Here is a 214,290-nt window from a genome sequence, read left to right on the forward strand (position 1 = left end):
TCTGGAACACCTCTGTTTCAGTTCCTGTGTGGCATTTTATTCCCTTGCCCAAAAATTCTGGGTGCAGGGTATCTGAAAGGTGATTCTTTGCCAGCAGGAGGAAGATTTGATTAGTAAATCACAGCTTTTCACTTCCTGGATTACTAGTTGACAACAAACCATGGCGTGAGTGCTGGGTTGGTAAAATAGCATGAATGGATGTGATTGTGTGCATATCAGAGAGAAAAAGCCGATTCCGACTTTTACCGGGCACAGCCTCCTGCCACGTTCTTGTTCAGAGATGTTTAATACTCCTGATACTTGCAAAGCAATCATTCTGGGACATAAAATCCTGTTGAATAACGGTAATAAAGACAAGCCACACAAGAGCTCTTTTTAAAAAAACAGACATCACATCCTGTCAAATCTTTATGCCGTCTTCGGTGATAATAGCAAAAACAACAATCTTACATTAAGATTGCCTGTCAGGGAATGGAGCCAGGGTTTTTCTCTCTCTTTACCTTTCATTTCTACTCACATACCTGTGCTTTACAGGTCTGGGGCAGCAGCTTTCAACACTTTCCATGTTTCCTTAATTGCCAATCAATCAACCAAATTTGTAGACAATCGCTGGGCGAGGATTAAAGAAGCAGAAAGATGACATGAACAACTGAGAAGCGTGTTCCCCCCCGCAACCAGGTGGTAAATGACTTAGAAAAACCTTAATATAAACATCATTTAGTTGGCTGTCTCCATTCTGTTGAGAGAAAAACTGGGATTTTGGAAGACAATCTGAGTTCTAAGCAAATTACAGGTAACGTTGCCAACTGGGCGCCCCCTCCCAAGCTAACCTGCTCAGCTCCTGGGCCTCTGACAGCAACTTGAGCCAAAGAAGTCAGCAATCCAGCCTGTCATAGCAAGAGATCAACAACCCCACCTGCTACTGCTTAGATGCCAAACCTCTAGGGTTGTCAAGCCTGGGTTGGGTAGTTCCTGGAGATTTGGGGACAGAGCTTGAGAAAGAGAGGGAAGGGACATTCTTAGAAAATCCATAGAATCTAAATCCATAGAATCCACCTTCCAGAGGAACTGATCTCTGGAATCTGGAGATCAGTTGCAATTCTAGAAGATCTTTAGGTCCCACTGGCAGTTGCCACACCTACACATTATTATTATGCATAGTTACAAGTGTAGGTTGAAAAGTTGGTATCCTTACAAATGAAGGGTCCAAAAACACCCCCAGTACAACATCAGTTCACTGTTTCCCATTTATTCCTGGTATTGTATTCATCAAAACGACAGGTGCATTTTTAAAAACAGAATATTGTTGTAATAAATAGGAAATAAGCACAAGAGATACAAAGCCTTGTACTAAAAGCCCTGACCACGTATCAGTAAACTACAGAGCCAATGGAGAAGGAATTTTTCTTCTGTTGAGTATTGCATTGTCTGGGTCCATGTAACTTGGCAGAGCTACATTCACAAAATGAGCAGGATATATAGAGGCTGACATTCTAGATGCCAAAAACAGATTTGATTTATTTACATGTATTTATTAATATTACATCTATTTACATGTTAATATTTCCACCTATCCATATTTAAATTATGAGCTGTATGTCCTGGAGGTGTGGGTGAAGGGAGCACTTCTGTCTGTTTTCTTCACTGCCTGGTGGGCCGAAGCATTTTTCTCCCAGCTTGGTTTACTTCTGGCATAGCAGATAAAGAGAAATTTTTTTAAGGAATGGAGCTCTTCTAATTTCTTTGTTCTATTTTCTGTTCAAAAAAATAAACCTGACCTGTCTGTTACACATGCATGTATGGAAATGCAAATAAACACTCATGTATTGCTGATTCTGTTTAGTTTGGTCCTTTAAATGTAGAGGGGGGGGGGGGGAACCAAGGGAGTAAAGACTGGACAAAGGAAAAGGGTGGCTGAGTTGATGTGGCCAAATCCAGTTCTAAGTACCATCCACACATCATTGGCTATTGCATTCCCATAGTGCTATAGCAGTCATTTGTAATTGGATTGGCTTGCTTACACAGGATTATCCAGTTGTGGGTGAGTGCCACAGCCCAATGACAGCATGATGTCTGGTAACGCGTGGAAGCAGATTTTGTTTTGCTTGTGAATAGCCCATGGGGCCCATGGAGCTCATCAACACCTTTCCCGGTGCCCACCAAGTGTTTTTATAAAGTGGCTGGGGCCAGCAAAGCTTCTGATTGGCTACCAGAAATTTGATTGACTGTGTGGATTTTTTAAAAAAAACATTGCTTTGGCAGCCACTGCTATTACAGCTGCGGCAGCCATTTTGTGACTAGCTTCACCTCTTTTGACAGCAATTTTGTAGCAACTATTTTGTGGTTGAGCCCACCATGCCATGCCAGAATTCCAAAAGTGCTGTAAGGAATTCCATAGAAGCAGAAATAAAAGGCTCTTTGGCGAAAAAGACCGTTTATTCAGACATCTTAGAAAGCTCAAGTACACGCAGTGGCAGGAATGACACTTCCCGCCAGAAGCACAGGTTATAACTCTATTCACCCCATCCCCCTTCCTGCTTCCCATGGGAACGGAGTCCTCATCTCCCGCGCAAAGATAAAGTCTCCGCCGTTGAAGCTGGCCCATCGCCCGGGCTGTGGAATGCACTCAAGGTTACTTCACCATCAACACCATTGAATCCTTTACACTCTGCCTCCCTTAAAGAAGACCCCTCCCCCCCAGGTTTATGCGGAAAGGCGCGGTGGAAAGCAGAAATAAGGGTGGGGGCGTCAATATTTTCGGAATAAATCCATTGATTATACCCAGAGGAATATCCCACATCTAAGAGACTAAATACGTGCTGCCATTGCGATTAAAGCGAGAGTCCAGGATAGCTGCCACTCTCAGAAGTGCTTGTGGCCATCAATAATAGTCGGTGGGGGCCTCTCCGGCTGGTCGTGCCAGGCAGCTGAAGCGGGAGCCTCCTTCTGCAAGCTGGAAGGGAAGACAGGATGAATGTTACTCTGAGAGTTAGGCAAATCCAATCGGGCAGTGACACCATTAATCACTTTAGTAATCTCAAAAGGTCCCACCTAATCTTTTGCCCAGTTTGGAAAAAATTTTATGCACGCCTCTGAGATTTTTGGTGGACAACACACCCAAGCTACCACACGCGAGAGGGAACTCCGAAGCGTAAGCTTATCCGCTTGCAGCTTCGGGGAGTCCCAGTCTGTTGTGGGCATGTCTCGACCGATTTCCACCCCCCGGCTAGGGATCTAAATCCATTGTTGAAACTCTGGAGGGTCCAAAGCTGTCGCGGGTAGTTGTGGCAATGGCGGGAAGGAGCCGCACTATCACAATTTCGCTAAAGGGGGTTTTCTTTGTAAATTGCTATGTGGACTCCATTGTTATAGGCGCATTCCGCAAACGGAATAAGCTTTCCGCTAATTCAATTGTCTTGGTGGTAGTTGGTGTAACAACGTAAATACTGCTCTAGGGTTCTGTTCCGTTCGCTCCGTCTCACCGGGCTACTTTGAACGCAGGTAGGGGGCGGCGACTGTCGGGCTGCCCCCCAACAACCCGCAAAAACGCCTTCCAGAACTTTGAAATGAATTGGGGTCATGGGTCGGAGACCACCTTATCAGGGGCGGAAATGTAGATGGTAAACATGTTGAATGAACAGCCGTACCAACTTAGGAGCTGAGGGGATGGAAGCTAATATGGAATAAAATGGGCTTTGTTTAGAAAATAAGTCCACCACCACCCACAAAACCGTGTTGCCATGACTTTCGGGCAAATCTGTAATAAAATCCATGGAGATGACTTCCTGGCATGGAGGCCACCGGGAGAGGTTTCAACAGCCCATGGGGCTTTCCCGGGCTTGTTTTGGCTTCTGCACAAACCGAAAGCAGCCCCATTATATGCCTCAATGTTCCAGAAGATTGCGCACCACCAGAACTGCCGGCGTGGCCACAAAATGCAGAGTTTTCAGAAAGCCAAAATGTCCAGCCGAGCTGGCATCGTGGCAGGCTTCAAGAACCTGTTTATGGAGGGGGGGAGGTATCGCACCAACATTCCCCTCCTCCGCCAAACTCCATTCTCCAAACGCAATTGGGAGTCACTTTCTCTCCGCTGGAGTAAGCTCACAGCAGCCCTGCCTCCTCGAGTTCCCTTCGCGAGGGAAAGGAGAGACGAGACTAGGAATGGGGGGTGGAGGAGGAGTGGACGCTTGAGATCGGGTGACAGCCAGCCCCAACTGGGAGGGGGGGGAGAGAACAGTGCGTGGTCCTTCTGTTGGGCAGCTCCACCCTCCTCCCCGGGTAGGTAGAGCGCGTCAGCCAGTTTATTGGTTTTCCCGGGGAAAAAATGGACTGTGAAAGAGAAACGAGAAAAGAAATCGGCCCAACGCAGAGTTGTTTTATGGACATCTTGAGGGGTAGTAGAAAGAGCTGCCAGGTTTTTGTGATCCCACCAAACTCTGAAAGGGTAGTTTAGCCCCCTCCAGCCAGTGGCGCCAAGTGGGAGAGTGCTACTTTGATACCGCAGTCTCTTTATCTCCCACAGTCCAGTTGAGTTCAGCACCAGAGAATTTCTTAGACAAATAAGCACACGGAACCAGCCTACCATCTTTATTTTTTCAGTAACAGGGCTGGCCCCAAGTGCTTTGTCCGAGGCATCCACGCGGAATCACAAACGGGAGATCTGGGTCAGGGTGCTTTAGGATAGGTTCGGTGGTAAAAGCAGACTTTTAAGAGTTGAAAGGCTGTTTGACACTCTTCAGACCAGGAAAGGGGGGCCCCGGGCTTCATGGACATTGGATCTTTACCCTTTAGTGCGTAAGAGGTCTGTGAGAGGGAGAGTCAGTTCAGCCAATTGGGGTATAAAGTCACCATAGAAATTAGCAAAACCAAGAAAAGATTGGAGTTCTTTATGGTTGGTGGGGGCAGGTAATACTGGAGGACTGGGCGCCAATTTTGTAGTAGAGATCCATTTTCAAGCCCTCGGGCGAGATCCGGTAACCCAAATAGTCAATGGAGTAATTCAGGTGAAAACAGCATTTGGAGAGTTTGGCGTTGTGGGAGTTATCGAGCAAGCCGCTTTCAATACCTCCCGAACCACTGCTTCATGCTCTTCCATGGTTTGTGAGTAAATTAAAAACGCCATCTAAGTATACCCAATAACTCCCCTTGTACAATAAATCATGGAGAACTTCTCGCTGATAAGGGCTGGCAAAGTCTCCGGGGCCCCACTTAACCCGAATGGCATTATCAAGTATTCAAACTGTCCAAACTTTGTGTGTTAAACGCAGTCAAGTGTTCAAAGCCTTCAGCAATTCTGACCCTGTAGTAAGCTTCTCTCAAGTCCACTTTAGTAAAAATGCTCCCTTTGCCGAAAGTGCATCTAAAAGGTCCTTGATCAAAGGCAAAGGATATTTATTGGACAGGGAGACCGTGATTGAGACCTCTGGATAATCTGTGCAAAGCCGGTGAAGACTCCATCTTTTTTTTTTTTACAAACAAAACGGGAGCAGCAAGCCAGTGTTTGGTAGCCCGGCGTATGAACCCGCGAGCTGAGGTTCTTGTCCAAGAAGGCAACGGGTTCCTTCTCCTCATTGGGACTCATGCGGTAGATTCTCCCTTTGGGTAGGTGCGCCCCTGGTTGTACAACCATTTTGCAGTCAGTGTCTCTGTGGGGTGGCAACTGATCGCATCTTTGCTCCTGAAAAACTCTGGCTAGATCAGCGATACGCAGGTGGGATGCCAATAGAATCGGGAGCAATCGCTGAAGAAGCCAGGGAGGGGGGGGTGTCAGGAGAAGTTGGGTTTTCCCCCCAATTCATGTGTTCACCGCATGGAGGGTCAGTGAATTCTAAGATCCGCTTCTTTCCAAAATGAACTTTGGTTCATGTAATAATAACCATGGTACGCCCAAAACTATGGAATGCTTCATTTCACTGGCTAAAATAAACCTACTTTTCTCCCCAATGGTCGGCGCGAACGGAGGAGAACCGGCTGTGTTTTGAACTGGGCCGGTCCTTCGCTCCCCAGGGGGCTGTCATTCATTTGGGTGAATGGTATGGGCTTAGCCAGGGGAATTCGGTCCAGACCTAGCTCCGCTGCCACCTGGGGCCGCATTAAGCAGTGGGGGCAGCCGGAATCCACAAGGGCCGAGGCTATAATGCGAGTGTGTTTAGCGGGGTTGGCCAGAAACGCTTGGACAGTAATGGGAGCGCTGCCTTCACTCACCGCTAAGCCAGGGAGTCGGGCCCATGTCCGCTGGGGCTGAAGAAAGGCAAACAGCTGCTTCCTCCTTCTCTTTAAGTCGCCTTCGATGACCGGGGCTTTAGACGAGTCTGGCCGGAGGCGGCCCTGATCTGGCGCGGGTGGCTTGGCAGATGGAGTGCGCGTAGCTGGAGCGGTGGGTTTTTGCTTCTTGGGACAGTTGGCGGCTAGATGACCTGGCCCTCCGCAGTAAAGACACAATCCCAGTCGGCGACGGCGTTCAGAGGTGGTTTCGGTAGGGGCGGCTGGGCTTGGCTTGGTAATAGTGGTGGGTTTTTGGCGTAAGCGGCCTCCGGCACGAAGTATTCCAAACGAGACGCCACCTGGGGTCCCTAACTGGATCCACCCGGCAATAGTACGTAGGAACCCTCAATTAAAAAAACACCGCTTCACGCAGCTTCGTCAGTCCACAGCATCCGAGAAGTATTCGCATTTCATGCGTTCAGGCCACTCAGGAGGAAGTTCCAGCAGCCGCATCTAAATTCACGGGCAAATTCTGCAAACGGGCGCGCCCCTGCCGATAGTTTCGATGGTGCGGATAGCTTCATTCTCGGCGCCTGGATCTTGGAAGCGCGCACGGCGGCTTTGGAGGAATATGGGCACCGCATGCGCGAGTCTTCATCTTGCAAATCCGCAGTCAATGAATCCAAAGTCGGCTGCTGCCCTCTATCCAGGACTGAGCCGATGTCCCGCGATTTTTTCGCGCTCAGACCGGGTATAAATCATCATAGTCTTCCAAGCGGGCATTGAGGTGCAAAATGAAGTAGGGAAGCTTGTGCCGTCCCATCAAAACGGGCTGGTATCGGGGGCCTATAGCGGCCCCTTTCCACGGCTCTTGGCGCTTCGCTGGGGCGGCGGTTGGGCGGGCTGAGCAGGTTGGGCAGGCAGCTGTTGTAACGGGGGGGGGCCGGAATCGGGGGCGCTACGGTGCCGCTGGCGCCAGGGTGGCAGGACCCAGGTACGCGGCCCCCCCCTGGCGCCGGCATGATCAGTAACAGCATAGACTCCAACTTAGGGCTTCCTGGTCTGTTGCCTCCTTAGCTCCCTCTCCAACGCAGCTGTGCTCCCTCTCCTTATGGGTCAACAATGCAACTTGCGCGCATGCAGAGCAGCTTTTTCTCGCTCCAATTTAGCCAGTTCGTCCCGCTTAAAAGCTTCAGTGAGCTCACTTCGCGGCGCGCAAGAGGGGCCTGAACGCTTTCGCTGCTGCCGCTGTAAATCCAGTCTGGAGTGTTCCAGGACTTTACCAAGGACCGACAGATTCTGGGCATATTGTCGCTGGAGCCGCCATCTTTGGCACGGGTCCAACCTCGCCAGCTGGACTTCTTTGCGTTGCCGCTCCCGGCCCCTCTGCAGGTTTTCGCCATCTTGCTGCAACTGTGCCCGCTCCTCCTCCCCATAGCTGACGCTCACGGGTCCATGCTTCTTGGGCATCTCGCGAAGTCAGCCTACTTCGTCATCCCAGGTTTCCTTCGATGGGAGAGGGAACAGATCCGGCTGGGAGTGCAGGCTTTCCTCGGACTCTTCGCCGCCTGGAAGCTTAGACATCGGAGACACCGTAGTCTCCCCGGTGGCTCTCCGAGGCACCTCCGGTGCGGCCGCTGACCCGGGGTCAGGGGGGGGGTCCGACAGGCAAACAGTACGGACACACCCTCCCAATCCCAGGTTTAGTCCCGGGTGTCCTTTGGACGGGCCCCAGTGCTCTGCCACGGTGGTTCTTTGGGAGTATCACCGGAATAATGAAGTCCAGGAACCGCTCAATGGGATTCCTGCTGTCGCGATGAAAGGTGGTCAGGCCCGTCTCCTCCATGACAGGTTGCATCTGAGGTTTGTAATCCACACGAAAACGGGTAGAGACTGTATCCACAGCCGCTCGATCCATAGACAGCGCTCCAAATCCACTCACAAGTCCCCATGGTCGCCGCCACGCCCCTCGCTCCAACGGAGTAAAGGAAGACTCGTGCTGATTCGAGGGACGGGAAAGAGCTACCAGCTAGGTCTCGCTTCTCCTGCCGGTTCCCTCCAGATCCAGAAGGGAAAGGTCGGATTCCTCTTTGGGGGCTACCGCATCTTCCGCCGCGAAAGTAACATTCAACCTCTCCATGCCTATCAATTGTAGGGTCCACTGCACTAGTAAAGTTTAGATGGATTTCCGCTTCCTGCCACAATGTAAGGAATTCCATAGAAGCAGGAAATAAAAGGCTCTTTGGCGAAAAAAGACCAGTTTATTCCGGTGACATCTTAGAAAGCTCTGGCACACGTGAGTGGCAGGAATGACACTTCCCGCCAGAAGCACAGGTTATAACTCTATTCACCCCATCCCCCTTCCTGCTTCCCATGGGAACGGAGTCCTCATCTCCCGCGCAAAGATAAAGTCTCCGCCGTTGAAGCTGGCCCATCGCCCGGGCTGTGGAATGCACTCAAGGTTACTTCACCATCAACACCATTGAATCCTTTACAAGTGCCCACTTCTATGTCAATAAAGGCTTGCTTACGACTAACTGAACAAAAGTGCCCACAGGCTCAAAAAGGTTGAGGATCTCTTAATAAAATATGAGGGTTTTATGGTGGGATGTGAAGAGCCAGTGTGGTGTAGTGGTTAGAGAACTGGACACAGCCTGGTGAGCTCTAGGTTTAATTCCCTGTTTGCTGTAAACTCACTGAGGCCTCTTCCGCACATGCAGAATAACGCACTTTCAATCCACTTTCACAGTTGTTTGCAAGTGGATTTTTCTAAAATCCAGCTGCAAAGTGCATTGAAAGTGGATTGAAAGTGCATTATTCTGCATGTATTGAAGGGGCCTGAGTGATCTTGGGCTCCTCATTTTCACTTAGCCTAATCTACCTAACAATATTGTTATGAGGATAAAGTGGAAGAAAGGAGAATGAGATATACTATCCAATCCTCCTTGGAGAAAAGGCGGAATTAAAATGCAGTGAATAAAAGTAAACCAGGGACTGTGATTAGGCATCACACAAGAAGAGGAATTCCAGCCATAAAGAGAATCAAAGGAGAATACACACATTTTATAGTGCTTTAAAGCACTCTTCAGGTATCTCCATAATAACATTACTATAACCCTATAGAGCAGAACAGAATCATTACCTACTTCAATAAATTTAATCAGTATTGCCAGAATAAAGATACATTATAACCAAAGCCTAAAAATAATACTTAGATATACAGAAATCTGTTTCTGTCTTTTTCCCAGTTCAGGATATAAATTCCATACTGGTGTACAGGAATAGGTTAATTTTCATTCAAATGACAGGATACAAATGAATTAATTGATTTGCACACAGCAGGGGCGTAACGAGGCAAACTGTAGCCCTGGGCAAAACCTGAGTTGTATGCCCCCCCTTCCCCCCCTCCCCCCGGCAGCCACCCCACCACGACCAAAAAAAAATTTTTTTTTGCACCAGGTCATTTCTAAATCATCACATTATAGAATATGCCCCAACTCACAAATCTGAGTACAGCAATGGGCCATGCCACACAGCAGAAATAAAAAATTTAGACAACATTCTCAAAATGCTTAAAAAAACTTTTTTACTGTGAAAAGTGCTGTAGAAAATAACTTTAGAAAATACAACAATAACTTATTCTTTGGAAATAAGTTCTGTGAGACAGAGGGTGCCAGTCTGAGGTGGTAGAAGATGCTCCCTTAGATGGGGCCCCTTCCTTAGCTGGTGGTCAGATATCCTCTCGCACTGAGGATACCCCTCGGGGAGGTGGGGGGCTCCTCGTAGTGGGTGATCTCGACCATTAGGGGAATATAGAGAGTTGGGTCGGCAGGGAGAGGCGTGATGACTGCATGGTGACTTGCCTGCCCGGTGCTGGCCGTGGGATGTCACGCTTCGCTCCAGATAGGCTGCCAAACAACGCTGGGGTGGAGTCAGCAGTTGCGGGTCCACATTGGCACCAATGACACAAGGAAACGTAGCTCGGAGGTTCTGGAAGCTAAATTTAGGCTGCTAGGAAACAGGTTAAAATCCAGAATCCCCAAGGTGGCATTCCCAGAAATGCTACCCAATCTACCTAGCAAGCTAGGGCAAGCTGGAGATACAGGGTCTCAATGCGTGGATGAGAAGGTGGTGTAAGGCAGAGGGTTTCCCTCTTCAGATTTGTCAGGAACTGGGGAACCCTTTTGGGACAAGGCAGGCCTGTACAAAAGGGATGGGCTTCATCTTAACCAAAGAGGGAACCAGGCTAAGCGCTCAACTTTAAAAAGGTGGCAGAACAGCTTCTAAACTGATCCCTGGGAGAAAGCCGACAGAAGTTGAGGTGATTTCTGGTTCAGAATACAGTATCTGGGGGGATGCAGATACAGAGAGAGGTTTTTCTAAATCAACCACATACAAGCAAGTGAGCATATAATGTGATAAGTGATAGTGTCTACAAAAGGGTATGTCATTACACATAAACTTGTGGCAGGACAGAGACAGAATATACAAGTGTCTCTATGCTAATAGTCGAAGCATTCGACCTAAAATGGGGGAGCTTGAGTACAGAGTTTTGAAGGAGGACATTGATATAGTGGACATCACAGAGACATGGTGGATTGAGGAGAACCAGTGGGATGCTGTTAAGGCCCAGGTTACAGGCTCTACAGGAAGGATAGGACAGGGCTTATTGGGGGTGGGGTGGTCCTCTACATCAAAGGGAGCATAGTGTCACATAAAATAGACAATGTAGGGGGAGCTGATTCTTCTACAGAAGCAATCTCGTGGATAATAATATCAGGGGTGAAGCATAGCTTAACATTAGGAATATATTATCGTCCCCCTGACCAAAGTGCTAAGAGGATTCTGAGATGGAAAAAGAAATTAGAGAGGCCAACAAAAGCAAAAAATGTAGTGGTATTACGCGATTTTAACTATCCCCATATAAACTGGAAAAATGCATGTTCAGGTCACAGGCGAGAGAACATTTTTGGATATGCTAAATGACTGTGACTTAGAGCAGATGGTGGTGGAACCAACCAGGGGAGAGGTGGTGATCCCAGATCTAATTCTATGTGGTACCCAGGACCTGGTGTGAGAAGTCAGGTGCTGCTCAGTCGATAGGGAACAGCTTAACTACACAATGCTGTCAGATTCAGTATCTCTGCATGTGAACAAGTGACAACTACTAATGTAGTTACATTTGCCTTCAGAAAGGGAAATTTCTCAAAGATGAGGGGGATAGTGCGCAGGAAGCTGAAAGGGAAAATCAAAGAGAGTCAAAACTGTCCAAGATGCTTGGAGGTTATTTAAAAACACAGTCTTAAAAGCTCAGCTGGAATGTGTTCCCCAGGTTAGGAAAGGCAGCGCACAGTCTAAAAGAAAGCCACCATGGTTAACAAAGGAGGTTGAGGAAGTTATTAGGAAAAAAAGATGTCTTCTAGAAAATGGAAGTCCAACTTAACTGATGAAGAATACCAGAGAGAACACAAATGGTGGCAAAAGAGAAGCAAGTTAGCTGTAAGGGAGGCAAAAAAGGATTATGAGGAACGCATGGCTGCGAACATCCACACCAGCAACAAACAGTTCTTCAAGTACATCAAAAGCAGGAAGCCAGCTAGGGAAGCAGTAGGCCCATTAGATGACAAAGGAATAAAAGGTGTACTAAAAGATGACAGGGAGATTGCAGAGAAGCTGAACGAATTCTTTGCATCTGTCTTTACCCAAGAGGATAGTGAGGGTACCCTGCACCTGAACCAAGCTTCTTAGGAGGTGAATCCGAGGAACTAGTGAAGATAGTGGTAGATAAGGAAAAAGTTCTGGCAGCCATTGATAAACTAAATGCTACCAAATCCCCTGGCCCAGATTGCATTCATCCAAGAGTTCTTAAAGAGCTCAAGCATGAAATTGCTGATCTTCTCACTTTAATATGCAACTGTCCCCTGAAATCAGTCTTCCATCCCTGAAGACTGGAAGCTACACAATGTCACACCAATCTTTAAGAAAGGGTCTAGGGGGGACCCAGGAAATTACAGGCCAAAGTTAGTTTGACATCCGTCCCTGGTAAATTAGTAGAATCTATCATTACAGAGATAAAATTATAAAACATGTAGAAAAGCAAGACCTGCTGAGAAAGAGTCAGCATGGCTTTTGCAGAGGCAAGGCCTGTATTGCCAAACTTACTCTAGAGTTCTTTTGAGGGTGTAAACAGGCATGTGGGATAAGGGGGAAGTCCGCGTGGACATTGTTCACTTGGATTTCCAAAAGGCTTTTGACAAAGTTCCTCACCAGAGACTGTCGAGAAAACTCAGCAATGAAGGAATAAGAGGGGAAGTCCTCCTATGGATTAAAAACTGGTTGAGGAACAGGAAACAAAGGGTGGGTATAAATGGGAAGTTCTCACAATGGAGAGATGTAGGGAGTGGTGTCCCCCAAGGATCCGCTTTTGGGACCAGTGCTCTTTAACCTATTCATAAAATGACCTGGAAGTAGGGGTGGGTAGCGTGGTGGCCAAGTTTGCAGATGATACCACCATGTAGGGTGGTGAGAACCACAAGCGATTGCGGCGAGCTCCAAGCGGACCTTGATAAATTAGGTGAGTGGGCTAAGAAATGGCAAATTCAGTTCAATGTAGCAAAATGCAAAGTGATGCACATAGGGGCAAAAAATCCAAACTTCACATACACGCTACAAGGGTCAGTGCGCTATCAGTCACAGACCAGGAAAGGGATTACGCCTTAGCTGATAGTTCCATGAGAATGTCAACTCAATGCATGGCAGCTGTGAAAAAGGCAAACTCTATGCTGGGGATAATTAGGGAAGGAGTTGATAATAAAACTGCAAGGATTGTCATGCCCTTATATAAAGCCGTGGTCAGCGTGACTTGCACTTGGAGTACTGTAGTTCAGTTCTGGTAAGCCACATCCTCAAAAAGGATATCGAAGAGATAGAAAGAGATGCAGAGAAGGGACAACCGAGGATGATTGGAAGGATTGGAGCACCTTCTTTATGAGTGAGAGGGCTACAGCGTTTGGGAACTCTTTAGTTTGGAAAGGAGACATCTGAGGGAGGATATGATTGAAGATCACCACAAAGTATTATGCATGGGGTAGAAAATGTTGACAGAGAGAAATTTTTCTCTCTCTCTCACAATACTAGAACCAGGGGCATTCATTTGAAAATGCTGGGGAAGAATTAGGACTAATAAAAGGAAACACCTTCTTCACGCATGATATTGAGTTGGTGTTTGGAATATGCTGCCACAGGAGGTGGTGAAGTTGCCCGCCTCAACCTGGATAGCTTTAAAAAGGGCTTGGACAGATTTATGGAGGAGAAGTCGATCTATGGCTCCCAATCTGGATCCTCCTTGATCTCAGATTGCAAATGCCTTAGCAGACCAGGTGCTCAGAAGCAGCAGCAGCAGAAGGCCATTGCTTTCACATCCTGCATGTGAGATCCCAAAGGCAACGTTCCCTGGTGGGCCATTGCGCAGTAGCAGAGTGCTGGACCAGATGGACTCCTGGTCTGATCCAGCAGGCTAGTTCTTATGTTCTTAAGTAAGGAGAGAAACCAAAGAGCTGTTTACAATTGTTTCCAATAATACCAACAAAACAAATGGTGTGCGCGACGTGAAGAAGGGACAAACAGGAAAACGCGCAATACACACAGGCTCAGGCACAAATACATCAAAGGATATTAATGACAACCGAAGTCCCGTTAGGGTCTCATTCACTATAACAATTTTAGGCTCATTCACTCAGATCTACCAGACCACAGCCACACAGCCCGGAAAAGCCTGCACCACAACCAGTTTTCTCTGTGATACACCTCTGAAGATGCCAGCCACAGATGCAGAGCGTAAACATTAGGAACAAGATCTACCAGACCACACAATGACAGCCCAGAAAACCCACAACAACCAGTTTCTCTGGGATACACCTCTGAAGATGTCAGCCACAGATGCAGGTGAAACGTTAGGAACAAGATCTACCAGACCAAGGCCACACAGTCTGGAAAACCCACCACAACCAGAAATAGGGGGAATGTTTAGGTGAGGCCATCATCTTGTGAATACCCACTGCAAGGACAACAATTAAAAAGTGAATTTTTTTTTAATATTTTTATTGATATTTCGGAATTATTACAGATTTATAATGTGTACTTTATATACATCCTCCATATCTTTTTTTCCCCTTTTCCCCCTCCCCCTCCTTCTTCTTCTCTTCTTTAGATGCGCAGCAGCAGGTCCATTCTTTTCAATCTTCTTGTCCATTTTTCTTCTGTAATTCCAATTTCGTTTAGCCAGTCTTTAAATTCCATCCAAATCTCCTTCATGTCCTTTTTTGTTTTTTTCCTTGCCATATTCTTCTGATTTCTTGACATTGTGTCGAGAAATTTCTAATTGTATTTGCTCCCCATATATTCCAACCATTTCTGCATTGTCCAGATTTTTTGTCCTTCCACCCCAATGCTATTACTGCATGGGCTGGCTCCTGATCATGAATTTGAAAGTTTTTTCTTTTCTTTGTTCTATTGTGTAATATGATCCACCTATACCTATAAAGTAAGTAAAATCTATATTTATCTCTATTTTTACCTTCCTACATATTTTTCTATGTATTTTATCACATTTTCCCACATATTTTTTTTTACTTCTGTACATTTCTAGCCACATATGGATATTATATATTGCATTTTTTTATCTCCACAATGCCAACATTTCCTCGGACTGAGTCCACTTTATCATATATGCGCCAACTGTTTCCTGTGTTCTATACCATTTTAATATTAATTTCTTCTCTAGTTCTGCATATTTATCTATTTTTATTTTATTTATATTTGTCTATAGTCCTTTAATGAAGCTTCCCATGTCTTTCACTCCATCTTGTTGCCATTTTTTCCATTATGATTCTTATCCATGGAAATCCTTGGATCTTCTATCATGTTTTGTATAGAGACACCTAAGATTTGTCGCTTTTCTTTTCCTCATATATTTTTATATCCTGACTTTTCATTATACACTCTTTCCCTCCCTCCTGGAGGCTTTTGTCTTTTCCTAGATTCCTCTTAATAATAACCTTCAGTTTTCTTTTACCCTCCTTTCTCTAAAAAATTTAGGAAACTGTATTAATTCTCCTCTTTCATTGTACAGTTTAATGCTACCTTATATATTCCTTTGTCTATGTAGAGATCCTATTAGCTTGTGCTCCTTCCCTGTCCAACCATGCTCTCCTTGAAGTGGTGTCAAGCATCCAGTAACCCTGGCATCCATTTTCCCTTCCATTTCTCCCAGATTTCCGGTATTGATAATTCCTTCTAGGGCCTTTTTTAATTTTTGTCTTTCTATTCTTGAACAACTTGAATATATTCCAAAGCTACCTCAGAAAGTTCAAATTTATTTCATTTTCGAACTTCTAATCCATCTGTCTTTTTTCTCTCTCTTGAATTCCCATCAAACTTTTTTTATTTGAAATGCTTATAGTGAGTATTCCCTGTAATCTTTGGGAGCCCCCAGCCCATTAGTTTTTAGACATATAAGATCTATTTTATCTCATCACTCTTGGTTTCTTTGATTAAATGCCCATAGTTTAATTTCTTCTTTCTTGTCCCATTCTTTGAAATTGTTTTCTTCTTAATCTCTTGAACGGCAATAAAGTACTTAGAATAGATAGAAGAGTTTTGGCATCTATACACATTTTTAATGCTACTATTCTCTTTGGAAATAGATAGATTCTTCTCTCACATCACTCCTTTAATTCGCTTCAAGATTTATTTTTTTCCATATTGCTTACGTAATTATGATTTAACCATCTGTTCCTCCTTCTTGTTTGTTAATGTTATACCTAAATATTTAATCTTCTTCTTCACCATTTCCTTCCCTAGTAGTTTTTTTCTATATTTATTCCCAGGATTTCAGTTTTCTCCATATTAACCACCAAACCAGAATGCTTTTGAAAGTCTTCTAAGCCATTATTTTTAATTCTTTTTTAAAGTTTCTACCGGATTAGTTGTTATTAATAATAAATCATCTGCAAATAAATTTATTCTTATTTCTTTCTTTTCTATTGATTTTATAATGCCTTTGATCCTGCCGTTATTTCTAATTCTATCCGGCTAAGATATTCCATTGTTACTACTCTGAGATAATGATGGAGAAAAGCGGACATCCCCTTTGTTTCACCGCACCTCTTTCTATCCCTAATTTCTTCCGACCATCCATTGTTTATCATAACAATCTTTTGCTTTATTGTTTTTTGTATAATTCTTTTAATATCAAGTTATTAATTCCCTTTTCCAAATCAAGGTCTGTTCCATTATTTAAATAAAGTATGCATGGCTAACTGTGTCAAATGCTTTATAGACATCTAATTTTATCATGGCATATTATTTTTTTCCTTTCCAAAATGTTCCGAACATCACATTCAATACATTTCTTATGGGATAAAGCTAATATCTCTATCTTTCACGATGATCGGTATTGATCTTGCAGCCAGTGTATTTTTGGAAAGTGGCGTATTGCCTTTATTCTATCTCGGACAATATTTTAGTAAAATATTTTATAATCCCTGGTTTAATAAACTTTATAGGTCTATATGATTCAATACCTGTTCCTGGATTATGATCCTGGTTTTAATATAGTGATTATTTCTGTTTCTCTCCACATGTTTCTGGTATTTTCTGTCCCTTTTAATATCTTATTATATAACCCTTTGTAAGTTCAGGTATTAATATTTCTGCCATTTCTTTAACTAATACTCTGCTATAAATCCATCTAAACCAGGAGACTTGTTTACATTCTTTAGAATTCTTCTTTTTTATTACTAAGCCTATTTCTTCTCTGTGTTATATCTTCCTCCATACCTTTTGTTTCTCCTCCTGTGTTAAGATCTTTTTATGTATTTCTTCTGTCCTTTCTGTATCTATCCTTTTAAATAATTTTGAAATTAGAACTGTGCAAAGCCTTTGTCTGACTTCTTATATTTTCCTGTTATTCTCTTCATTGTTTTCACTTATTATTGATTTAACTCTTTGTTTTTTTCTTTCTTTTTCTTTAAGTAATTGGCTAGTTGTTTCAATTTGACTTTTGTATCATTTGGTTCTTTGAAATTGATTTTTGACCCATATGTCTTTTTCCATAACTCTGACTGGATCCTGAATTCTTCCAGGTTGTTTATTTTAGTAGTTTTAATTCATTATAATCTGTTATATTATTTCCTATTCTGTAGTTTATCCTACTGCAGTTCTTTTGAATTTTTTCCACTAATTGATGTCCTTTCCTCTTATTTAATGCCTTTTTCTTGTCTTCTTTTGTATTTCCTATATACACAATACCCTCTCATTAATAAGCCTTGAGGGCATCCCACAAACTTATCCATGTCTGAGGCTGATTGTTTCTATTTTCTAGGAAATAATTATTTAGTTCCTTCCTGTAAAATCTTCTTATTTCTTTCATTCTTCATTATAATATAATCATTTCTCAATCTATACTGTTTTGTCCTCTCTTTGCCAGTCTGAATGTAGCTACCACGGAGCAATGGTCTGAGAATCCACCTCCTTTATGTGTTTGGATCTCTACACATTGTATAGACTCCATGTTCTTTGTCAGAATGTAGTCTATGTATGTGAATTTTTTATGTCTGTTAGAATAGAAAGTTGGTTTATTTGTGTTTTTTCCCATCTCCCTCATACATAGTAGTTATATCTCCATTGTTTTAAAGCCCTTATAAGTTCTCAAATCCATATTACAGTCTCCCCACTATTAATGTTTCTCCTTTATATGTCCCTTTGTACTCTGTTAAATTGTTTTTTGTAGGAAACTCTTTTGTTTTTTGTTAGGTGCATATAAGTTCATTAGTGTTATTTGCTTATCTCATTAAGGAAACCTTTGTAACAAAATCCATCTCCCATTTTGATCCTTCACATGTTTCCCTAGTATATTTATATTATTTTTCGCTAAAATGGCCACCCCATTCTTCTTTTCCCCTCTGCTCTTGATTCACGCCAAAATAAGGTTTTTCCAGCCCGTAGCTTTATTAAAGGAGCAATATCTCTCTTTTTCTTTGCTATGCGTTTCTTGGATGCAAACCAAATCCCAGTTTTCTTTCTTAACTAGTTTGGCTAGTTTAAATCTTTTGAAGATTGGAATTTAATCCGTTAATATTTACAGATACAAGGTTTTAAATCTCCTGCCATAAGTAATAATTTTTGTCTACTACTATTTTCTGGCCTGCTGCATGTTTCATATTCATTTTTCCCCCACATTTTCCCCCCTTCCCCCCCTTTCCAGATGTTCTGAGGAGCGATTCCTCCCTCCCACATCACTTGGATTTTACAACCCTTCTCTGTGTCTCTCCCTCCTCTCCCCTAGCTATATTCTTAAGACAATTCTCTCTGTTAATGGCAATCAATCAATTTAAAAAATTCTTATAACATTCAAATAAAAGATACTTCTCTTAATACATACATATCCACTCAGATTGCATTTTACAACCTATTTTTTCCATCATCAGAAGAGAGTTTTCTGTCCAAGCAAGTTCCATGCCCATTTTTTGATGTTTACTGAAACAGTAGTTGAAGTTTGCCGTACAATGCTATTCAAAGACAAATTTCTGGGAAATTTTCCCAGATTGTTCAAAATAAACAGAAATGTTAGAACAGATTACTGTTTTAGTATCTTCTAAAAACTACATACAAGAGTTGTTTTAGTTAGTGATTGTTTATTCAGTTAAATTCTATTAGATACTTAGAGTGAGAATGTTATATAGCCATTTAAAAGAATTTTTGAAGAAGTCTTGACTTATGTTATCTTTCTTTGGCGCTTTGAACGTCTGGTATCTTCTGTAAGTTTTACAGCCTGGTCCTGCATGTCTTCTTCTTCTGAATCACTGTCTGTCTGAGGTTCTGCAGCTTCCAAGGAAAGACCCAGTTTATCCAGTAGGAAGTTTTTGTATTGCCTCCCTCGGGGTTCTTGCTATATATTTCTGATTGTTTTCAAAATGCAAAACTCGCCATTGGTAAAATCCATGAGAATTTTTTTGTTTGCCCTTTATATAAGGCATGCTTGCAAAAGGCATTAGTGCTTTCTTGATTTGTGCAGCGTTTCTGGTGAGAGATCTTGTCTCACAAAAAATTTTCTCTTGCTCTTTATACATCAGAGGCTGAGCTTTTCTCTGCTTCTTGTATAGTGTTTCCTTTGAATTCTCTTCTGTAGTGCATTTAAAAATAATGTCTGGGGTCTCCTGTTTCCTGAGAAAAGTCCCTCTGTGGGCTCTATCTATCGATTCCGGTGTCGTTGGAATGTTTATAGAATTGAGCCATTAAAAAGTGAAAGACCCATTACATTAACAGAAACCCAGGTACAAAAGTCCCCCAAATGAACTGTTATTTTCTCTCACCAACAGCACCAGCACTGAAAGGCTAAGTCTCAGGAAGCAGGAGAAATCCTCCATCCTCCAGACTCCAAAAACACCAAAGCCCAGTCGAAAGATGCTTGGACTCCAACCTGCCCAGAACTCACATACCTGGCAGCTCTGCTACCCAATTCCTAAGAGGGGCTGTAAGGCTCTGGAACAAAGCAAAGCTGCCAGCATCCCCACCCACCCCCTCGCAATGGTGGCAAAGGCTCTGGCAGCAAAATCTATGGCTCTCTGGGATACCTGGAGAGAAGGGAAGTCTTACTCAGCACAAGTCCCACCTGCCAATCAGAGGTGTGGTAGGCCTCTCCTTCTGTAATTAGGACCACCAAGTGGAACATGAATAGCAACATAAAGTTTTAGAGTTCTGTCAAGAGCTCTTTATTAATTTTACTTTATTTTATTTTAAATGTTTCTTAACCCTCCTTTCCATTTTGCAGAACTCAAAGGGTCTTACAGTGTAAATAAAATGGATATTTTAAAAAATTTTGTTTTGATTTCACTAAGTAAAGCAATTCTCAATTGATTGATGTTACAGAACTTGAGTATATGATTTCAGTAACGAAATCTACGTGACAGGAATTTTTTTTGTTATACTTTGCTTGCTTTTGATCTGTTTTGCATCAACATAGTTATGTAATATCTTGTTTAATAAATCAAATAAAAGAAATACATTGTTCCCATATTTCAATACACATTTTTCTTTTTCATGTCTAGGTAAAACTTTGCTTTAGCTGGAGAAAGGGGATGAGATTTCCTGGCATCTCCTACTCCCTTGTCCCTTCCTTTCACACTGATCTTAAACAGATTGTTTCAGAAAAGGATAAGAAAATTGTATACACTCCAGCTACATGTACAGGGTTGTAGAGGCCAGGTGGGAATTGAATGGGAACCCAGAATCCCAAGGATGATGGATCACAAAAATCCAGAGGGTTGATGTCTATTAATCCTTTCCGACTCATAAGACAGAGTCTATCCCTGATAAACAAAGCAGGAAGGGGAGGATCTTTTCTAAAAGAAGGGTTAATGCTGCAATTTTCAGGGAAACTGGGAGGAATGCACCTGCCCCTGTGTTTGCCAACCACTGAATTCAGACTGGCTGCTGCTGCTCCTCCTCCTTTTCTTCCCCATAGCATAAGTGCAAAGTAGCCCGTTTTGCAGACAGAAGAGAGTGGAAAGAGAAAAGGGGGGGGGATTTGCCCTTTGCATCCCAGAGGGAGGAAGGAGCATGCACTTTAGCTGAGGAAAGGTCCCCAGCTGCCTCTGACCCACTGAGTCTCTTGAAGCTAGTTACCTTGTCTCCCCTTTTTTTAATCAGCTTCTCTCCAGCACTCCAGACGGAGTCTCTCCCTCTGCTGCGTTCTTTTGCTTCCTTATTTACCCACGTGTTGCATGCAGCTCGCCTTGCCTCCTGGCTCCAGAGAGTCTCTGGGTATGTGAAGGGAGGGGGTGGAGAGAGCTGAGAGTCGACTCACTGAGAGAGTCGAAGCTGCTGGCTGGCCCACCCCTCCTTTTGTTTACCTTCTAAACTTCCCTTCCACAGCCTGAACTCTGGGAAGGTGCTGCTGGCTGCACAGAATCTGTTTGCCCTGGCAGGGCAGTGGATGCCTGGCAGCTTCCTGAGCGGCCAGCCGGTGAGGGGGGAAGGGGGAGGGGCCAGGCTAGCCCTTAGCAACCCCTTCTCGGCACTAAAAAAAAATTAGTAACCACCTCTCGGGAGCCCGCTGCATCCCGCCTCTGCACATGACTACATCCCTCGCATGCCCCCCACGTGACTAAACGGCCTCATGCCCTGGGCAGCCGCCCATCCTGCCCAATGGAGGTTACGCTAGTGGCACACAGCTGATATTAGTACATAAATGCCAACTAATAAATAATGTAGTATGATTGCAGGCAACGGCCAGATCAATGTATTGTCATAAGATCACATTGCATTAGATATCTGATGCTTTTAAAAAATTCAGGACTCTCAATATCCAGTTTAGGCGCACTGATTTTTCTTCTGCAGATCAAATAAAAAGGCTAAGAGTCCTGGCCAGACTTCTGCCCCATGGATTTAGAATTGTATAACTCTGTTTAGAATTTCACCATAAAGAATTAATTCCTAAATGTAACTGCAGCCCAGTCTAAGAGTTTTTATTTGGAAATAAGACATGCAATGGGACCCATTCCCAAGTAGACATGTGTGGAATTGCAGCCTAAGACTCTGCAGTGACGGCTATACCAATCATCATCAGTATACCTAATAGGCAACATGGTCTCCATCTGCAGATATTTAAATCTACAGGTCAGGGTCCAAAACCCCTCAGAAAGCTGCCTTTTGGAAGGCTTCTTAGGCCATTTCCTCACTTAAAAAAAAAAGCAGAGGCAAAACGGTTTTGTAAGCTTCGGGTGTTTTTGAGCGCGCAGTCATGCTCCCCACTGCAGGTAGTCGCGTGGGGTTTCCCAAAAGGCACTGTTCCAAACAGGAACAGAAATTACACGCGCTGAGGGGTCGCAAGGGCAGCAGAATCAGGGCGGCTGCGTTGTCGCCGCTCCAGTAGTGGGGAGTGCTGCTGGAACCCACGTTACTTGGAGCAAGTAGCGCGCAACAAAAGGTGAGTGGGGAAACGGCCTTATTCTCCACCTTGCTGGAGCTTTATGAGCAGCTAGATGATGGGTGGGAGATTCTGCTTCCCCTGACTTTTGAGCTGAAACTGCTGGTAAGTGTCAGCACTGGAGGTAGCTAGGCAAAGAAGAGGGCAAGCTAAATTCCTCCCAGTGGGTGAGGGGTGGGGGGACTGGTAAGCGTCCCAGCAAGTGGTTGGCCCAGCGGCGGGGAGGAAAGGCTGCGATCCCCCATGAGTCTCCTGGGTCCCCCTTGTAATCCTATATTTGTATATAAACTGACCTACTTGCACAAAGTAACAACTGCATTGATTCACAATGCTTGTAGCGCACTCTGGTGTCTATTATTAAACTTGAACTCTCCTGTGCGTCTTAATAAAAGGTATAATTATGTGGACTGTGTTCTGGTTATTTGAATTTTACTTTTGGACTAGGCATCGCTGCCAACAACTTTTGTTATTAAGATTGCCTGTGTTCTGGGTTTATCACAAAATGGTTATAAGAAGAAATTAGGTTTGAAGGCAAGAAAATTAAAGTTTGCATCTACAACAATGATTTTCAGTGTGTGTTCCTGGGATTTCTTGAAAATTTATCAGGCAGGAAAACTTATCAAGCAAAAGATCAGCAATGATGGACTAGCATTAGAGTGTCAAACTAAGATATCAACCTGAGTTTAAATCTTGACTCTGCTGGGTGATCTTGGGTTGGTCACTCTTGCTCAGTCAAATTTACCTCACAGATACAGTTGCCAACTTTGGCTTGGAAATTTGTGAACATTTGGATATGGTGATTGGGAAAATTTGCGAGGAGAAGAACTCAACAGGGAAATAGTACTATAGATTCCACCCTCAGAATCTGCCATTTCCTTCGGGGATCTCAGTAGCCTGAGATCAGCTGTATTTCCAGGAAAAGACAAGGCCCTGCTTTGAGGTTGATAGTTTTGCAAACAGGGTTATGAAAAGAAAATGCAAAAGAAGCACCATATATGGCATTGGGCAGTGCAATCCTGAGGAGTGGGGGATAGTTCCTGCAAGCCAAGCCACAAGCAACACTCTCCTGACCGCTGTGAAGTGCCCAGTGTAGCACAGTGGGCTCTGCCTACCTTTTTGCCTATATAAGTCTGCACTGGCTAATGGGGCCATCCCCAAACCTAAAGACTAAAGCCAGCTTTGCTCCTGGGAACTCCCCATCTAGTGCCGGCTTCGGTGCTGAAGGAGCACTGGTGCTACAGCTGTGTTGGTGTCCAGATGTCAGGTTCCCCCCAAAAGTGTAAGTACCTCTGTGCCAATATAAATCCTCACCCCTCCTTAAAGCATGAAGTGAAATTGATACTGGGAGTGCAGGATTTTTTTTTTTAAGAAATAAATAAATAATGTTTCTTTCCCAGACTTGATAAATGATACTTCAGCCAACCCCCGGACCCTAGTTTTGTGACTTTCAAGATGGGAAAAATCAAAGGCTGACAGCTGATCTTTCATTCAGTATTCTGCTAGCACTGGAAAAAATGGGGAAAAATATGATGATAAAAATGATAGCATAAAAGAACACTCATGTGAGATTTCTATTCCATATAAACATGCCCCCCCCCCTCAACTTCTTTATAGTTGATTACAGATTCAGTTGATAGCAAAAGCATTAAGAGCATTGTGCTTGGAGCAACAGGCAAGGAGATATTGTGAGAGCAACCTTAAGCAGAAATACTCAAAATCCTGTCAAGTCTATCCAGTGAGGCTAAATGCTCTTAAGATTGCACTGTTAAGTTCCCCTCTTTGCACTGGGGTTAATGCAGCATCAAACAAAGCCATCTTCAAGGAAGGACAATGGACTTTACTTTTGAGTATGTAAAGCCCTGTGGCACAGAGCAGTAAGCTGCAGAACTGCAGTCAAAGCTGTGGTCACGACCTGAGTCCGATCCCAACAGATTTCAGGGTAGCTGGCTCAAGGTTGACTCAGCCGTCTATCTTTCTCTGAGGTCGATAAAATGAGCATCCAATTTACTGGGGGTAAAATGTAGATGACTGAGAAAGGCAATGACAAACCACGACGCCAATAGTAGATGTCGTGGTGTGATGTCAGTAGTGACCTAGTCAGAGACTCATCATGGGAAGGATTTGGAGTCCAACAAAACAAATCCCGGGCAGATTTTACTGGGTCTACACAGAGGCGCTCCATGGTGAGGGGAAAGCCCTTATACTGGAGGCCTTCTGAACAGGATTTCACAAGAGGCGGCCACGGAGGGGCTTCGGTTTGCATTTCGTGTCACAGAGAGGAGAGAGAGGCCCGCCGCCATCTGCGCCTCAGCTGAAACGCAACCAGCCCGAGGGAAATTTCCCTCCAACCTCGCTGCGCGTTCACGAGGAGACAAGGGGAAGCTCGGGCGCGGAAACGAGCGCGCCCCCGCTCTCTGACGTCAACGCGTCATGCCGCTCCCCAGCACGGGCTCCTCATACTAGGAAGGACGCCGGCTAAGGCGCATGCGCACACGGTTCCAGCCGTGCTTGTGTAAGTTGCGCGGTGCCGGTGACGTCCGGAAGGGGGTCGCGCGCATTTGTAGGTGGAGCGCGCGCACCGTGGGATGGGGGCGGCGGGGGTCGTCGAAGGTGGGCGTGAGAGGAGATGATACGGAGGGTGGCGGAGCTTGTGCATTTGTTATTGTGTGTGGGTGTGGGTGAGATTTCAAAGGAATAAGGAGACTGAGACGAAGGTGGGCGTCGATTGGCATGTATCCGTTCAGTAGTGACTGGGTTCTGCTACATCTGGATCTTGCCCCCTTAGTCTGTTTTCCCTGAGTGTTTAGGCTGTGCAGGGTCTAATGGACCTAAAGGGAAAAGTCCAGTTTTGCCTTGCCTGGAATGCTGCCACACCTGAGGATGCTGACATGTTCTCAGTGCAGCCTTGAGTTACACCCTTCTAAGCCTATTCACTTCGATGGGTTTCTGAGGGTGTAACTGCTTAGGATCCTTTGTCCATGTGTGCATTCTTTGTGCAATTAGCACTGACCGAGACAGTTGCCACTGGTCTGTTCAGTGTCATAGCAAACATGGACAGAGTTATGCAGATCATAAAATGGGAGCCTTGTAACATCTTAAAGACTGGATAATGTTTTTGTAAATCTCTGAAAGGGTTGTTTATTTCTCCATAAGCTTTTGTAGACTGGAGTCTACGTTGTCAGGTGCATGTATGAAACTAGGTGGGGACACTCTTTCTATCTTTTTTTCCCTTTACATAGTGTATTTTCACACTCCTTTCCCACTCTTTTAAGTTTTTCCGGGTGTTTAACATGTAAAAACATACATAATTGCACTGATGCTTCCTTATACAGAATTGCACCGATGATACAAAATCAATATAGACTAGAGCAACATAAGACTGTTTAAATAACACAGTGGAGTAAACCTCAATAGTGTGTACTCTTCAGTAAACATGAATAGGATTTCACCCAAAAAGCCATAATTGAGGTCACAAAAGAAGAAAAAACTTTTTATGATGGTTCTAATTTTTGTGATAGTAATTTTCTTGGACTTACGGCAGCTATTTTGTTCCAGCCGTTTGGTTGCTGTGCCCACTGGGCCGTGTCAGAATTCCAGATGTGTCTGTAGGCCCAAAAAGGTTAGGCACCCTTGCCACAGGGTTTTCAAGTCAAGAGATGAGCAGAGGTGGTTTGCCATTGCCTGCCTCTGTTGTTCCTATGTTCAGCAGCCATGAACTTCCTTGATGATCTTGCATCCAAGTGATCTTGCTTCCTTGGTGGTCTTGCTTCCTTGGTGGTCTTGCTTCCTTGGCCTTACCTTCTGAGATCACACTGGCCTGAGCCATCCCTGTCAGAGCACTATTGTTCACTTGGCAGGGTGCCAAATGCACACCTGTTACCTTGTGGTTGAAGTGGCCCAGACTTGAAAAATCTTTACTTTAAGCAGCATCCCTGTGCATCCAATGGTGTCCATTCAACCATATGTAAAACGACAAAGCACCATTCATGCACAGGGATAAATTGCACAACTTTTCTTTTAAGATTCCGATTGCCAAGGCAGGCAGGGAACAGGTATATATGAGAGATGGTCACTGTCAGAAGGATGCAGTATTTGGTCAACACTGGCACATCTCTTTCAGTGTTATTCTCAAGACCCATGATGTATTTTGCTCTGTTTAGTTGGGTCCCAATGATAGGCTGTGGCCACTGCAGTCAATGTTAAATGATGGGAGAAAATCTGGACGGGGAACAGCCTGTGCAACATCTCTCAATGGGTAAGGTTGGCAGCATTTCTGATTTCTTCTTTTTATTTTTCTAGATTTCTGGCTCTGAACCTAGTTATGGACGCCCTCACTCCTGAGGGGGATGCCCCCTCACTCTCTGCAGCAATGAAAGCAAAGATTGAACGGAATCGTCAGCGGGCATTGATGCTGCGGCAGGCGCGGCTGGCTACTCGGCCCTATCCAGCCACTGGCGAAGGTTTGCTTTGCAGCCTAGTACATGGGTCAAGGGTCCAGGTCTTTCAGGTGCAGTTTAGCCTATGGCTGGCACGAGAGGGAGACCTGCTGATGGTAGGAAAGAAAAAGAAAAGGAGACGATGTAATAGTCAAAGTGGAGTCTAAAAGGCTGGGATTCTGGTATTTCTAAACTGTAACCCTAGCCTTTAATTTTGAAATCAGCTCCAGTTATTCAATGTGGGGAAAGAAATCCTATATGATCATTCCCATTTCTGGACAAAATCCCAAGAGAGAAAGTGTGGCAGTAGCCATTGTTCTTTGAGGCTGTCTCCATTCTAACTGTTTCAGAATTAAAGCTGAAGGGGAGTTGAAAGAGATAAGCAAAGCTTATAACATATGAACAGGAGATGTTGTCAATCCATTCTAATTATTTTGCTCTCTCAGGCTAGGCAGCTTGCACACTCGGGCAAACATAGAATAATTCTTAGCTTAAAAAGCAATTTTGACAGTGTGGACCCCACCTCAAGGTATGCTAACGCCGATCCTGGGAGTCAACCTGCTGTCTTTTTGTGCAGGTATCCTTATTTTTAAAATTGATGAGTCCTTAGGGGATTCTGGAGTTTGTGCTAGTGTATGGGCAAGGTTAATAATGGAAGTCTCATTAATTTCAAGAATAATGTTGTGTGTGAATAGCAAAGTTTCTTTTAATTTTGTGTGCCGGTGTGACACTTTTTGCCATCCTTTCAGGCAGTTCTAAAGTTAAGGCACTTCCTAAAATAACAGATACAGGGGGAGGATTCTTCCTGGAGGAGGAGGAGGAAGAGGAAGACGCAGCAGAGAAAATTGTTCACCCTCCAGGTAAATGGTGATGAATGTTGAAGCAATAGCTGACACCACTAACTGTTACATTTGCAGAAGATGACACAAAAGGAGAATAGGAATGGGGGAAAATTGACTACTGTTTTCTTGTGGAGATACAAAAGAAATCTGAAATTTTACACAATGTGTAGAAAGAATTATTCACTTTTCAGCAGTTACCCAAACTGGTACTGCACTCAGCTAAGTGCTGCTTTTTATTTTGTGATTGTGTGTCCTAGTTTCCCTGAGCAAGACTGTCAGCAAAACACTGCACGCAAACAGAGGAGGAAGGGGCTTCTTAACCTTTGTTCCTCTGTTGTCTGTTTAAAATGACCATTACTCTCCAGTTGCTTTCCCACTCCCGGGGGGAAAGATGGGTCCTCACATCCTTCACCTACAGGTTGGCAAGAGAGAAGAAGGGATGACTTTGAGCTGAGGTTAAGCCAATTTCTCCCCTGCTCTCAGTTCTGCATTTAAGAACCCAGCTTCTTTTCTCAGGTGAGGGATTCATTGGACTACAAAAAGAAACCTAAGAACTTCTTGTAACACGTAGCTTGGCCTTAGTAGGGCTGAGAAGGTAAAGGGGGTTTGGAAGCTGAATGTGGCCATCCTCACGCCAGAGATCTTCCTGCCACAGTAGCAAAAAGTTGCATGCAGGCCTCTGTATGTGAAGGGTTTCCACAGTCCAATACACCAAACAGTATATTGTAGGCAAGTAAGTATCAAATAAAACAAAGAACACTGTACTGTGGGCTACAATCAAGTATATGCTTCCATAATATATAGGTGATGGGTGCTGAGATTTAATATAAAATGCACAAGTGGAAACACAAAAAGCAGTAAAAGTCAAGCAAGAACAATATCAAATACAAAAATCTACCTAGAGACTTCGCCAGCATAAATGTAGTGGTTAAGAGCAGGTGGATTCTAATCTGGAGAACCGGGTTTGATTCCCCTCTCCTCCACTTGAGTGGCAGCGGCTTATCTGGTGAGCCAAATTTGTTTCCACACTCCTACATTCCTGCTGGGTGACCTAGGGCTAGTCACAGTTCTCTCAGAACACTCTCAGCCCCACCTACCTCACAAGGTGTCTGTTGTGGGGAGAGGAAGGGAAAGGAGCTTATAAGTCACCTTGAGTCTCCTTATAGGAGAGAAAGGTGGGATATGAATCCAAATTCTTCTTCTTCAAACAAATGTATAGATTCCAGTAAAGTCCATATCCAAATTAGAAACAAAGAGACAGGATATCCAGTGATTCTCCCCTGTTTCAAAGGAAGCTCCAACTTCTTCAGTCAGAGATGTAAAGAAACACAGGTGGTTGGCTGTGCTGATTGTCTGAGACCTGGTTCAAACTGGATGTGCTCAGCCAGGGAACCCTGCACCTGCCCAGTTGGGCCCTCAGTTGTTGAGTGTGGACTCTCCAAAGATTGGAAGCCCATTGGTATTGCACCTGCATGCTGATATTTGTGGGCATGGCATGCTTGCAAAAAAAAAACCCTTTAATTGTCAGGTGTGTGCAAAGTCACATTTTGCCTTGTCAGTATCTCATTTAAACCAGGTGCTCAGGAGCAGCAGCAGCAGCAGGCCATTGCTTTCACATCCTGCACATGAGCTCCCAAAGGCACCTGGTGGGCCACTTCGAGTAGCAGAGTGCTGGACTAGATGGACTCTGGTCTGATCCAGCAGGCTAGTTCTTATGTTCTTATAAACACAGGCCTGGGTAGGGGAGGTCTGCATGGAATCAGCCCTCCCACACCCAGACAATAGTTTGGGGATTTTGCCATTGACAGCATTGTCTGCCTGGTCATTGAAGGAAAGCGCTGCTGTTTGAATGCATGCTGCTGACAGGTTATGAGTGAAAAGCACTTTGTGCTCCGTTGTGTAGTTACCAGCCCTTCTTGTCAGCCACAGAAAAAGGTGCTGCCTCAAGGATGACGGATTCAGGCATCTGGAGATGACAGACACAGTAGGGGGAAGCAGAGTCACCTGATAGGAGGTAGGCCATCTGTAGATCAGATTAAATGGAAGAAGTCTTGCTGGTATGTTTTCTTAGGTAACTTGAGTCCTGTCTAAATGGGGGTTCAGATTAGCACCCTTGCCATGCCATCAAGCAGAGTTACACGCTCCTAGCGGAACCAGTGTGATATAGTGGTTAAGAACATTGGACTCTAATCTGGAGAACCGGGTCCAGTTCCCCACTCCTCCACATGAAGCCTGTTGGGTCAGTCGCAGTTCTCTCAGAACTCTCCCAGCCCTCCCAGAGCAGGCAATGGCAAACCACCTTTGATTGTCTTTTGCCTTGAAGACCCTACAGGGTTGTCGTAAATCAGCTGTGACTTGACAGCACACACGTATGCACGCTCTCTTCTAAGTCTGTTGATGTCAGTGTGCTTAAAGGGGTGTAACTGCTTAGGATACTACTGTTGATTGCCTTTGATCTGAAACCACCCTCTCATGTTGTCTCTTTTACAGTTTTTATTTTAAAAATCAAATCCCAGTCTGTCAGTCAATCTACCTTTACTGGTAAAAATCAAATCCAAAGAGTTAAGAGACATAATAATATTACAGATACCTTTATTAGAAATCCTCTGCCATATGGTCTAGATCTTCATGGCTATGAGAAGAAATCTAGCAACTGGTTATATTCAGATTCTGACCAGACCAAACCCCCCCCCCCCCATTTTTCAATAGGGAGATTTCTCAGTTTATGAAGGAAAATATTAATAAAGCAGTCAAAGTTAGCATAGAAAACACAATCAAAGAAAACATGGGAAACAATCAATGGTACTCTCCAGTACTTTAAAAGCAAAGTGAAACAAATGTATTTTTCTATTCTATAAAATACACAACATTAGCATTTGCTAACATTTTTTAAAGACAAAAAATAATTATAAAATTGAAGTTCATAGATTGTAAAACTAAAGAAAAACATGGTTGAACTGTAACTGGCCACCTATCCTACCTCACAGGGATGTTGTGAGGGTAAAGTAACGGAGAGCAGAACAATGTGAGAACTTTTGGGTCCCCAAAGGGGAGAAAAGTGGCACGAAAAGGAAGTAGATAAATTACAATCATTGAGTGGTGGACTGTTCAATCACTCATGGCCTGCGCATGTGCAGTTCCCAAACAGAATTGCACAACTGCTGTGAAGATGAACCACCTTGCCTACTCAGATTTTCATTTCAACTTTGGTATATATTTTTTCTACATTCAAAAGTACTTTCATACGCAATATTTGAATGTTCCTGACAGCATCAATTGTTTGTTTCTAACAGGGCCTGTATTAGAATTCGACTATCTTATCTGTGAAGAATGTGGTAAAGAATTCATGGACTCCTACCTCATGAATCACTTTGATCTAGCAACATGTGATAATTGCAGGTATAAAGAAGATAAACAAGATCCTATTTGGTAAATGCTAATGAACTCCCCAAGACTGTGAAGGAAGGTTGGGTGAGGGGGGGAGTTGGTGTGCTGATTTTTGTGTTCTCAAATGATTCAGTTCCAAGTAGAAAATAAATTATATTTTATAAACATGCACTCAGTGAAGTTTGAAGCAATCAGTGTAATTACATTGAGGATTAGTGGAAATGCATGCCTTGCACAGAATATGGTTTGGTTGAGCAAAACAGCTGCATTAATTTTCATCCTGAACATTAATTTATATCCTGCTACTCCTCCAAGCTAAGTAAACACATTCTTGGACTTCTGTCTCACCAGTCTCAAGAAACTATAAGATTACTACATACGTAAGTGAAAATATTAATTACAAATGTTAAACTATTTCATTTTTTAACAAAATTTAACTGCAGCATACAAGTCCTTATCAGAGAGTATTGAAAGCTCATAAAGAAATACTGCAATAGCATGTTCTAATTTAGAAAGGTGACCAAGGGGGGGTATGTTTCATATTTTTAAAAACATCTATTGGGTGGAAGATGTTAATAGACAAGTTTGTTTTATTTTCCCATCAAAATTGAAATTAGACAGCAGTACATTCCAGGCAGAGAAAAATAGCACTCCTTTGCATTCACTGAAATTGTTTAACATTTGTAATTAATATTTTCACTTACGAATGTAGTAATCTTATATATATATTTCTAGAGGGGACGAAGTAGTTGCTTAATTATGTGGACTATGCATCATAATTAGGGCAGATCAGCCATCTGGAAAGTTTCAAAGCTTGTTAAGCAAAGCACGGCCCCTGAAAATTGTCAGCTGGGCCTTGAAGGATTGGAGCCACAAGAGGGTTTTCTGTATTAGCCAAAACTGTGTAGGTAGGTGAGCAGAATCTAGAACGGGAAGGCCTTCAGGACATAGCACAGTGATGGCGAACCTTTTTGAGACTGAGTGCCCAAATTGCAACCCAAACCCCACTTATGTATCGCAAAGTGCCAACCCAGCAATTTAACCTGAATGCTGAAATTTTGGTTTAGAAAAAACCGGTTGTCTCCCTCTTCCTCCGCCCCACCTGCTTGAGCAGGGGCCAGCCTGCTCTAGCCTTTTTGTGAACTGCTCTGTGCCTCTCTAGCATCTCTGCCTCCTCTGCGCCCTCCCCCCTCAGGCAGCAGCCACCCGGAGCACAGGCACCAGGCCCGCCAGCCGAGTTCTCCCTGCTCACCACAGTGCACGCATGTTGTGCTCAGTAGCCCAGGCCAGCCTAAATGTGTGTGTGTGTGTGGGGGGGTGATTTTCCGCGCCCCACATGACAAACTCTGTGTGCGCGTGCCCACAGAGAGGGCTCCGAGTGCCACCTCTGGCACCCGTGCCATAGGTTCGCCATCACTGACATAGCACAATGGATGGAAACAGGCAGAAGCACTGGCTGGTTTATAGCACAGTTATCCACCAACATTGCCTAATAAAACAATTGACATCTGCTTTGGCATAGCATGTTTGAACACCAAAACATTAAACCATTGGGCTGGACCGTGATCTTCTAGGTACATTTTAACAATTATTTCCATTGCATTTTTTACTATACATTGTGCTTAACTTTGATGGATTCTCATGCATTCTCTGAAAAACAGCAGTGGGGAGTGTTTCCTAACTTAACACTCTGAAGCAGACCCACAAATCCATTGCTGTAGGGTTAAGTTCCTTGAGGGAACATGCATTGCAGGGAAAAAAAGATCAGGGGTTTCTTGTTCTCGTGACTGCACTGAAATTTTGTTTCAGAGATGTGGAAGATAAGCATAAGCTCATAACAAGAACTGAAGCGAAGCAAGAGTACCTTCTAAAAGACTGCGATTTCGACAAGAGAGAACCAGTGCTCAAGTTTATTTTGAAGAAAAACCCTCACAATCCACAGTGGGGTGACATGAAACTATATTTAAAACGGCAGGTATGGAAGCTTGTAAACAGCCCCCCTCCCACACACACACACAATTTGTGTGCCCTCTTTGCAGTCTAAGCACATTAATGCTATAATGTATTAGTTTAACATTTGCACTAATAGAAACCAAACACAAAATGTGACAATATAACATTTGGTGATGTTCACTTATGTAATTTGTAAATTATATATTGGATACAAATAGCTTGTAAAGGCACCTGCTGTTAATAAGCACTAAAAAGGGATAAATATAACCTGCATCTTGATTAAACTGCAGTTAGTTTGTGATGCTTGAACACACTAACTGGGGCTTGTTGCTTCATTCTGGTTCAGTAACAACCTGTAGTGGTTAAAATGTGACGTGACACCCAGTGCTATGGAAGGGGGGCCTGTGTGAAATGAGATCCATTTTGGTGCACGAGCTTCCTTTGTTAAACGGAAATATTGAATCTTCAGTAATGCATTGTGTGTTTGAAGTGCTGTCAAGTTACAGCCAACTTATGGTGACCCCATAGGGTTCTTGAGGCAAGACGACCATTGGGTGATCAGATTGTTCAAGAAGGCAAGCGATTAACAGAATTGGCTTGCCATTGCCTACCTCTGTCTATATAGTGTCCCTGGACTTCCTTGGTGTCTCCCAACCAAGTAATAATCAGGGCCAACCCATCTTAGCCTCCAAGAGCTAATGAAATCAAGCTAGCCTGGGCCGTCCTGCTCAAGATAACACATTGTTACCCCAGTAACAACTGTAAAAGGAAAGCAAAGTATAAAAGCTCTGTGGGAACTGGGTCAAAGTCTTCACTTCCTGTGACATAGCTATAGACTTTTTATGAGGTGGGTTCGGGGGCGTGGCCATGCCGCCACCCACCCCTGGGGTGTGACCACACCTCCCCAAGCTCCGCCCCTGGCTTCAGTGCTTATAAAAGCAGCTCTCCAAGGCTGGGGATGGCAGTCTCTTCTCCCTGGAGAGGAGGGAAGAAGGGACTGCCGGCTGGGAGCTTTGGACATGCAATGGGGGGGTTAAACCCGTGAACCCCCCCTTACTTACATCCTTGCTTCCCTGTTTATTAAAGGAATTTTTCATAGAATTGAAGGAACCAGAATGGTTATCACCCATGCAACCTCATAACGATCACCTCTCTCAAGTCAGACCACGTTACTTCCTACCCACTGTTGTTATTACACTATTAGTCATGAGGTCACAAAAGCCACAGAGAAGTTGCCTGCCTAACTTTAAAAAACCAGTGCATTTCTGTAGCTGAAAATATCTGGAGATGTCATGTTGCAGGTAATAAAGCGCTCTCTTGAAGTTTGGGGTAGTGAAGAGGCGTTAGAAGAAGCCAAGGAAAGTCGCCAAGACAACAGAGAGAAAATGAAGCAGAAAAAGTTTGATAAAAAAGTTAAAGGTAAAAGACTAACATCGGACATCTTTGCCCCCTTCCTATCAGCGAAAGTTAATGCTCACTTCTTGGGCTATGCGTGATTTCCTAGCTCACTGGCCTTCTTTATCAGTGCTTAGTATGAAAGCTATCTGAGGCCTGTTCCACATGGGCCGAAGAAGCGGCTGTACACCGGCATAAATCATGCCTGAGGCGTGCAGGCGGCCCCAAAGCCGCCTGCGGCCCCCTCTTTTTCATCATCTCCCACTTACCTTCTGTCCCTGCGGAGCTCCGCAGGGATGGAGAGGTATGCCTCATTGAGCAAGGCAGGAAAACAGCACTTCCCAGCTGGTTGGGTGGGGGAAAAGCACAGCACCTCCTTGATGCAGACGCGGCAGCGGTGTGAACGGCGCCCCTGGAATGGTGGTTTTACCGTTCCAGGAGCGCTGTTTTGCGACCGTGCAGCACAGGCCTCAAGTTTTACAATGCCTGACACTTCTGACTAGTATTAAAGGCACTTTCTGTCACGTACAAATAAACAGTATCAGTAGAAGGTATCGCCAGCCCTAACACCTTCTGGCATGTACTAAATCTTCAGGTGGTTTTACAAAGCTGGCAAATAAAATGAACTTTTGACATTAGATTTTAGATGAAAGAAAGTGCCAACACATTACCCTTGGGCTGATTTTTCTTGCAAAGCAACTGAGCAGCTTTCTTCCAAGGAAACTTCCAAGGATATTTGTTTTTGCTGATCTTCGGAAATACATTGAAGGGAGTTTCTTCTAGAGGCATGACCCTGAAGAATTACAAGGGGTGGGGAGAGAGTGTGGCAAAAGCCTTTTTAAAAATCTCTCATGATACTGGAAATCCAGGCTGCTTGACGCCTTGCAGGGGAGCTGCTGTCGTTTTCATCCTCTTCAGTGAATGCATGTACTTACTTTAAGCAGAAAGCATGGGTCCTAAGCCCCCTTAAGTCCCCAGGGGTGTATCTGAAACAGCAGGCCACCTCTGGGTGCAGACTGCAGAACTTGGACTTGTTTGCATTTTAGTGAAATCATTCTGTGCTTTCCACTAGAGCTGCGTCGGGCTGTAAGGAGCAGCCTTTGGAAAAAAGACACCAGTGTCCACCAACATGAGTATGGAGCAGAAGAAGTGGTGGAGGACGATTTATACAAGAAGACCTGTACCACCTGTGGTTATGAATTGACATATGAGAAAATGTAAATGGACTTGCTTTTATAGGACACGCACCTTTTGTAATGTTGATTATTTATCCAGTAAAATGCATCACTTAATCTTTGTGCTTTTTTGTTTTTATACAGTTTGCCCCACGCAGCAGTTGAATGTGTGGTTTATTCTCTTGCCTCTATTCAGGGGATTCGCCACCCCCTTGGATTGGGCTGATAATTAAGTTATCAGGTTTCTTTAATTACACTCAACAATAGAACATTGCTTAATATCGACATTTTGTGGAAAAACATCTTAGGCATTTACAGGGCAGATCATTTGTGGCCTTTATGGACTTGAAATCAGCCTTTGACTCTATACATAGAAGTAGACTATGGGTGCCATATTAAATGACAAAAGATTATTTGGGCTTATAAAGGATCTTTATACTGATAACCTGATGAGAGTAAGGTATGTTACCCATGGGCCTCTTTCCAAGGAAATTCCAATGCTCAGAGGTGTGAAGCAAGGCTGTATTTTAGCTCCAACTCTTTTTAATATTTATATAAATGACCTTGAACAATTTTTACAAGTAACAAATGGCCATCTGCCAAAAATTGGCAAAAGAAAATTACCAATTCTTTTATATGCTGATGATACGACATTGGTATCTCGTTCTAGACCAGGGCTGAGGCATCAATTAACGTTACATGCAGATTACTGCCAGATAAATAGCCTTGAAATAAATTATAGGAAATCCAAAATTCTGGTCTTTGAGAAGAAATTCATGTCTAGGAGATGGTCTATTAATGGCCAAATCCTGGAACAGGTCAGAACTAGATGACTGATTCTTCAGACAAACCGAAGTCCTTGCAGTGCTAAGGAAGGAACCGCGGGGCTAAGCTGACCCTATAGGTCAAACTTTTTCATACTTGGGAGTGAACTTTTATCATGCTCTATCTTGGTCTTTTCATAGGAACGCTACAAAGCAAAAAGCAATAATTGGTATCAATGCTATTCTCCATTTTTATCGTACTAAAGGAGGTCATCATTTACCATCCACTGTCAAGGTTTTTAGTGCAAAGATCATGGCTCAAATTGTATATGCCGCACCTATCTGGATTCAGGGGACTAATGCTGAAATTGATAACGAGCGCAAGCAAAATTCTTGAGATCCCTTTTACGGGTTCCCAGTTGTGTTCCAAGTTCTGCTCTTCTTGAAATTGGAGAGCTTCCACCACTCGTACTCAGGATATGGATTGCCACCATAAAATTATGGTTAAAGGTTTTTCTTTTTGCTGAAAGGACAGGTTTGTTAACACACCTAGTCACTGAAGATTATTCTAAACTAGCGGACCTGGCCACGCTTCACTGTGGCTTACTGTGTGGAGTCACACATGGAAGGGAGGAGGAAGGGGAGAGGCGTACCAGCTTATTTCCACGGCGTGGCTTGGAACGCTCCTCCTTCCTGTCCCTGTGTGTTGCAGGCGCTTCCAGCAGCAGGCGGGTTCGCGTGGCATGAGCGCACACGCCGTGGCAATCGTGGGCAAGCCGCGGGTTTGGGGAAATGTGCGTTTTACTGGGCTCCAGTGTGACCTGTGAGCCCGGTGAAGGTCGCAAAACCTGCCCGCAATGGGAAGCCACATCGTGTCAAAATTTGGGAGCAATCGGTCCAGCCGTTTCTGTGTTAGAGCATGAAGAACACACGGTTACATTTTTATATATATAGATGGGCCACGGTTATTGGACACAAAGCAACTTCATGTGGCCTTTCTCCATCTTTTCTTACTTTATTGGGGCCTGATAAGGCTTTGAAAACAGTGATCCAGAGATTGAAGGATGTTACTTTGGCAGAACTTCGAATTCAGTCATTATCTGTCTGCTCTCCTTGTTTTTTTGGGACTGAATTATAATAACCCATTTAGTCCAGGAAATTCAGTCAAATTTATCACATTTTTTGGTACAGAGTAATTTTTGCAAAGGCAGATTTAACGTGCTCCTGAGGTTGTATTTGGTCGTTTTCTGGGTATTTCTTTTTCTAATAGATTTTGCCCATGTAACGATAATTAAGTGGTATCACTGACGCATGTCTTGCTCTTTTGTAAGTTATATCAGAGGATATGTCAAGATGGTTTACTACTGCTGATACCAGGCTGGCAAAACTATTCGCCCATAAAGCTAGTAATGACTCTCCTAGAGGACAAACGTAAAGGGCTTCCACCTTTAACTTGGATTGTATGATTATTTGTTGACTAATATGCTCGATTTTAATCTGTATATTTGCAATCTGTTTCTGTTTTAGAATGTATATTTTGCCTTTTAACTTGCCCGAAAATTTTAAATTCTTTTAACCCGTAACGATGAATCTTTGATCATAAATAAAAATACTACTACTACTAGAGTTTATTTTGTGCCCATCTTCTTTGCAAGAGCCCTGGTTGTTTGTAGTCTAGGCTTAGAACAGGGGTCTGCAACCTGCGGCTCTCCATATGTTCATGAACTACAATTCCCATCAGTCCCTGCCAGGATGGCCAATTGGCCATGCTGGCAGGGGCTGATGGGAATTGTAGTTCATGAACATCTGGAGAGCCGCAGGTTGCAGATCCCTGGCTTAGAAGGATTGTAGGCTAGAACAGTCCACCTGTGCACTTAGGAAAGCTGATTTAGTTCTGCTACCTCCAACGCAGCCTCTTACTGAGATAAGAACATAAGAAAGAGCCTGCTGGAACACACCAGAATCCATCTAGTCCAGCACTCTGCTAATCACAGTGGCCCACCAGGTGCCTTTGGGAGCTCACATGCAGGATGTGAGCTTCATTCCCTCATACAGGAAAGGAGGCTGCTGATTAAAAGCCAACCTCTCTCCCTGCCCCCCTTTTCCAAGGGCAAAAAGTTCAAGAAAATGAATAGTGAGGCTGATGAAGTGGAAAACAGTTTGGATCTATACCCTGTTTTTCTCTCATGTAAAGATTCTCAACATGTGACTAACTCAGGGGTCTGCAACCTGTGGCTCTCCAGATGTTCATGGACTACAATTCCCATCAGCCCCTGCCAGCATGGCCAATTGGTCACACACCAGTTCGTGTGTAGGGGCAGAAAAACAAATCCAGTTATCAGATAAGAGTCTGCTGCTCAGGTGGAGGAGCAGGGAATCAAACCTGGATCTCCAGTCTTACCCAGACCACGTTGGATCTCTCTTTGCATGGTTTCACAAAGACTCCGGGCCTCATTTAAACTGTGCTGTGGCTTATCTAAAGCTGGTACACTCAATAGGTTCCATACAACCACACTTAATCAACTGTTGGGCAAACTAAGCACATTCGGCTGTTTTGCATGGATTGTAACACTTGGGACACACTTGGAAGAAGAAGAGTTTGGATGACTAGCCCAAGGTCACCCAGCAAGCATGTGTTGGAGTGCACAAGCTTTTCAGGTTCACTAGATAAGCCTCCACAGCTCATGGCAGAGAAGGGAATCAAACCCAGTTCCCCAGATTAGAGGGCACCTGCTCTTAGGACAGGCAAAGCTGATCAGTTTGTCTCACCTGCTGAACACTTCCTTCTTGTTGATATGAACAATCCTTCCTGAGGGAGCTTAGAATCTTTGTGTTTTCAGAATGCTTACCTCTTGGTGATGACAGCATCAAGCAGGAAGTAGTTCCCAGAATCCTAATGCCATCTACGAGTCACAAACTCATAGATGGCATAAAGATGCCCCCCCTCCCCTCCATGCATTCAGATGACATATTTCCAACTTTGAAAGGGTGCAAAGTACTGGCCAACTGTTACTATAGTTATCCTTACAGGCTATTGCAGAGGGAATGGGATCGTCCACTTGCATTTTGATCCAAAAGAAACACACTAGACCGTTTTTACAAAACATATTTCAATTGTATTTCAACCATGTTTCCTCCAAATGTGAAAATTAATGTTGATAACATATACTCTAGGCTTGACCTTTTTAGCACTGCTGCAAGTCCTATGCATCTGTTCCGAGGAGTTTAATGTCACCCACTAGAAAAACTGCCCTTCAGCCAGGTACACAAATCTCGAGACTCTCTTCACATTAAATGAAGGAATGGGTTCACAAGAGGGGTCAAGCAAAGATAAATGGGACTCCAATTCTATTTTTCCTATATTTATACAAACCATTGAGTGAACAAAACAAATGCTAGGATGAAGCCAGCATTCAAGCCATTTCAAAATAATTAAAAAAATTCCACACATTATTCCATCCCAATCACCTAGCGGTTGTAACTAGAGTAAGGCCTCTACTGCTAAAAGTTTCCCCCATTAGAGTACTGTATAGCTTTATCCAGGACAGCACAGTAAGCTCCTTTTTCAAATTAAAAGATGCCAAATCTTCCTGTTTTTTGTTCAAAAAGGATGACATCAATAGGTCCTGTACAAAAAAACAGCAGCTACTCAGGCCTGCAGCGCACAGAACTGTTGAAAAACGGCAAGTATGTGATGATCCAACTCTGCCGTGAAAAGAAGGTTCTCCAAAGTCACCATGTACTGCTGGATGGTCTGATGGTGCTGCAAACAGGAAAGAGACATCTCAGTGACTCAGGCCTTTAGTCTCAGTGTGACACGCCCTCCCGAAAGGAGGCCCACATTTAGAACTGTACTGGTGACACCTCCGCATGGCTGAGAGGAACTAATTTAGATATGGACTGTTGCCATGCGTCCACACTTGCACGTGCTACGGCCCTGTGGTTATCCCACCTAAGGTTATAGACCTCCAAAGCGCAACAAACCACAAAGGCCTAGACAGTCTTCTGTACACAGGCTGGTTTAAATGATTACTGTGGTTTTCCACCAGGTGTTCTTTAAGAGACATATAAAACCATGAGGGGGCAAAGTATCTGTAAGTTACAAAATATAATTGTACTGAAATAAACCAGCAACACAGTTTAAAGCTGTATTACTGTAGAGATTAGATGACGAGTCCAAGGAGTTGATACTCATGTTGGCTTTCGGTGTCAATGGGCTTTGGGGGTGACTATTCACAGCCAGAAGTATAAGCTCTGTTTTCAGAGGCAGCTCATCTCTGCTTACCAGATAAGCTGGAGATGACCTCAGTCACTGTTACAAAATGTGAGCTGCAAGGACAGCCACCCACAGCCAACATCCAACATAGAAATCAAGTTCAGTTGTAACAGCTGATGGATTTAACCACTATTCTGAAATAGTCACACGGCAGCAGAAGAATTAACGTGCAACGCAATACAGTTATCCCTTCCATATAGCGACTTTCCCCATCGTGGTTTTGATATATCACAGGTCGATATAAGAAATGAAATGGGAATTGGGGGGGGGAGTTTTGCGGAAGCCGTGGACAACATGCAAAAGCCAGCAGAAGACACAGAAAAGGTTTAGAAACTCAGAAATGCATAAAATATATGTATAGTATTATATGATATCAACATATTTTATATTTTAATACCATAAATATACACAATTTCTTTTTAAAAGTTAACAGAAAATTTCAGACATTCTCTGGTATGAAAGGAGGGCCAAAAATGTTTTACGTGGAGTTCCAAATTGCGGCTTAGGGGGCGCATGTTCCCCAGTGATGTGGAAGAGGTAACTGTATAAAAGAACAGTTAAAATCTAAGCGATACGTTTGGGGCTGGCATGTCAGCCAACTGCATTGTCAAGGGATGGGCACAAAGAGAAATCCAAGTTAAACCACAGCTGTCCTTTAAGTTGTATCCAACACCCACCTGTAAAAAGATCTGCTGCAGCCTCTCTATACAGTTCTTGTACCAAGGTGTGATGGCATCAATTCCACCTGTTTCACACCGCACAAGGTGCTCTGTTAGGATCATAATGAAACGCTAGGAAGGAAAGACAAGGCGAGTGAATTGCCATCTGACTGATGATTTCCAAGTTAATGGTCAAGAGACAAGATGATGCCCGTGCTTCAAACTCTCAAACAGAAAAAGGACGTTTGAGAAAGAGCATCTCTGAATGACGTATGAGACAATACAGTCAGGAAGTTCTGCAATATTGTCTGGAAATCTTGTGCATTTGGGTCTTTGATTAAAAAATACACTTCCTAATCTAGATTCAAGTCCAGGAGCACCTCAGAGACCCACATGACTTTTGAGGTATAAGCTTCCAAGAGTAAAAACTCCCTCCGTCAGAGCTCATACCCCCAAAATCATGTGGCCCTCTAAGGTGCTAATGGACTTGAACCTAGCTGATCTACTGCAAACCAACACAGCTACCCCCTGAAGCTACATTCTATACTAGAATTTTTGCTAAGCTGGGATTCAAATCCTATGATGTTCCCTGCTCACCCTCAAAACTAAAACATCAGCCCTCTGTTGGCCAGTGAACGCTTCATCTTTTACCTGGAATATCACAAGGAAGAGGTTCTTTTGCTCGCTCTGAGCAGACTCAACTTTTTCTTGCAAGCGTTCTATCTGTTCTCCCAGGGGCCCATCTTCCCGGTCGCTGCTATGATGGTCATCGTCATCACTGTCTCGCTGGAGTGAGGATTAAAGAAAAATGAGGTGAGTATAGGCAAGCCAGCAGGGGGCACCACATGTAGCTCATTTTAAAACAGTGGTTCTCAACCTGTGGGTCGCGACCCCTTTGGGGGTCGAACAACCCTTCCACAGGGGTCGCCTAAGACCATTGGTAAACGGTCTTTTTATATTTTATATATACCAATTTTATGGTTGGGGTCACCACAACATGAGGAACTGCATTAAAGGGTCACGGCATTAGGAAGGTTGAGAACCACTGTTTTAAAACAACAAGTTCATGGGCCGAGTTCATGTCTGGCTGCAGCAGTTGTCTTGTAGGATGTGGCAGGACAAGCATTTCCACAGATGACTAACCAGCAGTTGTACAATCTTGCCTGGCCTACCCAAGTTTTTATTTAGAGCTTGAAGGTCTCCAAGAGACAGATCTCAGCGCACTTTTACACCCTCCCCTCCAAGATTTATTAGCATAAAAAGCAGACTGAGCCCTGTTCAACCCAAGTTAGTAGATTCGTGTGTGCCCAACTTCTACTCCATTCAGTTCTGGCCAGGGAGGGCCGAGTATCAAACTGCATAAAATAAATAAAATAAGGAGTCTTGCTCCTCCCACCTTACAAAGCATATGTGAAGATACTATGCACACAATGTGCACAGTTTGTTGAATTCATTACCAGCAGCTCAGATGGTTCCCACTTGTGAACTTTGCCAAGGTACCCAAGTGGCTAGAGTTTGGAAAAGGATGCAAGACCAGACAGGCTTTGGTCTGACCCAGTGACACAATGTAAGAAGAGCCATGTTGGATAAGACCAAAGGCCCATTTAGTCTAGCATTCTGCTAACACAGTGGCCAACCAGCTGCCTCTAAGAAGCCCCCAAACAGGAAGACTGCAACAGCATTATGTCACCTGTGCTCCCCAGCAACTGAGACATACTACCTCTGGTAGTGGATGGAGTAGATCCTGATCATGATTACTAGCCATTAGTAGCCCAGCCCTCCATGAATTCATCCACACCCCTTTAAAAGTCTTCAAAGTTGGCAGCTATGATCACATTCAATGGCAACAAGTTCCACAAATTAACAACATGATGGAAGACTTTAAAAGCAGTGTGGACAAATTTATCCGTCCTGGATCTCCTACCCTTCAGTTTACATGTTACCTACACGTTTGTGATGCTTGGCCAGTCTTGCTTTGGCCTCTTCTAACTCCTTCTGGATCATCACCACATGCTTGTTCATTTTCCGGATTGTGGAGTGCAAGATTTCCCATATATAAAACCTAGCAGAGAAAACAGCAACATACACCCTCTTGTACAAAATAAGTTCGCTTATATCAGCTAAAGGCTGATACATTATTGATATGTTACATTACACACTCTTGCAGAGGAAGTTATAAAAGGCAGGGTACTATAGACTATGACTAATCAGCCACCATCATGATTAGACCTTTCCTATCATTAAGAAGCCACTTCATGCAATGGTTAACTAGAAGCTGTTGAATATGAGAAAAATATAATTTTCTAAGGTTTTCTCAGAGATTGACAGGGAAGATTGTTCACTCATCACGAACGGTTCTTTTGTGAAAGTCAGTATCCTTGCTTCTACACCTCACTCACAACACTCTGAATTATTTCAAATTGCATGCACAATACTTTAATTACAGGGGGAGGGGGTAATAGAGATGAGGCCCTGACCGGGATAGCCCAGGCTCGCCTGATCTTAACAGACCTCAGAAGCTAAGCGGCGTTGGCCCCGGTTAGCACTTGGATGAGAGACCACCAGGGAAGTCCAGGCAGGAAATGGCAACCTGCCTTTGAATGTCTTTTGCCTTGAAACCCCCTTGAAGTGCGGGCTGTAACTTGACGACACTTTACGTATACAGTGCAGAGAAACGAGAAGATAAGTTTAGTTACCGAGTGAAGTCATGAGCCAGTTCTGGAGAGAAAATCCAGTTTGCTACTGCAGCACAATCCACAATCTGTGTGCGAATCATCTTATCCACTAGTACAGCGATCATCTGCATTACGGGAGTGAAAGACCTTGGTTCAGGTTTTCAAAAATAGATTCCTTTTTACAGCCACAGCTAAGTTAGCACCAGGGAATCACTTTTTTTGTCATTTGTTTGCCACCTGGTGACAATTTATGCACCCCGCCCCGCACTACTGCATTCCCAAAATTTCCAACAGTTGTGGTCACAACCCTCCCCCCAACAAAAGCTACACTCCTATGCATACAAAGGTTTTATGGATTCCTTCTCCCTGCCACCCTGTAGTGTCTTAATACCACCGGTTCTGGGAGTCTTCCCTTTCCATTTCTGTGAGTCACTGTCCAACATGTATCCCCTCTGCATTTGTTTGGTGAACTAATTGAGACAATATGTGTGTATTCTTTTCAGTGTTACGAATTAAACTGGGCCTGCCTCCAATTTTAATCTTGACAGAAGAATTGTGCCACTGTTATCATTACTGTAGGGCAGATTATAAAATTGTAGGCAGGATTTGTTCCTAGTTACTGCACCCTACCGGAGGAGCTTTACAATATCATCAACAACTGACATCTGGGAAACATTATGCTATGAGATATAACTTGGCTATTGTTATGTCAGACGTGTCTAAACTCTGGTTCATGGCTTATGTGGCATCAAATCAGAGCCTGAAATCCAGAAGAGGAAGAAGGCCAAGCCAAACTTTAAACTGTCAATAAGAGCAAAGTGACATTCAAGTGTTTGATGAATTCCTCTCACCTGTGGATGGTTCTTCCAAAGTTCGTACATAACTCTAAGGGTGTGAAGTTTCCCTTCATCGCTTTCTGCCAATGTTTTGAAGACTTCGCGAAATCTTTTCAGAATAGGAAAAGGCAGGGAATCAAAGATCACACAGTGAGCAGTTGATAAGTAAAGCACCTTCTCTCTTGGCCAGGAGGGTTGCAGAATACTGAGGGGACTACAACAACGTAAAGTGGTGGTGAGGAACAGAAGGTGGCCAAAGTCTTGCCAGATCCACATGCCCTATTTTCACTCACCAGAGAACACAATGGAATGGGAAGGGCCAATACCATGAGCTACGTCGGCCTGCAGCAAAGAATTTTAACACTTGCTTTCTGTTGGAAAACAGCAAGGAGAAGCACTGAATCCCAGTGCCAGAATCAGGGGAAGTCTTTGGTTTGTATGCCTATTGCTGGCCTTGTTGTGATCCTAGGACTACAGTGTGGCCTATGGGCCTAGAGAGGTCTATATTAAAGTAGCTAGTAGGCCTACACACTCCAGGTACACTCTGGGCCTTGTGATTGGTGGACAAGAGTTTGGAGGGAAAACTAGGACCAAAACTAGGATGGAGGTGGATCAGTGATTAAGGTGATCAGTGAAAGGTTGTTTGCAGGCTTTGCAGTTTGGAAGCCATTGGTACAGCTCTTTTCCCCCCCTCTTCTCTGGTGGTGACTTGAGTCTGTACCTCCACAACTAACAGTGATTGCTGTGATTGTGAAGTTAAGCAGGTTACATTGTATCAGAGGTGGGATCCAGCAGGTTCTCACAGGTTCCCGAGAGTAGGTTACTAATTATTTGTGTGTGCCGAGAGGGGGTTACTAATTGGTGATTTTGCCACATGATTTTTGCCTTAGTTATGCCCCTCCTCTCAGCAGTAGTGCGCAGAACTTGAAGCAGTCTAGCAGGAGGTGCACCGGCGTGCATGGCAGCCTGCACCTGCGTGCATTCGTTTCCTGCCCAAGGACCGGCGCAGTGGCTGCGTCCTTGCCACAGCCCCGCCCAGGAATGCCCCGCCCATCCCCATTGGCGGTATGCCACAGTTTGAATCCCACCACCATGGGAACCTGTTACTAAAATTTTTGGATCCCACCATGCATTGGATGTGTAGACAAACTGATAGTACTCACTTTCCCAGGGCACTAAAGGAGTGACTGAATGATTTGGCAGCCAAATGAAGAAGGGTCTGTACAAATATTTCTATCTTCAGAGGATTGAAGGAGAAGCCTTCATCTGGAGAGAGAGAAAGGTCCATAAGTCAGTATTGCCCCCACAGCTTTGATTCATGATTGATTAATTTATCAGCATTCTGGGGGCCTGTCTTCATTTTTCCCCAGAAAAATGCAAGACTCTCTCACAATAATGGTACGTGGTAACAGTTTAGATGCAACTCTCCTCCAGCACGTCAGGCTGTTTGTTCCAAATTAGCCACAGCGTATTTGCCAAGGGTATGCCTCTGTAGTCCAAGGGATTTTATCTTTTCTTTAAAAAAAAACACCAGGATCAATTCCAACAAAGCTGCACAAGAATTTTTTCAAAGATATGAATGTGCTCATGCTAAGCTATTGTTGACTTACTTTCAAAGTATATTTTAATAAGACCCAGCGTGTATCAGTTAAGAGTGGTGGACTCTGGGTGAACCAGGTTTGTTTTCCCACTCCTCCACATGAAGCCTGCCAGGCAGCCTTGGACCAGTCACAGTTCCCACTGTCTCTTGCCTCGAAAACATTACGGGGTCGCCATAAATTCGCTGTGACCTGACAGCACTTTCTACCATTTTTTTTTTACTAAATAAGACTCCAAATGAACATTAATCATGAGAATTTTCAAGCAGGCCAAACAAAGTCCTATTTTTGCTCAATCTTTCTGCATGCTCAGTTAAATAAGCAATTTAGATCAATCCATGTTGGTGACAGACAATATATGACCAGTGTCCACGGAATCACGAAACTAATCCCAAAAGGAATTTGGACCAGTTTAGGTCAAATTTAATTCTAAAGAATCTCTTTACACCCTGACCCACACAGCCTTAGAATGAGATAACTGTAGTCAGTGACTTACAGTAGTATCCAGGTGGACAAGCAGCTGCAGAAAAAGGTGTTGGCAGCTATGTACCAGCAAGTTTTAAATTCACCCCTTAACCATTCTATTTTATGCATACTCACTACACAGCGCATTGGTCCACTAGTACACATCTTGAAATCTTACTGGATAGTCATCGAACACGAGGCAAAAGGAATCTGGACCAGTTTAGGTCAAATTTAATTCTAAAGAATCTCTTTATACCCTGACCCACACAGCCTTAGAATGAGATAACTGTAGTCAGTGACTTACAGTAGCATCCAGGTGGACCAGCAGCTGCAGAAAAAGGTGTTAGCAGCTATGTACCAGCAAGTTTTAAATTCACCCCTTAACCATTCTATTTTATGCATACTCACTACACAGCATATTGGTCCACTAGTACACATCTTGAAATCTTATTGGATAGTCATCGAACACGCGGCAGTCACGCAGCATGTCGCTGGCATTGCAGTGGTCAGCAAGCTTAATTACAACTATTACACTTACATCTTAGTCTTACCCAAAACTAAAATGGACTATACTCCAATTAGCCACCCACCAACAGAAGAGAACATTCCTCTTTAATTACAATCTTCTCGGTCTCACGTACCGTTTCCTCCCTAACTTGGCATTTTTCCCTGGCAAATCCTTACCATCATCGTCGTCTTGGTTGGGATTGGGCACGTCCTTCAGGATGGTGAGGATTTCACTGTTGCTGGCTTTGTTTTTTATGGCGATGTTTAAACAGAGGGCAACGTTGTACCCAGGAAGATCCTCTAAAAATAAAGACAAAATTGGTCTTGTCGCAAATCTGGCACATTTCTTTGGTAAACGAAAGATTACCACCAACTTCCTGTCCCAGTAAGGGCTGGTGACTTCCAGGACTCATTCAGGTTCACCCTCCCCTCCCTCCCTTGCCAGTCTGGACCTGCATTTTAACCCAAGTATCATGTTAAAACACTAGAATCTTCACTGCGTGACTGCAAACAAACTCTGTGCAGGCAAGAATATTCTTAAACCATATGTTCATTTTAAAAGGTATCCTGTTAAAATAGAACTTCTGCCAGAAATGTTGATAAGTTATGTTGACATTTTATAGTTGGCCCCTCCTCCTCCTGGAGGTGGTGTAGTAATGAAGAGCAGGTGGACTCTAATCTGGAGAATTGGGTTTGATTCCCCACTCCTCCACATGAGCAGCTGACTCTTATCTGGTGACCCAGATTTCTTTTCCCACTCCTACATTCCAGCTGGGTGACCTTGGGCTAGTCACAGTTCTCTCAGAACTCTCTTAGCCTCACCTGCCTCACAAGGTGCTGTTGTGGAGAGAGGAAGGGAAAGGAGTTTGTAAGCCACCTTGAATCTCCTTATAGGAGAGAAAGGTGGAGTATAAACACAAACTCCTCTTTTTCATCTGTGGCAGCCATTATGTAGTTGCATCAACCACTCTGTGACAGAATTCCAAATGTCCCTGTAGGGTCAAAAACGTTGGGGACCCCTGCCCTAAAGTTTCTTTTGAGCTCTTGAGGAGAACAGGCTGCAGTAAAACTGCATATCTTTAACGATTTCTATATCCTTTCTCTTTTTTTATCCTCACAGGACCAGTTGAGGTAAATTAGATGGAGCAAAACAGCAGCTGTATCAAATTCAACTACTGAGTTTTACAGCTCAAGAGGGTTCTAAACTGAGGTCACTCCAAGCCCAAAGTCAGAGACTCTATCTGGTCAGAACCCCTGACCAGATCCCTTACAGCTGCCTGGCAAAATCTATTTCATGGGAGGTTTTTAATGCTGTAGCCACCTAGAGATCCTGTGTATAGGTAGGGCATAAATATAAAAAACAAATTCCCACAGTGTAGTTATAGGGCTGGGGTTATGACAGAATAGCTCATATAAGGCCCGAAGATTTCAGTGGCATTCAACAGCAGTAATCTGCAGAAGACGGCCTCATTAGTCTTTGAGCTGCTGAACCACACAAGGTTTCAGCGAACCAATTCTCCAAATTTCTCCGTCCCAAACTTATTTGTTTCGTCCTGAAGGGCAATGAGGTCGCATCTCAAATCGTAACCGGTCGTTCTCTCAGGAATTATGATTTCGTCTAAAGAAGCCGAACGAACAGCATACGTACTGTTGCTTTCATCTCCGTATTTATAAATACACACTGGATTTGCAGGAGTTAGAACTGAAAAAGAGGCAGGAACAACATCTACTATTTGCTGATGGTAGGACAGCCTGCGGGGGGGAAAGAGAGAAGATTTTACAGGATGTGAACAAGGGACTTTTTCAGATGCCAAGCACAGAATAGACAGATCATGAGTTAGGACAGCACTCCTCTGGTCAATACTGGAAGTTTCCAGGTCATGATGCCGCCTGAAAAAATACACGGTTTTCCTACTTAAAAATCTGTTCACTTCTCGAGCTGGAGTGCAAAATAGCCATGCTTTCAGAACTCTTACTGCAGCCTAGAAACCTTTAAAAAATGAAAACTTGTCATTCCTAAGTGTGAAAAAGCCAGGCAGACGTCATACGTCGCCACTGGTAACAAGCCTCAATGAAGTTCCTTCTTCACATCCGGATTCGAATTCTATTAATCTACAGAATGCAAAAGTATTGGCTTCAGCTGCATAGGGTTATGAAATGTCCTACTACTGAGACAGCACTGAAAGACAGCGTGGCTGTCTCAAGTTCTTGTTTCAGCTGGAATGCCAAACCGCAGTTTGGTGTGGCACAGATGAGCCAGGTTCCTGGACCCTTCCTCCTCCACCTCAATTAGGGACTTCGACTTTTAGTGAAAACCACTGACTGATGTTATACCTGAACTGGCAACCTCTGGTTTGCACTTGGCCCTCCAAACTAAGATTTGAAGCTGGCATGAAAATCACAGTCCAAACTAGGATTTGAAGGTGGCTTGCAAATCACAGTCTGGAGGCCAAGCACAAACCACAGCTTGCTGTGAAGAGGGGATTGTGTACTGCCTCCTGTGAGGACCCACCTATGAGAGACTCTGCCCATTTCTGCCATCTCACTGCTTTATTTCGAGTATCCTAAGCTGGTTTCTCCTTTTGGGGCCTTTCCCAGACTGGCCTAGCGGGGTGTGAGAATGAGCCTGAGGGGGCAGGGCCGGAGTTCTCTTGAAGTTCTGTCTGTGATTTTTGCTTCGTTGGCTACAAGGCAATGGACGACCTAAGCTTTGCAATAAAGATTCCTTTCTTTTATGGAGATTCTAATTGTCTGGACTCAGTTCGTTACACTTGCCTGATCATATGCAACAGCAAGAACTGATTTGCACAAAAGAAGTAGTCACTAACTGAACACATGCAGAGAAGAAAGAGGACGGAGCACATGCTCACAGTGACACACCAGTCTGAGAACTGAGAGAGAGGCTGTTCTATGCATTCCATCACAGCTTTCCAAAGTTAATGCCATCTCAATACAACTCTTATTCTGGCTAACTGTATCCTAAGCACGATCCCCATTTGAAATTCTGAAATTTTACTCACCTCATGCATTTCTCCAACACTTCTCTTACAAATTTAGGTCTGGGCTTGTCTAGTTCGTAAGTAAGACATTCTGCCCTGTTATTGAATGGTAACAAAATTATAGAATTACTATTAATCCATTTACACATTCAGAGTATCTATCTCTCTTGTACATGTTGGTTAGACACTTTTATGCTCCACCGAAGCATCAGTAAGAAAGCAAGTTAACACTGGACTAGAATTTATAATATCACAAACTGCAAAGTTATTCCCGCCTAATTTGCTCAAAAAGGGAAGTGATTTTAAACTAGGGAGATCAGCGAGTTAACTTTCCACAAAAAGTCAGCAGCTGTATCTGAGGCTATCATACTTTGGTTATACCATGAGAAGACAAGAATCAATGGAAAAGACGGGGCTGGGGCCACTAGGAAAAGCTGAGGCTTTTAGTGTTATAGGAATGACCTAATAATATGAGATGGGACCAAACCAAATGAGGGCTAATAAGTTTTGAGTGCGTCATTAGATTTATAGAACATTTTGGAAGACAATCATTCTTAGGGTCGCCATAAGTCAAAAGCGACCTGGCAGTACTTAATATGCACACACACAGCAATTAGCACCATAGAGACAAGTACCTCAGAACGAGCTATGACTTATGCCCGTGGTGGCAAACCTTTGGCACTCCAGATGTTATGGACTACAATTCCCATCAGCCCCAATTGGCCATGCTGGCAGGGGCTGACGGGAATTGTAGTCCATAACATCTGGAGTGCCAAAGGTTCGCCACCACTGATAAGGACATAATAGGAAGCCAAGTCATTTTGAAAGGAAGCTAGAAGCAAAAGCTTAGAACAGGGCATACGGAAACTTACCAGTCCTCCCAGCTCCAACGGAACTGAAAGTTACTCAAATGGTGGGAAAACCAATTGTTGAACCTTAAATTGAAAACAAAAGTCAAGTTCCAGTAATTTTTCACAACTATTCCCAGAGCCATAACTTAAAATCCACTGCACAAAACAAGAGCAGCCCATAAAACAACTTTGGCAAACTATACAGAGAAGGAGCAGTTCAAAATAGACTTTCACCAAGCTCCTCAGAAATCTAGTGCTTTTACTCACCTATCTATGCACACTGTGTTCATAGTATCCAAGCGCATGTACAGCATTTCTGTGGCTTGTGCCAGCTGTGAGTTTCTGGTTAAGGTACCAAATGGGATGAGTCCTTAAAGTGTTCTAACTTTATGGTTTTTGAGCACATGTGCAAAATCCCCAGCATATTCAGATATGAAGAATGATTCAGGTACTTTTGTCTCAACTTCAAAATACAAAAGCAGCAAAGGTGAAATTCTTTTCATTCAACCTGCTTTGCATAATTTAGCATTCCAATTATTTTTCTGGCAAAAAACTAAGAGATCAGAGATTAGCAAGAATGTTTAGCTCCCCTTTCAGAGATGTCACAAAGGAGCAGAATCTACAATCAACGTTTTGTGGTGCTGAGGATGAGCCACATTTCTTCTTGAAAGTTTACATATATTCCACAGAGGCCAACAGAACGGTATCTTCTTAGTGTCTTAGAATCTGTTTAGGTACTGAATCTCAGGAAAAAAATCATAGAATTGGAAGGGGTCATATAGGCCATCTAGCCCAACCCTCTGCTTAATGCAGGATCAACCTAAAGTATCCCTGGCAAATGTTCATCCAGCCACTGCTTGAAGACTGCCAGAGAGGGGGCGCTCACCACCTCCCTAAGTAGCCAACACCACGGTGAACTACTCACTCTGTAAAACATTTTTCCTAATGCCAAGTCAGTACCTCTCCACCCGTAACTTATACTCATTACTGTTAGTCCTATCCTCTGATGCCACCAGGAACAGTTCTCTGCCCTGCTCTAAGGGACAGCATTCAAATGCTTATGGAGAGCAACCATGCCTCCCCCCAGCCTCCTCTTTTCCCAAGCCCCTCAGCCTCTCCTCATAGGGCTGGGTCTCCATGCCCGATTGTCCTTGTTGCCCTCTTGTTCCACTCTATTCATTCTGGGCTACATCCTTTTTTGCGCTGGCCTCCAGAACAGCACACACACAGTGTCTAAGTGTGGCCTGACTCACGTAGTATGCAGTGTGAACGCACACCTTGAAATTTGGATGTTTGCCCCGGTTGATAGACCCCAAGACCGCATTGGTTTTTTTCTGGCACTGCATCACACTGACTGATCATATTCAGCTTACAGTCTTCTTGTATCCCTACATCTTGTTCACATACGCTGCTACCCAGAAGTGTATCCTTCATCCAGTATGTGTGTTTCTACATTTTGTTGCCTGGATGTCAAACTAAGCACTAGCCCTTGTTGAATTGCATCTGGTTCACATCTGCCCACTTTTTTTTTAGTGCATTCAGATCTCACTGAATTCCATCTTTATCTTCTGGGGTATTTGCTACTCCTCCCAATTTTGTGTCATCTGCATTGAATGAGTAGTCCCATCACCTCTCATCTAGATTGTTTATAAAAATATTGAAATGTTGGGAAAAAACCCTCTAAACCTGGTCTTAGGATCTCGTGCACCACTTCCAATCCCACCTTCACCACATAGAAAACAGTATTTGCTTATAACATGTCTCTTTGAATACCTCCCCTCCAAATAATGGGGGGTTCTAATCATATAGCATGGGAAACTTGGTACTAAAATGACTGCAGTCCTATTCACCAACTAAACTTTTTCCCCCCAGTAGAATGGAGAATAACCAGTGGATAACGAAGAAAACAGCACATGTTAATTACCTCAGACTTCAGTCCCATTCTTACTCATAAACGCAGCAAAGTCCTGTTTGGAACAGCAAGATATTCCAAACACGGCTCTAGTACATGCATAGTCATAAGGTGGCCATATTGAAAAACAAAAGGAATATATACAGCGAAAAAACGGCAAAAGACAGGAGTCAACAACAAAAACAACAAATCTGGAATGGGTATTTAACAGTAGTATTCTACCAAATCTCACCCAAAAGACAGCAGGGTCACTTCCTGTTCTCAATAAGAGAACTAAGCAGCTATTGATAAAGCTATCTGCTTCCTACAAAAAGCAAAAAATGGGGATGAAAGGGACTTTCAAAATAAAGGATACAACTTGGGGCAAAGAGCCAGGCTGAAGTTTACAGAGTTCAATGAGAAGCGCTGTGTACATGACCTCTGTGTGTGGCGGAATAGGAAGCTGAAACAGCTCCGAAAAAACAACCTGGGGAAAAAAGATACAATGGAGAGAGTGAAATGCATATGGTTTGCAGGCAACTGATTTCAATACTAACATGTGTTGTTAACCTGTATGTGATCATTCTTGACATACTACGGAGACTTTACCAGCAGCCCCCTTGCTTTGTGAAAGAGCCACTTTTATAAACAATATGCAAAACAATGCATATTTGTGCAAATACTTTACATAAGAGAGCCAGGGGCACTGTAAATACACATATTACAATACTGACCTTTAGAAGAAATTGCAACCAACAAGAGGGGGAAAAAGGAAATCAGTAAATTTCACGACAACAGTAAGCCAAGACAGAAAACCATCTTATTTGTATGTGTCTTACCACTTGGCAAGGACATACAGAAGAATCTCCCATTCAAGCAATTTGGTTATCTGCTTGGACTTCTTTGAATTTTGGTGTACACCATACCAGAAGGTGGCATTTTCTGCCTTGCTTTTTCATAAGATCAAAGAAGATCTCCTGTAAGCAGCTCCGAAGTTAGAATTGCTACTACCATGGCAAGTAGTTTGCCAGATAGATTTGTCTTCCTTTTGTGCACAGCTGGATTTTAGCACGTCATGACTAAAGGGAGAAATCTGGACAGGAAATAACAAGTGCACACACAAATTGCACGTTCATCTCCCCAGGCCTCCACTGAGAATAGAAGGAACTTAACGCCCTGAGTCTTAAAGGCCTGCACAGATGTTTTGGAAGGATTTCAACCATTCTGCCCAACCACTGATCTAAAGCTTCTAATACATATGATACAATTGGAAACTAGCCATTTCTTTAGTTTTCGTTACCACTCTTGTTCCAAGGACTTATTTTTTTAACAGTTTATTTAAGTTTAATTGATACATAGTGTGATAGTATCATAGGATAAGAGATATTTTTAAAACAAAGTAATAAAGATAAAGATATATAAATTGTATCTACTATCAGAAAAGGTAAGAATCCCAACACCCCCCCCCCCCCCCCCCGGGCACCTTAGTTACCTAACAGAGACAAAGATTATAGTATAAAGATTATATAAAAAGAGATAAGAAAAAGAGAAAATCCTTCACCACCTTAACCCATACTGTGTTGACTTCCCCTTGATCTCTTAAAATATTATTACGTTGTCGGGAAAAAACACACAGCAACGTTGAATGAGTAAGCTTATATTATATAGCTTATCCTAAAATAATTTTATGATATTTTAAATTTTGTCAAAAGATATTTGGCTATAAGTAAGAATAGTTAAGATAGAAACACAGCAGGACTTAGGTTGGAAATATATATAGTGAGTAAAATTATATTTAAACATAGAACCTTCACAAATTATATCTTTGGTTGATGTATGATAGCCATAGGTCCCATTTCGACTTGTCTTTCGTAAGTAACTTTGCTTTTTCTGTTGACGAATTAATTTGCTGAAAGATTCTATCATCTTGTTCCAAGGACTTATGACGACATATAATAACAAGAATGCATAGATTTCAGAGGCCTTAGACTGAACAAATTCTGCATGGTTTTGCCCTGTAAGTTTTAGAGCACAGGTGTCCAATTCATTTGTTACAGGTGCCGAATAAGACATAAATGTGACTTGGTCAGGCTGGGCTCTGGGGCAGAGGGTGGATGCCTTGACTGGCCCCAGAATGGCACTGGGATGGTAGTGCCTAGACTGGTAAGCCTGCAGCAGGGTGGGACAGCAGCCTTGAAAGGGCTTACCAAGCCAGCTGAGACAATCTGCCCTCCCATCCTGGCTCCCGATCTGACCCACCTCACAGTAGCAAGGGGGGTGGAGGTTGCCTCAGATGGCTCATAGGCCTGATAAGCATTTTGCCAATCAGGACATCGCTATTACTGCATAGACCAACTGTATTCCCTGAAATTTATTCCATTAGCTGCATTTAGGGTGGCAGTTAAATTTACTGCCTGAGGCAAGTGAAATGTATACCTCAACGATGTGGTAGTTCAGAGGGATCTTGTTATTTCCAGGATAGCTCAGTAACTGGGCAGCACTAGAGGAAGAGACAGACAGATGTGTGACTGAGGATGCAAATATACAAGAGCCCGGCTAGAAAGAAACCCTTTTATTTACATGTTACGTACACAACTGCTTGCTCTGCTCCACAAAACACACACAACCTGAGGATGCAAAACAGTGTTGGGTGAGGGAGGCTCACCTTTCCTCTTCCAGGCTCCTGACACACACTGCACATGTACAGTGGCTCACCTTTCCTCTTCCAGGCTCCTGACACACACTGCACACGTACACACCCCAGAAGGAGTTGTTATTTAGAAATAAAAACGTATTTGACAGATCTATTCACAGATTTCGCCAACTTTGGCTATCCATGGGAAGGTCCCATCCAGATAGCTTTGGGCTGTTAAGGGGGAATGGGAACTGCATCTAATTCTCACTTTGATTTAGACAACATCTGTGGCAGCCAGGAGTTCCTGCTTTAGACGGTTCCTCCCTTTTTCCCACCCAGTTCACTTTAAAAGGTGTATTCTTGGCCGTAAAAGTACCTCCCACCCCAGCAATCAACATAGGACGTTTCACTGTCACTGGGTTTTGGAAAGCCCTCTTGGCTTCCTGTTGTTTGTCCTATATGAAGGTCAAGTCTGCTCACCAAGTGTTTCTCTCTTTCCAGTGTGATTTGATGATGCAGTGGAGATTTTCTTCTATCACAAACCTCTCAGCAGAATGACTGCCAGGCATGACAGGACCCTGTTGAGAAAAAGGCAGTGGAAGTGAAAGGGTACAGCCTCAAAGTCACCTTGAACCGCCAGCAGTGAACGCTAAAGTGATGACGTTGTCGTTAGAGCTATGACAACCATTCTAGCAATGTATTTCATGTGTGAATTTAAACACTTTGCCACGTCTTTTCAACATGCTGAGAAATGCATGCGCCCCAGTGGTCTTTGCAGCCATTTAAGAACAGAATGAGATCAGAACGAGCCCTTTGGGGGGGAGGGCAGTCTAAAAATCTAAAATCTAAAATAAATAAATAATGTCGGTTTTAGTGGCGTTGTGGGAGCCTCTGAGCTGTAAGGAGCCAGAATTCTAGCAGCATTCTCTCCTGACGTTTTGCCTGCATCTGTGGCTGGCATGCCAGCCACAGATGCAGGTGAAACGTCAGGAGAGAATGTTACAGAACGCCATATGTTCTAAGTTCCACGGCACCTGCGACCCGCCGCGGAAAGCCTCTAATTAATAAACCTCCTACTTTTGTGAGCACGAAGGATGTTTCGATCTGTATTTCTCACACAGCAGTTCCCTATGGTAGCAAAGGGCAACTATGCCAAAATAAAAATAAAAATCTCCACCTGACTACTGCAATTCCCTTGCAAGCACAGCAGTTCCTCTCTGGAGCTCAGGCAGTGTTAGACAAACGTGACTCAACAAAATCTCAAGAGCAAAACAAAGTTTGAAATCTTGACTATGGAAGCTTCTAACCCTGTGGTTGTCCTCAGTCACAGTTCACAGATCTATGAAAGCCAGAACCCCCCTCCCCCCGTGGTAAAAATTGGAGGCACATTTCATTCTGGCACTCCAGAAGATCTACTTTGCCCCCTCCCTCAATTCCCGGGGCACTGGGCAAGCAGTTTTCCTGACAACTGCAAGATAACCTAATCAATACTGCTTTCAGAAACTGCATTTCCCCCTTTGCTCAGTCAGGGAGAGTACGGAGCTTTCTGAGTGGTAGAGGTGCTTTCAAAATTCTCTGATGCCTGCAGCAAGGACTCGCATGTGGGCTGCAGGGAAAACTTGCAACCCCACCCCCACCCCCGACAAGCAGGATGTAGCACCTGCATGGAAGGCATCAAGAGGCAGCTGGATTGCAACACTCTGGGCCAAAGACACTGCATCCCCCATCGGTAGCACCCAGGAGCAGTGAGCTGCTGCAGGCCTGGAAGCTGCGGCTCAGCTGCACCAGGGAATTCCACTGGATCCTTACTCTGCTGTGATGCCCCATCCCTATATTGGTGGAGGGGAAAATCAGTGGCCTGCAGGATGCCCTGCTGCAAGACATGGATACATCCCATGTGGCGGCTTTGGTTTTTAAGGCACGCTTCAGCTTCTCCTGGCAGTTCAGGAGTTCTTCAGCTCCTTATTTCTACAGCAGCAAATTAACTAACGCCCGCAAATCCCATCCCTTGCCCACAGCTTACCTCGGGGTCGTCAGTGTAGTCAAACATTCGAAAGATCACCCTTGGCATCGGGTAGACTGAATCTTCTGTATGTGGTGGCGGAGTGAAGGGAGGCAGGTTGTGCTGCAGTGCCTCACACAGCACGTTGTCAAAGGCCAGGTAGGGCCGCAGGATGTGCCGTTCTTGCCAGCGGTCTTTCTTCAGCTTCTGCACCTGAGACCAGAGGCAGTCCAGGTACTTAAATGACAAAAAAAGAAAAGAAAAAGAGATTACCTTTCAGTGACTTGGAAGCTCTTCGTGCAGGAGAGCTCCTCGCAATGGACTGACCCACCCCTTGGTCCATCACTGGCCTAGCAGTCATCTGCTAAGATTCAAAGAACACAGTCCACACAAAACCTTTTCACAGACACCACAGCATGCAAGCTTTAATCAGAACTCTGCAGCTAGCTGGATGATACCCCTGCAAAAAATTTTAAAGGATATTTTTATCATTTCAAAATGCTTTAGGTTAATGTCTAGTTCAATGAAGAGTTCTGGTGAACTCAAAAGCTCTTACACTGTTATGAGTCACATAACTGCTCATTGTAAAAGGTATTATGCATCTGACTATTCATTATGCCGGCCTCCCAAATTCCAACAATTTCCAACATGCACATTTTAAACTATACGCATGCCCCCAGATTTTTTCACACACACCCTCGCCCCCCCGACAATTTGGTAACTAAACTATGTTGGGAAGGGAGAGGATATAATTTAGCAGGCTCGGTGTTTTTGCTTAGTTTAAAAGTTTGACATCTGTGGACTTTTAAGTTTTGTTCTATTTCAGTGCTAAGTTTTATACTGTATTACTAGCATTACCCTGTGTTTTAATCTGTGTGTAAGCTGCTCTGAGACCGACTTCGGTTGGGAAGAGGGGGGTATAAAATAAGATAAATAAATGTGAATTGTCTTCTGGGGTTTTTTTGGATTTTGCTTTGGGATCCACACAGCGGCTATCAAGTTCTTTTTAAGGTTCAGAAAGCCTGTCAGCTAGTCTGACACGTCCAAGAGCAGATGTGGCAAACCGTTCTTCAAACTGAGGAGACTTTCAAAAGCAGACAGTGAATGGCAAGTTGGTCTAGTGTTCAAAGGGATAAAAAGGTCAAAACTCCCATTGGGCATAGCCTGGTCACCAAGCACCATGAAACAGCAAGGGGTGGACTCTAAGGCATCAAAAGCTTGCAAAACACCGTTTGGAAATAATATTACATATACAGATAATGGAGCATTCGTAAACTGTAGGCTGGATCTAGTGGTAGCTTCCTGTTGATAGAAGGCGTTTCCATCAGCAGTAGAGCATTTTCTCTCACCAAGCTCCTGCTATTTCTGCAGGACAGGGGATGCTCAGGAACAGCATAATGGGGGGGGGGGGATCCCCTTCATTCCATCAACAGAACATTACTGCTAAACCCAACCCTGTATTTATTTATTTTATTAGACTTGATATATGCAAACAGCCGGGCTCAGAGCGGCTAACAGAGATTTAAAAAAAACAGAACAGCATCTATAATGATTCAGCTATTAAAATTAGAATAGCAATAAAATATTAAATGATCAGTTCTCAATTGTGTCACTTGTGTCACAACAATTCTTTAAAACAGTTTACCAGCGTGGCAGTAGGGGAAGACTCCATATTTATCTGATTTAACACCCCCTGCCTCAATCTGTTTCAGATATATAACAGAGGGGAGGGGGGAAGGAAAGAAGGAGGGGCAGATTGAGAGGTCAGCAGGTTGGAAACCCCATAGCTGCCTCAACCAAAGGCCCGTTGGTACATCTCCGCTCCACAAGCTTGCTGAATTAAACAGTACACCAGCTGGCTGGAGCAGAGGGATAAGCAAGCATTTTCAAGAAATATTCTTTGGATAATGTAAGAATATTACCGAACTGTTATTTTGACATTCAGAAAAGGAAAGCAAGTGCAAGGACTTTTCACAAGAACAACAGCAACTGAGGCAGGGGAGGCGGACAACAAATTCACCCTCAGAATGTCCAAGAGTAGTGCAATCAAAATTAGGCATCTGAATGAAATGTTCTTTGATGAATGCTTTGGCATGGATTTAAAGAAAACCGGATGTATCTACCTCTTCTTGAGGATGTGGTTTGTCAGCAGACCACACTTGTAACATGGGTACGTGAATTTTCTGACGGCGTCTGAAGCAAGTGAAAAAGAAGAGAAACCCACCACATTAAATTGTACTCCTAGGCAATATTAGTCTTTTACCAGTATTTCAGTTGACCAAATGTGAGGGGCATCTCCTTAGAACAGGCCTGCCCTGCTGCTGGGGGGAAGGTGAGGGCAATCGCCCAAATCTCCAACTCAGCTTTTTGCCACATGAAATTGATTAAACTGCTTCTGCTGTTCACCAAGAAGTTATCTTTCTCTCCCCTACCCCTTTTCTAGCAGAAGCCACTGTAAAAACCTGAGCCACCAAAATACATATAGCTGTAGCAATGATGTACAATGAAGTCTTAGGGGTACAATTGCTGTCCCTGCTTTTTCTACACAGCAGCCATGGAAAATGACAGTACTTTGCAAGATAGATCATCACCAGACATAAGACTTAAGGCTAACTCCTTGCAGCCAGAGTTTGCTAGGCAGAAACAACAGCAGGGGATTGGCCAGGGAATGTACATTTCACCCCTGCTCATTTCCTGCTTGGTCTTAACCAGTTTTTCATTACATGTCTAACAGTATCCAATATAAGCTATTAACCAGGATTTCAGTCTGTGTCTTATGATTAAATCTTGGTTAGCCATTAGTAGCACCAGCACAGGTATTTCATAGAATCATGAATGGAAGCAAACATAGGAATTTGAGATGAAGACCCGGGGGGGGGGGGGGGCTTGTTCCCAAATTGCAAACCACCTTATGCAAGAGGCCTGTCATCCACTTTGCACTCATTGTTCCAAAAAAAGATAGATGTTTCATAGCAACAAGCAGAAATACTAATGCAATTTTTCAGCATTTTATGTGTGCCTAACCATCATGAAGCAATGGCTTCTAGAACTTACAAATAGCTTCTACGGAGTCACTTTTCCTACTATAAAAGCATCTAACAAAGCAAAGCAGATAGTCTCTTGATTCTCTTACTTCAAGTAATTTTCAACGTTGGACAAGATGCGATCCATCTCGGCATCCTTCTTCTCGTACAATTCCTTTCCCACCCAAGGTAAGGATGACAGAAACGCATACACGTACCAGTCACAACGCACCTATGAGACAAAAATTACATGATATTGCATGCCAGTAAGGAGGAAAAAGCATCTGCGATTTGTTATCACAAATCAGGGTAAAAATGAATCAGATGAAAACAGGTTAAACATAGTAAAGATCTACTTAAGATTTTAAGATCCCCAGCAATCCTCTGGAATTGTGCTTGAAGCACGAATCTTTTAAATGCATATAGAACAGATGGGCAAGAACTCGTGTGGTTTAACTTTATGCAAGGGGCTGCTCACATCCGGTTGTCAGGCACAAGCTTATCAGCAACTGTCACTTACTGCATAAAAATTCAATTAGGTGCGTAAAAATTCAACTAGGTGCGTAAAAATTCAACTAGGTTCTACCTTGATCAAATCAGATTTTATTTTTAATACGGGTCCTTTGCCATGATCATTTCAAGTCAGTCTGAAGAATGTACTGGGTTTGAACCCCTGAAGGAAAATCTCAACATTTTGATCTGAAAAATCAGGGCTGACCCCAGGTTTTTGCGGACAGGACACTGCAGTAGCCGTCTTGTTCTTGTCCTGGGCAGGCCACACACAAAGGAAAGGAACAGGCTTTTCTTGGGAAACCTCACATTTCACCATTAACCACTCTTCTTCCTGTTGTTACTGTTGTACGACAGAATCTCTCCCCAGGAAGTTTGTGCAAGAATAAAGCTTTTTAATAGCCCACGTACCAAATGTCCACTCCTACTTAACGCCTGCTTTTGCCCAGGCTTGGACTTCCTCAATAGTTGTTAGAATAAACTTTGTTCCCTGATAACTAATGATATTTCTCAAAAGGTCTGGAACTTGAAATAAGTCATGCACCATTTGTATAAACAACGATAGAGAAGGGTGAGGAATGACTAACAGGATTCTTTAGCCAAGCAGTCAGCAGGTGGTAACCCCAGACCAAACACAATCTTCCACCTTGTCACACTTGGTCTTCTACCTGCTAACTCCAGGAGAGAATGAGCAGCTATTGGTGCAATGGCAGTAGCAAATCACTTGGAGGGCAGGGCAGGGATTCCTGCCTTACTGCCTTCTATTCCATTGTTAACCAGGTCCTCCACCAAAACCAGTTACTGAACAGGAGATGAAATACATCTTTTTAGACAAATATCAATTTGACAATTTGGGAATTAAGTGAATCTGATAGGAACAAACTCCTAACCACCTTCTGCACTTGAAAGACAGAATGTTCAGTTTTAATAGCAAGCCAACAGCCAGAGAAGATGGGCTGGCAAAAATAATTGTGGAAATGTGAACATGAACAAGTTTAATTTCATCAAAATTCACACACGCACACAGACAGCTGAACAGGAATCCCTGTGTGTTCAGCTCTATTGTATGATTTAAGAGGAAGGTTCTTGGGTATTGGGATGCGGTGCTGGTCCATCTCACATTTGAGGGTTTGCCTTATACAAGGCGCTTCAGATTTCCCGCCGCTGATAAGGTTTAAACTGGCTATAAACAAGTTAAAACTGGTTGTGCTGGAATATTCCCTTGGGGTTAGGGATGGTAGCAGTAAGTTGTTCATGCGGTAAAAATATCTTTGCTCACCTGAGGTACATCTTCCTCCTGAGTTACACCAACAAAGTTTTCAAACATGGCTACCATTGACGGTGCAGCTATTACATGGCAATTCACTAGATCAGAGAGAAAACGAATCTAGGGGAAAGAACAGAAAAATTCCAGGCTTTTAAGTGGGAAGAACCACCCCCCTAAAAAAGTTTTTTTTTGGTGATTTAGATTTGAGAGGGCAATTATCAGGAGCCAGACCTGAGCTTCCCTGCCCTATTTCCTTCATGCTGGAGAGACAGCTTGCAATGAGACCCCGTGTTCCAGCTTTAAACAAACATGAGCTTTTTGTTCAGTATCTTATATCAGTGTGCAGGGGCAGGGAAGCATATGAGCCTAATCCCAGTCTCAGAGACCAAATTATAACTGGCCCTTCCACGTTAAAGAACAACACATAAACAGATACAAGACCCAAAAACAGTTCTTGCTTTCCTACTGTAGATCCTTAAAAAGACAGAGGGAATGAAAAATATATCTACTTGCAGGACCACCAGCCTTCACTCGTCATCAAATTAATACTTGTGACATGGTGCTGCTGTAGACCACATCCTAAAATATGACACATTAGTTCTGCAGGGGTGTTGCAAAAAAGCTACCAGAAAGAAAGAGAGACCAGCAAGAGATTTGGTTTTCCACAATACAACCTGCAAGGCTAAACATAGGCCCTTCAGATGCACTGGCAAGCAAAACAAACCACCTAACAACTGAAAGATACACACACAAAAAAGTAACTTACTAAATACACGGCTTCATTATACATGTTGACTTTCAGGCACTCTTTGAGCTGACGAATCATGGCTTCCACAAACTCTCCACCAAAATTGTAGTTCCTGGCATTCAGCAAGCCAACCAGAGTTGTGTAAACAGTCAGCTTTTCTGGCAACAAACGTGCACTGATATATTTTTTTTCCATGAAAAGAAGACAAAGAAAATATGAGAAGTTAATTGAGAGCACAGCCACTGAGCCAACAACCTTCTGCATAGCAAAGCTCAAGCAGTAGATGTATTTTGAATTTGGCATGGCTATCTCTACCACAAAAAAGTAAAGCCAGAATTGGCTCTGGGTTGGATTTCATGGATCCTTTCCATCAGCTGAGGCACTTTCCTCCAATGACAGGCCAAGACTCCCTGTGATGGAGAAAAGCATCTCAATGGCGAACAGGTCCAACTCTCTCTCCCTGACCACAGAGTTTGATATGGCTGCAGTGTATTCTGGACTGGCTCTTTTCTTTGTTCCACTTGTTCAAGCTACACAGTTAGGTAGCTGTGCACATCATCCATCTTCGCAGGCCAGGGCCTTGACTGAAGAGATCAATCAAAAGCCCCACATGGGACCAAGATGAAATAACCTTGCTGAAGAACTGGTGAAAATCCCCCAGCAAAGCAGGATTGTGAGTTCAGACTGTTCTCTGCCACAGTGGAGAGTTAGCTCATGGAATTTGCATGGCACATGGATCAACGACTAGCAATATGTCTATGTAAAGTGCCGTCAAGTCACAGCTGACTTACGGCAACCCAGCAGGGTTTTCAAGGCAAGAGACTAACAGAGGTGGTTTGCCATTGCCTTCCTCTGCATAGCAACCCTGGCATTTCTTGGTGGTTGCCCATCCATATACTAACCAGGGCCATCCCTGCTTAGCTTCTGAGATCTGACAGTATCAGGCTAGCCTGTGCCATCTAGGTCAGGGTATGAACACTGCTTCAGAAAGAACATGAACAAAAGTCAGTTCAGTGATGATAAAGAGAAATATCCATCGCACTGTTGGCCATGAGCCCCCAAACTTCTAATTAAATCTTGGCATTGTTTCTAACCACCACTGTCCAGGATGTTTACTAAAGAAAATACCAACTTATTTTCCAGTACATTTTACTTCATTTGCTCATTACCTGCTGTTTAAGTTTTCTTCCCAATTCCAGTATTCAAAAAAGAGAATAGCTCTTAAACACACACATGAAAAGTTTACGGAGTTTTAAAGTGTTCAATAAAGGTAATACTTTATCACCTGGATCCATAAATCTTTTGTATACATACACTGTACAAAGGAGTCTTAGTATCTTGCTCTTGTAGTTTGGCAGATCTGCCTCCAAGACACCCGCCAGGCCTTCTAAATTACTCTCCAAAGAAGAAGAACTCTGAGATTTTTTTTAAAAAAAGAGAAATTCATAATGTCACTTAGAGATACTACCAAGATGTTTCTCACAGTAACAGGTCCATTCAATCTGAAGCTTCTTAACAGAAGACAAGAAAATCTAACAACAGATACACTCAGTCTGGAATCTGGTATTTAGAACACCATGTTTAAAATTCTCAATTGCAGATAGTAAGCAAGCGAGCAATGAAGTTCAGCAATATCTAGTAGTATGTTTGCATGTTATATTTTAGGTCGAGTGTAAATTCAACAGTGGCCAAGTATTATTTCAATTTATGGTCTGCATTTCTTATTGATATTCAAGGCAAATTACGTTATTCAAAAAACCCCAGTGCAGTGTAAGACTAACATAATATATACAATAAACAATACAAGAAATAAACAAACCAGTTTAAACCTGTAAAGGAGTTTAAATAAAATGGTACAATATACTATAATAAGCTATGCTGTAGATGAGAGAAAGTAAAAAAGGAAGCCTCCTTAAAAACTTCCACAGGCAATAAAAGCTACTTCCCCATTCCCAATAGGGCAGTGCCAACCCTATATTAGAATCAGCAGGACTGAGAGAGCTGACCAGTGAGCAAGCAAGCAACCTATATAAATTAAATTAAGCCACAGCTGTTATTGTCACTAAGGTAAACTGTGATTAGGTTTAAGAGTTTTGATCTTAATTAGGATTTCAAAGCAGCATTTAAAGCACTTTAGCAATTCCTGATGGAAAGGGAGCCCCGGTTAGTGTTATAACCATAATTAACATAATTACTGTTGCAACACTTGATCATGGCTAAAACAAGCAAGGGAAGGCTTGGTTATCAGAGTGGAAGTGCAAGGAAGTGTGGCTTGTTGGAGAGCAGCAACAAAATTCTGCAGCCAACTCCCAGCCTGTTGGTCATTGGTAAACTAACCCAGGACTATTATATCTGTGCTGGCTCCTGCCTGAACTACAGTGTGATCTGATGTAGTTACTCCAGTTTAAGCCCATAAAAATCAGTAGGCTTAGAGTGGTGTAATTCTATGAAGGATTGCGCTTTTAATGGCCAAACATGTTAGCAACAGAAAACAGTCAAAAAAGAAAAACAACAATTTCTGTAATTAAGGGAGTAATGAAACCTCCAATACACCTATAGGAGGTTCCAAAAAGACCAGCAATTGGGGGCAGGGATGCCCTTTGGTCAAATGTGACTTTAATGGTGATTAACCAATCAATCTCGCACAGCTCTAGGCAAATGTCACACTGCTCTTGCTTAGCAGGAAATGCCCATATAGTTAGTTGATAAAAACACATCAGCACTGCAACTTCAAACGCAAGCTTTTAAAGAGGTCTCTGTTCTAACACTAGTACATTCTGCTCTCATTGTTCCTGTTTCACAGAGAAGCATGGATACGGTATGCACATTTCCCCTCTATTTAACAATCAGAAGCTATTTTAATTCAGAGTAACAATGTAAGTTTAAAAGTTCTGGTACAATGATTGAAAAGCTTCTGCAAGAGAGTTTGATGTTGACTTATCTTGATTGTTATGTCTACATGACATTTACCAGAATGGATGGTTGTCTATGAGCTAGGTAAACGTGTTTGGGTTTTCCAATTCAGCAGTAGCGAAACCATATTATGCCAATTGCTGAAGAAGTAATTTTGTAATTTAACAGGAAGAAAAGATACATGTATCCATCTAGTGATAGGCAACCAATGTTCTCACAGCTCCTCAGTTCCAGCCAACTCTAGAGGCTGTTTTGCTCCACTGTCTTTTATTTTTCTTCCCTGTTCCTGCACAACATCCTTCCATCAGCCCGTAAACAGACTTTATGAATAACCCAAACGAGGAGATCCCGTCATTTTGAAACTGTTATTTTCAACAAAGAAGCAGGTGGTATATTTTTCTTACTTGTCAAGATCCCTTCCATGCATGGGAACAACATATCCTACAGCTCAATACTTTTTGTATTCCTGCATCTTGCATGTTACAAAGTAAGTGTTTCATTATGAAGAATATTTCTGGTAAACGATCTCATCAGATCAGTGACGTTGGATCAAAAGTTTTAATCTCTGGGTCTGTTAACACGTCTCAAAGTCATATTCATTTTTGTATGCTACAAAAGCCCATCTTGCTTAAAAACGAGCTCTGATGGAGCTGGTCATTTCTGTTTTTCCATTTGAGGAGATTCTAGAATGAAAGCAGAAAGGTAGTCTAACTCCTGTACCTTCTTCTTATCATTTTCAGTGGATAGTGTGTACTTGTGGCTTACAGTCTAATGTGCAGTCTCTGTACCTTTTTCGGCAGTCAGAAACCAACTAGCTTTGCGATGTGCTGATAAGCCAACTTTCCAGAGCAAGCATTTAAACAACCTGCACACATAACTCAAATGTTTGTCAAGGACCCCCCCAAACCAAATGCTACAAATAAGCGGCTAGCCTTTCCTACCTTTTCTCCTACTCGGCATATCAAGGATTCTAGTCGATCTTCAATTTCAGACGTTCTCCTCTTCTTGTACGGCTGCCTTCCTGTTTCAAAGAGACACAGCAAAAAACAACTCACTGACCATTTTGTTTTTACAGCTCCAAGTCAAAATGTTGGCAACATTTTGATTGAAACAGACCCATTGGTAAGCCAGACCTGGATTTTCTCATTTGTATCCTTGCACAGATTGTCAAAATACCTATCAGTCTAAAGCAGTGATGGTGAACCTATGGCACGGGTGCCAGGGGTGGCACTCAGAGCCCTCTCTGTGGGCACGCACAAACAGAGTTCATCATGTGGGGGGGAAATTGCCCCCCCTTCACACACAACATCTAGGCTGGCCTGGGCCGCTGGGCTTGATTATTAGCATTAAACCTAAAACCTAGTTTTGTGGAAGCAGTGTAGGTAACCCTGTTAAGCGCTGTTAAACCCCACTGATTGTCATGCAAAGAACTAAAGCGCGATCCTTTACCTGGGAGTAAGCTCGGTTGCTGGCAATGGGGCTTGCTTCTGAGTCAACCCTCCTAGGGTCATGATTCACCCGTTGGAAGAGTTGCACGGTTGCTTCAAAGCAAAGCCAACAACTACCACCAAGCTTACTCCCGAGTAACGCACGCCTCCGAGCCAACCATTTTTTCTATACTAAAACCTCCGTATTCAGGTTAAATTGCCATGTTGGCACTTTGCGATAAATAAGTGGGTTTTGGGTTGCAATTTGGGCACTCAGTCTCAAAAAGGTTCGCCAACACTGGTCTAAAGCAATGTTTCACTGATGCTGCACCAAATTTGTGAGCCCTATAACTGGATTTGAAAGACTTGACATTTCTAGTCACATCGTTTTGTTACTGCAGCAATTTTATCAACCTACCTCGTGTCTAGAGATCCCACTGCATGCATACATATTTGAGTAACGTTTCATTTCAAACATCCCACATGACACTACGTTATGCAAGATTTTCATGGTTGACTTACAACCACACTTCCTCAGCTCCTACCCATTTTCATATCTCCTGTTCGATATTTATCAGTGGCACTTTTATCACCTGGCCATATGGGAAGGAAGCTCTTGAAAGACCGCACCAGAACGGTAGCAACTTTCACCTTGCCATCAACCTGAGAGTGGAATAGGATGCCCTTGCCTCAGTACATATCTGCATCCTTTCAGCTATCATGGAGGGCATGCGAAACTAACTTCAATCAAGCACTGTACACCCACATTTGCTCCAGTCTGTGCAACAGGTACTTTCACCTTGAAGGGCTCACAACAGGCATTCTTGGCATTGCCATATGCATCCAAGGTGGAAAGAAACAGACCAACAAAGCCAGAATGAGGCACAGAAATAGCCTATTATAATACAGATCCAAAGGCGACAACCACCATCACCACTAGTAGCCACCTATAGCTCAAACAAGTCCAGTGAATCAGTAGTGACTTGCAGCTCCCACTGGATTATTGCTTTACTCTTTCATAGACCTGGAGTAACAGGCATTTCCTTGCTTATAGACTGCCTCCATCCTTAAGCAACTTGTCATCTAAATCACTCGCCTCACAAAAACACAAGCTGGGTAACTAGACTTAGATACCAAATTTGTCCTAATATATATTCATATGTATTCAAGTAACACAGTCACAGGAACTAATGACAACAGCTATACCATCTTGAGTTCATAGATTTGCTTATCCTCCAATGCAATCCATGTGTGTCCTCATGCATCAATGATGCTCAACATCAGACAAGCATATGAGAAAGGGTGTGCCTCAGCAGCACATGCTAAAGGTCCCAAGTTTATTTATTTCACCTATTCCTATACTAACTTTCCGTAAAGTATCTCATGGCAGCACACAGCTCTGTAAGGTAGGTGAGGCTGAAAGCATGTGTGCGAGGTCCAGAAGCAGTCAGCATGGTAGATCTGAACCCAAGTCTCCCAGATCAGGGGTCTGCAACCTGCGGCTCTCCAGAAGTTCGTGGACTACAAATCCCAGCAGTCCCTGCCAGCATGGCCAATTGACCATGCTGGCAGGGGCTGATGGGATTTGTAGTCCATGAACATCTGGAGAGCCGCAGGTTGCAGACCCCTGCTCCCAGATCCATCTCTCATCACACAGGCTCAACAGTCCCACCAAAGGTCACGGCAGGACATCAGTCTCAAGCCCCGCCATTGTTTGTAGCGGATAAGAAGCTGACGGGCTGAGCGTGGCCCACCTCGCGGGGCTGTTGTTGCGAGAGCAGAGGAACCGAAGGCAGGCGCCCACGCAACGAAGCCGGTTCAGCTCCTGGACATTCAGGCACGCGGGAGGGAGGCAGCCAACCCCCAAGGAGAAGGCAGAGCCCCTTCTCCAGACCCCTCGCTTAAAGGAAAAGGAGCGGCACCCTCCCCCCGCTCTTCTTCCTCACCGTCGTTTTCGTCGCTGTGCCGCCTGCGCGACATGGCTCGGCTCCTTCCTGCCTCTCGGGGCGCAGCCAAAAATAAACGGCGGGGGAAGGACGAGACGAGAAAGGAAAAGAGGCGAATTTAAAGGGGGGAGGTGCGCCCCTTGCGACCCGAGCCTCAGCAACTGACACGCGCGCTCGGCGTTCTCCGAAGCTGCGGCCTCCCCGTTGGGAACCGCCGAGGCAACAGCGCGCGCGCCGCCAATGAGTCCGTCCGTCCTTCCTCCCTTCCTTCCGGTTTGGAAACGGGTGCCGCTCTAACCACCGCTCAGCTCTATGGTCCCCCCTGTTCTGACATTTCCTTTCCTCCCTCCCGGCTGCTCCTTTCCAGTCTTGCGATTGGCAGGATGTGATTGGCTGGGAGGAGAGGGACCGAACGTGCAAAGTCTTCCGGGGAGCGCGACGAGGGTTAGGGAGTATCTGCAAATGGGAAGGTTCCCTGAACGGCGCACGGAGCCTCTTGGCGGTCCGACTCTCGGAAAGTCGCAGGGTCGCCATTCTGTTCCGCATCCCGAGCGGCATGTTGGTTTTATTTCGCGATGACTGCGAAGGGGCAGCCGTGTCGGAGCAAACTAAAGCGAAAGTCTATTGGTGGCACTTTAAGACTGTTTATTTCAAGATGGTGTTTTCCTGAGTCGTCGTTTATTTTTCAATCAAAATAAATAAATATTGCCAGTCGTTCAGGTGGGACTGGTTTTTTTGTCTTGTTTCTTACGTCCATTTTACCCCCTCTTTTCCAACAAAATGTTTAGGGTGGCATAGATGGTTCCCCATTTTCTTCCATTTTATTCTTATAACAACTCTATGAGGCAGGCTAAGTTGAAACAGAGCAACTGGCCCACCAAGGTTGCCCAGTAAATAAGGTAGAGTCGGGATTTCAACCTTGCAGCCACTGCATGGCATATTCCAATCCTTTTCTCCCCCTTTCTAACAGATGATAGAACTATTATTTTTCCATTCTATTTTATTCACTGGGTAACCTTGGCGGGCCAGTTACTCCATCTCAATTTAGCCTGCCTCTTAGAGTTGTTACAAGAATAAAATGGAAGAAAATATTTCAAACCTGGAACAAATCTTTCCAGGGAATCTGTGAAGTATATTGGTGTTATTTGCATGCACACACAAACAAACAAACAACAGCACTTGGGCCTGAAAATGAACAAACCAATCCTGAGTTCATAGTGATTCCTTCCACAGTATTCAGCACCTTGCCCATGGCTTCCTTTTGAGATGATGATGAAAGAATCAGTGTAAGTACTCAAAGCAATATTGTTTGTGTTATTTTATCACTTAAAGGTAAATATTGTAGTCACTGCAATCTATTTGTATTCCATTTTGGAAAACAGAATCAAAAACAGGTTACTTTTTTAAACCTGTTTTTGATTCTGTTTTCCAAAATGGAATACAAATACTAGATTGCTTGTAAACGCTCTGTATAACACTGTTTCAACACATCTGGGTTCAGCCAAACTCAAGCATTTTTAGCCCCATTTCATTGCTTCTGAATGCAGCTATTCTGTACATACCATTTATGTTGAAGACTTGTAGCCCCAGATATTTGGAAATAAGCACTCTTGGATTCATTGAGACTTGCTTCCTAGTAAGTGTGACTATGGTAGTATCTATCAATGAAATCAATGTTATCTAAAGCTGCATTTTGCTACATTATGCCCATGTTTTTTTGGGAGGGGGCGGTTATGTATTCATTTTGTGAGTGTGTTACAGTGTTAAGTGCTGCCAAGTCACTTTTAAGTCATGGTCACCCTATGTCCCCTAAAATGTCCTACCTGTAGCAGTCTGGCTGCGGTCTCACAAGTCTTGCAAACAGACAACTGTGGCTTCCTGTATAGAGTCAATCTATCCTGCCTGGCTGTTCGTGCAGGAGCAGCTGCAACCCAGGATTTTGCAAAAGGATTGGTGGTATAGTGATTTTTGAAAATCCCCGGTTGAGGAAAATAAAATGCCGTCATCCCCACCAAAAGATCTGTAATGCATCCTACCTGCATTATATGCTGTTACTAATTGCTCTTCCAATTGACCTCACCCTGCTTGTAAGTTGTCTCCCTACTGATTTTTTTTTTAACCTAGATTCTAGGTCCTAGAACATGTATGTGCCACCTTTGCAGGGACCTGACTGAGGAAGCTCACAAGATAGAGCAAAACAACAAATGACCAAAAAAACAGCATAAAAATCAATATTAAAAACAGCAGTTAAAAAACAAAAGACCAGAAAAAGATGTTAAAACAACCATAATAGTTGGACATGTGCATTATGTGCCTAGCAGAATAATGCAATGCGTGGCCTTCAGTTGTTATTGAGAAATAATGTGTCCTTTTCTTGAAATAACTAATCAGACCCCTTTTTATGCTGCAATGGACTGTGTTCTAAATTCAGGCTAATGGTACTAAGTGGTACAAAGGACAGGCCACTGGTTTTGCTTTCTGTCGGGCAGTTTTCTTGTGAGCCTACTGCCCTGGCCTTTCCCCTTTCCAATCAGCCTGGACTGACAATACTGAGCTTTATTTTATTTTAACTTTAATTATGGTCATAGACCAACAGTATGAAAGCAATACATAGGAACGATGTAAAACGATCAAACAGCCAATGATAAAAACAAAAGAATTATAAGCACAGGAGCAATAAAACGAAAACTGCAAATTAGCATTACCCCTTTTCAAAGTGAGAAACTTGTACACTTGTTTAACACGAGACTATGTTTTTTACATACAGAATAATAAAATTTTGCCACAGCAAATTTTGCCACATATTAGCTCCTTAAGCAAAATTCTGGACAAAAATTACTCTCTATCAGTTGTAGCAGTGGTTCTCAACCTGTGGGTCGCAACCCCTTTGGGGGTCGAATGACCCTTTCACGGGGGTCACCTAAGACGCTCTGCATCAGTGTTCTCCATCTGTAAAATGGATAAATGTTAGGGTTGGGGGTCACCACAACATGAGGAACTGTATTAAAGGGTCGCGGCATTAGGAAGGTTGAGAACCAAGCAATATAACAGCGGTGTAATTAGTTGGTTCCCATCAATAGTATAAAATCCATAGTGGAGTAATATACATGTAATCGTCTCTGTGTCCTTGGTACTGTATTGCAAAGGCATGACTCCAACAGTATATTTTGAAACCCACCAGATAGTACAGCCAAGAAGAGGGCATCAAAGTGAGCCCTAGAAAAGACCCAATGAAGTTTAGGCTGGGTGATGGAAAATAAATAGGGTGCAGGGTGGGAGGAGTGCAGTCTCAGTCTGCAATTCAATGTCATGGAGGCATTGAAAGACCAGACTCTTACCTTTATGCTGACCCAGCTCCAGTGATTGCATAGGGTTGACCGTCTTAACACAATTAGTCTCAGCTTTTAAGTTACCCTAATACACTATGATGGATAGGGTACGGCTTAAAGATATTGGGATAATAAGCCTAGTCAGGGTTAGGTGGATGTTTAGCCAATAATTAATTGGCTGACAATACTGAGAATTCTGCCTTATTTTTCCATCAGCGGCAACTGGATCATCCCATCACCCTAATGCTGAGAGATGCAAGATTTTCCCATCGCCAAAAGTGGTCTGCTGTGTCTCTGCATGAACTCACAGCTCTCCAGACTCTATTTTACTTGGGCTGACTCCGCATAGGCCAAAAACAGCAGTGTGAAAATGGTGTGAAAGGGTTTTCACACCGTTTTCACACCGCTGTTTTTGGCCCATGCGGAATCAGCCTCAGAATGTATGTCCTGGGCAGAATACCTGCAGAAACATGATCTTCCCAACAGGGCCCTTATTCTCACATGCTCTAGACAGAAGTGGACTGACAATACAATAAGCCTTTTGAGGTGTGAAAACGACAATTTTGCTCTGGAAGGTTGCTGCAGCCGCCAGAAGTTTGGGAAACTGCTGCAAAAGTTTTGTGTCCCCGCGGGGCTTTTCTTGGGACGGTGCGGCCACGTTGCCAAGCGGTGGCAAACTCCCTTTCAGTCTCCATCTTTGAAAACCCGACGAATTGCCAGCAGTCCCTCAAGCGAAGTGTTTCCAGGGAGGAGCCGGGGCGCAGAGTCACACAGAGACATGCTTTCCCTTCGCCGAGCGAGTCAGCACATTCAGCCGCCGGCCGAGGAGCGGGAGGAGTCGGTGCCGAGGACCGCCGGATCGGGGGCCACGCGGGGACAGCGAGCCCCCGGCCAGGTAAAAAGGGACCCAAATTGCAGACTATATAAGCAAAGCACCAAAGCGGGGGGGGGGGGGGGGGAGAGATCCCAACTGCAAGCTTTCACTAACACTATAGGAAAAGCAATTGAAATTCAGCACAGGAGACTGGAGAGATCCTGCCAGCATGAGGGTTGGCGGAAGGGCTAGTTGGGTTGATGAAACTAACTTCTAGCTGTTGTGATGGGTCCATTGCAGACTGCTAGCCAAGGAGGTCCATATGCTGACCTCGCCGCGTCTCCGACAGTCCCAGCCCCCTCTGCAGTGACCAAACAAACACAACAACCCATAATGAGGTTGGGATAGGGTCGCCAACTCTAACTAGGGAATCCCAGGAGCTTTGATCATGGAGTTTGGGGCAAGCAGGTGGACCCGCGGTCCTTATCGAGTTCCTATCATAACCCATCTGTGCAAAATTACAGAATGATCTCCTCCTGGTGGAGTGGCTAAGAGCGGAACACACGGATCTGGAGAACCGGGTTTGATTCCTCACTCCTCCACATAAGCAGCCGACTTTTAACTGGTGAACTGGATTTGTTTCTCCGCTCCTACGCATGAAGCCTTCTGGGTGACCTTGGACCAGTCACAGTCCTCTCAGAACTCTCTCAGCCCCACTTACCTCACAAGGTGTCTGGTGTGGGGAGAGGAAGAGAAAGGAGTTTGTAAGTCCCTTTGAGTCTCCTTACAGGAGAGGAAGGCTGCTGGGTATAAATCCAAACTCTTTTTTACAGTGCAATCTAAAGTCATAAACTCCTAACAAAGACTTAATCAAAAAACAAAAGATTCAGCAGAGCATAAGTATGGGACTAAACTTCAGACAGGGGAGACCAATTTTTTAAGCTGCATTCACAAGTTATGCTGATCACATAGACATGCTGCAAGTACATGCATTCACCTGTCTGGAAAAAGAAAAAGCAGAAGAGTTGGTTTTTATACCCTGCTTTTCTCTACATAAAAGGAGTTTCAAAGCAATCACCTTTCTCTGCCCCATAACAGGCATCTTGCGAGGTAGGTGGGGTGAGAAAGTTTTGAGAGAACTGTGATTGGCCCAAGTTCTGCTAGTAGGCTGCATGTAGAGTAGTGGTGAATCTAATCTGGTTCTCCAGTTTAGAGTCCGCTGTTCATGCAGAAGAGCAGGGAATCCCGCCTGGTTCTTCAGATTATAGAGTCAGTCGCTCTTATCCACTGATATACTCATTCACTTTCCAAATGAAACTGGGGACCAGTAGCTGGGTTTTTAATGTGCAGTTTCAGCCACAAGTTAGCTGTGTATGTATTGAATGTAACATGGGAATTACACTATATACCTAAAGTCAGGTGTACACTGTGCACAAATTTTATGTGAGTTTACTGTAACTTGCAAATAGGGTTATACATAATGGCCTTTCAAAGCAAGGGTTTTTCAGTTCTGTCTTACGGTGAGAGTGAAGTGAAAGAGGTCCAAGAAGACCTTTGCTTGCATCTCCGCTAGACGTGGCTATTCATGCGATTGAGCATCCCCTTTGGTAGGTCTTGGAGCATAACTAGGAACATTTAATGTTTGATATTTTGTTTTGTCATCCTTGAATTGTATTTTGTACAGTTTATTTTTCAACTATGCATGTCAGCCGCTCTGAGCCCAGCCGTCTAGCTGGGAGGACAGGGTAGCAAATTTAATAAAATAAAAAATAAACATTCAGGTGGAACATCCAGTGCTTTAAAGATCAAAACCAGCCTGTTGGGGTATGTGTGTGTGTTCGTTTATAGGAATAGAATAGAATAGAATAGAATCTTTATTGGCCAAGTGTGATTGGACACACAAGGAATTTGTCTCCGGTGCATATGCTCTCAGTGTACATAAAAGAAAATACATTTGTCAAGAATCATAAGGTACAGCACTTAATGATTGTCATATAGGTCTAGTAAGCAATCAGGAAACAATCAATAGTAATGTTTGGATGTTTGGATGGTTGAAGCTGCACAGGTTTATGCAGGAAGAGGAGACTTTTTATCCCAATTACACTTAGCAACAACCCTACTGGGGAGGCCAGGATTATGGTTGGTTTCTCCTGATTCTTCCTTATGGAAGGAAATGGAGCAAGCCATTGAATTCAGAACTGGGCGGAGAGTTGAATTGGCTCACAGCTCATCCTTTCTAGGCGCATCCAGTGTTGGCTGCCGTCTCTTTGGCACAGGGAAAGCGAATCTTTTGAGATTAAAATAGTTGCTGTCGAGAGAGGCAAAAAGGCCACGAAAGGAGATGCAGGTTGCCAGCTTCAAGGAAACCCGAGCTGACATTCCCTGTCTCAAAAGAGACACACTGTTGGAAGAACTGCAGTGGGAAATGGTGCCGCTGTGAGCTGCTGGACTTTGGGCCAGAAACCAGGGTGCAATTCGTGGGCTCAGCAATTTCCATCAAAAGCCTCTCCCCTCGATCTTTCTGTCTAGAGTGTGCAGTTATGAAACTTCACCACTGGTCCAAGTGTGTTTTTAACTTTGACTACAGCTGCATAGGGTTGCAGTTTGGATTGTGGCCCTGCAGAGAAGGGAGGGGGATATTTAACCCTTTCATCCCCACAAAGTTTTGCAAATCAAAGGGCAGGACGGGCTGTGCAGTCATAGCCATTTAAAGGAAATGGACTGGGCTACTGGTTATCCCCCTTTATATAACTAATGATGGGTTGCCAGTGGAAGAGGGGGACGCATTTTGATCAGCGAAATGGTGCAGGGACTGCAGGGTGAAACTTCCTTTCCTCTGCCCACATGGTGCTCTGAACCAAGGGCATGTGTAAGACTGGCAGAAAGCCATGATCTCCAAAATGCCTAGATTGAGTGTAGGAGGCCGCTAGGCTGATTTCTAAGCTTCTGAAATCCATTATGGTGCTTACTCGGCTGTGAAAGCAGAGGATAGTTTGATTTCTCCAGCATCAGGTTTTTCTTCGGGGTTGAGGTAGACAGCTGCAGAGTATCTTGATTGAAGACTATGAAACAATATCCTATTTGTATAATAATGCTTACATCACCTCAGAAGTCCTTATGACAGCCTTGTAGTAGATAAACATTTGGCTGGGAGACAGGGAAAAGGTGTGGTTGCTTGGACCTTTCCCCTCTCAGTAACAATTGCGAGAGTTTGTGTGGAGTGCCTCAGAAGTTCTGCTTAACTTAGATACACAGGTTCCAGTCTTCCTCTTATGCTTGGAGCTAGGGGTGGAATGAATAATTTCCCCCACAGTTGCACTACACTCTGGTAGCACTCCACTTCTAAAGTGCAGTGCAACTTCAGGGACCACCTCCTACTTCTCAGCTGCAAACTTCAGAGTTGAGCTGGGATTCATCTCATACACCAGAGGGGCACTTGCTGTAGCGAGTGCAGAAGTCAGGTTTGTAGCCCTCAAGGAAGCGTTGAACTTTCTGCCTCATCAGAGTGTGCTAGTCATGGAAAATGGCACTCTCCTGGCTCACCTGAATATCAGGTCATTTGCTGCAAACACCTTTGGTTAGCAGCTAGCTAACTGTCTTACAGGCCCTTAAGTCACTGTATGCACTGAAAACCCAACACCCAATGAGCTACTTTTAACCTATTTGAGAAGAGGAAATGGTACTTTCAGAAATACCTACATTTCAAACACAACACTATGGCAACCCAGATGCTTGGAGAATGCCTGGGCAAAAAAGGGGCTCAGCTTTGTTTAAAAAGGTTTAAAAAAACCGTTTGCAGCTGGGAGCCAAAACAGTTGTGTCTGAAATAGCACAAAAAATTCTTTAGCAACCGGCTGCTAAAATGGATTACAAAGGCTGTTCAAAAGGAGTCATAGTCAAAACACATTCTTCAAACGGGTTCAGCCTTCAGTCTTTAATTTATTTATTTCATTTGCATACTGGCCCTTCCTTAGGGGATTCAGGGCGGTTTCCATTAAATAAAATATAATAAATTACAACAATTTAAAAACCATGAAACATTCTCACTCTAAAATAGATGGTGACTAAAGCCTCAATTTATTATGATCTGCTCTCATAATATAACAGTAATATAACAGTGGGAGGTGGGGCAGGGAATAGAGAGAGGGAGGCCATATTGATGGAAATCATAAACTGTTGTTGCCTCAACACTAAGGGCACTTTCGCACATGCAGAATAATGCAATTTCAGTCCACTTTCAATGCACTTTAACAATTGTTTGCAAGTGGATTTTGCTATTCTGCACAGTAAAATCCAACTGCAAAGTGGACTGAAAGTGCATTATTCTGCATGTGTGAAAGTGTTTAAACCTTGCAGAACATTTCTGTCTTGAATTGCATCAAGTCCCACAGGGCCCACAGACATTCTACTAGGCTGGCCCTGGCCCTGGCCCTTGGTTGAGACCAGTTGGCCTTCTTTCAGGCTAGGGATCACCAACAGATTGTTGTTCACTGAATGTATCGCTCTTCAGGGGACGTAATGAGAGTGGTGGTCCCCTAGATACAATGGCCTGTCTCCCAGGCACCAGAATAGTTCCCCTCTGCTTTTTGTAGTTTTTAAAAGCTGTCCTAGACCTTCAGAGCCGTTATAAGAATGTGGCTTCTAGTTTCAAATGCTGTACTGTGTGCAATTTTGCCCAGCAAAACAGCTGGCAGTCAAAATATCATGTACTTTCAAAGTATGATTTCAACAAGTTGGTGAGTTCTGCAGGGCCTGTAAGACAGAGCTTTTCCACCGGGCTTTTGGAGGGGCTGGCCGTGGTTCTACTGCCCCCCACTGAAGCTGCAATGGCAGCTGAGGCTGCCGGTGTCCATCCTTTTCCATCTCAGTTGGGCCTGATTTTCTGATACCACCAAAGGCCCTCCCGCTCCCTCCCTTTCTTTTTGGCCTTCGGATCGGGCGCCGATTTTATGAAACTGCTGCTTAAATTTTAAATGTTAAATTTAAACTCTGAATTATAAACTGGTAATAAGTTAAGGGCTATGTTGTATGATTGCTGTCTGAATAACAGCCATGTTATGAGCCGCCTCGAGCCCTTCGGGGGTGAGGCGGCTTATAAGTCAAATAATAAATAAATAAATAATAAAAACTATATACACAAAGGAATTCTTTCAAAACTGCAAATTTAAGCTGAATATATGGAACTTTTCGGCATGAACCCAACAAGCTGTCTTTTGGGGGTTAATGTAGATGATTTAATCTGAATTAAACTAGATTCAAGCTAGCCAGCTCCTGGGGTTGGTGCCTGACCTTGCTGTGTCTTTGAAGGCTCAAAACACCTGTAGTGCTCATCAAGCCTATAACATTCAAATACTCTCTGCATTCATCTTGAACTGTAATCTCAACCAGAGTCTCCAAATTGTGGTTCATGTTGTTGATGCGTTCATGCTGAAAAATAGTCTGCGTATATATGGATGTGTTTAAAGGATGCTGTAAGAAGAAATTGTTCGTGTGAATGCTTACTTTCATTTAATACTTTTTGTTTAAAAAGTGGAGACTGAGGGAAAAGTCTCATATTTTCAGTTTTGATTTGGAGTTTTGAAAAAACCCCTTTGGGTACATAGTAGTCAACTTGTTGGAATTATACTTTGAAGGTATTCAGTCTTTTGACTGCCAGCCGTTTGCTGTTAAAGATTGCATATAGTACTACAGTGGCACTTCGGTTTTCGTTGGTAATCTGTCCGAAAAGAATAGATGAAAACCGAGGCAAACTTTTCCATAGGAATCAATGTAAATCCAATTAGTCCGTTCTAGGCACTCCAAAAAACATATCAAAAACACATTTTTGGTGAATAAACATAGTGTTTAATGCTGAAAACAGTAACAAACAATAACACGACCAGCTTCAGAGCCAGTGGACCCATGTCATACCAGAAAGCTGTCCCAAGAGGTCTGTTTCTGACGCCTCGTTGAAATTTGTCTGAAATGGGGCAAGACATTGTCATTAAACAAGTTGCAGACACAGCTTGCAACAGCTTTGTCCGGGTGATTTTTCTCCACAAACCCCTGCACCTTACTGCAAATCGATGAAAACCGAGGCAAATCGATGAAAACAAAGACAAATTTTTCACTGAAAAAATCAATGAAAACCGAAGGCAATGAAAACCGAGGTTCCACTGTATATGGATTGATTGCAGAAACCACCCAAGTATAGCAATTATGGAGATGTCGAATGCTGGCAGTGAGGGTGCTTCTAAAGCTAATCCACAGCGCTAAGAACATGACTGTCTGTTTTCACTAATCATTTCATAAAGGTCTTTTCATTCTTATCTTTCTGAGATTTTCCTGTATGACCATAACTCCCTGTTTTGGGACTGTCTTGCCTAGGGCCCAGAGAAAACCATATGCCCAGCTGCAGTGACGTAGCCATGATCTCCTCGCTGGCCTTGCCTGACAGAGACGACGAAAGAGATGTCTGTATTTTGACCTTTGCGGACTTAGAACTGAAAGAACATCTTCAGTTCCCATCCAAAAGCCACCCAAAAGCCGAGTTTGATGCCAGGGCCAGAAAGAAGCATGTGTCTGCAAAGAGGAAGGTATTGCTTTTGTTGCTTTCCTCACAGGAATATTGTGTGTAAAATGGAGGAGGGGAATCATAGGCACTGCCCTGGGATCCTTGGAGGAATGGTGGAATTTAAAAAAAAGCATACCAAAGAAAGAAATACTGTTACAAACTACAAACCTTAAAACTGAAGTGCAAGTCAGAAGGTATTTGCCCACTTGTGGTCTGCCACATAGTGAGCATACATCCCCTCTGGGTTAGATTCTCATTTACCTTTCACCTTGTCTTGCCTTTTGACTGCAGCGACTCAGAAGGAGAGAAACCTACCTCACAGGGTGTTTGTTGTGAGGGGGGAAGGGCAAGGAGATTGTAAGCCCCTTTGAGTCTCCTACAGGAGAGAAAGGGGGATATAAATCCAAACTCTTCTTCTTCTTCTAAAAACATATGACATAATACACAGTGAAAATTTAAGATTTAAATGAAAAACAAAGTAAGAATGACCCATTTTTATAGAAACAAATTTTAAAATACCACATTTTATCTCCCATTCTTAGCGTGATGCAACTTTATGGCTTCTTGCAGAAATTCTCTTTTGCTTAATTCAAGATTGGCATTATTCAAAAGAAATAACAGCTTAACAGAATCGGACTGTCCTGTCCTATGTACTAGAATAGGGCTTATATACTTTGCTCGGATCTCATGATAAAAAGGACAATGCCCAACTTACAGGAGCAATGCCTTTCTGGATATGCTACATTTTGGTATCTTCCAAAAAGATTTGCAGATGGTATAATGCTGAACCTATCCAAAGAGAAGGCTCTATGTTGTCCAGGTAAAGTCATGGAGTGCTTGAGAAATAAGTTCCCAACAGCTGCCAGGTTGCTGTGGAATGTGAGTCAGGTGGGGGAAACCACAACCAGGTGTCACCTATATTGTGTAGTTTGGCCCTTGGATTCTCAGGCCGGCAGGAACAAATCAGATCTGGACTGTGGCATATGAGGAGAGCAAACCGAGAGTAAGCCTCCCCGCCTCCCCTGAACACACATTGTTTTTCTGCCCTGAAATGTCCTTGGGGAGCTGCTATTTGCCTCACTGGAGGAACTTACTGTATTTACCCAAAGGAACATGAGCTTGGAATGTTAGACAACCCCATAAAATGTCACACACAATAAAATTTATATTACTGGATATTAATTAATTAATTAATTAATTAATTAATTACTTAATTAAATTTATAGGCCGCCTCATCCCCGAAGGGCTCGAGGCGGCTCACAATATGACTGTTTTCAGAACAGTAAATCAATATAACATAAAATCTAACATTAAAATTCAGCAGCAATTAAAACAATAAATGCAGATTAAACAACAAGGTTGTGTAAAAACATACTCACAGGCGCCCAGTCTAAAGGCCAAAGGAGAAGGGAGGAGAGGCAGGGCCCAGGATGGAATCAGGGCCCTACCAGGATGGAAAAGGCAGCTTAGTTCCGATTTCAGTGGGGGGCAATAGAAGCGTGGCCAGCCCCTCCAAAAGCCCGGTGGAATAGCTCCATCTTACAGGCCCTGCGGAATTCAGCAAGGTCCTGCAGGGCCCGGACAGCTGGAGGTAGAGCATTCCACCAGGCAGGGGCCAGAGCCGTAAAGGCCCTGGCCCGGGTCGAGGCCAGCCGCATCGTCGCAGGGCCAGGGATCACCAGCAGTTCTGCCGCAGTTGACCGCAGCAGCCTATATGGGACATAAGGGGTGATGCGGTCCCCTAGGTATGAGGGCCCCATGCCGCGTAAGGCCTTAAAGGTCAATACCAACACCTTGAAAACGATCCAGAACTCCACTGGGAGCCAGTGCAGGCGGCATAGCACAGGGGTGATATGATCTAGATAATCACCACCTGTCAACAGCCGGGCCGCTGCATTCTGGACCAGCTTCAGCTTCCGGATCAGTCTCAAGGGAAGGCCTGCGTAGAGCGAGTTACAGTAATCCAACCTTGAGGTGACCATCGCATGGATCACAGTGGCCAGGTCGGACTGGGAGAGATAGGGAGCCAGCCGCCGTGCCTGGCGAAGATGAAAAAATGCAACTCGGGTATCATGGGCCACCTGGGCCTCCATTGATAATGAAGAGTCCAGGCGGACCCCCAGGCTGCAAGCCAGGGACATCGGGGTCAACGCAACCCCCTCAAAAACAGGCGGCTGGAATTCCCTCGGTCTCTCCCCCCGGCCCAGCCAGAGGACTTCCGTCTTTGTTGGATTAAGTTTTAACCTACTCTGCCTCAACCAACCAGCGACCGACTCCAAACAGTGCTGCAGAGCTGCAGGGGCAGAGGCCGCCCCCCTCTCCATCAACAGAATGAGCTGGGTGTCATCTGCATATTGGTGACAAACCAGCCCGAAACTCCGCACCAGCTGAGCAAGGGGTCGCATGTAGATGTTAAATAAGAGCGGGGAGAGCAAGGCCCCCTGAGGGACCCCACAACTAAGTGGGGCCCTATGGGAAGCCTCATCCCCGCACCACACCTGCTGACCCCGACCCTGGAGAAACGAGGCAATCCACTGAAGGACAATGCCCCGTATCCCAGAGGCAGCCAGGCGGTGGATCAAAAGGTCATGATCGACCATATCAAACGCTGCTGTGAGATCAAGCAACACCAGCAGCGCCGATCCGCCTCGGTCTAGCTGCATGCGGAGTGTATCTGTGATGGCAACGAGGGCGGTCTCCGTCCCATGCCCAGCATGGAAGCCGGACTGGAAGGGATCGAGCACCAATGCGTCCTCCAGGAAGCCCTGAAGCTGCTCCAGCACCACTCTTGCAGCTTGTATATGAATGTAAGACAACCCGTCTTTCTTTGGATGGCATACATGAGGGAAAAAAGGCTAGCCTTTTTTTAAAGGGAAATATAATATGCGTAGCCAGTGGTGGGATCCAAAAATTTTAATAACAGGTTCCGATGGTGGTGGAATTCAAACAGTGGCACCGCCGCACACACACACCTCCAGTCCCTATTGGGCAGGGAGGTTGCTTTAGTAACCCCTTCTCGGCACTCAGAAAAAATTAGTAACCACTTCTAGAGAAGTGGTGAGAACTGGTTGGATCCCACCTCTGTGCGTAGCCCATTGGAATGCTTAAATGTCCCCAGTTGACCTGCTGTACCTCAGGAACAGACCAGGAAACACCTGATACATCTTCTTGATAGGACCTGAGGGAGACCCAAAATAGACATGGGAATAGTGTATTGCGAAGTTGTGGGAGGAGAAACACTTCATATAATAGGAGGCAGGTCAGCATTCTGACTGTTAAAGACTTCTGGCGGGGAAGTAGTTATTACATCACTTCCTTCCTACACTGAGAGATTTACTGGTGAGAGAAGGCATGCAACCAGCCTCTTGGCTCCATTAAGGCCAACATTGAAAAGTAAGCGTCATTAGAAAGTGACTAGGATGGACAGCTGCCAGAAGAAGAAAAAAACCCTGTCCCTTTCAGAGAAAGGCACGATGGGACGTTATTTGCCAAATGATGTGTCATCTATCTCCAAGTCATGAAAAGCTGCCTCTGACCATTTCCATTCATTAAATCTTTGTTAAGGGGGCAGAACCCTGAGCTGGATGACCCAGGAGGCCCAGTCTCATTTCATGTTGGAAGATAAGCAGGGTTGACTGTGGTTGGTTCTTGAATGGGAGATCTCCAAGGAAGTCCAGGTTCACTACATAGAAACAGGCAGTGGTAAACAACCTCTTCCCTCCTCTAATGCCATAAGTCAGCTGTGACTTGACAGTACTTTCCCCCACCAAAGGGACAGGATATTTTTCTCCAGGCTTGCTGGCAACTATCAAAGGAATTTATGAATGGGAACTATCAAAGGAAACCAGGTTTGCAATGCGCAAAATATACCCACTGAGGGAGAGCTGTCCTGCTTGCTGAGAAGTGTTCCAAAATGTTTTTTTGGGGGGTGGGTGGGTGGGTGGGATGCGGGTCAAAAGTTAGGTTGGCTGTAACATTTTATGGGTAGCAGAGGTGGTTTGCCAGTGCATTCACTGCCTGTCATGAAACAGATTTTTCTCTCTGGTTTTCAAAGCAATTCAGCTTGAACTGGGAGAAGTTTGTATGCGGAGAGATCCTACCAGCTAGTGTCCATGTCATCACCAACACACTAGTCCCGCAATCAGGGTTTTTTCCCCCCAGTGCAGTTTTGTGTGTGAAAGAAGAGATGAACATGTACACAAACATTTTTTTAAAATAGTAGAAATGCAGAGCCCTGCTGAGGTTTAGTAAGTGGACTGTGTTTGAGAGGCTGATTGACACAGTATTAGAGTACGGAGGCTGAGCCCAGGGCCCCTGCTCAGGGCCCTATACAGCAGTCACATGTGAGTTGTGGGTTCTCCTCAGTTCCCAGGTGTGTGGACTCCGCTGTGAATCATGATTGTAGCACATGCAGAGAAGCAGCTTTGGCCTTCTCCCTTGCAACATTTTTCCTAAGCTGAAACAGTCCTCGGGGGGGGGGTGGGGGGGCGCTATTTTGGGGAAATGCACGTGTTCTCTTTGGAGGCTAATCAGGGCCTGTTTTGGGATGGGAGACCACCAAGCCAGAATTTGCAGAGGAAGTTAGTGGCAAACCACCTCTGTTGCCTTGGAAGCCCCTTTCTGGGAACACGACAATTCTGTTTCAAGTTGATGACCCATATATACCATGAGGTGGCTGGGAAGGATGTTGGTTCCTCCAGCAAACATAATAATGCCCCGTGGTCACTGGATGCACAAGACTTGAGAACTGGCAAACTCACATGTGACCGTGCGATGTCTGGCTGGAACCCCAGCCCCAGTCTGTATCCTCCATAATGAGTAAGATGACTCAGGTCTGAGCTTCTTCAGTGTTGTAGTTGGATCCGTCTACCACGTCAGTTACAAACCCTCCATGGCTAAAGAGCCCGCTGTGGCTTCTCTTAACATGGCACTCCCTCTCTTTACCCAAACTCCTCGTTGCCCAGCTTCCTTTGTCCCCTTGCAGGCCTTCGCTCTCTTTGTCAAAACCAAGGAAGTGGTCGCTGACTCTTGCTGTCCAACATCTGCTAGCCAAGGGCCGGTTCACTGGAGATGCTGCCAACAGACCTTCAAAGACCTGGCGGGCATCCACCGGCATGTGGCTGCCCACCATTTTGCCGATGTGAGGCAACAGACAGCCACCATTTTAAAGCAGATAACTGCCGAAGCAGATGTGATAAGCAGCCGGTTTTCCACAGACAAGCTACCTAAGCCCAAGGGGCCCCTGTATCGACCCCAGGAGACCCTCCCAGACATAAGCCACATCGGGGCGGCCGAATTGATGAGGTTTGTTTTCCTGTGGCAGTCAAATACTGAGAGGGTAGCCCCATACAGGAGAAACTGCTTGGGTTTTGCATAGCTGACTGCTTTTTTTGTGTGTGTTCCCAAGTGAGACAGGACAGGTTCTGCTCTTCTACTGTTACTGTGAGGTGGCTGATCCTGAAGGACTGTGCCTGTGGCAGAAGGCTTTGTGTCAGCACCTGCACCTGAAGGGAAAGGTAAGAGCGGGGAGTCTCCTGCGGCTTCAGAAGGCCAGCAGGATTCTGTTTCAAGCATATCGGCTGGAGCCTTACCGTCTAGAGAACTGTTCCTGGGGAAGAAGAAGAAATATTTACAAATGCTTCTGAGGTAAAAGACAGAGGGACCAATTATTTTCTCTAGCCATCAAAGATGGCAACAGAAAAAGTGTGCTTTTAAGCAGCTGGAAGGAAAGCTTAATATGTTATGAACCATTTAAGCATTCCCAATCTCAAAAGAGTTCAAACAGCTGGCTGTAGTGGGTAGTGCCAGGACCCCTAAAAAGAGCCCATTTGACCTATTCAATGGGTAAGCATTCTGGTCTGCTACTTCACATAGGAGTTTGGGGGTGCTGATTCAGGAACAGAGCTATTACGTGTTCAGATATTGTGAACAGGTAACTGCGTAAAGCACATTGTAAAGCTCCGCTTTATGGAGGAAGTCTTCCTTGCAGTCCATCTCAAGAGGATTGAGCCATGCATTGCATTATCTGTGTCTTCTTTGACTCTATCACATAGCCTTTTGACCAAGCATGCCTTGTGGAATCTGTGCTGGGAGCTTAATTCTCAGGCTTGCTCAGGTTGGAGCTGTGGCATATCAGGAGATGGGGCTTTTAAGCCTGTCTCCTTGTGTCATTTTTCCAGTCTGAAATGTCCAAGGAGCTGCCCTTTTCCTTGTTGGGAGAACCTATGTGTAACCATCAGTGCTTGTCAATTCCCTCCAGTAGGGCATTTCATGTACATTTCCCCTGGAACCGTTTCAATTAGGAAACTGCTTTGGGGACAGGTATAAGCTCTCTCTTTTTGTGAATCATGGTCCCAATCCAAACTGGGTTCTTGCATGCCTGCCAGTTGAGTTCCCTGAATGGAATCTGCAATTGCTGTCTGTTTGAAAGTCCTTATAGTAGACCTTGGAAAGATGTTGACCATCATGAGACATCTATGTAAGATCCTCAGAAACAAAACATGGTTAGGGATTCCACCCTAGGCATGGTGCAGACTTCACTAGTAGTTCCCCAAAAACAACAAAAATGGACCCTCTATTTTATCCTTGGAGAAGAAGCAGAGTTGGGTTCCTAACGAATGACTAGTTAAAATTTCTACTGAATTATTATTTTTTTGTAAATATGGTTTGTATCATATCATATTTATTTTTACAGTTCAAGACCAGAGTATAAGATGGCTTGCTGTCAAGCGCAAATTGTTACAAATGGAGGCTGAACTATTTTTCACCTTTAAAACTCTTTTCCTGCAGGATTAAATCATGTAAAAGTTTTTCAAGCTTTTTATGAATTAACTTTATTAGGTTTAGGTCAATTTAATATTTGGTGACTGTTTCCTTCAATGCATTGCTGATGCGAGTCTTTGCAATACCTGTAAGAGGGCAAAAGATACATGTTAGTTTAAGGTTCCTTCTACGGCTGTTGAGTATTATCACCGTTTTGTCAACTGATTATGATTTTAAGTATATTTATTAGTAGGTGACCATAGCTTAGTATTACAGCAGTCTACTTCATAATTTATGATGCACAGTCCTTACACTGCAGGGAACAAATTTTATGGCTACCTATAAACAAGTGAGTTGGTGTTATTCCTGATCCTTATTTATTATAACCTTTTTATAATTATTAATGGGGTACTATTTGTATTAATGTATTAATGTGAATGTATTTATTAATGTATTTATGGAATATATTTAGTTATATTGATTCTTAGCACTACTTTTATATTAATAGATGCCTACTCTAGGATTCTTAGAATAGGACATGGATCTCTGTATATTTGTGGAGTGAACAAGCATTAGCGAAACGGGCACTTATCTGGAATTCCCATCTTCCCGTAAACTTCATAATATGAGTTTGAAATTCATGATCTGAGTAACACGATACAAGAAGAGTAGAGAGTTAATTTCTTCTCATTCATAAGAGACTTTCTTTTTTAGGATGGGCTAGCTATATTGCATATGCCATTTTTCTGTGTCCTTTCTTGTTAAATGTGTCATTTGCTGTTACTGATATGTTGCCAGCCTGTTTATGTTGACTGTGTTGTGGTTGCTCATGTTTGTTCTGCACTGTGTACTTGATATATTTATTTGCACCCTATTAAATCATATGCACTGTTTATTCTAGATGCCATTTGCCTTGGTGTAGTAGGTCTTGCTTGCTAATTTGTCCTAGCGGTTCTACTACACCTTCTTTTCCTTGTTTTTGCATTGGCTCCAAGGCAGTGGTGGGATTCAAATAATTTAACAACCGGTTGTTTACAAGCACCATTTTAACAACTGGTTCTGCCGAAGTGGTGCAAACCTGCTGAATCCCGCCACTGCTCCAAGGCATTGAGGGCTACCTGAAGTAGTGATGCTCCCCTAAGCATAGCAGGAGGAGGGGGAACAGGACAATATAAAAGGTTGCAGGCTCCCCAAATACAGTCTCCCTGGTTAATTACGCACAAGGCATCTGCTGCACAATTGCAGCAAATATGTGTTGCTGCAAGATTTCTTGTACAGATGTATTTTTCACTTTTTCTGTTCTCCCTGTGGCAAGCAAGCACTAATATAATTTTGCTTCACAGCCAGAGCAGGTGGAGTTGCCAGTGAGCACAGCTTTGCCCTAGACCTCTTTCCTCTGCTCACAGCCAGCTTGTCTAGTCTCACCCCCCTGCCCCGCACGCTTCTCCTCCACCTCTCTAAATGCTAGTATCGACACATCGATAGGAACAACACAAGCAGAGACTCTTTCTGGCTCCACCCCACCTCCCCCGCTTTGCTTCTGCCCTCTCCGATGATTGGGTAGGCATTTTTAAAACTTTCTTTCAGGCAAGCTTCTGTTTCTAAACAAGCCTCTCTCTTAGGTTATTACAAAGGAATGACACAAGCAGGGTCTCTTTTTGTCTCCACCCCACCACCCCTACTCTGCTTCTGCCCTCCCCGAGATCAGGAGGGCTTTTTACAACTATACTTAAAACAAGACTGTATTTGAAAACATTTTTTCTGGCTGCAGTAGCAGCAGAAAGCGAAAGAAAAAAAAGAGAGATAGAGACAGAGAGAGTGGATGGGAAGAGAGGGACATCTAGCACATGGTCCCCTTCTTCAGCAGCATGTGGTCTAGGAAATGGCTTTGCCTCTTTCTTTTGGGGGTTGGTTATGTCGGGAAAGGGGCTATAGTATCGATATACTTGTTATCACTGCTATATTAATATAAATGCAATTTAAACTGCTTTAGAGACCGGCAAGCTAGCTTCGAGGCAGGCAGAAAATGGCTCCTTGCTTGTAAACAGAAAAACGCGAGGAGACCCCTCTGCAAGCCCACTGCACGCTGAAGAGGCCCTTAAGAGCATTCTATGTGTAATGGGCCCCTTTTTAGGCTTTCTGTGTCCACCTTTTTAGGCTTTCTCTGTACACTTGTGTTGGCCAATCAAGCAGAGAAGGTAATTGGAATGTTGTGGGGTTTCCAGGCTGTATGGTCGTGTTCCAGTAGCATTTTCTCCTGATGTTTCACCTGCATCTGATGCCAGCCACAGATGCAGGCAAAATATCAGGAGAAAATGCTACTGGAACACGGCCATACAGCCCGGAAACTCCACAACACTCCAGTGATTCCAGCCATGAAAGCTTTTGACAACACAGAGAAGGTAATTGCTGACAGAGACTGGGTGTATTTTTTTCTGATTGTCCATTTGCTGAGCCAAAACCTCAGCTGCATAAGATCTCTCATGTTCCATTACCCTTCTTTGTTCCTTATTTCTAGCTCTTTGTTGTAAAATGACTACATTATAAGATGATTGCTGAGGCTGCAATCGCTTGCATGCATTTACCTGGGAGTAGGGCTCATTAAAATCACTGGCCTGTATCTTGCCATTCATCTCAGTAACATTGTAAGGTTTTCCTTGGTTGAAGATGCCTTCTTCCAATTTAAGTGGCTCTTCCATTGTTGGCAGAGGAACCACTCAAGTTGGAAGAAAGTTCTTTAGGCTGGAGAAAGGCGTCCATCTTTAGTAAGTGGAGTGGTAAGTTACATGTGCGTAGGGCTCACTGTCAGATAAACACCTATGGAACACTGCTGTCTGTCTTATCTGGAACTTTGTTCTTGGCTTCCAGGTACGAATTGCTTCTGAGGGCATTAACGGAACTGTTGGTGGGAGCACAAGTGCAACCCATCTTTACGTGGACGTGATGCTTTCTCACCCTCTCTTTAAAGGCATTTTGATGAGGGATGATTTCAAGGTGAAATATGCCAATTGCTGTGTTACATACAGACTCCTCATCCCCAGTTTAAGATAGCTTTTAATTCCTCTTGAATAATGAGATTTTGCTTATCACAAAACTACCGTAGGGATGTATTGGATAGCGCCTGGGACATTGTCACTAATGACCATGTTCCTTCCATGCCTGTATAATTTCGGGCCTTAACAAAAGCCCCCAACCTGACATAGCCACAGTGATCCTTGCATTGGTCACTTTCAGATTAGACTACTGCAACTACCCTTGAAGCTGTTTCAGAAACTCCAGCTGGAACAAAATGCAGCTATTTGAGTCCTTATGGCAGGGGTGTCCAACTCTGGCGCTTCAGATGTTCACGGACTTCTCTTTTCAGAAACTGTAAAAATGTTTTAAGTTCTTTTGTTTGTTCTCTGAAGGGATTGTGCTCTCCTCACATAATGCTCTGCCACTTTAAGAGTGGGTTAAACGGGCTATGTGACTTCTGATGTCACATTACGATCCATTTGATATCTTTCTTCCAATTGGAAAAAAAAGCTCAGCTTCAGTTCCCTGAAGGTTTTCTATGGGAGAGATTTGTGTTTGTAGGCCACAGTTCTCTCTCTCTCCCCTTGCCCAGCAGTCTGAAATCCCCCCCACCCCCGGAACCAGGGTTTCAGAGTGTATTCCTGGCTGGTGTGAAGGAGTAGAGGTGAGAAAATTGCAACCCATGATCACAAATCTTTTTACCCACAGAAAACCTTTGGACCTAAGCCAAGATTTCTGCAATGAAGGAGTCTTTGAGAAGCATTGTCATTCTCCCAAAAACATCATTTGTGGCCCCTAAATCAGAATGGGACAACACTACTCACAGCCCTTATTTTGAAGAGAACCAAAAGTGATTTAAGAGAACCACTGTGTTTCTCTGGTTAATATATACTCCCATTTCCCAAGCAGTCCAGCTGGTCAAATAGGTGTTGAAAGAGACAGAATAAAAAGCTACTAATCTGTTTACAGGAAACAGATCTCTCTTTTTATGGTGGCCGTCAACTCTATGAAAAAAGTTATTGTCTGAAGACGGACTAAGGATCGTTTGATAAATGTTCTCTTGTTTGTCAATTCTCCCTGTGTCTCAGACCAGCACAGGTGGGGCTCACTGCTTCCCAGACCTTCGGATTGGCGTTTTTGAAGAAATCGTCCCCCTAGGGATCAACCCAAAGAAAGTCTCCTACAAAGAAACTGGTATGAAGAACACCCCTTGGCAACCTGAGGAGGAATGAGAGGGGGATGCAGAAAACACAGTCAAAGAAAAAGGCTGCCACATGTCCAAGTTACACTAAAGCTGCGGGAAGCCCTCACAATAAATGGGAGCACCCAGATTTCATGGTGCCCAATTTGGGCATGTCACATCTGGTTCCTGGTTTTTCTTCATTTTGACCCAGAGAAAATGAAAACCTCATTTTCTCTAGTAAAAGGAGAAACAGTATGGTGACAGTGGGCTGTCCATGTGGGTGCTCCACCTATAGCCATTGGAGCAGGGAGAGCGGAGCCATTGTATCTCTGCTTTTGTGTGGGTGCTGTGGCTGTAGGGGAGACAAGTGGTGGAGGTGGGGGAGGGGGTGCTACAGCAGTGATTGGGGCAAGGATGGGGAGTGTGGTTGCCCTTTCCACCCATTTCTGCTCGTTTTGCAGCTGCTGCCCTGAACAGCGGTTTTTTTCATGCCCCTGCATAGATGCAGCTTAAAGTGAGAGCCCAACAGACAGTTATGTAAGAGTAATACCTCCTTATGAGGTGAAGAAGAATATTTGGATTTATACCCTGCTTTTCTCTCCTGCAAGGAGTCTCAAAGCGGTTTACAAATACCTTCCCTTCCTCTCCCCACACAGACGCCTTGTGAGGTAAATGGGGCTGAAAGAGAACTGTGACTGGCCCAGAGTCACTTAGCAGGCTTCATGTGTAGGAGCGGATTAAAAATCCAGTTCACCAGATAAGAGTCTTCTGCTCATATGGAAGAGTGAGGAATCAAACCTGGTAGTCCAGATTAGAGTCCACCACTGTTAACCACTACACCATAGAGCAATGCTGAGGTGGTCTGAAGAGGTGCAAGCTGCTGCTCTGTGGGGCTGCTGCACATTTGAGTGTCATAAAGGGAGGCCACCAGAAATAGGCTCCTAAAGGTGGAGGAAATGGCAGACTCGTACTGTGCAGCCGCAAGGAATGTTATCCAGCTTCTGCTTCTATTCCTAAAATCAGGAAAGTGATAACATCAAGCAAGACCAACATGGTTTCTGCAGTAGCCGTGTGGTGCCCGAAACCTGTTTTTCAGGAAGGGGGGAAGTCAAAAGATCCATTGCTTCTGCCTGTGAGTGACCAATAAATCTCTAGGGAGAAGAAGGGGTCCTTGAGACTGGATCTTTAATCAAAAACTGGACGGGAGGCTTCTGGGCCTCAAGTTCCTCTTCTTATTCTGATCTTGGGATACGCTTGATATCACATGGCATTGGCTCTGGCACCTACAAGATCAGCCTGTTTGGGAAGGGGCCGCCAATCCCAGCCCCTCGTTCCGCGAATGCTCATTCGCAAGGAGTGTGCTCATGGCGCACATGCAGATACACTTGAAAATGTAGCATCAGGAGCAGCTTCCCATTTCATGCAGGCTCCTTTAGCTGGCCAGTGAGTAAACCTGCCAATGCGGATTGAGTCAGAACTTGTTGCTTGTCTCTTGTTTGTTCACCTGAAGGGCCATCTCTCCTGGTACAAAGCTGCGTGGCACTTGTTTGCCTCACGTCAGGGTCTCCCTGGAGTCGCTCCGCCCTTGAGGCTATGATCAGTTACAATCCAGGCCTTCCCTGTAGCTGCTTCATGGTTTATTTTATTTATTTATTTTTATTTGTTTGTTTACTGCTGTGGAAGAACCTCCAGGATGGGATATGACAGATGCCTGCCTTTGGGTCTTCAGGCACGGCTGTAACGAAGGCAGAGTTATTTAAAAGAGCTTTGTTGCAGCATATTGAACGGACCCCGGCTTATTTTTGATGTAGCTCTCTGTTTTCATTACTTGTTTAATAGATGCATTCCAGTTTCTTCAATAGATTATTTCTTTTTTGCATTGCATTTAGCAGAATGGCATGAATTTAGTGATATGGTATAATAATGGCTTAGGCTCCTTCCGCACATGCAAAATAATGCACTTTCAATCCACTTTCACAATTGGTTGCAGGTGGATTTTGCTATTCCGCACAGCTGCAAAGTCCACTGAAAGTGGATTGAAAGTGCATTATTCTGTAGCTGCGAAAGGAGCAATTGGTTCTGGGAGACTCAGACCCGCATTCTGCCATTAAAATTCGTTGGGTGACTTTGGGCCTGTAACACACTCTCAGCTTCAGCTACCTCACAGGGTTATTGTTGTGGGGATAAAACTGGAGTGAGTATTGTAAGCTGCTTGAAGTGCCCATTGGGGAGAAAGTGAGGTATAAATATCAAAATAAATGTATTTTTATTATCTGTCTTGGGTCTTGACTGTGTCAGGAGAAGAATATGTGTACATAATTGTTTCAAATAAGGTATTTTTAAAAATTATTTATAGGAATCCATTTGACTCCAAAGGAATTTCACATAGAAGTGGAGAAATATCTTTCTAAGGGTAATAAAGCACAGAAGGACACCATTTTGCTGGACTGCAGGAACTTCTATGAAAGCAAAATAGTAGGTGATATTTTTTCCTTTTGACTTTTTTGCATTTTTTTTCAGGTACAAGTCAAGCAAATTATCTTCTCATGTGGACATATTTGCAGCCAGTTCACATGAGACATCATTTCCTTTGGAGCACATGGAATTGCCACAAGACTCAAGGCTGAACCAGTTGCACACTGACTTCTGGGACTCTGCATATCTTAGAACTATTATTATTTTTAATTGTAGAGAGCTCCAGTCAGGGAACTCCCAGCTTATGTCCCTTTCAGTCCTCAAGGTTGCTTACAAGGGGTTAAGTTTTTGAATTTGCTCTTCAGAGCTGTTTGCAAGGCTTCCTTGTTTCTCCCTTCGAGGCCAGCCATTGATTGCAGAAATTGGAGCAACTGCATTTATAACACTTATGTGGTTCATTGAAAGGGGTGCCTCCCACTTGAGCCTGAACTGACCCCTAGCTTGTTGGCGATCATCCATGCTCTCTTCTGTAAAGAGAATGTGGACATTTTAGGATGCTGTCACCATCCTGAAGGAAGGGAAGCCAAGAGGCAGCTGTGTGTGCCATATTGAAAGGGAGAGGTATTAGATGAGGATGACCGGGGGTGGGGTGGAGGGTGGCAGATGAAATTTGTTACCTCTCTCACATACTCTGAGACTGAATGGGAGTATTCATTCATTCATTCATTCATTCATTCATTCATTCATTCATTCATTCATTCATTCATTCATTCATTCATTCATTACCCTTCCTGATGTACAAGCAAAATTACATTACATAAAAACTATCTCAGCCATAAATACGCATAGTTTAAAAGTCAGAGACAGTACCCAAAATAATTAGATAAAACCAGAAAATCCATAAAATCAACAATCAATAAGCAATAAATCCAATTAATGAGTCCACAAAAACCAAGCGAGAGAAGTAATATCCATCTGTGGGTTAAGATGACGCATAGCCCCAGGGGAGGCTGGTGGTCATAGGACCAGCCTCAATGGAATGCCTGGTGGAACAGCTCTGTTTTGCAGGCCCTGCGGAACTCTATGAAGTCCCGCAGGGCCCTGATCTCCTCTGGGAGGCTGTTACACTAGGAAGGGGCCAAGGCCGATAAGGCCCTGGCCCACGTTGAGGCCAGACAGACTTTCACTGAAGATGCAGGCCCCATCTACAGAGAATATGGGAACTCCTTCATCACAACTTCTGCTGTACTCATTCACCTATGATCTCTATTTGGAATAATTGGGTAGAGGGTGATGTGCATGATGTGCAGAGTCCCCATGAGACTCTGGAGAGTCGCTCTGATGTTCCCAAACCAGTGATTTGATTGCTGTGTTTGTGTGTGTTCCTTCTTTCTTATTTGTGTTTTCAGGGTTTATTTATATAAAATGTGTATTTGCCATCCTTTCTCATGAGCATTTCAGGATCCTGTGAGTAGCTATTTGTAACCTTATCCCAATGAGATTTTGGTAGGTTTTGCACCTCGTTGAAGATTGTGCTGTTGTAATTATTGACCACTGTGGATTTTCCTGTGGAAACTATGTCAACAACTGCAAAATATGTCCTGGAAGGACATATGGATCCAGTGCTCCAAAATATTCCCCCCTCCCTCAAAGCTTGGAAAACAGAGGTAAAGGTGTGTTTTTCCTTCTTTTGGGCTGTAGGGGCATTTCCAAGGCTGTTTGGCTCCAGACATCCGAAAATTCAGCTACTTCCCCATCTACGTAGACAAGAACTTGGAACTTTTCAGAGGGAAACGTGTCCTGATGTACTGCACAGGGGGGATCCGTTGCGAGCGAGGTTCGGCCTACCTCAGATCCAAGGTGAGCAGTCTTGAAGACACAGGGCTTGGTTGAAAGAATCACCAGGCTGTGGAATGCGACTGGAGCAATCGAGCTTTTTGTAATGCCAAATACATGACTCTGCAAGTCAAGTGTTATAAAATATCACTCGATCCATTGAGAAATGTCAAGTCATGACTACCAGTCAAAGTAACTTTTAACATTCCACACCAAGAAAGGTTGTTTTTGTTGTATGCCAGTCAAGACTTCCCAAATGTAGTTAGGGAAGCCTTTTCGTTTAGAGCTCTGGACTCTTTTCAATATTGTGCTTTTTTTTTTGCTGGCTAACTTTTTACTCTCTCTTTATGAAAATATTTATACTCTACCTTTCCCGTGTGTGTTATGAGGGTTACAGTTGCTAAACTGAAACCACAATACAGTAAAACCCCTTTATCCCCCCTCCTCCAAGAAAATGCCTGCAACTCAATCCCTTAGGTGGATTCCGCATGGGCCAAAAACAGCAGTGTGAAAAGGGTGTAAAAGGATTTAAAAGGGTTTACAGCATTTTCACACTGTTTTCACACTGCTGTTTTTGGCCCATGCGGAATCCGCCTTAGAAACAAGGCAGCCCTACAGTCCCTCCTAAGAACCAATAAGGACAGCACCTCCTCACCAAGGTCTTCCTCAGGGAGGACGTTCCACAAAACGAGAACTATTTCCTGAAAGAGCAGGTTTTGATAGATGGCACCTTAAGGGGGGGCAGCCACAAAATGGCGGCTAGAGGACTATAATTGACACAACTGAGGCAACTGAATGTAATTGACACACACTGGATTTCTTCTGCAGTCTGTATTCTTGAGGGATCAATAGCAATTCCTTCCAAGTAAAGGCAAAATGCAAATTCTTGATGTTCCAAGGGCACACTCTCAGGAACTGATTTGGAAATGACTAATGCTGAGACAGAACACAACCAGTGTGCCGGGTTATCCTAAACCTACAGGTTGTTCTGCTGTTTTGATACAGGGCATATGCAAAGGAGTGTACCACCTCAAGGGCGGCATCCACAAGTACTTGGAAGAATTTCCAGATGGATTCTACCGAGGGAAGCTTTTTGTCTTTGATGAACGGTACACCATCTCCTCCAGTGGTGATGTGATTTCAGGTGGGTGATTCTTCCCTTCCAATGTGGTATTGAAAAATTACTTGCTTCCTTATGGCTCACGGTCTTAAAACTGTGGTCTGCAGCATACCATTGCTTCCTGGTGTACTTTGACATGGTCCTAGCAGTGGAAGTTTAATGCTTCTTGCACATAAACCTGAAGTGATTTTCAGGTGCGCCTGTTCAGTGATGCATGCATATGGCTGAGAAGTATCACATGTGAAGCCTTCCAAAAGGTGTTCAGCAAGATGTGAGGGAAGCCTCAGTTTGCCTATAAGGGTATCTTCCAATGGAGGCAGGCTACAAATCCTCGTGTATCCTCATAGCCTTCTTCAAAGGAGGACGTAGAATCCCATTTTGGTGGGTTTGAGAGACTGATTTGTGTGACACTCCCCCAGTGATTCCACAACATGCAAAGGTTGAAAGACCTGTGGATAATCCCTAGTGAAGACTCGAAAGCCAAACAATGGAGTAGGGGAACCAACATTATGTGGAGGTTGCAGAGTCCAGTTTTGTGTGTGCAGAACTTAATTAAGTAGGCCCAGAATCCCAGTTATTTTAAAGCGAAGGATATCTACAGTGCTAATTGCTGCTCATAAGAGGTTCTCCAGATGGGAGGAAGGGCATCTACAACTGTGGCTGTTGTGAAGCCACAGAGTCCACAAATCAGACTGTTACCTGCCCTCCTTTCCCCAGGCTGCAGTCCCTGACTTCTCTGCCCATTGGAGAGAACTCAGGAATGGGAGAAGAGTTTCACTTTCTCCTGAATCATGTTTCCTTCACAAGTTTCTGGCTACATGTAGGGAACTTGTGTACAGTTCTTGGTGCTTCTGAGGATCCCCAAAGCTGGGTTTGTGATTCCCCTTTCTTGAGACTTCTGATCATACTAAAGCAGGATCCCCCAAAGTGGTGCCTATGGGCACTCTCCGGTACTTCCCCTGCTGCCTGCTTTTTCAGAAAACGGTTGGAAACGGGTAGTAAGGTTGGGCTTGCTATTGATGGGCCTCATTCAAATGAAAGGGTTTTCCACAGTTGCAATAATAGCTGCAGTCACTGGAGGACCGGGAGGACTAGTCCATGACCTCTTCAGGACTTCCCCCTTCTCTTTCTCCCTTCCTCCCACCTGTGTTTGCTTTTGTTTCTTTTTATTCTGCCTTCTGTGACTGTTTGCAAAACAGGGCAGAAGGTATTGTGTTTCGCTCTGCCCCGTGGCAGCCGTTTTAGTTTTGGCTTGGCTTTCTGTGGCAGACACCTGGGGTTTGGCTCCGCCTCCTCCATATTTTGGGTTGGGGCTCACGACCCCCTCTGGAAATTCCAAAGGTTCCAACAGCCTCAAATTTTGGCGACTCCTGTACTAGAGGACTTTGGGAAAGCCAAGGGCTATAGTGGATCATTGGCATCCACAAATAATGGCTAACCACCTAGGCTGATCAAAACTTATAAGCCCCTTGCCCACGTAGAATCTTATCATTTCTTCCTCTAGCCTGCCGCTACTGTGGGAATCTCTGGGACCAGTACCGAATTTGCTCCACCCAGCCCTGTCATCAGCTCGTCCTGACGTGCTCGCAGTGCCAGCGGAAAGGGCTGACTGCCTGCTGCCCAGTTTGCCAGAAGAAAGGCCCCTTCATGGCCCCAAACCTTTCTGGACAAGCCTTCAAAGAGCAATGTGAATGTACAGAGATGCGGCAGCAGGTACCTGTAGAACGGGTGTAATGAAGACCTCTGGAGCCAAAACCAACAACAAAAATCTCTCTCCACAAACGTCTGCTTTGGAACCCAATCCCTAGATATACATTAATGGGATTTGGGGAGCAATCAGCTCCATTAGGCAGCTTTGCAGACCTCTGATCTAGGTAGTAGTCAGGGCTTCAATGCAATGCTAGCTTACTCGTAGGAGTAAATTAATAGTGTGCATAAAGCAAAACAAAAAACAAAATACACCCATCCACCCATGGTGCTGCGCAACTATTTCCTCATATAAGATGACCATCCTGTCTTGCAATCTGATAGAGAGTGTTGCCCATGCTTGCTGCAACTCTGCTTAGTAAAGCATGAGTATGGTCATTGGGTAACAGGCTGATTTAAAGAACTTCCAGAAAACAGGATAAATAAACCCTGTGGGTAGGCTCTTGCATGTATGCATGGTTTGAAGCCATGATGGGCCTTGGCTTCCTGGTGAACACACATCATGCCTTCTGTGGCCAGGTACACGCTTGCATACTTGCTACTATCTACCTGTGGATTTCATGCTCTTTCCAAGGTACATTCTATACAGGCAAGAGAACTGCACGGCTCTCTTATCACAGAAAAAAAGCCCTTCTGCTTCGCTAGCAAGAACGGACCACTCTCACAATCCTCAATTTGCCTCTGTTCTCCCCAGCTCTCCTAAGTGCTGGAAAACAGTGCTGAGCCAGTAGGCCTTCCAGAGCATGGTATAGTCTTTCATGTCAGATAAGTATGGGAATTTTCACAAATGCTTTGTAGCTTCTAAGGACCAGCTGCATGGAACAAGTGCACCCAGCACAACCCCTCCCCCCACGAACATGGTGTCAGACATCCTTAGGCTTGTAAATAGCCACTCTGGTGGTTGCCTAGGGCGAGTAAAATCCTTGTCCAGGTGACCAGAGAGGAATTTTGACAAAAGGCATTTTGTTGTTGTGCCTTCTTTCAGGCTATACATTGATAGGTAGGTGAGCTTTAGAAACTGAGTTTGCAAGAGTGGTTGAGGTGGAATAACATTAGCATTGTATTGTATTCAGCTAGTGGTCATCCATCCACTGTGGGGAATGGCATTTATCATTTCCTGCCTCCCCAATTGGACAGTGGGAATCACCCACAGGATGTCCATCTATCGCTCAGAGGAAATGGACCCTTTACGTTTAAGTACCAATGGTCGTTCTTTGATGGCCAGTGATTTAAACCAAGGTGAGGTAGAGTCAGGATACACTTCAGAGAACTGCCCACAAAAACCTCATTTGGGCAAGCGGCCTTTCCAATTGCAGTCTGCATGTCCTTGCAAGTGCAGGTGAACCTTTGGCCTAGTTGGAGAGTTTGAGATGACACTGACAGCTGTCCCATCAGTAAACTAGATTTGGCTAGCAGAAGGGTAGTTAAGGGGTTGACCATAGTCTGTACCATCTAACGAGGGGCTAAATGTACTTCCAGCAAGAAAGCCCAATCCATACTCTTGGCCAATGTACTTAGAAGCAATGCTTTATTAAGGCATAATTTACAAGCAACATAGCATTTTGTTGCAAACCAGCAGGCACTTCCCCATTTGTTTGAGCATAACGCTTGGGGCTCCATAGATCTAGCCCAGCAAAAGTCCTAGGTTGCCTGTTCCCATAGGCTGCAAACCTAAGTCTGATAGCATTCATGTGGAAACCTCAAAATCCTGCCCCATCAATCTTCCTTGTTGCTTTATTGGCACTCTCCCACTGTCCAATTGAGATGGGGGCAGTCAGACTGTAATGAGGGAAGAGCCATCTGTCTGTCGTAAGTATTAATTCCGGGCAGATTTCACTGTGGCCCAGCAATATCTTCAGGTTTGAATCTAGAGATGGCATAAATCTACCCCCCTCTCCCCAAGTTTTACAGCGAATTGCTCAAGCAAAACATCCTGGTGCAACGTGCAGAAGAGTCCTGGAAGGGAAGCACTTTCCTGGGCCCCCTGCTGCAAATTCTGCACCTTGTTGTAGCTACAATGCCGTGTGAACTCCCAAACACTGGTGTTCTTACTCCCGTGGAGTTCCCAGGCACCAGACCCTGCATAACTTTTCACAAAAGAGTATTTTGACCAAAGGGCCTGTGGCCAGCAGCTTGCCCATTCAGATATCCGTGGCAGCAGCGAGGGCTGTCCTCTGAAGGAGAAACCAATGAAGGAAAGAAATAATAAGGCCATCCTCTGGCATCAAAGCGATTCCAAACCATACCATTAGGTGGAAAAGAACGCCGTGTCAAATGGACTATTTTAAGCTCTTGAATTCTTCTGCAAAAGTAATGGCCAACAGCCCAGACGGCACCTGACTTTCTGCTGTGCTTCGGAAAAGAGTGGCCTTATATTATTTCTACAGGGTGGGTGTGTAGATAAACTTTAGAACAAAAGGAGATGCTTTTACAACTGAGTTGAAACTTGGGGCTGGGAGTGCTGCTGAGTGTAGTTCACACACGTGTCAATTGAAGATCTGCTTCGGGAAGATGGAATACTGTCGCGTAGCTCCTTTTTAATTCTTGACTGCGAGTAAAAAAAAATAAAGTATTTTTTAAACTGTTTAGCCATGTTTATGGAGTAGCATCTTTTTTCTGCTTCGTGGTTAACGACTTGTGCACTTCACACCGCAGCAAAAAAATCTGTCCCAAAAGGAGGCTGCAGTCAAATTCCAAACTCCCAAATTCCAGGCATCTTTGTGCTATGATGTACTTTGTCAAATTATCCCGTATGAACAGCCTGAATGTCAGAACTGTGTTTTTCTCTTCAAAAAAGGCATTTCTCATGCGTTGATAATAAAGATTTTCACCTACGATCGCTAATTCATTGAAACCGTTTAGTGCACAAGGAGAGAATATAAACAAACAAAAACCAGGCACCACAAATTCACTGCACAGTTGCTCTGCTGCAGTTCTCCTTGGTGCAGCGCGAGCTTGTCCGTTCCGTCTCTAGCCAAGAGTTACATGCTGGTCCGGCACTTGGGCAGGAAGGGCCCATTCAGATCTGCCAGCCTCCTCTTCCTCACTGGGAAAAAGGGAGAGAAGCAACATTAAGGTAAAGCAGCTCCCAGGCATCTATTTGTTCAGTCGAATTTTGTTTATTAATATTCTCAGTCTTAGTCTGAACTTCATCACACAGAGGAAAAGGTAATTTTGTACATGCGAGATTTGGGAGAAATCAACTGATCTCCTCTGGTTTAAACCTTCCTTATGAGGAGAGGCTGCAGAGTTTTGGGACTCTTTAGTTTGGAGAGGAGACGTCTGAGGGGGGATATGATTGAAGTCTATAAAATTATGCCTGGGGTAGAAAATGTTGACAGAGATAAATTTTTCTCTCTTTCTCACAATACTAGAACCAGTGGGCATACATTGAAAATGCTGGGGGGAAGAATTAGGACTAATAAACAGAAATATTTTTTCACGCAACGCGTGATTAGTGTTTGGAATATGCTGCCACAGGAGGTGGTGATGGCCACTAACCTGGAAAGCTTTAAAATGGGCTTGGACAGATTTATGGAGGAGAAGTTGATCTATGGCTACCAATCTTGATCCTCCTTGATCTGAGGTTGCAAATGCCTTAGCAGATCAGGTGCTCAGGAGCAGCAGCAGCAGAAGGCCATTGCTTTCACATCCTGCATGTGAGCTCCCAAAGGCATCTGGTGGGCCACTGCGAGTAGCAGAATGCTGGACTAGGTGGACTCTGGTCTGATCCAGCAGGCTCTTATGTTCTTAAACAGGGATGTCATTTTAATTAGAGGAAAGGCCTTATGTACCCTAGCCACTTATTTTGGTTTCATACTTCCCTGACTGTCAGTCTCCACAAAAATTGTGGGAATTGGAAGTTTGATGACAAGCTTATAGCAGAGATTCCTGCCGACACTTTCTGTCACACAACGAGCATTTTTAGACAGTGGGTAGGGCTTTTCCTCAGCAAGGCTTCTAATTGGTCATTGGAGATTTGATTGATCAAGCAAGTATTTTGAAATGTTGCTCCTGGAAACAACTTCTATTTTTAAAATGTATTATTAATTAAGCCTTTGATATCCCACCTTTCTTCCCAGTGGAGATCCCAAGTGGCTTTCAACATTCTCCTGCTCTATCCTCACAACAGCCCTGTGAGGTTGAGACCTTGCAACTGACCCAGCATGCTTCCGTGGCAGAAAGAGGTGTTGAACTTGGGTCTTCTAGATCCTAGACTAACTACTATACCACATAGTCTGCCTCTACTTCTAGACATGCCCTTATTTAATTCCAACGATTTCTTATTTATTTTAAACACGCATACATGGGCTTCTCTAATCTCATGAATGAATCCTTCTTAAATTATAACTTCTATAAATGGGCTATGTTTTCTGGATAATCTATACGGTTCATCTCCCTCCACAGTTTCTGTGTTCAGTCATTCAAATATAGCAGACAGGGAGGGAAAAAAAGAAGGAAGAAAAAGACAAGTTAATGGTCATGACATAGATAATAAAAGGTATTTTTCCCCCAATGTTGGAGCTGAAGCTGTTTTTCAAAAAAGAAAGGCATCTGCAGTGAAGCCAAGAACAGAAGCTGGAAGAGAGTAACAAGCTAAGAAGGAAAAGTAGGAAGGCACTGCTAAGTCAGCCCAAGAAAAGACAAGCAATTGCCAAAAAGAGGGGGGAAATCTATACTTAGACATCTTCCAGTTCCAGGACCGACGTGTTATACCAATTGCTGCCACATCGCTGGATACGAGCTGCAAATGAGAACCACATCAGATACCTTCTGTACAGCACTTCCAAGCAGGAAGGCAAAGGTGCTAACAGGTGATACATTAGGGTAGCCCCAGATACTTTGGTCCCTGAGGCATAATATCTGATGGCCCCAGGAAATTCTCTGGAACAAGCCCCACTGAAAGGAATTCTTTAGTGGCTCTGGAAGATTGGATATGACTAATTCTGCTACACAGAAAGCTGCAGGATATCCTATTGCCATCTGCAATGGTGGCGCTGCTGTACATCCCAGCATATTTATAAACTAGCTCTATGGCTGAAGCAGTAAAATGCTTGGGTTCTACTACAGGGGTGTCAGATCACAGGGGGACAAAATGGGGGGAAAGTGGTGGTTACATACCTGCATGTGACATCATAGCAACGTTCTAAATCTTTGTGGTTTTTACCAGAGATTTGGAAAATTCCTAGAGTACCATTGTAACATCACTTATGGTTAGGAAAGCAGAAGTGATATTGATGCAATATCAGCATGTCCTGCCCCCCATCCCAAAAGTTCCTGGAGGTTGTCAGCAGATGGTTGGTCACCTTACTCCACTGACAGAGACCTGAGTTTGACAGCCCCAATGCCTTCCCATTCATTTCAATGAGGGCTGTATGACAAACTTTCCAGTAAAGACCTTTGACTTCCAGTCTGCTGCCAGTAAAGGCATCCAACATTGTGATTAATTTTTTATTCAATGAGAATGACTGTTCTGCCATGAAGGGCTTATCCAGGCCGCTTCCAATTTTTACACTGGAAAGCAAATGTGCCATAAGTTATTCCAATTAAAACCAGCCAATATCAGTGCCAGCATCTAGCACTCATACAATACCCAGTTACTTTTATTCTACAACACCTGGTTCAACAATTCCTAAAATTCCTGAGTAAAACAAAATATTTTTATTAATTTCTCAAGACTTAAGGGAATAATAACCCTGAGGCACTTGCTGAGGATCCATGGAGCTGGAGTTGCCACAAATAATCCTTGCCTGCAATGATCTCCTTTTCTTGCTTTTGCCCCTGGAAAGTGTGTAATGTTTTCCAGTGGCATATCTGCCAGAGGGACATGGGGGGTCAATTGGCCCCGGGCACCACCCCTTGGATAACATGGGGGTGCAAAATCCCCTCCGCCCCGCCCACAGAGAGGTGCCCCTCGGCCCAGCCCCGCCAGGCTGACTGGGACCACCACCACCCTCCTCCACTGGCTGAGGTAAGTGGGGTGCAGGAGGGGGTTTTGCCCCGGGCGTCAGTTTCCCCCAGTATGCCAGTTAGGCCCTCCCTGCCTCCTGAGGATTCTTCCTTGCCTACTTTCCACCCTTTAGCCAGTCCCACACAATTTATATGGAATTTACCTCCAGCCCAACTGACAACTGTCCCTTCTTATCGACAGGAGGCTGCGAACCATCTTCAGCTGATAGCTTTGCTCCCTGTGTTGCTGGAATGTTCTGCACCATCATCCCGGCTCACTTAATTGGTCAGAAGCTTTACTTTGTAAACCCAATGGCATAGGTATTGTAAAAGATATCCTGCCATTTGCAAAGCCGCTCTCCTAAAATGGATCATCTGTAATCGCTGCTAAATTTCTTTACCAGGCATCCCAACGTGCCTGCAACAGAGCTAGAATAGAACTAGACTCAAAATACTACTGCTTTTCCTGAATATTTTTGCCAGTATCAAAAAGCACCTTCTGCCCTCACAAATTTGACAGTTTGTTCATAATAGCTTCAAACATGCTTATCCTCCAACCATCTGACTTGATTTGCTCTCAACAACCAGTATAAATGCAGAAATACAAGCCTCATAAATATAATCAAAGACACTGCCCTCAGTGTGTAGCCAAATTGAACTGGCTCCTTAATGTTGTGACATAACATGTATGATGTGATTCCCAACTGGCTGAGATAACCCCTGTGAGTAATGCAGGAAGGAAAAAGAAGTCCAAACCAGGATGGAGGGAACACTGGAGTAGACGCAGCAATGATGGGAAACGTCACCCGACAGATATTGGAAAAATAGAAAATTCTCAGAACCTTTGTGGGAACAATTTGCATCCATCCCAATAAGTAGGCAGAACAGCTGTGTCCTCTACAGTTATCTCTCATTCTCTTACACTCCCCTTCTGCATCTTACCTATTCACATCTCTCCTTATAACATGCAATCTTTAAAAAACTTAAGAATCTTCCAAACCCTCTCAAATTTTGACCCTTTCCCACCGTATCATACAAGCCAGGAATGATACAGGAAAAATAAAAACCTCTTCTACTTGTTTGACAGCCAGTAAGCGACGCCAGCTTTTGGTTGGGTGGAAGAATTCACATGATGCTTCTGAGAAGGAGCGTCTATTTCCAAACATCCCACAATCTGCTAACTCACCAAGGTCATTGTTATTCATCATAGCATTGGAGGCCCGCAGCCGAGGACCTTGCTGAGTGAAGTGATACCCGAACTTCAGAAGAGATGTGTTTTTTTCTAACATACTTGCAATCTCCATCTCCACCTTATTCCCCAATAGTTGGCTCTTTAAAAAGAAAATGGAAACAAAGAGTCTTTATCAGTTACTGGTACTTTAGTTTTGACTTTTCCATCCCCTTGACCTAGAATTTACGATACTGTTTCACACAGCAGCAAAACAGGATTTATTTGCGTTCCAAAGTATGTTTCCTTCCCATGATACACTTATTTTTAAGAGTTGTGGTCTTCTTTTAAACACATGCTTTTTAAAAAAAACAAAGTACTTTTTTTGTTTTTTCCCCTTCTTGTGCATGCAAGAATGCTGAAATAGATGTCTATGTTACCTGGTTGTCAATTTTGAGCTCAATCAATGTCTTGTTGTTCTGGAGTGCTTCTATGAGGGCCAGGATTCCTGATCCAGAAATGAAATTTGATTCCACGTTCAAGCTCTTCAAGACACTGTTGACTTTTAACATTTCTGCTAGGGCCTTTCATTAGAAGAGGAGAAGAGGAGCATGAAACAAAAAGGAGAGACAGACTACGTATCTTTATTGCTGTTCTAAATGAAATTATTCCACCATATTTGCAAAACGGGAGGGGGGGGGCAGTTGTGCAACCAACATCCAAGTATAGTAAAAATTTGCATAGATATGGCTAGCGGTTAGAATGGACTATATATATTCACAGTTTATTCAAACAGTTGGTTCTGGAGGGTTTTCTGGGCTGTGTGGCCAGGCTGGACTGGGCTGTGAAAGCCTTCGACAATATATTCAAACAGTGTTTACAAAGTATATACACAAAGCTAGCTTACACTTCAGCTAGCTTATACTTCAAGGAGTGACACAGTCTATATCAGACATTTCTCATGCTGTGACATCAGTTTCAAAACAGCTTCTCAAACATGAGATAAGCTAAAATTCTCTAATCTCATACAGAAAACCCACAAGCAGCAAGGATTTGGTAGTAGTAGCTTGTCGCTTCGGAGGCTCATGGTACCTATAATAAAAGTACAACATCAAGTACAACATAATTATAGTCCCTGCTTCCTAACATGCACACATCAACTGGTATGGGTTCCTGTTCTACTCTTTCAATGTTCATCCAATTTGCATGTGGATAACTTTCTCGTAGTTCTGCAAAGATCAAGCATGCATCTATTACCAAAGGTAAATTTCCTCTTTAGATTCCCTGTGGTTGATTGAATATCTTATTTGATGTCTATTAGAACAGTGGGTTTTTTTGTTCAAATGAGGGCATTGATGTATGCTTGTTCTTTGCAGAACTATGAGATAGTTATCCATGTGCAAATTTGATTAACATTAAAAGTCAGTAGAGCTCGTACCAGTTGATGTTTACATGTTAGAAAGCAAAGACTATAATGATTTTGTATTTTTGGTATAGATACCACAAGCCTCTGAAGCTACGTCGAAGCCAGACTACTACAAGATACTGGCTGCTTGTGAGTTTTCTATATGACGTTAGAGACTCTTAGCTTATCTCATATTTGAGGAGCTATTTTGAAATTTATTTTGATGTTACAATATAGACTGTGTCACTCCCTGAAGTTTAAACTAGCTGATGGTTTAAGCTTTGTGTATATAATTTGTAATACTGTTACTTGAGTAAATTGTGAATATATTCAGTCCATTCTGACTGCTAGCCACAAATGTGGAAATTTTTACTTTACTAAATAAAATGATAGCAATAATAACAACACCAATAACCAGAACACTCATTTGTAGGAGTTCTGTAATTTCATTGTTCTGCCTTTGAATCCTGCATTCTTTCTGCAGCAGCAGCCTGCTGACCTCCTGGAAAAGCCTGGCTTGACCCGTGTCATGAGTTGCCTGACTGTTTAATCAAAGTTATATTGCAGGTAAACATTAGTGTTCTATTTAGTTTTCACAGCCAACAACCCTGCATCATGAACCCAAACATAACTTTGGCACAGTGCAACCTAATCTGTGGAGCAAGGCATGACAGATTCTCATACAAAAGATGGTGTCCTATCACAGGCTTAGTAACAACCATCAGACCACCAAAGGAAGCAGCCCAGGGCCTCTATGCAACCAATGCTCCCAATGTCCCAAATTCTTTCACACACATTTAGGAGTGTGTCTCTAATTTTAATTCAGAAAAAAGTCTACCTCCGGTACCACAATAATTGACCTGGATAAACAAGCCCTGGCTAGATATTCAGAGGTGCCAAGCACACTTCCTTTGAAGCACAGTTAGCATCAAACTGCCCTGCTTACCGAGCCCTGGTTAGTACTTGGATAGGAGACCACCTACAAAGTCGAGGGTCATTATGCAGGTGCAGGCAATTGCAAACCACCTCTATTTGCCTCTTGCCTTGAAAACCCTATGCAGTTGCCGTAATCTGGCTGTCATTTGACAGCATATTTCACCACCAGTGTCAAAACAGGCACCCTAAACATGCAAAGCAGAAAACCTGCTTGAGAGCCAGCATGGTGTAGTGATTAAGAGAAGGTGCACTCTAATCTGGAGAACCTGGTTTGATTCCTCGCTCTGCCACTTGAGCTGTAGAAGCTTATCTGGTGAATCAGATTAGCTTGAGCACTCCAGCACATGCCAGCTGGGTAATCTTGGGCTAGTCACAGTTCTTTAGAGCCCTCTAAAACACCCCCTCACAGGGTGTTTGTTGGGGGGGGGGAAGGGAAAAGAGATTGTAAGCCCCTTTGAGTCCCTTTACAGGAGAGAAAGGGGAGATATGAATCCAAACTCTTCTTCTTCAGTCATCCCATGGAATGGCTTTCTATCATCACTTTCTAATTACTCTTTGTCATGTGTGTGGGAGGGTGTCACGTGTCAAACAACCGGCTTCAACTTACATCTGTGCCCACTATGCAAGTTATGAACTGAAAAATGTTTTTTCCTGTTCAGTCACATTAAGCATGGTCAACATGTTTTGAAATGCAAACTAAGCATATGAGGTTGGAACCTGCCTGTTATTTCTGCATGTATCCAGAAGAAGGGGGATAACTTTTTGTTTATTTTCCCTCCTGTGCCAGACGTTGTACTTCTTCCAAAGCTTAGGGGCCCACCTGCTTCAGGAACAATATGTTAAGGACCTTACCAGGGAGAGCAAGCCATGCTTCCGTGGCCAGAAGTCCCTCTGTCCTAGGAAACTGCAGGCAGGATCCAACCCAGGGTATGACCATTCTATGTCTGCTTTACTAGATGCCAACCTCTACATGGATCCAACTCAATATGACAGCTTGGACCTGCAGACACTGCACAGAACCCATGTTCTCAACATGCTAATTCAGCTGTGTAAACTACTGAGAACCATTACACATGTTTGGTCTCCTTTGCATTCAGCATACATTCCCTTCGGGTTGAATTCTCAGTTATGCATGTTTCCCCCTGTTCAGCCAAGCAGTTCCTCCCAATTGGACAAAATAATGAAGGGGGGGGGGGGCAGGTCAAATGGAAGATCAGCTTGGCAGTGGACATTTTGTAGGGGAGAATCCCATTCAAATAAACCAATGACAATGACCAAAGAGGGAAAAATCCACTGCGAAGCATACAGCTGCGCGGTAAGCACTGCATGCATAAATGCCCTGACAAATCTTTCATTCTGAACCAAGTGAATTGTGCCTGCCTGTGCCCTCAGGGAGTGAGGTGTATTAAGTGCATGCTGGGCTCCCTGCTTCTCTAGTCAACCACAACCCTGCCCGAGCTCCAATCAAAGAAATAAACAATCAAATCCCAGATGTGTTTAGTCAGAAAGAAGTTGCCCCAGTAGCTTTGCTTTTAGGAGAATGTGTGCAGGATTTCTGCCTGAATACAATTTTGTTGGGCAAGAGAAGAATGCTTCCAGCAAGAATCACATTTGGACAGTCTCTTCATCCAACGGGTCATCCTTTAAAGTAGCAGATCCATTAAAAGCTGACCTAATAAGATTAGTCTGCATAATCTATCTTACTTACATAAGCAACGGGGTCATTGCTTCTGGTTCCAACTATGCTGAATTTTTTCACATACGTGTTACTCTTCAGCGCTTCAGCGTAGGCTTTCAAAGTTGGAATGGGAATATCCTTTGACGAGAAACACACAAATAAAGCTGGTAGGGTTGGTGCCTCCAGGTTGAGTGACATATGCAAGGAAAATGCAGCATTACCCATCCTGTTTCTTTCCGTATACTATGGGAGGCCCTTGCAGAAGACAGATGGTGGGCAAAAGGGTTTGTTCAGCTGCCACCACTGCTGATTCTCTTGGGAAAAACCATACCTTGGAGTAGCTTTGCAGTATTTGTTCCTCCTAACCTAGTTTATTTCTGGTTTCAGATATCAGGTAAGGGTGAAATATCCAAAAAGGCTTGAGGTGGAGGGTGCACAAGGTTGTGTTTTTTGCAGGGGGAAATCAGCTACAAGAGAGATAAAGCACCCCCTCTTCCCAACAGCTATCCTTTGCAAGTTTCTTCCTAACACCACCCTGCATTCAGGGCTTGAACAGAAAAGATGAAGCCCATACACCTCATCTGCTTATACAATGTAAAGTGCAGGCTGGTGCAGCCTCAATTTGCCTTGGGGTCATGTGGGGAAAGAACAAGAGACATTTCCATGTTTCAAAACCAGACCCCCTACTCTGCTTTTAGCATTTTAAAAACAAAATATGTGTTTTTAAAGGAGGGATATTTTTTCCTTTAAAACACTAATAGTGGAATGGAGAGGGACAAAACTGGGTTTAATTAGTGAAGACAAAGGAATAAACCAGCCATCTCTCCCCATCATGGCTCTAGTACAAATAGAGGCTCCACACACCTGCAATTTGTATTTTAAAGACAGACCAAAACAAACAGCCTTTTTTCATCTGAGTTTCCAGTAGGTTTGGGGACACACGTTTGCTGAGATAAAACTGCAGTTGTCTCATTTTTTTCCTATTCTTTTCAACAGAGATTTTTAATACCAGTTTACTTAGCATATGCTAATCGGGACAATTAAAATCTCTCCTGCCTTAAACTGTGGGGATTCCAACGTGACCTCATGTAGCTCATCGTCATTTCAGTGAGGATTAGGAAGGAGAGTAATCTAATGAACTGTGTCTCAAATTTACTCCCCCTTTGCTATTAGAAAGGCGTGTTTACCTTAATATTGTTGAGATTGACCTCCTCAAGGTCTGGATCATTGTTTTTCACTCTTTCTAAGGTCTCTTCTAGATTGGTTGAATTTGGTTCATCAGGAACTGGTTTATATTGCGTAGGCTTAATTATACCTGAAAGAAAAGAGTTAATGCGATGGGGTAAGGATCTACTCTCCCCCTTTCTCTAATCAATTATCCTTGTGGTATAGGACTGGATCTAGACTAGACTGAAGTTTCCACTAAGAGAGGTGTAATTTCTGTCAGTTTCTCCCTTCCTGCTGCAGATTGCTGACTGGCTCCACAGGTTATTCCTGAAGGTTTTCTGTTCCCTGGGAAAAAACATTGCAAGCAGATCAAGGGGCTGCAATGGGAGAGGGGGAGGAAGGAAAATTCTCTTCATCTGACTAAGTGTCTTCCAGAATGGAAAATTTAGTCTGGATCCAGATTACAGTGAGTAAAGAACTGGTTCCATTTGGACTGCCAGGCCGTCTGGTATGAACTCTGACATTCTTGCTATTTACCAGTTCTAGCAACTTTTGTTTCATTAGGAAAGTCTGACTGTACTGAAATTTGAACTCATGAGTAATCATTCAATAAATGATTAATTAATTGATTTATTCCGCACCTATTCCTGTTCAAAGACAGGTTCAGGGCGGCTTACGATATAAAACTGTCATACAAAAATACATATCTATACAAATAACAATAAAATCTTATCAACTAGGTAATTATTGGTTGGATTTACTCAGGAGGAGGGAGCAAAGTTAAGCTCAAACCCAACCACCCAACTAGATGTCAAAGCAAATATCAAAAATAATAAAGGGTAGGGAGAAGTTGGGAGGTCAGCCATGATGAAACCGTTGCTGCCTCAATGAATAGCAAATACATACAATATTATACACACACACTAAATATAATAACCAATAGATCATAGCTAAATTGCTACAGGTAGGGAAATCCCTGGAGATTGGGGGTAGAGCCTGGTTTGGGATGGAAGGAAACTCACAGAAGGGATCTGATGCCATAGAATCCACCCTCCAATTGAGTCATTTGCTCTGGGAGACCTGATACCTGTAGAATGGCTATCAGCTGTAACTGCCGGAGATCCCCAAGCCCCCACCTGGAGGATGGCAACCCTAATAGAGAGAGACTGTGGTTCAGATCTTGAATAAGAGCAAAGGGCTTTAGACTAACTTCAGGGGTTGAATTAGAGTTCCCAGCTCCAGATTGGGAAATACCTGGATAGGGGGTGGGGGGGTAGAAGGAATTGGGGCTTGGGAGAGGAAGGACTTCAGTGGGGTATACTGCCATACAGTCCACCTTCCAAAAAGGCCCTTTTCTCCAGGGCAACTCTGTTGTCTGGAGATCAGCAGTAATATCAGGAGATCACCAGCCCCCACCTGGAGGTCGGCAACTCTATAGTGCATGCTGCTAAAAAAAGAAAACAAAATGTTGGAGTTCAAATACAAGCAACTGAGGAACACTGATCCTTAGGGCCAGTTTGCCTCAGTTCTGTCTGTTGTGTGTTCCTTTGGACAGGAACTAATTAGAACCAATACTGCTGAAGATGTGCTTTTTAAAATGAAACATTTCGCAGCAAAACTTTATGGAGCTCATGCAAAAAGACAACAGTTGAGACAAATGTAAACTAATGACAGAAAATCAATGAGTGGCTGGGTTGAAAACAAGATGAAGCCTCTTTTAGCTCAGTTATCTTGAATCTGAGAAGGCCTTACTTACTGCCTAGGCCTTCCTTATTGACAATTGTTGTGGTTCCAAGCGCCTCATAGTACTGCTGGTTGCTCATCAGGGTATGCATGCCAAGAATAGCTATAGGAGAAAGGGGAAAAAACAAACACAATCTGAGGAAACTTACTGACATTCCCTTTCTTTGGAAAGAGTAGAATGGGCCAAGGCACACAACAGCACGGAAAAGGCCTGAAACCATAAGACTGGACAATCATTTGCTTTATTTTGTTCACATTTCCAAAATGGAATCGCAAGGTGGGAAGGAGGCCTCGTGAGTTGGATGGGACTCAATACAGGTCACATGACAAGACAAGTCTCCTGTTCTCAAGGAATCCATTGGGGTTTTGACATGGCTGCTTACCAGACAGTGCGTGGGCATCTCTTGGTAGGTTTACTGGCTTATACCCAACCATGCAGTCCTTTGTTTAATGGAATGGCATTTCTGTTTATGGAAGAGGGGCCAGCAATTTCCTCTTCCCTTTCACTCCCTTTGTCTCCTATGAAGTTCTTGTGTGTTTGATGGACCCCCCCCCCCACAACATTTTGGGGGGAGGAAGAGAAGGTTGTAGTAGGAAAGTCCCACTTTGCAAAGTCCATGGATGGTTGGATAAACACCATTACCTATAACATCCTGCGGAAAATTTTTCATTGCATTTGATCAACAAACCCAGGAAACTGAAGGATGGTGGGTGGAACCCACTTCTAGACAGACCTTACTTTCTGGGACCCTCCACTGCAGCACCTCAGACTGCTGGCATTACAGGTCAGGTAGGAAATGGGTAGAGGCCTATTGTCTGCCAAATCAGTGGGAGATGGGAGCAAGCAGAACTACTGGAAATGAATGGGGTTGCAGGGCAAAGGAGGAGAGGGAATGCTTCTCCATGCTCTTTTTGTCTTTTCCTACTGCTGGAAGCAGGGGGCTCTGACTTGGCTTGCCCGATCTTGTCAGATCTCAAAAGCTAAGCAGGGTCAGCCCTGGTCAGTATTTGGATGAGAGACCTTTCAATCTCTCTTGCTTTGAAAATCCTATGTGGTCACCATAAATTGTCTGTGACTTGATGGCAAAAGGGAGCATAGCTCCTTCTCCCCAAGGTCAGGAGTTTGAGACTTATGCTGCACCTGCAAGATATTTATGATCCACTTTGGGGTCACAACCCACCATGTGAGAATCACAGCTATAGGAGGAGTGATGAAATTCCCCTCTCCCCTTGGGATGACAATATAGAAATGGGTTTCCTAGTAGGCTGCACGCACACCCTGGCCAGTTCCACTAGGTAAAGGGGGGATTATAATTATCTTCTGATCACACAGTGTTTGAGATGCAAACTGGGGATTCTTGTGCTAGGGGAATTTTTACTTTTTTAATCAATGGAAACAGGGCGTGCTCTTCAGACCCTGCCGCGGGACACCTTCAGTCAGATCACAGCACATGACAGAACAAGCAGCGAAAAATCTCACAGCCCAAATGCTCAGCCATTAAGGAGCCAACATTCACTTCGTATATCAAGGATTCAACGAGTAGATACAAAAAGCTCACCTTGGAAACAACCTCAAGCAAATCATACTGTATTGTAATTGTAACTGCCAGCATGATGCTGGCAGGGGGTGATGGGAACTGCAGTCGATAACATCTGGAGGGCCGCGAGTTTGACACCTATGCCCGCCTAGACCTTTGGTTTTCAAGCATACTATCCTCAGGAAGTCCTTCCCACATCAATTAATTTTTATTTTATTTATATATTAAAATTTTAAACTGCCCACCCCCGAAGGGCTCTGGACGGTGTACACCAGGCCAAAACAGTATTTCACACAGTGGCCAAAGACTTCCCTCTGGTACCTCAGTACTTTTTGCCGTGCATTACAGAGGACTTCTGAAGAATTTTCTCTCTCAGCCTGTGCGATTCAGGGCATTTAGAAAACGTGTGCTAGGGTGCTTCTTACGCTCTATACATCACAAAGGAGAATGGGGAAGAACGTGGGTGTAGATGGGAGGAATGAATGGCTGTGGTGGATCTTCTCCACTGTTCTGCCAGAAACTCAAACCAAACTTCCAAATTTTCCCAGGCATTTCCTGAACACATGGAACTTCCTCATACTGAATCACACCATGAGTCCCATCATGGCCAGTACTGTCCACTCAGATGGGCAGCCGTTCTTTGGGGTCTCAAGTAGAGGACTTTCCCAACATCTACTAACCGGTCCTTTTAACTGGAGAAACCAGGCTTTGAACCTGGGTTTCTGCATGTCAAGTCGGTGCTCTACCACTGAGGCACAGCCCCTTGTGTTCTAGATGTGTAAAAGGAATGGGATGAAGGAAGCTTAGGAAAATGATGTGATCAGTTCAAGAAAAAGGGAAACTTGTGTGCAAATTTCAGAGTACCAAATCAGCTCTTCCCTCAGCTTGCCTTTCCTGTAACTCCAGGACAACAGTTAGACTATTTCAGAGTAGCCTGTTTACCAGCAAAACGGGGCTTTTGTAATGGGGTATTTAGTGTTTCCCCAACTTCCAGTCATTGAGATCCTTTAGGGCTGGAGGAATATTTCACACAAAAATTACTGTTCTGGGCATATCTCTGAACTGAAGGGAGGCCATCTTGAGCTGGAATTCATGCAGAGACACAATAAGGAATGTCCTGTAAGGATGCACAGTGCTGTTGTCTGTGCATTGTGAATGACTGGATCATTTGACCGTACCTGGTCCAGAGTTGCAGGAGAATTATCCACCTCAAACAAAAGGGGCTGATGGGAAAGAACAAAGGCCAGAGCAGCACATCATGCAGGGAAGCAGCAGGCAACCTCCTTTGTGAGTGCATACTCTCGGCTCCAGACAGCCTTCAATTATTTCATTTATTTATTTTTCATGGTACTCTTCCCTGTCCTGGCACACATTTTAGCATTTGCCAGGCTACTGCAAGCATGCTTTGAAAAGAACCCTTCCCAGCCAAGCCACAGCTGATGAATATATATATATAACCAGATCAGCAAGCAGCATTCAGGCCTGCAAGCCCCCAAACTGGAATTCGGACAACTCTCTTTTTTTAAAAAAATATGCAGAACTCCTGAGGAATAAGACATAGCAAACTGGCAAAACAGGACAGACTAGCAGGCCTGATGCAGCAAGATCCCACCGCTAAAGAGGTCACTAGCACAGGTCTCTTACAGTCCCTCTGTGAGTCCTAAAGAGATGGATGATGTCAGGGGAACATGAGAGGAACACACAGCAGGCTGCAAAAAAAACACACAAGAGTTGACGCAGGAGTGGGCAGGTCCAGTCCATGAGGGCAAACAAAGGCAGAAAGGAGATAAGTTAAAAACAAACCAAGCATGGGCCTTAATGTCAAGACATATTTTGACTGAACGCAGGGGGAGCACTTTCAACTTCTTCACCCAGAGGCCACCACAGCCAAGGATCTGAAATTGGGCGGCAGGACTGTGTGTCCCCTTCCTCCCAAGTTCTAGGGCTGCTAGCTCTGGCTTGGGAAATTCCTGGAGAATTGGAGATGGTTCCAGGGCAAGCAGAGTACTTTTGGCAGGGAGGGACAGCCCTGACCCGGGTGGCTCAGGCTAATCTGATCTTATTAGATCTCAGAAGCTAAGCAGGTTGGTTCTGGTTAGTACTCGGATGGGTGACCACCAAGAAATGCCTGGGTCGCTATGTGGAGAAAGGGAATGGCAAATCTGTTACTCTCTTGCCTTGAAAACCCTTCTAAGTTGCCATGTTGTCTGTAATTTGCTGGCACTTTACACACATGCAGTAGGAGGGGTATGATGTCACACATGACTAGGACTTCCATTTCTCCTACAGTATTCCATATACTTCCCCCTCCAAAGCCACGGTTTCCTCAAGGGGAACCGATCCCTGTAGTCTGGGGATCTGTTGCAATTCTGAGAGAACTCCAGGACACACTTTGAGTTTGGAGACCCTCCTCTCAGTTAAAAGGACAATGCCATCATAGACAGAGTTAGACCCTTCTAAGTCTATTGAAGCCAATGGCCTTAGATGGGAGGAAACTCTGCTTAAAAATGCCCAGAACTCTTACACAAAGTGACTCTTTTGATTCAGTGGGGTTTTAGACTGAAATAACTCTGCCCGGGATGACCAGAAGGCTTATGAAATAACTAGGGTGGCTTATAAATCGAATGAATGAATGAATGAATGAATGAATGAATGAATGAATGAATGTTGGGCTGGTGGTAGGTTTTTCTGGCTGCCCACCTTCTCCAGGCCCCCCACAGGGCTTCTCCTGTGCCCCCAACTCACTCCAGGGTTGCTCTGCTGCTGCTCTGCACTGCTCAGTGCTGCTGCAATGCTTCGAGCCTCGCAGATGGGATTGCTGGGGTCGGGGTGGGAGTCTGGAGGGCAGGACCCCAGACAGGAGGGGCACGTTAGTGTTTGGGGGTGTGGGAGGATGACTGAAGGAATTGGGAGGCAGGTGGGAGGCCTGGCACCACTTCTCTGCTGGGTTAGGGTTGGTTTGGGGGCAGGGAGAGGGTGGCTGGAGAAATGGGGAGGGAGTGGGAGGTGTTCCGTCACCACCACTCTGATGAATTGGGAGGCAGATGGGAGGCCTGGCGGGAGGGTGGCTTGGCGGCACTTCTCTGCCAGGCCCTTCTGAGTGGGATGACGAACCCTCAATCAATGGGCACTCAGACTACCATTGGCTGATGGTTCGTCGTCTGGATATTATCAAATTAGATAAGTTAAGATGACCCCCACAAAGTCCTAGTCAAGGCACACTCTTGTGTCTTACCAGCAATGTCACAAAGTTCAGCATCAGAAGCATTTGCTAGTGCCTCCTCCAATTCTGGTTCCAGAGTCACGCTCTCCAAAACAGGATCGATAGCCTTCTGCTTGGGGACCCAGGCTTTCCCTGTAAATACAAAAAACGTTACCAGCTCCATTCCAGCAAGTACAGCAATTGTTTCAATTTAGGGACTGAAGTTTGTTGCTGGCAACAATTTTCCTCAGCAGCTCCGAAGACAGCAAATGAAATGTGCAGGAACAGGTAGAGAAACAGGTAAGTCTGTAGAGCTGTAACAAATAGTCATCATGACCAGACGCAGTGAGAATACTGAAGCAGAGCAGGATTTTTTTTAGGTGGAATGGTGATAAACAAAAAGAGCTAAGGGCGGGGCTGCAGCTTCGTGATAGAGAATCTGCTTGACACACAGAAGGCCCTGGGTTCAATTCTTGACATTTCCAGCTGAAAGGATCAGTTGGCAGGTGATGGGGAACACCTTTACAAAACCCTGGAAAGTAGAAATCTTTGTATACAGTACTCATCTTGCACAAGGTATCAGTATCAGGAAGCTTCATGTGTTCATAGGTGGGATATATACCCCTTTCAGAGTGACACAGTGGTTAAGAGTAGGTGAACTCTAATCTGAAGAACTGGGTTTGATTCCCCACTCCCTGACATAAGCGGCAGACTCTAATCTGGTGATCTGGATTTGTTTCCTCGCTCCTCCACATGAAGCCTGCTGGGAGATCTCGGGCTAGTCACAGTTCTCTCAGAACTCTCTCAGCCCCACCTACCTCACAAGGTGTCTGTTGTGGGGAGAGGAAGGGAAAAGGAGTTTGTAAACCATCTTGATTCTCCTTACAGGAGAGAAAGGCGGGGTATAAATGCAAACTCTTCTTCCTCTGTACAGGATTGTAGATGGTTTCAGATGTGGGGAGCAACTTCTTATGAAAATTTTCTGATTGAGATAGGACTTTAGGCAGTATATTTAGTCCTTGGGTCTTAGGCATAGAAGGGAGAAGGTGATGGTGTCACACTCTTTCTTCTTAGAGTTCTGCTCCCTGAAGAACGTCTTCCTGGGTGAACTATCAACAGCCATATCCCATGCATTTAGAAAGCAGCAGATATGGCTGCCTGTGAACTAATTTCTTAACTGCTATATTATAAAGGGGAAAAGATGAATCTTAAAGACCTTTAGTCAGTAAAGCAATTCTGTTCCTAGTCTTGTTAAATCCCTAGGTCCGGATATTAGGTGCCGCGTAGTTTTAATGCTGCAGATGTTGCTGGATGCTGCCCCCTGGATGCTACCTATGACAAAAGCTTAAGACTGAGGTCACATTTTAAGATCAGCTAGACTGATTTGGGGATGTGGACTGCAGAAGAAGAAGAAGAGGAAGAAGGGGAGTAGTAGTAGTAGTTTGGATTTATATCCCATCTTTCTTTCCTATAAGGAGACTCAAGTTGGCTTACAAGCTCCTTTCCCTTCCTCTCCCCACAACAGACACTTTGTGAGGTAGGTGGGGCTGAGAGAGTTCCAAAGAACTGTGACTACCCCCAACACATCTGGTTCACCAGATAAGCCTCAGCCACTCAGGTGGAGGAGTGGGGAATCAAACCCAGTTCTCCAGATTAGAATCCACCTGCTCTTAACCACTACACCACAGGCAATGGCAAACCACCTCTGCCTCTTAGCCATCTTGATAGGGTCACCATAAGTTGATTGCAAGTTGACAGGACATACATAGGCTGACCTGGGAGAGCTCTCATTGCATTTATCTCAGTGTACCTTTTTCCTTTGGGACCAAGCTCTAAAAAGTGTCTGTTCTACTAGGCTGAAGTAGAAGCCAGCTATGCGTACTACTGACTAGCAAAGCTTCCAATGTTATCACCAAGCAAACTGTCCTACTCCTCAAGTTGCAATTTATCTATTTTTTCATTAATAAAATGATAAGCATATGGACAAGCTGACAAATGCACAAATGTGGTGCTCTTAAAAACATTTTTAAGGAAAGGCAGACAGCTGATAGGACAAAATCAGATGAAGGGAGACAAGATTGACAGCTGAGGCAGCACTGGATTTACTGGTATGTACATCTGTCATTTCTGCAGCAAAGGTTAGTAGAAGTCAGGCTTATTCTGTACCTGAAAAATGAACTCTGACTTCTTTTTATATCACATTTGCAGATTCCAAATGGTAGGGTCCCTCCTCCTCTGTAGAATCTCAGCTATGTTTCTGTTATCACTCAATGGTTTCTATCACAACCACTTTCGAGTATGTCCTGCTCTACAGCATCAGGGAATGGGATATGCCAGAAAGTCCCTTGCGCCTTCAGCAATGTTCTGGGCTCGTTACTTAAATTTTGCATTTCCATTTTTTTATTTAAATGATTCTAACCCAATGACATTGAAGGATCTTTTTTGCAGTCAAGTCACAACTGACTTATGGTGAACTCATGCCCTTGCCATGTCCCTCATATTCCTTGGAAGTCTCCTCTCCAAATATTTATTAGGGTCAAGGCTGAGGGCGTGTGACTGGCAGGGGCAGAGCGAGGGGAAGCTCCGCCCAGGGCGTGCGCATGCTCTGTGCCCCTGCTGCAGCGCTGTCCACCCCCACCCCGTCCTGGAACACCCCTGCCACACCGCGTGCCTGGGGCGTCATGCCCCACCCCGCCCCATTTGCGCTTCTCCTCTGGTGACTGGCCCATCCATCCAGCAAGATTCCATGGCAGAATGGGGATTCAAACCTGGATTTGCCAGATCCTAGTCCGACACCTTAGCCACTATACCCATGGTGGCAAACCTTTGGCACTCCAGATGTTATGGACTACAATTCCCATCCACCCCTGCCAGCATGGTCAATTGGCCATGCTGGCAGGGGCTGATGGGAATTGTAGTCCATGGCATCTGGAGTGCCAAAGGTTCGCCACCACTGCATTTTACCATGCTTGTTCTTATTGATAAATATAAAGGGGGGAAATGGTGCAGACCACATGATACTGAAATGTGTCAAAATATGAAACATATTATTATGGTTTACAGTGCAAGGACACAACTAAATAGGAACACATATGTAATCACCAGTGTTTATCACTATGGGGTCTCATATGAAACCTTTTGTTTACACACACAAAATTTCCTTCAAGTTAATGTTTCTTTGGGATCTGAAGAAAAAAACAACCAAGTTAATTGAGACTTTCTTTACTATCATATCAACATAAAGGTGCCATGTCAATGTAAAGATTTTTTCCCCCATGCTGAGTCATGCAGACCCCCCCATTACCTTGGAGGTGCGGCATTTCCGCTTTCTTTCCATCTATCTGCTCTCAATGCCTTTTAGTGAAACTTTCAAATTAAAACACAAGCTCTTCGTTTGAAACATCAACCCTTTTATTGTGAAAGATGACTTGAATTGTGAATTGTCACCACTAAGGGAAGAATGGTGTCTGTGTTTCAGAAGGCCATTTCCCATGAGAAGAATGACTATGTTTATTTTGTTTATGGTTTAAATGAGAAGGGTGTTTTTAACAAGTTAACTGGAGGACTGGAAGTGAAAGAGTTGACAAGGCAAGCCATACTATGAAGGAAAAAAAATACCATGGGGCATCTCTTCAATCCAGAAGAGGCCTGTAAACTAGATAGCGTACAGCGCCAGGCATGGAATGTGACATTGGGGGGCTATTTCTGTCCTCTCAGTCTGTGCAACCCAGAATGGAAAGGAGAACAAAGCCCGGGCAGTCCAGAAAGCAGCCTGAAGGTTGAGCATGGCTAAATTTATCCCTTGCAGAGAAGCAACTGCATTCTGGACTCTCTCTCCTAAGGTGAAACCTAAAACAGCCTCTCCGTACTCCCTTCAAAAGTAGTGAAACGTGTATGAGAAAAGCGAGGCATTTTACTGAAAGCATATTCCATTAAAGAAAACACACGCACACACAAAAGAATGAAGTCACGGCACCTGTAAAATAACGGCTTGATTTTAGAGACGTTTTTTTGGAATGAGGTGTCTACAGGGCACCAGCAAACGTTTTGTCTGTTTTGACAGAAAATATATAGAGAAAAGGAGTTAGCAGCATAACCACTGCTCTCGGACTTCTTGCTTTCAAAGGGAAGGGCTGTCAAAGCACAGATTAAGGTTAAACTCTATAATTTTAACTAATTTACTAATTTTATTGACTTACTTTTATTCCCTGCTTTTCTCTGCGAAGAAGAAGAAGAGTTTGGATCTGTACCCTGCTTTTCTCTCCTGTAAGGAGAGAACAAACTTCTTTTCCCTTCCTCTGCCTTCCTTTCCCCACAACAGACACCTTGGCGGATTCTGCATGGGCCATAAAGAGTGGTGTACGAGCACTAAAAACGCCGTTGTGGGGGAGGACTTCGCACGGCTGCTGGTGGTGGAGCAGAGCTGCAATGGCATCCCCCCCTCCCCACAACGGCGTTTTTGGAACGTGGCGGCGCCTACCTGGTGCCGAGCGAACAGCACCAGGTTGAAGGTGTTGTTTTCCGGCTTGCTGCTTTTTAGAAAACCTACCTCCTCCTCACTGCATAGCTCTGTCGGGTTAAGGGGACATGCCCCCTGCCCCCAGGCTGTTGCCAGGGCCACAGGGGCGTGTCTTTTTGTCCCGACGAACTATGCAGGGAGGAGATAAGTTTATTTTTAAAGCGAGGCGCACCTCCATGTGGAGGTGCAGCGGCAGGCCGCGGCAGTATATGAATGGCCCCAGGCTAGCACCAGTGTCATGTACACTGGCACCCTGCCGCTCCCAGGACCCGTGCAGAATCTGCCCTTGTGAGGTATGTGGGGCTGAGAGAGTTCTGACAGAACTGTGACTAGTCCAAAGTCAGTGCATCAGAAGATGTGAAGTATTTAAATATTTCTGCCTTGGATGTATGCTTCGTACCCTCTGATGAAGATTTAAGAATGGTAGCCATGTTGGTTTGAGTCCAGGAGCCCCTAGAGCCAGCAAAACTTTGGAGGTATGAGCTTTTGCATCAAAACTCTTAGGGAGTTTATGCCTTGAAAATCTTATTGGTCTCTAAGCTGCTACTGGGCTCAAATCTTGTTCTAATGAAGTAAATTCTCACACACAAAAGGTTCAGCTGCCATAAATTCTGTTAGTCTTTAGAGTGCCACTGACCCTTGCATACTTTTACTGCAGCACCTAACATGGCCGCCTCTCAGGGACTCAAGAAGTCTACCACTGCTAAACAAGGAGGATCCACAATCTTTACCATGGCTAGCAAATATTCTTGGGAATGAGAACTGATGAGCAATAATAATAAACCCCACTATGTTGTGTAATTTTGAATACACACGTCTTATCGTAAGCTTTGACTAACTGTTTGTAAAGTACAGGGGTGAAAATATCTTACATTTCTTACTGTCTCACTCAGGGACAGGGAGGACTTGAAGCAGAAAATTAGGTACCACATTGGCGAGTTTCTTACTGATACTCCATACCAGCTTATTTGCATCTCTGATAAAGCAAGACTCCCAATTGTGTTGTTGCCAGGGATATGACTTTTGATCATTTTCAGAGAATATCTTTCTGGAGAAGCTTGGACACTTATTCATGACCCTTTGAGACGTGACTCTCCCTGCCACCATAAGGAAGGAATCTGTGATGGCTCCAGCACAGGATCCCTAGCATCTAAACCCACCCTGTGTCTTTGCTGTTTTCTATTTCAGTGCAGACAGAAAGCCAATCCAGAATCCAGAGGAACTGCCATGGAGATTAAGATCTGTCTTGTAAATGAACAACGGTATCACATATCCAACTTGCAGCAGAATCTTGAGTAAAGGCTATATAGCTTCTACATTCCTACACAGCAACTGTTCACCTGCATCCAAAAAGGATAACATTAACTCCCCCAAAACACAATCCACTGGGAATTTCTTTTGCACAAATGTTGTTGAAATGGAAAAAGCCTTTCTTGTTTCAAGGGAGCTTGGAGAATTTTTTGGCAGATTGTGCCTTTCATTCATTATCTAGGGTGCAGAGAGGATCTTCATTTTAGTTCTTACTTTGTAACAACTGCAGAAATGCAACTTTTAAAAATGTTAAAGCAATATGTTTCAAGTGATCAGAAACGAAGAGCAGGATAAAACCAACCAGTGTTTCGGTTTGTTAACTGCCTGTGATTATAATTGGGTAGTGGTTGGTGGGGAGGATTCTCTATTGTATTCATTCATTCATTCATTCATTCATTCATTCATTCATTCATTCATTCATTCATTCATTCATTCATTCATTCATTCATTCATTCATTCATAGTTAAAGCTACACTCCAATACATGCTTTTTGAGAATCCAAAGGCAAGAGACCCATTTGACTTACCTCTTTTCTCTCCTGTGAAAGGAACCAGATCCTCTCTGTCTTTAGTGCTGTTTGCCTGCTTCTCCAAGTGTGCCAGAAGGTCATCCCTTTTAAATGGGCCAGTGGGTGTTTTTTTGGTCTGGTCTCTCTGTCTCATTCCTGCAGGCAACAACGCATTCTAGATTGGGGAGGAGAAAACAAAGATAGGCGGCACAATCACCAGCTTATCTCGTTCCACTGCTTTACTGCCATGCTGATCATCTCCATTTTGCCACCCATCCAGGTGCTTTGTGGTAGCTCCATGAATCCACAATACTTGCCCAGAAAGAACACATCAGGTCAGTATTTTTCCACAGGAAATTCATTTTCTAATATTTATTGTAGTCTCAGATCATTCTTTTCCTCTCCACAGCCAGATTTTCTCTACTGGGCTGCAACAGCAGAGAACTGACTGCCCATGGATCAATGAGTTTAACCCAAAGAGGAACTGAGAAGATCTAATCTGGATTTGTGCCAAGGTGTAGGTTTGTGACTTAATTCTTTCCTTAAGGAAGATTAACTCTCTTAACATTGCTAGAGGGCCACATTTTCCAACATCTAGCCTGTTCATCCTGCAGTCTGTGTTCCATTTTTTTCTGGGCTACTCTCTGTCCAGTTGTACTGTTCCCAGCACTGTCTTCACTCCAACTGTAGAATCCAACGTGGGCCATTGGACTCTGTCTCTGGATCCTCTGCTTCAAGATAAAGTGATTATTACCCTTCCTGCAACATCCTGCTCTATTCCCTTAACTCTATTTATATTCTAGGACTGTGTGAATACTCTGTGTGCTTGCGTTTTATTATGTGTGCCTGTACATTTATTATTTTATTTTCCTTGACTAAAATTGTTAAACTATGGCCAAGCTTCAAGATAGAAGGAATATGGCGTACCTGGGATCTGCAAAAACGCTGTCCCCAGGTCAGCCATTCTTCCAAGATAGGGCGCAGAAGCTGCTTTGCAGTCACAATACCCGCTTCAGCCGCGCCAGCGCCAGAGTGTACTGGGAAGCGATCTTTTCTGAAAACGCCGGGTTGGAAGTTGCCGCCGTGCTAACGGCAGCGGCTTCCCGGCGCTCCCCCCCCCCCACTCCCTACCTTCACTCACCTGTTCTCTGGCCCTCCAAAAAAAAGTCGCCAGTTCAGGTCAATTCTCCCTGCTCCAGACACGGAAGCAGGCCAAGAGGGTATAGGAGGCGTGTCCCCTGTGCTCCTGGCGCATGCACTGGAGGGCTAGAGAATAGGAAGCCGATTGGGTAACAGAAGGCTTCTAAAGCGGCGCCAGTTTTCCTGTAGTTCTAGCGCTGCTGGGTTGCATTGTGAACAAGTAATCCAATTCCTTCGGCCTGCGTGCGAAAAGGGGTTTGTATTTTTTGACTACTGCAGATTTCTTGCAAAAACCCACCTCCATAAACTCTGGTGGCAAAGATCCATGGTTACCCCTGCTTGCAACGCAAGGTCTGTCTGGCTAATTCTCCAATCAAAAAGGGACAGACCCTACCATTCTGGGTAACAAATGCATGATGGGAATGTACTAACCTTTCTAGTCTTCAAATTTTCAATGCGACTCATTCTCAACCCCAGCAACTATTTATTTATTTATTGTAGAAAACCACACAGGAGATCTTCCATTATCTCATGTGGCTTGACCTGGGCACCAGTAAGAATACAAATATATGGCATTCTGTTTCTAAAGAATCTAAATAGAACCAGCTCATGTCAAACTGTGGGGGAGGGGGGGAGGGGAATGAAAGGACATGTGTGAAGACAAAATGAGAGGGTCTTCTGCAGTGTGCCCAACAGCTCCTTTCCTGGGCTGATTCTGTTTGGGATAACAGGGTGTAGTAAGTGGGGACTTGCTTCTTTTGCATACTGCTGGGGTCTTTACTGGAAGGACAACAGGGTATATGAGGAACCTAGGAGAACACGCAAGTAACGTATGACTGTGGCACAGTTCACAGGATGTGCCCAGGATCTCTACCCTATAAACTCAATTTTGTGGAAACTGACTCCAAAGTAATCTGTCAGAGGGAACAGCAGCAACCAATTCCCATTGTTTTTGAGATCAGTGAGCAAGCTTGACCTACAAGATATTATTTCCTTCAATGTTTTTGAACTCCTGTGGTTTTAGTTGTGAGCTGTCTGTTTGGGCTGAAAGATAGGATAGGAAATTTCCAATTAAGTAAAAGATTAGTAGAAAGTTATGTTCAGTATTTAGCAACTCTAACTATGGTGTTCCATTCAGCTGTTTCAGTTAAATGCCATTGACAGAACTTATTCACACTTTATAAGATACCCCAAAATTACTTACATCTGGATCGAGCTCTACCATTTCTTCCTCTAGCATCCTGATTTCTTCTTCAGTCAATGCTCCCAGGATCTGATCTTCATCCAGATCCTGGTATTTCTCTAGTTCTTTTCTATACGACATTTTGAAGACTCTTTGGTTTTAAAATATCATATAAAATAGATACCCCTACGCTATGAGAGAGTAAAATAAAAGCATACCGTCATGGTTACCGAATGTCACCCAAAGTGTGAGAAAGTATGGGTTTGTGACAAGCATATATATCAATAACTCTAAACATTTATGAGATGTATTAAAACTCCTTTTGTCTTTAAAGCAAGAAAACAAACCAAAGTGGGCATATAGGAAAAAGTACTGCACGATTTCATAGTTCATAAAAATACAAATTACAATAGTAAATTATTGTATTATTTAATATTATTTATATTATATGATGTATTAATATATAGCTTATAACTTTATAACATCATAAAATATAGATATGCTTGCAAGTGGTAAAATGTTACAGAGATAATGCTACTGGGTTCAGAACAGGATTGGAATCTTATAGAATTAAGAAGTAATAATAAATTGGAATGTCTTTTAACCATATATTCAGTGCATTTTTATCCCTGTGTTTTTCGAGGGAGCAGAGGGTGACATATGTTGATGTCCCATTCTCAATTTTCCCTTCACAACAATACTGTGAAATAGGTTAGACTGAGAATGAATGACTGACCCAAGATTACCCTGCAAGCTTCCAAGGCAGAGTCCTTCAGACCTCCCAGGTCCCAGTCTAATACTTTGACCCAGTGGTATTCACTCCATAGCTTATGGGAAAAAAATCTGTAATCACCAACAACCAAAAGAGTCATATTTACTTCCATTTCTGGCATCAGGCCTCCACCTCAGGAAGGCTTGTAGCTGGCAGAGGCTGTTTCAATATGGGAGCAACCTGGCAACCCCAAACTCCACTAGGCAAGAGTCTTGCCTTCTTTCATGAAATCTGAGGCAGGAGTCAGATTGGGGAATAGTGTTCAGAAGAGTGAGATGGCGAAAAGCCGCACGTGGCTCCTGAGACACCGAATGAATATCACTGCTTTAACCAGTGTACCAAATGGCTTCTCTTTTCTTTCTCCCTAGAGAAAACTGAAGTGGTTTATCTCAGAGTGATTTTACCCTAAAATGCAAAAATCTTTCCAAACTTTGGCTTCATTTCCTGAAGTCCAATCCAAAGCAATTTCATTCAGAAGTAAAGACACACTGAATCCAGCGGGACTTATTCCTATATATGTAGACAGGATTACAGCTCCAGAGATCAAACTCGGTAGTGGTGATGGGGAGTTGAGTTACATCTGCCATCAGAAATGCAGTGTGCCCTTCAGTTCCATGTATTAATGCCTCTCGGTGAGACAGGTGGAGCATAAATGATGTAAATAAATTAATGAAGAAAGGGAGGGATGTTAATTGCATTTAAAACTTAAATCGGATGAGCTGACTAGTAGACCAAATCAGTAGTAGGGTTCATGTAATCAGTCTATTAGAGGTTAAGAATTCGAAACACAGCTTATTGGAACTGTAATGAAGACAGAGAATTATGCATATTCCAAACTTTAATAATAATAATACATAACTGCCATCAAGTTACAACTGACTCATTGGATTTTCAAGACAAGAGAGGAACACAGCTGATTTGCCATTGCCTACTTTTGCATACCAAACATGTTTTTTTAGAGAGAATCCTCATTTATTGTCATAAACTATTACTTATAACACTGGCATGAGAATCAAAATACAAAAATTCTTGGCTTTTAGATGGAAAGATGATAGCTTAAACTGAAGTTAAACTAAACCAGGGGTCTGCAACCTGGGGCTCTCTAGATGTTCATGGACTACAAATCCCATCAGCCCCTGCCAACATCTGGAGAGCCGCAGGTTGCAGACCCCTGAATTAAACAAATACGACAATAAAAGGACAGTGTGTTTGCAGATGAAATGCAAGGCAGGTGATATCTGGGCCTAAGATGATGAGGATGTGTGTGAGCACAGGAGAACAAACAATTCAAAAGTAATCAGTCCCCCTTCAGTGGTGTGGCTTCATGGAACTATCAGCCATCTTTGACTGCCATGAAATTAAGGACATTACTTGCAGGTTTCCAAGAAGCAACTACTAGGTGAATCCTGAATGAGGCAGGCTTTTGGCCTCCTCCAGCAAGAACACTCCTGAGCAATAAAGGCCAAGAAAAGCTTTGCAGATGTTTCTAAAATGCAAACATCTACCCAGCGTTTTCATGTTTGGTTCTCATGCAGCCATCTCTAACCCCTCATGTATAATATTTTGTTCTCTTTGGGTTGTCATTCTATAGGGTCTTCCCATTATTCCAGTTTATCACGAACATTTCCAACACTACACTCTCTCTTACTGGGCTCCTGAATTAACAAACCCACACAAAATCAAAGACCTTTCTTTTTTTTTGCTGTCAAGTCACAGCCAATTCATGGAGACTCCCGTTTTCAAGGTAAGAGACACTCAGAGGTGGTTTGCCATTGCCTGCTTCCAGGTTACGACCCTGGTATTACTTGGAGGTCTCCTGTTCAGTCTTAGATTGGTGGTGTAGAATCCCATGGCAGACTTCCAGGATGCTAACATGGGACTACAATTCCCCTCAGCCAATTGGCCATGCTGGAAGGGGCTGATGGGAATTGTAGTCCATGAACATCTGGGGTGCCATAGGTTCACCACCACTGTCCTAGATAATGTCAGGATGAGAGCATGTGACTGACTCAAGGTCATCCAGCAGGCATGGTGGAGCGGGGATTCGGACCTAGGTACCCCAGGTCTTAGTCTGACGTTACTACACCATGCTGGCTCTAGTCAAAGGCCCAAGAGCACAGAAATGGCAACATAGGGGATGAACATATAAAGCTGCCTTCAACTGAATCAGATCCTTCAAAGGCAGTATTGTTTATACAGACTGGCAGAAGCTCTTCAGGGTCTCAGATAGAGGGTCTTTCATATCACCTACTTTTTGATCCTTTCAACTGGAGATGCCTGGAATTGAACCTGGGACCCTGTGAAACTTCTTACGAGAGACACAGAAACAGAAATAAACGCTTACCTCCTGAATGCCAAGACAACGGGGCAGTGCTCTCCATGAAACAGCAAAGCACAAGGGAAAGATCTGGATGTTATGCTAGTGGATCAAAATCCCCATTGAGAATGCCATCTTCCAAGGACGAAAGGAGACAAACGTCAGCGTGAAGGTTGTTTTAAAATTGCTATGGCTCTCCATTACTCCCCCTTCATCCATTGGCCTCTCAGGTCCTAGAAGTGCATTTCCCAAGACTGTGTAAGGGTGTGATTTATGGGAGACCAGACTCCTATGTGAGTTAAGTGAAAACTCAAGTTGTAAGTCAGAGCAATTATTTTTAAACAGGGCAAGTATCCCATAAATCTTCCCTACAGCTGCCGTGAATGCTTTCCCCCTTTCTTCTGGCCAAAGCTGAAGGTGAAGATAAAATAAAGACTAGCTAGGCACAGACAACAGTTTTAACAGAGATAAAAGTGGGAAGCTCATGATGCTTCATTTGATGTTACTGTCATATCTGATCAAACAAGGTTTGAAAGATTTAAAAACAGTTAAAACTGTTGTATGTGTGTGTTGTGAGGTTGATTTGCTTGAAGCAGAGTGGGAGCCAGTATGGTGAGTAGAGGTTAGGAATATAAAGTAATTAAGGCTAAAATACTGGCCATATTTGTGGAGAGCCCAGATCAAAGCTGAACAGAAATATAAATTCTCATTTTCAACAAGCGACAATTGAAACAAAAGTAAATGGACTTAAAATACTATAACGTATTTCACTGCTGACAAACTGGAAGGCTGTAAAATGAAGAATGATACAGCCTGCCATGAGAAGTAGTAGCTATGTGATGAAAGTTGCCAGTTTATTATCATCATTATTAATAGCACTCTTAAAGTGCTTTAGAATGCTCTGAGTACAAGTTAAGTATTCCACCGATCATTGTGGCAACTCTGTCCAGTAGGGTAATATTGGTGTCTCCATTTATATAGTAAGGTACAGTGGTTATGATACTGGACTGGGCTCTGGAGGACCCAGGTTCGAATCTGCACTGTGTTAAGCAAGCTGACTAACCAACCTTGAGCCAGTCACAGATTTTCAGACTAACCGATATCACAAGGCTATTACTAGGATAAACGGAGGAGGATAGAAAGATATAAACCACTTGGAGTTCCTTGGAAGAGTGGAATAAAAATGTGCTTTCCTGACTTACAGTCCAGACTCTTAGTAACTATACTGTTTCACAGAAAGATGTTAGTAGATTGTATATTCCTCCACCACAGAACGAAGCATGCCGGACCTTCTTTGTTTCAGAATGCTCTGCCTGGGTCCTAGTGCCTACCGAGCCCTGCTCCTCGCCATCCATTTGAAAGTTTTTAAAGTGAAAATACATTTTGGCATAAATGCTCTTGTACCAAAGTACTATGTTCAATAATGCACAAAATAATGATTTTGTCAAAGGCAGTGAGTAAACATGAATGATAATTCTCATATTTATTCAGGATTATATTTTAAAGTGGAAGCATAGGGTTTTCTCAACCGCTGCATTTCAACTGATTGAACTAACAACTTTATGTGGAACAGAGTATATAACAGCGCTTGATAGAACTCACAGGTAGGAAAAACAAGATTGATGAACTGACCTAGCAAGATCTGGTTTACATTTACATCTATTTTAAACATTTCTATAAATCCAGGTTTCTTTAAACTGGTTCGATTCAAATACTGGCCACAACCCAGCACAGAGTTAAATGAAATCAAGTCAACTGAAAGCAATGCACTTATGAATGCCTTCTTCAAGACTCAATGGAAAAGAGATCAGGGATTCTTGACCCTTTAAGGATTATGTAGAAGAGGAAATTTTGACAGATGCAACTGAAGGGTGAGAAAAGCAGCTGGTTGCCAGAATTCCTCTGAGTACACAACTGTTTAGGAGTCTTGCCCTCTTCCGTATCCAGCTATCCATATGCTAAGCTGTCACTCATTTACTTTTCTCATTTATTATTCTATTTTTTTCAAATTTATATCCTGCCCTATCCCTGTGGGGCTCAGGGCGGGTCACAACAATTTGCCTTAGGTTTGACACCAGAGATACTCATATGGAATTATTCATCACAGTGATGTTAAATTAGCTTAAATTGACAGTATAGATCACAGGTGTCAAAGTCGCGGCCCTCCAGATGTTATGGACTACAGTTCCCATCATCCCCTGTAGTCCATACCATCTGGAGGGCCACGAGTTTGACACCTATGGTATAGATGAATTAACAAAGAAAAATACTTCTCCCTACCCAACTAGCACCAAGAGGAGGGACTGGTTTTTTATTTTAATTACAGAAAAGAATGTAAAGAAAAACGTTTATGGAGTGGACCAACTTCCAGAGCTCATCAGAGAATTAAAACCATTGATTTATGAATATTATGACAGCAATTGATGAGTCAGTTATACACTAGGCATGCAAATCAGAGGTATCTCCCACTAAAAAGGTATACAAAACAAACTACAGCTTATTGTGGTGGGTTTTCCGGGCTGTGTGGGCGTGGTCTGGTAGATCTTGTTCCTAACAGACTTCTCACTGTGATACACCTCTGAAGATGCCAGCCACAGATGAAGGTGAAACGTTAGGAACAAGATCTACGAGACCATGGCCACACAGCCCGGAAAACCCACCACAACCAGTTGAATCCGGTCGCGAAAGCCTTCGACAATACAAACTACAGATTAGTTCAGGCAACAGAAATTATAATAACAATATTGGACATTTTTATTATATTTCACTTTACCCAACCACTATGTGAACTGAGGGGATGCCAGTATTTTTATTCCCATAGAATGGCTTGTCAGGAACTTGTTACAAAAATGAGATTAAAACCAGTGACTTTCATACTTGTCACTTAAGCAGCAGTGGTGTAGGAGGTTAAGAGCTCATGTATCTAATCTGGAGGAACCGGGTTTGATTCCCAGCTCTGCCGCCTGAGCTGTGGAGGCTTATCTGGGGAATTCAGATTAGCCTGTACACTCCCACACACGCCAGCTGGGTGACCTTGGGCAAGTCACAGCTCTTCTGAGTTCTCTCAGCCCCACCCACCTCACAGGGTGTTTGTTGTGAGGGGGGAAGGGCAAGGAGATTGTAAGCCCCTTTGAGTCTCCTGCAGGAGAGAAAGGGGGGATATAAATCCAAACTCTTCTTCCTCTTCTTCTTCTTAAGAGACTACTGTACAGTTTTGAAACAATTCATCTTATAATGTCATATTTACGTAGCCCTAGCGGCCTCTTCAAATCCATTTCCTGTCATTATTATCATAGCGCAAAGAATGATTACCCACAAAGGGGCTGAGGGTTCATGTACTTTTCCCAGCAAGGAGCCGTGTGGCGTAGTGGTTAAGTGCTTGCACTGCCACTCACATGGTCAGGAATTTGAGCCCCTTGTGGGTCAGATATCCTGGCAGTTGGCTCATGTTAACTCAGCCATCTATCTATTTCTTAAAGCAGCTTGCCTATAAAATCACTGCTTGCAGTGGTACCCCAGGGTTGGATAAGACTGAAGGGGAAACTTTGCCTATTTTACTTTTTTCAGCAGTGTACAACATAAATTTATCCCAGCCCCCTGTATTAAAGTTGCATCTGTTGGTATCCTTTCTAGACCAGCAGCTTTAAACTGTGCTGAAAGGAACCCTGGTGTTTGTCATAGATGTATCAGGGTTCTTCGGTCAAGCTTCCCTGAACAGCTACCTTGCTTGCCACTTACAGATCTTTCTCTCTATGAGGTCATGCAGTACTATTCACATGGTGTAACATTTCAGCTGCTTGTGCAAACAGAGGAGTCCTCAAAACGGTGTCCATCCACACCTTTTCTGGCACCCAACAACAGTTTTTAGAAAATGAATTGAGCCAGGTAGACCTTTTTGCCCAGGAAGACTTCTGATTGACCACTGGAGATCTGATTGGCTGGGCAGTTTTTTTAAAACATTGCAAAGATCTATATTGTGTTACTGAAGTTAAGCTGTGGGAGCCGTTTTGTGGCAGCCATTTTTTTTTGCTGCACCCACCATGCCATGTCAGAATTCCAAACATGCCTGTAGTCTCAAACACTTGAGGATCCCTGAAAGAGTTTGCACCCTAGAATATGCCCCCCCCCAATCATCAGCATCAGGCCAGGGGTTTCTTGCAGGTAAGCAGTCATAGCGTCCTTACCAAGATCTAGCCCAATCTCATCGAATTGCAGAAACTAAGGAGCGTCAGCCCTGATTAGAACTTGGATGGGAATCCAACAAGATAGACCTCTGTTCCCCCCTTGCCTTGAAAACCCTACAGGGTCACCATAAAGCTACTGCAACGTGATGGCACCACAAAGCTACTGCAACGTGAACTCTATACCATCAAGCAACCAAAGAAAAGTGGGGTGTGTGTGTGTGTGTGTGAAAAGTTTGACAGCAACCAGTTCTAAGAATGACTGAAAAGAATTGGACTTGCCTTGGTTCTGAATTAATTGGACTTGGGTCCAAGGATTTCTCAGATGGCAATTAACTTAAAAAAAACAAAAAACAACCCCTGTTCCTATACCTTTCTCGGAAGCCTGACATTAGACAGGGAAAGCTTTCTCCACTGTTTTGCTCCATGCCAAGGAAAACATCATTTGCGTAGGTAGAAAGATTTTTAAAACAATGACAATTCAGCTGGTGAAACTTCTGGGGCAGAGCAACACCATGGAGAAAACTTTGGCTTCTCTATTTCTGAGCGACAGACCTGCTGCTAGGATTGCTAGCTTTTGTACCACCTCCTGCTAGCTTCAGGCATTAGCAGAGGTGAGAACCAGTGGGGTGCATGGGTTAAGAGAGGCAGACTAGCCTGGAGAACCGGGTTGGATTCCCCACTTCTCAACATTAGCAGTGAACTCTATTCTGGAGAACCAGATGTGCTTCGCCACTCTTCCACATGCAGCCTGTTGGGTCATTTTGGGCAAGTCACAGGTCGATTCCCCACCCACCATTAGATGCGCGCTCCTCACGGCAAATAGCCCGGGGTCCTGCAGCACTCCCCACTACACCAGCAGTGACAACGCAGCGACAACACAGTCACCCCAATTCTGCCGCTCCTCCCGCCCCTCAGCGCGCTTTTGAAACCGCACGCCGAACACGGAGCAGGGGTCCCCTCTACTTTCACTTTTGAAGTGGGGAAAGGGCCACAGTTCTCCCAAAACTCTCTCAGCCCCACCTACCTCACAAGATGTCTGTTGTGGGGAGGGGAAGGGAAGGAGTTTACAAGCCACTGAGAGACTCCTTACAGTAGAGAAAAATGGGGTTAAAAAACCAACACTTCTTCATTGATAGCTGTGTTGGTTTGCAGCTAGATTCAAGTCCAACAAGATTTTCAGGTATAAACTTTTGGGAGACTAAAATCTTATTGGTCTCTAAAGTGCTAGCAGGCTCAAATCTAGCTGTTTCCCACAGAAAGTTGCTGTTTGGAGGTTTTAGCAGGGGAGCGCAGCTATCGTATACCCTTGACCGAAGAACGGTACACTCCTTCTATCTGGGATGGTTGTCCTCTTCCACTGAGAACGCAGTTTTGGGAGGGACGCACATGGAGCGGTGAGGGAGGTAGGGGACACCCGCCTAGCCAGCCAGAGCAGCCAAATCAACCCTGGCGATCAATGGAGTGACAGATGTCGCAGCCAGATCGCCCTCACATCCAGAAAGTTGCTGTTAAAGAAATAGAAGCAAGGCATTCCTATCCCCCCCCCCGCCCCCCAATGATCAGTCGGCAACACTAGTTGCAGGTTTAACTCTGGTTTTAAAAAGGTGGCAACACAATTTGATCAGCCTGTCTCTCCCCACCACCCCCACTCGCAGCATGGCAACCCACCCACAAGCCACACTGGGTGACTCACTTTCTTGTGAGGGATTGTGTAAGGTTTCATAAAGCACAGAAAAGGCAAGGAACAAAACTGGCCTTGGGGTCTGACACAGAGATGACAACAGATCCCACTTTCTGAGGCAAGAATGACCTGCGACGAAAGCCAGCGATCCCCTTGCCCTTTCCAAACACATAACACACAAGGCAATTTCTGTTTTAACCAGGACTGGTTTTATGGATCCCAGTGCAGGCAGCAAAGTGCAGCAGTTAGTGTCGGGTTAGGATTTGGGAGACCCAACTTTGAACCCCCAATCTGCCCTGGAGACTTGCTGGAGAACCTGGGGCTAGTATTAGCATAACCTTCCTCTAGGGCCGTTGTGAGAATGAAAAGGTGAAGGCCACTTCGGAGGGTGGGAGTATATAATAAATACACGAAACCACGAGAGACCCCAGGTTGCCCACTCAGCAGCACACAAAATGCTGCGGAACATGAACGGATTTGGGGGACTGTCGGCCAGCCCAGAGCAGCTCAGAGGGCACAGCCTCCGAGCTGAAAATTGTGATGCTGAAGGAGGTTCTCGGGCAGCCCGGAACTGCTCCAACCGACGACGCACTGGTTTCCTAAAAACTATTGCTACGGGTAACTTACCAGTGCCTTATTCTTTTAGCACAGGCCCCGTCACAGTTTAGAAACGCGCTTTCCTCACACATTTACGGCCCCGCATGAGGCAAAGGACCAACGTGGCTTGCCAACTTTCACTCTAAGCATTCCTCCTCTGCCTTTCAGAGGCCGCCCAGCATCGCGGGAAGCGCGCTTTCTTCGCGCCCTTCAGTTTGAGGCCGAGAGAGAACCCTTTCTGTGATGCGGGGCGGCTGTTAGGACCAAGGGCGCAGGAGCCCAGGCCGACCCAAAAGGCGGCAAGCAGAGGCAACCAACTGCACGCTCGTCCGCTTGCGCTCGAGGGAACCGCCAAAAGCGCCGCCACCGCCTCCCGACTGGGCCAGAGCTCGAGACCCTGAGGAGGGGTCGCCAAGCGCCAGCCCAGCCTTTGTCCCGTCGGGGCTTCTCCCACCCCCCGCCCGCCCGCCCGCCCGCCCGCCCAGGCCAGCCGCAGCCAGCAGATGCGAGAGCGGCAGCTATTTATAGGCGCGTCGCCACCGCGCTCAGCCTGCCGGTCCCCTTGGGTGGCCGCGGAATGCTTTGCCCAGATATGGCGCGGATTACCGCCGCCGGGGCTTTCCGCGCGACGTGAGACCCGGAGCTCCCCGCGGGGCCAGGAGCCACCCTAGCACGGCCCTTCCCGCTGGCGTACCTGCCGGCGCTGCCCCGGGCCCCGGCCCTGCTCGGGGGAACTGGAAGGAAGACGCGCGCCGCTCCGCCGCCCAGTCGCGCGCCCTGGAGAGGAGCTCCAAAGTTGCGCAGCAGCAGGGAGAAGGAAGGGGGCTTCCCGCCCCCCCCCCTGCTGTCAGTCATCCGGCCAAGAGGACGGACAGCCGGGAAGGCCGCCCACCCCCAGCGGCTAGCAGGGGGCACCCACCGCTCGGCTCACACACCCCTTCGCCTCAGCCAAGAGCATGCCAGGCTCGGAAAAGTGGTTTGAGCGCTCGGTCCAGGGCGCACGGGGGACTCCGATCCTATCTGCTATTGCATGGGAGCTAGCCGGTAGGGCAGATTGACACGCATGGAATGGGAGGCTCCTAATCCTGCCAGCCTCATTTAAACCCCAGATCCAATTAATGTCCCCTTCCACACATGCAGAATAATACACTTTCAACCCACTTTCACAATTGTTTGCAAGTGGATTTTGCTATTCTGCACAGTAAAATCCAGCTTCAAAGCACATTTAAAGTGGATTGAACCTGCATTATTCTGAATGTGCGGAAGGGGCCGATGTTTCGCTGGAGAGAGCTCGCACCAAACCTGAATGCCCTTCCAACAAAGCAGGAGGAAGATTGCAACTGTGCCATGAAATCTTGTCCCTTTCTGCAGGAGGAGGGAGAACAACGATGGCCAAACAGGATGCTAGCCTCTGCCCATGTAAGAGGAAACACCTGCATAATGTGCATTGGTCCCACAGTACAGAAATGCTGCCCAATGTATATGACAAATTTACTCATTAACCATTTGCTCTAAAAATTTATTCCAATTGATTGACCTGGAAAAGAACCTCTAGAAAGGAGCAGCACTAGGCACGAAAGCCCAGTCTTACTTCACTTAGAATATCACTTAGCAAATTCTCTGGAGAAGGCATTGTCTGCAAGCTTTTGAGCTCATCCCCCTAGACATGGGGACTAGAACCTTAAATCTCAGAACACTCTGCACCATAAATCTGCATCCGTTTTGCAACTACCGCCACATTATATGAGCATCAGACACAACAGGCCTGAAGCCCAGCTGTTTTTAAATTTGCATTGGCTGGAATTCTGTCGCTGACAAGTGTATTCCTGTTTATTCCTGCCTCCCTCTCCATTTCTTACCCCCTTCCTGAAACTTTTGATGGTGTACAGTTGAGACAGGGCCCTGGCTTCTTGCTCTGTAAAGCAGCAGGTGCATAGCTTGTGCTCGATGATGTGAACGAGCCAACAATTAAGTAGCTGACATGGAAGTCTGGTGCATGGAAAAGGAACATTGTTGCTCACTTGTTAAGACTATCCCCAACCTTCCTAAATAAGGTATAAACATACCACTGAGGCTGGGGATGGGGGGATGGGGGGGGGGAGAAGGGGAGAGTGGCATGTAGAATGAAAATGTTATCTTCCTGCAGCATTAAGGAGCTAGCTGGTAGATATATGCAATAGTAACCGGTGCAACGACCACTATGGTAGAAAGAAACAAACACGATGCATCTGCTGCACTATACAATGTATATATGTAATGTAAACATATATCAAGTGAAATAGACAACCAATGTGCTCATAAAATACTGTGCTCTTTTCCTATATATGACATAAACAGACTATTACATGCGTACATACAAAATGCAGAATAACCAACAAGAAAGTCCTTAAGTGCACAATCAGGCATCCACAATATAGGCAATAAATGGTTAAAGTTCAAAGTGCTTATTTGTGCAATTGTCCTTATTACTGCCTTTACATGCACTCACGGAGATACCATTCTTACTCCTTGTGCGATGTTCTTTGCTTAGTAATATGTTTACATTACATATATACACTGTATAGTGCGGCAGGTGCATCGCTAGCTGGTAGATAACATCAAAATTTTACTTCATAAGGAATACTTTCATGGCGGGGAAAAGAGCGTTCTACGTAATTGTGCAATTAAGTTCAAATAGGTTACTCCAAACCTGATCCCTGAAATATTGTGCAAACCAGATTTTCTAAGTAGCAGGGAAGGACAAGGGAGAAGGAAAAGCAAACCTTGATGGGCTTGTCATTGCAGAAAGATGCTGACCATCACTGGTCCTAAGGATATATTTTCAAGTGGCCATTACTTCCCAGGCAGAGATGTAGGGGTAGCCAAGCTCTTAAAGGTGTGTCTTCTCCATAGGTCTGAGCATGTGAACCTCAACATAACTGCCTTACGCAGAGTGCAATACTTGGGCCATCTAGCTGATATTACCTAGAACAGCAGGAACTATTCCTTTGAGGGAAGAGGTCATTACAGGGCATCGAGGCAGAAAGGTTTCATTTGACCTACTGGCCACCCCCCCGATGTAGGTTAACAGGTCAGTTTATCCTTAACACAACTGAATAAGAGGCAGGGAAATTTTCCAATAGAATAACAGTCATACTTTATTTAGTATATACATCATTCTGTATTTGTTAAATTTTAGCATTAAAGAGTGCAAAAAAACAGGAAAGGTTAACCCAACATTTTCAGTCACAGCTATGTTAACATTCATTTTTTTGTTTTGTTTTTTCCAAAAAGCCTACCACATTCTTATTGCTCAAGGTACTCAAGTTTCAAAAAATTTATTAACTAGCTTTTGAAATCTCCAAATGGTACTGGGTCATGAGGTCATGGATCCATAAATCCGTGTCTGGTAGGGAAGTGTCAGCTAAATAGGTTATGACTTTTCGGTCCCATGGATTAGCTCCGTCCACAACTGCATGCAACAGCGCAACCAGAGGTTTCTTCTCAACATTATTGCGGAATACTACCGCAGCTTCCTCGGACCACTGCTGCTGGTCAACTCCTAGGAGAGGGGGGAAAAAGGCACCAAAGACTGTAAGGAACCTTTCATCCAGACCAGCAGGAAGTGACTTCAGAGCCCATGGAGCTAAGAGTGCATGAAGGGGGTAAGTCAGAGGAATCCACTGGTAAGATCTGCACCCTTCTATGTGAAACTAAATATTATCATTATTATCATTATCAAATATTATACAGCCCGGAAACCACACAGCACCCCAATATTATCATTGTTCCTGATCTGTCTCCCTGCTCCTCAACCAGCATTTGTGACACAAGTGATCAGGGACTGCAGTTAGAGCCTCAAATAGATGACTGTGCTAAACTCAACCCATCATGATTATCATGTACACAGTCCAGGAACTTCTATTGACCAGGGACCCTTCTAGTGTCTGTGAGGCAGCCCTCGATCTCGGGAATGTTTCACCCCAAGCGGTCTACTTCATCCTCTCTGCTCCCTTTCAGACCATTTAAATAACCCCATTGTTTCAGCGTAACAACTTATACTTAGCTGCTAAGCTAAATTTTGTTGGTTTTGGCTCTCTGCTGCTTTGCTGTGACATAATAGTAGTGTTTTAATTTTTATTTTAGTACTATGTTTCACAATTCTTGTTCATCCTGGAGGTCCTATACATCTTTTCTTAGGAGATGTATACGCGCAACTGCCTTCTACTGAATCAGGCCTTCGATCCACCAGGGTCAGTATTGTCTACTTGGACTGGTGGTGGCTCTCCAGGGTCCCAGGGAGATGTGGCTTTCACATCAAATGCTACTTGATACTTTTCACTGGAGACCTGGAGGACTGAACCGTTGACCTTCTGCATGTGAGACAGGTGCTCTCACTGAGCGACCAGCCCCTCTCACCTCCCCTTGAGGTGCAATGGCTTCCAGTGGCAGATTTTAGCTAACTGTGTGTGTACAGAAGAAGAAGAAGAGGAGGAGGAGTTTGGATGTATACCCCCCTTTCTCTCCTGTAAGGAGACTCAAAGGAGCTTATAATCTCCTTTCCCTTCCCCCCTCACAACAAACACCCTGTGAGGTCAGTGGGGCTGAGAGAGCTCTAAAGAACTGTGACTAGCCCAAGGTCACCCAGGTGGCATGTGTTGGAGTACACAGGCTAATCTGGTGAACCAGATTAGCCTCCACAGCAGAGCTGGGAATCAAACCCAGTTCTCCAGATTGGAGTGCACCTGCCATCAAATGGCAGAACTATGGTGACCCTGTAGGATTTTCGAGACAAACAGAGATGCTTTTCTGCCATTGCCTGCCTCTGCATAGTGACCCTGGATTTCCTTGGTGGTCTCCCATTTAAGTACTAACCAAGACTGATCCTCCTTAGCTTCCAAGCTCTGACAAGATCAGGCTGGTCTTGGCCATCCAAGATCAAACTAGCATTTTATTTACTGCTAAAGCAGCAGCAGAGAGAATGGCATGCCACACCAGAAATTTAAACATTTTGAGACTGAGGCTCATCAAACTACATAAAAACTTTTGCTGTACGTATTTAAGTAAAAAATGTTTCCCCTTCTATACTTTTAAAAGTTTGTCACCTACCAGCAAGCTGGGCTGTTATAGCCTGAAATGGCAGTTTTCGGAATGTGTCCTGCAGAGGCTGGACTTTTTGGATGCTCACAAGTTCATGTTTTCCATAGTCCAGCTGATATACCGACACCAGCCCATTTGTCAACGCTCCTTTTATTAACACTCTGTACCACCTATGATAAAAGTGAAAAACCTCCACACGCTCAGGTTAACATGTCTAGGAACACAAACCACACTGCTGCTAGGTCAGTGCACTGACTCAACATTTTGGCAATTGTTATGCCGGGGAACCAGCAAGAATCTGTGCTCTAGGTGAAACAGGCCTCTGCTTCTCATTCAGCAGAGCAAAATACCACACAATACTCCCTTTATTAAGTCACTGGACATCTCTGCTTGGAACAAACGCTGCTTGTACATTGTTCTTCAGGCAAGCGCTGCAGATCTGTGCCTGTGTGCATGTAAAAGGCACCTCCTGATCCATAGCCTGAGGAGAAGAAATCTCTTTGTTCCTTCCTTGCCCAGAAGGAAAGGTTTGGGGCTATCATCAGGGGTGGGGGACCACCTTCCCTTTCCTCCCATTCAGGGATGCTCAGACTGACTCATCAAGTGGTTTCCCTCTGCCCCCTCCTCCCCATTTCTCTTTGCTGTAGGCTTGCTGGAAATGGCATTCCTGTTCTGGTCCCACTCCATTGCACTCAAGCACCCTTGGCTAACTGCCTATGAACTCTGAAAGGCTGCCATTGCCTCTCCCTGGCCATTTTTAAAAAAATCACATCCCAATACAGCTCCTGGCAGGTGAGTTTTCTTACCCTGCCTCCGTGCGGGTCTCCTCTCCTACAAGTGACCCTTGTCTTGCCACCCTGTTTTAAGGAGGGGGTGCCGTGCTTGGGAGCCACAAACCTAGCTACAAACAAGCTTTGCTCCAACTGCCTCTCCAGAAGGCTCTCTTCTATTCATTTAGCACAATTTTTTAAATGTTGCCCTTCCTCCATGGAGATCAGAGTGCTGTTATAATCACTCCCCTTTCTACTTTATCTGAACAACCTTGAGAGCTGGGTTAAGCTAAGAGTGACCAACCCAAGGTAATCCAGCTCACTGCATATTGTGTGAGACCAGAACCCAGGTCAACACTAAGCACTATTCCATCCTGTTTCAACTACCACTGTTGGAAGCAACTGCTGGACTAGATGGACCTTTGGTCTTAATAGAGATGCAAAGTTTCCAGAAATGTTCAAGTTCCTGGGCAAGGGAGGGGGGATTCCCAATTGTTTTTCTAGGGGGTGGGGAACTGTGTCCTGGAAAAAAATGGAAAGGTATGCAATAGTTAGTTCCTATCAAGCCTAAACTTTTGTTGATCACAGATGCTTCAGAAATGGATAAACTATCAGAAGCAGAAAAAAGAAAAGAAAAAGTGATTTAACATAAAATGCATAATTTATAATACAGAAAATTGCACCATTATTTGGCATATCAATGGTACTGACAAGCATAAATATCTTTCTTAAGGGTGTTGTGGATTTTCCGGGTTGTATGGCCGTGTTCCAGTAGCATTTTCTCCTGTAGTTTTGTCTGCATCTGTGGCTGGCATCTTTAAAGGATCCTCTGAAGATGCCATCCACAGATGCAGGTGAAACGTCATAAGAAAATACTACTGGAACATGGCCATACAACCCAGAAAACCCCCAACATCCTAGTGATTCTGGTCGTGAAAGCCTTCGACAATACGTCGAAAGAAAGCATTGTTTGGACAGACTTAGAAGCATGCTTCAATATTAATTAGACTTTGTAACAGTGAAGACACTGTTCTTTATCAGTTATTAAACATGACTGCCAATATTGGTTAAATTTAAACAAAATAAATCTTGAAAAAATTGTCTCTGTCTACAACGCAAGTGTTCTTCCTTGAGCTGTCCCAAATTTCCCAATGTTATACTGGAAAAACTGAAGAAGTCCTTAACTGTTTTTTCACACTATACTTTTTGAGTGTGAAAATCATTCTAAGAGAGAAAATGTTTCATAGGAATTTTTTCCCCAGTACTCCCCCAATTCTTTCAACAAAACAAAAAAGCTCTCCCCCGCCCTTCACTGTGTTTCTTTTTGGGCTCCACTTCAAAGTCCAAACTATTAGGGCTCTTCTGTGCATTGTCAGTGATGCAAACAGCAGTTGCCAGTGCAAACTGTGTGATATTTTTAACAGCGACTAACCTTTTCTCCACTTTAGCAGCATAGAGTTTGTTCTTTTCCACAACAATACGTTTCTCCTCTGCTTTGCTATAGTACAGCAGCATCTCCTCCATCAGCGTTTCCAAATTGTGCATTTCCTGCCAAGGCTGGAGGACAAAGTAGCCTGGGTGGCAGGCCAGCGAGACAAAGACGTCCATTTGCTCCCGCGGTTTGGGCAATGGCAAAGGTGGCGGCATAACTGACGCCATTTTCTCACCACTGGGCTCCGCAGGGTGTGGAAATGGACCAGAAGGACCTTTCTCGCTATGTACCCTTGTCCACTGTGGAGAGTCCATTTTCCCCTTTAGAAGGGGGAAGCTGCTAGAAGAGACGCTTAAGAAGACATCTTTCTGGTGCTTCCACAAATCCGCATTAGTAATCTGCCTATTTATGCTGCGGTCTGGGTCTGGGAAGTTCTTTGGTGTGAATAAATAGACCTGTGCAATTCTATGGGACTCATCCAGTTTAACAACCTTGAGCAAAAAGAGAGGAGGAAAAAGAAAGAACACCCGTCACAATGCTACCATGAATTCTGCATTTCCTGTCCACAATAATGGAAGTGACTTAACATACTGCTATACTCAACAAAGTGTTAACTGAACAGCAAATCAAGTATAGAGAAAGACAAACGTCTACTTATGCCAGCATAAAATATCTCCCAACTCCTCCTGGCCACTCCCTTTCTGGCGTTTTGGTAAGACTGGCACAGTGTACAACATACAGTGACCAACCGATGTTAGGTAAAGATTTGCTGCCGACTCCAACAGGATCTAAAATCTGTTTTAACATCACTTTTGTGTACTGACTTACTTCTAAAAAGGCATGGACTGAATGGGAGAGAAGAAAAATCATGAAACTACCGCCTCTTAACCTATATGCCAAGAGATAAGGAGAGAAAAACTTGTTTCTTATAGTTCCCCAAAAGTCAGAATCTGCACCCAGCTGGGATGATATTGGAATTAAATATAGACTTCCTTCTCCTTAAGAAAGTGGTCCTCTGTGACCAGAAGGACTACCTCTTCCCACGTTTGCAGTCGTGGGCCACTTGTGCCTTCTTACCAGGCAACACACATCCATAAAGCTCACTCACTGACTCTGCCCACAGTTGCCTTCCTCTTGTGGGGCAAACTGCTGGTAAAGGTGCCAGGGCACCTTTGCTGCCAGTCTTCAAGGTTTGTACGGCAGTGCTTTTTCACAGGGCCTTTGTTTTTTTCCTGAATTGGGTCTACAGCTGCTGACAACTGATTTGGCTCTCTCTGTAAGATGTTGCTGGTTTGCTGCCATATGCAGTATTTTATTTGCATCTGGACATACTGGTATACTCTGCTGTGATATGTGCATAATTTTATTGCCAGTTGGACAAGCCTCTTTGAAACAAGTACCTGAAACCACTTTCAGCTTTACAGAAAATGGGGTACATAGTAAGTGTAAACATGAATAAAATTAAGCAGAAGTCCGGAAGCACTTTAAAGACTAACAAAATGTATTGTGGTGTATCTTTTTCCCCAGTAAAAGAACACAGATGGGAGAGAGAATGCAGATAAAAACACTGCAATGCTAAATTTACAGGTGGTATTCAAGAATACCCAGCACTTTGGAATGATGCCTTTTGGGGTTACCTTAATACTGCAGTCAGGACAGTTCAAGACTGTATCTCTCAGCCAAAGCACGGCATCTGGAGTCCACATCCCAATATGACGAGGGAGGTCAGCTAAGCAGCATTTTGTCACCTAAAAATAATCCAGCGGTTACATATCTGCACAGTGTATTTCAAAAACCAAATAGTAAAAGCAGTCCAGAAATACTTGCAACCATTACACCTGGGGTGGTATCGCAATGATTTCTCGCAGAAATGTTGGGGGAACCTCTCTTAGCTCTGCCACTTTTACAGATGCTACTGTTCCAGTATCCATAAACTGCACATCAAGAGCCCGACTGCTATGAACACTGGTTATCTGCCCAGACAAAGTGAGATAATAGAGAAATATCAGAATAGTACAATATTAGAATAACCAGGTTTATACAATTATTTACGTAGTTCAGTTATATACTCCCCCCCCTTTCCCCCACTGGAGACCAAAGGAAGAAGAAGGTTATTTATATTCCCCCTTTCTCTCCTGTAAGAAGACTCAAAGGGGCTTACAAACTCCTTTGCCTTCCCCCCTCACAACTAACACCCTGTGAAATGGGTGGGGCTGAGAGAGCTCCAAAGAACTGTGACTAGCTCAAGGTCACCCAGCTGGCATGTGTTGGAGTGCACAAGCTAATCGAGTTCACCAGATAAGCCTCCACAGCTCAAATGGCAGAGTGGGGAATCAAACCCAGTTCTCCAGATTAGAGTGCACCTGCTCTTAACCATTATGCCACGCTGGCTCCCAAAGCACCTTATATTGTTCCCTTCTCTATTTCAGCCGTGTAAAAACTATTTTGTGGGGTAGAGTAGGCACAGCAAGTGTGGTTGGCTCAAGGTCGCACAACAAGCTTCCCTGTTGGAGTAGCAATTCAAATTTGGGTCCAACTCCCAAACCACTACATTATGGCAACTAACTGCGAACTATTACTGCAGATGTTTAGAGATCACCAGTGCAAAAACATTTAGAATGAGAATCCATTGTTAAGGGGGATATTAGACTTCAAAAATGTAAAAATTTTAGCATCTCACGAATGTGGCATCAGGTAGGAATCACCTTGCCCATGGACAAAGCAGAAGCAGCTTGGCAAACTATTTTGTGGTCAATATGGAAGCCTCTCTGGAATTCGGGAGCTAAAAATCAATTGCTGAATTTAAGGACTGATGAAGGAACTGTACCAGGAATCACTGAAACAGCAGCAGTTGTCAGATTCGATTTTTGTTTCTACTTTTGTTTAATACCTTTTAACATATTTAACAAGTTTTGGTTCAGTGACAATTCGTTCCTATACTAAGAGGCATGTTCCATCTTATAGTCATATCCAGGTTCTAGTGAATCAGAAACAGGTATAGAAAACCCTCTGGGGACATGGGTGTTTCATGCCTAATTGGTAGCAGGGGATTAGACAGGCCTCTGAAAGGCAGAAGTCAGATGCTATTGTATGACTAGAGGAGGAGGAGGAGGAGGAGGAGAAGAGTAGTAGTTTGGATTTATACCCCCCCTTTCTCTCCTGTAAGGAGACTCAAAGGGGCTTACAATCTTCTCCCCCCCCCCCCAAACACCCTAGGTGGGGCTGAAAGAGCTCTGAAGAACTATGACTAGTCCAAGGTCACCCAGCTAGCGTGTGTTGGAGTGAACAGCCTAATCCAGTGCACCAGGTAAGCCTCCACAGCTCAAGTGGCAGACAGGGAATCAACCTTGGTTCTCCAGATCAGAGTGCACATGCTCTTAACCACTACACCATGATGGCTGGTTCTAGAACCAGACAAGCAGACCACCTTTAATATACACTCCCAAGTTTAATCAAGAATTTAGAAACCTTCTGAAACTCGTTCTTAACCACAGCCAATAATATTTCCTACCTCAACACGTGCCCATTTTCCTTTACAGTTAAACAAGCAGATCTTGCCGCAGTAAGGTAATGACACCGAGCCTTCTGCCACCTGCTGGAATGAAGAGTTATAACCAGACTGAATACACACAATCCCAACAGCCAAACCAGAGGTGCATGGTGACTGGGCAGGGTGTTAGTTTTAGTTGCAACCATCTCTCTTTGTAGTAAACAGGGTTGGGAGGTGCATCCTATCAGATAAGGACAATGGTGATTTACTGTTGTATTTTCACTGTGAAGAGGGAAAAGACTTTTAAAATATGCTGTGTAATACAGGAACACCCCTCCTTCCCCGCAGCTAAGGACAGTTCACTTAATGTACAAGGATTGAAAGAAAAATAGATCCAGCATTTTAGCTGATAATTGTAGGTGAAAGTGTATGTCATTTCTCCATGCCATGAAATACACACAGAAATTACCCCATCTAGAAGATACGGTATATTTAACTTTGATACTTGCTACAAAGTTTCCCAAGTGCTCTCCTTCGTTACACTCAACCAGTGATGTAGGTATAGATTTTTTATAGGGTGGGTTCGGGGGCAGGGCCACGCCTCCTCAAGCCCTGCCCCCGGCCTCAGTGCTTATAAAAGCAGCTTTCCGAGGCCAGGGACAGCAGACTCCTCTGCCCTGCCCCGCCCACCAGCAGCCGGCAGTCCCTTCTGCCGTCCCCTCCAGGTAGAGGCGCAGCTAGGAAAATGGAGCCTGGTGCAAAATCTGAGTTTTTGCAAAATCTGAGCCAATGGGCGGCCGCTGTGATACTGGAATCCACCCCCAAACAGTATCGCTTTCAATGGTGTTTAAACTAGGGAGCCCAGATTATCCTTTTAAATCCACCTTAAAGGGAGAATTTGGGGTCCCCAGTTAAAACAACATAGAAAGTGATGCTGTGTTGGGGCTGATTATCCCCCACCCTGAAACAGCATCATTTTCAATGTTTAAACTGGGGACCTCAGATTCTCTCCTTGCCGAAGGAGGTGGATTTAAAAGGAGAATCTGGGGAAATTTGGAGGGTGCCTGCTGTCAGGGGTGCAGTTGTTAAGTTAGCAACACCAAAATTTCAGGGTATCTTTAGGAGACTCTCCTGATGATACCACCCAGGTTTGGTGAAGTTTGGTTCAGGGGGGCCAAAGTTATGGACCCTCAAAGGTGTAGCCCCGTCTTCTATTAGCTTCCATTGGAAACAATGGGGGGACCCCATTTGGGAGTCCATAACTTTGGACCCCCTGAACCAAACCTCACAAACCTGGGTGGTATCATCAGGAGAGTCTCCCAAAAAACCCCTGAAATGTTGGTGCTGCTAGCCTAAAAGCTGTACCCCCTACAGGCCAGAAACTGAAAAAACACTAAAAATACCAAAAAAACCACAAACAGGGGCAGAGCTTTGGAAATGTAATGGGGGGGTTGAACCTGGGAAAAAAAAACCCTTTGCCTACGTCCTTGCATTCAACACAATGACAGGATGTTCAAATAATAAAACAGACCAACTGGCATGCGCCTGCTTCCCAACTTACATAGCTTAGCTACTTGGTAAATACTTCCCTTCTGAACTATACTACCTGAAGCATCAACATGCATTACATCAATCCAAAACTTGTCCAGCATCAAGGCACCTATGCCACAGGGATTTAAGCGCTACTTCAATAATCAATCCTAGACGGAAAGTCAAGAACTGCAGGGATAGGGCAGAATATAAATCAATCAAACAAACAAAGAAATAATTAAAATACTGCCAAAAAATCCAGGAACTAGCACTGTCTTTTCCCCCCCATCACAGCATGGATAGGGAACTTGCTAGAAAAATAGTGCTCCTTCAATGCCTCTTGGGGTCATCTGACAAAGAACTTCAGGCACATGAATGTAACTACCAATTTATAGAAAACCAGGAGGCCCACAGACTGGACTGAACAATCTATGGGTACAAGGACAGCAGATCTTTCCTTTGTTTCCTTGCCCTACAATGGTCCTTTCCCACATAAGGAAAGTTGCTTCATGAGGCTGCTGAACCGGTGTGACTGTATCCAAGCAGGTGGGTAAGGGATGCATTGAAGAAAAAGAAGAGTTGGTTTTTATATCCCACTTTTTGCTACTCAAAGGAGACTCAAAGCAACTTACAATCACAATCCCTTCTCCTTTTCACAATACACATCTTGGCAGCTAGGTGAGGCTGAGAGAGTTTTGAGAGAACTGTGTCTGGCCAAGATCCCTCAGCAGGGTTCTTCTGGAGGAGAAGGGAATCAATCCCAGTTCTTTAGATTAGAGTCTGCCGGTCTCAACCGCTACACCATGCTGGGGTTGATGTTACCCCCTCAGTGCACCACACAGCTGTTAGTCTGTGCAGATCCTGCAACTCCCAAGAAGTAGTTTTCCGAGGGACAGAGGGGGAGGTGAATAAGGGAAAAATCTGTGTCTGCCAGAAGAATGCACTAACAGGTTGCCGGATCCAATCCGAAGCATGTTACTTTATGCCACAGGTGTCAAACTCGCGGCCCTCCAGATGTTACGGACTACAGTTCCCGTCATCCCCTGCCACCATGATGCTGGCATGGGGATGATGGGAACTGTAGTTCATAACATCTGGAGGGCCGCGAGTTTGACACCTGTGCTTTATGCGATAATATGGGCCCACGAGGGACCTTGCAACACTTGATCTTGCATGATATGCAAGCAATATAGATTTGCTGATATGCCGACCATTAAGAGTCATGTGTTGCAAGTATATCAATTGGGCAGCTAAATTGAGAAGCAGCAGAAATGCATAAAATTCGCATGCTTTAATAAAGGCAATGGTCAGCAAGGAGAGGACAGACTAGAATTCCTTGCTAGCATTTCAGATTACAGTCCTAAGAGCTTCTGCTTCTGAAGCATGTTAATCTATGAGCACCTCGTCTAACAGTTGAGCACAGGCACGAACAAGGGTTAAAAGCCAGCTTACCTTGTGCAGGAAATAGTTTTCCAGTTTCTGCAAACACTCCGAGAGCCTGGTCAGACCCTTTGATGGCACTTGACAGTATAAAGTCCCATCTGAACATACATTGGTTACTCTAACATTTGCATAAACCGCATTCACCTATTAAAAACATAGAACAGAGGTCCTGATGAACACCTCTACAGTTGAAGTACCTTCTGTTCCTCTTTACTGGAGGCCGACTGCGACCATACAAGCGGATGAGGACGTTACCTGGAGATGCAGCTCAAGAGATTTGTCGCAAAGTGCCTTCATGCAAATAGCGTTGATGTTGATATCATCCTCTCCTGAAGTGTCGTAAAGGACAACAAGAGGAATATCGCTTTTCTCCAGTATCTCAACGGCAAATATTTTGCCACAGGTTTGAGAATCCACCATTTTCACCAAAACAGGGTCATCATAAAAGGGCTCCAACCCTAAAAAGCAGAACAGGCAAGAAAATGAGGGCAGATGTATGGACATGGGGACAAGTGTGTGTGTGTGAGAGGTTTGTATAGAAATACCTGTGTGGGTTGCTGTGATTTTGAAGTCAGGATCAAAATGACAACACTCACAGCCCACAGCCTAACCTACTTCACCCCTGTGTTGTGAGGATAAAATGAGAGGGAAATCATGGAAACAGCTTTGGGTTCCCACTGGGGAGAAAGGCAAGGTATAAATAAAGTAAGTTAACCATGTATGTAATTTAAAACAGCTTTTTCCTGCCTTTCCACCCATGACACATCTGTTTTTTCCTACCGAGAGAACACACACTGCCTCCTAAGATTTTGGGGATCTAGGTTCACTTTGAGCTATCAACCTTCCATCCTCTCCTTTTCCAGGTGGTCCATAGGGAGCAAGCTGCATGCACAGGCTTTGGGTTTGTTGATGTGAGGTACGTTTTGATGTGCACAAAGAGATTATTGAAATCTCTGAGGCTGGATTAATATATGAACAAGTAAGAAGATTTATTTCTTCACAGGTTAGTTTTAAAGGAACAAACCAGCAGCACAGGTCTCCAGGTAGACAAAGTGGACCCCCCCGGCTGAGGCACAAACATTTAAACTGGTTATGACATCAGAGAGTTGTTAAGATTTTTCTACAGTGCTTTCGGGCACAACCAGACTTTTATGGACTAGCCGTTAGGTTGGATCCTCTCTCGCACAGAAGATTCCACCCACACCAGCCTGTCCTTTCCCCAGAGTCAGATTAAATTGTATAAGATCTGCTTATCCCCAGATACACTTTGACCTCCTCAACTTTCTGAGATAGGCTAAACACACTGACTGAACTGGTCAGATTTCTCGCTTTTTCTTAGTGACTGAGCTGCTCAGTCACTACTGCTCAGCCCTATATCTCCCCAAAGGGTGAAAGAAGCCTGTTTTTTTAACTTATGGCAAAATCCCCTTATCAAGGCACCAAAGAATACTGAGGCAGGTTTCACAAACAGAAGTAAAATTTATTAAACAGATGAGATAGTATATGGGAAAACTTAAATGAATGGAACGTTCCCAGAAATCGCGAAGCCATGGGAAAAAATCATTTCCAGAAAAACCAAACAGAAACTTAAGGGAAAACTGAAATATACACAACATAACACTGTTTTTTTACAGAACTATTTTGCTGCTTTAACACGAAATGCAGTTTTTAACTTAACTGACATTTAAAAATTGTATTGATTTGCATATTTATAAAGGTATAAACGCTTCAATTTTCTATAAGCAAAGCTACAAATACATCTCATATTAAAGTGAGTGAGAGCTACAAATGGCTATATGCCAGTGGTGGCGAACCTATGGCACGGGTGCCAGAGGTGGCACTCAGAGCCCTCTCTGTGGGCATGCGTAAACATGTGGGGGAAATCATGTGGGGGAAATCCCCCCCACACATCCGGGCTGGCCTAGGGTAGTGATTCACCTGTTCAAAGAGTTGTACAGTTGCTTCAAAGCAAAGCCACCAACTACTACCAAACTTACTCCTGAGTAACGCACGTCTTGGAGCCAACCGTTTTTTCTAAACTAAAACCTCAGCATTCAGGTTAAATTGCCGTGTTGGCACTTTGCGATAAATAAGTGGGTTTTGGATTGCAATTTGGGCACTCGGTCTCGAAAAGGTTCACCATCACTGCTATATGCCATGCTATCTTAGCACAATCTATTTATTCCATATTGTAGGTGTGTATGTGTTTCAGCGCTTTCCCAAGTTCCTCAATTATTCCATTGCAAAAATCCAAAGTCCTTATGGGAAAACACTGGATCCCAGCCCCCAAGTTTTTATTTCCAGACCTTCCCTTCTCTACCACCACCCCCGATGTCGAGTCATTAGCACTTTTAAAATCTTACCTGCCAGTCTACATTTTGAAGCTTGGAACGGCAGCGAATAGAACTGCTTGGCTAGTTTGTACACTTTGGAATTTTCAATGCTTTCATTGAAACCATAGTCAACATAGTACACCTAGTAATACAAGAGAAACAATGTCAGAGAAACACGAGAGTGATCACACTAAGGTTGGATCCAGAAACAATTTTCCACCAGTGGAACAGTACTTTCCTTTCTCCCCCAGTCCCACTTCTAGCCCACTTATCTCCATGAACTGCTGCTCCTGGTAACATGGAATCCTTAGCAACTGGGGCGGGGGCACACTGCAGCAGCAGGAGAGGGAACAAAAGGATCCAACCCTTGGCTTTAACCATATCGACAGGCAGATACAATTTTTCACTTTGCAACCATCAGCTGAAATAACTTTTAAAACAGAAGGTTGCATTTTTACAACTTTTCTTAAGTTTTTTCTTTAACCAGCTTCTCAGAGCAACAAAGCAGAATTGAAGTGGCCTTCATTTCCATATATAAGGCTTCAGTGCATACTTCATGTATACGAGTCATCTACTGTCATATATCTCTGGTTTAACCCATCCATGTCTGCTTCTGGGCAATGACTTGGAATGTCTATATTCTCCCTGTCGGAGACTCTGACAACTGTGAAGGAAGAATGGAACACACACACACACCCCAGTTGTGTACAAGGCCAAATGTCCATTTCATTTCTGCATTCTGATCATTCTCAATCAAGATTCCCAAAACAAGGGAGGAACTGTGTGTGGAGGAAAATACAGAATTCATAATTAAGAAGACATGCCAATCATAGAGAGCAATCCTAATAAGGTCTATCAAGAACTGTGCCATGTTATTCAATGGGGCTTTGTCCCAGGAAAGGGCACGTAGGAGTGCAACCTGTCTCCTCCTCTCTTCTCATGCATTTTATGGATAGGTCAGATCCATGATGGATGGTACATTCTGCTTACTACTCTACACTGTTTCCACACAAGTTCCCTTCTCTACAATCAGTCTTAATGATTTCAGAGACAGCTATTCCAATACCTATCAAAAACTTTTAACACAAGGTAAGCAAATACAATCACAATTAACAATGGTAATAAATGGCAAAATACAAATGCAGCAGGTAGCTAAAGTATACCCGGACAAAAACCCAAGGATGTAACCCTAAAACACACAACTAGCACCAAATGATATCATGCGGACTTGAAGAGTTTCAGAGCTATGGAGCAATTACAAAGGAGACCTTGTCTCTAGTTATTACCTGCCTCACCTTTGAAGCTAGAGAGACCCCAAGAAGGACCTCTAAAAATGGGTCAGGTCAACAGGTTCTTCACAGAGGAAGTCCTACAGTTTGCCTGGACCAAAACCATTATGGCTGTAGCAGGAAGCATGAGAAGAAGAAGAAGAAGAAGAAGAAGAAGAAGAAGAAGAAGAAGAAGGAGGAGGAGGAGGAGGAGGAGGAGGAGGAGGAGGAGGAGGAGGAGGAGCAGGAGGAGCAGGAGGAGCAGGAGGAGCAGGAGGAGTTTGGATTTATATCCCCCCTTTCTCTCCTGCAGGAGACTCAAAGGGGCTTACAATCTCCTTGTCCTTCCCCCCTCACAACAAACACCCTGTGAGGTGGGTGGGGCTGAGAGAGCTCTGAAAAGCTGTGACTAGCCCAAGGTAACCCAGCTGGCATGTGTGGGAGTGTACAGGCTAATCTGAATTCCTCAGATAAGCCTCCACAACTCAAGAGGCAGAGCTGGGAATCAAACCCGGTTCCTCCAGATCAGAGTGCACCTGCTCTTAGCCACTGCTCTTAGCCACTAAGCCACTGCTGCTCCCTGAGAGAAACACACAGACACAAAGCTGGATATGAAAGCTCTGTGTATACTGCTCTCCTACCAATCCCTGATCTGGAACCACCAAAAGACCATTGCATCAGGCTACAGTTATAAAAATCCTAAAGGAGGTTAGATCTATGAAGTGTCAACAGAGTATCTGATAGGGATCAAGTGTTGTAGTTCTCAGTTTGTCATTACCACTGCAAATATTTATGCAGGTATGCCCAGTGGTCTGACATTTGATTTTTACAGCACTGTCTTTCCTACAGAAATAGGTGACACTTGCCTTTATTCTGTTGCTTTCCACTGTGACAACCTTTGCCCGTAGCCAAGCATTCTCCTCTGCAGGCACAGCAACAAGCTGTCCAACTTTAACTGACCGTACATGAAAATCCGAGGGGTTCTGGTGGTGGTAGTAATCCTTCATCTCGTCTTCCATTAATTCCTGGGCCACAGAATACTCTTTGCCTATGTACCTACGGAATTCCAGGTTGAAATAAAAACCAGTGAAATTCAAGATGAGAACAAAGGAGAAAACTAAGCTAACAAACCAGTGAGAAAACTATCTGTTCTGGCAACAGAGATGGATTAGCAAAGCTGAAGAATTATTCCCTTTACTGTCTGAAAACCAAACAGGCCACGGGTTGGGTCCAGCAAAAGATTGTTGCATGTGTTAGGGTCCTTATATCTATCCAAGAGCAAACAAACAATCGTGAACAACATTAAACGTATTTACCCCACAGCATTTCCACTTGCACAGAATACTGAGCAAGTGATTATTGAGACTGACAGTCACTGCAGTGTATCTAGCACTGCTACTTGTGCAGGGGAACTGTGCCATACTGCTTACACATTTCTGTTCCCACACTCCTGGATCCAATCTGAAGCTAATTAATTTGGGCTGTATTTCATGCAAACTTTCAACACAGTTACTAGCTGGCTGTTCTTTTTGCATGTATTCAGAGAAACACTGCACTTTTGTGTATGGTATACGTATATAAAGAACTACACACACACATATAAAGAACTCTGTACTGGAGTGCAAAAGAGCCCCTTTTATATAGACATTCACAAAACAGGGTTAATTCAAGTCCACTGATCTAATGGGAAGAGCTAGCATAGTTGGGCATAAGCCTGGTCTCCCTGCAGTCGTGGGCTGATAGCATGGTCCTAAGCCAGTGGTGGTGAACCCATGTCACTCCAGATGTTCATGGACTATAATTCCCATCAGCCTGGGATGATGGGAATGCTAGCAGGGGATGATGGGAATTATAGTCAATGAACATCTGGAGTGACATGGGTTCGCCACCACTGTCCTAAGCCAATCACTCTGCTTTCCAACTCTATCAACTGCCGTAGTCTGTAACATCTGGACAAACCCCTGCTCCGCTTTATAAGCCTGTCACAAGGACTGACAATATTGTGAAACATTTTCCTGCAGCATCCATAGAGCTAAGTAAGCACTAATTATTGTACCTGAACACACTAGAAATCTCTCAACTGACTTCGCTCTCTAAAGAAAGCAATTCAAATGCATTTAACTCAAGTTTAAATTCACCTCTTCCTCCATAGCTGAACTAGATAATAAAATACAGCAGTACACAGAGCTTCGGATGGGGATCTCTCTACTGTTCTACCCAAGTGGACTGCCAGAATGTACTGCAGGTTGTGATGATTCTGATGAAATAAAAATACAATTAAGTTGCAGGAGACTGCCAAATAAGTCTCAGCTGAATTGTGGACTTGGGCACTATTGAAAAAAAAATCTTGATGCTTGTTTGTATAGGTCAGGCATGTTATTTATGTAGCTAGCTAGCCACACCCATTTTAAGGTAGCCCATGTTCTCTTGTAGGCAGGGATGTTCCCATAAATTCTGATACCATGAGAAAAAATATAATTCCATTTGGAGGGAACTGGAATAGATGCAATACTTACTTTACTATCAAACTTGAACTGACTTTATTGCATTAATATGAAACCAGTCATTTGTAACTTTGTTAGCTTATGCAACAATACTATTCAGCATACTGTGTGTGCACGTAAACCGCCATAAAGTCGCAGTCGACTTATAGCACCCCAGTAGGATTTTCAAGGCAAGAGACTAATGAAGATGGTTTGCCATTGCCTTCTTAAGCAACCCTGGAATTTTTAGTAGTCCAAATATTAATCAGGGTCGACCCTGCTTAGTTTCTGAGATCTGATGAGATCAGGTTAGCCAAGGCCAGGGCATTTGGCATATTTAAACTTCTTTAAAAGTGCCTTCGTTTTCATCAAACAAAATAGCAAATTATATAAATAATACTAGAAAGCGAGACAGAAGCTGCTACTTCTTATGCATCTCATGTAAGAGGTAGGAAGACTAACCACCAAAATTAAAAGACAATTTTTCTAGAAAACAAAAGGAAGTACACAATTTGGAAAACTGTCCTATACAGTCACAACAGGGCTACCTGCATATCTGGATATCAAATTAAACATTGAAACACTAAGTACACTGACCTGTGTAATAACTTATGTTCAAACACACATCACAAGCCAAACACTGTTGGCTTTATTACTGTTGCCAAAACTGTTCTCGCTGAAACACATCCTGGAAAATAGACTGTGCCTCCAGTATACACATAATTTGTTTATAATGCTGTAGATCGCGTACAAAATCAAAATTGTATAACACAGCATAAAATTGTATCTAAGGAAGCATTTTGCTCATTCCAACACAGAAAATACTGAATGTGATTTTTTTTCAGAGTTCCCCTGAAATTTACTTGTTTTTCCAAAAACTGAACGTCCTAAGAATTGTTTGTCTTTTTCCCTGGGCCTTCATATCTCTACTAATAGACCAAACACAGAGAGGTGTCAAATTCAGTGCCTATACTAAACCTAACTAGAAAAAAAGGAGTTAACTTATACAGAGGTGCAAGATGTTGCCTGAAATGTTGCACCTCAATTAAATGTAGTTGGATGAGGCGTGGGAAGCCCATCAACAGCACACGGCTAAGGAAGTAGAGAGTCAATTCAGTGTATTATTTTCAGCCACAAGATTCTGAATAATGGTGTCATGGAATGATGCTATCGCTAGAGCAAAGTAGCCCTCAACTGAATCAAATAAAAAGCAAGAGGGGGATACACAGCCCAGTGTTAAGTGAAAGTAGGATATCAGAAGTTTCAAAAGCAGCTGAAAATATGGTAATCTAAGTCTGCTGTGCAAACTCTAAAATCCTGCTGGGTTTATTAGAACTGGATCTTTGGATCCCAGCCACAGTGGAGGGGAGGGTGCATCTGGTCCAATGGAAAGAGTTTATGGAGGAACTTCTAACTCCTGAGACCAAGAAAAAGAGTTAGCTTTACTATAGTCTGTTTCACATGATAGTTCAATCAGTTGAGGTGCAACAGAAAGCTGTATGCTTCCGTATTAGAATATAGTCCTGAATGAATATAAGAATTATTATTCATTTAGATTGCTGCCTTTGTCAAAAACATTATTTTGTGCTTTACTGAACATGGTACTTTAATACAAGAACATTTATGCCAAAATGAATTTTAACTTTCAAAAGGTTGAGGGAACAGGGCTAGGTAGGGATTAGAACCCAGATGGAGCATTCTACAACAAAGAATGTCCAGCATACTTTGTTCTGTGGTGGAGGAATGGACAATCTATTATCATCTTTATGTGAAACAGAATATAGCAGTGTATGCAAAACTACAATTAAAGAGTTGGACCCACTACCGACTTCTTAAAATTTACAAGGTCACGGGCAGAATCAGCCCCTGAATTCTAAAGAATAACTCCAGATACTGAGGAAACATTAGAGGAAGCTGCAACTGTCAATTTACCTGATCACAACTTCATTTGTATTGTCCAGTTCCACAACCAAAACTGATGGCGATGTTTCTGCTGGAACAATTAATGGAGGCACGGTTATATTTTCTGAACTCTCCTCTTGGGCTTCCTGTATAACTGCAGAAGCCTCTTGCTCTGCCACTTTCTTCAGGTCTTCGTGGACCTGGAGTTTGCCAGTAGCATTCAGAGGCTCAGAATTCTTCTTTGATTTTGCATAGAGAATTGCCTTTTGGGGGTTGCCCGATACATAGTCCACAGTGCAAACATCTGAGAGTGAGCCAAGATGGTTCAGAACATCGTGTGGAAATGTTGCTTTGTAGGTGTCTTCATACACCTTTGGGAGTGCGTTCGCCCAAAGGCCACTAGAATAGTTTACCAGGAGGGCTGCAATTTTTTGCTTGAAGTCCCCATAGGATGCCGCAGCACATCTGTTCTGTGCAGGCTCTTCTGTTAATGCAGATTGAGGTTTTCCTTCCTGGCCTGAGATACTCTTTACTGCATGATGCGTTTTGGTCACAGGGAAGAGAAGGACATCCCTGTTGCTTGAAGAGCACACCTTCTGTGCCTTTGGGAGAAGAGGAGGGAGAATTACAGGTAGTCAGCTGAAGGAATTGTCCAAAGCTAGAATTTGCTTCAAAGCATCTAAAGCAGAATCTGCGATGGAGTCATTTTAATTCCTACCTCGGTTCTGCTTTCCTGAGACTTTCTTTAAAATACGCACACAACCACCGAGCTGCACAAACCAACTCCAAACTTTACAAAGTAAAACATACAGCTTCATGCAAGAAAGCCTAATTTGCACATTGTATTTTAGTAGCAGAATGAAGGCTTTCATGGAATGAACCCACTGGGTGCTGAGGGTTTTCCAGGCTGTGTGGTTGCAGTCTGGTAGTTTTTGCTCCTAATGTTTCAGCTGCATCTGTGGCTGCCATTTTCAGAGGTGTGTCACAGTAAGGTGCATTTCTCTGTGTCGTGGAGAGAAACTGATGTGCTTCTGAAGATGCCAGCCACAGATGCAACTGAAGCGTTAGGAGCAAAAACTATCAGACAGCAGCCACACAATCCGGAAAACCCACAACACCCATTTAGTAGCAGAACTTTGACTGTCTAGTTATAGATCTCTAGATTCAGTAGAGAATTATCAAACTCCTGGGAACTATTAAGAAAAGTCAGCAAGTCCACACTGATCTCAGACACCTGGGAGAAAATTCCCTGCTATGTTTTTTTGTTAAAATATTTACTTCCTTCAGGCAATATTTGCTCTTTTGTCACGTCACCATTATCAGCTTCGTATTGATGCTTGTCATGCCAATGCATTTCCAAGTATGGTGAACAGGCATGTTTGAAAATAACGACGGGACCAAGGCTACAAACTGAACCATAGAAGGGTATAAAGGATTGTGGCAAGTCACCCGTGGTTTTGTGATCTCCAACACAAGCAAGAACTATATCATGATTACAAAAGGTGCGTGCAATTGGATACAACTGACCTGATACAGTGTCTACATTGGACTGGAACAGCAAAATCCAATACTGTGAAAGCCGTTTCCATGGCTTTCCCAGTTCTAATATTTTTCTCTCAATATTGGAAATATCCAGAATTAGGTCAGGATGGTTTACATTCTTTTGAGGTTAAAGTTTAATCTTTAAAAATTGTTTTAAAAAGTCATTTAAACTTGCAATGGGAGGACCTGACTGCTGAACTGCAGAGACCAGGTCTACCCCCAATCATTCCATTACTTCTGCAACAATCACACCACTTCCACCCAAAGTTTAACAAAAATGCACTTTTCAACTTTCCAGTTAGGAATTAAAATGATAATTTTGCCAGTGTACACACCTGTAGGTTATGACCAAGGCAAATGAAAATTAGTTCATTATAGCCCACAAATGCTTCTTGCACCGTGAGGACATTGGCATTCGGCGCACATGGCAAATTTCCAACATCTGTCCAAAAACATCCCAACTTACTGACCCCACATTTGCTGTGCCAGCTGTGTGGGATGCATTTCTAGTCAGGAATGAGTAAACTGGAGACTCTCCACCCATTTTGACCACTTCTCTACCATTTCTTGACATAAAGAAGGAGAGTTTGGATTTATACCGTTTTTCTCAACTGTAAGGATTTCCAAGCAGCTTACAATCATCTTCCCTTTCCCTTCCAAAAGACACCTTGTGAGGTAGGTGGGGCTGAGAGAGTTCTCAAGAGAACTGTGACTAACCCAAGGTCACCCAGCAGGCTTCATGTGTAGGGGTGGCAGAGGTGGAGCTACCAGGGGAAAGGGGTGGACTGCACCAGGTACACGCCAGGGGGTGGAAAATCCCCCCACTACAGTGCCCACACCCCACACTTACCTTAGTTCAGCCTGAAAGTGGAGGCTGGAAAAGCAGCCAGATCACTTGAGGCTGCAAACAGCCTGGGGGGAACTAGGAGACCTTGTGAGCCCCAACAGGTCTCCTGGGAAGTGTAGTTCCCATCAGGCCATTTGCAGCCTCAAGTGAACAGGCTGCTTTTTCCAGCCTGCCCTTTCAGGCTGAACTAAGGTAAGTGTGTGTATGTGTTGGGGGCGGGGGGGGGGGGCGGAAAACACAGAGTGCGCACCTGGGGCAGTATGGCCCAGCTACGCCTCTGAGGGGTGGGGAAGCAAATCCAGTTCACCATATTACAATCTACCACTCATGTGGAGGTGAGGGGAATCAAACATGGTTCTCCAGATTAGAGTCCTTGGCTTTTTATCACACTGGAAATACCGGCAAGATGAAAAGTTTAGAAGTGCCTTACTTTAGATCAGGGGTAGGGAACCTGCAGCTCTCCAGATGTTCAGGAACTACAATTCCCATCAACCCCTACCAGCATGGCCAATTGGCCATGCTGGTAGGGGCTGATGGGAATTGTAGTTCCTGAACATCTGGAGAGCCGCAGGTTCCCTACCCCTGCTTTAGATTCTAATTCACTGCTACTTTGAATCCCTCAGCAGCATCTGCTATGCCAGTATCTGTAACTTTTAAAAGTTGACACCTACTATACAAATGTGAGGCCAGTATTCAAAGTATGGCAGCAAGGCTGGATTGAAGTCCTCTTTGTAGATCTCTTTGTACAGATGTGGCATCTTAGATAGCCATATTCCACTGCTGAATCTGTTCAGGATCTCTTGGGTTCTTCTCTGGATCTCAATGATGTTGATATTCGAAGGACAAGCAGGAAGAGCTTGCATTACTCGCCTTGTTTCATTTGCATTTGCTGCAAGGCAAACAAACTTTCTAAGGTTGTAGCCAGACCTTGCAGTGACCTAGAATTAAGTCACACTGTGTGTAAACTGGCCTAGCACAAGAGCCTCTCTCTCCTCTCTGGTGTGAAGAATCCCATTTCCATATGAATTCCAGGTACCCATCATGCACATGCACAGAGCTATCTTTCCCTTCACAAACTGGGTATTTAAACCAGAACTTAATGTAGACTTAGGGGGAGGGGGGCATTCATCAGCTTAGCAAGAAGCCAGGCATATGCACATCCCAGTTTATTATCAGAAGTGCATTCTGAATGCAGCCTATGACAATGTCACACCGCTGTTCTAGTACCGGCAGCCTGTCAACTTCCACCCTCTTCCATTTCCGACAACCTGCAGGTTCTTACCGGAATCTTCACACCCAGTAACCTTTTCTAAAAAGTAACTTATATTAACTGGGGTGCTGTGCGGTTTCTGGGCTGTATGGCCGTGTTCTGGCAGCATTCTCTCCTGACGTTTCACCTGCATCTGTGGCTGGCAATTTCAGAGGATCCTCCAAAGATGCCAGCCACAGATGCAGGCAAAATGTCAGGAGAGAATGCTGCTAGAACACGACCATACAGCCCGGAAACCACACAGCACCCCAGTGATTCTGGCCATGAAAGCCTTCGACAGTACACTTAACTTATATTAAAATTGCCAATTAAAATAAATAATTAAAGGATTACTTTTTATCCTATTCTGGTGTTAATACAAACCAGAGCACTGCTCTGCTGTTTAGACCTTAAGTGACTGTTTGCAGAGAACCGTGCATGGGAGATCTGCCAGCGCAACATACCATTCAAGTCAGAAGGAAGGTTTCTTGATAGATGCACTTGAAGATCTTGCTGAAACCGTGGAGGAAGGACTACCATTTTTTCAGGTCTTTACACAAAAGAAACAAAGAAAGAAAGAAGCAATGAACTTTTGTAGTCTGACTTTCACTCTGAGGTTCCAGCCAACCATGTTCAAGATGAAGCCAGTGGAGCAGGGATCCCCCATGTAACACCCACGGATGCCATGGCGCCTGTTGACATGTTTCCCGGTACCCACTTTTTAGTAAGTGGGCAGGAGTGGGTAGAGGTTTTGATGGGCCACTGGAGGTTTGATTGGCTTTTTAAAATTGTTTTGACAGCAGGTGTCATCACAGCACCAAGATCATGTATGCAAGGAACCGTTTTTAAACAGAATGTTAAGAGGCATTCTGTTAAATGGAACTTCTGCCTGAAATGCTGAAGAGTTACTATACTCTGATTCACATAAAAGATGTTAGATTCGGTCAGTTGAAGTACAGCGGTTGAGAAAATTGTATGCTTCCACGGTAGAATAGAGTCCGGAGTGAATGTGAGAAATATTATTCATTTTAATGCACTGCCTTTGTCAAAACCATTATTTTGTGAAATTATGAACATGGTACCTTGATTCAAGAGCTCTTATGCCAAAATGTATTTTTACTTTTAAAGAGATTGGGGGTGGGGAGACAAGGGCTAGGTAGGCAACAAGGCCCCAAGTGGAGCATTCTACAATAAAGAAGGTCTGGCATGATTTGTTCTGTAGTGGAGGAATATATAATTCCACTAACATCTTTATGTGAAACAAAATATGTCAGAGTTTTGCATATCACTCCCTGACATTTTATAGTTGGTTCCGCCTCCCGATGCAGCAGTGTTATGGTTGTGCCAAATTCCAGCAGTGGCTGCTGGCTCAAAGACCCCTGAAGTAGACTGTCTACACCGAAGCCACATTTCTTCATGTCAAGCTTATAGGCAATGAGCATATGATGCAAGGAGACTATTTGACTCCACATGACACTCTCCTGTGGGAGCGAGAAAAACTCTACAAGCCAGAATAGTGACTGTGCTGACTGCTGCAACTCCTTTCTCTTTCAAACCTTTTGAAGGTATAGTTTTATTGGATACAGAACAGTTATGGTGGTACTGATTTTCTACCCCAAAATCAGTCACATTAGCAGGAAAGATTATTTGAAAGAACTGTAGGCCTGTGTACCTGGCTTCTGTAATAGTTTTCCATTCTACACAAGTTCTTATTGCAGAAGCAATGAACAAGGGCAAACCAAGGCAAGCATAAATCCCACAAGCTCACTTCCACGGGAGATTTTAAAGCCCAAATGAAATGCTTGACTTTGACCAATATGTTCTGCCTTCTGGAGAAATAATTTCATTAGAGAATTTAACACAACATTTTACAATTTTTAAAGCCAACATAACCAACCAGTGCAGTGAAGGTGCTTGTGGAAGCCGATCTCTTTATTCAAGCTCACCACTAGATGGCTCTATTTTGCATCATATCATCAATTTACCAATCCAGCCACCCCAATTACCAGACAGGGCGTGGTATGTGTGTTAGTTGGACTGTTTCCTTTCTGTTATCCAAACTACCCTTATGCTACCCAAGGCTGACTCTATACATGTGGCAAAAGTACAGTGGACTTACCTGCTTCAGATTGCAGGTGGAGGAGTGGGGAATACCATTTTAAAATGTTCCCCTATGTAAAAGAATCCACAGAAGCAAGCAAGCCAATAATAATAATAATAATAATAATAATAATAATAATAATAATAATAACAATAACAACAACAATAATAATAATAATAATAATAGTGTATCTGGTGTGCTTATTTTTCAACGAGAAGGAATAATTTTGTGTGAGAACATTAGAAAGTAACTCCACCCACTCCATCTAAAATGGGGGAGTCTGCTGTAACAATTCATTCTGCTGGCCAAATAGATGGACTGACAACTAAGGTTGAACTGCAGAGAAAAAGGGGAAGGAGGCATCAGGGAACGCTGGCTGAGAAGAGATGGGCTGCCCTTCAGTGTTTCCAGTCATGACATCAGGTACCTTATTCAGTATCCCTACCCAATGCCATTATACCTGAACTTGTTCTCATGCAGAATCCAATCGCACGTCCTTTGCTAGGTTTAACGCATCTAACTATTCCACTCAGCACCATGCTATTTTCCCAAGCTGGCTTCTCTATTTTTTAAATCCCATTTCTCAGGAAAATGCTAACGTATTAGCCCACATGCTGTTTTTCCTGGTAGTATCCTCTGCTACTTCAAGTCACTGCTCAATTACAACAAGCCATAGTTGCACAACAGGGGGATTATCAAGGCAATTGGAGCTCTTCCAAGAGGCTTAGACTAACTACAGTAATGGGCCAGCTAGGCGATTATCTGAATCATGATTTGATGACCCAGTACGACGGCAAACAATACATGAAGGAAAGTGATGGTGCAGCATCTGAGCTTGCCAACTTGCACTTCAGTTCATGGGTGGCCGGGGGGCCTGCGGCTTAAAGAGACCTCTAACATCAAACTTCCATTTGCTTTCATTCTGACTGTGTCCAAGAAAATATTTTTTAAAAGGAAACTATTATTCCATTTTCAAAATGCCTTTATAAACTTCCTAAAAGCCTATCTAAGCTCAGCTTTGCAAGTACATTTGACTGGCTCCACTGACTGATGGGAACAGACCTGGCTGTGACATGGCTATTTACAAGTACCCCGACTAGCAGTTTCCTGAAGATATACTTTTAAAAAATTAAACCCACCCACCCCCCCCGAATACACTGTCGAGCATCTCATTCACCTGCTTTTCAAAAGAAGACTTCCGATATAAATGGCATGAAATATTTTTTAAAGGCTAGTCACAATAACATAACATGATGTGCAAGCTTTGGAATTCTGCAGAATTCTTAGTTGGGCAGGGTATTTAAAAATGCGTGTGTGTATGGCAGGGGAGATTTTTCAAGTCATAATTTTAAGAAGAAGAGTTTGGATTTATATTCCCCCTTTCTCTCCTGTAAGGAGTTTCAAAGGGGATTACAATATCCTTTCCCTTCTCCCCCCTCCCCACAACAAGCATCCTGTGAAGTGGGTGGGGCTGAGAGAGCACGGAAGAACTGTGTCTAGCCCAAGGTCACCCAGCTGGCATGTGCTGGATTGCACAAGCTAATCTGGTTCACCAGATAAACCTCCACAGCTCAAGTGGCAGAGTGGGGAATCAAACTTGGTTCTCCAGATTAGAGTGCACCTGCTCTGAACCACTGCACAACGCTGGCTCAACCCACATCCTGGAGAGAAAACTCTGCTAGTATCAGTTCTAAGGGTGCTCCTATTGCACCCCTGGACTTTTGGGTACAAAGGGAAAAACATGGACAACAATACAACTGTAAATACAATAATGAGTTGGGCTTTTTTTTCTGTGGGCCAGCATCCTATTTTTTGCTGTTTCTTCCCAGAATACCAGGCATACAACTTTATGCTAGCCACGTCCTGCAGCTAATGGAGTCATGCCTTAAGAACATAGCTTGAAAGCCACCCCTCTAAAGTAGTATGTAGCCTGACCTTAATGAAAGGCACTGAATAGGTTTTGGTTTCTGCTATGGACCAAAGTGGCTCTTTAGTACAATAACTTGATTTCATACAACATAAGAATGAGTTTAACTTCATGGAATAGAATTATTCCTTCATCTTCTAGGTACAGTTCCCCCCCTTTCCACCCCTTTAACAGAGCAGCACATCCATCCATCCATCCATCCATATCCATCCATATCCATCCATATCCATCCATCCATCCATCCATCCATCCATCCATCCATCCATCCATCCATCCATCCATCCATCCATCCATCCATCCATCCATCCATCCATCCATCCATCCATCCATCCATCCATCCATCCATCCATCCATCCATCCATCCATCCAACAGATACAGCAGTACAGAGAGCAGTGCACTAACACTGCAAAGCTCAGACATGGCTATCTTATTACCTTTAGGCATCAGCTTATGCAACAAAAGACAAAAAAATTATTTCTATGCCTCAACTATTAAAATGTGCCCTAAAAAAGAGAGCAAAGGCAAAAAAAAACCCCCTGCTCAAACAGTTCAAAAGTATCTTAGCTTTTCATTAAGGTTTGTTTTCTTTCTCCACACAATCAGAGAACAGCTCCCCACCCCCGGAGCGTGTAACAGTAGAGTGTAATATCAACCTCTTCATACTCAGCAAATTTCTTAACCAAACTCTAACCTGTTCATCACTGTCATGTGTCCCTGTATTAAGACTTCTCTTGGTTCAGCACTGCTGAAAGCTGGGGAAACAGGGAACAGTCCACTGCTCACACACGGTCCAATGATTGCATGGCTTCCCCTGCTCTGTAGCAGCGGAAGCATGGGCCTCTCACTGTTTTCGGATGGGTTCATGAATCCAGGTTTCCTCAGAGTGCACGTTGGCTTGCCTGCAACACAACAGAATGTGAGATTGGGGTGGGGGAGGGAAGAAGCCTTTTTCATCTTCAATTTATTCATGCATTTCAACAGACTTTCTTGGTAGCACCAGAAAAGCAAAATGCAACTACATTTGCACAAAATGCAACCTTGCAGGTGGTTCCCATATTCATCTGTCTCATGAAAAGATGTCACTAGGCTGTATATTTCTCTGCCACAGAACTCAACATGTTGGACTATCTTTGCTGTTGAATGCTCCTCCTGGGTCCTAGTGCCTACCTAGCCCTGCTCCCCATATCTGTTTGAAAGTTTGATGACAGTCGTCCAATGAAGTATAAATGCTCTTGTATCAAAGTACTATGCTCAATAATACATAAAATAATGGTTCTGACCAAGGCAGCATTTAAAATGAATGATAATTCTCATATTTGTTCAGGACTATATTTGACTGCAGAAGCATACAATTTTCTCAAATGCCACACTCCAACTGACCATAATAACATTTTTATCCTAGACAGAGCGTAGCCAGCATATTCAGGCAATCATATTACTCTGATTTATCAAAAGATTGAACTGCTTGTTCATTTCTTAGAGCATTTGAAAAAGCGTGCAAGAAATCCACATTTAAAAATGAATATGAAGAGTTTATTATAGAGTCAACAGAGCTTTCACAAATACATCAGCACATATCCATCCATCCCTCCTCTCTCAATAACAGGATTTTAACAGCAGCCTAACTTACAGGATGGTCAGGACTAACAAAACCTGTTAGGTATAGGCCAAGGCTCTCCAGATGTTCTGGAGACTACAATTCCCATCAGCCCCTGCCAGCATGGCCAGGGGATGGGATTTGTAGTCCATGGCCAGGGGATGGGATTTGTAGTCCATGAACATCTGGAGAGCCGCAGGTTGCAGACCCCTGGGTAAACACTCAAAATGAAGCACATGCATATTCTATTATGCTCCATAACATATGCGCCAATCCCTTGCCTATATTTCCTTCCTTGTATGTGGTTCCCATATTCACCCCATATTCACCCTGAACACCAGGTAAGCCTTCCTAAAAATTGTTATACTTTTGTGTATACTACTATTTATTATTTATTTTAGCTTCTTCATTAATACCGAACCTCTCTCCCTAATGGAGACCCAAAGGGGCTTACTTCATTCGCTTCTCATTCATTTTATCCCCTCAACAACTCTGTGAAGCAGCTGAGGCTAAGAGACAGCCCCAAGGTTACCTAGCAGGCTTTCTGTGTCAGAATGGGGGATTCAAACCTCTGTCTCTCAGATCTTAATTGGACACTCTAAGCACTACAAAACACCATGGCTTGTATTTGAAATTAAGATGCCCCCTTCTTCTTTCTGATGGCGTGTGTGTGTGTGGGGAGGAAACCTCTAGCCCTTCTTTCCAGTAATGATAGTGATATGCACAGTTGTCAAAACCAGATAGCTCTGCAACATGAATTGTTGCTGTGCATTTGTAGTTCCTTCAGTCAGCAGAATTACAACAGATAAGCTCCATCAGTGATCAGTGCAAAGTTGATTAATTCAGCATGTACCAGTGTGGCACTTTCCAACAGACAAGCTTACCTACTAAGGCAAGTGGAGCAGCCCTTTTCAGCCTCATCCTGCAATTCACTTGCCGCCCTGTCTTTTTTTTGGAAGTCCTCTGGCGGGCTACGAGCTGAGCAATCTTCGCAGTCTCCTGGCAAGCCACAGCATGGCAAATGACCTGCTCGGGAAAGAAGCCAACCTTATTTCCACCTCACCTCACATTTTCAGGGGAAAGACAACAGCGTTATTTACCCTCACGGTCTGCACAATCGGTCATGGGAAACAAGAGCCGATGGAAACAGCCTCAAGTCCTCCTTGTATGATAGCAGCATGGTGCAGTGGTAGGATTCGGCAGGTTCGCACCACTTCAGCAGAACTGGTTGTTAAAATGGTGCTTGTAAAGAGCCAGTTGTTAAATTTTTTGAATCCCACCACCGGAACCGGTTGTTAAATTATTTAAATCTCACCACTGGCATGGTGCTTTCACTTCTATACCCCCGTCGCTCAGCTGTTACTGGCATCTTGCTAGCCAGCTTCAAGGTGAGAGTGTTACAACAGGTGGTCACAGAGCGGCTTGCCAGCTCCCGGCAGGACAGGGAAGGGGCAGCCAGGAGAGGAGAGATAAAGGAGACGAGAGATAAAGTAAACAAGTTTATTCAATCCAACAGAGCGACAGGAGCATCAGAGAGAGACTCTCTGAGTACAAAAAGTGAACCCTTTTTATGGAGAAAATTCTGGGAAAGAATGTCTGGTTCATACATAATAAAACGATAAGGAGCACATACATTACAGGGCGGTGGCACTTCGAATTAACACTTCAAAAGACATCATCCTTTTATTATCTGATGGGGAGTACCACCACATTCCTGTCCCAGCATTCTAAATAACAGTGAAGTCACTTATTGACAGATCTATGAGCACCTTTGTCAAGACAATAAATGCAGCTGTTTACATTGCCAACCTTGATTGAGAACATTCACTGCTTGTCAGCAACACAAACAGTAGAGCCTTTAAAACAACAAGTCATGTGTCTAGCAAACTATTATCTGGTCAGTGTCTTGGCTTCAAGGTTTTGCTGAGACAGAAAAAGCATTCAATTGACAGTTTAATACTCATTGGCACTTATTCAGGATGTTTCTTATCAAACAGCCTGCTTACTCTTACATATGGAGATAACTCTAGATAGAGAACACTGCCTTGGATGCCTAAGTGTTGTCTCTGAAGTTTAGTTTCCCCGAGGCTGCTTGGTTCCAAAAGGAACCAAGATACCCTATAATATATTCTATAATATAATGTGCCTGTGCTAGTATCTATTGCTAATAAATGTGAGACCTGTACTCTAGACTTGAAGGAAGATCATTAATTGTCTAATATCTACCTTATTCATATGGACTTATATTCAAAATTCTGGCTGCTAGTGCAAGAGGGACACACAAAGAAATCAAAAGCAGGGAGTCAATGGAAAAAAATCAGTTGTCTCTATAGGCTTCTTCCTGGCAACAGCCTCAACAAATGACTTAGTGAAAGAGTACATCTTCCAGAAGACAGGCAAAGGCAGGGGTCTGCAACCTGGCAGATGTTCATGGACTACAATTCCCATTGGCCATGCTGGCAGGGGCTGATGGGAATTGTAGTCCATGAGCATCTGTCAGGTTGCAGATCCCCGGGCAAAGGGGATGCCCCTTCAAACGGCACACATCTTCAAAAATTGGCGCCCTGACCAAAAAGGATCTCATTGGAATGGAGGAGAAATGCAGAATTCTGTGGGAGGCCACCATAAGTTGACGCTGACTGGAGCAGCGCATTTTATACATGGGTTCATACAGATATATGCCACTATAATGCTTTATAAGCACAGCAAGTGAAGAAAGAGGCACGGTATGCAAGGAGGAAAGAATGAACAGGTACAAGTTTGGGCTAAAAAAGAACTCAAAAAGTAGCCAAGGACAGTAGCATGAAAAACTACAACAACATTCACCCAAAAGGAGTAAAAGCTTACAGAAGCCGTAGAGACACAGACTGTGCAAAAGATACTGCAGTGTATCCATCACCAGTAGATAAGGGGAATATGAGTAATTTGGAGATTGGGTTCTTTTGTATTTGTTGTTAATTTCAGCTACTTAGCTTTGCTGCTGTTCAAATGCATTATCAACTAGAAATACAACACTTTTGGTTAAGATTAGTTGCCAGTCTACCTCTTATCTTGAATTACCGATAAATGATCACCGACACTGCACTAGCGCAGGTACAGGCAGGAACATAGCCTATTAGTGTTTCCAGAGCACCATTTTCCTGAATAGCCAGATGGCCGAGTGTATGTTTTCCCCACTCCAGGTAAGTATAACGGGAAAAGTACAGTTAGTGTGGCCAGTGTTCCAGGAACAGGAAAGCTGTTCCTCCAGACACCCCAAGCCAGGGGTGTAGCTAGGGTAAATGGAGCCCGGGGCAAAATCTGAGTTTTGCGCCCCCCCCCATATGGGCAGCGTCCCTCCCCCACCACGACCAAACAACATTTTTTGCACCAGGTCATCTCAAAGTCACTATCGCATTATAGAACATGCCCCAACACACAAATCTGAACACACCCAGGACTCCCTAGTTTAAACAACATTGAAAGTGATGCTATTTTTTTGAAGGCAGGGAATCCACCCTGAAACAGCATCATTTTTAATGTTGTTTAAACTACAGAGCCCAGATTCTCCTTTTAAATCCACCTTAAGGGCATACTCTGGGCTCCCTAGTTTAAACAACATTGAAAGTGATGCTGTTTCAGGGTAGATTCCCCACCCCAAACAGCATCATTTTCAATGTTATTATTGGAGTTTTCTATGTTGCGTGGCCGTGGCCTGAGAGATCTTGTTCCTGTTTTCACCTGCATCTGTGGCTGGTATTTTCAGAGGTGTATCACAGAGAGAAGTCTATTATACACTTTGTCCAGCCTTCTCTTATAACAGATTTCTCTCTGTGATACACCTCTGAAGATGCCAGCCACAGATGCAGGCAAAACATTAGGAACAAGATCTACCAGACCATGGCCACACAGCCTGTAAAACCCACAACTACCAGTTGAATCTGGTTTTGAAAGCCTTCAACAATACTTTCAATGTTTTTTTTAATCTAGGGAGCCCAGATTCTCCCTTTAAATCCACTCCAAAGGAGGTGGATTTAAAGAGAGAACCTGGGGAAAATATGAGGGTGCCTGTCAGGGGAGCAATGTTTAAGCTAACAGTACCAAACTTTTAGGCTATCTTCAGGAGACTCTCCTGATGAAACCACCCAGGTTTAGTGAAGTTTGGTTCAGGAAGCCCAAAGTTATGGATCCTCAAAAGGGTAGCCCCATTTACTATTAGCTCCCATTGGAAACAATGGAGTATGGGGTTACCCATTTTGGGGGTCTATAACTTTGGACCCCCTGAACCAAACTGCACCAAATTTGGCTGGTATCATCAGGAGAGTCACCTGACAATAGCCTGAAATTCTGGTGCCGCTAGCCTAAAAACTGCGCCCCCTGCAGGACAAACATTGAAAAAACCCTGAAAAATAGAAAAAGCCACACACGAACCTGCAATTTTTGCGCCCACCACAAGGTGGCGCCCGGGGCACTTGTCCCCGGATGTCCCCATGGTAGCTACGCCTCTGCCCCAAGCCCATATAATTTGACACATGAAAATGAACGTGGGCTGAACTAATTTTAACATTTTTTGAAAGGGTCAGACCCAGGTTCCCAGCACCGGACATACCTTTTTGGCAGCCACACAGCAGATCTGAGGAGTGACTCTTTAAAAACAAGAGAGAGCCTAATCCTGCTCAAAACTGGTATGTGTGGGAGGAGGATGCTCCCGTCTCCCCCACCATGTGTTATTTTCCAAACAGAAATGTTGGGGGGAGGGGGGGGTCCCTTTTTTGCAGCTGCACATGAACAACTTAGCTCTTTAAAAGATAACTCCTAGTTTGGACCTCACACACTAACTTAAGATGGGTAGTACAGGGGCAACACTACCTTTTTAAAAGAAGGACAAATGGCAGCAAATGATCTCTACTTAAGGAAAAAATCAGGCCAGGCTCCATGCTGCTACCAGGGTTTTAAAAGAGCCCCAGGTCCAAAGAGGTGGAGATTTTAAATACAATCCCCAAACAGCTCAAGACTACAATTAACGGGATGGTCACACCTAAATAGCCATTAGCTACTTTATTGACTATATTAAGAAAATCTGCATAAAATCCCAGATATTTTACACATATACCTGTAGCACCAAACCATTACACAAACACCAGTTTAAAAAGGCACAGTTTTGATTACCTCTCCAGTTCTGCTGAGTTCAATCCTGACAACTCCAGGAACACTTTTCAGGTACGCTTCCAAAGAAGGGTGCCCCAGCAGTTTAAAAGGGATCCAGTCTCCAGTTAAAGATTTATACTCCCCTTGCAAACGGATAAAGGGTACTCCATCTTTATGGGATTGGAGAACAGCTCGAAGCATTTTGGCAACCAAGTCAGCTTCCTGCATTTTTGCCTATAACCAAAAGATAATTCATTTAGGATGCAAAGTACTTATGCTTGTGGGATTTGTACTATTAATAAGCAAGACATAGAAGACCAGTGAAGCCAGCAATGAAATAACCAGCACTAGCTAAAGGGACTGGTTAGTAGTCCAAGAAAAATGCTAAAAAAAAAATCACAGCTACTAAAACAACTTTTTTACTTAAGTTGCTGTAGCAAACAGAACAAATATTTTGGTTTAGATCAGCGGTTCTCAACCTGTGGGTCGCAACCCCTTTGGGGGGTTGAACGACCCTTTCACAGGGGTAAGCCTAAGACTCTCTGCATCAGTATTCTCCATCTGTAAAATGGATAAATGTTAGGGTTGGGGGTCACCACAACATGAGGAGGTGTATTAAAGGGTCCCGGCATTAGGAAAGTTGAGAACCACTGGTTTAGATGAACAAATGCCCTGCCAGACATTCCAAAAAAGGTGCAAGGAAGCCACCATAGCGGACAGCATCTATTCAGGCAACAGAAAACCTGGTTCAAATAAGGAAAGACTTATTTACTGAAACTACACAGAAGCCTCAATATTAACAGGCATAAAGCCATTTCAGAATGTCAACTGTTAAAGTCATCCCAAGGAACTCCAAAATTAGAACCAAATAAAGTGACAAAACCCATCTAAAAATATGTTCCGTTTTCTGATGTAAACTTAATTCTAGCCTGCCAGAATTTGTATTTCGTACAATAACCAAAATTTGACTCAACCTCAGAACTCCCATTAAAGTAAAAATTCCCAGCATTTATGATTCTGCTACGCAAAGGTGATCCCGACAAGTATTTTTTGAAGTGAGGTCTTTTCCTTGCAAATACACACAGTGGGTGGCTAATGTGAGCATACCAAATAGCCCGAAAGTCTTCCCAATCAAGCAGGCTCATTGCATAACTTCCTTCAAAGTCCTAGTCTGCTTCCTCGTGCCTCTCAGACTAATAACTTATCTGGGTCACACTCAAATAACAGGCCTACAGGTACAAAGGGCTGTTTTTAAAAATAAATTTATGCTTCAATTATTCCAACAGTGTTTGACACATACCTCTTCAGTCCCCTCTGGTTCAGTAACTCTAAATGTATGCTTTGAAAAACTGTAGCATGCCATCAAAAATAGACAGACGGCTGCTAGGAACCTTAAATATTTTTGGGGCTTTACGCATGCAGAACATGTCCTGAGGTTTGGTGCTCTGCAGCAGTGTTGTCCCATGTTCTTTTCACTATATTCTTGCCAAGGCTAGTTTGATTGCCATTTTGCCCACCCCCTTTACCTGAGAGCCAGCGTGGTGTAGTGGTTAAGAGCAGGTGCACTCTAATCTGGAGAACCAGGTTTGATTCCCCACTCTGCCACTGGAGCTGTGGAGGCTTATCTGGGAAACCAGATTAGCTTGTGCACTCTAACACGCGCCAGCTGGATGACCCTGGGCTAGTCACAGTTCTCTCAGAACTCTCTCAGCCCCACCCACCTCACAGGGTGTTTGTTGTGGGGGGGAAGGGAAAGGAGATTGTAAGTCCCTTTGAGTCTCCTTACAGGAGAGAAAGGGGAGATATAAATCCAAACTCTTCTTGTTTCTGCAGCCTCCAATGGGAGTCCCCATTTTTGCTTTTACAAACTCTAAAAGTGGATGTCTGAGTGAAATATGCCACAGCTACTGGAGGTTCAGAGCAGCGTTCTTTAAATGTTTAAAGTTTTCCCAAGGCTTCACAAAGTTTTTCAATATTTTTTTAAAGTTATAATTGCCGTTAAATTAGCAGCCCTTATCTAAGCACATTTTAGCGCAGAAGAGGAACGCACAGGTTTTGTTAGAAGCTGAAATAGCTTCCTCCCCCTTCCCTAGTTACACTGATATTTACTCCCAACTTAAATACTTGGATCATTAATCAAATTAAAAATTATTTTGCAGGCTTACTCTTTTAAACAGAACTACCTAGCCAAAAGGTGAAAGGATTAATTCCCATTGCCTGTGACATTAAATTACACTGCATTACTGTGGTGCGAAATTCTCTATAGAAGGCAATTCCGGTGCTAAAATCATATGAGCATCTGATATGAAAATGCCAGACTTTTTAACATAATAGTGTTAAAAAGTTTCCCCATTTGGAGAAGGAAGAGAACATAGGGTGCACAGGGAGACTTTCCCAATGAAATACAATTATCCGTTCCACATTAAACTTTCCCCATAGAGATTTTGATATATTGCAGGTCGGTGTAAGAAATTAAATGGCAAGTTTTATAGAAGCTGCAGACAACAGCGAAGGCCAGCAGACGACACAGAAAAAGTACAGAAATACAGAAAATGTATGTATAGTATTGTATAATATCAACATATTTTATCTTTTAATACCATAAATGGACACAATTTCTTTTTTAAAGTTAAAAGAAAAGAAAAAAAATCAGACTTATTCTCTGGTACAAAGGGGGGGGGGATTTACGCAGATTTCCAGATCGTGGGTGGCACTGTGTCCCTAACCCCAGCAATGTGGAAGGGACAACTGTACTCACAAGTAAGTTCTGAAGCACAAGGATGACAAGACAGACTGAACAACTACCAGACATTTTCAGTCAGAAAACACTGAACCTTTTAAAGGAAGAGGAGATAACTCCATGATCACTGGCCTTGATGACGCTGCAAGCTTTCAGCCCGTCTACCGCTATGCAAACAAGCACTCCACTGAACAAAACGGATTGCTGAGAAGAATATAAACTACACGCTCAGCAGAGCCTGCAAATGAACGCCACTTCCAAAATCTTCAAAAGGAACCAGAGGCAAAGAACTAATCCAAGGCAAGGCAACCCCCAGTTCTCCAAACGCCACAGAGACTGGGGATGCGGCACCAAAAATAAGCTTAGTCAGCACACTGCACAGAAGAGAATGGCAGTTGTGCCAATTTTTTAAAGGCACTTCATACAGGAACAGGATGCATAGCGTATTGGAAAGCAGATATTTTTCTGCAGTAGCCCAATTCCTCAACATCACCCACATAATGGTTTTTAGAAGAAGAGTTTGGATTTATACCCTGCCTTTCTCTGCTGTCAGGAGACTCAAAGTGGCTTACAAGCTCCTTTCCTTTCCTCCCCCCCTCAACACAGACACCTTGTTTGGTAGGAGATGTTGAGAGAGTCTGAATGAACTGTGACTAGCCCAAGGTCACCCAGCAGGAATGTAGGAGTGCAGAAACACATCTGTTTCACCAGATAAGCCTCTGCCGCTCAGGTGGCGGAGTGGGGAATCAAGCCTGGCTCTCCAGATTAGAATCCACCAGCTCTTAAGCCCTACATTACACTGGCTCTCCTTAGCCTTGTATACAGAGTGATCTTGTTACTGCACCTGTGGCACTGTAATAACACCTAACACACTCAAAGCCCTTTTACTGTTTATTGCTGTAAAAAATTAAAAAAACATAGTAACTTCATAATGGCAGCGGGGGGGGGGGGGATCTAATGCAAATCTTGAAATCAGCTTCCTCAGGTGCATGTGCATTCATATAACGGTTTCTGGAGTATGTATTGTAGTAATGGCGCGGTGTGGCAAGCATCAGTGGTGTGGGTGTGACACAAGCAAGTTTAATTACACCTCAAGCAAGTTTAATTACACCAGGAAAAACTGAGCAGCTAACTGTTAACAAGCACACATCAAGACAGCACAAGGAACACAGCACCCCCAATCTGAAATGAAAGTGGATAAAAACACCTCTCCCTCAAAGTGAGGCCAACCTAAATGAGCCACCTTAGAGCAAGACAGCCATTTATACACCACATTATAAATACCCAAATCAAACAGAAGTGATACAAGTTCATCTTGAGAAGTCTGGCTAGCAATTAACTCAAGAGGTGTCCTTTGCCAGTCTAGGAGAATTTGATCTCTGTCCTAGGGCTGAAATTTGGATGATCTCTGTCCTAGGGCTGAAATTTGGAGAGGGGGACGGACAATATCAAGTTGGCATGGTATAGTGGTTAAGGGCAGGTGGATTCTAATCTGGAGACCCAGGTTTGATTCCCCCCTCCTCCACCTGAGTGGCAGAGGCTTATCTCGTGAATCAGATGCGTTTCCAAACTCCTACATTCCTGCTGGGTGACCTTGGGCTAGTCACAGTTCTTCAGAACTCTCTCAGCCCCACCTACCTCACAATGGACCTGTTGTGGGGAGAGGAAGGGAAAGGAGCTTGCAAGCCATCTTGAGCCTCCTTATAGGAGAGAAAGGTGGGATATAAATCCAAACTCCTCCTCTTCTTTATATGGTTGTTGTAAGGATTACTGACAACATATGTGGAAGTGTTTTGAGCATCTCAAAGTGCTTCCTAAATGCCCAGCATTTCTTTTTAATCAAGATTAGAACAGGACTAATTGCAACTTAGTTGGTTAGATTTAATAGCTTCGAATCATTGCAGAAGTGACTTGCAGTTCCGGCTTTCAACACATGACAGGGAGAGTCCAAAATTAAGGGAACACTTTTACAAATCCTAGCAATCCCACAGTTTAGAACAATTGGCTTTTATACCCCACTTTTTCTCTTCGTTTATGGAGTCTCAAAAAGGCTTACAAATCACCTTCCCTTCTCTTTCCCACAACCAGTGCCAGATTTACCCAGAGGCATACCGGGGGTAAATGGCGCCCGGAGACAAATTGTCTCCAGGACGCCCCCCGGCTCTGCCCCCTCACCACCCCAGCTCCGCCCCTGCTGCCCCCAGGCTCCACCCCCACACTGCCCTCGACCCCAACCATGTCACCATGGACATGGACAAGGTCTAGGGTGCCCACCACTGGCTGGACTCCTAGCCGGCAGCCTGCAATCTCTTTTGACCTCGCCTCCAGGCCCGGAGGGGAGGTCAGAAGAGACTGCAGGCTGCCAGCTGGGACCCCAGCCGGCGGGGGGGGGGAGGAAGGGAGGGGGAGTCCAGGGTGGGGTTGAGGGCGCTTGGAGGCAGTAGGAAGTCCTGCTGGCTCGTTGTTTTTGCCTGCCGCACACAAAAACGACAAGGCAGCAGGACATGTGGGGGGCTGATTTTGAGCCTCCCATGTGACCAGAAGAGTGGCGCCCGGGGACAAGGGTTACCCCTTGTCCCTAGGTAGATACGCCACTGGATTTACCTATAGGTTTGGCAAGCTGAAGCCTAGAGCCTCAAAATCTACCTTGTTTCCCCGAAAATAAGACAGGATCTTATATTAATTTCTGCTCCAAAAGTTGCACTAGGGCTTATTTTCAGGGGATGTCTTATTTTCCCCCCATGATTTTGCACCCCCCACATGACCAGATCAGCTGCACCGGGGAATCTGCAACTAGGGCTTATTTTTAGTAGGGCTTATTTTCAGGGAAACCGGGTAGGAGGCCAAGTTTTGACTGTTACAGGCCTTTCTTACAACCCTTCAGTACATTTCCTTGCACTCCATCTCAAAATAAAGCGATCTTAAGCCAATAACTTGATACAAGCGTTGATTTCGTCCTTCCAGGAGAGAAAGGCGGGATATAGTAACTGAGAGAATCAGTTTCAAATCCCCACTGGCAAAGAAGCATAGATAACCCTGACCAGACTAACATACCCTACAGGGTTGATGCGTGAGGCTAGCCTGCCGCACAGGGTTGTTGTTTTAAGGAGGGCACCAAAGAGAGCAACGTAAACCACGTAACCCCCGACCTCCTTCAAGAAAAGGTGTTTTTTCCCCCTAAAACACAGAACAAAACAGAAGTATACTCGGATGAAGGCATTTTTACACGACCCTCCTCCAGACTCAGATTAACAGAAAGGCAGAGAATCGTTTCTTGAAGGTTCATATCGTTCCGCACTGAAATTAAAGCCCCTGCAGACTTCGCGCGAACGCATCGAGAAACGCACAGTGGTGAATGCATGACTTCAGGGAGGTTTCTTCAGCCGCTCCCAAACCGAAAGGACGAAACGAAACCGAAGAGGAAAAGGAGGCGACGGGAATGACCTACCTAAGGCCACGGCAGCCCACAAGGGGGCCCAGCCCGCCTCCTCCCTTCGCCGGATCCCTCCGCCAGTCGACAACTGGAATGGAGCGTGGAGGAAGGGAGAAAACCCGAAGACCTCCGTCCGGAACGCACCCTTCACCTCGACGCGAACCAGGACGCCCCGCCCCTTTTTCTATGGCCCCGCCCACTCCGCCGCAAAGCTTCGCGAGGATAGGTGGGCGGGGCCTAAAATAAGGAAAAAAATGGCTGCGCGCGCTTCTCAAACCGCAGCCGTCAGTTCCAACAGCCACGCCCCCCCCTTCACCCTTCCCCATCCTCAACGTGCAACCCGCCAAATCGGGGACAGGGGGATAAAGCCCTTTGAGGGTGGGCATTATAAAATTTAAATAAACAAACAAACAAACAAACAAACAAATAAATAAGATGATGATGATGATGATGATGATGATGATGATGATGATGATGATAATAATAAATGTAAAACCCAGAAAGTGTGAGGCGAAGAAATGGGGTGCCTTGGAAACCCCATTCTGTATTCTGATTAACACTCACTATTTCTCAAGAGTGAGGAGTGTGGAAGTGGGGAGTAGCAACTGTATATGAAGGAAGCAAGCTGTCTCTCTTTGCTTCAGTACTAGGATACAGCACTATCTTGTTCAGTCTGTGATTTACTCCCTACTGTCTCCTAGCAGTTGTTGGATATTGAGGGTCTCTTTAGCCGTCTTGAATAGTAACCATTGCTGGATCTATCCTCTATGCCTCAGTTTCACCTCCTTTAAAATCTTTTCATTCTGGTGTCCACTACATCCACTGGCAGAGAACTCCATGATTTAATTACCCATTGGATTAAGTGGGTTTTTCCCCCTGTTGCCCCACCCTATGTATCCCCATACAGTCAGTATTTTAAACAGTCTAAATAATAATCACATGCTCCCTGCAAGGTCATGGCAACTGCAGAACTTCTCTATTGGGTGAAATGTTACATCCAGTGAAAGAGTAGGAACCCAGTAGTAGTATGTTCCGATCGGCACAAGAGAAGGCTATGCATGATCCTTTCCCATGTGCCCTCTTTTACATTAATTACATAATATTTCATTAACACGTGTAGGAAGTATGTTGAATTTCATCCTCATATTTTAAAGGATTTTGCACAGGATAGTGGAATTGTGGTTTTGTAGTAGCACACATGGGATGCAGTCCTACAGAACATTTCTACAGGCAGAAGGGATTTCTTTCAGTGAAGTGTTCACCCTTCCACAGGAACCTGAAATGTCCCCTGAAATGTGGATTACAGGACTCCCCAAGAACAGCACTGCGGGGAAAGTTGTTGAAAATTTGCCTAGCCTTCTGCCCACGAAAATCCACTGTACAATTCAAGTAGTGCTGATATGCAAAATATCTGCCCCATTTTTAAAATATGTGAATCCACTGTATTCCAATGGGGCATGCATGGGATCCACACAGGAAAATCCAGACAGCGGATGATCATAATCGTACAATGTCCCAATAGTTCGTGGATCCCATTAACATAGCAGTGTTTTGTGCTGTTATTCTAGGTTAGCTGTTGGATAGCTCTGGAGAGATGGCTTATACATTCCCTAAATAAATAATGTCTTGACCTTAGGTTGTTATGTGTTTTCTCAGGAAAGTGAGAAATTTCAGAAGGTTTTGTTTCTTTTTTAGGAGGAGAAATCACTGGAGTGATTCAGGGTGACTTTTTGGAATATCTGTGTGACAGGGAGAATACCGAAACGTAACCCAGAGACACAGCACACCAATCAGAACAGTAGAGCAACCCAGCCAATAGGAACTGTGAGCTGGGAAATGTTAAAAACTGACATAGGGAGATGGTTAGAAAGGGGGAGGTTTGGGAGTGTAAAAGGTGCACAAAGATCTTTAGGTTAAGTTTCCCTTCCTGAATATGCTGATGTGTTACAGTGGACCCTAGCAGGGTTTTGCTAGGCCAGGTGTGGAATTCATCTACATCAGAGTATTGCATTATATGTTATGAACCTACTGGAAAAAAAGTTTTCCTGAGGCATATACTGTGTGAAACCTAACAATTCACAACTCATGGGTTATTATTGTTAATATTAATTATTGTTAACATTAACTCCTGGGTTATTATTGTTTATATTAATATTAACTCCATTTATTATTGTTAACTTCATGTCTCAGACTTGACGAATTACAAAATGCAACCATTCAGTCAGAAAGCCTCCAAAAAACAACCCGGGGGTGGAGAACTCGAATGCAAATAAAAAATTAACCTCCAGATATGTATATGTTTTTTTTAAATCAAATATATTTTGTTCCCTTTTATGAAGCAAGCCATCTTGTGCCCTGTGGGTTTTACCTCAGTTATTGATCCAGGCGTGGGTGTATTATATTCAGGCCAGATTGAACCCATTTTTGTCTAAAAAGGGAGAGATCCCTTTGTGATGATGTCCTCATCACAAATCCCAATGCAGCAGGGCAGGTAGGAACTTACATTGTAACAGAAGGAAAATTCCTGTGAGATTGCAGGCAGATTGCAAGAAATTTGCCCCAGTCTGTTTATTTATGATGTACACATTGAACATGGAGGAACAGAAAAGCTCTCCATCAGACAATGTCTCTGAAGTAGGATTAGGCCCCTCCTTGCAGCTCTCCAAGCCAGCCTCAGGCTTCTTCATTCAGCCATAGCAAAACTTAAGACCTGTTTATCTCATTTTGATAATACTGCTTATCTGTAAACTCTTACAGTGCAAAACTGATTTCACTTTATCATAACCCTAATTCATTTAATAAATATATTTTTGGTTGTAATGCTTACTGAGGAAACATCCTCTGATCTTGAGTAAACAATCAAATACACCAAAGATAACAATTTAACATATTTTACCAGAGAGCAGTGTGGCGCAGTGGTCTCTAATCCGGAGAATCAGGTTTGGATTCTCACTCCTCCACACAGCAGGGGACTCTAATCCGGTGAACTGAATTTGTTTCCTTGCTCCTGCACATGAAGCCTGCTGGGGTGACCTTGGGCTAGTCACAGTACTCTCAGAACTCTCTCAGCCCCACCTACCTCACAAGGTGATTGTTATGGTGGGAGGAAGGGAAGGTGATTGTAAGCTACTTTAAGACTCTTTATGGTAGAGGAAAGCGGGCTATAAATACCAACTTTTCTTCTCTTCTGCCATTGCAATTTCTAAAACGAATCATGCATTAGAAATATACATTATCGAAGAAGAAGAAGAAGAAGAAGAAGAAGAAGAAGAAGAAGAAGAAGAAGAAGAAGAAGAAGAAGAAGAAGAAGAAGAAGAGGAGAGTTTGGATTTATTCCCCCTTTCTCAAAGGGGCTTACAATCAAAGGGGCTTACAATCAAAGGGGCTTACAATCAAAGGGGCTTACAATCTCCTTGCCCTTCCCCCCTCACAACAAACACCCTGTGAGGTAGGTGGGGCTGAGAGAGCTCAGAAGAGCTGTGACTAGCCCAAGTCAGCTGGCGTTTGTGGGAGTGCACAGGCTAATCTTAATTCCCCATACCTTTTAAAATATCCTGAGAGGTAACTGCACAAACAACTTCTGTTTATTAGAACTATGGGGCTATAATCCTGTATTGCCCACCCCAGTTTAAGTTTAAAGAGACTGGTGAAGAAAAATACCAAAGTCTCAAATTTTAAAGAAAATTAATTATTTTACTGTGTAGAAAAGATCTCACACAGGGCGTTCTCTCAAATAGAGAGTCACACTCCATCAGACAAAGACCTATATCTTTTATAGATTTAGAAAAAAAATGGAAAATTAGAAAATGCATACATTATTGTCCATCTAATCCGCTGGCTTTCCCTTCAGTTACATAGGCTCATCATCCTAATATCCCTTCTTTAGCTATTATCATATTTCTCCAAGAGACATCTTCTATCCAATCATTAGGATTTTAACTTAAATGCAAATGCTCTGTCTCCTCCTCTACCCAAAAGCTGGAATGTTCCCTCCTCCCCTTTGGAATGAGCTGAGCTCACTGTGTCTGGTCCTTATCAAAGTGGTTCCCATCCCAGCATTCCTGTGGGACATCTCCAGTGTAAAAAAAGGTTTCACATACACACAACTTATTCACTTAAAAGTTAAAAAAATGATTATAACAATTATTATGGTTTGTGATTATACTAAACTACATCTCATGCATACTTTTCATATATTTCACTGTCATTTCAGTGTTCATTAAAATATAGAAAAACCTGATTACAATAATCTTATAAGTTCCATGTCTTCTTTGACCTCTGACCTCTCCATTTCTGTGTTTATTCATATAGCCCATCTTATCTAACTAGGTATGCCTTTAAAAGCCTATAAAATATACACTTAGTTGATTAATAATGCATCTGACCTGAAAGCTATAATTTTTAGAAGATACAAAATCCATTTCCTGAATCTCCTAGTATCTCCTAGAAGAAATATTATTTGTCACCTCCTCGACCCCTCGCATCACTCAAACCTACTACACCTTATAAGCATTGACCATTCCTTTGTCTTCTGGTTTTTCCCAGCTCTGTAGATGGCTATTTCCTTTGGTATAGCAACAATACAAAGAGAGAACCATCTTGATTTTAATTAGTGGTTCTTTATCAATTATAATTTTCAGGCATAATCTCCTGTCCCTCAGGACAAACTACTTGAGGCTGCTCCACAAATGCCACTCTTTTTTAATTGCTTTCAGTAAATCACATGGTTGAATGTTTTTCAGTCACCTTTGCATGCTAGAGATAAGAAGTTATAAACCTGCCCTTGTGTATGGGACAGTGTCTCTGGTGGAAGAAGTGAGACCTCTAGATCTCTGTAAACGTGTTAGAAGCATCTAGGGCTTGGATCTGTTAGAAGCTGAATCATTCTCCACCGTTCCAAGCAACAAATTCCAGCAGCCAGCTCTTCCTGAGTCAGTTCTCTTTGGAGGAGGGAGAGCACTGGAGGTTCATGGCATTTCTGTAATTGTTGCTTTAAGGGCAAATATGCATGTGGATGCACACAAATTCTGTGATAGGACTGCCCAGCTTTAGAGCTCAAGAAACAGGGGCTCATTCCGCACATGCAAAATAATGCACTTTCAAACTGCTTTCAGTGCTCTTTGAAGCTGTGCGGAATAGTAAAATCTACTTGCAAACAGTTGTGAAAATGGTTTGAAAACGCATTATTTTGCGTGTGTGGAAGGGGCCAGAGATTCTGCACCCTTACAGTTCTTCCATCACCTCACAACAGCTTCTAGTTTGCCTTCTTTGCTTTTTTCCCAAGCTTAATTTGGTGTTTTTTTCATATACACAGCTTAGCCGCTCCTCTCAGCTTTGATGGCTCTCCTCCTCCAGGTTCTGGTTGAAGCTTCAAGAAGACCATTTTCAATAAACATCTTCCTACGATTCACATTCACCATACTGAAGGACAATGGTTAACACTCGTTTATCCTAGAGGATTGGACTCTAGTTTAATCCCATGGCATCACGGTGCTGTTATTCCAGGTCTAGTGACTGTAAACAACAGAGACACCATTTGAGAAGACAAATGAGGATGTTTGATCAGATGAGGCCTGGGTGGCCAGCTCCAACACTCGGAGATTGGGGTGGGGGTGTAGACTGAGAAGGGTGGGGTTTAGGGAGGGGCACAGCTAATGTAGCCTAGTCAGTAAATGGGTTTATTAGAAAACAGTTTTTATTAATAATTAATTTGGAATATATTGAATTTTGAGGGTTGGAGTCAAAATAAAACTTTTCTTGTCTCATGAAATGACCTTTGGATAGATGTAAAAGGTGCTTGCCTTGCAGCTTGTTGAGAAATAGAAACAATAGAAAAGGCTATGGTGGCAAATGGCCATACTGGTAGAGGCTGATGGGAATTGTAGTCTATGAACATCTGAAGTGCCATAGGTTCGCCACCACTGCCCTAGGTGCATGCCCGGTGCAATGTGACCACCCGTCCCCTTGTAGCTCCGCCACTGATGTCAGAGTCCTCGGTATCCAAAGACTGGCTCATGACATCAGGGCTGTATCTAGTGGGAAGTTCTCTTGGGACCCCCATCTTCAAAACTGTTGCACAGAGTGTTCAGCTGGAAACTTCCTGGGCTACCAATAAAAGGAAAGAAATTGACTTTAGGGTTGGCACACTATGAAAGAAGAGGAGTTTGGATTTATATCCCACCTTTCTCTCCTATAAGTAGACTCAATATGACTTTCAAGCTCCTTTCCCTTCCTCTCCCCACAACAGACACTTTGTAAGGTAAGTGGGGCTGAGAGAGTTCTGAAAGAACTGTGATTAGCCCAAGGTCACCCAGCAGGAATGTAGGAGTGCGGAAACACATCTGGTTCACCAGATAAGCCTCCGCCACTCAGGTGGAGGAGTGGGGAATCAACCCCGGTTCTCCAGATTAGAATCCACCTGCTCTTAACCACTAATTGTTGAACGTTGAATGATCGTGGTTCTGTTGTGTTAATAAGTTTTGCTACATATGTGTTAAGTGGAAAGTAAAAACAAAATTGTTCTATTCTCTTTGAATGATTGCAAGATTCATTCCAAGTTCTGCCCCACAGAACCCACATGCTGAGGTTACATTTTCACACACTTTCCAACAGCTCAAAGTATTTACCTTGCTCTTGGATGGCAGAGAATGAATGAGGCTAGTCATTTAATTTATATTTTACACAATCAACATTTCTCCTCTTGCTATCTTAGCTTATCTGCTGTAAAATATTTCTCGATCCAGACATCAGTGAGGCTGCTGGCAGGGAACTAAGAACTACTCTGAGAATAGAAAGAATAAAATATGTTAACGAGAACGGAAAGGGAAAGGGGAAAAATATTCCGGCATACAATGTTGGAGTAAACTGGAGCAATCGCAAAAGCTAATGGGAGCCCTCTAGTGGTAGCTGTGGGATTTACACTTGGCAGAATGGCTCTATGGTTGTTTATCAGCGTTCCACCATATGAAAAGCTTTTGAGGTCAAATGGCCTTTTGTGCAACTTCACATAAAGTAATAGGTGGGGCTGGACTCTCTAAATCTCTAGGCACAATAAGACCTGAAATGTAAATAGAGATGATGAAGACACCCAGCCAGATTTTCATCTTCCTACATAGTTGTCAGAAGAACTGGATATAAAGCCAGACAAAAGTGTGTACGTTTCAGTGTTTTGCTTAAACAAACAAGGTGTGCTTCATTCTTTCTTTAATAGCCTGATGACCCTGTGGTATTGGACAACAAGGTGTGGTTGAGCTGAAATGGCGAGCTGTGGATTGGTGCTAAGTGAAGGAGTTGCATCCTTGTGCGATTGCTTTCCCTTGTGCTTTCCATGCTATCACAGATAACGCCAGCAACTATCACAAAAAGGGTTTGGTTTCCTTTCACCTTCACATAAGCACTGGACTCTAATTTGGTGAACTGGATTTGTTTCCCTACTCCTACACATGAAGCCTGCTGGGTGACTTTGGGCTAGTCACAGTTCTCTCAGAATTCTCTCAGCCCTACCTCCCTAGTAAGGTGTCTGTTGTGGGGAAAGGAAAGGAAGGAGTTTTAAAGCCACGTTGAGACTCCGTATAAGAGAGGAAAGCAGGGTATAAATCCAAACTCTTCTTCTAGTGATGCTAGGCATCTCCAAGAACTACAACTTATCCCCAGAGTACAGAGATCAGTTCCCCTGGATAAAATACATGTTTTGGAGAGTGATTTTGTACCCATTGAGGTCCCTGTCACCCCCTGGGCCCATCCCTAAATCTCCAGGAGTTTCTCCAACTGGAGCTGGCAACTCTACTCCACCCACTCCCCATCTGTGGCCAGGGGGATCTAGCAATCCTGATACAGTAACACTCGAAACACCAAACCGGCTTACGCGCCATGCAAGCTGCTCCACCGGTAATGGAAAATCCTAGTTAGCGTTTAATCACAAGTTGCCTGTGGATTCAGATCAAGTGAGTAAAGACAACATGCAAATACTGGGCTCATTCACATTGGGTCAAACCACAAGTTGGGGTTAAGTCGGAACCCTAATAAAGAATCTTATGGCAACGTTAAGGCAAATCTTATTTATTGTGGACCAAGCTTTTATAGGTCGAGCCCTGTGACATGGAATGGTAAGTTGCAGCCAGCTGAACTCAGGTAAGTGGGGGGTGGCGCACCGCTGAGGGGGTGCCACAGGGGGTCGAGGCCCAGCCACATCTGGGAAGGAGGAGAGGCATAGCTGGGCCTCAGCATGATGTGCGCACGCTGCCCGGGCAGGCCTTGGCCAGTGCGGTGCATACATATTGCACTGAGACCCGGCCATGCCCTTCCTCCTTCCCGGAAGTATGGAGGCAATTTTTCAAAAGAACAAATGGTCTTCTAGTTCTGCTGTAAAATGTTATAGGTGTGGCTCTAAAGGGCACAAAGGCATGCAGTGTCAATCTTTAGTAGGCACCAAGCAGAAAGAAGTAACACCTCTGAAGAGAAAATATAAAGGTCCAAAAAGGACTGTTAATATACTGTTTGCATTCATGCAGGATGAGAGTAAACAAATAATTTCGGACAGTGGTGGCAGTGTGCACCTGTTTTCAAACAAAGAGTATTTTATGGGAAAGCAGGCTATTGAACCAGTAAAGATCAATTTTGGAAATGGTCTGATGCATTATGCCACCCTGCCTTAGATACAGTGGAACCTCGGTTTTCGTTGGTAATCCATCCGAAAAGAATCGATGAAAACCGAAACCGATGAAAACCAAGGCAAACTTTTCCATAGGAATCAATGTAAATCCAATTAATCCGTTCTAGGCACTCCAAAAAACATACCAAAAACACATTTTTGGTGAATAAACATAGTGTTTAATGCTGAAAACAGTAACAAACAATAACACTAGAACCAGCTTCAGAGTCAGTGGACCAATGTTGCACCAGAAAGCTGTCCAAAGAGGTCAGTTTCTGATGCCTCTTTAAGATTTGTCTGAAATGGGGCAAGACATTGTCATTAAACAAGTTGCAGACACGGCTTGCAACAGCTTTGTCTAGGTGATTTTTCTCCACAAACCCCTGCACCTTACTGCAAATTGATGAAAACCGAGGCAAATAGATGAAAACTGAGACAAATTTTTCACTGAAAAAATCTATGAAAACCGAAGGCAATGAAAACCGAGGTTCCACTGTAGCTGAATCTCATGGCCACAATATTCTCTACCATTGTCAGTCCTCAAGATCTCTGGATACTGTCCAAACTTGTTAAAGACCATTGCACAAAAGTCTTTAAACCTCTGCAAGACATCTGATTTTTCTTTGATTAGGTACACATAAACATAATGTGAGAAATCATCTGTGAAAGTAACAAAGTACTTATACCGGTAGTTACTCATAGCTACTGGCTGGATTGGTCCACATACATCACTATGGATTAGATGGAGTGGTCTATTGCTCTTTCTTTCTGCTTCCTTTGGATAAGGAGCATTCTTAGTCTTTCCAACAATACAGGGTTCACACCCAATTGGACAACCATCACATTCTGATATTTCAATCTCTTTAAGCAATCCTTTGTTCACTATATCCCTTATACGTTGCTTGTTCCTATGTCCAGGGCATTTATGCCAAACACACAAGCATGCTTGTTTAGTGGAGGGAATTGTTGCAGCATTTACACACTCAGGCCCTTCTGCACATGCAGAATAATGAACTTTCAATTCACTTTCAATGCACTTTGAAGCTGGATTTTACTGTGCAGAATAGCAACATCTACTTTCAAACAATTGTGAAAGTGGACTGAATGCGCATTCTGCATGTGCAGAAGGGGGTCTCAGATTTGCAGTCCTTATTACTTTTCATGATCACTTCATTGTCCTCTACTACTGTGTAAAGATCATCTTTAAATCTCTTTGCCATCAGCATTTACTTTTGGTTCAGAGACACTTTAAACATTCCTTTAATGATCTCATTATGACATTGCTTTTTCTCAAATAGTAACAAATTCAGTATATTGGTTTTAAATTCACTTGACAAGTAAACATCTGCTAATCGGTTAATTGGGGGTCACCTTCCTTTTTGCATATAATAGTATAGTGTTGTATGTTTCTTACTCCTCACTTTTTGCTACCCCTTTACCTTATTCTCCTGCTGCTCTTTTCTCCTTATGCTGTGTTGTTGGTGCTGTTTTGCTGTTTGTTAATATGTAAGCTTGTTTGCTTTTGTGTGCATTTTTGCACATGATTATTTTTTAATCTTGCTCTTTTTGTTGCACATATTTTGTAGCCTAATTTTTTATAACTAGAATTTTAATAAGGGATAATTCCCTTTTAAACTCCATTGTGTTTTTACTCTGGTAAGAACTGGGTAATTTCAGTTCTTCTATCAGCTATATCAATATCATGGTATAAAACAAACACAGTGCTTGGAAAAAACAAACTTCTCCCTCCTCCTGTGGCAGCAGCAGCACAGAGAGAGAGAGAGAGAGAGAGAGAATGAGAGAGAAAGAGAGAGAGTGTAGGGGAAGGCAGGGGAGGGGTGTAGAATATCAGCTCTAGGACATAGTTCTCTTCTTCAGCAGAGTGTGGTCCAGGGAATTGTTTTGCCTCTTTTATTTGGGGTGATGGTGGTTATTTTTGGAAAGAGTTACAGTATTGATATTACTGCAATAAAATTGATATTACTACAATAAAACTGCATTTCAAAGGGCTAAGCCATCAATCTTGCAACTACCAGATGCATTGAGATCTATGCTTTTAAGAATGAGTTGATGGGTGGAGTTAAGAGAACCAGGCCCAGGAGAGTTCTCAGAAGAAAAGCTGCACAGGAAGGAGTGAGTGCCTTCTTGCATGTAAGCAGAAAAACACAAGGAGACTACATTACAAGCCCACTGAGCAATGAAGAGCCCCAAGGTAAGCATTCCATGCATAATGGGCCTTTAAGTAGGTGGGGCACCGGGTCATGAAGGGCTTTGCTGACTTGGCTAGCCAACTATAACTATGGGAGCCTAAGCAGGTCTACTCAGAAGTCCATCCCATTTTATTCAGTCAGGTTTTCATAGAATCATGGAGTTGGAAGGCTTTACAGCCCATCTAATTCAACCTCCTGCTCAGTGCAGGATTGTTAGAGGTAAAAATGTTGCTTTTACATATACCAAAGAGGTGTTACTTTTATAAACATGAGTATACACGGGACAATGACAATGTTTGCCTTATAAGTTATAAAAGAAGGTATCTTTAGGTATTTTCATAAGGTGTAAGACTATATTAAGTTATCTACACACATAAACATATTTTAGTGCACAAATATGGGATTTAGAAGTCACTAAAAAGAATTATACCCTTCACAGGAATCAAGCAAGACGATTTAGTAGGTGAACTCTGGAATATAAAGTTCTCATGTATAGTGATCTACACTTCTGAATATAATGGGAGGTTTGGAAAGCCTCGTTAAGTTGGATGGAATCCAAAGAGAGATGGGAGTATGGATGCTTAGTATATTCCATTTGACTTGTGTATTTCTTATCATATCCTGGGAATTAAAAGCACACCTGCTTTAAAATACAATGGAGCTTAGGCAGAAGAAGAAAAGGTCAAGGGTTAGAGGGGAATAATAGGTGATGTGGTGATGCTTAGTAGGTGTTTTATAATCATGTTTGTAGATTTGAATGCTTTTTATATTGTAGCTAAATAATGGAAATGTAAAGAATATGTTAATCACCCATGTTCAATATATGTATCCTAATGCTTCATGTGTAATGAATCCTGCTATAAATGTTATTCTCTCAGTTTAAAGGAGTGTAAAATAGCTAAAAGCAGCTCTTTTGCTCTCTCTATAGATCCTAATCAGTAAATTGCTATTAAACAGAAAATCCATTCAGAAGCTTCTTAAAGCCTCTAGCTAAAGTCTTTTTCTAAGATGCTTCTGAAGCTTGGTTTCAATAGTCATAAATAATAAGGGAACATGAGTTCTTGTGCCAAACAGACACCTGCTGATAAGAGGGCCCCTAGCAAGCTTGGTATAGTGTCTTCAAAGCAGGGGAGTGGGTCAAGAAAACCTAGGTTCTTGTGCCAAGAAGTACCCGCTTATAGGAGGCTAAGATCTTGTGCCAAGATAGAAGGCCTTTGGATGAAGGGGTAAAATATGATGGTGTCTTCACAGTAAGATAAGGGAACCAAAGACGTGGCAGGTGCATCCAGAGGGCATCCAGAGGAAGGATATATATCATGAAGATATATATCATGAAGACACGGCATGGATATATATCATGAAGGCACTACTGAAGGGTTGACAGTTAAGAAGAACCAAATATTAATTACAGGAAATGACCATATAGAGATGTATTAATTGGAGGAGATACCACCTGGTATATGACATAGTATGACTAGATGAATTGTAATAGGCTATGGCCCTCATCTCCTAGCCAATGGAGAAGTGAGGGAGGGATTGGGTGGTCCTGAAAAAGTAATATAAACTGTTGTAGAACAAAGGAAGGGTGTGCCTACTACTGGGTAGGCACCCGATCTTGCAAGACCGTAAACCAATAAAAGCTTTGTTATCTGCTTCACCAACTTTGTCCAGATTATTTTGCAGTTTCTTTAATGATTTTCCTTGGCCCTTTTTCCAGTCCGTAATAGATAATAATAGGTCAGTTCTCTGGCACTTCATCTTTATGAGAATGCACAAGGAAGCATTATTGATGCTGTACTCTGTGTTTAAGATTATAAAGGAAGCAGCACAGAACATGAAAAAACATTGGGTTATGTAGAGGATTACAAGCTTTAAAAAAAAAAAACCTGGCCTTGTTTCTGTGCCTTTTACAACAGCCTGACACAGTTATATAAAACAGCAGAGGTTTCCCGTAAAGAGCTGCCAAGTCTAATGGGATAATTGCTGTGAATAAATGGATAATGCAGGATTGCCAGATAGCAGCCTGGCAAACGTGTATTTTGCCTCTAAATGTATTGATGGAGACAAAGTAGTCAGCCCAGGTTGGTGAAACTTTTTCTCCCTGACATAGTCGTTTTCTATAGGCAGGGAAGGTTTTTAAACACAAAAATAAAAGAAGTAGAAAGGAATGTAGCGGGACAGCAGCAGACAAAGTTATGTGCGGATGTGAAGCAAGTAATGAGTTGTACGTCTCACATAAACAGGACACTGCTAATACCTTGCCTTTCTTCCCATCAGGCTGCATGTATGTTCATGTATCTGGAAATCATGACTCCTCCCAAATCCAGACAGTCCTGAGAACTCGTTGAGCAAGTCTCTGAAAAAGCATATATTCTGGAAACTTCTGAGATATTTACTACATGCGCTGCCTTCTTACTACAGCTTTTGCCCATGATCCCAGCATAGGTGCTGGTGGTCAAAAGGGACCCCCAACCCCGCTTTTCACTAGCAGAGAAACCAGCTGGATTCAACTGTTACATGTTGGTACATCAGCACATTTCTTGAGCCTCACTAACAGCTAGGGGATTCTCTAGGATAAATACTGAAGCAAATCGATTTCCCAACAGCTGTGTTGGGTAGTAGTTAAAGAACTATAACAAACTTGTGTATGGATCTCTTAGACTATTTGACTTTGTAGGGAAGGTCTGATGTTCAAGATACCCTGATATCCCTAGGATTTTAGACTGGAAGCCTCCTCCAGCCATTTCATTAGCACAGCACAGAACACAAAATCATTTATTGCAGTAACAGAGGGAACAGTTTAAGCATAAGCATATGCATAAGCATTTTATTGTCATTGTGCACGCACAACGAAATTTACAGCAGCATTCCTCGATGCACACAATTTCAGACTCATACATCATCCTCATTTTCCCCTTCCTCCACCCATCCCTACACAGCCCCAAATACATCAGTATGAAGCAGCGGAGTTTAGCATAGCCACAGCTCTAGAGTAGAAGCTGTCTCTAAGCCTCTTTGTCCTAGTTCTGAGGGCCCTGTATCGTCTGCCAGATGGTAACAGTTTAAAAAGAGAGTGTGCTGGATGAGACGGGTCCCTCAGAATATTTTGGGCTTTATTTAAGCTTCGGGAATTATAGATTTCTTCCAAGGGGGGAAGAGGGCAGCCGATAATCCTTTGTGCAGTAGTGATCACCGTTTGGGCTGCTCTTCCCTGTTACGGGCCCACTGTGCAACTGGAGAACCATACACAGATGATACAGTAGAGTTAGGACACTCTCCTATAGCACAGCGGTAAAAGGACACCAGGGAAGTTTTTCCATCTAGTTGTTGCTTCCTTTAGCAAAGTCTCTAGAAAGTACACAGTCTTTGCTGGGCTTTCTTAACTTCCACATATGTGTAGTTCAGTCTGTGCGCCCAGGCTCAAGTCCTCTTTAATCATAGCAGCCCAGACAATTTAAAACTAGCCACCTGGGCCGTCCACTTTGATTCTCCATGGGATTTATAGTCAAAGAGGCTGAATTTCTGAGCTATTCAGCCTTCTATAGTCCACTATGAGCTATTCCTTTGTCTTGTTAGTGTTAAGAACCAGAACTGGTGGCTATTTCTCCTCCTGCACCATGAGAGCAGTCGATCCACTTCATTCCAGATAGTAGCAGACTCCATCCCCTCCAGAGGATGAGCCCCACCGCACGTTATTAATCATCAACCAAAGTACTTGATAATGGTGTGTTACCTTTATGGGATAGACAGGAGTTACAGTCGCTATGTGTATACAGAGGGTGAACAGTAAGAAGGATCTCAACACACAGTTCCCTGTGAAGCGTTCCCACATTTAGAGTAAGAACTGGAGTAAAACCTGATTTCCCAAGTCTTAACCTCTTCTGGGAGCGATCCATAGGGCAGAAATCCCTAATCCCACAAACAGATTGGAATGTGAGAAAGTACAAAGATCCACAAGTTTAGATCCTGCTCAGTCTCTTTGTGGCAAGATTGTATTTAAATCTTGAGGAACTAAAGTCCGCAAAGAGCGTCGTACATAATTACCCCCTGATGTTCCTAGATCGTACCAAAGCAGTGTGGAGGCTAATGCCAATGAAGCGTCACTCGTAAGATCTATTAGTATCCGATATCGCAGAAGACTGATGTTTTATCAAAATGTAATTCTGGAAGGCAAGAAACTAAAAGCACTTCTTCATGATGATGGGGGTGAGTGCCACTGGTCTATAAATCCTGAAAGATTGTCACAAAGCAGGAAATCTCTTTGGTAGTGGGAAAACAATGGTGGGAAGCTTTCAAACAAGATGGGATGGTGGACTGGGATAAAGATCGATTTCAAAGATCCCCGAGTAAAGCACCTGAGCCAGTTGGTTAAGCGCATTTCCCTTTAACTTACCCGGCCGGGAATACCATCGGTCAGCAGCCTTCCTTGGATTCACAGCCCTCAAAACTTGCCTCACCTCATGTTCCTCCACAGTGAGGTGTGAGCTGCAATCACCTAGTGGCTGTGTGTCATCTCCTTCTGATAGACCTGTTTCAAAGCAGGCAAAAAAGTGATTTAGCTCCTCTGCCAGAGAAGAATCCCCATCTACAGAAATGCCATTGGTTGGTTTATGATAGGTAATTTGTTGAATCCCCTGCCACACCTGCCTCATGTTGTTATTATTAAAATAATCCTCAATTTTTCTCTTATAACTCATCTTGGCTTGTCGAATACCTCTCTTGAGACTGGCTCTCGCCGCACTATATTTATGGCATTTATGAAGTTGCAGTAACTAACGTAGAGGGACAAATTCATCTGTACTTACTGCAGAAGATCAGTTAGTGGAGCCTTTTGAATGGGCAGAAATAGCTAAACTTACTTTGTTGTTTAGAGAAAAGAATCTAAATTCATTGATAACTGAACCTTTGACAAATTGCTTTATGCAAGGCAGAAAAAAATGAATGGATGATTTTGGCTTTGAGGACTAGAAGGTTAGGGAGTTAGTTCTATTAGAGAAAGGTGCAACTCTTGAGAGATTTAATGTTTCAGTTGGTTGTAACTAAAAAATGAATTGATGATTTGTGGCTTTGAGGAATAGCAGATTAGAGAGTTAGTTCTGTTAGAGAAAGGTGCAACTCTTTTGAGAGATTTAATGTTTTAGCTGTAACTAAGGAGCAAGTGGTAAACTTTAAGGATCAGCACAGAAGAAATCATAAGTCCTTTCTTCTTTTTGATATTGTGACTTTGTGAAGTTTTAGATGTTGGTTTTATGTGTCCTTTAAAAAGTCGTAATAAAAAAATTGAGAAGGGCTTATGTTTTAATTACTTCCATTAGACAAGCAAAACAGTAATATCAAGATAGGATATCTTGTACCAAGTGCTGGTACTAACCAAGTGCTGGTACTAACCCGTAAAGTCCTAAATGGCTTAGGTCCTAGGCACTTGAGACAGTGCATCTGCCCATATATTCCTGCCTGGGCACTGAAGTTGGAGGGGAAAGCTTGGCTCGTTGCCCACCCTGTTCAGAGATGAGGGGGTGGAGGCTGCCTGGAGGGCCTTCTCAACAGTGGCCCCCGCACTGTGGAATGCCCTCCCACCAGAGACCCGCCAGGCACGTACTCTCCTGGAGTTTCGTCGCATGGCAAAAACCAACCTCTTCAAGTGTGCATTTGATTGATCCTCCTTCTACTGGGATGGAGGGGGGGGGGCCTTGAGGTGTCCTGTCCTCTTTTGGGGGTGACTGGGGTGGGAATTTTAGGGTTTAAAATGTTTTGTGGTTTTAGGATTGGTTTTTATGGTATGGGATTTTATTATGGCATTTTATTGTAACCCACCCTGAGACTGTAGTAAATGGCAAGGAATAACTCTAAAGAATAAAATAAAAATTCCTAATAAGTATTTTTGCATTTTAAAAAATAAACGTTTTCTTTCTTCACTTCTCTTTCTTCCTTTTCCTCTTCCTTTCTTTCCGTTTCTCCCTACCAGCAATGAGTTCATACGTGGCAGTCAGCCCCAGGATGTTGGTCTCTGGACTCCCTGTGTGGGGAGCGAGCCCTCCCCTTTCTTTGGATTGGAGAAACCTGGCTCGGAACTGCTCAACATTTCATGATTGGTCCTGCTTCTCCTGCCTCTGTAAGGTTGGGGTCTGTAGACTGGAAGCAATTTTGTTAGTACTGTTTTGAGCCTCCTAGGATTCTCAGAAGATGGGAGAAGCTACTTCAACCATTTATACCCAACTTCTCTGCTCAGTGGGGGCCTGAAGCAACTTCTAAAGTCTCTTCCCTTCCATTTTATCCTCCCAATAAGCCTGAAAGGTAAATTAGTCTGACTGTATAATTGGTCAAAAGTTCACCCAGGGAGCATTGATAGCAGAGCAAGGGTATGAACTCAGATCCCCATTTGACAATCCTAGGAAGAAGTGTTTCTTACTGTGGCATGCATCTTATGGTGACATTCCTCTGAAGAATAATTTGGCTGCTGTCGCCGTGGTGTCTTCATCCACTTGTTGGAGCTGCTGCTGTCTACTACCACAATTCGTTTTAATATTTTTTTACTCATTGAATATTGAATATTGATGATACTGACTCTTTCAATTTATTGGAACGCAATATGAATGTTACAGGTTTCTTGCCTTATGTACAATGTTTATGACATCTTATACAATGCTTTTGAGAATTTGTTACTAAGTACAGTCCCATTACGCTTCGTAGGTTGCCTAAGTGCCCTCATTGTTTATTTTGTTATTACCTTTATATCCAGTTGAATATTACTTATAATATAATCACAATATATCTTTATGAATAATCTTTATGAACGGTTTATGAATTATCTATTGACTTTATACTCAAACTAATTGCATATACCAATTAGTTCATTGCCGTGTGTCACTATATATATAGTCCATGTTTCTTAGGCTTGGCTGGCCTCAGATTTTTTAGTATTCCTCTGCAGATGCTAGCTATAGAGGCAGGTGAAACATTAGGAGCAAAAACTACCAGACCACGGCCACACAGCCCAGAAAACCTTCAACATCCAGTTGATGCCAGCTCTGAAAGCCTTTGACAACACATTACGAGAAACAAATAATATCTTTAGACCAAGGGTATCCAACTCTGGCCCTCCAGATGTTCATGGACTACAGTTCCCAGTGGGCCAGAGTTGGACACCCCTGGTTTAGACTATGTCCAATTCTCCTCATAAGGACTCCACTCATGCACTGCCACTACACTTTAGATCCGCAGGTCACTCCTTGAACACCAACCACTGATTCTTTCCCTTAAAATCCTCTTACATTCATCTCCTTGGAGTCTTGAATTAATAGTCTTACTACTACAAAAATCCATTTAGTTTTGTTAGATCATTCTTTTCTCCTTTGACTGACCTCTTCCCTCCCTCTAATCACTCCAGACTGTCTCATTTGTGGGTGTATACTCCTTGGGGGTGGGGAGCAGTATTGCATGAGACAGGAAAACTGCCCTCAATTGTCATAATGACCCCTATGACCCCTATGAAAGCCTTTGACAGTACCCCTATGATTGTTTTGTTAAAGACTTAACAACTGGAAGGTTTTGTTTTTTTAACCCACAAGATGGATATTTGCTGCAGCAACTACAAGAGAAGAACAGGTCAGATTTCTTGCTGTCTCACTGCACTCGGGATCTGCATTACTACTATCCTTGCTGTCACAAGACAAAATTAACAGTACACAGATTCGATTCGATTTCGAATACCTTTAATGGCATATAAACCGCATATACATCACAAATTTAAAACAAGTTTTACAATTTCAAAGCATTGAAATAACACCGTTTAAAAATTTAGCCACCGCTTCCAACAGATCAAGGTTGTGGCTATTTAAAAGATATATAACCTTCTGATCATCTGTTATGCCTTCACTTCCATTTTAGGGGAGGGATTATATGCTTCTTCCTATCTTTCTCATAAAGGGAACAATTCAACAGCATATGAGATACTGTTTCCACAGAACCCATGCCACAGGGGCATTTCCTTTCTTGTGTGGAATACCAAGATGGCGTCCCTGGCTGGCTAAAGGAAGAGGGCAAAGCATTACACCTAGCTAAGGTGATTGCTCTGTAGCCACCGGGCCTCAACCAGGAGGTAGAATTGCCGGGCTGCAATGCTTCCCCACCTATCACCCGGTATTCCCAGAGATCGGGGGGGGGAACAGGTTTTATTAGCTTCCTCTAGCATCTGTTGGAACTCTCTATCAAAAAGTCTCTTCTTGATAGCCCCATAGACCTCCTGCTCTGTTAGCATCAGCAGGTCCTCTAAGGAAATACCCAGCTCATTGAGTTTAGCTTCGATTTTAGCCCACCATTGGGTTGTGTGGAGGATGGTACGTCCCTGGGATGTGTAGTCCCGTTCATTTCGATTGAAACAGATCCTGGCCCAAAACTTGAATGTTCGACACCAGGCCAGAGTTTCCAGTCGATGCTGACCTGTTTCTAAGCACAGGACCGCATATGGGACAGAATGGGGCAAGCCAAGGATTTTGTACAGAAAGTGCGACAGTACACAGATTCATGGACAAAATCACTCAGTTACTATTTGCTAGGAAAGCCAAGAACATACCAATAATCTGAAGGCATTGTAGGAGGCAGAGGTGGAAGTAAGTTCATGGAAGATACATTTATTCTTTCTGAAATCCTGATCAAACATTTTTTCAGGTTTCAACGCTTCCATAAATGTTTTTGGCAAGAAACTTTGCCTTGGGTCCCATTAAAGAGATCTCTATTCTAGCTCACTCAGTGCTGAAAGACCTTCAGGATGGAATGAACAGAGGAGAAGACACCTATGCAAAGTGAAGGCTAGCATTACTCATAGTACCCTCTAGGACAGTGATGGCGAACCTTTTAAAGACTGAGTGCCAGGGGCGAAGGGAAACTGCATCTAGGGCACGTGTGAGCCCTGTGCCCCTTCCTCGCCCCCACCCTGCCCTGGAATGCCTCCGGAATGTTCTGAAACATGCTCGCCACACCCCTGCAGGGGCACGCGCCCAGTACATCGTGCACCCCTTGCCCCCTTGGCGCTATGTCACTGCCGAGTGCCTAAACTGGGGTGACAGCTCGCGTGCCCACAAAGAGTGCTCTGAGTGCCACCTCTGGCACCTGTGCCATAGGTTCGCCACCACTGCTCTAGGATCAGACTGTAATAGTACTACTCCAAGTCAGATGCCCAAGTGCATTCCTTCAAGATAATTTGACCGCTGTTTACATGGTTTTAATGGTTTTAACGAATTTTAGTATATATGGTCACTATTGCGACCCTTGTTATATATTGTACACAGATTATGTTGTGCACCGCCCAGAGCCCCTTGGGGATTGGGCGGTCTATAAATTTAAATAATAAATAAATAAATAAATAGTGCATTTAAGTTATCAAAAGCAAACAGCATTTACAACTTCAAGAAGATTATCTTAGGACATAGTTAAGAGTAAATTAATATTATAAGGGTGCTCCCAGATAACTCCTAGCCTGCAGGGTGAACCTGGGTTTACAACAAAAAACCAATACATGCCAACATTTGAATGCTAGCTCAAGTATCTGATGTTGCCCTTGACCAGAAAGTCCAGGGTAATCTTTTTAAGCGTGCTTCAGAAACATCCATTAATCAGTTTATCATATGCTGTTGTTGTCATATTTTAATTAAAATGTTTTGAACAGTGCAGGACTGCTCTGTCATTAGGACAACATAAAGATATAACAACATTACATATAAACACCATCTAAAAGTAATATAAAAATATGTAAGGGTGGGACTAATCAAGGGTGGGACAACTTGCTGCCCCTCCAGATTAAATAAAAAAAGGAGGAGAGAGAGGGGAAAGGGAAGCCGGCCAAGATGGAGGTTTTATTTATGGGAATGGGCTAGCTGCCCAGCTCCACACCCAGCTATGAATCTGCCAAGTAGTTTCCCATCAAATCTCAGTCAGTCCTAAGAAATAAAGTAAATCTGAAGAGGATGTGGCAAAGATACTTCCAGAGCAGCATCTCTGCTCCAAAATACTATGTTAAGATGACCAGCCCAGTTCTAGGAACTCCCTTCTAGCTTTGCATTGCTAGCATGAAGATGCCGCAGACACCTACGTATGGTTGCGGTTTTCATGAGTGGTACCCAAGCTCAGCTGGAAGCAAGACTTCTGCTCTGCATCAATATGTGCATTGATATTATCCAACATTTACTCACTCTGGGGTTCAAGTTTATTGAGAAGCGGCTGTGCACGACGTCGTCACTGTCTTCACTCCTGTTTCTGCAATATCACAGACTGCTTGCATAGCCGGGTGAGACTCCTTGGCAGATGAATAAGTAGCCAAAGCCAGCTCATAGGCAGAACTGACCAGAGGCAAGGGAGCCACCCTGCTGATCACACACTAGGGAGAAGCCAACAAAACTGTAAGGTCCTCAGAGGTATTTTTACAAGACTCCACCTTTCTTGGGCTGATTCCGCATGGGCCAAAAACAGCGGTGTGAAAATGGTGTGAAAACAGTATAAACCCTTTTATACCATTTTAAACCCTTTTACACTGTAGTCATCCCCCGGGAGTGCATTACAGCTAAGGAATAAGGCGAGGAGCGGAGGAGGTTCCCTAAATCTGGTGGAGAGCATCAGCAACAGAGGCGGGATTAGTGATCCTGACAACTCTGCCCTGTGCTGGTCTCTGGCACCTTTTATTAGGGTTTCATTGTGGTGTAAAAGGAGGTGGGTAGGAGATGGCCCGAGGGCGAGACCTGGAGATCATCATGTGATGCATGATCTCACCTGGCTACGTCTTGAGAGGGCGTAAAGCGTCTGAGCCTAATCCTCACCTGGGGGGCAAGACCATTGTCCCTGCGCCCGGTGACTGAAGCCAGACAGTTCATGACCCGTGACTCATAGGGGGGATGAGGAGTGGGGAGTCTTGCCCGGTCGCGACCAGCAAGGCCGTAGGTCGTTGGCGTCCCAGCGTTTCTACCCGCGGTGCTGCTGGGTCAGCAGTGCATTACTACATCTCCTCGCTTTTACATTTTAGAAAAAAGGGGGGACGAAATGCTAAGGCGATTTAAAGGGGCCTTGTCTCCTCCGCCGTCCAAGCTGACCAAGCTGCTTGTGTAACATTAGAACTTGGCTGCGGGGTAAAGTGGGGGGGCTTCTTACACCGTTACAGGCAATATTAGACCGCATTAGGCGAAACAAGAGATCCGATACTTGAGGCACACAATTAAACCAATGCAGAGCTGTACAATAGCACTCAACCATCACTCCCGGCAGCCAGCTCCAGGGCTGACCACCAATGGGGCAAAAAACATCATACTTCCAGATTAGATGCAACTTCTTGCAGCTCCGCGTACTTTCATATGAATCAATTGGGAATTATCAGAAAGATTAAAACAGCACATATTATGTACATTCTCTAACCTTGGTGATGTAATAACAATAGGTAATCAATAAGCTGACACGATTGTCTAGGAATTAGAAGCAGCCGAAGTTCCACTGCTGCTTTCGGAGGCCGTCCAGAGCAATGGAGGTGATGGAGAAGCTACCGCAAGGGCACAGGCCAACCCGACCAATAGTCTTGGTGTTACAGGAAACAAGTCCGGGGGGCTCCCACAAGGGAGATTCTTGAGGGAGACAGGCTCCATGGCAGGCGACAGCGTCGTTTCGACAGGAGGGATCGAGAGCAGAAGCGGAGGTGGCCGGCGGCGTCGGGCTCCTGGGGTGGAGCCTGGGGTAGCAGGGGCGGCAGACAGACGAAGGCGGAAATGCAGCAATAACAAATAACATAACTTCAAAAATTAGGGGCATGCAATAAATTCAAACAATAAAACATGGCTAAAGCGATACATAGGCTGGATGATGTACTTGAAGGAAGGCAACCCATTAGTTTGCATAATTGTCCCAATGCATGGCTCTTGCTGTTCCCGACTTCTAAAGCTACAGAAGCTGATGGCGTTAAGAGTCCATGTGGATTTCTCAAGAAGCGTAGGGAGAGCTACTGATAGTCTTTAGCATTGCAGGTTCAGTGATTCCTCACGAGCAAGGTTGTGAGAAGAAGCGTGTTCCAACAATATTCAAGCTGACTGAGAACAGCGGAGGATTCAAGGAGTTGGTTAATCGCCGAGGAATGTCCCTGGCTGCAACTCAAGCTTCCAGCCAGGGGAAGCAGAGAGGGAGAGAGAATAGCGATTGTAGATGAGGGACAGCAACAGCGGCATCAACCTCTGAGCCACAGCTGGCCCAGGCTGCCCGTTCCCAGGGGTGGCCCCAGCGGGGGGCTGTGATCCTTGTGGAAGAATGGGTGTGCGCTGGCTCCAGAGAGATCCCTCCCATCTCGGCCCAGGCTGGGGAGCGTAGGGCCCTCGCCAGGGGCCCGGCGGTGGGATCCTCCAGGAGGCCCGCTCCATCTCGGGATGGGGCTGGTCTGGCATGGCGAGCTGGACTCCTGTATGGAAGAGAAAAGAGGCAAACATGCTTTTCAAAGGGTTTTAGGTGCTGGCTGATTTAGTCCTTATAGATGACAGTGGAAGGCTCGAGCCTGAGTAGAGGCGGGCAATTTTTGATAGAGAATAGAAAGAGTACTTTGGATATGGTCTGCTGGATGAGACCTTGATTAGATTAGGGGGGGGGGAACTACTCCCCTTTCTTTTCGTTTGTTTGGCCAAGCTTTAGTTAGCGCGGATTGGCCCATTCCGACAACGATCACTTGCAACATTCAAAGCGTTAAGAGATACAAGGCAAGGGAATTGCCGAGAAGGCTTAGGAGAAGGGAGAGGTCATATCCAGGTCGGATGTTTGTTTGTAAAACAATCCCAATCACCGTCTAAGGTGTGTGAGTTTTGCAAAGCAACTTGAACAATTCACAATTATAGTCATATAAGTAATATAAGCGTCTATAGGAAAGATATAGAAGATGCAAAGAAAACAGTTCCTGGGCTTGAGGTTTGATCCACAGGAGCAAATTGAGAGGGTTTGCAAAAAACCTTTATCCAGATCCTGAATCTAGAGTGTGGAGTGCGTCAGCCCATTAGAAAGAGGGAGGGTGTGTGCAGAAAGGAAGGCGGGGAAGGGTTTGGAAGTCAGCTCTACCTTCCCCTCCGTGAGGACTGGCGGTTTGAGCTGGCCCTACCTTCTGGCGGAGGCTGTGTAAAGATAGGTATTGGCTGAGAGACCCCCTTGGCACTGTGACTAGCCAGGGGGCTCAGCAGAAGAGAATGTGGGAGCATGAAAATGGATTTAGCTTCATATGTAAACTGGCATGCGCATGAAATGTGGCAGTGTAAGGCTCCAGATGAAGAGACTGAAGGAAAAGATTTCTCAAGGAGGGGTTTGAAGAAAAGTTTTGAAGGTTTAAACTAAGATGGAGGCTTGAAGCAGGTCCCATCGGTATCCTATAGGAAACACTTACGAGCTGTGTCCCGTTTAAAGCCCGGATGCTGTAATGGCCCGAAGCCTTTCAAGGCATTGGCACACATAATCAGAAGGAGAAAAACTTTAATTGAAGCACAAGAGCATAGCTTAGAAGCAATGGAAAAATCCCCCCTATGAGGGCTTTAGGGGTCTCTTGAAAGGGGCAAGACATACAGAACATACATAGGCATACAGAGCACATATAAAGTAGCGAGGAGGATTGCAACTCTGATTTGAGATTTTGCTCTCTGAGGTGCTGGCGATTGCTGCCACTGGGAGCTTTGAGCTTAGGGCTTTGCACAGGCTCAGAGGCTATGAGATCTGGTTTGAACCTTACGGCTGGAGAGGGCCAAGGGCTTCTTCTTCCACGAGAAGGGACTTTTGGCCAAGGCCATTGTCTTGAGAGCATCTTCCCCTTTCCATGCCTCATTGTCCTGTAGATTGGCTATGGGGCATTCTGAGGAGGAGGCCAAGCAGGCAGTCCCTCTTCCGTCAGCATTCCTTTCTGCTGCAATTCAGTGACTGTGGACTCTGCAGAGATTTTGAAATCGCGTGCATTCTGGGGCACTGGCGGAAGGCATGGTATGACTTTGGGCGTAGAAGGGGTTATCAGAGCAGGAAGTATAGGCGTAGGGGGGGGAGCAAGCTGGCAAGACCAGCCCAATGGTCTCCCGTGGGGATGGGATCACTATACTGAGCTGGGGCAGCGAAGATCTCATGGGGAGCTCCCGAGGAAAGAAGGGTTTGAGGTGCGGATCTTGGTTCGGGCTGGGGAGATGCCGAGCGCTGGCGGGCCTCCCAAAGCGGGCGTGGAAGCGCCGGTCTTAGACTTTCCTGGGGTCGCCGCCCTCTGGGGAGAGACCCTCCTCCGTCAGGGTTGTAAGCCCCGGGCAGCCTACAATTCCTCCTGAAATGTCCTGGCTTGCGCTTGGTGGGAACACTTCGTCTGGGCTGTCTCATGGCAGCCCGAGGAGAGAGGCTGGCGGCTAGAGAGCTGGCTTGATGGGGCGAAAAGACCCGATATCCTGGCAAGCTTTGAGCATGTCGGCCAGCTTCGGGTTCCTTCCTAGGCCTGTGATAAACTGCGGCACTCAGCGGAGGCGTTCTCATAGCAAAGGCGCTTAAGGAGTTCGCCCTGGGCCTCCTCGTTGTCAACCTGCCTCTTGAGGGCCTCCTGGAGCCTGTTCACAAACTCAGCATAGGGCTCTTGAGGCTTCTGCCGGGTGCTAGAAAAAACTTTGGGTTGGCTGTCGGCGTGGGGACTTTTCTCCGCGCCTTGTAAGAGCATTCAGGCGACCGTGGGGGTGGCCACCGGCAGGGCGATCTGATTGTTGGGGTTACTGGAGGCATCAAAGCCGTGGCTGGCGGCTGTGTAGAGAGCCGCCCGGAGGGTAGCTGCCCTGCTAAAGCATTGCTGGCGGAACTTCGCTCTCCCAGATCACAAATTGTGCAGGGCTCAGGAGCATGCGGAAGGTGGTCTTCAGTCGTCTGGAACCATTAAGTGATTCCTGGCGACGCCTCTAGCATCACCTCTCACATAGGGCTGGTGACTCCCTCGTCCCGCACCGCTTTCTGGAGCTCAGTGAGGATGTTGTAGCTTAGAGGCGATGCCGACAGCCCGCCGAGATGGCGCCACCCTCCCCTCGGTATCCTGTGAAATGGGCCGGGCACAATGCAAGAATATCGGCATCGTCTTCCGTCAGGAGTTTCTTTCTTCTGCAGATCGTGGCTATCTCGTTCTGCGAGTTTGAAACCAGCGCCGTGCGATGGCTGTGAGATGCAGTGGCCGGAGAAAATGAAGGGGAGGCTGAGCGGCGGGAGAGTTTGAAATGGGCGAAGGAGCAAGGGGGGGGGCAGAAGGAGGACAGAGCGTCAATTTAGCCCGGATAGAAAATTCGGGGTTGAAAATTGAAGGTGAAAGATGTCCGAAAGGAGGCCTACAGCAAAGGGAGCCATAGGTCTACAGGCTGATGGCGACAAAACATTTGTCTCCGTCAGTAGCAGTGACATCGTGCCGAGGCTCTGTCGCGAAGAGTCAAGCCCGATGTTTCCCAGTCCTTAAGATTCAATGTCCCCTCTGGGTACCATGGACACTGAGCTTCAATCTCCTCAACCAATTGCGCGGCTCCCTTCTCTTCTGGGGACCCTGCAGCATTTAAGCTAAGCAGCTTTCAGTTAAGTCAGCGTGCTTGTCATAAGCCCTGCTTTTGCAAGCTCCCATACCTCACCGGTGTTCCGTCGGACGAGAGAGTGTCTAGGGCCAGACGATGTCTCTGAATCTTGCCGATCCAGAGGACAGGCGATGCAGCAGGTGGTCCCTGGATGCGCCGATCCAGCGGACCGGTATCGCGGCCCTTCCCAGGCGGCGGTGAGCAGGGTGGAGGTTGAGGATTCGGGTTTGGCACCAGCACTTGTAGTCATCCCGCGGGAGTCATTAAGCTAGGAATAGGCGAGGCAGCGGAGGAGGAGTTTCATCTGGTGGAAGCGTCAGCAACAGGAGCCAGCGGGATTCGTGATCCCTGACAACTCTGCTCTGTGCTGGTCTCTGGCACCTTTATTAGGGTTTCATTGTGGTGTAAAGAGGAGGTGGGTAGGGAGATGGCGGGAGACCGGGAGACCTGGAGATCATCATGTGATGCATGATCTCACCTGGCTACGTGCGGAGAGGAGCGTAAGCGTCTGAGCCTAATCCTCACCTGGGGGCAAGACCATTGTCCCTGCGCCCAGTGACTGAGCCAGACAGTTCATGACCCGTGACTCATAGGGGGATGAGGAGTGGGGGTGCGGTGCGACCAGCAAGGCCGTAGGTCCGTTGGCGTCCCAACGTTCTACCACGGTGCTGCTGGGTCAGCAGTGCATTACTACATTACACCATTTCCACACTGTTTTCACACTGCTGTTTTTGGCCCATGGGAATCAGCCTTGGTTAGAGTCATGCAGCAATCTTGAGAAGGCCAGAACTTTACAAAATGAAGACCACACTTATATCACTACTATATCTGGTAGAATGTGAGTGAGCTCTTGTTTAATACTGTATCTTGCTCTAAACCCCTCATATTTCCACCTTGCAATGCAATACTCGGCAGAGCTACACTTTTCTAAGCCCATTGACTTCAATGGTCTTAATAAGAGTGTAATGCTGTTTAGAACTCCATTGTTTGTACAACAGCCACAATGCCTGGCAGACTTTGTTACCCTAAGGCATATTTATTAGGCATTTGGCATAGCAAAGAGGACAACTGCCTTTTTTTGTTGGCTTGTTTAAGGAGCCCTCCAGTTCATTGCTCATGTACAACAACCCCCTTCTGTCAGCCTGCCCACCATACAAATACAAAAAAACAAGAGCCAGAAGCTACATGCAGCAAGAGCTCTTTCCACTAGTGCCCCTCTTTGACTCTACTGCCCTGCATTTAGCCATGTCCTTTAAAGAAGTGCGCTTTGTGAAGGAACCAGTTTTTCCTAACCAACTGGACAATTTAACTCCTTTGGACACTGAAATAAATCCCCTTCTGGTAACTAAACAGAGGCTGGGATTGGACACATACAGTAGAACACACCAATAAAAAGCAACAGGATTTATTAAAAGGATTACAGGAAAATGTTTGGGCTTAAATATAAGGAAATAATTGGGACCTTATTAATTTTCTGACAAACACTTATATACATGAAGACAGGCGAATCAGCATAAGTGAAAGCATCAAGTGAGAGATGCTGCCCGGTGGTGTCAGATGCATTGCTATTCCCGATGGTATCAAGGGTCACACTTTGTTACTCTTCCTCTTCAGATGGTGATAGTGTTGGGTATATATATTAGTAGAACAGAATTAGTAGAACAGAAGAGACAGATTCTCAGTTGCTTTTTATAAATGAGTTTACTGAGAGGTGGGATCCAGCAGGTTCTCACAGGTCCTCGAGAGTAGGTTACTAATTATTTGTGTGTGCCAAGAGGGGGTTACTAATTGGTGATTTTGCCACGTGATTTTTGCCTTAGTTATGCCCCTCCTCTCAGCAGTAGCGTGCAGAGCTTGAAGCAGTCTAGCACAGGGGTAGGGAACCTGCGGCTCTCCAGATGTTCAGGAACTACAGTTCCCATCAGCCTCTGTCAGCATGGCCAATTGGCCATGCTGGTAGGGGCTGATGGGAATTGTAGTTCCTGAACATCTGCTGGGAGGTGCACCGGTGTGCGTGGCAGCCTGCGCCTGCATGCATTCGTTTCCTGCCCAAGGACCGGCGCAGCAGCTGTGTCCTTGCCACAGCCCCGCCCAGGAATGCCCCGCCCCCAGAATGCCTGACCACGCCCCCGTCGTGCCCCACCCAGCCCCATTGGCGCTACGCCACAGTTTGAATCCCACCCCCATGGGAACCTGTTACTAAAATTTTTGGATCCCACCACTGAGTTTACTAACTATAAGGGAGGGTTACATGGAGATGAAATAAGAAATCCTTTCAACAAGAAGGCAATGTGATAATTAAAGTGGGGAGGGGGTGTTGAGGGTAGTAGGTTGTTGGCAGCCTCTACAATACTGGAGTATGAGCTGCCTAAAACATCCGAGTAATGCTCATGCAGAGGAAAAATATAGATCATGCAACAATTGAAAGGACGTGACTCCAGAAGACTTGGGGTGTTCCTGAGGCATATGAATGACCACTGCCTAAACCAGGGATAGGGAACCTGCGGCTCTCCAGATGTTCAGGAACTACAATTCCCATCAGCCTCTGTCAGCATGGCCAATTGGCCATGCTGGTAGGGGCTGATGGGAATTGTAGTTCCTGAACATCTGGAGAGCCGCAGGTTCCCTACCCCTGGCCTAAACTAAAGAACCAGCATGGTGTAGTGGTAAAGAGCAGAGGAGCAGCAGCAGCGTAGTGGTTAAGATCAGGTGTACTCTAGGGAAGTGAGTTCCCGTGGGGGATTTGCACCTTTCTTCTATCTGCAAATCCCTTTGGTGAACTTGTGTTGTATGTAAAGTCTATTTAGGGCTCTTCTGGGAAGTGGCATTTAGTGTTGCCAGCAGACCTGGAAAACTTTGCCGGCCCTTTAAGAGGTGCTTAAAGTGTGGAGCTGTGGTGAAGCATTTCACAGCCTAGAAGTAAATTACATTACCTGGCAAATAACATCCCATTTAGCCTTGATTAAAGAGGCAGGGTATTTTTTCATCAGTTGACCAGCCTGCTCTCAAGAGAAGACTATTCAGACCTGTCACTTTGAAACCTGTTCAGTCTCTGGTAGATTCACAGCAATCTTAAGAAAGCCGAGGATACCACTACAATACCTGCTGTTATAGTTGGGTTGCTATTATCCATTGCAGTGCTAATAACCCTGGACAAAACTGTGCACCATAGAGCTAGATTATTTGACCGAGACATCAGAGCAAGGGGGAAAAGCGCCCTGTATACCGGTGCATCCTTTGCCCCTGTCCCGCCCCAGAATGTCCCCACCATGCCCTGGAACACCCCCGCCATGCCCCCACAGAGGCGCCCCCAGTGCATCGCACCTCCCATCCCCTTGTTGCTACGCCTCTGCAAGACATTGGAGATCCAGGTTCAAATCCCTGCTCACTCTGAAACTCCCTGAGTAACTTTGGGCCAGTCCCTTTCTCTCTCAGTCTAAACTACCTCACAGTGTGGTTGTGAGGATAAAATATAGGGCAGCAATAATCAATAATCATTTACACCTTCCTTGGAGGAAGAATAGTATAATAAAAATTCGTGTAAAAGTATAGTCTTTTTCATAGTAGAGGTCTCCTGCAGCAGCTATTTTTGGGATGTACCCAAAGTATATCAGAATTCCAAAAGTTCCTGCATGTTTAAAAACTGACAACTTTGATGTTAATTCCCTTCTGCTGCAATCCTTTTACCCTGATAGCTGAGATTCTTTTATGTCTGGGAATTTTGTCCCCTTTCAGCGGATCAGTCCTGCTTGTTTTCTAACTGTGAAGGAGAACTCTTCAGAGGGCTTCAGGGATTTTGTTCTCTATCTAGGTTTGTTAATTTTTTTTCCTTGTAGAGCTCCTTTGGTGGAGGTCAGTGAGGTAAAAATGTATTTGTCCATTCCTCCTCATGGCATTTCTGTATAAGGAAATGATGCTCGTATTGAACTTCAACCTGTCTTGCAGCTGTTAAAGGTGACAACCCTGCTATGGACAACGCACATAAATAGAAGCTTCAGTATTGATGCTGCCAACTTCATAGAGAAAAAAAAAGTCCTGTCTCTTTAACGAACATTAATGTGTAGAAATGGACAGCTGAAGTTTTTCATGATTAGAAGGAAAATAACATCACTGGGTGAATAATATCCTGTTAAGTATCCTAAAGGGACAGGATCCTTCAGGAAGGAAGCAACCCTAAAATAGGACAAAATAGGCAATGTAATTTTCCAGAGATGTTATTTACCAGGCAATGTTATTTTCCTTAATGCCATGGGAAATTTCAGTTGGCTGTTTCTACACATTAAGCCTCTGATAGAGAGGACATCTTTCTCCTGCCTGTTGACAACCCTAAAACAAAAGTGGACTGAAGGCTGCTTTTGAGATATGCTTACTGAATCTTAACACTTTCTGTTTTTTGTTTCATTTTCAGGTTTAATAGCTTCTTTTTTTCCTGCTTCTAGGTCTTAGAACTCCAATTGTACAACCTGAAACCAGTCACACCCGGCCTGTGTCCTTGGAAGTCAGCAAGATATTCTATACGGGATGATGACCAAAAGGCCTAAAGCTCATGGATTGGATTCAGTGTGATATTTCTCCTAATAAAAGGAAGCAGTCTATTTTCTCCATCTTCTTCTGCAGACCTCTGATTCCTCACATATACGATATTCATGGGGATTTGGAGGACCTGTAACATCTGGTTTGGCAAGCAGGAAGCCATCTTCCCATGCTTATGACACAGTGCCTGGGTTTATCAGGATCAGAACCCCAAAAACTCAAAATCAATAAGAGGCTTTTGAAGCCAGAGGTGTTAAGAAAACAAAAAAAAGTTTACTGAACTGTAGCAGAATAAAGAGTTTCCAGCTCCGAGGCAGAGACAACATTCTGAATTTAAAAACCCACAGTATTTTATAGCTGTTTACAAATGGAGAATGAAGCATTAACTCATTCAGGTATCATCCCTCAACATATGCCAACAGGTATAGACCCAAACCACTGGGAATCATGAGATGTATGTTCACTTGGCTGGGATTTCACTCCTCTGGGAGCAGGTTTTAGTGTTTAAATGTGCTTTTAGGCATCCAGGGGTTGACCTTAGACTCAGAAAGATTTATTGCCAGATATTGAAGGCCAGGTTGGTTATCCTCCCCCCGCCCCCACACACACAAATAAGAATTTCACACTGTTTTGTCTTAATCAGAGGAGCCCAGGTGGGGATGGCGCCAAGAGGTAGAAGATGCAGAGCCATTGCCTACACCTCAGCCTTGAAGTGAGAACTGGAATGCACCATCCCGTCCCCTCCTTCCTGGGTCTCTGGAAATTACATTTCATGCAACAAGGCACAAGTCTTTTGACAGGCAATGGAAGACTCTTTTACTCTACAGCTGGGAAGGAAAAGGAGTAACAGTCGCAAGGAGAGAATAGCAATAAACAGAGATGGTTATCTTGTTGACCATCTGCTAAGACAGTCACTTCTATAGGAATCCCCCTGTATCTATGCCTTTCTTAAAAAACAATGCCTCTTTCCACTTGAAAGGATAGTTAATTTCCAACAGCTGAGAGCTTCCTGGCTTTTACTCAAAATGCAGCTAGCAGCTTCAAGCTATGTTCATGTATTGATTCTATTATAAATCTTCTAATTCTATTCATTTCATATACATGCATACCCTAAATTATAAAGAGCATTTTTCCAAACGTTATATTGCTTGGAAGGATATTCATAAAAAGACATTCCTAAAAATCACTTGCCAGCTCTCCTGACTCCCTTCTTGAGATTTACAGTCTCAGGAATGGCTCTGACTCTTTTCAAATGTATGCTTTTAAAACCAGTGGGAGCGTCTGAAGGACCCTCAACTCTCTGCAAATGCTAATACTCCCCTGTGCATCCCAAAGAAGCCATACCCACAAGGTCGTAAATTACAGCAGTTTCAGAGTTCCTGTACATTAAATATTAAATGACAAATGTGAACAAGAGAGGTACTGGCTGTGATTTTCCCAGGCACCCTCCCACGTCCAACTGGCCCTCTGTGTTGGAAACTGCCAATATTCTGAAGTATGCCTTGTTGCTATTTTGGCTGCAGGGCGCCTTTCCCAATCTGTGGGGCTCCCATGGGACAGCTCTTCTGCTCCGGGTCCATTTGATAACAGATTTGACAGTTGCTATCATTCAGCGAGGAAGTTTAATAGGGGACACCACTGTGAAGCTGTTGAGTGACAGAAGGGGACGGGAAATCAGCTGACAAACAGGAAGGCAAGCGTCGGCTGCATCTGTGAAAGCTCAATCTTCACTCCTCCTGTGCTGTAGTGAGGGCAACTGAGTACATTCCTCTGCACCCAGCCCCATTTGATTTGTGCAAAGCAAAGCTATTCAATGGGTGTTTCCCAGGTTTTGACCCTGTCAGATACAGTGGAGGGTCCATGGTTGCCCTTGAATACAGGTTTAATGGGTGTTATATAGAAAGATTAATCTGTTGCTTTCCACCTCTGTTCAAAGGACAGAACATTTTTTGTCCTTGCAGATGGCAACCTTGTTTTGACTCTCTGTAGTAATGTAAGGAGGAGAGCACTCATAGGGCAGTTTGTTCAGAAGTCACATTTCATTCAGTTGAGCTTCCACTGGGGCTTTATTCAATAGAGTTTTGTTCAATGGAACAAAAGCATTCTTAGGGCTGCAGAAAAAGAAATATAACCATGTAATACCTTTCATTGAGGCGAACCCCAATGATACAAAGCATTGTATGAGCTTTCAGTATCTGTTGGACTGCAACCATAATCTATCAGATTAGTGGGCAGCTTCCAGATTCACTTTATTATATTTCCATGCTAACCCACACCTGCAGAGGCAGATGTCAAGTGCTGAACTGGGAAGGCTGCAGCCGCTATTTGGAGAACGAACAAGATCTGGCGCTCACCAACCAGCCAATGGCTCTGCCTATTCACCTCCATTGTGATCCCAGCAGCCATTTATACTAGCAAGACTTGGAAGGCTTCAACAAATATCAACGACATTTTCGATGTCTTCCAACAGAAGTGCCTACACTGAATCCTGAAGATCTGATATTATTATTATTATTGTAGATTTCAGAGCTGCCAGATCTTTAGCTGGATGTTGGCCTTCATTAAGGTGCTCCGAAGGAGCAGAATGTGCAAATTCCATACCATCGTTGCACACAGAAGACTTTGACTGGCTGGCCATGTCCTTTGCATAGAGAAAAGTCAGATCCCAAACACAGCAATGAGGCGGATACCTCCTGATGCCAAAAAACAGTGAGGATGCCCCCTGGACGAGAACATTCCAGCAAGACCTGAAGGCACTGAATACTGCATGGGAAGAGGCTGAAACACTCGCCCAACACTGGAAATGCTGGAGAGCACTTGTTGCCCAATATGCTACTTAGCATGATGGATTTGATGATGATGATGATGACCCACGAAAGCTTGTTGCACAATATATTTGTTAGTTGCCTGAAACACTTCCTTCTTTGGGCTGCAATAGGTTACCCCTCTGCTACTTTTTCTGGTGCCTGGAATGCCAATTGTCTGGGGGGGGGGGGGAGTGTCCTGTCCTTTTTGAAAGAGGCTTAATTGGATATTATTTACCAGGTTATTTAGTTCTGTGCAATCTGACATTCTTCCCACTGTAGAACAGCAAAAGGATAGCTCTTTCTAGACCTTCTTCATCATTCGTCCTTTGCCCTTTGCTGTTTCCCAATTTCTTCCTTCCCCTTTTTATATCCTGTCTTGCAGCTACTAGTTGCTTTTGATCAAACATTTGCCCCCATCCCTGTGTGTTTCCACTTGGTGCTCTGTGTCCCCCTTGGCCCGTAGGTACCCCACCCACCTGATCCATTCTTTTCCCTGCCTCCAACCATAAATTTCTGCTTCCTCTCATTGTCTCTCCCCACTGCAAGACTGGTTGTGATTTAGGTGAACTACAATCCAATACAAACATAAAACCGTAACCTTTAGGTGCATTTAATTGGTAGTAAATTTGAAGGAAAATGTTGAAACTTCTTTCAGTTAAACATGCATGAGCTTGGGTTCACCTGAGTTCATTGAAACTGGAAGGCTTAATTTTGCATTCCAGCCACGCCCTAAAGACACGTTTTATACCCTGGGGTGCTAGTAAATGTTTTTGGAAATAGTTTGCAAAGTGTGCCTGTCTTGTATCTGAAACAGTGAGCCGAGTTACAAAAGCTCACGACAGAATAATTGGACTTCTTTTTTTCTAATTTGCTGCATTGTTTGCTACGTGCGTTACCTTGATGGGAAAAGAAGTGTACCATACCAAGTGGTTATACCAAAATAAATAGCCAGATAGCCAACCTTTCCTTGAGTTATGAAAACAATGGTTTCCTGATTATTTTGGAAGTTGCAAGAGTGGAGGCGCAGCAAAATGGGCAGCTGCACACCTCGACCTGTACTCTGGTCAGTATTTGTTTTGGGGTTTTTTTTGGGGGGGGGTGTCTCTTGCTTGAGGCAGGAGTGGAATTAGTGATAAGAATATTATAATGTTTTCAGCCATTGGGAAATATATTTAATCACACCATTTATATTAGAAGTAACTCACAGGGCACCAAGCACTTCAGAAACTTATTTTAGTTAGGCCCCTTCCGCACACGCAAAATAATGTGTTTTCAAACCACTTTCACAACTGTTTGCAAGTGGATTTTGCCATTCCGCACAGCTTCAAAGAGCATTGAAAGCAGTTTGAAAGTGCATTATTCTGCATGTGCGGAATGAGCCTTAGAGAAACGAAACTGAAGAGGCCCACCTCGAAGGGATACTAAACTTCTCAGAAAAGACTGGGATTTTGGGTAGGGCCTCACACACAAATAGATAAGGGAACAGGCAGAAGCTTACAAAAACACAGATAAAGACAGAATAAAAACTTAGTTGATATGGTAACCGTTAGTTGTTATAGAAGCCTTATGTAATATGTTTTTTACTTAAGTCTTGACCAAATATAGAAATGCAAGGTGGGTTCAGGGTGGCGAAATCAAATGTTAATGCAGTGACCAACCTCTACGTCCTCTAAGTCCAACCAATGGACAGGGAACAGGGAGGGATTTTTGTGAAAGTATAAAATTAGATACGCAGATACCTGAGCCTTTGAACCTCCTTGCTGGCTGACAGAGGAGCGTTCCCGAGCTGCACAGAACTCAAAAGAACAATAAAATCTTGAGAACTGAGAAATCTCTATGGAACTGGTTTATTAACCTGGCAGAGCGAGCTTTGCTCTGTGCTTACATTAGGGGTCCCCTGCCAAGGCCCACTCCGCCAAAAAGGGACTTGCAGATAACCCTCAGAGATTCCCGGACCTCCTGTTTCAGCCCTCTTTTTTTAATGAGAATTTTTATTTATTTTACACATCTAAATAACACATACATAGAAAGATAAAGAAAAGATCCTGATCTAGTCCTCTTCCCCCTATAATAATACTATATGAAAAAAAACATACACAAAGACCTATGCACAAACATATATATACACTTCCAGCTATCTCACTAAGAATCCAAGCATAAATCTAACTCCGTGCTTATAAGTAATATCTACATTTTTCACTTTTAGTCCTTCTTATAAAGTTGTCTTAATCCAACACACTGTTTTCATTTAAGTCTCGAATCCTGCCATTGTTTCTCTATATATGTTTTCAATAAGTAGTCCGCAAAGGAAATCCTGTTTCAGCGCTTTGAGTGAGCAGAAAGAACAGCAACGACTGTTCACCTCACCCTCCCCTCTGGCTACTAGTGGCCACTGGGTTACAAAGCAGAGAAGATTGTCAAGGAAGTGGGTGTACTATGCTCAGGGAGGGGACGCCAGTAAGAAACCCTTGTTTTAGGGCACTATCCTGTCAGGATAAGATATCTCTTGCAGGAAGGAATCCCACTTCAAAATAGGATTGCTACTCTGCATTTCAACAGGGACTGTACAAGAGACCTACCCAGTGGAATTGTGCTTTCAGTGCTCGTTTTTCATCTAAGGAGGAGAATGAAAATGTGTTATATCTTTCCCTTCTCCTGCCCTCAAACAAAATCCCAGATGGTGGGAGGAAGTATTGAAAATGTATTGCCTCCCACTTCGAAAGGAATGGACTCCCCTTCCCCATAACCAAAAGCCAGACCCTATCTGGCAAATGAGCAACATTTGGGTAATATGTCACTCTTCTTCACTTACTTAAGGAGGAGTGGGAGCGCGGTTAATGCATTTTAAAGGGGGAAGAGGTTGGGGAAGAGGTTTATGGTCCCCAACATCTCTCCCAACCCTGAAATATTACAGGCCTTTAATTAATAGTAATAACCAAGCGGCGTCGAATTGCAAGCCACTTATAGTGAACCCTCATGGGATTTTCACGGCAAGAGATAAAACAGAAATGGCTTGCCGTGGCCTCTAACTAGCAACCCCATTTTCCTTGGTGATCTAGCCACATCTTAACTCAAGCCAACCTAGCAGAATTCGGGCTAGTCTGGGTTATTCAGGCTGGTCTTTAACTAATCGGC

At 44.0% G+C, this 214,290-nt stretch overlaps 5 protein-coding genes across 14 annotated transcripts; 2 read left to right on the forward strand and 3 right to left on the reverse strand.

Annotated features, from left to right (window-relative positions):
- Positions 1-24,491: 24,491 nt before the first annotated feature.
- On the forward strand, positions 24,492-37,521 carry XPA (XPA, DNA damage recognition and repair factor). 4 transcript variants are annotated; one of them, XM_048504268.1, is made up of 7 exons: positions 24,492-24,704; positions 26,492-26,652; positions 27,378-27,488; positions 30,764-30,869; positions 32,667-32,832; positions 34,112-34,229; positions 35,278-37,521. In XM_048504268.1, exons 2-7 carry the CDS (start codon positions 26,514-26,516, stop codon positions 35,424-35,426), a joined length of 789 nt encoding a protein of 262 aa, XP_048360225.1. In that variant the 5' UTR covers positions 24,492-24,704; positions 26,492-26,513; the 3' UTR covers positions 35,427-37,521. The 4 variants fall into 4 exon arrangements, with proteins under 4 accessions (XP_048360225.1, XP_048360228.1, XP_048360226.1 ...); XM_048504271.1 differs by lacking the exon at positions 24,492-24,704 and adding an exon at positions 24,714-24,752; XM_048504269.1 differs by lacking the exon at positions 24,492-24,704 and adding an exon at positions 24,762-24,802.
- Positions 37,522-39,237: 1,716 nt separating this feature from the next.
- Positions 39,238-69,634, reverse strand: NCBP1 (nuclear cap binding protein subunit 1). Of its 2 annotated transcripts, XM_048503916.1 has the most exons (23): positions 69,373-69,634; positions 66,941-67,020; positions 64,401-64,501; positions 63,105-63,261; positions 62,351-62,458; positions 60,672-60,793; positions 59,662-59,731; positions 57,560-57,775; positions 56,017-56,114; positions 55,338-55,401; positions 53,278-53,388; positions 51,278-51,342; positions 51,032-51,094; positions 50,181-50,255; positions 48,809-48,912; positions 47,338-47,460; positions 45,754-45,856; positions 44,606-44,699; positions 43,776-43,879; positions 43,027-43,141; positions 41,731-41,865; positions 41,098-41,211; positions 39,238-39,907 (listed from the first exon to the last, which is right to left on the reverse strand). In XM_048503916.1, exons 1-23 carry the CDS (start codon positions 69,404-69,406, stop codon positions 39,794-39,796), a joined length of 2,370 nt encoding a protein of 789 aa, XP_048359873.1. In that variant the 5' UTR covers positions 69,407-69,634; the 3' UTR covers positions 39,238-39,793. The 2 variants fall into 2 exon arrangements, with proteins under 2 accessions (XP_048359873.1, XP_048359874.1); XM_048503917.1 differs by lacking the exons at positions 66,941-67,020; positions 69,373-69,634 and having other exon boundaries at positions 64,372-64,489.
- Positions 69,635-73,398: 3,764 nt separating this feature from the next.
- TSTD2 (thiosulfate sulfurtransferase like domain containing 2) lies at positions 73,399-100,694 on the forward strand. The gene is made up of 10 exons (XM_048503007.1): positions 73,399-73,596; positions 79,882-80,090; positions 85,053-85,372; positions 85,476-85,584; positions 89,699-89,824; positions 90,934-91,039; positions 93,385-93,503; positions 95,145-95,303; positions 96,285-96,423; positions 97,904-100,694. Exons 2-10 carry the CDS (start codon positions 79,899-79,901, stop codon positions 98,131-98,133), a joined length of 1,500 nt encoding a protein of 499 aa, XP_048358964.1. The 5' UTR covers positions 73,399-73,596; positions 79,882-79,898; the 3' UTR covers positions 98,134-100,694.
- TMOD1 (tropomodulin 1) lies at positions 99,613-135,956 on the reverse strand. Of its 4 annotated transcripts, XM_048503011.1 has the most exons (11): positions 135,799-135,956; positions 125,575-125,738; positions 123,249-123,405; positions 116,926-117,045; positions 112,166-112,255; positions 110,430-110,557; positions 109,273-109,380; positions 105,664-105,807; positions 105,242-105,386; positions 102,786-102,850; positions 99,613-101,152 (listed from the first exon to the last, which is right to left on the reverse strand). In XM_048503011.1, the coding sequence occupies exons 2-10, from the start codon at positions 125,692-125,694 to the stop codon at positions 102,786-102,788; spliced, it is 1,077 nt and encodes a 358-aa protein (XP_048358968.1). In that variant the 5' UTR covers positions 125,695-125,738; positions 135,799-135,956; the 3' UTR covers positions 99,613-101,152. The 4 variants fall into 4 exon arrangements, with proteins under 4 accessions (XP_048358968.1, XP_048358966.1, XP_048358967.1 ...); XM_048503009.1 differs by lacking the exon at positions 102,786-102,850 and having other exon boundaries at positions 135,799-135,955; XM_048503010.1 differs by lacking the exons at positions 102,786-102,850; positions 135,799-135,956 and adding an exon at positions 135,135-135,378.
- Positions 135,957-138,215: 2,259 nt separating this feature from the next.
- Positions 138,216-177,563, reverse strand: TDRD7 (tudor domain containing 7). 3 transcript variants are annotated; one of them, XM_048503960.1, is made up of 17 exons: positions 177,414-177,563; positions 171,247-171,459; positions 166,983-167,124; positions 165,193-165,400; positions 160,937-161,022; positions 159,895-160,112; positions 156,865-157,436; positions 153,316-153,505; positions 151,212-151,323; positions 149,104-149,306; positions 148,858-148,992; positions 145,897-145,977; positions 144,224-144,358; positions 144,023-144,133; positions 142,386-142,876; positions 140,193-140,353; positions 138,216-138,645 (listed from the first exon to the last, which is right to left on the reverse strand). In XM_048503960.1, the coding sequence occupies exons 2-17, from the start codon at positions 171,451-171,453 to the stop codon at positions 138,425-138,427; spliced, it is 3,273 nt and encodes a 1,090-aa protein (XP_048359917.1). In that variant the 5' UTR covers positions 171,454-171,459; positions 177,414-177,563; the 3' UTR covers positions 138,216-138,424. The 3 variants fall into 3 exon arrangements, with proteins under 3 accessions (XP_048359917.1, XP_048359915.1, XP_048359916.1); XM_048503958.1 differs by having other exon boundaries at positions 145,897-145,980; XM_048503959.1 differs by lacking the exon at positions 177,414-177,563 and adding an exon at positions 174,031-174,227 and having other exon boundaries at positions 145,897-145,980.
- Between the last annotated feature and the right edge of the window lie 36,727 nt (positions 177,564-214,290).

The sequence above is a fragment of the Sphaerodactylus townsendi genome, linkage group LG07, assembly GCF_021028975.2.
Source record: "Sphaerodactylus townsendi isolate TG3544 linkage group LG07, MPM_Stown_v2.3, whole genome shotgun sequence".
Lineage (NCBI taxonomy): Eukaryota > Metazoa > Chordata > Lepidosauria > Squamata > Sphaerodactylidae > Sphaerodactylus > Sphaerodactylus townsendi.

What these genes read in the sequence shown, in the direction of transcription:
- XPA (XM_048504268.1), top strand. Translation starts at nt 26,514, where the DNA reads ATGGACGCCCTCACTCCTGAGGGGGATGCCCCCTCACTCTCTGCAGCA. An exon ending in CTATCCAGCCACTGGCGAAG is followed by an intron (nt 26,653 to 27,377) that starts GTTTGCTTTGCA and finishes CCATCCTTTCAG; the next exon opens with GCAGTTCTAAAGTTAAGGCA. An exon ending in AACTATATTTAAAACGGCAG is followed by an intron (nt 32,833 to 34,111) that starts GTATGGAAGCTT and finishes GTCATGTTGCAG; the next exon opens with GTAATAAAGCGCTCTCTTGA.
- NCBP1 (XM_048503916.1), bottom strand. Translation starts at nt 69,406, where the DNA reads ATGTCGCGCAGGCGGCACAGCGACGAAAACGACG. An exon ending in AGGAGGAAGATGTACCTCAG is followed by an intron (nt 60,794 to 62,350) that starts GTGAGCAAAGAT and finishes TTTGTCTCATAG; the next exon opens with GTGCGTTGTGACTGGTACGT. An exon ending in TGAACTACCACATCGTTGAG is followed by an intron (nt 53,389 to 55,337) that starts GTATACATTTCA and finishes TTTTTTCCCCAG; the next exon opens with GTTGTTTTTTCGGAGCTGTT.
- TSTD2 (XM_048503007.1), top strand. Translation starts at nt 79,899, where the DNA reads ATGCCCAGCTGCAGTGACGTAGCCATGATCTCCTCGCTGGCCTTGCCT. An exon ending in ACTTCTATGAAAGCAAAATA is followed by an intron (nt 93,504 to 95,144) that starts GTAGGTGATATT and finishes TTTGGGCTGTAG; the next exon opens with GGGCATTTCCAAGGCTGTTT. An exon ending in CGGCCTACCTCAGATCCAAG is followed by an intron (nt 95,304 to 96,284) that starts GTGAGCAGTCTT and finishes GTTTTGATACAG; the next exon opens with GGCATATGCAAAGGAGTGTA.
- TMOD1 (XM_048503011.1), bottom strand. Translation starts at nt 125,694, where the DNA reads ATGTCGTATAGAAAAGAACTAGAGAAATACCAGGATCTGGATGAAGAT. An exon ending in TGGTAGAGCTCGATCCAGAT is followed by an intron (nt 123,406 to 125,574) that starts GTAAGTAATTTT and finishes TCCCCAATCTAG; the next exon opens with AATGCGTTGTTGCCTGCAGG. An exon ending in AGCTCAAAATTGACAACCAG is followed by an intron (nt 105,387 to 105,663) that starts GTAACATAGACA and finishes TTCTTTTTAAAG; the next exon opens with AGCCAACTATTGGGGAATAA.
- TDRD7 (XM_048503958.1), bottom strand. Translation starts at nt 171,453, where the DNA reads ATGCAGGAAGCTGACTTGGTTGCCAAAATGCTTCGAGCTGTTCTCCAA. An exon ending in AACTCAGCAGAACTGGAGAG is followed by an intron (nt 167,125 to 171,246) that starts GTAATCAAAACT and finishes TTTCCCGAGCAG; the next exon opens with GTCATTTGCCATGCTGTGGC. An exon ending in ACTGGCCTCACATTTGTATA is followed by an intron (nt 157,437 to 159,894) that starts GTAGGTGTCAAC and finishes CTTCTCCCAAAG; the next exon opens with GCACAGAAGGTGTGCTCTTC.